Below are 277,824 nucleotides of genomic sequence, written 5' to 3'. Positions count from 1 at the left end.
CTGGCGCCGCCGTGCGCCGCGCCGCAGTGCACCCCTGCGCAGCCTCTTCTCGGCCGTGCTGCTCTCGTCCGGCTCCACGTCGGCGCGCGGGAGGGCGCAGTGCCCATTCTCTCCCGCTGCCGCCCCTGCCGCCCCCACGCCGTTCTCCGTGGCCCGGGACGCGCCGTCGTAGCCCACGGGCCCGCGCTTCTCGCTGAGCGTGCGCGTGCGCAGCTTGGCCACGCGGTAGATGCGCGCGTAGACCAGGCCCATGATAAGGCAGGGCGCGAAGAAGGAGCCGATGCAGGAGGACAGGATGTACCAGGTCTCGTCGTTGAGGCCGCACTGCGGGTAGGCGGCGCCATCGGGCTGGCGGTAGAAGGAGACGAGTGGCGGGAAGGAGATGACGGCCGAGATGAGCCACACAGCTACGATAGTGGCCTTGACTCTGCGTGGCGTGCGCTTCAGGTTGTACTCGACGGCCTGCGTCACGGACCAGTAGCGGTCCAGACTGATGGCGCACAGGTGCACGATGGACGAGGTGCAGAAGAGCACGTCGAGTGCCAGGTACACGCCGCACCACACCTGTCCGAAGTACCAGTAGGCCATGAGCTCGTTGGCCAGCGAGAAGGGCATGACCAGCGTGGCCACCAGGATGTCGGCCGAGGCCAGTGACACCAGGAAGAGGTTCTGCGGCGCTCGCAGCGCCCGGCTGGTCAGCACGGCGATGACCACCAGCACGTTGCCCACCACGGTGAAGACGATGAGAAAGCCCACCACGGCCGCCAGCCCCGCCACTGCGCCTGCCGAGTACTGGCTGGGCGGCGGCCCCCACACGGCCCCCGAGGCATTGGCGCCGCCGCCGCCCTCGCCCGCACCACTCGCGTTGGGGCCCTCCGCGGCCACCAGCGCCGGGGACGCCATGGTCCTCCCGAGAGCTAGGCTGTCCGGCCCGGGGCGCAGCCGCCGCAGTAACTCTGACGCCCCCCAGCACGGGCCGGCGCCCACATCGCCCCGCAGCCGGCCCTCGGCCGTGGTGGCCTGGCGGGCGGAGCGCTGGAGAGCCTGGCTGCCGGGCTCCCTGCCGCTGCCGCGCGCGAGTGCACAGCCGGAGGCGCCCGGAGCGAGCGGCAACGTGGTGGCGAGGGGGAAGGGGAACAGGTCCTGGGGTCCCCGCGCGGCCCCGCTCACGGAGAGCGCCCCGGCAGCGAGCCCACGTTGAGGCTGCGCCCCAGCGGATGCGCCCGGGCGGCTCCACTGTCCCCGCGCCCGGCCGGGGCACAGGCTGCAGGCGGCGGCGGCCCAGGCGCTCCGCCTCCCATCCGGGCGGCTACGCGGGCTGCTGCTCCTCCGAGTCCCAGCGCCCGCGCGTAGCCTCCGGCTTCAACTTTACTTTCCCGACCCGGGCGCCGGGGCCGCCGCAAGTCCTCCCGCTGCTCCGGGGCGAGGGCGCCGCCTCGCCTCCCTCGCTCGCCGGCGCTGCGCCGCAGCCTCCTCCTACTCCTCCAGTGCAGCCGCTGCCGTGCGCTCGCCGCGAGTGCAGCCGCCCGGGCTCGGCTTCCAACTTGGGTCGAGTTGCGCAGCGGGGAGGGCGCGCGGGGCGGGGCGGGGCGCCGGGCAGGCCCTAGCCACCGCCTCGGGGTTGGGGGTGGGGGGAGCGGGCGGGCAGCCGGAGCCCGCGGCCGCCTCGGAAAACCTGGCAGCGTGGCGCCGGGGAGGAGTCCAGGGCGGCGGCGCGGGGCGCGCGCTTGGCGAGGGCGCCCCCTCCAGGGTCGACTGCAGCCTGCCTGGCTGGGGTGAGCTCGGGCTGGCCTGGGCGGTGAGTTCTAGAAGCCTGCTCTTTCTAAGACGGGAGGCGCCTCGCCTCCCCCAGCACAGGCACACGCGCGCGGGCGCGCACAGCGGCGCGCAGCACGGCTGGCCTGGGGTCCGAGGCCTGATTGGAGGGCGAGGCGCTTGCAGCCGGGCGTAGTACGCGGCACCACCAGCTGCGCACTGGCCAGGCGGAGCTTGGGGTCCGCGCTCCCCTGCGGAGCCGCCCCCTCCCCAGGCCTCGGGTCCCTCCTCTGCGCGCTGCTGCTTCGCGATGCTGGAGCATGAATCATAACAGCGGTGTCTGTGCAGCCCCGGGCGGGCTCCCAAGCACGGCGCCCATCTTGGCAGTATTTGAAGTTCAATTCTTCCCCTGTGTGACCCTTTTAAAGGCGGCGGCGGGGGGGGGGGGTTCTGTCACTGCCTCCGACAAACCCCAAACCCGGCAGCTTTGGAGTGGGTGCAAAGGAAAGCCACTGGTGGGCGGCCCAGCCCCCACCGGGCCCTGTGCATCCCTTTAGGAACTGTCATGCAGGCTGGTCTGGGTGCTGCGCGCTGGTCCCTCAGTGGGGGACAGACCTCCAGGGAGGAAGTGCCCAAGGGGTTCCGCTGGAGTACCGAGGCATGACATTGCCCCCATAGTAGGAACCTGCCCAGCTGGCCAGGGGCCTCTGCTGCATGGTCAGGTGGGGCGGAAGGGGCACTGCAGTCCTGCGCTGGGGCCGGTGCTTGGCCTCATAGGAGGGATTGGGCTTCCGTGCCCCAAGCCCAGGAGGGAGTCCCGGAAGGGTGCCTGTCTGGGGGTGCCTTCAGAGCACCCCGAGGGTGACTGCTTTCACTGCTTGGGCTGGTGTTCTCTTGTAAGGCTGGGGAGGCTTCCTGGGGGCACGGCCAGCTTAGCAGGTGTCACTGGAACCTGGCCCCCGTGTTCACTGTTTGTCACCAGCGGAGCCAACACTTGAGGCTGCCTGAGGCAGGGTGCATCTGGAGACAGTGTCCCGGCCCAGTCCTGGGTGTTCAGACACTTAGCGGAAACAAAGAGCTGTGGCTGGCAAGTGAGGGGCAGGAGAGCCACCGTGATTGTCAGAGGCCCCTTGGGGCCTGGAGACCCAGTAGGTGCCACCAGTCAGGGCACCTGGGTTATGAGGACCCACACTTGGCATCCTCCGTCATTGGCACACTGGAGCCCTGGTTTCCAGGGAGGCCTGGTATTGCAGGGCTCACTCTCTGGGGCAGACGGGGCCCCACACTAAGGGGAGCGCTCAGGGGTCTTCCCAGTCTGGAGCAGGACTTCGTGGAGGAGGTGATGGTGCCACAGGAAGGGAGCCAGCTTTTGAGGAGGGCAGGGCCAGAGGAGGGCACAAAGGTAGTGGCCTTGGGCAGAGGTCACTGCCCCGCAGCTGCGCTGTCATGGGGCTCCCGCACAGGAGGGGTCTCGCCTCCTGAGCAGCACTTCAGGGGGTGCACGGGCCTTAGGGGTCCATGCGGGGTCCTGCTCCAGCCACAGCCCCCTGTGTTCACAGGTGATGGCAGCCTGGGCGCAAGAGCAACAAGACTTCTCGCTGCCCGGGGGGCTGCTCCCAGGCCAGGGCGGCTGAGGCCATCTGGAGTGGCCGGCCAGCATGTGGCCCAGGCCTTTGGGGAGGGACAGTTGGCTGCTGCGGCCTGAGCTCCTGGCCTAACCAGGAGGACAGGAGGAGCCACACCAGGACCTGGAGCCGAGGGTGTGAGGTGGATGGGGCCCCTGTACCCCGTGCACAGGTTGGGAGCCCTGGGCTGTGCTCAGACGCAGTGCGTGCAGAACTTTTGGTGCTGAGGCCCCAGGGAGCGCGGCTGTTTGTAGTGCAGCCAGAGGAGCCTCCTGCCCAGACATGGAAAGTGCTCTGATTGTCAGGCACCAGCATGTGCCCAGGAAGACGCCTTCCCGGAGCAGCTGGTGGCCAGGCAGGCTGGATGTGAGCAGAGGTGGCAGAAATGTGGGGAGTCCCCCGTGGGGGGCGGCGGTGGGTGTGTCTGTGCACGCTCAGGGGTGTGTGGGGAGGGGCGAGTGCTTTGCAGAGAAAGCCTGGGGCTGCAAGGCGCAGAGGACTTCACCTGTCTGGTGCGGGGCCCAGAGGGCTGGCTGCTGTGCCCAGGCAGGAGCTGCCCTGTGGGGATGGGGACGCTCGCCTGGGGGCACGGGATGTGGTGTTCTGCGCTCTGAGCAGCCTCAGCGTGGGCCCAGAGCTTGTCTCCCTGAACCACCTCACTGCACATGCACCTCCTCCACACACGTGTATCTGCTCGCCCACCTGCACATCTGCACACGAGTGTTCACATCCTCACCCACACAGAAGTGCATACTTCTGTGTGTGCGCATGCACACTTCCATGTGCATGTAGACATGAACATCCATGGATATACACACACCTACACGAATGTGCACTGATTCATGCACTGCTGTGCTTGCACACTTACTGGCATGCACACATCTCTGTCCACACCTGTGAGTGCACTGCACGCTTGTGTATTTTCCATGTATTGTGCACCCACAAGTTTACCCACTCACACACAAATGCGTGCATAGATGTCCACATGCATGTGTGCACACCACTTGTGCATGCACTTGCTCACACATGTGCACACACGCTCACATTCTCACCCTCCTATGTGACAGGCATACGCATCCAGACACATGCACAGGTACCACGTTTGTGCATATAATCATGAACAAGCACACACAAACATACTCTTGTGCATACACATCCATGTAGGTACATATGCTTTGCATGGTGTACATCTGTGCACACCTGGGTGGACACATGGCTGTGCACAGCCCACTCCCACAGGGCATGCACACATGTGTGCACGTGTGCACAGTTGGCCCAGCCGACTCCCCGAGCTGCAGAGCAGACTTGTGCTGTGCCCACCACAGCAGCCCTGCCCGAGTGGGTCTCCCCTGCACCTTGCTCTCGGGCAGTCCTTCAGCCCTCTCCGTCTAGACTGAGGGCCACTTGCCCTTGCCCCGTGTGGCCCCTGGGCATTGGCACTTGCTAGTCTATCCTATCTTTGCCTCCCTATCTGTCCCTGAGACTCTCTTCCTTCCTGACTGGTAGCCTGTGGCCCCTCTTCCGGGAAGCCACCCTGCTCAGCCCAGCTGGGCCCTTCGCCCCTTTGCCTGCTTCCTGGGTGCTGCCCAGGCAAGGCTATGAGAGTGAGCAGTTCTTTGGTAGTGGGTCTTGGGGGTGCATGCCCCACTCCGCTGGTTCCAGCCCCCACTCTCTGCTCCTAGGAGGAGCTCCCGTAAAGCTGCCGAGGGCGTGGGTGGCAGGAGGGAGGGGCCTTTCAGGGAGCCCTGAGCCTCTGTCCTCCAGCCTCAGCCCGGCTGGGAGCCTCTGGGTGCTCCGTGCATCCAGGTGGGGCCTCTCCCTGGCAGCTTCCTCTGCCAGCCTGGCATCCCAACCCAGCAGGCCCTTCCGGGTTGGCTCAAAGTGGGGGAGCCCCCTGCCTTCCTGGCTTCAGTCTCCCCTGCCTGGGAGTGGGGGCATCAGGCCAGGGCTCCTGAGGTCCATGCCTGCTGCACACTGATACCCTGTGTGCCATGTCTGCCTTTGCCATCCACGGGTGCCCGTGGGGGTGAGGAAGGCCGGGCCCAGCAGAGACCACTGCCCTTGGCCCGGCCCTGCGGGTGCAGGCAAAGCTCGGCGGCTTCCATATCTCAGCGCCAGATGCACGTGTTTCCTCCGGCTGAGCTGAGGATCTTTCCCTGTGTGTACTGGAAATTTCATTTTTCAGTGTGAGGCAGGACAGAGTGAGGCTGGCTTCTCTCCCGCCCCTCCTGCAGGCTTCCAGAAACCGATCTGTCTCGTCAGAAGGCGGCCAGCCTGGCCCTGGGCACACAGCCGCAGACGGAATCCATTGCGTATTGATCGCCGATGGATTTGTCGTAGCTGAGTTCCGACAGCCCCCGGGGAGGCGGCTCCAGCACGCGGATTGGCCTGCGTGCAGCGGATTAGAGCAGGGCTTGGGGCTCCTTGAGCCCTGCTGTGCTCCGCCCCCCTCGGCTGCCCGAAGGCCTCACACTGGCCTCTCTGCCGCCCCACAGCCTGTACCTGCTTGCCCTGGCCTGGCCTTGGAAGCCAGGCCTCCCCCCGCATCTTCGTCCCATCATTCAGTCCAGGGTACCCTTGGTGTGGCAGCGACAGGCAGGCAGGCCCAGGAGCCTCTGCTCCTGCCCTCCTGGGCCTGGGCCTAGGGAGATGGTGGCTGCTGGGCCTGCACCTGGGCTCAGCTCACTGGGTTCTACCCACGTGACCTCGGGAAGAGCCTGTCTCTCCCAGCTCTTTGGCTCCTGTGCAGGGTCCCCAGGAGGGCCTCTGAGGAGTTCCCGGCACCAGCTTGCTCATCCCAGGGGCTGCAGAAGGGGGCTGGGGGACTCAGGCCTGATGACAAGCAAGAAATGAGCAAGAAGACCCATTAGCTGCCTTCCCCTTTGTTGTGCATCTGCGAACATGTGATGCCCGGAGCTGTGGCAGCTGTCATGTGATGAAGAGGAATTGAGCTGAGGAGCAGGAAAGCCATCGTGAGAAAGAGGCTGTGTCCCCACACTTTGTCCTTTGGCCTCCACGACCCCACTCTGTGGCCCCCCTTTGGCCAGGCGTCCTCCTGCTGAGGGAGGGAAGCACGTGCAGCTGCTACTAGATCCCTTCAGGGAGGAGGGTGCTGTAGCCCACCGGCCACTGTACCCTAAGCAATCGGCCACCCCGGCCCTCTTCTGCCTCCCTGGACAGTGGCAGCCGGTGGTAAGCAAAACAATCCCCCCTGCCCTAGCCCACAGCTGCCCGCGTTCTCCACATTCTAATCCCGCGACCGGCAAGTGTGGCCGTAGGGACCAAAGGGGCCCTGCAGCCCTGACTGAACGAGGGCCCGCGTGGCGTGGGGCCCGGGGGCCCAGGTGGGCCGGCATAACCAAGTCCTGAGTGAGAGGGGGAGGTTGCCGTGCTGCAGACTGCAGCGGCTTCCAGACCCGGGAGACCCGAGACAGCTCCCCCAGCCCCCAGGAGGATTGGGCCCTGCAGACGCCCCGGTCACACAGCGCGGTGGGTCACTCAGCCTACTGCAGCCTCAGTTTCCTCAACTGTGCACTGCCCACTTCTGAACTGTTCACCTTGTTCCAGGAGCCCGAGTTACTTTGGCAACAGTTTTTACAATTCCTATAAAAATAAGCAATCCTGGTAAGGTCTGACACCCCGCACGCTCTCCATCAGTCCCTGCTGACCTTCACCATCAGCCGTCCCCGCTGTCAGCAAACCCCGGCCAAGGGTGCGTCTCTGCTCAGCTTTGCCAGGAAGGCAGTTGGGCCACAGAGCACGGAGCCCCATGACCTCAGCCGCGTCATTCTGGGAGCGCCGTACAGCGGGCCACTGAAGGGCTGCAGAATCACCGTCTTGTCCCCACTGTGGCACAAATGGAAGCCAGGGGCACCGCCTGCCCTAACCCACGAGGGCCGGGACAGCGCCCTGTGGACGGCGAGCGTGGCGTGGACATTGCTCTCGGGGCCCAGCTTCCCCACCCTGAGCTCTGACACCTCCCCGCCACCCTGGGAACCTGCCAGGGCTGTGTGTTAGGAAAACAGCTGTCCTGCTATGAGTTGTGAGTGTGACCGCCACCGACAAGGGCAGCCAAGCCAGACGGAGTTCAGAGCTGGAGCCCTCACTGTTTGGAATGCTCACGTCCGAGCGGACCCTGGACTTCGCTGGCTTCCTTCTGCGTGTGTCCAGGCGCCCAGGTCTTCCCAGCAGGCAGTGTGGCAGGCGGAGCAGCCACCACAGCCCGGAACGTTTGGGGTGGAACCTGGACATCTTGAGCCCAAACTCGGCAAGATCAGCTGTGTTCTCTTCTTGAGTTTTCCCTTCTCAGAAACCTTTAGGAGAACACAGGCCCCCAGTGTGAGTCACTGGTTCAAACTGGAGATGTCCCCTGAGGGGGATCAGAGCTACACTGACACTTGTCAGGGTGCAAGTGATGCTGCTGTAACAAAAGACCCAAGACACAGCAGTGTGGACGGGCGGCATCCCTTTCTCTTGTGCACAGGGCTGGTGTGGTGGCCTGGCAGGGGTGAGGACCCAGCTCCTGTCTCTTTCCCTAGCCACGTGGAGCAGCCCGCATCCCTGGGAGCCCTCAGGTGGGACGGCTCAGCCATGGCTGTAGCGTCTTGTCCACGTGAGTCTGCACAGCGGGATGGGCAGCTCACGCGGTGACCAACACTGCCAGAGGCTGGGAAGAGGAAGGGGGGAGTGTTCTTGGGGTCAGGCCTGGGGTTGAGGTCCAGCCATCACGGGGAGCAGGTGGTGCACAGCCCAGTTGGGGTCTGAACCCAGACAGATCGGCTCCCAGGGTCTCCAGCACCCCGCCCTGGTGTGTCTTCCCCGGCCCTTGGAGCAAACCTACAGCCGATGCCCCATGACATCCACTGCGCCGCCACGTCCTGGACTCAGTTTATCCCGCTGACAAATTCGTGGGTTGGTGCTGAGGTCTCCCCGGGCTCTGGAATTCGAATTCAGCAGGGCTTCTTCAGGTGAGGGGAGTCATCAGCCCTTGTTATGCAGGAACTGGGGAACACAAAGAAGCTGGGGCTTGGGCGATGGAACAAAGCATTAAGCAGATTCCATCAGGCACGGGTATACTTTTTGCAGAGCTTGTCGGAATTGCCCTGGGAAACTGTGTTTGACTTGAACAAAGCCTTGTATCGACAGGACATGTTATCGTTCAATTTCGAGGAAAGAGCAGTAATTAGATGGCTCATTCCAGATCTTGTTTCAATTACAGCTGGAAAAACGCATGAATCCGGCAAGGAGGTGAATGCCGCTTTTTCATCAGCACAGAGGTGCACTTCTAGGTCTTGGCCAGGACAGACGCAGGCAGCCCGCCGCCCTGGGGCTCCGCCTGGCCCTCTGCGAGGGAGGTGGAGGTGCCAGGGAGCCCTCCCCCGGCCCAGTGAAATGCTGAGGTCTTGGACCTTCAGGGTCTGGTGTGGGTACAAGGCCCACTGGTGTCAGGAGGGGGCGACATCCCAGGGCTCTGCCCCCGCAGACTGGCGGGGAGATGGGTATCACCCTCTCCGCCCCCAGGGGCCCTGACTATTGACGGGTGGCCCAGTGTTTCTCCCCCACCCGCCAGCCCCCAGCGCAGCTGCCTGAGTCCAAACAGCCAGGAGCACAGGCCGGCTACTCTCCCCAAGGGACCATCACCTGGGCTGCCTCCCCTCTTTGGCCTCCCCTGTGCACTTCCAGGAGCTCAGGGCTGGACCCGACCCCTGTCCCCTACCCTTCCCACTGTGACCTTCTGGCTCCCTCCCTCACCTCCCAGGCCAGCACACCCGTCCTCTGTGCTCTGGGGGTCCTTTCACGGGGACCCCTGCCCGGCGCCAGGTGGACACATGAGACCAGCCGATGACCGGATGAGGGAGTGGGCATCGAATAAAGCCATCTCTGAGGCAGGCAGCCCTTGGGCCACCTTCCCAGGATCGTGGCAGGGAGACCAGGTGCTCCCTAGCCTCTGGCAAGCTTGGGGTGTGAGTCGCCCCAGCCAGTGCCAGCCTGAGCCCGGGCAGGAGGTGCGGCTTGCCTGGCTGGGCACCTTCTCGGGCCCCAGCTCTGATGAGAGAGGCCCGGTCCTGGTCCTCCCCAAGGATGTCACCCTGCCCCAGAGCTGCCATCCTTGGAGGCTCCCTGCCCTGGTGCCCTCTACCCCATGCAGTGTGCCCATGCACCCTGTGGACCTGGTCCTGGCCTAGCCAAGCTGGCTCCCTTCCTGCAGGGCCGCGTTCCTCTGCAGCCACAGCCCTGGCCAACCCCGACTCCAGCACGGCGCAGGTCCCTGTGGCTTCCGGCTGCCCTGTCCCTGCCCTGCGGGTCCCTTCCCTGTGTGGCCACCACTGCTCCTCCCAGGAGCCCTGAGTGCCAGACGCTTCCCACCATTGGACAGGGCCACCCAGAGGACCTCGGGCACGGGAACCCTGGGCCCTGGTGCCAACACCCCCCCACCCCCCCAGCTCTCTGCTTCGGTCCTCAGGTCTCTGTGGAGATGGCTGCCTCTACAGAGGGGTGTCCCCAGGCCCTGCAGCCCCTCCCTGTGCCCTGAGATGGCTGTGTTAGTGGTGGTAGGAATCCTGTGGGAGCATTGCTCAGAGGGGCTCGTTCCAAAGCTGAGCACGGTGCCACACACATGTAACCCTAGCACTGGGGAGGCTGAGGCAGGGGCATTGCCGCAAGTTTGATACCAGCCTGGTGTACATATTGAGACTCTGTTTCAAGAAACAAAACAGAAAACACCTGCTCCTGGGGCTGGGGGCGAAGGCCTCACCATTTTAAATCCAGCTCGAATGTGGGTGAGGGTCCAGGGCTCCGGGTCAGGGCTGTGGTTGCAGGGACCTTGTCATGCCCTGGTGCTCAACTCATGGCAGTGCTCAGTCCAGGCCTGGCGACGGTGCCAGCCAGCCACACCCTGGGCCCCTGCTGCACTGAGCCCCCCCAGCCTTGGGGGAGCAGGCAGGGACCAGGAGCAGCTGGGCCGAGTGGCACGGGCGGCAAGGAGATGTCAGGAGGCTGGACACTGTAGCGATGCCCCTTTCACAATGCCAGCAGCAGGGGTGGGCAGGCACCACACATGCCTGTAACATGGCTCTGGCGGGCACTTGGGTGGGGACCCACGGCTCTGCGTGTGACATGCGTGGCTCTCAGTGGAAACCATCAGGGCAGGACAGTGGCATCCAGGACAGCGTAGGCAGCAGGTCCTGGAACGGGCGCCTCGGGTTGGCTGTCACAACAGCATCAAAGTGCCGCCTGTGGGGTGCTGGCCTCTGTCCAGCGTCCACTGCAGGGTGCACAGGCCACCGCTCTCGGTGTCCAGGGAGGAGTCTGCAGCGTAGGCCTGGCACAGGCTGTGGCAGCCGTGCCCTGGTCTCATTAAGCCATTAGGAGGGGTATCCATGGAAACCGCGTGCTCAGGCACTCGGCAGAGAAGAGCATTTATTCTATTAGCAGGGCTGGGTGCCAGGAGGCTTGGGCTCCTGCAGCGGCCGAGTCGGGGTTCTGGGAGAGCAAGCTGCCTGCTGGGGGCCACCACGCCCAGCCTCCACCTGCACGGTGGACGGCTCTGCAGCCTCTGCAGGTGGAGCAGCATGACCACCGTCCCCAGCAACCCGGCCCTGGGCATGTCTCCAGGGGAGCCGAGAGGGACACAGCTGTCCTTATGCACAGGCTCCTCTGGGTGGGCTGTGTGGACGCAGGCAGCTGCCATCCAGTCCCCGTGGCACGATGTCCCCGCCTCCTGCAGGGCCGGGCCCGGTGAGTTGCTCAGGAGTTGTCTGATTTATCTGCTTTGTGTTCTTGTTGCTTATTTCCTGCTGACTTATAACCACCCCCTGACCTAGCCTTCACTCAGGCTTGGGGTTCAAGGCCAAGGTTCCTGCACATGCCGTGCTCGGGCCTCCTGAAACATCAGCCTCGGTCTCGCTGTCACCCCCACCCACCCACTGTCTCACACCTGCCCATCGCCCACCTGTCTGTTCACTTGCGTGTGTGTGGCTCCCTGTCTTTTCAATCACGAGGGCAGGTAGTGGGGATCGAACCCAGGACCTTCGCTCTGAGCTGCATCCACAGCCATTTCTTTTCTAATGTTTTATCTTGAGACAAAGTCTCACTAAGTCGCCAAGTTGCCCAGGTTGGACTTGAACTCACAGTCCTCCTGCCTCGGCCTCTCAGAGTGCTGGGATCACAGGGGTACACCACCACGCTGGCTTCCGTGATTTATAGTTCATTGCTGTTTTTCATTATGTTGGTGCTCAATTGTTCCAAATTTGGACAAAAGAGCCCTTGCAAGCTGAGTCTTTGTGACTTCCCCCTCTCCCTCCCTCTCCCTCTCCCACCCCCTGTCCGTCCGTGCCCCCCCATAACAAGATGTTCTAATCTAATTCTGAACTGTTCCTTCCCCAGCCCTAACATCAGCCGCTCCTTCCGGGAGCTCGGGCTCCTGCCGGTGAGAAACACTGCGGAAAACAGGGTCGGCGGCCTTTCTGCAGGCACCAGGCACGCTGTCACATGAGCCCAGACGGCACTGACTGCAGCTTCTGGGTGGCTTCTCCCAGCCCCACACAGGCAGAAGCACACATGGGGTGAGCCTGCCCCTCCCATCCAGCCCAGACTGCTGTGTGGCAAAGCGGGTCCCTGGACTACCTGGACCACTTACATCTCCTCTTCATTTCTGCGGTGGCTCTGAACCTCGTGTGGGATATGACTGGTCCCAGATTTCCCTCTCCTGTGCTCACCCCTTTGATTTAATTTACTGTAAAGCACTGAGCAGCTTCTGCGCTGGGTGTGGGCAGGGAGCATCCCCTCGCCCCCCTCACCGGCCTCCCTGGGGGGCCCTGGTGGCTTTCGGGGTGGCTTCCTGCAGGCCTACTTTGGAAGGTGGCCAGGCCTGTGCACACCTGGTCCCCTGCCTCACCAACAGACGACACCCGCATGTGCACACGTGCCCTCAGTCTCCTCCTGGGACACATCCCTGACATCATGGAGAAAACAAGCACAGGATGGGACCCAGGCCCCCAGCAGGGCCCCAAGGTGGCCTGAGACCCAGGAAGAGGGGCCCAGCGCCCCCACTCGAGAGAGTCGCAGACAGAGCCCCCACGCTGCATGCCAGCCATCGGGAACCTGCCTGGCGGGACAAGGCCGCTCTCGCTGTGGGGTTTTCCTTTCCCTACTTTCGAATGTTCTTTGTGTGTTAGGGACCTTCCCCTTCCACCTGAGTCACGGTTCCAAATGTTTTCTCCCAGGTCATTTGCCTTGCAGGCCTGCTTGTCTCTGTTCTTGTGAGGCTGTTTTTCAGGCGACTCCATTTGTGTGTTCCTGTTTGCTTGTGCAGATCTCTGGTGCCCCTGGAGTTTATTCTTATCCACGGCATGTGGAAGGGGCCTCAGTTTACCTTTTTCCAGTCCTCTCTGGGCCTGGCCCGACATGGATGTAGGTGAGGGTCGGTGTGGCCCTGGGGACCGGGACGGCTCCTTGATGCCACCCTAGTTCCCGGCAGCAGGTCTGAGCCCTGGTGCCCCCCTGTCCCAGGCCGTGTCTCCCTCTGTCACAGGCGCTGTCCTCCTCACACAGCCCTGCCAAGCGCTTCCTCCGAAGCCCTCCCTTAGCGATCCTGTTTGTTTTTCCACAGGATCTTTAGTGTCTAGCCCCGCTCTCTGTGGGAGCAAAGCTCATTGTGATTTTACTGCGTCCTCAGTAGAGTCTTTCCTTGGGGCTGCGTTGTGACGCCTTCACACAGGCTGGGAGCACCAAGACCCAAGCCACTGCTGCAGCTGGGGAGCAGGGTCCAGAGCTCCTTACTCCTCGGCCCAGGCTGCCCCCTAGAGGGAGCTGCGACTAGGGTCCGAGGCCGGCGTGGCCAGGACTCTGCTGCCCCAACCTGTGGCTCCAGACCCTGAGTCCCCAGGGTGCTCTCCTCCACCCCATCTCCTACCGGGAGACCACAGGGCACTGCACCCCGAAGATAAAACAGACCAGGCAATGGTGGGCGGGTACAGTGACCCCGAGTTCAGAGGCTCACGCTCCCGTTCTTGGGGCACGCAGTGGGAGAGTGCCTGCTTGCTATTCTGTCCCTAGAACTGCAGGGGACCCGGTGACTCAGGCAGGTGCTCCCCCAGGGTGGAGGGGGACACGGAAATTGCAGGAGGACCGCAGAGTCCATCGCTGCGCCAGAGGACACACAGCCAGTCCACAGTCCCAAGACGCCGCCGATGGAAAGGGAAGGTGAGAGAACAGGACAGGGCTCAGGGTTGAGCAGCAGCTGCCGAAACAGAAACGTCAGCAGAGAACAGGGGCGAAATACTTGAGGATATTTCCCAGGGTTAGACGTTTGGAAGGAAAAGTACCAAACTGGGGCCGAGTCCCCAGAAGGGAAGCGGACAGAGGTGGAGGGGCTCTGGGCCAAGGAGGCACAGCGCTGGGCCTCCCAATGCTGTCCACCCATCGCCTCTCACAGCTCTGAGGCAACACCAGGATTGAAGCACAGGAAGGGAGAGGTGGGAGCCCAAGGGCACAGCCCTGAGCCTGTGGGGCCTCAGGCGTGTGGGCATGGTGGGGGCAGAGGGAAGCAGGGGCAGGTGAAGACGGGGAGGCGCCAGGCTCCCTGTGCAGCACCTCGGCCTGTGACCACCCAGGCCCAGGGGTCTTCAGCTCCAAAGGTTCCTCCCCTCCAGCTCCAACTGTGGCCACATCCACCCCAGCCAGCAGGCCCAGCCGGTGCATCACCTCTGGGTGGCTGAAACGTCCTGGGAGAAACAGGTCGGCTACACAGATGAGAATCCACAGGGCTGTAGCCCCACCAGCACTGGATACCAGGAGGAACGCATGTCCATGGCTCTGCAACAAACCGTCTTCAACCTAGAATTTGACACAAGCTCTTCATCAAGTGGCAGGACAGGGTGTAACATGTCAAAGCACAGAACACAGGTGTTCATGTTCCATGAACCTATTGTTAGAAAGTTACTTAAGGATGTGCTCCAGCAAGAGCAGGGTAACAGTAAGAGAAGGGTGTTGAAGAATCAGTAGATCCAATTCCATGTGGAGGTAGGGCAGGGCTGGGGAGCAGCCTGGAGCAGGGATGAGAGGCCCCATTGGGCCAGGCAACAGAGGCTACCAAGAGCAATCTCCAGGAAAAGAGGGGCTTAAGAGGAATGTCATAATAGAGTAGCACCATTTCAGGGGAGAAAACCGTGGTATTATAAAGACACACTTCTAAGAAGCCATTAAAACCCTAAACACAAAATTTTACCGAAGAGTTGGTGATAGTTGAGTGTAGTGGTGGACACTTATATCCCAGCTTCTTGGGAGGCTGAGGCAGGAGGCAATTCAAGACCTGGAAAATTTATCTAGACTTTGTCTCAAAGTGAAAAAGGGAAAAAGGTTAGGGATATAGCTCAGGGATGGAGCACTTGCCTAGCATGGGCAATCTCTGATATAGGAAGAAAAAAAACAGATTTGGGGATAGTACTTCTGTGGGGTTTTTCTTTGTTGCTGTCTAAATTGTAGAAAAAGACTTATAGACAGGTGCAGAAAATACATCTCCTGCAGTCTGGAGTCACTGTTTGGTATGAGTTTGATACATGGAGGAAGGACTGGATGCTAAGCCATTAAGATTGGTTCCAAGATGAAATTGTAGATAATCAGGAAGCATAGCTGGAGAGAAATCTCAGCCTGGGGTTCCAATTTTCAGGTCGTCACACATGGAGATAGTCTTTTTAAAAATCTGACAGCTTCTGCCTTTTTAATTGAATGGGTTCCGTCTTGAGAACCCCAGGTCTAGAGTTGAAGATCTATCTTCCTGTGCATGTTTGGGTTGGGTTTGTGCAAATGTCATAAGCAGTCCGTAATCAGATTCAATCTCCACAAGAGTCACTTGAGTGAGATCCTGGTGGCTTTTTGGAAGAGTTCCGATGTAATATGATAACGACATTGCAGGAAGGGTGGGCAGAGTAAAGGAACCCATTGGTGCTCGCCTTCCCGGATCCCCTCAGGTCCCCAAGGCCTTTGGGAGGAAGCAGCGGCCCCTGGGGCGGCCCCACTCTCCGCAGTGGTGTCCTCCATGATTCCCCAGACTTCAGGGTCAGCCTGTGAGCGCGGGTGCGGCCCCCAGCTGGCCTCCACCTCCTGCAATCTTGAATGTAAAAGCAGATGGCGCTGAGGGCAGAAAGTGGGGCCCAGCACGGGGGCTGCAGGGGGCAGGTTTGCCATGACCCTGTCCGTCTTCCCCTTGCTGCTGCAGCTCCTGTCTGTCTCCAGCTCTGGGACATTCACTTGACAAGTTCGGGACCGGGCCATCTCGTCCCCTCTGACCTTTTCCAGCAGGACTGGGCCAATGGCGGCTTGACCTACTCAGTGAATCTAAGGAGCCTGAGGCCACCAGGTCTCAAGGGAGGACAACCGTGGTGGGCACAGTCTCGCTCGGGGGGCACGCGCACTGCCACAGCCAACTGCTGTCTGGAGTCGTCCAGGGCATGGCCTCCCCTTCTGCCTAGCAGCGCCTGGTGAGATGGGGCTGTGAGAATGTGGGTGCTGACACCCGGACATTTCTGGTGCGACAGCAGTGAAGGTCCTGGTCACCTTCACTGGGGGACCAACCCCACGCGGGACTGCAGCTGCCTGCTGCTCCACGCAGCCTGACCCCGCCGGCTCAGAGACGGCTTGTTTCAGGGCTGAGCCAGCTCTGGATTCATACCCTGATCTCCAGCACTTGGGGAGTCACCGGTTCCCCCAGCCACCTCGTTTCTGGCTGCCCAGCCAGTCAGGTGCGGAAGGCGCAGGCGTCTCTCTGCATCTTGGCTGACAAGATGCTCCAGGCTTCTTCGTGACCCCTCTGACCCTGCGCCACCTCCGGGGACCCAGGAACATCCATCTGGCTGTCTCTCTGTGGCCACAGTTGGTCCCCACCGTCGGCTGGGGCTCCCAGCCACTCGCTGTGAATTGGAGTGGGCCTCAGAGCCACACAAAACCCTTGCACTGCCCAATCTCCTTAAAAACAATACTTCTGGAGCTTTTAGAAAAAGCAACCATCTCACCTGAAAAAGAACTGAGGCAGTGTCTCCTTCTGTACCCCAACTCCCACACCCCCATGGGGTGCAGCCCCGAGCTGCAGCTTCTCCTCAGCAGGGCACAGGCTGGGGCACGCAGTCCTCGGGGCTGTCACACACTTCCCTCCCACGGTGGGCATCTGTGGCTGTCCTTTCCTCCCCTCAACTCACTGAGCCTTCAGACCATGACCCAGGCAGGTTTCCCAGTCCGCTTAGCTGCCCCGGAGCAGAGGGGTTCAGAGAGGCCTGGCCCTTGCTGAGGACACAGCACAGCACCACATCTGATGGGGGAGCCTGCTCCCTGTGGGCACTGGGGACGTGGGCTGCGGCTCTCGGTCACATGGACAGGGTTGTGGGGATCCATCCTCCATGCATATGAGGACCAAGGCCCTCCACTTCACAGGTGGGCTTCGGGGGACACTAGGAATCAGATGCAGCCGGGTCCATCACCCCTCTGGGGAGGACACAGCTCCTACAGTCAGGCGTGGCCGCCTCGACCAGGCACCCAGCGAGGGGCTCAGCACCTCTGACCCTCCTGGATGAGCATCCCCCTGGCTGTGGTGGGCAGAACGCGTCCCATCTGCCTCCTCTTGGGACTCAGGGTATAAGGAGAAAGAGCCACGCAGTCACCTGTCTGCAGACGGTGGGAGAAGTCTCTCCAGAAATGGCAGTGCCATGCTTGCCTGGAGATGCCCTCATGGCAGAGCTGGGCACACGCAGACTCCTATGGCAGCCGAGCCCAGCACATGGTGCCCTGGCCCAGGAAACTCCTGGCTTGGCCTTAGCAGATGGTGCCCGCTCAGAGTCTGGGACAGGTTCCCAGGACTCAGGGCTGGAGGTCCCAAGTCTCTCCAGGCCTGCATCCTGCGTGTGGATGCCAGGGCTCTGGGACCAGGACCCTGATCCAGAGTGCAGAGTGGACAGGCGGGGGCCCTGCTGCACCCTGTGCTTTTCTCCAGGGAGCAGTGAGCCCTGATGACAGTGGCCCAGGGAGGAGGTGGGGCCCAGCCAAGCTGCTGTCCTCCTCAGTGTGGCCCCTGTGTTGCCCTCAGTCAGTGGAGAGCTAGGCCAGGGCCCCTGGGTGGCCTGGATGGCCCCTGCCCTGGGCACCATGTTCTTCATGGGGCCTCGCCTGTACTCCTAGCTGACTCGCACACAGAGCATTCCCACATGCCCTGCTCCCCCAGGTGCCCGCTAAGAGGCCCCAGGGTGGCATCTTCAAACACCCAGGACCCTCTTATGGAAGGGCAAAGGACCTGGCTGCATGGGAGGGGAGGACATGGCTCTCAGGGGGGCAACTGGCTGGGGTGGGAGGGGCAGATCCTGCTCCTGGGCCTCCCTCTGCAATAGGAGGGTGGAAGCCCCCTCAAGGCCCCAAGTGTCAGGGAGTGCAGGGCCAGCAGATAGAGCAGGGGCCGTACTGCCTCTGGCTCCCATGTTGGCTTCCCAGTAGGCAGGTGCATCCCCAGGGTGCATCCCAGGGTGCATCTGGCGCACAGGACCCCAGGATGCAGGGATTCCTCTCCCTCCTCTCCAGGACTTCGGCCTGCATGGCTGTCACAGCCACTGGCCTGGGCAGACACAGAGCAGGAGCATCACAGGGACGGAAATGCAGTCTCCACCCCTGAGACCACACAGAAGTCAGATGGTCAGTTTTTCAGCAGCTTTAATGTAATATTATTTTCTTCTCTGTTGAAATCAATTTGATCAAGGCCGAAGCTCTAGTCAGGTTAAGTAGCTATTGAAACGCAGGGACTGGAATACGAACAGCAGGCTTCCTCTGGGACTGGAGTGAGAGAACAAACAGGACAGGTGCCCAGGGACTGGGGAGCCCTGGATGGCTCTGTGGCCTCCAGAGGGGCAGGGCCCACGATTACTCCTTAGTTCCTGACAGGGAGGGAGGGAGGGGGCTGTACCCACTGCTGAGTGACCATGGGCACCCAGGGCTGTGAGCCAGCAGGGGAGCTTGGTCTGCCCTCCTGGCCCAGGGTCCCCAGTCACCTGGAGCCTCTGCACCTGGGGCTCCTTGCTCCCCTCAGCAGCTCGGAGGCCTCAAAGGTAACAGGCTGGTGATGATGGACTGCTGCAGGGTGGCCCAGGCTGGGGGCTCAGAGGGACCAGGCTGGGCGGGCTGCCCAGGTGGTTGAGGCTGATGCCAGGCCCCAAGCTCCTCTGGGGGACCAGGAGGGTGCGAGAGAGCTGTTACGCCGTCTGCAGGACACAGGACCTCCAAGGTAGATCTCACACGCCCTGCCCACTGCTGATGTGGTTGGATGGGAAGGGGACCGAGGAGTCCCACACTCTGACAGATGTCCGAGGGTTTAAATTATGCCGTGAAGTGTACATCTGAAAGTGGGTGGTCTCACAAACGCACCACAGGCTCACGGCTCAACTTCTAGCACAGAGGGACAGCTTCCTGTCACCCAATGAAGTCCAGGCCCCGGCAGCCCAGCACTGGGCAGGGAGGTGCAGGGATGGCAGCCGCTGCTCTGCACCTGGGTCCCCTCGCTGGGTGAGCTGGGACAGGCGGAAGTGACACCCGCATCGTGGCTGGAGCCTGTGACGGAAGCTCCAGGGGACTGAGTGAGATCAGCGCCCACCTGCCCCCTCCTGGGCCTCAGCGGACAGGGAGGGGAGGGGGGCTGGCAGAGGGACAGATGTAAAGGTCACGTCCCTGGGGCCACTCTGTGACCCGCCCCTCCACCACAGGGCTTCCCACTGGCTCTAAGGGCCCCGCTCATGGGGCTCCAGTGGGCTGGGAGCAGCTGGGGCATATGATTTGGGGCTCAGGGAAATCTTTTGTTTGCTTTGGAAGAGGAGCCAGAAGGCCCCCCATGGGCTAGGCTGAGAGGGTGGCATCTTAGTCACTTCCCTGGGACAGAATCAGACTCTTAAAGGAAGAGGGGTTTATTTTGGCTCCTGTTTCAGTCCATAGTTGGCCGGCTCCGAGGCAGGGCGGCTGGGCACAGGGGCCAGTGGAAGAGAGTTGCTCAGGGCATGGGGAACAGGAAGCAGAGAAAGGAGGGGCCGCGAGGGGAGGAGCCCTTCCAGGCCACACCCAGTGACCACGCCTCCCACCAGGCCCCGCCCCTAACACTGCAAGCCCCACGACCCATCACCCTCCAAAAGCCCCACCTGGGGCCGGGGATTTAACTCAGTGGTTCCGCTGCCTGTCTTGCAAGCACAAGGTCCTGAGTTCTATCCCTGGTAACAAAAGAAAGAAAAAAAGCCCCACCTGGGAGCGCATGAGTATCTTGGGGACATCTAGATCTAGACCACAGCAGTGAGTGCTTTTTGACCTAACTGCTGTCATCAGTCGGAGAGGCACTGGCACGGATGGCATGACCTGCCCAGAGGGGATTCTGCCTTCTGAGGAGGCCGAGTACTGGAGCCTGCAACACGCTGGCTTTGAGCCTGGTGGGCTCACCTCACCCCTCTGCGTTGTGTCTGGGGTCCCATTGCTAAGGAAAGGGACGTTTCTGATGTGTGGGCACCCCTGGGGAGCGGGCCTTGGCGAGGGTCTGCCCTGGGGCCTCCCCGTGTGCAGCGGTGTCCCTGAGCCCTGGCCACCACCAGCAGCCTCCCCAGACAGCCAGGGGCATCCTGGGCTGCTCAGCCAGTTGTGTGCACACTGAGGAGGGTCAGTTGGACCCTGGACCTCAGACTCAGCAGCCTGGGTTCAAAGCCTGGCTTTGCTCTTCACCACTGCCAGTGCTCTGGGTGGAGAGGAGCTCGGGCTCCCTGTGCCTCGGTTTCCCCCTGTAAAGCAGGAATGAGGACGAAGTTGGTCCCGCACCATGAAGGGAGCTGCCCAGGTACACGGCACCAGGCTGACTTCTCTGTGCCCTCTGGCTCTGTGCACCATGGCTGGTGGAAAACCAGTGTGGACAGAGGGGTGGGTGCAAGGCTCAGCCTTCCAGGGGCAGCCTTGTGTGCTCATGGTCCCAAGCCCCAGTTTTCTTGGGGAAGACCCCTGTACTCCTTCCCGCTGCGGCCTGCTGGACACCTCCACCTCATCACCTGGCTTCCCAGGCAACAATGTGAGCCACAGTGTGCCTGTGGGCTTGGGGGGACTCTGCCCTCCTGGGGCACCTCATGCTCTCTGTCCTCCCACAGCCATGGACATCGACAAGGCCCAGCCTGAGCAGGGACAGCCAGGTCTGCCACCTGCCTGCCCGGCCTCCCGGCATGCTCCGCTCTCTGTGCCTCAGGTCCCCTCCTGAGGAAGGAGTCCAGTCGGGAGGCAGCCCCTGGGGTGGGCACAGCGGCCCTTTCCGTGTCTGCCCTGCCCTCCTCTGCCCAGCTGCAGGCTGCCATCTTCCTCCCAAGCCGTTTCCAGCGGCCTGCAAAGCCCGGCAGCTGGGCTCGCGCCTGCGCGTTTCACCTCTGACACATTTAAAATAACTTCGCTAATTGGGCTCCTTGCTCATCTTTTCCTTCCATTTTCATAAATTGCATTTAATTGTTTTCAAATTGATTCTTTAAAAATAAATTGTTAGCTGGAGTCATTTTTGGAGCGTCTGCCTACACCTGCATGGAGCACCGTGTCCCACCAGGCTGGGCCGCTTCCTCGAGCTGGCTTTGCTCTTGGTGCTTTGCTCCTGGCTCTGGCCCTTTGGTGGCCCCTCTGCGGGGGGACAGGAAGCAGGAAGCAGGCAGCAGCAACGAGGCCTTCTGAGGCTGACTTTGCTTGGGCATCTTTCTTCCCGGCCTTCCTTCCTCACCCGATAGCCATGAAGCTTTTCCTGTTTCCTGGTTCCCCTAAGGAAATGGAGGCTTGGAGAAGGGCTGGCATGGAGAGCTCCTCCCTCCTCCCCCCACCCCCACCATGCAGCGGTCCCCCAGGTGCTGGGCCCCCTGCAGAGCCAGCCATCTCCTTGGCAATGGGCCTCCTTCCTCCTGGGCAGGGCCGGCTCCAGCGCTGGAGCCCCCGCCCAAGAACCCTGGGTGCCACGAGCCTCTCTCAGAGTGGGACCAGGCCCAGCACCCCAGAGCCCCCACCCTCGGGGGTGTGGGCGGAATCTTAAATTCCTGAAGCTCCTTACAAAGCGCCCATGAGTTAGTTAAACCTCCTAAAATAATTGCAGCCAGGCAATTACTTCTTTTAAAGATGTTCGGAGGTGTAAAGATCCCGGCTCCTGCTCTTTGCATTAACAGCAAGTCCTTTTGTGCCTGGAGCCTGGGTTGGGATCGCTCCCAACAGGTGCTCAGGACAGGACGGTGCTGCCAATCCTCCTGCTCCCCTCCCTGCCTGCCTCCCACACCTGACTGGGAGCCAAGCCTGGTGCAGGAAGCCAGTCAGCACTTTCTGATCCCGCAGAGGGAGAGTACCTGACAGTGCAAGGCATTTTCCCCAGTGGCCGCTGCGCCAAGCCTGGCCTGGCTCACAGGCCAGCTGCGTCCCTCCCTCTCTGGCCACCTCCACAGTGGCCTGGCCCCACGGCGCTCCTGCAGCGCCTGAGTTCCTGTCTGCAAGCCCACCTCGCCCGGCTTCGTCCTGCACCTCCGCTCCCTGCTCTTCTCTCTCCTCATCCCCCCTCCTCTCCTAGCTCCGTGCAGACTCCTAGGGCAGCCTTGACCTCAGGGAGTTGCAGAGAGTGAGAACCAGGGGCTGACAGGATTGCGTGGGTGCCCAGGACTTGAGGGGCACCTCTGGCACCATTTAATCCACTGCAGGCTGGAGACAGCACCATCCCCATGGCTCCCTGTCACCTGTAGAAAGCCTCTGTGCAAGCTGCTTTCACAACAGATGTTCCTGAAACGCTCTCTCTCTGAGAGACCCTGGGAAGCTTTAGAAAGGAGGTGGTGAGCATCAGAGAACTCTCTAGCACCGGGGCGCCCAGCCCCTGGGGGCACAGGGATGTGCTGGCCCTGGCCAGTGGGGGCAGGAGGGAAGGACAGGACGAGAGCTTGAGACCCCGGGAGGCAGCGCATGGCTCTGCCTCAGTCTGGGAGCCCCTGCCCCACGGATAAGGACGCTGTTAGGGTGCAGAGCCAGAGTCTCCAGGTCCCGAGTGTGGAGGTGCCTGAAGCGTGAGGCCCATCTCCTCCAGGGATCCATCCAGGCTCACCTCATGGCTGACTGCTGGGAGGGAGGTCCTGGTCGGAGCTGGGCCCCGGGGCATGACCTGGAAGGGTGTTTCTGTGTCCTGGCTCCTCCCTTCCCTCCCTGTTTCCTGGTTGCCACAGGATGAGCAGCTTTCCTGTGCCAAGCTCTTCCACCATGATGCTCCTGCCTTGGAGCAGACTGACCAGGGACTGAACCCACTGAAACTGTGAGCCAAGATAAACTCCTTTTCCTTTTAGTCACAGGTCTGGGCCATTGTGTCCAGCAGCAGGACAGGGCTGAGACAGACAGACTGGGTTGTCCCCTGCACACATACCAGGGAAGCATGTAGCAGAGCTCCTGTGACCTTCAGCCTGGACCACACCCAGCTGGCTCAGCTCCGGGCTTCGACAGCCCAGGACTCCTCAGCAAGGAGGAAGGGTTTCCGCTGTAAGTCCCTGCATGGGACAATTTGTCATGCAGTGCTCTGTGCTCAGAGCTGACAGATGCAAAGTGGTACCAGCTCTGGCCCTTCAAACACAGCAGGGCTTGGCCAGAGCTGGTACCGCCTCCATCCAGGCCATGCCCAGGAGGCTGCTCCTTGCAGGCACCATCCACTGCCAGAGACCTGTTTGGATGCCAAGGGCAGGAGGGGCACCCTCAGGTTCTACAAAGCGAGCCTGGATGTGCACCAAGACCTGGAGAGTCCGGGTGCTTCCCTCCCTGTCTCCACCTCTGGCCTCCAGCCTTCTTCCCAAGACCCCCCCACTCCCATAATCCACGGGGTTTTCTCTGTCCCCCATTTTGGGCCCAGCCCAACCTTGGGGCTCCACTCATGCTCTTTCTGCTCTGGAAGGAGCAAGCTCTCCTGCTCTCCCACAGTCCCCTGCCAAGGTCGCCCCTCCCCCCCAGCATCCTCCCTGCAGTGGGCCACACCCCACCTCCCTGTGACGCCTGAGCTCCTGCTGCTGTGTGTTGAAGTTCAGCCCAGGACACCGGGTTGGAGAAGCAGCCCTGCACCTGCACGGCCCCGAGTGGGCCTGGGCCCTGCGTCTCCGTGTGGCCTCCCCCTCAGCGGGGGGCTGGAGCAAGCTGTGCAACCAGACAGGCTCCTGCCCATCTGTGCCCAGAGCCGGGAGAGGAGGAGCCCACTCTCCCTTCGGCTTCCTGCTGGGACTGGGCTGGGGCCCAGCCTGCCCTGGGGTCCAGGCAGACCTGCCCGACCCCGCCATCCGGCCCTGCCCTGCCCCTGCCCTGGCTGTGGGACTCACCCCAGCAGGTGGCTTTGGGCCCCTCCCTTGCAGGTCTCCAGCAGTGACCCGGGCCCCCCATCCTTCTCCTCGTCTTCTCCCTGACCCCCGTGCCCCTGGACCACACACTCCCACCAGACACAGGAGTGCAGTGTCCCAGGCCTGGCCTTGGCTTCAGTGAGCATCAAGTCCTGCTCTTCCCAGCCCTACGAGCCTGGGATAGGCCAGGTGCATCAAGGAGCCAGCAGGCGCCGAGGCCCCACTCAGGGCAGGTCCCCAGGCCACCCCCCTGGCAGCTGTGGCCTTGACAGCGGCAAACAGGGCCAGAGTCTCCTTCTCTGGCCCCAGCCAGGCCAGAGGAGGGGGCACAGCAGGCCAGGGTCTCAGGTCTCCGGTTCCACACATCAGTCACCTGCTGCTAAACAGGCTCCAGGAAACGGAAGGAGAACTCCAGAAATAGGTGGCTTACAAGTTAAATGGCACCACATTCTGGTTGGGTGATAGGAGCCTCTGGCCTCCTGCTCTGTCCCTGGGCATGTGGATTGGCCCTCGGTCCAGTGTCCACACTGTATCTGCCACTGGTGACTCGGTACCATCCTGGTCACCAGACCGATGTCCTGGGGCCATGGAGCTTGTGTGCCAAGTACACTGATTTTATTTACTAATGGTGCCAAAGCATAACAGTGTGATGCTGGCCGTGTTATATGGTAATTTTTGTTTGGGTTTGGGTTTTGGCTTTTGATACCAGGTCTCACTGGGCAGTTCAGGCTGGCCTTGAACTCACTGTATAGCCCAGGCCTCTACTCATGGCAATCCTCCTGCCTCAGCCTCCTGAGTGCTGGGATTATAGCAATGTGCCAGCATGCCCACCTTTGGTGTAGTTTTATTATTGCTCTATTTTATTATGAGTTATTGTTGTTCATCTCCTTACTGTGACTGATTTAGAAACTGCACTTTACCATAGGCACATAGGTTCAAGAAAAAGCACAGTGTTTGTCGGGTTTCTGTGTCCAAGGCCTGGGATGCACCCTGAGGGACGGGAGGAGGTAACTGCAGTTAACCCCAAGGAGCAAAAATTGGCACCTACTTCAAAACAAAAACTGGCACTTCCTAATAGCGTTTGTTATTCAACGATCCTATAGTTCTCAGCACCATGAGTGGAAATTTTATGCCTTGGACACGGACCTTTTACTTCCAGGCCGCCGGCAGAAAATGCCTGAATCACTGCAAGCCAAATTAACTCCCAATTACCCAGTGCATCAGAGGGGAAGAGAGAGACAGAGGCAGAGACAGAGAGAGATAGCTAGAGAGGGGCTAGACAGATCCCCGTGGACGTAAACATCACTTTCATCCGCCCTGTACACACACACACGCACACGCACACACACACACACACACACACACGCACGCACGCTGAAGTCCTCACAGTTGAACAGTTTGCTTTCCAATGCTATCATTTACTGACTTGTTAAGGAAGGTATCAATTTCTCAGGTAAATAAACCTTTTTTAACTCAGCTGTAAACTGATTTTTGTGTTTACTTAAATCAAAGTGTGACTATTCCAGGACATGCTTATTTTGTCTCTTACACAGAGAGGAACAAACCCCCTCACTCACAGATTTACTCCCCTTCTGCATCTCTATATTTCCACTGCCCTTAAGGGCCGGGGATTTAGATCAGTGGTTCCTCCTCCTGCCTCGAAAGCGCAAAGTCACGAGTTCGATCCCCAGTACCAAAAAAACAAAAAGCAAAAGAGATCTCATATTTCCAGTGCCCTTGCTGGGTGTGGTGACCCAGCCTGATAGTCCCAGCTACTTAGGAAGCTGAAGCAGGAGGATCGAAAATTCAAGGCCAGCTGGGTGACTCAGTGAAATCGTGTCTCAAATTTTAAAAATAAATCAAGGGCTGAGGATGTAGCCCACTGCTACTTGGGTTCAATCCTCAGTACCAGGGTGTGTGTGTGTATGTGCGTGTGGAGGGGGTCACTGTTCTTCGTTTATTCTTTTAGTTGTTATTTTTCTTAGTACAGTTTGCAGAACATAATGATTACGTTCCTTGTGTGGAGTTGCACATGTGCATAAGACATCTTAATTCTTTTTACATCCCCTTCCCTCTCGGTTCCCGTCCCACGTGCAAAAGATCTACCTCCCTATTTCCTATTTTCTGTCTTTTACTTTGCTCTTTTATTAAGTTGTATTTTGGGTTTCTCATATAAGAGAAACCATGACATATTTAAGCTGTATGTCTGACTTATTTCACTTAACATTATGGCATCAGGGTGCACCTGTTTTCCTACAAATAGCTCGGGTTTATCCTTCTTTGTGGCTGAGTAGTGCTCCACTGTGTGTAAACACTGCATTCTCTTTATCCATTCACCTTTGGTGGACATACAGGCTCCTTCCAAGACTCACCTGTTGTGAGCTGCTAAAAATATGGGCCTGCATTATGAAAGGCCCTTCTGGAATCTTCTGTGTACAGGGCCACACTGGCCCCAGGAATGTACATTAGCCAGTAAATCACGGGCCGTCCAGCTAAATTTATCCAGCCATTTTAATGCCGTTGAAAAGACCAGAGACACAGCAGGCAGCAGGCAGCCCTGAGAGTAAGTGTGGCCAGGGCCAGTGTGGGGCCAGGAGGAAGAGGAGGAGGAAGAGGAGCAGGGCAGCCGTGTGGGCTCTGAGGCCAGAGGCCGGGCTGGGCGCACGGGTACAGCTGGCCGGACAGTAGGCCCGGGTTTGCAGCCAGGAGAGCTGCACAGGTCTTCAGTTTGTGAGCGACTACTCAACTAAACGGCTTTTTAAAAATCCAAAATGGAAATAGCTCTATAAAAGCAATAGGCGCTTGCAGTTAAAAAAAAAAAATAGGAAATTATAAAGATGAAAGTAGGAATCACTCCATGTCTCACCGCTCAGCAATAATAATCATGGTTAACTTTTTTTCCTCGTTCTGGGGATTGAATCCAAGGCCTTTGCATTGGGCTTCCCCCTGCCCTTTTTATCTCCTCACCTTTGAGACAGGGTACTGCTGTGTTGCTAGGTTGCCCCGCCAGGCAGGCCAACACCGCCACGCCCGGCCGCGGCTTTGATGAACCCCCTTCCAGACCTGGGTCTCCACTGCTCGTGCCGGGCGCTCTGTGCTGACTTCTCGAGCGTGGCCCCTTCCTTCCTTCAGTCAGTGGTCTTGGGTGGCTTCTGCCAGGCCTGGGCGCAGGCCCACTCCTCCCGCTCAGCTGAGCAGTGCCGGCAGGATGGGACCCCAGGGGAGCCCACGGGCTGGGGAGCGGGCGCCCTGTCCTGTGCAGGCCTGGCTGGGGGGGGGCAACTTCAAGTGGGACCCTGGGCATGTGGCATCGGGTAACAAGGACTGAGCCCCAGGATGCTGCTGCCCTGGCCCAGGGTGGGATCCTTCTCAGGCGGGAGACTTCGGACTGGACAGGGCAGGGTGGCCAAGGGCAGGGTGGCCAAGGCCAGGGCCTTCCCTGGACCCCGCTGGGCCTGGACGCTGGGAGCAGTTCCTGCTCCGGACCCCACTTCCTTTAGCAAACCAGAGCCAGAAGTGTCCAGGGACGGAGAGAGGCCATCCTGGCCGAGGCGTGTGCTGGACATGGGGCCTCGGCCAGGCGGAAGGAACCCAGATCTCTGGCACCATTTAATCCACTGCAGGCTGGAGACAGCACCATCCCCATGGCTCCCTGTCACCTGTAGAAAGCCTCTGTGCAAGCTGCTTTCACAACAGATGTTCCTGAAACGCCTCCTGACCGGGGCCTCTGGCGGCTGCACCGGCCCAAGACAGAACCCACCCCCGCTGGCCCCACGCCATGGGAACCGGTGCCCACCTGCAGCTGCCCTGCAGCCCGAGTTCCTGCATGGCCCAGCCCGCAGGCAACTTCAGGGCCCTCCACGCCTCTGCAGATGGCTTCCCAGGGCCCCAAGGCCCGCACTGGCTCACCCAGCACCCAGCTGAGGCGGAAGGGGCAGCAGGCTGCCAGAACCCTCCCAGCTACCCTGGCTCTATCAGCACCCCCATGTGCCCAGGGTTCCCCACCATGGAGCATCCGGAAATCCCACCAACCCTTGGTCCTGCATCCCTGTGTCCCCTGAGGAGGTGTCTGTGAGGGCCTTGCAGGGCTGGAGGCCCCCACGGCAGAGGCTGGCGGGTTTCTGGGTGGCCGAGCAGGGCCTGCTTGGGCTGAGGGTACCAAGCCTGAGATCCGGGGTGCCTTCCACAGCTTAGGTCACCACAGAGCTTCCCCTGCCACCAGGATGAGGACACCCATGTGACGACAGGGCCCTGGGCGCTCGCTAGAGCATGGAAAACTGGGTATGATGGGTCCTTGCTGGACCCACTGCACTGGCCTTGGGAACACAGAGTGACACAGGAGACGGGCACCATCCCATGCGCCACAGCGTGAGGCGGCAGGCTCTGAAGCTCCTGAGCTCATCTCCCGCGTCACCATGGCACGGGACACACAGGACAGGGGCACGGGCAGCAGGGGGTGCCATGTCCACCGCTCAGCTTCCTGCTGTCTCACTGGCTCTGCCCCTACTGAGCTCCAGAGCCAGGCGCGGCCTGGAAACACTGGTCCCCAGCTTTCTGTGGGGCTCGCGTGTAAACAGCCGCAGAACCATTTGCTCCTGATTTCCGGGCCTGTGTGCAGCCAGGACTGCTTGGGGCCTTACTGAGCTCTCGAAAACCAGTTTGCGGCTTCTTCTCCCTCAGAGTCAGAAAGCGACTTTTTTTGTTGTTTTGTTTTAAACAAAGCAAGTGAACTGGAAAGCATGGAGTTCAAGTTTCAGTCAAAATAACCAAAATAACCTCTCTGCAGTCAAGGTGGGCATGAGTCAGGCTTTCCATTGCTGGACACAACACAACACCCACAGCTTACAGGGAAGAGGTTTATTGGCTCACAGCCTCAGAGGGCTCAGTCCATGGTCATCAGCATCATGGTGGAACATGGTGGTGGAGCAAAGCTGCATGACTCCTGGCATGGGGTGGGCAGAGTGAGCGGGGAAGAGCTGAAGAAGAGATGAACCCTTGAAGACTCTGCCCTGGGACCTGCCTCCAGCCAGGCCCCACGCCCAGGCCCAAGAGAGCTGCCTGGGGCCCTGTCCCCTGGAGGCCAACCCTCAGGAAGCTGTGTCTCTGCCCCACCCATGCCCGTCATGCTGGGCCTCCTGCCTGTGCCCGATCTCAGGGGGCTGGCACCCCATGGGCAATTTCCACATGCAAATATCGCCCAGTATTTGTGGAGGGCAGAGCGAAGGTCCCCAGAGCGCGGTCTCCTCTGACATCATCTCTTCCTGCCAGATCTGGGGGAAGCTGGCTGCCTAAGGAAGGAAGCACCAGGGAGAGGGGCTCAGGCCTGACTGCCGCCTCTGGCTCTCGGGACCGGGTGGGACCCAGGGGAGAAGTGCACCCCAGCCCGGTCCTGGAAGCTGTGCAGGATCCCTAGTCATCCAGACAGCTCAGAGTCCACCTTTCAAAGTTGAGCACAGCAGGCTCAGAGAGGTGGGGCCATCGGCCCGAGGTCACCCAGCAAGCAGAAGTCCTGTCCCTCGGGCTCCTCCTTCTTCAGGGAGGAGGAGCCGCAGTCAGCCCCGGACTGCTAGGCTTTAGCATGGAGCTCAGAGACTAGGTTAGAAGAGAATAATTAGGCAAGCACTGGGATAGACTTGGTTGAATAAAATTCAGGTCAAGGCGACTGGGCTCCTTGCATCTCTTCCCCGGGGAGGGACCTGGCAGCTCCCTAGGGCCAGGGCCAGGAGTCCCTGCGTCCTCGAAGGTGACCTGCTCCCCGGGTTCATCCACGGGGTCCCAGCCGCCCCCAGCCCAGCCAGAGACCCCCGTGGTGGGAGCCCTCCTCTCCTGCTCCCCGAGAGCGCACCCCCGGGCCCCTCTCAGCACTGACACAGGGCTGCAGCCTCGCCACAGCAGCTGGTGCCCATGGCCCGGCCCCTGGCAGTCCCACCGCAGAGGACCCTAGGACTGAGGTGGCAGCCGCCTGCTGTGCCCCCCGGGACGGCCTCCAGGACAAATGGCCACTGACACCCTAGAATCCGAGAGGGACGCCGACCCGTCCTCGCCTGTGAGGGCGACAGGGAGCCGTGGACTCCAGCTCGGCAGGCTGCACACAGGGGCCTGGTGTTTCTGAGACTCCAGCAGCCCTGGGACAGGCAGAGAGGCCTGAGAGGGGCAGGGCAGGGCCGTGGATCGACGGAGGGTCCCTGTGTGCCAAGGGGCCAGGGCAGCTAGGCCCCATGCCAGTGCGGTCACCCGAGAGAACTTGGCAGGGAGCAGCCACCCAGTGCAGGGCCTCGGTCCTCTGGGAGTGGAGGCTCCAGACAGCCGAGACACCCACAAATGCTGGGAGCACTGCCATCGGGTCAGGACGAGCAGGCCACACAACCTCTGACCCCCACATCCCCTGGTCCCTGGGGACCGATGACATCCTGGGTCCTGGGATCACGTACAGACCCAGCCCGGGCGTTCAGGGCCTCTGAGGCAAGCGGGGGGCAGAAATGAGGCCTGCGACAGGCGGATGGCCTGTTCCAGAGCAGGCTGGGGACAGTGGGGCTTGTGTGCCCACGGGGTGCTCTGGCCCAGGTGCAGGGACACAGGAGAGGGCTTGTCCCTCAGACCCAGTGGGACCGGCCCTGAGGAGGGGGCAGTCCCTGCTCCTGGCCTCCCGTGACACACCTTCCCCCGGAGAGCCGCCCCATGACCCACTTTCCCCCAGTGCCGAGGTCGGAATCTGCCTGCAGGTCCTTCCTGTCCCCCCGCCCGGCCCCCCCCTGACACGGGCTGCTTCAATTTAAGCCTCCTGCTGGGTCAGCAGATTTGCAAACCACAGGTTTCTTCAATTTCTTTGAAAAGAAAAAAGGAAAGAAAATCGCTTTCCAGAGGATTATTTTTCTTCCCAATCCATCAAGGCCGCCGGGCTTGGCTGGGGCCCAGGTCCTGTTGGACATTAGATGCCGGCAACTCACATGCCAGATGGGCTCCAGGGATGCTCAGGTCTCCAGCCTGGGTCACCTGCTGGGCTCCTGGCCAGGGCCTGAGGGCCATCCTAGCTCTGGTCAGGAGGTCACCGTCCGTCTGTCCCCACCCACAGCCCGCCTCCCTGCATGGCATCCATCCTATCGGGAAGTGGTGGGTGGCCGCGTCCTGGCGCCTACCAAGCGGGCCTCACCCACCCCAGGAGGCTCCCCCCCTGCCCCGCCTCTGCAGCTTTGCCTGTTCCGGACGTTTCATGTAACTGGGAGCAAACCACAGGTCGGATTTTGCAACGTGTTTTCACTCAGCATGACGACTTCGGTGCCCGGGTCAGGACCGCATCCTCTTCAGGGCTGAAGACTGCTCCATCGCATGCACAGAGCATGTTTGTTCACCGGGTATCATGGGGCCTTTCGTGGTGTTCCCACCTTTGGGCAGTGGTTACTGGCATTGGGGTGAACTTGGTGCACACCCGTGTCCGGGTTTCTGCCTCTGGTTCTTTGGGGGTGTCCTAGAGTGGGAGATTGGGCAGAAAGGGCACTCAGGATGGAAGCATCAAGGGCTTGTCTGGGGGCTGAGGAAGGCAGTGGAGGGGGGTCTGGGGGGGCAGCAGGGACGATTCAGGGCGTGAGGCCCCTGGGCTTGGGGCCGGGTGGCAGGTGGGTGTGGGGCAGATGGGCAGGCAGCTGGGAGCTCCACACCTGCTCCTTCCCGCCTCAGCCTGTGGCAGGACTCGGCCAAAGGGATGCACCAGCTGGGGGGCTGGGTTCGTCCCGCACCTCAGCACCCTAGCCACGCTGCTGCCACCTCTGCCCTCCCAGGACTGAGCCCACATCCCACCCAGTCTCTGGCACATGGCTGATTTTCACTCTTCCCTGGGTCTCCCTGTCCCATGGGCCACCTGGTGCGGAGCAGGGTCTGCAGAGAACCTGGGAGCAGACTGGCACCTTGCAGAGCAGGGGTAGCTGGACCGGGAGGGCCAGGAGCTCAGGACCTCTGAGACTGGGGTCTGCACAGCAGGGGCGGAGGGCCGTTGTGGGGCAGCCCTGAGGGCTGGCCAGGGTGGAGCAGGAGTGGGTGTATCCAGGCCAAGGCGGCAGCCCTGGCTGCTCCCTGCAGCCATCTGACCCTCCCACCTGCTGCACACTGGACAGAAGCTCCTGGAGGGCACTGTGCCCTGCTGGCAGCCGCCTCCCCAGGACGGCCAGGGCCAGGCTCCAGCAGCCTAAACAGCCTTGGGGTTCAAATTTGAGGTCCCTCCTGGCCACCCTGTGGAGGGGTGACTGAGCAACTCGAGGTGTTGACCAGCGAGCGTCCTGCCCCCACCCCGAGATGCCAGCTGCCCACAGCAGCTCTTGTCATGGTCACCCCGGGAAGGCGTGTCCACCACAGTGGAACCCGGTCAGCCGCAAAGACCCCTCCGAGACGAAAGAGCAGGAGCAGGGCAGGGCCAGGTCAGTCTGTGCCCTCGGGCCGCCCCACAAGCAGCTGGGGCCCCAGCTGGGTGAGAGCTCATAGCCCGCCAGCGCCTCTCTCCACCACACACCAGAGCCAGGCCAGGGTGCAGCTGGAGGCCGAGCCCTGCCCAGCAGGGGTGAGGCCCTGGGTTTGATCCCAGTGCCACAAAAATAAAAAGAATCCAACCAAGAAACATGAAAATAATGAATATTTCCCCCAGAGCAGAGTTCTTTGTTTAGCCCCTTAATAACATAAAAGCAGCTTAACGGCTACTCTTGGCAGAGTAAATAACCCTCCAATCTTCCTGGGCTGTGGCTTTGATCTCACTACCAGGAGAGTTTCTCAGAGTTCAAGTGTGGGGTGGGCTGAGTTTTGAAGGTTGGTTAGGATAATAGGGAATCTCCACCCACAAGCCAGGGCCCCCAGGAGAGCCCCCCACCCCCTGGCCTTCAGGCCCCGAGTCGGGTGCGAATTCGGCTGAGGGAGCAGAGAAGCTTGCTCCAGCCTCCGGTGAGGCCTTCCCTTTCCGGAGCCTCACCTGCGGGCACCTCTCGGAAGCAGTTACGGCGTGGACACTCAAGGTGCCGGGCAATAGGACAGCGGTGAGCACTGACAACTGGCAGGGCCCGAGCCTCGCCCCAGCAGCTTGAATTTATTCCAGTTCTGTCCTTGCCGGTGCCACCCAGCTGGATGTTATTGCGATTCCCACGGTATGTGGGGTCCGTGGGGGTGGACCTGGGCCCCCGTCCCTGTCCACTGTCCCTGGAGGCCCAGACACAACAGGGGGATGTGCCCAGGTGACCAGCAGGCCTTGTGTGCTTGGATCTGGGCACCCCTTGGCATTCCTGCAGCAGGTGAGGGGTGCAGGGACTGTGACGGAGAAGCTTCCCCGGGCGGGCAGCCTCCCACTGCATCAGCACAGTGCTTTCTTCGGGGAAGGCTGTCTCCTTGCGGGGGTTTATTTTCACCCACGATGGGATAATTACAGGGAAGAGGGGGGAAATGAAGTTGAAGGAATCACAGATTAGAGAGAAGCCAGCCCACTTCCTCCAGGTTCCTCAGCTGAAATCATCGCTGCCTTCTGACTGCTCCAGAGGGGCTTTGTCTCCTTCCTTCTCCCTCTCTGTGCGTGGGCCTCTTCTCGGTTCCTGGTGCTCATCTAGGGCATGAGTCTATGGCCTGGGCCTGGTGCCCAGGGGTGCCCGCCTGCCTTGCCTCCTCTCCAAAGTGGCCACCCCAACTCCAGGAGGGAGGCAGCTGAGCTGGAACCGCAAGATAGCAACCGGGAAGCACACCAGCTTCTGTGGGAGCAGAGGGAGGGGCGAGGACCAGGACCCTGGCGCATCCAGGACCAGTCCATGACCAGAGTCTGGGAGGGGACTTGGCAGGGACCTGGCAGGAGGGCTCAGCAGCAGCAGGACCGCCAGCCTCGCCCTCTCCCGGTGAGGTGCCCACCCAGCCTGCCGGGCGCTGAGGGCTTGGTCTGCCCCTCTTCTCCTAGCTCCAGGGAGAGGAGCACTGTTACCTTCCATCCTCATTTCTCATGGAGGAGCTGGGCCTGATGAGAAGCCCCGAGCCTGGACGTACCAGCAGGACCCGGCCAGGGGCGGAGCAGCTGGGCCCCGATCCCTGTGACTTCTGGTGCCAAAGGTGATCCCAGGATGTGGCCAGGCAGAGTGAACACTGCCCCAGCCCCCACTGCACCCCAGCAGGCAGACCCCCAGCTGGGCAGAAGGGGCACATGGGGACAGCCTTGGAGGCACCTTGTTGCACTGTGCCCACACGGGGAAGCCGCAGGGAGACGGCTGAGCAGTGAGTGCTGGAGGGGGGCTCAGTGACTGGCAGCCCAGGATAAAATACAGAGTCTTGAGCCCTGGCCCAGGGGAGGAGCTTCCAGCAAAGGGCACAAGCACACGGCACAAGCACACAGCACACGTGCATGCACGGGCCTCCTCCACATGATCGTGCCCTGAGCCTGCATCCCACACAAACATGCTCCACAGGCAAGGTCACTCAGGGCCCAGCTGACTCCAGAGCACTTGGAAGACCAGGCGGGGCAGAGGTGAGGCCAAAGGTGACTGTCACCAGCTCTGCTTGTGTCCAGGACTCCACAGCAGGGCAGGCAGGGCCCCGTGCAGTTGAGGGACAGCAAAAACTGGAAAGTGCCAATCCCAGGCCTGGCTCCAAGGCATCCATCCCAGCAAATCCCACCCAGCCCAACCTGACCAACAACTCTGACTTAGTTCAGCGGAATTTGGCCAAATCCAGTTCAATAGAAATTCAGGTTCATTTCAGCTCAAGCTGAGCTCAGTGCTAACCAGCCTGCCCAGGCCCCAGGACAGCATGTCCCAGAGGGGCCAGTGGAGCACCCACACCTGCCACAGACCACTTCTGTGCTCTGCTGGGCTCCTGCCCGTGCCCTCCTGTCTCCTCCCGCCCGACCCCCTGAGCAGGCCCTGGACCCCAGCCCGCCTGGCTGCACTGCATGTGGCTGTCATTGTCACCCTCCTTGCCTTCTTTGCCACCACCCTCCTCCCCACAGAGCCTGTCCAGTCTGGGGACGGCCAGCAGTTTCTGTCTCAGCCCTGGGGCACATCACAGCCCCACTGCCCAGAGGCGGCTGAGGGCCAGGAGGAGCCATGTGGCAGCACTGTCACTTCCAGGGCCAGAATTTGGGACCCTCCCGGCTCCTCAGGACTCCACCTGCCCCACGAGCACCAGCAGACAGCATCCCCGGGGAGGGGGCTGCTCAGTGCCCTGTTCCCCTCAGAGCCCGGAGCACGTCCTCTGAGACTGCTCCAGCTCCTGTTGGGGACCTGGGGTTCCTTCCATCCCCCCGCAGGAGGAAGAGCTGCTGCAGTCCTGTGTTTGGCCTCAGTTTCCCCCGAATTAGTGAACCCCCTCCTCTTCTCCTGGCCTGTTCTGGCAGGTGGAGGGCCTGGGCTTGGTTTCCACCCAAATCGTGAATAAATCCAAACATCTGAAGAGGAATCTTTTCCCCAGCCCTGGAATGGCGTCTGAATCCACAGGATTCAGATCTGGAGAAACCCAGCCAGCTCCTCATGGGCGGCTCGGTCCCTGGCCAGAACCGTGGGCCTCAAGGGCACAGTCTGCATGGGCTGCCTTGGGGCTCCCGGGAGGGGCCGGACCAGGCAGGGAAGCCAGGCTCCGAAGGTTTGTTGAGTGATTATATGAGTGGATAAGGGAGGAGGTGATTTGATTGTTTTTAACCAAATTATTTTGATTACACAAATAACTGATATCCAGGGTAAAAATTATTAAAAACACAGACAACAAAAAAGTATAAAATGCCCCCAACTCCCCAGAGAAAATTGTTGTGAGCATTTTAGGGTCATTTCTCCCAGAAAGGCTTCCAATGTGTACACAGCTTCGTACTTTACCTTTTGTATATAACATTTTCCAGTTGATTAAATATTCATTGAAAGCATGATTTTTTTTTTTTTACAAAGAAAACTTATTATGGAAAATTTCAAACAAATACAGAGAGTTGTGGAATGACGCCCAGGTGGCCCCCAGCTTCGACAATGATCAATATTTCACCAATCCTATATCACTTATTTTCACTCGTTTTTATTTTTGGTAGAATGCAGTTATGGATTGAAATGCATCCCCCAAGAAGATAGGTTGATGTCCCAGCATGCAGGACCCCAGAATGTGGACTCACTGGAAGTGGGATCCCTGCAGGTGTGCTTGGCACAGGGACAGGTCCCCACCCCCGTAGATCTGGTGACCTTGTGAGGAGCCCAGCAGGTCCCAGACCTGGAGGCCCAGGGCAGCGGGCCGTGGAGACAGAGGCAGAGGCGAAAGCCACGTGCCCAGGAGGGCATCTGGCCCAGAAGTAGAGACAGGAGGGGGACTCTCCCGGTGCCTAGCCCTGCCGAGACCCGGATTCCTGCCTTCTGACCTCCAGGACTGCAAGAGATTACATTTCTGTCATTTTAGCCACATCATCTACACTGCTTTGTCACGACAGCCACAGGAAACGGACACCGATACACTACAGCACAACCACATACCCAAAAGCCTGGGTTTTGATGACTACATACTATTTCCTGAAATAGAACTTGGCAAGTGAGGGAAAACTGATGCCACACAGCTAACAAAGCACTAGTTTAACCGTGTGTCTCACCAAGGCCATCCAGTGCGGCCGCAGGCCCGTGATGCCAGCTCACAGCTGGAGAAGCCCAAGCCCACCAGGTTAAGAGACTCACCCAAGGGGGCGGCTGCAGTCAGGTCAAGACCCAAATTGCACCAGAGCCCACCTTCGCTTCTGCCTGGTGCTGCTGCACAGTTACACGAGTGCTGTGTGCATCCGCAGACAGTGCTGAGAGCAGCCAGATCCGTGGGTCCCTGCCCGACTCTCCTCTGACCATCCCCTCCATTCGCAGCCTCTCTTCCCATGCCGCCTGGGTAGGGCCCAGCCCAGGAACCCACCTTTACTCCTGTTCCCTCGCTGTCTCACCCCCTCTGTCTCCCTCAGTCCACTCAGCTTCCATGGTGCCTGGTTGTCACTGCTCCTCTATATACATGTCAGCCCCTCTCTTTGTCACAGTCCATTGCCAGGACCCCCTCCCTGGGGATTCCAGCTCTGCCTGACTCTGCCTGATCTGTACATGATCACAGGAGAGAGAGAGAGAGAGAGAGAACATGAGTTACCAGGGTCATGAATGAAAGAGGAGACATTTCCACAGACCCTACAGACATTAAAAGGACACTGAAGGACTCCTCTTTGGAACAACTTCCTGTCAGTAAATTCAGTGGGTTTTGATGGAAAGGATAAGAGTGGAAGGACATAGATTATCAAAACTGGCCAGAGCATGTGCACTGGAATTTCACAATTAGATAAATGGATAGGTTTCTCTCTGTTGGCCAGGGAGGAGCTGGATGCCCATGTGACAGGATGTCAGTTACACATGCCGGCGTGAGCCACCATTCTGCTTTCTGTGGATGTGAGGTTCCCTGTGACACTGTTTACAGATACCCGCACACACGAGTCAGTGTCCACAGTTTCTGGCCCTGGCAGCCAAAGGAGCCTGAGGCAACATCTCCCAAAGCAGCCGGCAGCTGCCCCTCTCCCGGTCTCTAGCTGCTCTCCACTCACAGGAAGCAGCACTCCACGCTAGATCTGGAAAGAGAATCACACAGTATGAGGTGGAGCATCACACAGTGCAGGAAGTGCTCCCAAAAAGGACAGCACATACAGACACAAACACACAACACACACCCACACAGACGAGGGTGGGCCAGCAGGACACACACCAGTGGAAAGAACACCTCAACGGGCACAACTGGAAACATTCAAGGAAATAGATTAAGTCCTAGGGATTAGAACCCCAGGCTGGTGAGCCCACCCTGAGGTGAGTGAATAACGACTGCACGAATGACCAGGAGAAAAGACACAAGACACCCAAACAACACACCACGAAGCTCTGCCCTGCCGGAAGGGCGGTTACACCTCACCCCTACTGGTGATTGTACCTGGGGCTTCCTTCCAAGGGTGGGGAGGGGACGGGGACCACGCCTAACCCCACCCTCCACCAGGGAAGCAGCGACACCGAGGGGAGCAGGCGCCTCGGTCCTGGGCACCTCTGACCGGCTGTGATGGGCTCACAGCTCCCACTGCCACCTTCCCGCCAAACCCAGACCAACCCCAGATGTCCGACCTGGGCCTCTCCATGCCACCAAGGTCATCAGAAGCACAGCTGTCAGGACCAAGGAGCTGGGCAGGCACGGCCACTAAAGCTCACGTGAGACCCTGGCTGGGAATCTAGAAGCAGAGGGATGTCTGGTAACAAGTAAGAAAATCTGAGTAGAGTGCGGACTTCCGTTAATAATCACACGTCCATGGGGCCTAACTGTGACATCTGCAGTAAAACAGGGCAAATGGAGTCGGGTATTTGGAAACGCTGTAGTATCCTTGGAATTTTTCTGTAACCTAAAACTATTCTGAAGAGTTAATTTAAGTAGTACAACATCAACTGAAGAAGTTGAGCTTAAATATCTTTCCACAAAGAAAACTACCGGTCCCAAAAGGTGGCTTCACTTGAGTTCTGAGGAACATTTTAAAAGAAACCCCGACAGTCCACACAAACTCCTTCAGGAAGCAGAGGTCAAGAAAACACTTCCCAACTTACTTTGTGATGCCCGGCACCCAACTAAACCAGGCAGACATGGTAGGAAAGAAAACTAAGGACTGGTTCCCCTTACCTGCCTTGACACAAAAGTTCTTAACCAACTGCTAAAAACAGTGCAAGAGGCATAAGTCTTTAGGACTGTGATTTGTTCCAAGAAGGCAGGGCTGGTTTACCATTAAAAACCGTTGGAGGTGACTCGCTGTTGTTACGTTTGGGCTGACAAGTCCCCGGAAGGCTGGTGTGTGGCCGGCTTAGCCCCCAGCACAGCAGTAGTCAGGTGTTGGACTCCAGGAAGGGCCGGGTGCTGAGATCATCTGTGACAGTCTCCTGGGTGAATGGGCTCTGGAGGCGGTGGCAACTGCAGAAGTGGGCCTGGTGGAGGAAGTTGCATGTTGACCTGGAGGCCACTTCCTGTCCCCAGCCTTCCTCTCTCTCTGCCCCCGGCCACTGTGAGGACAGCTGCCACCTATTAGCTGGCCTCTCACAGCCCAGAGGAAGCAGGCCCGAGACTATGCCTGGAAGCCTCCGCAGCTGTGAGCTAGAATAACCTTTCCTCCTCTACACTGGAGTTCTTGGGTATTTTGTCACTGATGGAAAGCTGACACGACTCGTCAACATAATTAAGACGAGAGACAAGAAGATCATCTCAGACAGAGAAGCAGTTGCATATGACAGAGTTCAACACCCATTTATCCCGAGCACTCTTACCAAATTAGAAACATGGTACTTGTCAGCTGGGTAGCTGGCGATCAGAAGAACCCAGACCACACCTGCTGGAGCAATGCATGCTTCTCCCGAGGCTGGGACCAAACCAGGAGGTGCACCTGCCCCCGGGTCCTCCAGGAGGCAGGTCCTCCAGGGTCCTCCAGGACCCTCCAGGAGAGTCCTGGCCAGTGAACAGGTGACCGTTTCCATAAGCGCATCTGAACCAATAAACACACATACCACCATCACAGGAAACAAAAGTCTAGTCTGGTTCTACATGGTAGCAACTTGTTTAAAAACATCATTCACAATTGGATTTTCAAAGTGAAATATTTAAGGATAAATCTAATAAAACATGAACATGATATATGAAAACCACAGAATGTTGCTAAAGAAAACCTAAATAAATAGAGAACTATGTCTAGTCCATGGACTGGAAGATGCAGAGCTATTAAGATGTGAATCAGGGCCGGAGATTTAGTTCAGTGGTTCTGCCGCCTCCCTCGAAAGCACAAGGTCCAGAGTTCAATCCCCGGTACCACCGGAAAAAAAAAAAAAAAAAGGGATGTGAATCATTTCCTCTAAATTGATTCATGGATTCAATGTAATACAGGTTTTTTAAAAAATTGTCAACCTGACTATAAAATCATGTTGAAAAGCAAAGGATATGGAACGGTTTAAAGCATATGGATATGGTTTTTAAAAAGCCATAAAGAATAAATCTTTAAAAACCAAACAAATTTGAAAAACTCACTCTGCTTGATTTCAATACATTCTAAGGCTACAGTAATCAAAATTGTCTGGCATTGGTGTGGTGATAGACAGAGTCCAGGAACAAATACACTTGTACATGGTCAGTTGGCTTTCAAAAAAAGTACCAGTTTAATTGATGAGGGAAATCTATTGTTCTTTTTAAAGTAATGGAGCAACTCAAAATCTATATGGAAAAGAAGAGAATGGAATTCTCAGTGGTTTCGCTGCCTGCTACGCAAGCATAAGGACCCGAGTTCGATCCCCGGTACCAAAAAAAAAGAAAAGAATGGAATTCAATTGTTACTTTACTCCATATACAAAGTTATATGGATTTGATATGAAATGAATCATGGGCCTAAATGCAAATTCCAAACCTGTAAAATATCTAGATTACAGAGGAAAAAAATCTTTGTGACTTTTTGGTTAAGCAAAGATTTATTAGCTAGGACCTATAAAACTCAAACCATAAAAGACAAAATTATATTGAGCTACATTGAAACAACAAAATTTCTGATTTTTGAAAAAGACCACTAAGAAAATAAGAAGGCCAGCCACAGACTTTGGAAAGATACTTGCATGACACAGCTAGGATAAAGAGTTTGCCTTCAGGGTATGTAAATAAATTCAACAGAATAATAAACATGACTCAGTAATGAGAAAAAACATTTTTAAGTAGGCGAGGGATTTGACCTGAAACTTTCCCCAAAGAGGAGATATGAATGGTTAATGAGTGCCTGAAGTGGTGCTGAGCAGTCTAGGTAGAGATGGCAGAGGAGCGTGCCCACGCCCATGCCGCTGCCCACCCCACCCGCCACAGCCTAGGTCACAGACTGAGGACGACCAACCCACGTCCCTCACTGATCAGGGCAGAGCGATGGGAGCTGCCCACACTACAGCAGGAAAGCCAGGCGGTGCCGGTTAGAAAACAGGTTCCATCCCTTAGAAAGCCACTCTATAATCCAGCGCTGTGACACAGAAGGCTCTGAGCCCAAAGCAGGACACAGCCCAGATGTGACCAGGAGCAAGTGTCCTGAAGTGGGCTCCTCAGTCACGAGGAGCATGAACTGCTGGACACACCCGACGGCCCTCAGAGATGCCAGGCCGAGAGCCAGACACCAGCGAGCACACGCTGGCCCGTCCTGTGGTCACTCAGCACATGCACCTGGCCAGAGGAAGGCCGGGGAAGGGACACGGGGAGGGGACACAGGGAGGCTTCAGGGCAGTTGCTACGACGCGCCGACTGCAGACTCACGTCCAGTTAGATGCGCCCGTCCAACCCTGCAGTGTCAGACACCCCTGCCCCACTTCCTTCCTCCGCAGCCAGTGACCACTGACACACTGCAGTTATTTACTTCTTACGACATTTCCATCTGCCTTCCTCAGCAAGAGCGGGGATTTTATTTTGATTTTTTATCCCCCAGGGACTAGGACCAGGGCAAGCACCTAGGAGGATCTCAGTAAATATTTTCTAAGTTAATCAACTGTGAGACGGACTTGTCCTGCCAGGTCGCAGGGTTTCTCTGAAGTTCTGATCATGTAAAAGTAGGAGGTTTCCAGCTGGGTTGGGCAGCGTGGCCAACAGGAGAGAAAGGGGCCAGCACCCGTGGATGACCTGGGCGGGGTGCAGCCCCCCTTCATCATGACTCGGGGTTAGGGGTGTGGGGGAGAACAGCAGGCCCCCTCCTCACAGCAGATGCAAAAAGTCGGGTCTCCGCAGCTTAAAGTTTGCACGTGAAAGACGAAACTTTACAAGGTGAAGAGAACAGAGGTAAATCGTTCGCCTGACCTCATCATGGGCCGAGTTTCGTTGCAAGCCACAAAACCACGAACCCGAGCAAAATGATTAATCGATTTGGCTCCATTAGGGCAGTGACTTGTGCTCATTATAACCCATTACATATTCTCCTTATTTTAAAAAATGCATACTGAAATATTTACAAGTAAATGCAGAGGGATTGACATTTTAATGCAAAAGAGGTTAAAGGGACGACAATAACACAGAACAGGAGACCAAAATGAGCATGAGAAGACTAGCTGTCTTGTACCCTATGTGACTGTCACACCACAACAAGAACATCACTGTCTGGAACATGTAAAGAACTCTCCTAAATCCACAAGAAAGAAGGGTGGTACGAAGAAAAGCAGATGAAGACAGAGACAGGGCTGCACAGAGAAATATAAGTACCAAATGAATATTTGCCCCTTATGAGTTCCACCACCATGCAAAGTAGAAAATGCAAATTAATAGCACAGTGAGCTTCCTCTCGGGACCTGCCAGGCCAGGAAAGGTAAGGCAGGGAGTCTGTGAGGTTGTGGATCTCAGGGACTTAGATGGTGCAGGGGGATTACACAACGGCGGTTTGAGGTGACCGCTTCCACCCTTGGGCCCCACCGGGTCGCCTCCCACCCTGGAGCAGCGGGTCTCACCTGTCCCACGGCATTTGCTGCACAGCCTCTGCGTGCTGGCTTCTCGCTTAGCCACCCAAGCTGCTTATGAGGTGGGGGATCATTTGGGGGGATCAGGTGCTGGCTCCTGGCTGCGGCTGTCAAGGGTGTGTGGGTGCCACCTTGCTGGTCAGAGAGCCATCCCGGAACTCAGACCAGCACACTCTCTTTCCACTGGGCTGGAACATCTGTCCCTTTGTCCCCGGGAGGAGCAATCAGCCTAAATGGCGGCATTAGTGGCTCCTGAAACCAGCGTCCCCTGCCATCTGAGTTCACTTCCTCTCCTAGGTCACGAGGTCCCCATGGGAGGGCAGAGAAGGCCCTGTCATTATTGATGGTTGCCCACAGGAAGCTGCTGTCCTGGGCCTGGGGACCCCAAGGAGGAAGAGATACTGCAGCAGCCTCATGGGGCTGTCTCGGGACCAGACCCCCAAATCCAGCCAGATCCCGTCCACCCCGGGTCGCCCACCTTCCCCGTGTGTTGTGGCTGTGCCCCAGGTCTTGGGCACCAAAGCTCCGGCATCTTCCCGGCACTGACCAGGTCAGCCCCAGTGACCTCTACAATGCTTCTATGTGCTGTGTGCTCACAGAATATCAGGATCATTTCTCCACGGTATGAAATATTCCTTAAAACCAAGCTCAGGGTCTATGGCTACAAAGATGCCTGTTCTCTGGGTGCAGTGTGGCATTTGTGGCAGTGCCCTGCTGCTGGTGTTTAGGCTGAGTGTGAGCAGTCCCAGGACACACGGCTAGGAGGACCAGTGTGGGGACCCTGGGGACCGGCGGCTCCCGGGAGGTCTGGCTGCAGAGCACGTGGGGTGGTCTCTGTGTGCCCCACTCAACTGTGAGGGAGATACCCTCCTCTTGTAGCTTGCCAGGATATTTTGTTTCAATAAAGGAGGCTGAATTTAATGAATTTATGGAGTACAAACCCCCCTCTGATGGATCTCAGCATTTGACAGTTCTGGTGTTTAGTAAGTGCTCAGTAAATACCTGAGAATAAATGTATGAATGTGTGAATTCTAATAAAAGTGTTTTCCTTATTCTACTGCTTACATGAGAGATGGTTTCTCTGGATGTGTAACCTAGGAATTTCTAGAATTTCTCCTTGGTTACCACCAATTGCTCTTGCCCCGAGGAGGGGCGCTGAGTTTCCACACCTGTTCTGATGGGGACCTCATGTCTGTGCTCAGGTCCACTGCTCTCTGGCTGAAGTTTGTGTGCGTGCTGTGTGGACAGAGTTTGAAATGAACTCAGCTTCATAAAAGTGAATCGAGTCATTTTCCACCTTCTCTTCCACCCTGGAAGACTCCATTATCGGCTCCTTGAAAGAACTCGCTGAGAAATCACAGGGCCCTGAAGCTGTGGGAGGAAGCACTGCAGGGAATTTTTCCATATCATCCTGACAGATTCCAATTTTCTCCTTCTGGTCTTGATGAGATGTTCTTGATCATCTACGATTTCCGAGAAAATACTCACTTTCTCTGCATGTTTAGACTGTTCTGTGACCTCTGTGTGTCTGCTTTCATGTTCTCTTTCTGTGTGCTGGTGCCAGTGTGTTTCCTCTTGCTTAAGTTGTTTGGACGTCCATGTGGAGTGTGTGTGTCGTGTGTGTCACATGTGTGTTTGAGTGTGTTAAAAGGTAAAGCTCACAGAGCCATGTAAGACTACTGCTCCTAGTGGCGCCTCTCATGATGTCCCGGGATTTCTGCTCTGATCTTGGTCCAACCTTGGTCCGACCTTGGCTCTCAACATGTTCATCAGGCGCCTGGCGAGGACCGACCTCGGGCTCCGCCCAGCACAGAGTCACACCTTCAACTTCGTCACAGCCCTCCCCGCTCCTTCCAGCCAGCGCCGGGGCTCCACTGTCCTCTGGGAAGGAAGGCCCTCCTGGGTCCAGGTCACATGCAGGCAGGGCTGGTGGCTGTTTCAGAACATGAAACCAGCAGGTTGGGAGATGGCTGAGGGCCGTGTGGAGAGAGGTGGCAGCTGGCCTGGGAGTGGAGGGCTTTGTGTCCCCACCCACGTCCCTGGAGGGCTCAGTGATCCCGGATTGCATGGGGTTCTTCCTGCAGAAACTGGGCAGCCTGGTGCAGACTCCAGGGTCTGGCAGGGCTGAAGCATGAGCCCTCGCCAAGGCCAGCTGGTCACCGTCACCACTGCGAGCCCAGTGCATCAACAATGGAGGCAGACACTGACCCATCGGAGGCCAACCCATTAGACCCCTGCCACGGTGGCAGAGTCCAGGGAAAGAGGGTGAGGTTGCTGCAGTTGTGACTTCACTGCAGGAACAGAGAGACCTGGGTCCTATCCTCCCCAGGGAGCAGATCAGTGCCCAAGGTGTGCGTTCCTTCTCCAGTGCTCTGCAGCGCTGTGCCCTGCGGTCCTGTGAAGGCCTCTTCCTGAGTGGTGTCTGCTTGCGATTGCACCCTGGAGAGGTGGAGCTCTGGGCTCATAGCCACTGAGTCCCTGGCCACCTCCTGTCCTGGACCAGCCAGTCCAGTGGGAGACTAGGAAGGGCCGACGAAGACCTGGTCGGCAGCCAGCAGGGTACCTACTGCCTGTGGTGGGGCCAGGTTTTTAGCAATGGCAGAGATATGAGCCATTCCCTATTTCCGGAGTCCATGGCTGGGTGCCAGGGTCAGGATCGAGTGAAGCCCCTCTCTGGATGGCAAACCTGTTAGCGAAACTGTCCAATGAAAAAGTCTCTTAGAAAGCAACACAGCCACACTGAAAATGTTTGACAAGAAAGAGTCCACAGCTCAGAAATGGTAGAGGAGCCACCAGCCCCTCCTTTGGGCACTTTTGGGGGCAAATGCAGGTGCCCAGACCAAGCCCTATGACCCCAGGGAGAGCCAGGACCAGGAAGAGACCCATGAGGCCAGTGTCCGGGGCACGGTCCACCCGGCAGGTGGTCGTGTGAGGGAAACGAGCCTTGGGGAAGCGATAAAGGCCGGCAGGAGACACGGGAGCTCCTCCTTGGAGCTAGAGCAGGAGCTAGGGCACCTACGCCATCAGATGTGAAGTAAGCCACCACTGGCGCCCAGGGGCTAACACACAGCTCCCTGGCTGGCGGCAGAGGCTCCCCAAAGGGCTGGGGACGCATGAAGAAAAGAGTGGCAGAGAGTCACCTGCAGACCAGTGGGAGAGGGAGACACGGGGGCTGGGACAGGGCCAGCGGCGGCCTCAGAGGACGCAGCTGAGGGTCTCCGATGGGCAGAGCTGACAGCGCTCAGACCGAGCAGGTGAAATCAGAACCGCAGAAGAGAGCACCCCCAAACCCCCAAACGGAGACGTGAGAACCAGGGGCCACCGCCCTGTCAGCGCTCCCAAGAAGCCAGAAACAACAGACAGGACATGGGGTGTCCGAGGAAAGCCAGAGCCACGCACTCTGCGCTGAGGAGAGAGGGCAGAGGGGAGGTGGCTTGAGGGGCAGCCCTGCCGTCCCCTGGCTGAGGGCAACAGGACACCAGCCCGCTTCAGTGACCGGCCCAGCCCTGCTGGTCCCTGCAAGCCCCCGGTGCCCCTGTGTCCCTGTCTCCTTCTCTCCTGGAAAGGTTGTTTGCTGAGGACGGACTTTCCACCCATGTCTGGGGCCAAGGGACCCCAGCTCTGCAGTCCCCAAATGAGTCCCCGCTGCAGGGGGAGCTGATCAGAATCTACCGTGCAACAGGAACCTGACAGAATCCTCTCTGACAAGGACCAGTCCCCAGACCTAAGGGGACAGTTTCCCAGACCTAAGGCCTAGCTCTGTCCCACAGTGGCACCAGGCCACGTGTCTGTCTTCTCCTGAATCATGCAGGTTCCTTGAGGGGAAATGCCTCACAGCAGGACCCGTTCTCAGAAACAAGGCTGGTGTTACTGAGAGTGCTCCGGGCAGCCCCTGCGGGAAGGATTCGACCTGGAAGCGCCAGGAGGCCAGGAAGTCAGCCTGGGCTGCAGGGGGCACCTGGAAGCAGCTCAGGGCCACAGGCAGGAGCCACTGCAGTGAGAGGTCCCCTGACTGCGACCCAGGACTGTGGGAGGAAGCAGAGCTGCTGGGTGGGGTGCTTGGTGGGGGTGTGGCCTCGGCCATCTGGTGAACGTGGGGTATGAGAGACCCCAGGCCAGGCTTTCTTCCTTGGCAGGAGGATCCTGCCCTGGGGGCCCAGCCCTGAGAGTGCCCCAGTCCTGGAGGGCCCCTGTCACCAGCCTGAATGATGGTGTGGTCCTTTACAGAAGGGGACACTGAGGCCCAGAGGGGTGGGGGCCGGGAAGAGAAGGCCTGGCCTCTCCTGGTTCACGTGCTCAGCGCGGGGAGAACAGCCTGGCCCCTCCTGGCCCCAAGCCTGCTCAGCTTCCTCGCCTGTAAACGGGACCCAGGATTCGTGGGGGCCCCCTGGCCCTCTACCGATTGCCCGGTCCACATTAGCTTCATGCAGAACCAGCGAGAAACAAAATGAGCCCGTGGCTCTGTCCGTTGCCCACAACTCCCGGCATCTCGGTCCACCAGGCCCTGCTGGATGCCTTCGAATCCTCCGGGAGGAAGGAACCTGCTCCCAAATCAGCCCCGAGCCCAGACGCGGCCGGGCACCCACGGCTGAGGACGGGAGCAGCCAAGAAGGTGAGGATCGCTCTGGGGAGGGCCCATGCCCACCAGGCTGCGTGTCTCCAACCCGCCCACCTGGCCGCCTTCCTGAGTGGCTGCGCAGTGAGACGGAGCAGCCCGGGACTGTCCCCAGCCAAGGGTGAAGTCCTTGGCAGAGGCAGGAGCGGAGGCCCCGCCATTCAAGGCAGAAAGCACATGAAAGTTTCACGGGGCTGCAGCTTTGTTCCCAGCATGCGCTCGGCCAGGCAGAGAGTTCTGAGCACAGAGCCCAAGACTCTCGGGTCTGAGGTGAATTGAGGACCGTGGTCCCCCAGCTGCCCGTGGATTCCCCTCTGGCCTCTCTTGGTGGCCCTGTGGGCCCCACGATAAGTCCCGCAGTGTGTCCCATGCCAAACGGGGGTCCTAGGACCATCAAACCCTGTGCCCCCCGCCCCGGGCAGCTCACAGCCCAGGGAAGTGGGGTCTAGGCCCCTCCACCTTCCCAGCTCCCATAGTGGAGCACAAACAGACGAGGCCAGAGCAGTAACACAGCAATGGTGGCGATGGGCCTGCGACCGGCCATGCCTCCTCCGAGGGCTTCCAGGAGCTGCCCGGCCTGTCCCTTCCTCCTGTTGTCAGGAAGACACCCCCAGGCAGTCTGGGACTGGTGGCCAGGGTGTGGGAGTGAGCACCCTCGGGCTAATTCCCAGCACTGCCTGCCCAGCTGGAGCGCATTCCCTTTCTGATTTTATGAAGCGGCCCTGCAGTGTTCTGAGCTACACCCGAGGGGACTCCCCGTAGGTACTGCTGGCTGATTCCAGGTGAAGAAAGGTGTCTTTCCGGCCAGGCTTGGTGGTGGCGCAGGTGCTGTGATCCCAGCACTCCAGGAGGCTGAAGCAGGAGCATGGCAAGTCCAAGCCCAGCCTGAAAACCTAGTGATTTAGTGCGACCCTGTCTCAAAATAAAAAATAAAAAAGGGCTGGGGATGTAGTTCAGTGTGAAGTCTTTGCTCAATCCTCAGTACTGAAAAGAAGAAAGAGAGAGAAAGAGAGAGAGAGAGAAAGAGAAAGGAAGGAAGGAAGGAAGGAAGGAAGGAAGGAAGACGTCACATTCCTGGAACGTTCTGGGAGTGGCCGCAGCTGAGGCACCAGTGCTGTGTGTCAGCCCGGAGTCTCTGATCCGCCCCACCTGCTCCCCAGGACAATGTCCTCAGGCTCAGCTGGGCCCAGATGGGCCTGGCACCCTGCCTGACACAGAACCGGCACTGGGGAGCTGCCGCCTGGTTGGTGACCTGAAGGGAAAGCAGGAGGGAGGAAGTATCCCTTGCCCCAGCACCTGGCTCTGAGCAGAGTCCCTGAAGACGTGGTCTCTGCCCCAGGGCTTGGGCACAGTGAGGCCTGTCCAGGTCAGTGAGGGAGTGAGCAGCCCATGCCCAGCCTGACTCTGTGAGCCCTGGGTCAGGGCCCGAATTGCTCTGACCTCAGCTGGGTTCTGCCCCAGTCGCACAGCTGGAGGCCCAACCTGCTCCTCCTCGCCAGCCTCCTGGGCACCGTCCTCTGTCCCCCTGCGGATCCACTGTAAGCAGGGCTGACTCCGCAGGGCCTGGTGACAAAATCACGAGGCAGCAGAGATGGGGGCAGCAGTGGGCCAGCTGAGGCCCTGACCAGAGATGGCCCGGGGGCACCCAAGGAACCAGGCCAAGGCCAGGGGTCAGCAAGCAGCCCAGACAGGCTGGGTCACCTCTGTCAGCAGGGCTTGGGGCACTGTCCTGCCCTCCCTGGTTCCAAAGAAGCTCTTTGAAAACCGTCACTGGCTGCACTCAGACTGGAGCCAGAGGGTAAGGATGGGCTGTGGCCGGGGCAGGGTCCTTCCCTGGACAGAACAGAGGGGCAGAGGGACAGGGCAGAGGGAGCTGCTTGGCCCCGGTATCTGTGTTCCCAAAATGGGCCCAGCGGGCTGCCCTGCCTCTGCCTCCCCAGCACCCTCCGCAGTCCATGGTCTGGGCTCTGGTGCCCTCCAAGTCCAGGGCAGGATCCCTTGTGCTGGGCCAAGATATAGAGGTGACACGACCAGAGGGCGAGTTCATGGGAAGGACTGACATTTGCAACAGATCCTTTCCTGCCTCGTCCCTAGGAAGGGCTGCAGGGCCTTTCTCCTGCCCAAGTTTGGTGTCCGATCTCTGCTCTGAGACCCCAGGATCCCGGGAGCATGCAGACTCCCAGAGGGACACCCAGGACAGGAAGCCTGCAATGTCCTGCTTTGCCAGGAAGTAAGGATGCACCAGAGGCTGGGCAGGAACAAAGGATCCAGCATGAAGCAGCTGTCTCCTGTGAAATTATAAGGAGTTGAGCATAAAAATAATAATTCAACCATGATTAATTAAATCTGAGTTTGAGAAGGCCTGAGTCCCAGAGGAGACTCAAAGGGGGAAAGTTAACATCAAGCATGGCCCATCATTGCCTGTCTCGTGTGCACTGGGAGGAGAACCAAGAAGGAAGCAGACACCACCCAGGTGCTCCTGGGTCCCCAGTCCTGGGACTCTGCAGATGCCCCTGGTGTGCCCATCCACCCTGCATGCCTGGGCCACCCTCCGCCTGGCACCTCCGTGGCCTCCTCCTGGCCTCTGATGTCCCAAGCTTGAGAGATCAGGGGCAGAGTCCCCACCTAGCTGCTCTTCACTGCCACTACCCCCAGCCTGGGCTCCTCCAGGGCAGGGACAGTGCCAGGTGCAGATGGTGCCCAGCAAACAGTGAGGGCAGCAGGGACAAATGAGCCACTGAGGCGGAGCAGAACTGCGTAAAGGGAGTAGAGGCCCAGGATGCCCCCAAGCTGGTCTGGAGCCAAACACAAGCAGCCAGGTTGACGTCCTCACAGAAACACTTATACAACAGAAGACGCGGAGACTCTGGAGAAGGAGAACCGAGCAGGACTTGGGGTTCCGAGTCAGCTCACAGCCACCACAGGGGCCGACCCAGGAGGGCCCTGGAGACCCAGGGTAGAGGTGAGAGGCCGGAAGTCTGCCGGAAATCTCTGGTCCGTGGATTTCGGAGGAGCCTGCCCCAGGTGCTGGAGAGGTCTACAGACCCGGCCCCCGAGCGTAGCAGACGGGGTGGGACACAGGCCTGCCCGGGACACTGCTTGAGCTGCAGGGGGCCAGGAGTGGGCCGCAGCGGTGCCCAGCTCAGGGGTGCAGGGCAAAGGGAGTGCTCCGGCTGCAGTCCCCAGGGACAGGTCCCGGCCACTGGCTAGCATCGGGCAGGACCAGCAGGATTGGGGCAGTGGTTGCCGGGGGCGGGGGAAGGTCATGGGGGTCCGGGCAGGGCCTCCGCTGAGCAGAGGGCCTTTGGGAGTGGGGGTGACATGGTTCAGGAATGGCCTGAGTCATCAAGCGTGATGAAGGAGGTCACCCCAGCACTGCAGAGCCAGAGTCGGACCCCAAAGGCACCACTTCCTGAACCTGCTGCTCAGGGCCCTCATCGGCACCACAGGTAAAGCCGGAAAATACTAAACCCTCCACGTACACCAGCTGTTTTCCTCACAGAAAGTCTGCTCTTTGCTAAGGCAGTGATTTTGAAAGACTCCTTCCTGCTTCAGCCAAATTACACTATTTAGATGGAAAGCCAGGCTTTTAATTTTTATTGGAAAAGGAGATTTAATTCTCAGCCTTTGGGAAGTGTTTGAGAAGGGAGAGAAGGTCTCTTTTTCCAGAGAATATTGTACCTTGACTCGAAACGCAGTATCAATTATCTTAACGGTTGTTACATAAAGCGCGCTTAGTCATTTTCTTCCTCTTTAACTGCTCGTCTGAAATGGGGAATTTCTCTAACTCCCCAACAACACTGAAATGGAATAAAGTGCAGTTTCCCTCCCAGAAAATCTGCAGTGAGAGCCCCACAACAGGGAGCCCTAAAACCCCCACCACGAAGGGGCAGGACCAAGAATGGCTCATGGAGCCCAGTAGGTGTCATCCCCGGGCTGCTGAGTCCGGGTGTGAGGCCAGCCCTGCCCAGCGCTGAAGCTCCATGCCAACACTGACTTGAGGCCTGGCCCAGCCTGGGCACGTCCTTCGGAGCCAGATGCCTACCACCAGCGGCACGGGCGGCCCCGGGTCCCGCCTCTGCTCTCTCTGTGGACGAAAAGTTTTGCAGGGCCCGGGTGCTGCGCACTTCACTTTGAATTCAATCCACGAAGGTGGGCATGGGCTTTTCGTGACAAGGCTGTTCTGTGGGCCGCGCCCCAATTGCCAGGGGCGTGGCTGTGCCTGGTTTTGGCCCCCAGAATGAATAGCCAATTTGGCTGCTTGCAGCTGTGGCAGCTGCCAGGAAGTTGGACAATAAACTGCCCCCCATTTAACATGGAAGGAGCCGTGCTTGGGCGCGGTACAAGGCAGCTGCAGACCCCCGCGGCCTCCCGGAGAGTGGCTCGGGGTTCAAGTGCACAGTTCTTGTCTGGGAGCATCTGCAGTCCTCCGAGCCAGGGGAGGTGGCCTCTCGGCCCATCCTGCAGCCGCCTGCAGCCGCGTGCCTGCTCCAATCAGCTCCTCTCCACGCAGCCAGGCCGCTCTGCCTCTGAGCCTCCCGCACTCAGTCCTGCTGGACACAGCCTGGCCGTGGTGTCTGCCATGCAGGGCTGACCGGAGGACAGAGGCAGTGACGCTCGAGGCTCACCTGGGGTCCTGCACCTGGCCACCACAGAGGTCCTCATGCTGTCCTACAGTGGCCTCGCTCTGCACCATGACCTCTCTCGCTGGCTTTCTGCATTTAGCAGCCCAGGGACTCTGTGGGACCCACTAGGCCCCACCATGCTCAGACATGCAGTGGGAAATCACCCTCAGTCCACGTCGCCCACATTTCTGCTGAGCACAGGCTGGGCATGTGGAAGGACTGCCGATGGGAGGGGGCAGGGAGGAGGACAGGCAAAGGAAGGTGCCAGCCTGCGTGTGGTGTGGACGCATAGAGGCCAGGTCCCCTGGCACGGGGTGGGGGGTGGGGTGGAAACTTAGAGGCGGGGCTTGGAGGAAGGTGGGTGCTCCGGGGTCTCCAGCCTCACAGAGGGGACTAGTTCCCGTGACAGCACATGGTCACAGAGCAAAGCCCACCACACGCGCTCTCTCTCCATGTGCGGGTCTCTTCTGCACCGCCACCGTCGCGGTGCCATCCCGTGAGCCGTTCCCTGGGCTGCAGCAGATGCCACTGCCTGATCCTGAATGCCCCGAACCATGAGCTTTATAAAGCACCAGGCCCCAGGTACTGCAAAGCAAAGAGACAGGTGCAAAAGGAAGGGAGGACGCTGAGTGGATGAACGGACAGAGGGACGGAGGGCAGATTCGTGTGGGGATGAGTGGGCGGATGGTGGATGGATATATAGGTGGGCAGATGGATAGATGGATAGATTGTGGTAGGTGGGTGGATGGTGGATGGTGGATGGATGAGTGGACGAGGGTGAATGGATGGCGGGTGGGTGAATGCATAGCTATGTGGAGGAGGAGGAGGAGGAGGGATGACAGGTGATCACTCACTGGATGCTTGGGAACCTGGAGCCCCTGGGGTGTCTGCACTCTCTGACCACCCCCAACAGCAATGCCACCTCAATCCTGTCTGTATTTTCTTTTCTCCATTTATAGTTCCTCTTTCTAAAAGCACCGAGGTGCCCATGCCGCTGGGCTTGCTGCTCAGCTGGGCCTGCTGTCCAGCCTGCCTCCCTCCCCCGAGCAGACACGTTTGGCAGACAGTGGGTTTTGTCATTTCTCTTCCTTGGGCTCTTGTTCCCGGGTAGTAGCTGTGCTTACAGGAAAGCTGGACTTCTCAGAGCGGTGTGGAAATTGGATCCCTGGGTGCCGAGTGTGCGGGGAGCCATAGGGCTCTGGCATGCTGATGAGGTGCAGCCGGCCTAGGGCTCCCAGAGCTCTGCACAGAGAGCGGCTGCTCTGCCTGGTGCCCAGGCCTCTGCTCCCCCAGCCTGCACACAGCGCACCCCAGGAAAACCACCCGTGTGCAGCCTTCTGGAGGGCCTGTGCAGCCTGCCCGATGGACTCGGTGATCTGGGAGAGTGAGACCCCTGGGCCGCCCCCAGGAGAAGGGGGCTGTGAGCCCGGGAGACTGTGTCCTGGGTGCCATGTCCGGGACTGCGATGCATGGAAGAGGTTGCCCTGCCTCCTTCCCTGCCGTGGGCTGCCCCTCTCCATTGATCTGCCTGCCCGTGTTCTCCTGAGGGTCTCTCAGGCTGCACCCCTCAGGCACAATAAGGAGCAGGATGCCAGACTGGCCATGCCAACAGGAGCCCGACAGGAGTCGCTGCCCGCAGGCCCCAGAGCAGGGCCATCCGGCTGCTGTGGTCCCTGGGCCCTCGTATTCCTTCTACCTCCATTAAAAACCGGATGGGAAACATTTTCCAGGTGAGAAAAATCCCCAAGGATGATAACGGGCACCTCGCTGGACCAATGGCTGAGCGGCGTAGAGGGGAGGCCGGGGTCTGTACCTGCTCCCAGGTGGGCAGAGTGAGAAGGACAAGGCGGGGCATGGGGAAGGGTTCTGGCTTCCTGACTCCCAAGGGCATTGCCCTCCCCTCCGGAGAGGAAAGAGCCTGGGACTCCTCCACTTTGCAGATGCCCAGGCCCTGCCCACAGTGCCACCTGACGGGGTAAGCCTGGCCCTGCCTGGGCTGGCCTTGCACCAGGCCACTCCCAGGTCCAGCGCTGGGGAGCTTGCATGGCTACTGCAGGGCCAGTCAGCAGCCACCTGACACACACACACACACAACTCACAGCCACAGCCACAAATCCTTCATCTGTCCATGGATAAGGGAGGCCTCTGCCCCAAGGTAAACCAGAAGGCGCCCTCCTTCCGCATGGGAAGGGTGACCAGAGCCTCCTCTGGGACAGCTTGGTCCAAGGTTGGAAGCAGGGACGTGACTTAGGGAGCAGCCTGTCAGTGACCAAGTCCTGGCCCCAGGACCCATCCCGGCAGAGCCAACGTGTGACTCCTGCTAGTTACAGAGATGGCCTGGCCTCCCACACATCCACCCAGGCTGATATGCCGGCTGGGGTCTCACACGAGGCTGGCTCCCGGCAGGTAGCTGCTGGCTGTGGCCGAGGCCTGGGTGTGGGCAGCCAGGCCACTGTCCATCTCTCGACCCAGCCTTCTGAGCCCACAGGGCCCTTCCTGGACCCCCAGAGCAGATGCCGACGGGATGCACCGCTGTCCCCTGGCTGGGGGCCAGGAGGGAGGGGAGCGGCTGGACTGCACTGCAGGTGGGAGGGGCAGGCCCGGGACTAAGAGCCAGGAGGCGTGGCCTCTCCTGGGAGCTGAGACACCGTCCCCACAGGGGTCCCGGGAGGGGGTCCCCAGGGGCCTCCCCCACCGGAGCGGGCTGGGAGGGCGGGAGCCAAGGATGGGAGGAGAAGGTCCTGGGACCAGGGAGCCCGGCGCGGGGAGCAGGGACCGTGCAGGTCCCTGGGCGCGGGGGCCGGAATCGGGGTGAGGGGGTCAGCCCGGGGCTTCCGGGAGGCAGGTGGGCCCCCTGGCCCTGGGCAGGCTGGGCAGTGCCCCAGAAAGGACGGAGAAGGGAGAGGAGGTTCAGGTCAGGGGGGAAGAGCTTCGCGGAGGGGAGCGAGGACGCAGGGACAAGGGCCCCCCCCAGCCAGTGGGCGGGGCCTGGGGTGCCCGGGGCGACGCCCGTGCAAGGACCGGAAGCCGGCTGCGAGTTCACGGTGCAGGGCTCCTCGGTTCCGCCCGCCGCCCTGGGGTCTGCTCCCTGGTGGGGCTTGGCAGTCCTTGGCCCTGCCATGACTCAGCCTGTTCCGAGCCCAGCACCCGTCACCAGCGGGGAATTTGTGACGCATGGCGCCTCCTAAGAGGCACCCTGTGCATACTTGGTAGTTAAAGCGAATTAGGAGGGTGTTATTTTTAAGAATTTCAGAAAAACACTTGAAGAAGCCCAGGACAAATCCTTCAACTAATGTCTGAGGTCCTAGATTTAGGAGCAAAGCCCCCACCTCTCTCTAGAGCTCAGTTTCCCCTTTGGGAAGTCGGAGGGCATGAGACTCAGAATCTCAGATCTTAGAGGGGTCTCAGCTGAGAAAGAAAAGCGAGCTAATTCTCACTCAAGTGTGAGGGGCTTCGTGCCATCAACACCAGTGCTCTGTGCTTTAAAGAAAGCAAGGAGGAGGAGTTGCGGCCAGAGGCCAGGCAGCCCTGGTCCCCTCCGCAGGCCGCCGGGTCAGCTGCTGAGATTCCAGAGCTGGGTCGGGAGCTGGGCTTGCGTCCCCTGCTGTGTGTTCTTCCCCTCAGGACCTCACTGTGGACATGTGGGCACAGGGCAGCGACAGGACCCACCTCCCAGGGTTGGGGAGGCACAGGGCCTGATGGGAGGCAGAGGACGGGGCAGTGAACTCGGCCTCCCACCCACTCCACACCCTTCTTCTCTTGAAAGAAAAATGCTCAGCCTTCAGGGTACTACAGATCTGGCCTCTAGGTATGCACAGCCCACTTATTTTATAAAGTAAGGAGAGCCTCAGAATATTCCAGTTCTCTGGCCCCGCATGCCCTGCTTCGGCACAGCCTGCCCCTCTCCGGCCCCTTTTCCCGTAGGGTAGAGGAGTCGGCGGGTGACTCTGTGCCTCTGTATCTTTGCCCTTTTTGGCAGGAGGGGGCACTCGGCCAGCCCTGCACATCTGGAGCTGGGCTCATCAGCCTGAGGCCTTAGGCTCAGGAGCACAGAGCCCCGACACCCCCAGCCCTGCCCCGAGCTGGCCAAGCAGAGAGGATCCTGACAGCGCCCCAAGGGCAGCACGGCCAGCAGGCTTCACCCGGGCTCCTCCAGGCCTCACAGTGACATTAGTTCCAGGACAGCTGAGACTGCCTAACTCAGCCTTGTCGCTCTTGGAAGGCAGAGGACGCAGCACACGCGTGCCCCAGGAGACGGGACGTGAGCTAGTGAATAGCAGGAAGCAGGAAGGCCGAGTTTAAAGAGTAGGAGCAGAGGAGGTGGAGCTTGGGCGGCACCAGCCCGTTGCGGGCCTTTCGGCTTAGGCAGGGATGTGGCCCTAAGGGAGCAGGCCAGGGACGCTTTTCCACAACCGTGAGCAATGGCCTCTCCCACAGACAGGAACACAGCAGCCATCGCTGCAACCAGCACCATGGCTCCCTGTCAAGGGAACGCTCTCAACAACCCAAGCAGCGACAGTCGCTCATTTACTGTTTGTTCGGGAAACCAAAAGAAACTACGCTGTGAGAAGAGTCTCTGAGGCTGTGAGTGCTGTGCTGGGCTCTGGCTTTCCCTGCACTTCTACCCCAGTCTGTCCCGCGTCTGCCTGGGGACCCTGCCTGGCGCTGCTCTTGCCCGACTGACTGGGGGGCCAGGACTCTGGGGCTGCACCGAGTCCAGCCCACCGCTGCAGATCATCTGTAGATGATGGTTCCCCGAAGGCAGCACGGCGGTCAATAGTTCTGTCCAAGCCACTTTCACACCGCGTAGTGGTCGCTGCAAGGGCCAGCTGCTCCGTGACCTGAAGTGTTTGTCACCCGCCCCATTGCAGGAAAAGGTGCAGCCTCTCCCTACACGCCTAGGGTGGTCCCCGCCAGTGACCCCGCAGCGCGAGTGTCTGAGACACCCTAAGACATTTCTCAGCTCTGCTGACCTGGCCCCTGGCCACCTGGGCCTGCCCTCCACACTTCAGAACCAGAAGGGGTGGAGCTGGCTTCACAGACCCTGCACTGCGTGACTCAGCTCGAGGGCCGGCTTGATTCTCTGCCCTGGGCCCCTCTCCTGCAACACCCTGGTCCCAGCCCTTCGTGCCCGGTGCGAGTGGGGGTGAGGTGCTTACAGCAGGTACTGGCGGACTGCTTCCTGGTTGGAGAGGCAGAGGGGAAGTGTGGAAGGGGAAGTGGGTGACTAGATGGACGGATGGTTGATAGGTGACTATTAGACAGATGGATGAATGGACGGAGGAGGGCTGGGTGGCTGGATGGGTGGGAAAGACAGAAAATGTTGGGCCAAGGGTGGAGTGTGAGAGGCACACAGGGCAGCATGTAAGAAAGTACCCACTCTCCACTCTCGGGTCACGAAGGATTGCATCCTGCTATAGTTTGGATCTTGAATGTGCCCAAAGGTCAAAGTGTGGAAGGCTTGACCCTGCCCTATGGTGCTATGGGGAGGCGATGGCACCCTTGGGAGGTGGCCCTAGTAGCTGGAAGTCACTGCTACTGGGGCACGCTTTCCAAGGGGATTCTGGAGGGACCCTAGCCCCTCCCTGCCTCTCTCTCTCTTCCTCCCTCCCTCCCTCGCCCCTGGCTCCCATGAGGTGAGCAGCCTCCACCTCCATGTTCTCCAGCCATGACACACAGCACTGCCACAGGACCCAAGCAACCATGGACTGCAACCCCTGAAACCAGAAGCCAAAATGAACCTTTCTCTTGCGCTGATTCTCCCAGGCATTTTGTCACGTGGTGGGAAGCTGGCTGACTCAGGTCCTCTTCCCATTGGAAGCCCTGGAGTCTGCCTGGGTTCGCCAGCCCCCAGCCTGAGGAGAGTGGAGCCTGGCTGTGATGAATCTAGCACAGACCCCCGGGCGGAGGCCAGCATGCAGCAAGGTCGGGTCAGCACACGGAGTGCAGGAGCAGGTGGAGTCCTGGCCGTGCCTTGCAGAGCCTGGAGAGCCAAGAGTCAGCGCTGTGAGTGCTGTGTGCTTTGGAACCTTCCTTCCCTCCTTACATCAGCACAGCACTGACAGAACGCATATGAACACAGTGACATAAATAACAAACACAGCGGCAGGGCTGGGGGTGGGGGATGAGCCAGGGAGGAGCTGCTCCCACCCCAGGATGAGTCACCTCAGTGCTCGGAGGCAGGGGCCACCGTCTGGGCCCACAGCCCACAGCCCCCGGGCCATCTTCCTCCTTCCTGTCTGGGGTCCATTCCTTCATTCACTCCCACAGTTGTGCACTTGGCAAGCATTTAGTAAGACTTTTTTGCTTTGCAGGAAATGCAGCCTGCAAGTGCCAGGATCCCTGCCCTGGGGGAGGGAGGCAGTGGGCAGGAAAGGACTCTGGGCCCCACGACGGCGTGGACACAGCAGACACTGGCCACACTGACAGGTAAGCTTGTGGTGCCTGTCAGACACTGGAGGGAGAAATGAAGGCTCAGGCGTGGAGCTGCACACCAGTTCCTCGCACAAGCGGGGAGCAGGGTCCCAGGATCCCAGCCACCACGCTGCGTGCTGCTCCATAGACCTGGTGAGTCCAGGCAGGGGGAGCTCAAGGCTCCCATGCAGAGGGAAACTGAGGCTCAGATGGAAGAAGGCACACCCCATCAAGGTCGCAGAGCTGCTCCGCGCCTGCCTGTGCCCAGCCTGCCCTCTGGCCTCTCCGTGTGTGCACGTGGTGCCTCTGTGCTTGCCCTCGCACAGCCCTGTCGCCAGCCACTCTCAGACCCACGCCAGGCATCCGTTGCCCAGCACCCTGCTCAGGCCACATCTGACCGCTCTGTGTGGCTGAACTGCTAGGGCCACCGGTCCCAGGCCCTGGAAAGGGTCACAGCAGCAGCCCCTGACATGGCAGAGCAGGTGACAAACTCAGACGGGCCCCTCCGCCCACCGGGTCAAGCAGCAGGGAGGACAGCACCGGCCTGTCACGGCAGGGACAGGGCAGCCAGGGGAGCAGACACAGGCTCCCACCCTGACTCTGGCCACCCCAGTGGGCCCCAGTCTGATCTGCACGGCCCTGGGTGAGAGTCCTCCCCTGGTATTTATAATGGATTTTCCACATCATTTGACATCTTGCAAAGCATAATAGGCAGAGTCATTTTTCAAAAGCAATTAGGCTGAAGTTTGCTGAGGGCGATCTGCCCCATGGACTCAAAAGCAATCCTTTCTTCTCCCCAAGTAACTGCTTGAGGCTGCCCGGGCAGAGCTAGCAGGGCAGGCAGGCCATGCACAGTAGCTGAGTGACAGCGGAGTGACACAATGTATCCTACCGGAGGGGACAAGTCACCACCTTAGGGTAGGTTCTCCAGTCCCTGCACCACCTAGAGGGCTCTGAGCTGGAGGCCACACCCTCAGGGACCTCTTTGGGGGGCCACCTCTCCAGGGACCCCAGGGAGCAGTGGTTCCTCAGGGCCACCAGACTAGTGTCCTGGGGCTGCCCACAGAAACTGGCCCTTGCTGCTGGGGCCAGAAGCCAGGGTCACAGGGGGCTGCACTCCTGGGCGGCTGGGGAGAAGCCTTGGCTCCCAGGCTGTCACATTGCTATGAACGCCCCCCACAGCCTTCTCCATGGCAGGTCCCCACACTGCTCCTGAGGGGCCCCTGTGATCGAATTCAGGTCCCCCTGGACAATTGGGACCCTTAACTCAATCCCACCATAGCCCCTTTTCCAAATGAGGAAACTCTGTCCTCTCCAGCACCAACTGGCAGCCGCCACCATCCTACTTCCTATCCCACGAGTCCGACCTCGGAGGCAGAGCCCAGCAGACCATCCTTCTGGCCTGGCTTGTTCTTCTAGAGCAGCACCCTGAGCCAGGACACCTGCTGCAGGGTGCATCTGTGAGGGCCGAGTCGGGAGAGGGTGTCTATGCGCAGCCCCCACAAGAGGGGGCTCCAACCCCAGACGCTTCTCTGACAGTGCCAAGTGGGTTTGAGGCCACAGCCGACAGGCCTCCTGTCCTCCTGCCCCAGAGACCAGATCCTCCATCCGACCAGGCTCCGAGTTCCAGGCTGAGGACACCTGCCGCTCAGGCTTCCAGCTTCCCGGTGCATGCTCAGCTGCTGCTTCTTCCCCACAAGACGACAAGCTAAAGTCATGCCGTGGTAATGCTGGGTTAATACTCTGCCAGTATCGTAATACTCTGGTAATGCTGTAGTACTGCTTTGTTAATGCTTTGGTGATACTCACTAATACTGTAGTGATGCTTTGTTAATGCTTTTTGCTAATGCTGTAGTAATAAATACAGAGTTTCCGCTGGAGAAAGTGGGAAGGTTCTGGAGATGGATGGTGACAGTGGCCACAGGACAGCATGGATGTGCTTAATGCCAAGGGACAGCGCCCTGAGACAGGCAACGGTGCCTCTCTTGCATTTTAGTGTGAGGAACAGGCTCGGGATGCACCGTCACCACTGTGACGGCTCTGGCTCTTTCTGTGCCCCTCGTAGTGGCAGCTCTGAGCGCACCTGAGGGTTGGACTCCATGACCTCGGTCCCCCAAAGACCCCTAGTAACCATCCCCGTGGGGTGAGAATTTCATTACGAGGAGTGGGGAACAAACAGACCACAGATGTGTGCTTTCATCATGAAAAGTGTGCTTCTAAATTCTGAACTCAGACTGACAGCACCCTGGTGCATTCCTGTATTCCCAGTGCTCTGGGAGGCTGAACTCAGGGGGATTGTGAGTTCTAGGGGATTGTGGGTAACTTAGCAAGATCTTATCTTGTAAATAACTTTTTAGACTCTGAGTTGGGGGGATACTGGGCTCACCCCCAGCTCCTGAGCTGAGAGATGGTAACCCACTGCCACTCCAGCCTCTGGGGAATGCGTTGCCTTTAACTAAGATGAACCGCTGCCCTGCACCAGTCCCTACTGCTGTCCCAGAACCAGCCTCTGAGGACTGACCTGCCGCAGGGTGGTCTGGGTGGTGCCTTCGTCCCCAGACCTCGGTGGGCCCGGTGGGACCCTACCTTCCCCTGCCGCTGGGCTGCCCTGGTCCCAAGAGTGCCCATGAGTGGTGTTGCAGCCACACGGCTGCATGGGAGCCCCAAGATAAGGAGCCCCAACACAAGGGGCTGCAAGCCGAGCTGGGTTTGGCACAGTGGCGGCCGGGTACAGGTGCAGCTTCAGATACGCACCACCTGGGCAGGGTGGGGCCCCGGCTTGTGTGCTGCTGGTGTCTTGCCTGCCCCTTCCTGCCCAAGCCCAGCCCTGGAGAGCTGGGCTCAGGAGACCATCACACCCCAGCCAGGGCCGTCCACACCCTCACCGCCTCTGCTGCACGGCCCAGGGCTCGGGCTGAGGACGCGGCTGTTCCCAGCCTTGGGACTCCTCTTTCCAGGCAGACACCCTGGCACGGCAGAGGAGTTGAGCAGAGGGGTCTGCAGGAGCTGGGACTCTGTGGAGAGTGAAGATGCCTGCGTGGGTGAAGGGGCCCTGTCCAGAGCGACCGGTCCCCCCCACACCGCCAGCCCTGGCTGACCCAGCCTGTGCCGAGCGGCCTGTCAGCTTTCGCTCTGAGCTTAACAAGCACTTTTAATTCATCATTTTAAACGAGTGTCAGACCCACGGAAAGAGTTGAAAGTTCCAGTTGCAAGAAGGCCTGAATGACTGCAGAAATGAAAGGGTGAGCTTTAAAAATAGAAGCTGGTGAGAAAGTGACAGCGCCGTGCGTTTGATGGAGTGACTCGTGGGACGGCAGTTCAGCCCCAGGACGAGCGTGAGTCACTAGTGCCAGGGCTGCCTGCGCCTGTGCCCGCCCAGAGGCCCAGAGCGGCTGGACATGGGTGGCTGAGATGTGGGCCGGCGCCGGGGCCACTGGGCTTCCGTCGGGGCCCAGAGGTCAGTGGGTTCACCGTGTGCCCCAGAAGTGAGCCCCACGGGAGCAGGGGATGGGGCATCCGCAGAGCTTTCCCTGCTGCTGGCTCGAAAAATAATAACAATGCTGTCTGAGACCTCAGGCACGGCAGCCACCGAGCAGGAAGAATGAATCAGAGCAAGACGGATGGCGTCTTAGGGCAGCAGCAGCAGCTCTGGGGAGGAAGGCGGGCCGTTCCCAGGTTGAAGAACTGGGGAAAGGAACGGATGGGAAGATGCAGGAGCTGAGCGGGAGGCCGGCAGAGTCTCAGGTGCAGTCTGACACAGAGGAGGCCACCGAGGGGCCGTGAGCCCCAACGCTGGCCCAGAAGGTGCAGTGGTCACAGGTCAGAAAACAGGAAGGGGCCCGAGCCTCTCCCAGCACCGGGCAAGAGTCCCCCTCCGGGAGACCCCAAGGCCCTGGTCCTAGGAAAAGACCTGGAAGCAAGTGCCCTGTCCCCAAGCCTGGCAGAGAGGTGGCCAGGGAACAGGAGCCCTCGCGAAGGAGAGAGTGGCAGTCACCGTGAGAAAGGGAGTGGGAGACACACGCTGCAGCCCGGCCTCCGGCCTCCATGGCGCCAGCAGAGTGGATTCTCCCCCCAGGGCTCCAGGCAGATGGCCCTGACCACTTCGTCCTCTTCCTGGCTCCCATGCCCCTCGAGTGGTCCCAGAGGGAAGGCCTCAGGGAGGAGCTCCCAGAACCCAGGGGTGTTTAGAGTAAATAAAATGTGACTGGCGCGGTGCTGGGCTTCCTGAGGGGCTCAGCGGGGCGGGGGAGGGGGGGTCCCGGTTACCCCGGCCTGGGGGTGACTGAGGCTTTGCTTAAAGCCAGTCAGGGACAGTAAACAAAAGAGGCTCGGGGCACAGGGGTGAGCCTCACAGGCCCTGCTGCGGGCCCCAGAGCACAAAGCCTGCAGAAGAAAAGGAGTCCTGCAGCGGGCCTGCCACACCCACCCCGGCCTGAGTCGCTCCCAACACTGTGCTGCCCTACCGTCTCAGAATTTGGGGTACTTGGGATTGAACCCAGGACCTTTGCACTGAGCTACATCCCACCCCTGTTTATTATTTTATTTTGTTAGTTAGCTAGTTAATTATTGCAGTTCTAGGGACTGAACCCAAGGGCTTCACACTGAGCTTCATGCCCAGGCCATCTGGGAGGGGAGGAGACAGAGCTTTGCTAAATCGCCCTGGTGAGACCCAAATGTGCAGTCCTCCTGCAGGAGCCTCCAGAGTGCTGGGATTTCAACCATGTACCACCACGTCCACTCTTTTTATTTCTTTAATTTTTTATTGATTTTATTGTAAGTTTTATAATACTGAAGATGGAGCCAGGGTCTTGCACAAGCTAGGAAAGCACCTTACCGCGGACTAAATCCTGAGTCCTGTTTATCTAGAGACAGGATCTCCCCAAATTGCCCAGGCGAGCCTTGAATGCCAAGTCCCTGCCTCAGCCCTCAGGCTTCCCCAGCCTTTTTAAAAACTGTTTTTAGTTGGAGACAGGATCTTGCTAAATCACTAACTTGCCCAGGCTGTCCTCCTGGAGGACTGACCTCAAGTCCTTGAACTTGAGATCCTCCTGCCTCAGCCTCCCAGTGTGCTGGGATTCCAGGTGTGCACCATGACTTCCGACTTGTCTCAGACTTCTCCAGCCCAATAACGATATGACCCGATTCCTTGAAGTGACTCTCTTAATGTGCACACATGGGCCCCTGTCACTCTTGTATAGGTAGCATAAACATCACACACACGCATACATCTGGTTGTGCTCCGTTAACAACTCTGACAGATTCATCTGCATAGAAAATACGGGAGCAAGGAGAGGGCAGCGCAGGGACAGGAGAGCCTTGCAGGGGAGGAGCTGGCAGCTCGGGGTCAGGGCTGAGCCCGGGCCAGGCACTCTGCGCTAACCTCTTCCTCTGCACTACATTGGAGTCTGGTGAGTGCAGTCAACACCTCACGCATTCCACAGAGGGAGAAACAGGCACAGAGAAGCTAATTAACTTGTCTCTGGCCACACAGCTGCCCTCCTCAGGTGCAGAATCGGACCCAGGGCTGCAGAGCCCTGGCCCTGACGTGACCCAGGGGGTGATGTGCAGTCTCAAAGCGAGGAGGGAAGGCGCTGGAGAGAGCTAAGGCCGTGCCCACCCTGCCAGGCGTTGAGGGTGCTGTCTGAATCTCACCATGAGAGCTCGAAAGCTCGAGGGCCAATCAGACACCCAGGGACGCGCAGGGAAACAGAGAGGCTGGGAGCCGCTGTTGGGCAACTCAGCCAGCTGCCAGTCCGATGGGACAAGGGTGGAGGTGCTGGGGACGCAGCGAGGCTGGCTCTGCGGGGACCTCGCCCCTCCAGGGCTGTGGCTGCAGTCGGCCCCAGGTCCCCTGACTTGGGGGCCGGGCTTGGGAAGCCTCAGAGTGCAGTGGAGTCCCCAGGGCCACCCCTTCCCGGCCCTGGGCTGCCCTCGATCCCCTGGCAGCTTCAAGACTCACTCCAAACTGGTGTGGTGGCGAATCAGTCACCCCAGCTCCTCGGGAGGCTGAGACAAGAGGAGCCCCCATTCCAGGCCAGCCTGGGAAACTTCCTGAGATCCCGGCTCTAGGCAGATGCTTTTAAATTTGTCTCATCGTGAGCAGATAAAATGCCATCGAAATGACTGACAGAATTATCGTATGCAGCGCTGTGCTTTGATCTTGGGGAGATAGTTCTCGTTCTCCTACAGAGCTAAGTTTTGCATGCACAGGGTGAACACACGGGGCAGCTCCTCTGCTCTTCTCAGCTGTACTGACGCTGGCTGTGGTGACCAGACCAGCACAGTTATTCACAAGTTGTCTACTTTTTCCATTTATTAATTCTGCTGAGCTGTTGTTGAATATGTTCTTTTCTCTGATTCTTTGCATTGATTTGATGTTTAAAGCATTTTGCATACTGTTTATCATGACAAGTCTTCATGAAGTAAATAATTTTGCATATAACTGCATTAAGCACTGAATTCTTCTTCTTCTTTTTTTTGTACCGGGGATCGAAAGACCGAGTTCTGAAGTGAAAAAAATGAAAGTGTGTTTTGGACAGCACGTCTGAGATTCAAGTAATGGCCTTATTCTACAGTGTGCTTTGGTGCACCGGAAATGACAAAAATGAAAAAATGATGATAGACTGACGATAGATACATAGATGGATAGATAATAGAGCGATGGATGGATGGATGGACGGACAGATGACGGACCCAGACAGACAGCCTCTGCTGGGCCTGGTACCTTTTTGAGATGGCCCGACTGCCCTTCTCACCAGTGCTGTCTCTGTCCCTCTCCTGCTCCTGGGCCTGCTCCTCTCTCCTGGGTCTGAGTCCTCAGCAGCTCCTCTGCCCCAGACCCCGCGCCCACAAACCCCTCCTTTCCCAAAGTGCCCGACCGCCCTCCGCCCAGCCCATGCCCCACTTCCTCCCCCCGCACCCCACAAACCCCCAGCCGGCCGGGGCCCTGGCCTGCCTCCCAGCTGCCGACAGTGCCAAGTCACCCCACATGTCTGGACCTTGGGCTCTTCTCTTTAGGGTCAGGAAAATGATGGGCAGCTCTGCAGGCTGACTGAGAATTCTGCAAGGCCATGTGCTCCCCGCCGGCGCAATGTGCTGTTTGCAGGCTGTGGCCTTGCTGTTGGGTGCTGACTCCCCAGCAGGCCACAAACCCTTCGAGAGCAGGCCACCCCCTGCCACCACGGGATGCCCATGATGGGGCAGTTGGGGAGCTTCGCCCGCCTGTTTTCCGGCAGAGCATGCGTGGAATCGGGCACTCTTTCTCCCCGGGACGTCTGGCCAAAGTCGCCGTGAAGTCCCAGGGCCTGAAGCTGCTCTGCAGAAGGTTTCTGGCTTCGGGTTCACATCTGCGCTGCCAGCGCAGCAGTGGATGCTCCCTTTCCTCAGAGGGAGCTTTGGTGATTGTGTCTTTCAAGAAATGCGTCCCTCACCTGACCTGTCAAACTCACGCCTCAGCCCTCGCGCGGTGTCTCTTCACTCGCACAGGAGCATCTGGGACCTGTCTTCCGGATGCTGGGCCTTCACGTCTCTCTTTTCTCTTGCTCACTGTAGTGAGTGGCTTTTCAGTTTTATTGACCTTCTGAGAATCATCTTTTGACTTCGCTGATTTTTCTCTGTTGCCATCCTGTTTCCCGTCTTATGGATTTCTGCCCTTCTCTTTATTGTTCTATTTCTTCTGATCGGATTGTGCTTGATTAGCTCTTCTTTCATCGTTTCCTAAGGCGGAGGCAGAGTCTGTCCACGAACAGCTTCCTCCTTTCCAGTGCAAGCCCTGTCCTGCTCTGGAGTCCCCCTGCGGCCCCCAGGCTGCGGCCCTGCCTTTTGACGTATCACTCGGCTCGAAACACACTCCGACTTTCCTTGTATTTCTTCTCGGACTCCAGGGTCCTGTGGATTCCTAGTCGTTTACCAAATATTTGAGGGTTTTCCAGACACCCTTCTGCAGCTGATACTGATGTCTAATTTAATTCCATTGTGGTCAGAGAATACACACAAAGTGATTTAAGTCCTTTACATTATCCAGTCTTAGTTTATGACTCAGAATAGGATCCATCCTGCCCAAATTCAGGTCCAGTTGCTCCACGGTTCCACCTACGACATCTCCGTCCTTGCTGATTTCCTATTTGTACCAGTTTTTGAACAGCAAGCGTTGAGGTCTCCACTTGAAATTGCGCTTCTCTGTTTCACCTTGGGATCCTTCCCTGTCTGCCGAGTGGCTTGAGCCCTGTGGGAAGGTGCACCGCTCTGGCAGCGCTCGCCCTTGGAGGAGCTGAGCACTGGCTCACCCGGCCCCCGCTCTGGGCCCTACAGTCTGTGGCTGTTACCACTCCGCTGTCTTTAGGTTCCAGTTCGTGAGTTGGACACTGTCCGTTCCTCCTCTTTTACTCGATTCTGGCTGTGTTTGAAACCCTCGCAAGGCGCTTTGGAGATTCCTCCTCCTTTATCTGACAGCCTCTGCCTTGAAACTGAAGGCCGTAGAACACTTGCTTTTAATGATCAATGATTGGATTTTAAGTCACTACTTTTCCACTTCCTTTCCATTTTTCTCTGCCCCTCTCTTCCCTCTCTGCCTTCTTCACTGGGCTGTACTAGGGTCCCACAGGGTCTCCTCTGTAGGCTTGGCCGCAGGCTTCCTCCCTGCTGGTGACAGACGTCCCGAGGAGGCGATAGTCAGGGGCTGTGAAACACCAGGTTTCACAGATTTGCCTGGAAGTGGAAATCCCTGAACATCATTTCTTCAAATGGGGTTAGAGTCAGCTTCCCCGGTGACCCACCCACCCCCTGCCGCACGCCCCCCTCTGGGGACAAAGCACCCTGGGAAAAGCTCAGCTTCACAGGTAGACCCTGGGCCGAGTTCCCAGCCCCCGGGGGCAGCAGGGCAAGACTGTGAGCAGCTGTGAGGCAGCATGCCTGGCTCCGGACTCTGTCAGCACAGGTCTCAGCTCTGAGTCTCCGTCTTCCCTCCTCCTCCTCGTGTGACGTTAGCAGTGGCCGCCTCTCCAGGCCCCTCTGCAGACCGACGGGCTGGTGCGTGCCAGGCTCAGCCTGCTGTCCACTCGCTCAGCCCCTCCTGAGCACCTGTTCTGGGCTGGACACAGGTCTGGGCACACGGGTGACCACAGCGGGGACACAGGGCCAATACACCAGCCAAGTGAGTAAGTTACAGGACAGCACATGGGACAGGGCGGTGACAACACTGTGGGGACAAGGCCACCCACCAAGGGGGTCAGGGGTGAGGGGAAGCTGCGGGCAGGTGGGCCTACCAGCACAGGGGCTGGGGTCTCCTTGGGAAGGGACTTGGAGCAGACTTGAAGGAGGTCATTGTCATCATATGAGTTGTGATCAAAAGATATGGTGAATGATTAAATGTAGAAAAATTCATTACAGCTATAGATGCATTGCTGTGAATCCCTTCAGAACCTTCCCCCTTGCTTTGAACACACTTATCCCGTCCCTCTCGCCGCTTTCTGCCGCAGCTCTGGAGTCTTCTTTCCAGAGTGTCTCTAGTCGTGCTGTCCTGTCTGCTTTGATGTCCTGAATCCTTTCAAAATGCTTCCCTTTTGTGGTCATTTTGACTTTGGGAAGGAGCCCAAAGTTGCCCAGTGCCAGTCTGGTGAATGAGGTGGCTGAGGACGCAGTAGCATGTTTCACGAGCTGCCTTTCTATTGGGTGGCACTCAGTGGCAACGCTCATCATATGTTTGAGCCACCTTGGAAAGACACAAAAGAGGACTCAAAACTACTTCAGAGAGTGGCAAGAATGGTGGGATGAGTGTGTTCAAACCCAGGGGTAGTGTTTTGAGGGGATCCATGCCAATGTGTCTTTTACTACGATAAACTTCTCTGTAAACACATACTATGTTTTGGGCATTTCGGAACAGCTGCCCGTTGGCCTGTGGAGATGGGGTTGAGGTCAGACAGGGTGAGCAAGAGGCCGTCCCAGCAGAGATGCAGAGTGGGGAGGTGGCACTGGCCACGCTGCCAGCACAGAGTGTCCGTGTGATTTGTCTTTGGGCCCCGGCCCTGGCCCCGAGCGCCTAAGCCCTGATCCTGAGGGAGAAGGGGCCTCGCCTGTTCATGAGGTGACTGGGCCTGGCCACTCCCGGGGAGCAGCAGGATGGAGCTGGGCACCGGGAACACTGGACCTCTCCGCTGAGAGTTGGGACAGCCCCAGGACTGGGGAGTCACCAGCCAGGCCTGTGTCTGTCGAAACACAAAGCTGAGGCTCAGAGGGCTTCGGGACAGTGGGGCGTGGAAAGGCTCCTGCCGGGCAGTGCCCTGGGGCCCTGTGCCCTCACCCCCCATCTGCTGTCACTCAGTGTCCTTTGCAATAAGTGGGTAAAGATAACTAAGGGTCCCCTGGGCCTGGAAGCCTCAGCTGCCAGAGGCAGGGGCTCCGGGTTGGGCTGCAGAAGGGGCTTAGTCCCGGGGAAACTCAGCCTTGCTGACCTGTGCAGCAAGGTCACCTGGCAACTGCCAGCCTCACAGGCCCCAGAGATGTCCCCCAGTCTGGTCCTCAGCGACCAGTGCTGCACCACCCCAGCTTCATCTGCCCCAGGTGCCCTGCAGACAGCTAGGGGCTGAGCTCAGCTGTCCTGGGGCCCCATGAGATGGAGGTGGGCTTTGAGACCCCGACTGTCCCAGGCCCATGAGTTAGGCCGTGGTCCGAGGCAAGGGTCAGAGCTGCACCTGCACTGACCAGGTTGCAGAGAGGTCACAGGCTAGGCAAGAGGCTGGAGCAGGAGAGTCCCGGGACTCTGAGGAGAGCCCCACTCTGCCAGCCGGGAGCCTGGCCCTTGGGATCAGCGGTGGGCAGACAGGTTTCTGCACTTGTAGGAGAGGCCATGGAGGCTCTGAGCAACTGGGCAGAGCAGCTGCCCGGATGTGCCGGTGCCTTGGGCCAGGCTCCTCCTGCCCCTTCCTCTCCTCGGCTCTCGGGGAAAGTACCAGGGAGGCCCCATTTTCAGATGAGCAGGGCTCAGCCGTCTCCCAGAAGATGTCACCAAGTGCACAGAACGCTCCAAGGATGAGCTGTCAAACTAGAAAAGCATCCTCTGGATTGCAGCCTCGGATGAGACTCTGGAGCTTGGAGACATTTGTCTGTCTAGCTGCCTGGCTCTTGAGGCCTCGAATGCGTGGACGGGGCAGTGGGGGGGGGGGCGGTTTTAAGGGCTCCGTTCTCTTACTGCCCTCTGTCCTGGGTCCCTGTGACCGTCACAGGGTAGAGTCAAAGCCAGGCAGCTTCAGGGCCAGCTGTCCCCAGCCCCGCGCTGCAGCCCACATGGGCCCCAGCTGCTGACCAGAGTCCCCGCCCTCCCCAACAGGCAACCAGTGTAGACCAGGCAGGGACCGGCGGCTGGCAAGGACCAGACCCGAACGCCCCGCCAACACCCCTCAGCCTGCGGCCCAGGGAAGCTGTGGCTCCCAGGGGACAGGATGCTTTCCGCATGACCTGGAGGGGCAGGGGCAGCTCACCCCTCCTGGTCAGGGGTTGGGTCAGGCCTGCCACAGGGGAAAGAGTCACAGCCTGAAGTCACCCCACCCCGGTCATCTGTCCCAATGGCTCGAGGCTCTCCTGGCCCCAGAGACCATGGGGCAGCCCCCTCCTAACACACTCAGGAAAGCCGCCCCCCGCCACTGCACCAGCCCCTGAGCCCAGGACTCCTCTGTGGCTCCCTAAGCATCGATCTCAGGGGACTGTCTGCCTTAGACCCCGGGGGCTCCCAGTGCTGGGGACAGATGTGCAACCAGGAGGAGACAGCAGCCAGGATGAAGCCTATGCCCCAGATGAAGCATCTTAGGTCTGGGAGCATTGAGCCTTCAGAAGGAAGTTGAGAGCTGGGGATTTAGCTCAGTGATTCCACTGCCTGTCCTGCAAGCACAAGGACCCGAGTTCGATCCCCAATACCAAAAAAAAAAAAAAAGAAGGAATTTGAGACCCTTGGGTGGGGCCTTGAAGGATGTGTAGGAGTTCTCCTATGGCAGCTCTCAGGTTGCTACAGTCCCACCGTACTTCTCACCATACTGTGGACGGCGGATTTACTCTTCCTCACTGGCCCACAGGCCCCCGGCCACTGCTGGAGATGCCAAGCCTCTTGTTCTTGTCCCACACAGTGATTCCTCATAGTGTCCTTGCAGGTCAAGGAAGGAGTCTGGGGACAGTTCCAATCACAGCAGGACCACAGCCTGCAGGCCCCGAGGTTCAAGGCAGGCAACAGGGTAGGCTTGGGACGGATCTACAAACTGCTCCATCTGGCCGTCCAGCTAGAGACCCATTCACCTGGCCACCAAGCCCCCTCCCGATGTCAGCCCCTCAGGGCCCACCTGCCCACCGGCACCGCCACCACCACTGCCAATCCACCCCCACTACACCCCCACTGGACCCCCACATCCAGATGGACAGCCGTGCCCCATGCCCTCCCACCGTGTGCCAGCCCTCTGTCCACCTAGCAACTGTCACCCGCACTCGACACACAACTCCCAACTGCTGACCAGTACCTCTACCCACACACCAACCCTGACCACCCTCTCAGTCGCTGTGCAGCCACACGAGGACGCTGTCACTCACTACCCACCTGTCAGTCCTCTCATCTCGCTGTCAGCCACCCATGCAGGTGCCCAATGCCTTCCCATCCACACGGCCCTCTGACATCTGTCCATTGCCCTCCTCTTATCCACTGTCTGTCAGACAGCTCAGACCAGCGCCCTGCCACGTGGCCACCCATCCATCTTCCCAAGCCCTCCCTCCGCCCACCAGTCCATCCACCACATGTTCATCGCCCACAAACCCATCCACGTTCATTCTCAAGCACCCTGCTATCTGCATGTGAGCCCCAGGGGACGAGGTAGACAGGGTGCTTGGCCTGTGGAACTTGCACTCTAGCAGGGTGAGGCAGATGAGGGACAAATCCCTAACGAAACACAGTGCATCACCAGATCAGTGCAAAAGATAAGAAGTCAAACCAGGACCAGGAGAGAGGTGGGCTTCTATCGCAGGCGTGGCAGCCGAGAAGCCTGCGCAGACCAGAATGAGATGGGGTGACGGGAAACGGGAGGCGCTGCGGACAGAGGGAAGGGGAAGCGCAGTCCCGAGGCTGGGGTGCTCTGACAGTTTGAGGGGACAGAGCTGGGGGACAGGGGCTGGAGGGAGCGAGACACTGAGAGCGGAGGGACCGCAGAGCCCCCTGAGCCCCTGCAGTCTCCCTGCTCTGCACCCCTCAGCCTTCCCCGTCCACCCACCCTCCGGCCGGACACAGCGTCCTCCTGGCCTCCAGCCACTCAGCACCCAGCCAGCCCTCCATCCCAGCGCTCAGCGTCCTTCCCGCCTTCCCTGCAGACACTCCCTGTCCATCTGCGCTCCTTCCCATCTGCGCTCCGTTCCCTACCCACACCCAAGAGTCCAGCAACTCTGCCCCAGCAATACAAAGTCCGCCCTTGGGCCGGGGAGTTAGCTCAGTGGTTCCCCGCCTGTCTCAAAACACAAACAAACAAAGAAACAAAAAACAAAATCCACCCACTCGGCTCTGCCTGCCCAGCACCCCACCCAGTGTCAGCCTGGCTGTCTAGATTCTCCTCCATGGTCCATGCTTGGTTTTACTTTAAAAATTCATGAGAACCTGACTTCCTTTACCATTTCTGGTGTCGCTCAGTCCCCTCTGGCTGGCCCCAGCCCATAGCTGGCCTCCACCAGAGCCAGCCTGAGCCTCTGCACCAGCTGGGGGTGAGGGGCCGAGTCCCCTCCTCACACTGACCCACCAGCCTCCAGGGACCCCCAGCCCTCGGTGTCCCTCTGGCCTCCCGTTGTGTTGTCCCCTAGGCTCGGACTCACAGGGACAACAATTGTCTGTGTCCCCTCTTGTCACCGCAACTGTGAGAGTAGCGCTCATCACCAGCCCTCCTGGCTTTTCAGGGCCCCTGAGAGCCACACAAGATGCACAGGAAGGGAGGTCCCCAGCCCAGGCCTGCCACTTCCTGTGTGGGTGGCTGGGGTGAATCTGTGCCTCTACCTCACCACACACAGTGTCACTGTCCATGAGATGGATCCATAACCTGGACCTTGCAGGGCTGTGGTTACAATTATGTGGCAAAGGTTAAAATATCAAGCTATGCTTTCTACTCCCAATTCGGGGCCTGGCCTGAGCCCTGGGCTTCCGCAGAGCAGGCGAGGTTCGGAAACCCCCACCCCATGTGCAGGAAAAGGTCACTGCGAAGACCCCCCCCGCCCCGTGACCTTCTCCAAACCCACCAGGGCCCTGTCCACCAGGGCGAGGGCACACCACACCCTCCAGATTCCTCACTGTCCCCCGGTGATCGGCCCCTGAGCCCCAGAGCAGAGGCCCGATGGCCGCACAGGGAGACCACAGCCCCGAGGACGGGCCGGCCACCGAACCAAGGCCTGCCGTGCCCTCTCCTGCACTCGCTGCTCACAACCTTCTTCGCTGTTTCCCATTGAAGGAAAGCTCTGTCCGGTAGGTGTGAGGCTCCTGGAGCTGGGGTCAGAGTGCTGGGCTGCAGCCCCTCCCCACGCAGTGCCCTCCCCTGCAGGAGCCCCTCCCTCTCTGAAGCAGGAAGTGCCTGAGTGGGCTACACAGAGAAGACTTCAACACCCGCTCCTGTTTGCCCTGTGCCCTGTGCTGACCCCAGTGTCCCAGTGAGAACCAGGATGAGGGTCAAGGGACCCTCTCCAGCCACAAGGTGGGAAGGTCACCAGCCCGGGACTGGCCAAGGTCCAGACCGCTGCACTGGCCCCAGCCCCCCACCTTCTGTGGACAATTCCTGCTCTGGGTGCAGCCAGAGTGACCTGTCCCTGCCTGTGCCTCCCGCCCTGGGCCTGGCCCTCCAGGAAGCCCGGCCCTGTCTCGCTCCCTGCCTCCCGTTTCTCCCCCATGCTTCACATCACGTGGGAGCTGTGCACACTGCCGTCAGCCCACGCTGTCCCCGTGTCGGTCAGCATGGCTCTCCGTACCCAGTGCTAGAGCTGCCACCACGGGCCTCTGTGGGGTACTGTCCCCTCACCCACAGGCCCAGGCTGGGCAGAGGGGGACGCAGAGCCCTGGCACCACCCAGCCCCAGGAACCCACTGCAAGGGACAGCGAGGCCGGCAGCTCTGGCCTCTGGGCTTCCCAGGGCCACGCACCGCCAGTCCCACATCTGCCCCTGTGCTGGGGCCCCAGCCATGACCATGGCTGTCAGGGCAGCTTCCTGGAGGAGGCAGAGGGCCGAGTGGTGACCCAACAGGGGCGCGTGGCCCTGAGGACAGGCCTAGGCCTCCCCAAATCCCGGTGTGGAGCCCGACTTGCGAGGCTGGCTTGGAAGCCAGGGCCTGTGGGGAAGGAATTAAGGCCAAGCAAGGTCAGGGGGTGGGGCCTGAGGTCAGCGGAGACCCAGGGCAGGAGACAGTCCGTTTCTCTCTCTCTCTCCATATGTCTCTCTCTCTCTCTCTCTCTCTCTCTCTCTCTCTCTCTCTATCTCTCTCTATCTCTATCTCTCTGTCTCTCTCAATCTCTGTCTCTGCCCCACTTTCTGTCCCTTGCTTGGCTGCCACCTGCCCTCCATGAACCAGGCTCCCTTGGTCTGGGCCCGAAGGCTGTCACCCCAGCTGCAGGACAGCAGCTCCTCACGCCCGTGAGATGCACAGAGCAGGGGCCCTGGCTGTGGATCCTGGGCTCTAAGGCCAGAGGTGAGAGCAGCCCGGCTGGGCACATCCTCACATCCCCTGACAGCAGTGTGTGCAGGGGCAGGGACCCAGGGCGCCACCCTGCAGGGTCCCAACAGTGAGCGGAGCCCCCTCCCCACCCGATGTCTATGATGGTGCATGAACCCACACAGAGGACTTGGGCCGGAACTGTCCTTGGCAGCCTCAGCACCAGCGTGGGCGTCTTCCTGTGCCTGGTGGGCAGGGTAGGCACAGGGGCAGCAATCAATGGTCCCGAGTATGCATCCTGTGCCCTCATGGGGACAAAATCCACAGAGACACGGTCCTGAGTATCAAAGGGCCTCTGGGTGCCCACACAGTGCCGGGTGGGGACAGCCAGGGCCCGGAGGTGCCAGGGAAAGGCACTTGGTGTAGGACACCTGGCAGGGGTGGGGTCGGGCAGGTAAGGGGCCGGGCAGCCTGCTCAGGGGAACTTGGTAAAGTCAGGGTGCAGTGCTGGTCAAGCGGGTGAGGCAGCAAGGATGCAGGGTCGTGCTGAGACCCGGGCTCTGGCTCCTTCTACCTGCCCTGTCCTGGCCTCTGCCCCATCACGGAGTTGCCAGGGGACCCGCACTGCAGGCGAAGGGCAGCCAGAAAGAGGGCTGACCTGAGCTGGAGCTGTGGCCAGGCTGAGAAGGCAGCAAGACCCAAGGGCAGAGGCGGGAGAGGAGGTGTGTAGGGGACCCATGGCCACCAGGCAGGAAGCCATCCCAGGCAAAACTCTGAGCCAAGCAGAAGCCACCTGCCTGCATCTTCCTCCCTGGCATGGAACGGTGTGTGTAGATATAGGAGCGGCCCAGAAATGCAGTTTCTATAAATCAAAATCAGGCTGAGAGGGCTGGGGATTTAGCTCAGTGGTTTCACCGCCTGCTGCGCAAGCTCAAAGACCTGAGTTCGATCCCTGGTACCAAAAAAAAAAATCAGGATGAGAAAGGCAGGGGCATCACAACTGTCATAAAGTCCTCAATGAGAAGTAGACGGCACTTCAAGACACAGCAGTACAAGACAGTGACACCTAACTGCAGACAAAAAGAGGAGCTGCAGACAAGAAAAGCCGATGGGATGGGGGTCTCAGGGGGAGAAAGCAAGGCAGCTGCAGAAGGAGTAACTGTAGACATAATGGAAGAAAATCTCAGCTCTGGAAACTGACTGCAGAGCGGCCATGCAGAGGGAGCAACACTAGAGGACGGGGTGGCCCAACACAGCCGCCGGGAAGAGCAGGTCACTGAAGAGCTCCCAAGAAAAGCAAGACTAAACCCAATCCCAAGCCAGCTGTGGCTGACTGAGCCCACCTTCCCCTCTGAGCTAACAGCCTGGTGCTGGCATGGCAGGGTCTGAGCTCTTCTGGCCCAGGGCCCCATCCCGTAGGCACTGCTCCAGCAAGAATCCCAGACACCTGGGTGTCTTCTCCATAAGCTGGCCGGGGCTGTGGCCAGGGGCAGCGCGGGGCAGGGATCCCGAGCCAGAGAAAATAAAGCAACACAAGCACCAACCACTGGAGAGAGAAAGTCACTACCAACACAAACCTAAAATAAAATTATCACAATGCCAGCAAATAGAATGCATTTAAAACCTTCAAGGGTTTTTTAATTTAAGGCAAGAAGTACGAGGTTTATAGATTTTGAAGAAATTAATGCACAAAGAGGAAAGAAAAAGCACAGAGAGGAGAGGCATTAAATTCCTTGTTTTTCATACAAAGGAACCCAAAGTAATTGTTTAGATTTGGGTTATTAGATAAATGTAAGCTTAAAACTGTTAAAAGAAACAAGTGTCAGTACATCAAAGCATGACGCCTGCCTTTAAATCATTGTGAAAGATTAAAGGGAGAAAATATTGTGAACAGAAAAACAAAATAGAAGCAATAACTCAGCAAGGAACGACAAGGAAAGAAGGTAGAGAGGGGAGGGAGAGGAGATAAATATTATGACAAAACTCATCTCAAACGTACCATGAGGATTATTGAAATGTAAAAGACTTTTGATTACTGAAAAAGAAATACTGCAAAGTCTCACCATCCGTGAGACACATCATAAAACATAAAGCAAAAAAACACAGGAAGGTTGGAAATGAAAAAATGACAAAAGGCACAGGTTGAAGTAAACACCAAGGAAGCGAGGCTGGAGCGTTGATGCCATAAAATTGAAGCCGGGCATGGTGGCGCACACCTGTAATCCCAGCGCTTGGGAGGCTGAGGCAGGAGGATCGCCATGAGTTCGAGGCCAGCCTGGGCTCCATAGTGAGACCCTGTCTCAAAAACAAACAAACAAACAAACAAAAAACTCAAAATTGAGTTTATAACGAAAAGCATCCGTGGTGCACTGAGGGTCTTTTGTATTCTGTGAATGTGCAAATAAAGCTGTGAAGCTAATGGTAGCCAACAGTTATGAGCTAAGACAGCAGGAAAACACCCCCAAAATATAAAAGGATTATTATAAATCTCCAGCGGAGGGAGGGGTCTGCTCCAAAGGCCAGCAGAAATGAGGAGGGAGAGAAGCATGGCAAAGATCGGGAGACAGTGCTGGAGGGGCCTCCTCAGGGCGGCACATCCACTTGAACTCCTGTGGATGCAGAGTAGATCTTGATGATTATTTAAAGTGCAAAGTTTACACCTCCCATGTTTCCTTACTGTAGTGCAATGAAGCTACAAATCTAAAAGTTTAAGCAAAGCACTTAGAAATGTAAAAGTTTTGGAGCGAGGAAGCCATAATGTATCTCCACAATAAAAGTGACTAGATGGGTGCTGCCCAGAAAACCCAGGCCACAGGCTGGCGCTGCCATCAGAATCCAGCAGCCGTGCCGTTGGTCGCAGGAACACCCTATCGAGGTGCCTGGCGCCCCCGCCTGAGCTTGGGGTGGTTCTGTTGAGAAGAGTCCAGCGACCCCTGGACCAGACCCCACTGTAGCCCTGCAGTCCCGGGGGCCAGGGACACACCCCAGTCCTGCTGCACGGCCGGGCAGGAAACTTGGAGCCAGGCTGACAGACACCCCCAGCAGGCCATGGGCACGAGCCCCAGGCTGACCCAGGGTCCCTCACCGCAGGACACCCCAAAGCCGCGTGTGGTTGAGGGTTCTTGCTCACCTCACCTCCAGCCCCTTCCGTGCCCTGCAGGCCCTGAAAGCCCTCCTCCCCGCTCCACGGGCTTCAGCCTGGTTTGGGGATGTTTGCTTTTCTGACGCTGAGGATCAAGCCCGGGGCCTCCGCAAGGTGCTGCATCCCCAGCCCTTTTTTAATGTTATTTTGAGACAGGGCCTTGCTAAGTCTCTAAGTTGTCCACGCTGGGCTGAAACTTGCAGCCCTCCTGCCTCAGCCTCCCAGCCTGCTGGGGCTATAGGAGTGAGTCCCTGCACCTGGCCAGCCTCAGCTTCTACAGACAGCAGCCAGTTTCCCCTCCAGTCTCCCCTTGAATACGAGTTCTGCATGGACCCAAAAACCCAGAAATAGCAATGCTGTTCATTCGCCCTCTCGAAGAGCAACATCTTTTCTTCCCACTCTGTCCAGTGCCGGACATGGAGTGTGACAGACGGGTGTCTCAGCCTCGCTTGGGGCCGGGGACCTCACCACAGTGAGCCCCTGCCATACCCAACCTCGGCCTGTAACCCCGAGAACCGATCTGGCCGACAGCCTGCGTCTGCACAGCCCAAGGCCGTCCCTGCTGGGCAGTGAGCTCCGGGCAGGCCGCTGACCAGGCTGCCCCTCCCTCCTCTGCCCTCCCCTCGCTCCATCTCTCTCTGTCTGTCTCTGTGTCACACACACACCCTACCTCACCTCCAAGGTGTCCACAGAGAGGCCCAGGCCTGGCGAGACAGGGCGGGGCCGCGTCTGTGCAGAAGGGAGCCTGCCTGATCCCTGTGCCCACAGGGGCAGGTGGCCTTGGCCCGGCCCTCGACCCCCATGTCTGGCCACCTGCACGGGCCTGGCTGCCAGCTCTGCGGCCTTCCCGCCCCCACCATATGCCCGGCCTGCCCACCCTCAGTAACCCCAGAGGGTCACCTGTCCCGTCTGCCTGCACTGCACCCGGGCCTGGCCTGGCTAAGACCCCCGCCCTCCCACCCAGGCTCCGGTGGTGCCCCCTCTCCCTCGGTGTGTCCTGCTCCACTCTCAGCTCAGCTCAGCCCGTCTCCGTGTGGCACATCTTGCATTGCCATCCTTCCTTCCACTCACGTTTTCTGAGTGTGCAACTCGTGCCCACAAGCAGCGATGCGGCCCCTGCAAAGCTGCATGGTGTCCTGGAGTGAGGCCGAACAGGACGGGGCAGGCGGCTCAGGACAGGCACGGTGAGGGGGCCGGGTAGGGGCAGTGCCCAGGTCTGGTGGAGTCGGGAGCTGGCTGCCAGGTGGGGACCATGCACACCTGAATGCCCAGGCAACATGCGCCAAGGCCCTGGGGGGGGGGGCCCGGGCAGGGTAGACAAGGGGTCAGCGAGGTCTGCTCTGAGCAAGGGGCCCTGGGTGTGTGGAGACACCCAGAGGACAGCAGACGGTTCCGGAAGCCACCGCACCCCTGCCCGGGATGGTCACAATCGCCCTGTCCTGCTCGCACTCATGCTCTCTTGTCGACCTCCGCTCCTCCCCAAGCCCTGGCCACACAGCAGCCCCAAGGCAGGGCAGGCGGTTCCCGGTCCACCGGACCCCGCACTGCAGCTGAGCCCTGGGACAGGGCCGCTCCAGGGAGGGGACAGCGCAGGGCCAGAGGTGACACAGCACCCAGCAGCCCAGAAGCCCCACATCCGGCCGAGCTGGGGCCGAGGTACCTGGGGCCTTGGCAGCCCCAGGTTCTAGGGCCGACTGACTGGGTCACCCACCCCCCCTCACTGATTAACTCATGCACACATTCATTTGTCCACTCATTAGGTTATGGACCCATCCACTCACTCCTCACCTCCACCAGCACAGCACTCTGCTAACTGAGCTGAGGCCAAGCCCGGCCAGGCACCGCAGGCACTGGTAAGGCCAGGCCTCGGTGGGGCACATGGGGCTGCAGGGCCAGGATGAGGAGCTCGAGAGGGCCGGGACCCTGTCCCACGCAGGCTCCAGACACCAGACGTGCCAGAAACTGGTCAGAGGGTACTGGTCAGAGGACGCCAGCGAGGTGGCAGACACATGGGTCCTGCCTGGGCCCTCATTCCTGGCAGCCAGGGCTCAGGGCTGGTGGCAACGGGGCCATCTGGAGCCGCGTCCGAGTGCCAAGGCTGCACTGACTCCTCTGTCCTCAGATGCACCCAGGCTTCAGGCTGCCCGCAAGTCACGGGCTCGTCCTCTGTGACCAAGCTCAGAGAGGCCCAGGGTTCCCCCCAGAAGGACTCTGAGCCCCCAGGCCAGCCCACCCCACCCCCGAAGGGGGCCAAGGGACTCTCACCACTCGCTAGGCCACGGGGGACAGGGCCACGAGGACAGGGCTTTCACTGCAGGCAGCCCCAGCCTGGACCTGGGGCACTGAGCCCCAAGCTGGAGCTCAGGCCAGGGGACCGGAGGCCAGCCTGACTATCCTCTCACTTCCTGGCCTCTGTCGGCCCCAGTCACATCCCCCATCCCCAGCACAGCCCCATCCTCCGGCTCCCTTTGAGCCCCTGCCTGCGCCTGCAGGCTTCCGGGTCGTAGACTGAAGTCACAGCTGGTGGTTCCTGGTTGGGAACCTGGGGAAGGCCCTGGGACAAGAGCAGAGAGGGTGTGGCCCGGCCCTGAGCCACACCTACGCTGCCCCACACACCAGGCCAGCCAGAGAGCTGGCAGTGCAGGTCCCAGCCCCACTCCAACCCCGTGAGCCCATTCCGACTTGCCTAGGTCTGGAAATCCACATTTTGCAGTGCCCAGGGAATTCTTGGAGGGTTCTGGCTGGCTGGGAAGCCCAAGAACCTCATCCAGTGGCTAGGGCTGCAGCTGCTGTGTGAGACCTGTGCCGAGAGAGCAGGCTCTGCCCTGGGCAGCATGGAGAAGGGGCCAGGTCGTCGAGGGAGGAGTGAGCGGGTAGGTGTGTGCATGGGTTTGTGGATGGATTGACTGATGGATTGGTTGTGGACGGGTGGAGGAGGAAGAGATGGATGGATAAGAGGGTGGATGGATAGATGGAGGGAGGGAGGGAGGGATTAAATGGGTGGATGGATTTGTGGATGGATAGGTGAATGGATAGATGGATGGTCAGTTGGGTGAATGGATGGATGGGTGGGTAGATGGGTAGGTTTGTAGATGGACGGGTAGATGCAGGGACCGAGGATGGGCACTGGGACCCATGTGCCCTCCAGAGTCAGCCAGTGCCACTGCTCCCTAAGACCCCTGACAGCAGCTCCTTGACAGCTGACTTGGCAGATGTGACCCCCGACCCAAACACCTCTTCCCTGGATGCTCAGGGTCTCTCCCCTTGCCACCCCCTCCCTGAGGTCTCCAGCCCACCCTCAGGGACATCAGAGGTGAAAGTGGCAGACATGGCTTCTGGGGGTCCTTGGGGTGCTAACAGCCTCCCTGGGCAGATCCCCGGGGTCTGGAAGTCCCACCCGTTCCCAGGGTTGCTTGAAGGTCAAATGAGAGAACATCAGCAGGCAGAGCTTCCCAGGCTGCCCACTGCAGCGGTCCCCGGTCAGGAGGGTTCCCAGGCTGCTGCCAACCAGCTCCACTCAGAGGCCAGCAGGTGCCCATGACCCCCACCCCATGCTGCATGCACACACACGTACAGAGGCTGCAAAGGGGGAGCCTGCCGAGGCCCCTGCTGTCAAGTGTGTGCGTGCCGGTCCCCCAGTGCACCCCCGGAGTCCCCTCCCGGTGTCCCCCAGGCTGGACTGCCCTTTAGATGCACACAGACCCCTTGCCCAGGTGCCCCGGCACAGCCTTAGGACAGGGGCTCGGCTGGGTCGCTGGACACCACCCAGGGCTGGCCCCTGCATGGCCCTGGGCAACCGTCCTCCCCACAGCCCTGTGTTGGGGCAGCAGTGCGTAAGCCTCCAAACCTGCCAGCAAGCCCCCTCCACCAGCCCTGTGTTTGCTTGGGCTGTTTTTGCCCTTTTAGAGTAAAAATCGTTTATTTTTAACATACTGGTGGTGCTGTTTTCGTGTTAGGAAGGTGCCAAAATAAAAAGTCGGGCCTGTTTCTTTTCTTGGCCCTGCACGTCCGTGGGTGGCTCCCCGCTTCCCCTCAGCTGGGCGGCAGAGTCCGGGGCTGCTCTGGGTGCTGCAGCAGAGGCTGGGTCTGGAGCGGCGTGCATTGGCCTCCTGGGGACAAACCCAAGGTGCAGCGAGGGCCAGGGACAGCGCAGGACAGAGGCCTCTGGACAGGACTCAGGCACCATCCCAGGCATCCCAATGACAAACGGGCACCCATCCACCAGCACCTTGAGGGGCTCCTCTGCACCAAGGGCAGGCAGCCCGGTCCCTGTTCCAGACACACAGGGAGGGGACAGAAGGGGTGGGAACCAGAAGGCATCCTGGGTGCCGCTGCTCTGCGGCAGAAGCTGACCTGGCCAGGGCAGGGTGCTGGGGGAGTGCAGCCCCCGGATAGGAATGGTGTCCTCCGCCCTGCAGCCAGGCACTCGGTCCTTTCTGTGCAGTGGGCACGACTCTGTGGGTGGGGAGGACCCTTGCACGTGCCCAGTGGCCAGCTCCACTCCCTCCCTGGTCCTCCATACCAAGGCCTGCAGAGGCAGCCAGGTCAGCTAAGGTCCCGTGGACCGGGGTCTGGGTCCTCCTGGCACACCCTGTCCACCGTAGGGGACATGCAGCTCAGGCAGAGTCCCCAGGCTGGGCCACAGCAGCAGAAAGCTGGATGGGCATCACCCTCACAGGACATCACCACAGAGAGCAATGGCCCAGAAAGGCAGCCAACCTACAGCTCCGACCAGGCCCACAGGGGCCCAGCGACGCCCCCGGGGCCTGCAGCCAGCAAGACCGACTGGACGAGAGCACTCAAGAGGCCCTCAGCCTCTCCACCCCACCCTTCCCTGGAAAGCCAGGAGAGGGCCTGAGCCAGGAGCAAGCAGGGCCCATTCCTGGTGGGCACAGAACCGTCCTTGGCTCAGCCAGGTCCTCCAGCACCTCCCCCAGCTGAATCACCCCCTGCTCAACACCCCGCAGTCCGGTGCCCTCAGAATCAACTGGTGGCCTGGAGCCTGTGGCAGCCCGACCACCCACCTGGGCTCCTGTGCCCAGGCTCAGGCCCGTGACGACCCAAAGCAGCGAGGCCTGTGTGAGCAAGAGCAGCCCTGGCCAGGCATGCAAGAGCCCACAAGGAAGGGGATGAAGGCACGGGCCTGGAGAGACACCCAGTCGGCCTTGGGCCTTGTGCCTGTGAGTGCAGGTGGCTCGTGACCAGGGATGGGGACAGAGCAGCACCTGTGGCCCCAACTGCCCAGCACAGCATGCAGAGAGGCAGGAGGCCCCTCCCAGCCTGCTGGCCCCGCAGGGGCGTGGTCCCCACCTGTCCCAAGGAACACAGCCCTCAGTAAAGGCAGTGGGGTGGGGTGCAGGGGGGGGGCTCTGGGGACCCCGCACCCTGCCCAGGGGGCACCCTGTTACCTGAGGCCGACCTCACTGCTCATCGAGCTTGCCTCGACCTCCTGCCCAGCCAGGCTCCCCGTACAATTTCTCTTGAAATAACCCTCAGGGCAGTGCGTGCACACCCCAACTGTACACTGGCCGGGGCTGAGAGGAAGCGGGTGGGTGATGCGTGGATCCCGGCACCAGGGAGACCCTGCCGGCCAGACGCTGACTGGCCCTGGGTCGGCGGCTCACCCTCAGGGTCTGGGTCCCGGGTGGGCAGCACCCACTGGCTTCCCATGCCCCTCCCACAGCAGGAGCCTCCCCACCTGCACCCGTAACACGGTGTGGGACAGCTGTGCCCACACAGGGCACGCAACTTGCCCACGCAGCACTCGAACACCCATGGGCACACGCACCCAGCGCCGGCTGTGGGAAACCAGAGCCCTGTCGCCAGCTGCATGGCGTTTCCACGGCAACTTGCCCTGCCTACTCTGCCGGCTCCAGAGAGGAACACTGCTCCCTCCACTCCGCAGCCCCCAGGAACCTCAGCCTCCCGGGGGGGGGGGGCTTGCACGTGGTCAGTGGCCGGCCGCCTCCCCCCCTGGGGTGTGATGAGGGGCCTCGGGCCAGGATGGCGAGTCCAGCCTCGGGCACAGAGAGGGGACCTCTCAGCCCCTTGGGAGGGCACAGACATGGCCTGCATGTCCACCAGAGCCTCAGGAACAGAGGTGGCCTCTGGGTTGGCCACTGAAGCCTCCAGGGTGGCAGCCCTGAGACAGGTGTCACTTGCCCAGTCAGGTGGTGAGGGCCACTGTCCTACGGGCTGGACCCCTGCCGTGGGCCCTAGCCCTCCCTGAGCCCCCCGCCCTTCCCTGCATCCCAGCACAGGCCTCTCGGGGGCTGACTCCAGAGCCACCCGGACCCAGCCCGCTGGCTCCTCCCCAGTGCCCACCGCCCCCGACAAGTCTTTATTTGCTATTCCTTCGCTTGGCCACCACCACCTCTGTCAGCCTGGGTCTGCCGTCCCTCCCCCTCTCCTGCCCCAGGAGAACCCCACTTCTACCCTGCAGACCCAAAGGAGGTCCCCGTGAGACTCTCACCACCCAGACTGTGGGACTGGACAAACATCCTCACGGGCAGCCGGGAGCACCAGCCCCTGTACCCCACCTGCATCTGTCTACTGTCTCCATAAAGACCCTGGCCCTGGCAGAGCTGTACCCTGGAAGCCCAGCACTGCCTGCAGCCTCCACTCTCCCAAGGGAAGCTGCGCTCGGGGCTCCCCTGCTCCAGCCCCAGCTCCAGGCTCCTCCAAGTTCCCCCGGGCCACACCTCCACCACAGAGTGGGCGCTGAGGCTGAGGGCCTCCATGCTGGTACCAACACCCGCAGGCAGAAACTGACAGACAAGGATGGCTCCAGCCCTGCCCAGCAGTGATGAGCAGCTGGGGCAGCCACTGCGCTTCCCCTGGCCTGTCCCCATCATGGGCCCACAGAAGACTGCCTGAGGCCATGCCGTAGCCAGCTGGGCACAGGCCGGATCGTGTGTGTGCCAGGGGGCCCTCCGCCTGGTGCTGGTGGGCTCTAGATGGACCCAGGACAACATCAGGGACAGAGCTTTGCCCGACGTGTGGCTCCTCTCAGCAGCAGGGAGATGCAAGCCCCAGGTGTCCCAGGTAAGCGGTATACTGGGGATGACAGTGGTGAGACAGGACAGGCCCCTGCCCCTGCCTATGCCAGTCCCGGCCTCCTGCCCTGGGAGCAAACTGCGGAAGCCTCCCAAGTGACAGGGTGAGCCCAAGTCTGGGTGCCTGTCACCTGCTGTAGGGCCACAAGCAGCTGGTGGGCACCCACTCCACTTTGGAGAACAGGCAGGCACGGGAAGGCTGACAGGAAGAAGGGGCACTGCGCTCCCCACAAAGGACTGGGACGTGAACTGCAGGAGGCAGAGGGGACGGTGCCCAGGAAGAGGCCACAGCCTGAGTCCAGAGGACAGGGAGTCACCAGGACAGGAGGGGATGGCGGCCGGTCCGCTATCACTGCAGCAGGCCCCAGGGTTCAAGCCCACAGTGAAAGGGCAGAGCAGTTCCTAAAAGCACAGCAGCTCCCTGTAAACCCCAGGGAACTGACGAAAGTAGCAGAAAATAATAAGAGACTTCCACGAGGGAGAAGAGATGGAATTAACAGGCGGGTGTCTGGCAGCCATGAGCGGACAATGCATGGGAAGCCAGTGCACAGCCTCTGTGGGCATAACCCTAACAAGCAGGTGTAGGAGGAGGGCAGAATGACAGCCTGCTGGGCGCAAAGATCTGATTGGCTCTTGTTTGTGATTCCAGAACGAGGCGACACATTGTTCTGCAACACAGGATGTGCTGAAGGGAAGGAGGGGCTGCTTGCCAGATAGACAGGGACTGGGGAGAGCATCCCTCAATGGCACTGTGACAGTTGACAGTGACATGCCGCTGAGACCATTAATGGTGATGCACCAGCTCCGCTGGATTACAAAACCCCAGGCCATCAGGAAAGCACACTGTGTGTCTGGCGGTCAAGGAGGTGCGGCCTGGGTTCGTACCTGGTCCCTGACCCTTCCTCTTTGCTGCTCCCCTGCTGTTTCCCAGCCTCCATGAACTAAGCATCTCACTCCACTATCCCCTTCCACTGTGATGTTCCTGCTTTGGAGCCAGCTGACTGTGGACTGAATCCACTGAGACCATGACCCAGATTAAGCTGATCCTCCTTTAAATTGTAGACACTGGTCACTGTGTCCCAGCCACAGGAAAGCTCACCATCACTATCTTCATGAACCCTCAAGCAGCGGGGCTGCCTTATTATGCTGACTCTGGTCAACTGGAATGGCCTGCTTTTAGGAAAACCAGTTTCAAAGGTCACTTTGGGGGTGTGGCCTTAGCCGGAAGGACTCGCCTGGCTTGGTCAGGTGACGGCCTCTTGCGGGGCCTCCTCCAAGCTGTGTTTAACTGAGAAAAACATTTTTAAAACTTCTGAAAGACGAACACATGACGAATTAAAAGCACATTCTATATTCCCATCCGGAAAGACTTGATGTGAAAAAAAACAGATTCTCCACAATCAATAATCCAGTTAGCACGATTGCATTAAAATAGCAGCACATTTTTTTCTAGACAAGTCGCTGCTGAAGCTCATTTGGAGAAGCAGATGAGAAGAGCCAAACCCTGACAAGGACTGGCAGAAGGAAGAGGTGGTGCTGGCAAGGGAGCCTGCTGAGGAAAGTGCAGTAAGACAGTATGCAGACTCCCCAAGAAAAGACTGTAGGGAATGGGAAAGGGGAGATACCAGAACCCCTGCAGTGGGCCCTGGTCTCCTGTGAGCCAGGACAGCACAAGACTAATTAGAGAATAAAGACAGGAAATGAGACTTAGAGAGAAGGCTGGGTCTTGGGCCTGATCAGTGCTGCTCTGGGCAACAAAGACGAAGGCACCCTGAGCGGCCACTATTTATTGGGTTCATAGGGAGCAACAGATGACTCAGGGCAGCAACAATCCTAAGTTGATAAGGATCTTATAATCGGAGGAGGTATCAGATGACTCAGGCAGTGATGGTAATGCTATGACCATGAGGATTTTGTGCTGATGAGGATCTTTGGTCGATGAGGAGCTCATGTTGATGGGGACGGTGAGATGAGCAAAATGTTCTTGGCTGCTGCAGCCCAGCGCTCTGACCCCAGCTCCAGGAGCCTCACACCTACCAGACAGAGCTTTCCTTCAATGGGAAACAGTGAAGAAGGTTGTGAGCAGCGAGTGCAGGAGAGGGCACGGCAGGCCTTGGTTCGGTGGCCGGCCCGTCCTCGGGGCTGTGGTCTCCCTGTGCGGCCATCGGGCCTCTGCTCTGGGGCTCAGGGGCCGATCACCGGGGGACAGTGAGGAATCTGGAGGGTGTGGTGTGCCCTCGCCCTGGTGGACAGGGCCCTGGTGGGTCTGGAGAAGGTCATGGGGTGGGGCGGGGGGTCTCCGCAGTGACCTTTTCCTGCACACGGGGTGGGGGTTTCCGAACCTCGCCCACTCTGCGGGAGCCCAGGGCTCAGGCCAACACTGTCAGGACAACTGGATGAACACCTGGAGGGGTCACGTTGGTCTGTGTCTGAGAACACATCCCTGGACCACGCTCTAAGCGGGTCAGGAGCTGAGATTTTAAAAGGAAGCTACACAGCCTGAGGAGCTTGGAGAGGCCGAATGTCTTCGTGATCTAAGAAGGGAGGCCTTCTCCATGCAGCTCCAGAGCCAGAAGCAGTTCAGGAAATGGCAGTAACAGAGACAGAAATTTACATATCCTTGGCACAAATCAAGAGCAAGGCAGAAAGGGAAGCATAAAGTCAAAACATATGTGATAAGCAGAGGGAACATTTCTGCAGCTGATTTCACAGCCAAAGGCTGCTCTTCCTGACATAAAGAGCTCTTGATAAAATGAGGAAGGGGGATCAATAGCGGGGCACAGCGATGCATACCTGTAATCCCAGCACTCAAGAGGCTGAGGCAGGAGGATTGTTCCGAGTCCGAGGCCAGCCTGTGCTACATAGTGATGTCAACACCAGCCTGAACTACATAATGAGACCCTGTCTCAAAAAACAAAGAAAATGGTCAGGGATTTAGCTCAGTGGTTCCAGCGCCTGCCTCACAAGCATAGGGTCCCAAGTTCGATCCCCGGTACCAAAAAAAAAAGAAAAGGAGAAAAAAAAGGCCTGATAGAAAAAATGGAGACAAAAGACCTGGATAGACAGGTCACAGCAAGAGGGCTCCGAGGGTTTAAGAGAATTGGCCCTTGCCCTCCTGGGAGGTGCACTGTCCTCCCCTCAGGCCCTGCTGCCCACAGCCAGCCCTGTACCTACTGGGCGCCCTGGGCTGAGAGACCTGCCCTCCCCTGGGGCATGGATGCTGGAGGCATGGTCTGGCCAAGTGTGCACCCTGAAGCTGCAGAGCCCAGGGATTCAAGGTGTTCTCAGCAGCGCCTGCAGGGCCACCAGGGCAATGGGCCCCAGGCTCCCTCTCCCCCAGCCTGCTCTCCGGAGCACTGTTCAGGGAGCAGGGGGTGCGGACTGCCACCTCCTGGAGAGAGAAAAGGCTGCTCCACCAGGGCAAGAAAATGGGTGCCACCCACCCAATGCAGCCATAAATGGGCGAAGGTGATGGGGCCTTTCAGCAGGGCACAGATGCCACCCAGGATGTGCCTCATGTACCCCACCATCTCCTGCCTGGACCCCAGGGAGGGGTGGGGACACAGGGAGCACAGTGGGCCCGCTGAGTTATGTCTCAGTGTGGGGAAGCTGAGGGAGCTGCATCTATGAGGCAGGGGATCAGAGATGAGGGAGCTACACAGAGGGGGGATTCAGAAATGCACATGTGGGGGCAGGCCTGGTGACACACACCTGTCATTCCAGCACTCCAGAGGCTGAGACAGGCAGATCTTGAGTTTGAACCCAGCCTGGACAACTTAGCAGCTTTGAAATAATCAAGGGCCAAGTTTTCCCAAATATGATGAAAAACTTAGCTTTCAAATCTAAGAAGTAGTTCACAAAATTCTAAGCAGAATACACACACACACACACACACACACACACACACACACACACCCCAAATGCTGAAACCAAAGATCAAAATAAAATCATAAAAGCAGTCAGAGGAAAATAAAAATGTTACATAAAGGAGAGAAAAAATAAATAAATACCGCTGGCGTCTCCTTAGAGACAACACGAGGCTAAAGCCCATCCAATGGCAGCACAAGTGCCGAGAGAAGAGAAAGGCAGCACCCAGCATCCAGCGGGCGTCCTTTGGAACCCAAGGAGGCATCAGGTCCAGCCGAGGGTCAGAGGGAGAAACACAAGGAGAGGCTACACCCACTGCAAACTGACTGGGGTGGCCGTGGGAAGAACTGAGCCCAAACCCAGGCCCAGGGACAGATGGCCACATGGAGGGAAAGGCCGTCGGGAGTCTAACCTGGGACTGCCCCTGAGTGCCGTTCCCACCGGCAAGGAAGCTGGGGAGAAGCCGAAGCCCGGGGTGGGCACGCAGGGCAGAAGCCCAGCGCAGAGGGAGCGGAACCTGAGAGGCTGCACGCACGTGTCACTGTGCAGCAGGAGGAGAGGGCTTAAGAGAAACACTCGAAAAGACGAAGACTAAACCTTTCCAAAACTAGTGCCAGACGCAAGGCCCAGGCCCAGAAGCCCAGGGGCCGCAAGGGAGAAGGAGCAGCTGAGACACCACCGCTGCTAGGGAGCCCGGCTCGCAGGCCTCCGGTGACACCAGGGGACAGGACTCAGTGTCTGCAGAGAAGCAGGGGGGCCTCCCAAGGCGTCCCCAGACCCCGCACGGCAAGAAGACAGGGAAGTGACACCTTTCACTAAAGAAAGACTTAGGCCAGGCATTGTGCACACCCGTCGTCCCAGCACTCTGGGAGGCTGAGGCAGGGGTGTCACAAGTTTGAGCCCAGCCTGGGTAACTTAGCAAGAGCGCACCTCAAAATGTAAAAGAATAAAAAAGTAAATAAAAATTAAAAGGCTGAGGATGCAGCTCAGTGCCAAGGCCTCGGGTTCCATCATCAGCTTAAAAAGAATACTAAAGTTTGAGGAGGGGGATGGGATAAAATAAAATTTATTTAAAATAAGAAAATAAAAGTACGGAGAGAGCAATGAATTCTTTCTGGAACAGATCGGAGAGAACTCTGCCAGAAGTCCTACTCTGCAAGAATGGTAAGGATGGAAGGAATATTAAATGGACAGAAACAGGATCTAGACAAAGCACCGAGAGCAGACATGGAATTAGCAAAGTCAAAATGAACTTGTATTTGCCTTGCTCTGAAAGCTCCCTGACCATGCAAAGGGGCAGCGGCCCTGATGCACTGTGTCTGCCCCTGAAGACGAGCTGCATCCTCACCCAGCAGAGGGAGGTGGGAGGGACCGCACTGTCCCCAGCCCTCATGCCCACCTGGCGCAGGGACGGCTGTGAAGGTAGGCACGGGTACTTTGTAAACTGCAGAAAAGCCACTAACATATCTTCAAAATGTATCAATAATCCAAGAAAGGAGATAAAATGGGGTAATAAAAATGCTGTGGTCAGATCAGAGAAGGCAGGAAAAGAGGGGAAATGAGACAAAAATCAACATGGGGAGCAGCATTGTGCTATGGCTTCGTGCCTGAGTTTCCACTCGCAGGAAGACAGTGGACAGAGGAGCAAGCCAGATGCCATGAGCAGGGGACAAACCCAGGAGCAGCAACCTGGACAACTGCCCAGCTTGCAAAAGCCAGCATCACCTGTAACCCCAGCACCCAGGAGGCTGAGACGGGAAGATCACCAAGAGTTTGAGGCCAGCCTGGGCTACATAGTGAAACCCTATCTCAAACCTCCTCAACAAAAAATAATAAATTCCAGGGCCGGGGATTTAGCTCAGCGGTTTTGCTGCCTGCTGCGCAAGCACAAGGACCCGAGTTCGATCCCTGGTATCAAAAAGTAAAAAAATAAAAATAAATTCCAAAAAAGTCAGCATCATAAGAAAAGGTAGAGCAACTAGATTTAACCAACGACTTTGAATCTAGAAGGGACGGGCTATTCTGGGTTAAGAGATACTAAAGAGACACACCAGTGACATGGTGTGGGCTGCTTGATTAGATCTTGGTTCACCCACAGGCCTGGTGGTGCACACCTGAGATCCCAGCACTCAGGAGGCTGAGGCAGGAGGATCACTGTGAGCTTGAGGCCAGCCTGGGGTACATAGTGAAACCCTGTCTGCAAAAACCTAAAAATAAAAATAAGTAATGAGTCTTGGCTCACATTGCCAGGACACAGGAGATCTGGGAAGATCCGGACGCCCTATGTGGAGAGGGACCAAGGCCCCTGAGAACAGACTGTGAAGGCGGTGCTGGGAAGTGTGTGGCAGGCCGGAGCACAGAGCAGGGCCCAGACTCCACAGCAGCGCCTACAGCATGTTGTGAATGTGCACTGGCGAGAACCCAGGGAGGGAGAAGCGGGGCGGGGACCCACGTGGCTGTGGCGCGCTGGGTGGAGGGGCAGTGTCCTCCAGGCTCCTCTCCATAATGCTGGCCCACCATGAGGATTTTCATCATCAGGAAAGCCTCCATCTGTCCTCAGATCAGACTTCCAAGAGGCTTGGCCACCTGGCGCCCAGGCAAGGCGGCAGGAGCGGAACCACGCTACTGCCACTGGCCCTGCCCACAGCTCTGCGTCAGCGGCATCTGCTGAAGGAGCAACATCCACCTTGCCATCTGCTCAGACTTCCACCTGGGGGTCTGTTCTGTTTGCGAGGAGCTGACCACACCCATCCTGCAGGCTCCAACCCCCAGACCAGAGCTTCAGGGCGCCCAGGGGACCCTGAGCCCCATGGCTCGGCATGAATGAAGTCCACTGAACAGGGGTGCTGGCATGTGACTGGTGAACGGGGGATGTGGGGCCACGAGGCCTGCAGAGGTTACCGGACGAGGTCCAGGGACATCTGGGCTCCCTGGAGCGCACCGCACCTGAAGCCAGAGCTGCCCCTCGGCTGCCCGTGGCAGAAGCAGACCCACTCACGCTGCTTCTGTCACTTGCAAGTGGGAGGATGGGAAGCCACAGCATCCTGTGGGCGACCCCAGGCCCTCACTCGAAGGCTCAAAATGGGGAACGTTCATACTCTAGTCTGAGATCAGTATCTCGCTTCCCAGATCCCAGGAGCGTAGACCCCGCCAGCTTGGAGAGGAAGAGGACTGCAGACAGGCATGGCGACCTCGTGAGCAGATGGGCCCCACACGAAAGAGGAAGCACAGATGCCAGCCTTGCACCCAACTTGCAAAATGCAAATTAAAACCATAACAAGATACCTCTTCCCTCCCACAGGCTGGCCGAGGTTCAGAACAAGGCTGATACCAAGTGCTGGCAAAGCTGTCTAACACCTAGAATGCTTCCATGCTGCCAGGAAGGGTGGAACATGCAGGATACACTCCAGACAGCCACTGTGCACGTGTGTGTGTGTTTACAGGTGTGTGCACATGCGTGTATATGGACACATATCTTCACATAGGTGGCACAGGTGAATAACAACTGCGGGGTATGCAAGGGTCCTTGTTCTCTACTTCTTCCAACTTCTCTGTTTGCTTGAAAATTCTCTACAATAAGCTGGAGAAAATAATCTAAAAGAAGGCGAAAGACCAAGAGATAATTCCGCTGGGGAGGTGGAATAAAAAGAATTCAGATGTGTTAAGCGCACCAACTCCCCATGAGTAATGGGAGCATTACATCTGCAAACATGTGCTAATGAAAACTTTTTAATGTTTAAAGAATAAAAGAAGGCAAAAAGGTATAAGAAATATACACAAAATCAGAGCAAATAGCACGAGATAAAGCAGTAACTTCCAACTTCAACGCATTCGCCATTACATTAAACAAAGCAGAGCATGGGCCCAAGCCTGGGAGGTCGAGCAAGCATGGGCCCTTTGGGAGCAAAGGGGCGCAAAGCTGGGCTCTGCAGAGGGCAGGACCGGGACAGCTGTCACCACAATGCCAAGGGCCCCAGACGGTGCTGTGGGGCACCCGCTAGAAGGTCTCAGCCCGGGCTGGCAGAACCCCCACCACTGCCCGGCTCTGGTGCACTCACACACTGCCTGCCACACATGCTGCAGGAGCAGGGCGAGCCTGAGCCGTCCAAACTGGGGACAGCCTCATTGGTGGACAGGACCCTGCGAGGGGAGAGGCAGAGCAGCTCAGGCAAGGGCCAGGCCAGGAAGGGTGGACCGCTACAGTGGCTCTCCTCCAGACTGGGCAGGGAGCCCCAGGGGTGCCCATCGGCACTGGCTGTGGGTTTCCTGGCTGTTCTAAGATCAGGAACAACCCTAGTAGGTGGCACCGCTCCTCATTGACCCTAGAAAAGTGCAGACACCAAGAGGCTGCTCAGGGTCAAAAGCTGGACACCTTTGGACTATGCCCTGGGTCACTCCCACCTGGAACTGCGACCCGGGGGTGCAGGCGCACCAGGGAGCCTGGCCTGGGAGTGCTGGAGCATGAGCTTTCCTCCCTAGGTCAGCCCACTTCCTGCATCTGTCTGCCCTGGGGTCTCTCAGCTCCAGTCCTGACCTGGGCCTCTGCCCACCTGGCCTCCTGCTCCTTTGGACCCAGGCCCTCCAGGGGCAGATGCAAGGCCTCAGCTGCCACCTTCGCGTGCACAGAGGTCAGGCTCCTGCAGCGGGGCTGAGGGCACCTTCCCCTGCACACGAGCCCCGGCCATCTGACTCTGGCCCCAACCCCCATGTGTGGTCACAAGGGCCCAGGAGACAGCGCCCAGTCCCACAGAAGCAGGGCCTTCAACAGCCTGTGGCGCTGTCCTCAAGGCCCAGACCGGCCGGGCGCTCTCCACCCCATGTCTGTGCGGAAACAGGGGAAGCTGCCTGGTGGGCACCGCAGAATGGAGACATTGATGGAGACACTGAACAGAGGAGGTTCGGACAGGCACAGGGGCCAGAGCAGAGGGGCCTTGCCACACCTCGGCCACCACCAGCCCAGCACCCGCAGGCGGAGGCAGCGGTGACATGCAGCCTCTGAGGAGCAGGCCAGCAGTGTCAGGCGCCCTGTGATCCCACCTCCTGAGCACCGTGGTCAGTCCGTGCCAGAACAGCACAGGCAGTGGGGGCTCGATGGCAGGCAGAGCTGCTCTCCACTCATAGCAAGGACAAGAAGTCGCACAGCCCACACAGCCCTCGGCTCCTTCCAACACTGGGACCTCCTGTTCCTGCGCTGGCCTGACTTTCACCCACACTTCCCACTCTAAAATAAAACCCTAAGGTCCGGGGATTTAGCTCAGTGGTTCCGTCGCTTGCCTGGCAAGCACAAAGACCTGAGTTTGATCCCTGGTACAAAAAAAAAAATAAAAATAAAATAAAATAAATCCTGGGAGACCTAAACTTGGTAGTGTGTGCCTATAATCCCAGTACTCAGGAGGCTGAAGCAGGAGGATCACTGTAAGTTCAAGACTGCAGGTTCAGTCTGGGCTACATACTGAGTCTAAGCCCAGCCTGAACTACATAGCAAGACCTTGTCTCGACCAATAAATAAGAAAAAACAATAATGAAAATAAGTCAATAACTTCTGGGGGAAATGAAAACACAGTCTTTAAAGGCTGGTGAGTTGGTAAAGGAGTTTGATTCATGAGGGTCAAATGCTGGAGCTCTTCCCGGGTGAAGGCACTAGCAGCCTTCAGCCCATCCCTGGCAGGAATGCCGCTCACTACCAAGATGCAGTGGACAGACAGCTGGCTCCTGCCCCATGGCACATCTTCAATGCCCCACAGGAGAAGTTGCACTCGATGAGCCGTGTATCACATGACTCAGGTCCTGCGGCACCCTGGAAAGACAGAGCTGGGGTGACAGGGGTCAGGTGCATGGGAATCAGGGATAAAAGGACTGTTCTGCTGTCACGGTGGTGGTGGAAAGAGCTGTGTGGACAGCCACCTCTCGGCACTGAGCATTGGCCTCAGGAGACTGGATTCACATTGTGCAAGCCCTTGGGCCCAGGTGCAGAGTCTACAGGTGACAGGCCACATCCTCCTGGGCGTGCTATCATCTCCAGGCAGCACATGACACTGCTGTCTAATAAATGGTGATGAGGGAAGGTTGCAGCGCCTGGACGGGTTCCCAAATGCTGCCACTCACCAGTTTGCTGAACCCAAGAAGTGCGGCCTGTGGTGCCCAGAAGAAGGGAGAGGGTGGTGCAGGCAAAATCTGCAGGATAGGGGTGCAGCACATGGTGGGCAATCCTGTCCGGGATGATTCAGAGCAGACTTCTGGGAAGACGGCGGAGTGGTGAACAGCAGGGAAACAGCCTCTCTGAGATTTGGTGTCCAGAAGCTGGAATACAGCAATGTGAGGAAGAGAAGGAGGGAAGTGGGCACTGGGACCCACCAAGAATCTGAAGTGAGAATTACAGGCCATGGGGAGAGCAAAGAGAGAGACCTCAATGCAGCAGAGAAAGGTGGCAAGTGGTGCTTTCTCTTGAGCCCTGGCTCACTTGGTGGGAGGGGCAGCTCAAACCTGCAGATGCACAGTGACTATTGGTGACCCTAGAGGCCTCCATGGAGAAATGCACCAGTGGAATGCAGCAGTGGGCTGCAGATTGCAGTGGCTGTTGAGTTATTTGGGTTCAGACATCATCCAGGAGAGGGCAATTGGCCAGTAGCCATCTTGGAGAGGGGCCAACTGAGTTTGGAAATCAGAGAAGCTGCAGGCTTCATTTAGTAGCTTCCAGTGTCAAGATGAGGCAAAAATGAGCTCAAGCCAGCAGGAGGCACATGGAGTGTTGTAGGCTGAACAAATCAAGTTCTAACCTTACAGCTAGAAACCAGCCTGAACTTCAGTGGAACTAAAAGTGCAGGTTTGCTAGAATTATCCACTGCCCCACCATAAAATCTACAGTTGGCTTGCTGGGATTAATCAATACAGATCTGGGCTCTGTCCACCCACTCTGTCTACCAGTGACAGCAGAGATATACCTTAAAGTGGATATTTTTTTTCTTTTTTCCCTTCTTGTTTTGTTTTGTTTTTTCTTTATCACTTGTTCTTGTTTTTGTGAACATTGCTTCTACTTTTCTTGTTATTGTTGTTTTGTTCTTTTATTTTTTTGTACTGGAGATTGAATGCAGGACCTTGAGCTTGGCAGGCAGGTGTTGTGCCACTGAGCTGAATTCCCAGCCCAGTTGTTCTGTTCTGTTCTTGTTTTTATTTCTTCCTTCTCTCTTTCCCTCTTGTCTTCTTCACTCGTTTCCCAAAGTTCACATAATCTTCCTTTGTCCTTAAGATTTGCTTCTAATTTTTTCCTCTTCTTCTATTTCTCTGATTTTTCCCTCAACCCCTTTTAAATTTTCTCCCCTGAGGGTAAAATTGCCATAGTGAGGGGACTTCTGCCCAAAAGCAGACTTCTCCTGGAAGAGCCTGAGACTTCTGGCTAGTTTTCTCCTTATGGTTTCCATGAGATCTGCGGCTGTGTGGAAATGGCTTGTGCCACTGCATGGTCCCCAGCAGACCAAGATGGATTTATTTGTATCTACCCTGATTATTTAAATAATAAGAAAACCATCACAGAGGGGAGGCAGATCCCGATAAGTAAGGCTGTTGAAAATCCTACAGCTACCGAGATTCAAGATGTATGCTCAGCAGTTGGACTCAATGTATTTCTTGAGAAAAATAAAATGTACTCTAGGGAATGGAATCATGATGTTCAATACAGAGGCAGAGTCCAGGTCCAACTTGAGCAGGAAGATGGCAGCCTCTGCCTGGGACAGTTCCCATCGTGTAAATCAGTAATGTTGTATGCAGCAGAAATGGTACCTAAACTGAAAACAAAGACACAGAAAACAGGAGGTGGTGACCCAAACCTTCAGCAAGGAGAGGGAAGTAAAAGAGGAAAAGGAAAGAAGAAGAAGTGATCCACTGTGAGCATCAAGTATGTGACCCTACTTGAGGGACATGATGGAGGCTTCTTTGTAGCTGAGGGAAAACGCTTTTCATTTGCATCAATCATGTGCACTGTGAACATTTATGCTCCCATCTTCATCATCGGAGTTGACAATGAAATGAATACATCAGAAGTACAGCACATTGAAAATGTACATCCAGCTGTTATGCAGTATGAAGGAAAAAATTTTCACTGGGGATTTAGCTCAGTGGTTCCGCCGCTTGCCCCCCAAGTGCAAGGATGCAAGTTCCATCCCCGGTACCAAAAAAAAAAAAGAAAGAAAAAATTTTCTGTTCTTCAATGAAGAGTTTTTGTGGAAGAATAAATATTTTTAAATGGACAATGGACTATTGCAGAAGTTAACAGAAATCTGTATCTGTCCTCTGTGCAAGCATGTATTTCAGATAAATAAGTTTAATAACTTTTGAAATATACATTTTGTTCACCTTTTAAGTTAATGAAATAAGTTTTTAAACTGAAAAAAAATTTCCATAGTGAGGGCATACTTACTACATACAATTTTCTGGTTTGTTTCAGACTTTGCTATATAATGACAAATATAGTTCATACTATATTAAGGTTACAGGTGGCAAATTAATAGTTACCACAGTTTGTCATTTTCTAAGCTATGTTTAATGATATCATTATTGCTGATTGTACTACTTTAGCCAAGGTGACATAATTGTTCTAATCAGTTGTTCTTCCTCATATGCCAAGACTGAGATTGCCCAAGGGTCATAAACAATACTATAAGCCAGTGTCAAAGAACCAGGGGGTAGGCCAAATAGGCAGCAACTTCTAATCTCCAATAAATTGAAGAGGTAGAATTTTGCAACAGATTCAAAACCCAACATCCAGCTACACCTGGACAATGTCTCTGAGAAGTAGTCATTTCCTAAGGGTTCTAAATACTAACAATACCTGGGCCAAGGATGTAGCTCAGTGGCACCACACCTGCCTGGCAAATGCAAGGTCCTGGGTTTGGCTCACAGAAAAAAAAAATAGTGAGGTGTGGTGGCACATGCCTGTAATCCCAGTATTCGGGCCTGAGCTACATACAAGTGAGTTCAAGGCCAGTCTGAACTATATAGTGAGACCCTGTCTCAACCCCCCCAAAAATAAATAAATACTAGCAATAAAGCTATCTGCCATAAGCAATTTACAAGAAATAACCCAGGAATTAAACTAAAAGAAAATGAGAAGACACTTAAGCAAGATGCAACCTCAGACTTCCAGCTTTCCAAAGGCAAACTCAGAGGGCAATGTGGTGGAACAATTTGAAAGTCACCCACCTGGATTCTCTGAAGTGGTAAAAGCAGAGGTAACAAAGCAGGTGAATGAGGCTCTAGAAAAACGTCAAATTGGAAATAATCTCTCAGATAACTACAGAGATGGTGACCATGATGAAAGACATAGTTAGTGACTCTAGAGAAGATACAGATTAAAAAAAAAAAGAGGAGCCCAGGGATTTAGCTCAGTGCTACCTCGTCTGCCTTGCAGGAGCAAGGTCTTGAGTTCAATCCCTGGTACTAAAAAAAAAAAAAAAAAAAAAAAAAAAAAAAAAAATGAGGAGCTTAGAAAAATTATGGAAACTATGAATCCCCAACATAGGAAAGAAATGGAATCCATGAAACAGATTCAAAGAGATAGTCAGGAGATTAAAAATTCCATTGAAAGTATACACAGCAGAATGAACCAATATGAATATCAGATATAGAAGACAGGACTGCTGTTAGTGATCATGAAAAGAAAGATTTCTTAAAAATAGCAAAGGACCATAAAAAATCAATCCAACTGCTAGATGATGCAAAGAAGAATAACATAAGATTGATCAGAGTCAATAAAAAAGCTGGACATATGGCAAACAACATAAAAAACTTGTTCACAGAAGTAATGGCAGAAAAGTTCACAAGCAAGGAAAAAGAATTTGACATACAGATAAATGAGGCATATAGAACTCCAATTATCCATGATCAAAAAAAATGTACACCAAGGCATGTAATAGTCAAGATTCCAGAAACTCAACTTAAGAACAGAATATTAAAAGCTGTTAGAGAAAAGAAATAAATCACCTATAAAGGAAAGCCCATCAGAATCACAGCAGACTTTTCAACACAAACTCTCAAGTCAAGTATAGATTGAAGTGAAGTATTTTAAGCCCTAAAGAAGACAACCTCCAACCGAGATTTATATACCCTGCAAAACTATCTCTCACTGGGGATATAACATAGCAACACCTCACCTGCCTGGCAAACAAAAGGTCCAGAGTTCGATTCCTGGTACCAGAAAAGAAAAAAAAACTATCTTTCAAAATTGATGGAGAAATAAAATACTTCTGTGACACCCAAAGAAATTCACTACCACCAAACCAGCACTCCAAAATGTTCTGAAGGACACTCTAGAAAGAGATAACAAGGACTACAACTCCATGAGCCCCAACAGAATGAATCCACCAAGCAAGACAAGTAATTAAACTGAGGGGGAAAAAAGGGAACCAACAACAAGAAAATAACATGCCAAGGATAAGTCAATACATGTCAGTTACAACCATCAAAGTAAATGGTCCCAATTCACCAATCAAAAGAAAAAGACTGGCAGAATGGGTCAAGAAGCAAGATCCAACAATATGCTGTGTACAAGAAACATGTTTAATTCAAAAAGAAATTCATAGACTGAAAGCCAAAGGATGGAAAAAATACTCCATATGACAGGAACCCAGAAAAAAAGTAGAGGTAGCTATTCTATTTACAAACAAAATGGATTTTAAACTAACACTGATGAAGAGAGACAAAGAAGGTCACTATGTCCTTGTAAAAGGACCAATACAGGAAAAAGAGATAATAATCATAAATATATATGCACCAAACACTAGTGTAGGGAACAGGGAAAGGGGACATTACCAGAACCCCTGCAGTGAGTCCTGGTCTCCTGTGAGCTAGGACAGCACAAGGCAAATTAAAGAATAAAAACAGTAAACAAGACTTAGAGAAGAAGCTGAGCTTTGGGCCTGATCAATGCTGCTCTGGGCAGAAAAGATAAAGGCACCTGGAGCTTGCCACACCTTTATTCAGTATATCAGGAGTAACAGATGACACAGAGGGTGGCAATAATCCTAGGACAATGAGGAACTTATGCTGATAAAGATCCTAGGTCCATGAGGAACTTACCTTGGTTAGGAATTTGTCCCTCCCTGGGTGAAACTTTTCTCTTACTACTCTGTTCTCAAGAAACCAGGATGTCTTCAGCTGATGTAATCCTGCCCTGGAGCATCACAGCATCATGGAATCATTGAGGTCTTAGCTGTGACCAGAGGCAAAAAACGGAGTTATGTCTCAACATGCCATAGCCAGCCTGTAAGCAGGAAAACTAGGCCTAATCATAATTTAATTGTGAAAGAATTTTTCCCCAAAATTATGTAGAATTGCACCTGACATACCAGTATGTCCAACTACATAAAACAAATATTAAAATAAATAAATAAATTATTAACTGACATGAAAAATCAAACAAGCACTAAGACAATTGTAATGGGGGACCTCAGCACCTCTCATCACAAATAGACAGTTCAACTAGACAAAAAAGTCAACAAAGAAATATCAGAACAGAACCAAACTTTTGAACAAATGGACTTAGTAGAGTGTTCCACCCCACAACATCAGAATACACATTCTTCTCAGTTGCACATGGGACATTCTCCAAAATAGACCATATACTAGCTCATAGAACATGCTCAAGTAAATGCAAAGAAATTGAAATTATCCCATGCATATTATCAGACCATAGTGCAATGAAACTGGAAATCAATGGCAAAAGAAACCACAAGAACTTAAAAAGCACATGGATATTAAATAACACCCTCCTGAACAACCAATGGGTCACAGATGAAATTAAAGAAGAAATTAGACTATTTCTATAATTAAATGATAATGCCAAGACAACATACTGAAACTTACAGAACACAATGAAAGGAGTCCTGTGAGGGAAATTTCTACCAGCGAATTCCCATATTAGAACAACAGAGCAAGCTCAAATAAAAAACCTAATGTTGAACTTCAAGCTTCTAGAAAAAGAGGAAAAAGGCAAGCCCAAAACCTGTACAATGGAGGAAATTATAAAGATCAGAGCAGAAATTAATGTAATGGAGACTAAGAAAATACAACAATCGCTTCTCGGCCTTTTGGCTAAGATCAAGTGTGAAAATACAAAGAATCAATGAATCGAAGAGATAGTTCTTTGAAAGGTTAAATAAAAATGACAAACCCTTAGCCAACCTTATCCAAAAAAGGAAAGAAAAGACTCAAGTCCATGCAGTTAGGAATGAAAAGGGTGAAATCCCAACAGATCCTGCAGAAATCCAGAGGATCATCAATACCTACTTTGAGAAACTGTATCTAATAAGATGGAAAACAAGAAGAAATGGACAGATTCCTAGATACATATGAATTACCAAAACTGAATCAAGAAGATATTAAAAACTCTAAATAAACCAATATCAGTCAATGAAACTGAAGACGTAATCAAAAACTTGGGCTGGGGATTTAGCTCAGTGGTTCTGCTGCCTGCCCTGCAAGTGGAAGGACCCAAGTTCAAGCCCTGGTACCAAAACAAACAAAAAACAAAAATCAACCAACCAACAAAGAAAAGTCCAGGCCCTGATGAATTCACTGCTGATGTCTACAAGAAATTTAGGAAGACCTAATACCGCTACTCCTCAAACCCTTTAATCAAACTGAAAGGGAAGAAATATTTTCAAATTCATCCCTGGAAGCAAGCATTACTCTGAATCCAAATCCAGAAAAGGATCTAACCAAAAAAGAGAACTACAGGCCAATCTCCCTAATGAACATAGACACAAAAATCCTCAATAAGATACTGGTAAAGAGAACGCAGCAAATTATTAAGAAGGTTGTACACCATGACCAGTTTGGATTCATCTGAGGGATGCAAGGGTGGTTCAACATATGCAAATCAGTAAATGTAATACATTATATTAACAAAGCCAAGGGCTGGGCTGGGCGTGCCTGTGCCCCACCGCCTGGCAGCAGCGTCCCGACATCCGGGTACCGATGCCGGCCGCTCGACTCTGGCACTGTGGTCCTGGCAGTGGGGACGGCAGTGTTGAGGTGGAAAGGGCGGGCACCAAGGTGCAGGATTTCTGTAATTGGCCTGATGAAGCGTTTGATGAAATGGACAGTACACTTGCTGTTCAGAGGCATATTCAACAGAACATAAGGGCAGATTGCTCCAATACTGACAAAATCCTTGAACCACCTGAAGGCCAAGACAAAGGTGTGTGGAAGTGTGAACACTTAAGGCAATTCTGCCTTGAACTAAATGGACTTGCTGTTAAACTTTAGAGCGAATGCCATCCAGGTACTTGTACTCAGATGACAGCAACTGGACAATGGATTTTTCTTTGTGCTGCTCATAAAATGCCTAAAGAGTGCCCCATCATAGACTATACCAGACACACACTGGACGGTGCTGCCTGCCTTCTCAGTAGCAATAAATATTTTCCCAGCAGGGTTAGCATAAAAGAATCATCTGTAGCAAAACTAGGATCCGTGTGTCGTAGGATTTACAGAATATTTTCACATGCTTATTTCCATCACCGGCAGATATTTGATGACTATGAAAATGAAACATTTTTATGTCATCGGTTTACTAAATTTGTGATGAAATATAATCTGATGTCCAAGGATAACTTGATTGTACCAATTTTAGAAGAGGAAGTTGAGAATTCAGTTTCCGGGGAGAGTGAAGCATGAAGGGAACGGGAGAGATGCACGGCTCACGTAATTAACGTTAATTATGTACTGTACATACATCATTTTAGACACATCAATCATGTATCCACAGTCCAGCTTCTTTGTTTAGGGTAGGGTTTGTGTGCTGTGCATTACCTTTTAAATGGGAAATACTTAAGTTATTCATGAGCTGTATATTCACCAGTGTGGCACTCATGGTTTTTAAATAAGATTAGTATTATCTGTATATAATGCCTGCTAATAAAAGAATTTACTGTTTGGTAAAATTGCTGCTAAACAATCATTGGATCACAATCTTCATGAAATAAATCTATCTGTAAAAAAGATGAGTGAAAAAAAAAAAAAAAGATGAGGGAACTCAAGGTTTTGCACAAGCCGTTTACTAAAGTGGTGGTAAGGTTTTCCCAAGCTTAGATACATTAGAAAGTTTTGTAGTTTGTAATTCATCTTAACTGTTAACTTTTCCAGAATGAGATAAAAGTGTTAAAAAACAAAACCAAAGCCAAGGACAAAAATCCATATGATCATCTCAATAGATGCAGAAAAAGTGTTTGACAAAGTGTAACACCTATTTATGATAAAAACCCTACAGAAAATTGGAATGGATGGTCTTTATCTCAATCTGATAAAAGCCATCTGTGACAAATGAACAGCCAACATCATACTAAATGGACAAAAACTGAAAGCTTTCACTCTAAAATCAGGAACAAGATAAGGACGCCCACTATCACCAATCTTATTCAATGTAGTTCTGGAAACATTAGCCAGAACAATTGGACAAGAGAAAGAAATAAAAGGAGACATAGGAATAGGCAAAGACTTCATGAACAAAACCCAAACTGCATGAGAAATACTACAACTGGGACCTCACCTTACTAAAAAGCTTTTGCACAGCAAGAGAAACCACCAACAGAGTGAAAAGACAACCCACAGAGTAGGGAAAAATTTTTACCAGCTATTCAGATAATGAACTATTATCTAGAATACACAAGGAACTCAAAAACATCAGACCCCCCAAATTTAAAGAACCAATGCAAAAATGGGTATCTGAAATAAAAAGATACTTTTCAGATAAAGAATTAGAAACAGCAAATGAATATATGAAAAAATGTTCAACATCACTGGTCATTTGAGAGATGCAAATTAAAACAATGCTGAGGGCCGGGGATTGAGCTCAGTGGTTCTGCCACCTGCCTTGCAAGCACAAGGTCCCGAGTTTGATCCCTGGTACCAAACAAAACAAAATCAAACAAACAAACAAATAAAAACAATGCTGAGATTCCACCTCACTCCAGAAAGAATGGATGCTATTAAGAAATCAACCAGGGCCGGGGATTTAGCTCAGTGGTTTCGCCTCCTACCTCACAAGTGCAAGGTCCCAAGTTTGATCCTGGGTACCAAAAGAAAAAAAGAAAAGAAAAGAAATCAAGGGCTGGGGATTTAGCTCAGTGGTTCCACCGCCTGCTTTGCAAGCCCAAGGTCCTGAGTTCAATCCCCGGCACCAAAAAAAAAAAAAAGAAAGAAAGAAAGAAAGAAATCAGCCAATAACAAATGCTGTCAGGGCTGTGGGGAAAAAGGAACGCTTCTCCACTGCTGGTGGGAGTGTAGACTGGTGCAACCTCTGTGGAAATTAGTGTGGAGGTTTCTCAAAGAACTAAAACTAGATGTTCCATTTGATCCAGCTATAACTCTTCTTGGTATCTTCCTGAAAGAATTAAAAGAATCATACCACAGTGATATATGCACACCCATGTTTATACCAGCACAGTTTGTAATAGCTAAAGCTTGGAAACAGCCCAAGTGCCCATCAAGTGACAAGTGGATAAAGAAGATGAGGGTTTGTTATACAATGGAGTACTACTCAGCCGTAAAGAAGCATGAGCTTCAGACATTTATAGCTAAATGGATGCACCTTGAGACTATACTCTTAGGTGAAATAAATTGGAAACACAAGTGAGAAACTGATGTGGAAATAAGGACTGAGATGTATAATGGATGTTGGTGTAAGACCGAGGGCCTTACCAAACCCTCTGAGGAGCTGACTGCAGCGAAGAACACCCGGGGATCCCAGCGGGGCCTCCAAAATGTAAGACCAAGACCGAGGGCCTTACCAAACACTCCCGAGGAGCTGACTGCAGCGAAGAAAGTAAAACAGACCTTAGTCTGGCCAGACGGCACTCCCAAAGCAAAGTAGTTTAGAGAGGCGACTAGCCCAGAGTCCGAGGCTCTTTTTATAGGGAGTTGCAGGGGAAGTTAACAGGCGAAATTTACAGAAGAGGAACAAAGGTCAGTGGTCAGCTGACACGTACTGATGGTCAGCAGATGTTTGTAGATTGTTCTATAGATAGCGGTGTCCGGAACATCAGTTTTGAACAAAGAGTTGAGTAATTTACTTTGGGACCTTGTGGCTGATACAGATCTTATCTAGTGTCCCGAACTAACAAGCATCTTTATCTATTTACTCACATTCAATCACAGTTGGGGCTAGGGGAGTTTTATAATTACAGAGTTATGCAGTCCCACGTTGGGAAATGGGAAGAAAGTGTTCAAATGGGAAGGAGAACAAGGGAAGAGGGGAGAAAAAGGAAGGAAGGGATAAGAAAAAAGTGAAAACAGAAGGAAAAATGGAAACAAAGCTTTTGTACATAGGGAGGGGAGGGAACTTGAGGGAGGGAATGGGATAAAATAAAATTTATTTTTTAAAAATTTTTTTAAAGAAATAAAAGGAATAAGGACAGGAAAGGAAGAAATTAAATTACCATTATTTGTGGACGACATGATACTCTGCATAGAAGACCCCAAAAACTCCACCAAAAGACTTCTAGATTTAATAACCAAATTTGGTAGCATTGCTGGATACAAAGTCAACACTCAAAAATCAATAGCCCTCCTGTACAGGAATAACAAACTCACTGAGAGAGAAATTAGGGAAACAATTTACTTTTGCTTTTACAATAGTGATAGAGTTCTCCACCTGACAAAATGGCCCCAACGGTCCTGCATTCTAAAATGGCTCCCGTTCCTAAAATGTTTCCCGATTATGGAAACGAGCCACTTCAGAAAAGTGAAACCTACCCGCTCTGGAGAAGCAAAAGCTAACTTGTTGCTCCACCCTGCTACCCACGCGATCCTCCCCTTCCAGTCACCTGGCTTCCCGTTGCTCAACTCTCCCCCTGCACCGCCGTATATAAACCTCACCCCACTGACTCTTCCCTTCTCTCGCCATTGTTTGAGGCAGCCCTGCAGCTCCGTCCCCAGTAAACCCTTGCCTGGGGTTCTCCTATTTCTGCTCGTTTTCTTTCAAATAGCATCCAAAAAAATGAAATACCTAGGAATTAATTGAACAAAGAAAGTGAAAAGCCCTTACATGGAAAATTACAGTACTCTGAAAAAGGAGACCGAAGAGGATATCAGAAAATGGAAAGATATCCCTCGTTCTTGGGTAGGAAGAACCAATATAGTGAAAATGGCCATACTTCCAAAATTGTTACACAGATTTGATGCAATCCCAGTCAAAATACCAATAACATATCACAGATTTAGAAAAAACAATTCTAAAATGCATTTAGAAGCAGAAGAGACCTAATGGGAACAATTCAGAAGAACCTGCAAGTAAAGGATTAGAATCAGGAAAACGTACCAAGTTTGCTGAGCACAAGCCAAAATACAAGCCTCTGTTGTGTTGCTGTAGACCAGAATCAAACAGAAAGAGTAGAAATGGAATTCCTGGGTTCAAACCACCCCCTGCCTCAGCCTCCCAAGTAGCTAGGACTACAGATGTGTACCACACCCAGCCGGAAAACGGAATTTTGAATAAATGCCATCATCACTGCTTATCCAAGGGCGATACACCCTGAGATCCCCAGTGAACTCAAAAGTTCACTGATTAAAAAACACACCCTCCCAGAAACATCCTGGCCAAATAGTTGGGCCCCTGGCTGATAGGTCTCCTACTACCTCAGCAGCTATTATGTATCGTAGCTGCCCTCTTCCTATCGTGCCTTGCCCCCTCCCCTGTGTGACATCATGCCAAGATGGCTGCTCCCACCAAAGAACAAACCCTTCTTCCCAGCATGCCCCTGGTCCCTCCTAGAACGTAACCTAATACTCGCTCACCTCCTACCACCTAGTGACATCACGGGCTCCTCCATTCCCTAGTCACTCCCTCACTCAACCCCACCTCAGCTCCTACAAACCCCACTGCAGTCTCTATAAAAGACTCTCCCTGCCCTGGCCATATTGGCTTTGTCTCTCCTTTGTTCAGAGACAGCCCTGCAGATTTGTTCCTGTATAAAGGCTTGTTGTGGCCTGGTCTGGCCTTGGTTTTCAGCCTTTTTACCTGATACTGGCCCAACTGAGCTGATGCCGAAGGTTCATGATCACACATAGCAAGTCCTGTGGACGTGTGGCGTGTCTGGGAACACACCTGAAGAAAAGTGTGCAGATATGCAGAGAAAACATGCCACATGATCATAAGTCATTAACAAAGACTTAAACACAGGGAGAGGCACAGCAGGTGTGCTCAAGGGTAGCGCAGAGCTGGGAGGGGTGTGCATGCTGTAATTCCAGCAGGGGAAGCAGAGGCAGGAGGAGCTCAAGTTCAAGGCCAGCCAGAAACAGAGCAGACCCTGTCTCTTAAAAAAAAAAGGCAAAGCACACATGAATTGGAGGACTTGATCATGTTATAAAATGATTGGAGTGGATGCCATACAATAACAATCACTATCCTCGGAGTGTGGGTGTCTGAAGAATTTGACAATCTGGTTCTAAGATGTCTGTGGAATTACAAAGAACTGACATCAGCCAAGACACTTCTTTTGTTTGTTTGTTTTTGGCAGCACTGGGGATTAAACCCAGGGCCTTCACCCCAGACTAGATACCCACCCCTTTTTCATTTTTTATTTTGAGACAGAGTCTTGCTAACTCACTAAATTGCCCTGGACTCAAACTTGTGATCCTCCTGCCTCAGCCTCCCAGAGTTCTGTAACTATAGATGTGTGGGACCACACCTAGCCCCAAGACTCTCAAAAGATCAAGGTGCAGGACATGCCCCTAGGTCCCAGTATTTGCCTGCCTGAGAGCTGGCCTGAGCCCTGGGTGGGGGCCCTGGGTTCCACCTCCAGCCCTGCAAACAAATTTAAAATGGCACAAAAATAAAACTGCCGAGAAACAAACAGTGGGTAACAAGCGCGCGCACATGCGCGCGCACACACACACACACACACACACGCACGCACGCACGCACACACACGATTAGCACTCTGCATGCTCGCTTCACAAGACAGACCTGGGAGGCAGGATGGACCCTGCCTGACCAAGGAGGAGAAAACACCAAACAGACTCCTGCTTCCTTCCCACTGTCCACAAAAATCAATGCCAGGAAAAATTAAATCTCAGCACCTAGAGGATTAAAGACTTAAATATGAAGGACAAACTCGCAGATCTTTGGAAAAGGCCTGAGGGAGAAAACCTCATGGCCTCAGGGTATGGAGACAGGACCTAGCAGCGCAAAGGACACAGCCTGGAAGAGGGAGAAACAAAGGGTGAGTGACCAAGGGAGGCTTCTTTCCTGGACACTGGACACCGGTGGGGAGAAGGAGCCAGCTGGGACGGGTTTCCAGACTTTGGAAGAGACTCATTTACAAATGTATGAGAACTCCTAAGTATTCATGAAAGGAAAGAACAAAAATAATTTAGTAGAAAAAATATTTTAATTTTAAATGGGCATAGGCCATGGGTGGTGGCCTTCGCCTGTAATCCTAGCACGTGGGAGGCTGAGGCAGGAGGATACCGTGAGTTCCAGGCCAGCCTGGCTACATAGTGAGACCCTCTCTAAAAAGAAAAAATTAAATGGGCATGATATTTGAACAGATACTGAAAGAAAGAAAGGGAGAGTGAGAGGGGGAGAGAGAGAGAGAGACAGAGACAGAGAGAGAGGAGGGAAGAAAAGAAGAATTCAGACCGGGCATGGTGGCACACTCCTATAATCCCAGCGCTCAGGAGGCTGAGGCAGGAGCACTGCTGTAAGTTCAAGGGCAGCCTGGGTTACATAGCCAGACCCTGTCTGAGAACCTCAGCAAACCAGTGGCTGACACGGGAGGCCTGGGGCTCGGTGCGGGGTCTTGCAGAGTGTGGGGCCCTGAGTGTCTTCTCCAGCTCCGGGGAAAGAGGGTGGAAGGAGGGAGGGGAAGGAAGGGAGAAGACTGGAAGCTGACAGCCGGGCTGGGGGGCGCCCTTGGCAGGCAGGGCCGCGGCAGCGTGGGCTCCGTGGGCTCTGCTCAGGGTCCCTGCCTCTGCTTCCCCTGCGCTCCCCAGCCTGCAGCTCGGCGCCAGGGTGACTTCGGTGCTGGGCACGCCTGTCCTAGGATGCAGTGCGGACTGCGATGCGCTGGAGCGGCCTCCCCCAGGGCCTGCCCTTGAGCCCGGCCCCACCACTTCTGCCTGCCCGGCCGGGGTCCGCAGACCAGGAGGGGACCCGAGACCCGGCCACTGCCGCTCCAGCCAGCCTAGGGCCTGGGATCTCGCGCCTGGGTGCTCGCCTGAGACCAGGCTGTGACTGGCGGGTTGCACCACTGACGGCCTCGCCTGGGCGGGTGGCTGCTCCCTGCTCCAGCCGAGGCTGGGGGGCCTGGCGGGCAGGGCGAGCCAAGAGGTAGGGAAGTGTCTTGGGGCCTCGATAGGGGCCTGCAGGGACTCCCTGCCCCGAGGCCACCGCCCTTTACCTCCCATTACCCCCAGTTGGGCGAGTTTGCGCCCCCACCCCTGAATGCTTCGATGTGTCCAGCGGGACACTGGCTACGGCCCCTAAGGGCAGTGTGACCACAGCTCTGCCCCCAGCCACGCACAGACCCCAGGATGCCAGGACACAGTGCTCCTTTCCCCCCACGGACCAGGGCTGTCCCAGGTAAGTGGTGCAGGTGGGCCTCGAACCCTGGCCGGAGCCACCACAGCCCTCAAGTTCAACACTGTACTCCCCAGCAGGTCAAGGGGCCAGGGGCAAAGTTAGGGAAAAACGGCTGAAAAGAGGGGCCGCGCTGGTCTTGCTCAGCACTGAGAAGTCACAGCTCTGTGGGACCAGGGAGGCTCTGCTCGGTTGCGGTAGCTCCCCCTATTGTATGGTGCCCGCCAGGCCCTCTAGGAGGTGGGTGCGTGGGTGTTTGGAGAATGAAGGGGTGGATGGATAAATGGGAAGACTGAGGGAAGAGACAGATGGGAAGACGTACGCACGTGGCTGGGTGGGCGGTGAGGGGATGGATAGATGGGTGGAGGGACGAGGCCTAAATGGATGGCCAGGTGGGAGGGAAGGCTGACCGGTAAATGAGTGGAGATGAAAAGGAAGACAAAGGTAAGTGAACAAAGTGGATAGAGGGAAGAATGAGTGGGTGTGTGGTATTAATGTGAGATATTTTTATGTCTTCAAAGTTATGTTTTTGTACATAGAAAAGATTATTCAGACATTCCTTTGGAGTTTTAAAATGAAATTTTTATGTATTAATGTAACACAATCAGAAAATTGGGGGCTGTTTCCTTAAACTATTAGATTGAGCCTACAAATCTTATATTTATAAATTTAATAAGTCAGGAATGCTTTCTAAAAGGTTCTGTTATTAAGATTGGGCCCCACTTTCAATTTTGCTTAATAAAACACCTACAAAAGTGTAATTACATTAACAGTTTCAATACATTACATTTTGTTGGATAAACCTTTCCAAATTAATACTGAGAAATCTAAAAACGTAACTTCCTAATATAATAGATCTTAGCTCTCTTTATAAGATTTCAACTCAAAATTATAGGTCTAAGTCAAGTAATTAAGTATACATTGTAACTGTAAATAAAAGTTTGAGCTGTCTTTCTGCAACTCAAATTCTCTCCAGCACCATGGATGCTTATAAGCTGTCAATACTACGGAGTTGCAACCTTTCTGTATTGGATTCCAATTTTCTTTTTGTTTCAAGCATGCTTATTCACTACAGAAGCAACCAAGAGATTAGGGGGGTCACATTGGTTTTCTGAGCTTGCAAACTGCCAGCACAACCAGTGAGGAGCTGCTGGTATTTCCATCTCTGCACACAGGGCTTCTTACATTTTATGGCAGCGGATTCAAATCTGGGTGTTGGGCTGGAAGCCCCTGACCACATGCGGAACACCATCCCGTTCCCCTCACACACACCTGCAAACCACACCCAGGGGCTCACATGGGCTATGGCGGTTCCTCCACGACTGTCATGATCTTTCTGGGAAGACCATGTGTTAGACGTGCAACGATGACACACTGCAGTCTGCAGAGATCAAAGCTGAGCTGGAATCTGGGGACAAATCTTCTGAAATCATTCTGATGAGTGTAGTGCTTGGATGGATGGATAGATGGATAGGTGGGTGGCAGGTGAATAGATGGAAGAATGGATGGGTGGGGGGTGGGTGGATGGATGGATGGAATGTTGGTGGGTGGATGGACGAATGGATGGAAGAATGGATGGAATCGCAGTGGGTGGGTGGATGGAAGAATGGATGGATGGGTAGATGAGTGGTGAGTGGGTAGATGGGTGGGTGAGTGGGTAGATGGATGGATGAATGGTGGATGGTTGGGGGGTGGTAAAGAAATGAAGAAGCTGCCAGTTTAGAAGCCTATTCTCCCTCTGAGAGCTCTCTAGGGGACCCTGGGTACCACCACATTGCTTTCTGCCTTTCCCTCTCTGGGCTCGGTTTCCCCATCTGCTCCACAGACGTGCAGTATCATCTGGAGTGCTCGGCCAGCCTGCTCCCGTTTTCCAGCCCAAGCCCAGAGGCCTAGAGTCACACACCAAGACACTCAGCTCCCGCTATTTGAGGCCAGGGTCAGCAGCCTCGTCCTCCTGGGACAAGCTCAGACAGGGAGAACCCCCATGCCCTGCTGCTGGTTGCCATGGAAACCCTCTGTGGCCTGTTTTTCTCCCCGACTGATTAAGGAAGGAGACTCGTAAAATGGCAGAGCGTCATGGGCCTTGCCTCGGGCCAGCACTGACTTATCCCCTGACATTTCCCAAGAGCCAGCTAACCTTTCCTGCCTCAAATAGACTGGTATGGGTCCCTCAAGGCCGTCTAGCCAGGACAGGGTCCCATCTCAGAGGAGCTGGGGACCCAGGGGACCTAGTGAAAGGGAGTGGGTAACGACAATAACCAGGCAAGAGAAGAGACTGTCCTGAGGGACTCAGAGCCCAGGGAGGCCGCCAGGGAGCAAAGAGGCCACTTGGAGGGGCACCAGCCACCGCCACGTGACGCGTGTGGCATCAGAGCCACACGACCCCTGGCAGGCCCACACCCACAGCTCGGCAGTTCACCCCGCTCTGCGTGCCGGGAGCCTGGCAGCTCACAGACGCCTGGGCTCCCACAGGGACTGAGTCTGGTTCGGCAAGGCAGTCTGGTCAAGGGGCGACGTTAGCTGCAGTGGTCAGGAACGGCACCCTGGAGTTGGTGACATGCAGAGGCCCCTGAGAAATGGGGCAGGGGGTCCAAGCCAGAGGGGGAACCACCTGCAAGGCCTGGGCCAGCACACCAGGCTCACGCACAGGAGAGCGCTGTGAGGCCTGAGCCGTGCCCCGGGAGGCTCCCAGAGGACTTGGGGGGCGGGCAGCAGACCCAGCTCCTGAGACAGGCCCTGCTACTCCCCACCATGTGCCCCATCGCCAAGGGCTCCTGCCAGGGTCGCAGAGGGGGCATGAGGGCATCAGGGGCACCTCCACGCAGAGCCCTCGCAGCCTGGCGTCTCTCAGCCATCCTCTCCTCTGTAGTCTCCTGACTGTACCCCAAGGCATGAGCATAGGCCTGATGCAGCTCTCCCTGTCTGGGGTGCAGGGCTCTGGGGCCCCCAGGGGCTGTGCTGGGCCCACACATGGGAGACAGCATCACCTGGGTGGCAGCACCAGGTCCAGGGCCTCTCACGGGGCACCGAGAAAGCAGGGCCTGAGGCAGGTGGGGAGGGAACAGAGCTGGCGCCCTGTGCCCCTTGGAGCTGGACAGGGCCCCTCTGCAGTGACTGCCGGCCTGGGACTGATCAGGGAGGCTCCACCACAGCACAGATGCTAACTGACCCTGCACCCCCACGCAGAGTCTCCAGAGACGCCTGCTGCAGCCTGGGAGGGGTCAGGACAAGGCCCCTCACTGCCCATTCCCCACATCAGCAGCCCCCTGCCATAAATCAAGGATTAGTCACGGAACCGCCTGGATGGGGATAGAGCGGGGGATCAAGTCAGCCTGGGTGCCACGGCCAGCAGAGGGCAGAGCGGACACTGAAGCTCCACCCTGCACTTGCGTCTTTGTCCCTGTGGCATCCCCAGGGCATACTGAGCAGGTGCAAGAGGAACAGAGAGGTAAGGGGCCGGCCCCAGCAGCCCAGCCTCCTGCTCCCTGCAGAGCTGACGCTGTGTGTGCTTCCTCCAAGCAAACTTCAGACGTCGTGGGCTTCTGGGGTCTGGGCCTAATCCCTCGTTTTACTGATGGGGAAACTGAGGCCGGTGCCCTACAGCAACACAGTGATGCTCTTGGTCCCCTGAACACCGTGCTGCCTCCAGCAGCACCCAGAATCCTGCCGCCCCCACTCCAGGCCCCACCTTCCTTCTGAGAGTGATGCCACAGCTCAGGCCCCGGGTTCAGACCCAGGCTGGCAAACCTGCCTAACAGACCTGATTCCAAAGAGGACCCCAGAACTGCACACTGAAGATTGCGTCTCATGGAGGAGGTTGGGCAGAGTCGAAGAGCTTCCTGCAGGCGGGCATTGAGGTCCGGGCTGACTCCAGCCAGGTCCACCTAAAGCTAGGGCAGGGACAGCCCCAGCAGGAAGCCACGTCCCCGTTCCCTGGACACAGCTGTACATGAAGAGGAGACCAGGACCCCTCCGACCCCAGCAGCCACTGCCAGACAGGCTCAGGCCCTGGGTAGGCGGGGGGCCACTTCCAATCAGGGAACTGGCCAGGCCCACCAAGGCCCCTGAAGACTTGGGGTCCCAGCTGGGGCCCCACCCTCTGTCCCGGCTGCCCCACCTCCCGTGGCTCCCGTCTACATCAGAGTGGGCCCTGGCTTTGGCCCTGTGGACCCTGGTCCCCCTGCCTGCCATGTTGCCCAGCCAGCCCGAGCCTCCCTTCCCTTCCTGTGATGGTTTGGGCATTTTCCACAAAGGAAGGAGCCCTGACTCGCTGAGGCAGCCACGTTGGGAAGCAGATCCTAGTGGGAGGGGCTTGGCCGGGAGCCGGGTGGATGGCAGATGCCTCATCCCCAGGGGGCAGCTGCTGTGACAGGCATCGAACCCTTCACTCTCCTCCGGTGGCCTGCCGGCCCTTGGGCTGTCTGCCATGACCCAGCACTGTGCTCTGGGACTTGCTGGCCCCAGAGCCATGACCAAATACTTTCTAACTGACACAGCACTGGGTGTTTTGTTACAGCAACAGAAAACAAATGAAGACTTGGTCAAGTCTAGAGACACGTGACAAGCAACGTGACTACTTCCTCTGATGCTGCCATCACTCTCGGGGCACCGCATCACTCCGACTGCGCCCCAGACCCACCCATCTGCCCACCAGTGCCCAGCTTACTTGCCCCTTTGGGGTCTTGGATTGAACACATCTCCTCAGGGAGTTCCTCTGTCACTTTCCCCGAGCAGTCCTTTCCCTGCTCCAGTCCCTCTCTAGCATTTTATCCATCTATCCACCCATCCTCCCATCCATTCTTCTATCCTTCCTTCCTTCCACCTTCCCATCCACCTTTCCGGCATCCACCCATCCATCCTCCCATCCACAGGTCACCAAGGGTGCAGCTAGGCCATGGCTGGGGGCAGAAGTCTGCCCCGCACCGCCCAGGGTGCAGCTGTGAATGAGGATGACCAAGCTGCTGCGGTCAGAGTTTGACTCTAACAAGCAGACAGAAGACATTAATTGCTCCTGGCACACTGCCAGGGGCCACCTAGTTTCGGGAAGAGCAGGCAGGAGCAGCAGGGTGGAGCAGAGCAGCAGGCGCTGGCCCCTTCCCCGCCCCTCCCAGGTGCTCCCTCCCCAGTGATGGCCAGTTATCCTGTCCTCGGAGGAGCAGGCTGCAAGGCGGGATGTCAAGGGCAGGGCTCCCCTGAGCAGGGCAATGCTGCGAGGCAGCGGGGCAGGAAGGCGGGGCTGCGGCTGGACAAGCGGGAGACTGGGACTCCTGCGGTCCGGGGAGCTGGGGGCCACATCCCCGCAGGGTCCCAGGCCATCCAGCAGGGCCGCCGAGCCTCCAGTCCAGCGGGAGGGGTCTGAGCACCTCAGGGTCCGTGCTGAGCCGAGCGCGGGTGGCAGCGGTCTCAGCCTGGCCCTTGGTCACCCTGCTCTGCAGCGGAGGTGTGCGGGTGAGTCCCCTCGGCCAGGTGGCCCCACCAAAGGGTGCCTCGGAGGACCCAGCCCTATGTGCTGGTGCGGGCCAGCTTTCCAGCACTGCAACGAAAGGCCCAAGAACAAACTTGGGAACGGAAACACTTGGTTCTGTGTCAGACCCGCAGTCCTCTCCCGTGACCAGGAGACAGGAAGAGGAGGGTGCAGCATCCCAGGACCCCACACCGCTGGCCTGAGGACCCCCAGCTCCCCCTTAAAGGCTTCACCCTTCCAACGTGTCCCCGGGCCCAGTCCTTCAGCACGAGGCGGCTGAGGACACCCCACATCCAGCTGCAGCAGACTCCTGCCAGGTCCAGGCTGCCGTGACCAGCAGACCCCTCACCGACGTGCGGATGGTTGGTGCCACGTGACAAGCTGGCCACGAAGCCCGGGGTGCCGTCCCCTCTGTGTGGGGACAGCCTTTTGCGACAGTGCTCCTGTCAGGTGGGGCTGGGGGGAGGCTGCTCAGCCTGCGAGGTCCTGGGTTCCATGCAGAGGCCCTAAAGGAAGAGAGAACTGGGCTGAGTCCCTCCACCCCCAAAAGGAAGCTTGGCCCCATGACCCACTGGAGCAACAAGCACAGCAAATATGCGGCCCTCACACTGTGCCCAGATACTCTCCTTGACCTGGCAGCTGCGCACCTCCCTCCACGGAACGGCACCCAGGCCCGTTCTGGGGGACAGACCCTGGCCAAGTTGGCCCCGTCACACCAGCTGACCCCAAGCCCGGGACAAAGAGTCCGTGCACAACAGTGTCCGCAGCCAGGCCGCCAGCCGTGGAGACCCAGCAGCCAGCTCAGACCAGGAAGCCACATGCTCAATGCAAATGACTAGGCTGAGCAGGTCAGGGGCTCTGGGGAGCAGCTGATGCCACCAGAGGAGCAGCACAGGACTCATGAGCCCAGCCTGGCCCGGGCCATGGACAGGGCCGGAGCGGCACGCCCCAAGATGGTGCTGCTCCTGGCTCCCCACGTGCCTCCTCAACCAGTGACAGATTGGCTGTCAGGCTCACTTGGATGGGGAACAGCAGGCTGTGACAGTAAGCATGCTGCCACTTGATGTCCCGCTGCGCCTTGCAAACAGGGAGCAGATGGCGCGGTGACTTTTCATTCCCCTGCTTCCCAGTGGAAGCGCTGGAGAGGGAGGTCTCCAACAGCCGGCGGGGCAGGAGGCAGCCCCTGGCCACACGGCGCTGACTGGCAATGGGCTGGGCCCATGTTCAGCAGAGGCAGAGGCAGCGGGTGCCGCCTGGTGGGGCCCTGGGATAGCACCGGCTCTGGGCAAAGCCTTCCGTGCCCAGCACCGCCCTGACTGCCACCTGCTTCCCGTGACAGGAGGGCTCAGGGTGGAGACCACTCCCAGGCCCCCGAGAGCCAGAGCGTTCTGTCCCTGCCTCCCTGGCTCGGACAGCTGATGCACCCCTGGGGCAGGTGCAGGCCTCCCTGGGTGCTCAAACCCAAGGCAGGGACACAGGGGCAGCTCCCTCAGGGCCAGTGCCAGGACCCAGAGCAGCCTGGGAAAGGGCTCCAACACTGACTTCCTAAATTTGGAGGGAGGGGGGATTGGGAGACGGCCTCGCTATGTGTTCCAGGCTGGCCTTGAACTCACAGCAATCTTCCTGACTCAGCCTCCCGAGTGCTGGGATCACAGGCGTGCGCCACCACACCCAGCCAACTTCCTAAATATTTAAACATGAATCTGTACACACTGCAAGCTGGAGAAAAGCTGCAAGAACAGTACAGCGAGAATCTACACACCCCAGCCAGCCTCCTGCTCCACCACACATGTGTGCACCGTGACCCTCCCGAGTCCAGGCTCCTGGGGTGTGGGCCCAGCCAACCTCGGACCAAACGTGTTATAAAGAGAGTGTGCGTCTATTTGAAGTTCACCCAGCCTTTCTCCTGTCTCTGTTCCCTAGACACTGTGATATTACAACTATTTCCATTGCATTAGATATTGCCAGTCATCTGGGGAGAATTCAAGTACACAGGCGCGGTGCAGTTAGCTGCAAACACGGCTCCACTTTCTGTGAAGGATTTCAGTATCTCGGCTGTGGAGCCAGAAGGAGGGCGAGCCACATCCCCTGAGGACACCGAGGGCCGACTCCCTGTTCACATGGAAGGCCTGTTAGTGCTGCTCAATCCTGCTCTCTAAAACAGTAAAGTAAAAATAATGCTGTCTAACACAGCCAGTGTTCCAGTTTCCTCACACGTCCTTTCAACTATGCACATAGCGTACATGTGGAGTGGGAACATTTGTTAAAGTGTGTGACTCCAAGACCCCCAGGGGCGCATGTCACGTGTGGTCACCCGGGCTCCTGGGTCCCTGGCTTCGTGGCCAGCCTGGAGGAGCCAGGCAGCAGCTCTGGAGCGAGGACCACAGTCGAGGCAGGAAGGGTGCATGTGCACAACGCTCATGAGAGACGCCGTGTCCTGCTCGGCCGGTCACACTGGGGACACTTGCCTGACCTGTCCAGTAGCTACCTGGCATCCTGCAGCGAGAGGTGCAGTGATCACCCTGCAGCCTCCTGTGCTCCATGTGACCCCCGGTCCCAGGACAGCGGCTTTGTTCCCAGACACCCTTGAGCTCGGTGGTTTAGCAGCAAATCAGTTTCGGGTTCTGCTGTAACAAATCGCTACAGCAGGTGGCTGAAAGCAACACACTGCACCCTCCCGGGGTCCTGTGAGCTGGGAGTCCCTCCGGCCCCAGGGAGCAGTGCCTCCTTGCCTGTCCTGCTCCTTGGCTGCCTGTGTCCCTCAGCTCGGGCAGAAATCTCCTCCACTCTCATCATTTAAATTCATGCTTATGTTTCCAGCACACGACCTTCACATCCACCTCCGGGAGCTGCCCATGCATGTGGCAGACTTTCATTCTTTTTATGTCCCCTTCTCCCCCATCTCTTAGCCCTTTCCCATCTGCAAAAAATCTATTTCCCTGTTTCCAATTTTTTATTTTGCTTATTAATTCATTTATCCTTTGGGTTTCTCACAGCAGAGAAACCGTGCCATATTTAAGCTTGTGTGTCTGATTTACTTCACTTAAACTTATGGCGTCAAGCTGCACCCGTTTTCTTGCAAATGACTCAAGTTTATCCTTCTTTATGGCAAAGTAGTACTCCGTTGTGTGAAAGCCGAATTTTCTTTATCTACTCATCTGTGGATGGGGATACAGGCCTTCCAGGACTCCGCCGCTGTGAATTGCGTTGCTGGGAGTGTAGGTCCCTCTCCTGCATTCTCAGAGCCCTGCTGTCTCATCTGTGCTCTCTTCATGTGCCCCCTGACTTGGACCCACCACCCTGCTCCTCGGTGCCCTGTGATGCTCACGCCCACCACTGACTGGTCGGTCCCCATCTTGAGACCCCCAGTGTAACCACATCTGCAAAGCCCCTTCTGCACATGAGGGGCCTGGGGTACCATCCTGAGCACTAGGAAGGTCACACTGGGGGTGTCACTCAGCTGACCTCAGTGGTGTTGATCATTACACCACCCCGTGACCTTCCGACCTTTGCTAGCTGGCCTTGTCCCACAGGAAGCCCCACTGCCCATAGGGTCTGCCCCAGGGCCTTGCCGCCTGGCACTCCTCAGGGTCCAGCCCACACTGGCAGCCCACGGGGCCTGTGTCCCCCCCTGTCCCCGCAGCCCCGAGCAGCCTGTCCTTCCTCCACTCTCTCCCTGCCTCCCCCCGAGGAGCCCAGGCCCTGGCCACACCGTGGGGTTCAGAGCTGGCCCTGTGCGCTTGGGTCAGGGGACCTCACTCCACGCAGTCCGCACACGGAGCCAGGTGCAGGGGAAGCAGGCTTGTTTCCTTTCTCTCTCTCTCTCTCTCTCTCTTTCTCTCTTTCTTTTCCTTTGGCAGTAGCAGGGATTGAACCTTGGCATACTAGGCAAGGCTCTACCACTGACGTATACCCTTAGCCTCTTTCTCTTTGTGTGAGACAGGGTCTCACTGAGTTGCCCAGTGTGGGCGTGAGCTTGTGGTCCTCCTGCCTCAGCCTCCCAAGTACTGGCACTGCAGGCATGCAGCACCAGGCCAGGCTGGAATCATAAGGTCTTCCCGCCGCTTCCACTTCAAGTGGAAGGATACCAGGATCCTTCTGCCTCCCAGACCCTGGGCCACACCCACACCTCCGGCCGCCCAGCCCAGCCTGGTCCCCCTCACCCAAGCCTTCAGGATCTGTCTGAGCTGTCACCAGAGACCCCAGACAGGCACCAGCAGCAAACCCGATCCGTTCCCGATCAGTGTCCTCAGCTCCCTGGTTTCTGCCTGGACTCGCCGTCGAAGGCCTGTCCTCGATGGCTTCTGCTTACTTCCCTGACATGAAGGAAGCGGTGAAAAAGTCACAGTGACATTAAACAGATCCTGACACTGCGCTGCCTGGGGAGGCGTGTGTGGCCACATCCCACAGCGTGTGTGTGTGTGTGTGTGCACACACGTGTGTGTGCAGCTGTGTGTGTGTGCTTGTGTAGGTGTGACTGCAGTGTGTGCGTGTCTGTGTTTGTGTGTGGGTTACGTACGTAGCTGTGTGTGCAGCCGACATGTTGCTTGTGTATGTAGCTTGTATTTCTGTGGCTCGTGCGTGTGGGTTCTGTGTAGTGTGTGTGGTCTGTGTGTGCTTCGCGTGTGTTCTGTCTCTGTGTACGGTTTATGAGTGGATGGTGTGTGTGTGGTTCGTGTTTGTGGTCTCCGCAGTGGGGTGTGTGTGTGTGCACGCGCACGCGCATCCGGGACATGTGGTTTTTGTCTGCCTAGAATCCCTCTGTGCCCCTCCTCACCAGGGGCGTCCTGCACCCTGCGATTAGAGGGAAACCCCAGCCAGATGGTGCACCCCCTGCCCTGTCTCTCCAGCCACAGCGTGCGAGTGTATGATATCAGCTTCTGCATCCCTGGACACGGGACATTTGTGCCCATTTCACTCTGCTTTTCTGTGGTGGCACACACCTGTAGTCCCAGCACTTCGGAGGGTGAAGCAGGAGGATCGATGTGAGTTCTAGGCTCAGGGACCCACAAGTCAACCCTTCCTCTGGTGGAATGTGGCCACCGGGTGGGGAACATTGGTCATGGAGGTTCTGGGCTCTGGTGAGGGGTCCTGGTGGACTAGGACCCATCTCGCCCCTCAGAGGCCAGGGTGGACTTACACTCGGGGCAGCAGATGCTGGGCTGGGGCCAGCAGCAGGTCTCTGGCTGCATGCCAGAGCAGCCTCGCAAGCGACCCTCATGTGAGGCGAAGAGCTAGGAGCAGGCTGGAGGGAGGAAATCGCATGCACTGCCGGTTAATTACAGAGACGCCAACCCGTAACACATTTATGATCCTGGTGAGGTCTCAGACCTTGAGCCACAGCTCAGCGCTCAGGGACGTCCATGGTCATGGATGGTGCATACTCCCTGGATACCCAGCCACAACAGGCACACACATCCCTGGTGCCACGGCCTACACCGGTGATACCAGCTTCTCTTTTTGCTTTGGTTTTTGAGACAGGGTATTCCAGGGCTAGGCTTGAACTTGTGGCATCCTCCTGCCTCAGTCTCCTGAGTGCTGGGATTATAGGTGCACATCACCACGCCCAGCAAAGAGCATTCTTTAAAGACTTCACTGCTTGCGCGGGCACCTGATTTAATTCTTACTGATTCAGGGCTGGGATTTAGCTTAGTGGTTTCACTGCCTGCTACCGCAAGCGCAAAGACCCGAGTTCAATCTCCAGTACCAAAAAAAAAAAAATTCTTACTGATTCAAGCACTGAGGGAACTCTGGCCACCTAAAAAGAGCAGGGAAGGCCCCTTGGAGCAGACCCTAAGGGAAGTGTTACAAGCATCAGAATCGCCAGGTCCCCAAGACCCAGGAATCAGCTCTGTGCATGAAAGCTCCCCAGACTCTGCTCCGGAGATGCCAACGGCCCTGCTGGCCACCCTTGTTCTGATCCGCTCATCCGGGGCCTGAAGAGAGGACCACGGAAGTGAGGGGCTGGCTCCTGCCTGTCGGGACCCGGCTTCCAGATGATGGTGGCAGATCGCTGGCCTCCTCAAAGCCCCAGGAGATGGTCGGGGACACAAGAGGATCCAGATCCGGTTTCCTCTTGGAGCCTGGGATCCAGGCCCCAGGTGCCCATCCTTGGCGCCTTCAGGGGCATCGCCTGCAGAAGCTGAGGCAGGCGGACAGGCAGTGAGGGAGGAAGGAGGCCAGAAAGGTAGCCGGCAGGGATGTGATGGACCCCAGACTCGGGCAGCGTGCACCTCGCAAGGACAAACCCCTGGCCTGCAGCACTGGGCCCTTGTGGTTGGCGAGGTCATCCTCGGGACTTGGGGGATACCGCTCAGTGCGGTTGGGGAGATACGTGAGCACTCAAGGGGGATCTGGCTTTGAATTTCAGCTTGGAAATTTTCCTAATAACAAACTGGGAGAAAAAAACATGCTTTCTCTACAGGAACATCAATCAGTCAGCCAGGCACAGTGGCTCATGCTTAAAATTCTAGCACTTGGAAGGCTGAGGCAGGCGAATCATCCTGAGTTTGAGGCCAGCCTGGGCCATGTGGTGAGTCCAAGACCAGCCTGGACTCCACGGGGAGACCCTGCCTGGGGGCGGAGAGGAATCGCAAGTGCTAGTTCACAGATGCACCTCTGCACCCTCCCCAGACCCTGGTACCGCCCTCCCTGCAAGGCAGGTGGAGACTTTACCACCACCACCAGCCCTGCCCCTGCGCCCAGGGAGAGGACTCCACACAGCACCAGGACCAGGTGATCAGGAGCGGGAAAGGCACCTCAGCTGTCCTAGGGGAACACCCTGGGTCCCCGCCCACCTCCAGTGCAGCCCCAGAGGCCAAGCAACTCTGTGGGAGCCCAGGACCGACCCCCAGCCCAGCTTGGGAGGGTCGGCAGCCTGGCAGGGCCCAGGCTGCATGTTCCTGGCTCCAGCCCCTCCCTGACCTGGGACCCTGGCCTGGCCTCCCCCTGCTGAGACCCATGGGTCACTCAGGTCCACCCACTGTCTGCCTTGGGCACTTGGCAGGGGTCAGGGATGCCTGATGCCATGTGGGCCGGAAGTGAGGCTCAGAGAGGCGGAGGTGCTTGGCTGGGTGAGACAGCCAGGAGAGAGAACAGAGAGGAACTGAGCCCCAGTCAAGCCAAGCCCAGAGGCTGCCCAGGGAGGACTTCATTTGGGCTCTTGGGAGACGTGGCTGCTCTGAGTGCGCATCCCGGAGGCAGGAAGCCTAATGGGTGGATACAGAAATGATGCTGGCTCGTCACTGTAGCTTTGTAACATAACTGAAGCCCGGGACTGTGACCCCGCACAACAGCTAGAGCTTGGGAGTGCCCTGTCTCTGAACACTGAAGGATGGATAAAGAAAATGTGGTTAGGGCCAGGGATTTAGTTCAGTGGTGCGGTCGCCTGCCTTGCAAGTGCAAGGTCCCAAGTTTGACCCCCGGTACCAAAAAAAAAGTGTTTATACACAGTGGAGTAGTACCACTGCATCATAAAGAAGGATAAACTTGAGTCATTTGTGGGGAAATGCATGCACCTTGAGACCACAATGCTAAGTGAAATAAATCAGACACAGCTTGAATATTAGCCTGGCATGGTGGCCCATGCCTGTGATCCCAGCACTCAAGAGGCTGAGGCAGGAGGATTCTCAAGAGTTCGAGGCCAGCCTACACTACAAAGCAAGAGACTCTGTGTCAAAAAAACATAAATAAATAAATAAATAAAGAGAAGCATACATATTGCATGGCTTCTCTTATATGAGAAACTCAAAGTATAAATAAACTAAAGAGCAACGTAAAAGACAGATGATAGGAAACAGGGAGACAGAGCTTTCTCAGAGGGGAAGGGTGGAGAGATGGAGGGGATGGGAAAAGACCAGAGCAGGCAGAGGCCCAGGCAGCGGAGTGGGTGAGGCAGGCCGGGCTCGGCACTCTAGAGAGAAGACACGAACTTACGGACACCAATGAGAGCTGACAGCGAGCTTGATGTGGGATGAGGAACGATTAAGACAAATTAAAAGTTCTTAAAAGCTGACAAACATACAAAATCCCGGAAAACAGCCTATTTTTATTAATTAACAGCCTGACCCAGCTCCAAAACAGTTCTCCCGCATTTTTTGGCTGCATATATTTTTGTCATCTCATTGCACGAATTTTTTACGTCTCTTCTGAATTATCATTCGGCAGCACTGGGGACGGGACCCAGGGCCTCCCTGCCAGCCAAGTGTGCCCGACCCTTCTGCCGCGCTCTGCAGAGGGAGCAGCCACGGATCGGCCCTGGAGCCCTTGCATGCTGCCTGTGGGACGCCAGCAGCCCCTGCGCTCTGCGTATCCTTTTTTTAAGAAGCGGTCCTGGGTGCACATTTATCACTGTCTCCAGGCATTGACAGCGAGGTCCTTCCCATCCCAATCCTGCTCAGCTGGACACATCTGCCAGTCTGTGTCCTGGCCCTGCCCGCCCAGCTGTCCACACGGTGCTGGTGCTGAGTCATCCTCACAGGTGACGGGCAGGGCTGGTGCCATGAGGGCAGCTCTGTTCCCTGCCTGGCGGGTCCTGTGGGGTCCCAGGGGACAACGAGAAGACCCAGGCCAGAGCCCTTCTTGGGGTCCTGTGGAGGCCAGGCAGATGGGGATCAGCTCAGGACTGCTCTTGGGAATGGCCTGGCAGCTCTGGGCTGTCCCTGGCTGCTGATCCCAGCCCAGGGCTGAGTAGGGGCAGGGGTGGCCTGGCACCTGCTGTGAGAATCAGATTGGAAGTGATTCAGAGCACAGGCTCAGGGCCACCAGCAGGGGGGACCCTGCTCCTTAGCTCAGTCCTGGCTTCAGGAATGCAAGGTGGAGCCCGGAATCTGAGGGAACACAGCCAGAAGGGGCTGGGGGCTCCTGAGCAGCAGGAGGGTTTCCGGGTCTGTGCTCCTCTGTCTCCCCTTCCCGGGAGGAAATGTGCTCCTCTCCCAAGCCACAGCCTGTCCCCAGCTCTCGGGCCGTGACCATCCCAGCAAATGAGAAGGCTCCACATCTGCTGCTAGAAAAGCCTTAGCCACCTGGGAAGGGGAGGGCAGTACGGGATCTGATAAAGGCGCCCGAAAACATCAGAGCAGCAATCAGAGCTGATGAGGAGATGCTGAAAGCTCAGCTCAGGAGCCTGGCAAGGAGACAAGGGCGCCTCTGAGTGCCACAGCACAGGGAGCAAACCAGGGGGGCTGGAGAGAAAGGGGCAAAGCCGCCTTTATCACACAGGCCCTGGCCGCTGCCCAAAAGTGCCTAAAGGATCCCCGGAGGCTACGCACATCCATGAGTTCACCGAATACAAAAAAAAAGAGTTCACCAGAGATATTACGCTGCGAGTCCCTGCACAGCATGCAGCGGATTCCTATATATTAGCCACAGTGTTGAAAACAACATTTTACAAAACGATATCCTTCATAAATGCCTAAAATATGAAGACTTTGGGAATGACACATGTGCTGGTCAGGGTCCCATCGTGGTGACAGGACACCCGAGATAATCAGTGTGGGAAAGGGTTACCTAGGCTTACAGCATCGGAGGTTTCAGTCCCTGGTCACTTGGGCCGGTGGCCACACGTACGTCATAGCTGGGGCACGTGGCAGAGCAGGATGCTCGCCTCCTGGTGGCTGGGAAAGAAAAGGTCGAGAGGGGGGGCCAGGGACCCACTGTCCCCTTCAAGGCCACGCCCCCAGTGATCTACTTCCTGAAGGTGCAGGAAGTAATACAGGCTGGTAACTGCACCTTCAGCACATGGCCCATGGGACACTCCAGGTCCAAAGCGTAAGGATCTGCAAGGTCACTGTAGGAAAATTGTAAGGTGTTATTAGGAGATATAGTAGATTAGACAGTCCCCAAATTAATTTTCAAACTGATTGACAGAATAATAAAAAAAAAAATCTCTGTTCAAATCTCAACTTAGTTTCTGTGGAACTTAAAACTTATATAGAAGCCAGGTGCGATGGTGTGCACCTGTAATCCCAGGCCTCTGGGAGGCTGAGGCAGGAGGATTCCAGTTCAAGGCCACCCTGGATAAGCTAGTGAGATCCTGTCTCAAAAAGTAAAAAGGGGTTGGGGATGTAGCTCAGTGCAAGGGCCCTGGGTTCAATCTCTAGCATAGCAAAACTTTTAAAAATCATATGAAGGTATATAATCAATTAAACAAATATCAGTGGAGCACCCGCCAGGTCCAGGGCATACTTCCAGAACTTGCCATGCCTCCAAGAACTAAACAACAGACAGAATAAATAAGCAAGTTACCCAGTGTGGCAGAAAGAGTAAACGCTTTAGAAAAACGGAAGACACCAACAGGGTGGGAGAGGTCGCAGAGGGAGCAGGACAGTGGGCATCAGGGACAGAACAGCTCCGAATGCCTGGAGGAGATAAAGGCGGACCTGCCTGTTTGGAAATCGGGACTTTTAAAACTTTCATGACCAGGACAGCACAGGATGGGCAAAGAGAAGGCTAAGAAGCAAGAGTGACCGATTAGGGATCCCAGGAATAGACCTGCCTCTGTAAGGATGCTCGGTACGGAACACACAGCAGCAGGGGCATGGGCCTCCCCCAAGTGGCTGGGGGCAGCAGCTGCTGACTTGAGGGGACAGTGAGATACTCCTAGGCCTTGGAAATCAACACTAGGTGCACAAAACAGGGAAGGGAGAGCTGTAGCCCTAACTGTTCAGGCACCAGGGGCTGGCTTTGTGGGAGACAATTGGTCTGTGGGTGTGATGGTGTCAGGATGAATCAAGCTCTTACACATATGACACAAGTCCACAAGGAGTTATTATGGTCTCTGTGCAGTCAGACCTCTCTGCTGGTGTTCATCAGTGTCTGCAGCTGCTCCCCAGCACTAGCATCACAGCCTCAGCCCCACCGCAGCCCCCCAGGCATCAGATTCTCTTAAGGAGCCTGGCCTCACACTGCAGTCCACAGCAGGGCTTGAGCTCCTAAGAGAAGCTGACATGGCCTCACTGCCGCTGATCTGATGGGAGGCAGAGTGCAGGGGCCGATAGAGGATGGGGAGCAGCTGTGAATACAGACAAAGCTTTGCTCACTCACCTAACACTCTGCTCCTGCCATGTGGCTGGCCCCTAACTGGCCATGGCCAGCACCAGTCTAACCTGGGGACCCTGCTATGACACATCTGGAAGATAATACAGAGGACAGATTCATGCATGACCCTGAGGTCAGGCAGGATTCCTCAAGAAAGATGGAAAAATGCTGAACAATGAGAGGGCAGTACCGATGATTTCAAGCATACTAAAGTTCTGCACCACGTGAGTGAGAAGCAAGGCGCAGGACAAGGGGAGGCACTTGGAGCAGGTGAAACTGACAAAGCCCTGGTGTCTGTGGGGCGAACTGTGGCAGGTTGGAGGCAGAGGCAGGAGGCAGCCAGACAAATGGGCAGAGAACTTGCCTGGACCCTCACAGATGAGTGAGGCCGCGTGCCTGCCACAGATGGCGAGGGCTCGGCCCCATTCATCATTGATTTGGAAATCAGCAACCGTGAATTCAACCCCAGCGAGATGCTATTCCAGGCCAGGCCAGTGTGACAGTCCAAGAGGGACAGCCAGAGCATCCCAGTCACTCTGCAATCAGGGCTGAGCTACGAGCAGGCTGCGGACAGCAGCCCGCAACCCCACTCCCAGCACAGAAATGCTGCACAGGGCCGAAAATCCTGTGCACCATCCTCAGTTAAAGATCAGAACCGGGCCAAGTGCTCCTCACTGTGGGAGGCAGGGGGTCCACACAGCTGAACGACACGGTGGAACAGTATGCACACCAGAACCTCAGGCGGCACAGAATCTCACACACAACACTGACAGAGGAGACAAAAGCCAAGGAATGAAGGCTGGACAATCTCGTTTCTCTCAGGCTCAGGGCAAAGCATGTGGTCTGGGATGCAATCGGGTGCTAAACTATAGAGAACCCCAAGGAGATGAGCACAATAAACACAAGAGTGCCGACCGCTGCTCAGGGGAAAGAGGGGGTTCAGATTGCGTGTGGTCCCTGGTCCCAGTACGTTCTGCAGGGTCACCTGGTCAGCAGCCATTCACGCCCACAGCTATTATCCAGCGGTACACACACCTGCCGCATGCTTTTCTGGGTCACGTCTCATTAACACTTGCCATTGCATGAATGCATTCCATGCTGTAATGGACATCCCTTAGGTCAGGAACTGGACATCTCCACTGTCCCCAAGGGGTCACTTTGGGCTGCAGCCTGGCTGTCCTTCCACCCCTTGCTTCTCACCCAGCATAGATGAGGGGGAGCCCTTGGGCAGGGCAAGTGGACTCCTGAGCACTCCCTGGACAACAGCTGCCCCAGCAGCTCCTCCTGGGCCTGGGCGCCAGGCCAGTTCTTTGGGTGTGTATGGGTGAGGGCTTTGCAGGGCAGCAGAGCAGTGGAACACAGGTGTGATTATGCAAAGAGATGCGTTAGGGAGGCTGCAGGGTGACAGGCAGCATCCACAGTGGCCGTCTGCACCCTGGAGAGCGGAGGATCCAGCAGCTGCTCAGCCCAAGAAGGGGAAACCGCAGAGCAAGAGGGACCAAGGGTGCAGCTGCAGTCCCAGGCTGAGGGCCTGGGCGCTCCCTGGAGAGTCCCCCGGTTGAGTCCGCATTGCAGGCTGAAGGAAATGGAGGCCAACATCCAAAGGCAACAGCACAGAGTTCAGCTCTTCCAAAATGAGAACCTTGCCGGGTGCAGTGGCGCACGCCTGTAACCCCAGCGCACAGGAGGCTGAGGCAGGAGGACTGCTGTGAGTTCGAGGCCAGCCTGGGCTACATAGCAAGATCCTGTCTCAAAGAAAACAAAAACAAGGGGACACTTCCTCTTCCTGTCCCTCTTTTGTCCCACCCAGCTATAAGCCATTGGTTGATGTCATCTACTCTGGGGTGAGGTGTCCCCCGTCCATTTGCTGGCCTCCATGTCAGTTATCCATGGGCCCACCCAGAACTGTTTCCACCGATCTACTAGGCTCTTTAAGGTGATTCACCATGATTAATGGTGGCAGGGAGAGAATCTAGCCTGCTGCCCGGGATCTCTGCAACCTGGGCAGATGCCCCGGTCTTCACCTGCTGATGTCCCCACACAGCAGGGAACTCAGGAGCTCTGAGTGTGAGGTGCCAGGGCTCTACTACCTCACGGAGGACGACTTCCAGGTATCACCCACTGACACCCCGTGAGGCTGCCGCCCTGGCTCAGGTCTCTCCCAGGGGTCATCACCATCCTCTGCCCCCAGGAGTCACCTGCTCAGGACCCCAGCCCAGTCCCACGTGCTCCTTCCCAGGGATTTTCCCCAGGGAGACACTGCACTTACTGCACCTGTACCTCAGGTCCCTGCACTTGTGAGGCAGGTGTGGTGCCACTGGGCTACATCCCCGGCCCTTAGTTCTTTAATTCTTGCCCTGGACTGACCCCACCTCTGCAACGCCTTCGGTTCTGGCCTCTTTCACCCTAGTCCCCCAGCTTTCATTTGTGTCGTCTTTGCATTAGAAGATGAGCTCCCAGCTAATAGTGTTGCCCACCAGGCTCTTTATTTCTTTTTGGGTTTTGAGACAGAGTCTCACTGTGCAGCCCAAGCTGGCTTTGAACTCAAGGCAATCCTGCTTTAGCCTCCCGAGAGCTGGTTGTAGAGGACCACAGATTGCTATAGGCAGCTGAGTTACAAATACTGTAGAAAGTCAGACAGGCTGGGCCCTGGAAGTCAGTGCAGAGGATGTGGACACGGTGACGCTGCAGCTGGAGGGGCATCTGAAGCAGGTTAAAGTCACACTGGCCAGATCTGCCCCCCTCCCTAAGGCATGGATGGAAGCTTGAGGTCACTGGCACTGCCCTTTTGGGCTTTCCATAGCCATAGACCATTGTCTCACTGGGGCGGGCATCCTCCTCCACCCACTGGCACCAAGACCACTGAGACTGCAGCTTATTGGCCAAGGTTGATGACGCCCTCCACATACCCTTGTTACGACTGGCTCAGTGTTACCTAAGCGACTGTACTTGTAATCCTACTGGCTGATTGTAGTTTTCACCAGGTTGGACCCACCCTCGTGACTTTGCTGTAGAAGATGTTCTTTGAGAAGTAGGCTCATTGGCAACCCATTCTGGACCCCTCTTGTCTGCTGGGAACTATTCTTATTTCCCAGTAAGTTTTCCTACTCTCAACCTCTGTTTTCCTTAGAGTTCATTCTTGGACTTTGGGGAACATGAGCTCATCATATCTGACACCTAGCACGTTGGGAATGACACCTATCACCCACACAGGACGGCCGTAGATGGCGCCCAACAGTCCAGGAAGGGCAGCATCTCCACGTGAGAGAGGAGGAGGCTAGCTCAGAACCACACATGAGGTGACTGGCTTTGCACCCCACCTAGGGAGCGTGGGGCAGAGCGGTCTCCAACTTCTCTCACGCTTGCTTTGGTGTGAGCACCCAGTGCTCCTAGCATCTAGTATCGAGTCAGTGGGTCACAGAAAGAGCCTTGGGAAGAGGGATCTAAGCAGGGCGTGGTGCCACAGTCACCTGGGAGGCTGAGGCAGGCAGATTGCAAGTTCTAGCCCAGCCTGGGCAATTGAGCAGTGCAGTGAGACCCTGCCAGTTTCAAAATTTAAAAATATGAAAAAGAGCCAGGGATGTACAGCAGTTCAGTGAGAAGGCCCTGGTACTACCCAAAGAAAGGAAAAGGAAAAGGAAAAAAAGAAAGGAAATGGGGATCTAGTCAGGCATAGTGGCACAAACCTGTAATCCCAGGACTTTGGAGGCTGAGGCAGGAGGATTGCACAGAGTTTAAAACCAGCCTGGGCTGCTTAGCAATACCCAGTCTCAAAAAAATACAGAAAATAAAAATAAAGAAGGGAGGGAGGGGAAGGAAGGAAGGGAGGGAGGAAAGGGAACATAAACAGGACCCTAAGAGGGAGGGGCAGCCCACAGCTCTCAAAGCCCTGATCCAGGGAGATCCTGACGACCTTGGCCATGACCTCTCTTCATTTCCTCCCCAGTGAGATGGGGCCACACCTGCCCCGCCACAGGGCCACAGTGCTACTGGTCATCAGGAAACAGCCTGCAGTGCCACCTGGGCCACTTGCACCAGCAGATCACAGGTCCTTTGCACACCAGCTCACTGGCTCCCAGCCAGGGAGCAGTGCCCCGGGCAGCACCGGTGGATGCCAAGGACACCGGCGAGGCCTGGCCAGAGCCCCTTAAACTGTGAGGGGCAAGGTTCGCCTCCCACGGAAGACCTCATTCCCGGCTTTGGTGGAGGCTGGGGAGCGGAGGAGGACAAACGCTCGCAAAACGCCGACTATTTCTGAAGGGTTTTCAGTAATAGCTGTTCCATGTCAAGTGTCAGCCTGTCGGAATCAGGAGTAGGAGTTCAGACAGACAAGTTAATGGTCCTTGCGTAGGGAGAGGCACTGGGTGCCCCCCAGCCCCACCAGGCCCTCGGCACCCAGCCCAGCAGGGCACTGAGGCGGAGGGCAGGGCTCGCTGCACACCCAAGGGAAAGCTCCAGACCCGGCCCAGCCCCTTCCGGACAGCGGTGCCCGAGTCTGCAGAAACGCAGGGTGAGGAGGCCTCCTGAAGCTGGGCAGGGCTTAGAGCCCCTCCTCTGCCCTGCTGTGGCAGCACGGAGCACACCTGGTCACCCCTGGACCTGCCCCGGATCTGTGCCTCACCCCACCCTCACCTTGTAGCACCTTATTGTTTTGGATTTATGAGACAAGGTCTCACTTTGCAGTAGGGGTGTGGCTCATTATGTATCCCAGGCTGGCCTTGAACTCCCAGCAATCCTGCCTCAGCCTCCCAAGTGCTGGGACTACAGGCCTGTGCCACCATGCCCTGCTTCTGCACCTTAGTTTTGAGAAGAGGAGTTTACTCCATGGCAGGGCTGGGGACAAGGGAGGACTTCTCCATGCATCCATCCCTCCACCCACCCACTCATCTGTCCACCTGTTCTTCCACTCATCCAGCCAGCCAGCCCTCCCTCCACTTACCTGCCTATCCATCTGAACTCCCACCTGTCCACCCCTGCATGGGTGGGTGGATACCCATCCATCCATCCATACCCCTCGCTCATCCCCGTCCACTTACCCCCCATCCTCACTGAGCGCCAGCTCCAAGCCCACCCCTGCACTGGGTAACAGGGTAGAGATGCAGGCAATGTGATCCCTGCTCTCAAAGAACAGAACACACCATCCAAGGGAGGGGAGACCTGCACAGGAGCACCAGATGAGGATCCACAGGAAGGGCCGGTCCAGCTCCACATCCGGGGACCACGGAGGGCCTGGGACATTTATCTGCTGAAGAAAGACTTGGCAGGAGCTGGTAATCCTGCCAAGGATGTTTGGTGCCTACAGCTGGGAGGACAAGGGAGCCAAGAAGGCCGATCAATCGCAGGGAAACACGGTAGAGTGGGGGTCATAAGCCTCAGCCGCTGATGGACCACTGAGGTGCAGCGCTGGAGGAGGTCAGCTGGGAGAGGTGTGGCCACTGCCGAGTGGGTACATGGAATTGTGCTCATGGTGGAGCTCTGGCTACAGGCCACCAAGTCTAGAGGATGGTCGCTGGATTGGGGGGCTTGGAGGTCCAGATCCTCAGAGGACAGCAGGCCAGGGCTTTGGAGGAGAGAGAGAGAGAGAGAGAGAGAGAGAGAGAGAGAGAGAGAGAGAGAGAGAGAGAGAGAGAGACTGTCCTGTCTCCGGAGGCCCAGAGGTGTGCCCACTTCCTGTTAGAGTAGGTTAGGAAGGCTGTTCGTGGAAGTCATGAGCTCAAGAGGGCACAGGGGAGGGTTCGGGAATTAGGGAGTGGTGGGGAGGGGACAAACAAGGGGACACAGAGCTGAATGAGATGGAGTAGTCTGGGGACCTTGAACTTCACGTTCAGAGGGAGGACAGGACTCATGAGATCCATCCTAGGGTCTGCAGGGGCGGGGAGCAGTGGGAAACAAGGGTCATGGGTTTTGCTGGGGAGGAGGCCAGCGAGGGCAGCCTTACCTAAGGACCCTCCTGGGGTCCTAGCCGGGGCAAGGAACGGGGGGGGGTGCACTTGGCTCCCAGGTGCCCCCAGACAGTGGTGGCTGGCAGAGAAGAGGTCACTCACTGCTCGCTCACCAGTCAGAGCGGCCCCTGGCGCCTAACCCAGGAAGTCACAGCGAAGGACCGGGTGGGGTGACCGCCCTGAAGAAGCCTCATTCTTCCCGCTGCGGTACCCCAGTCCCACCCCTGCTAGAGGAACTCACTCCACAAACGCTCCCCGAGAAATCCCACCCAAGGAGGCACGTGCTTCTGGACAGGCAGAAGCAGCGGGATGCTGCGCCCCTCCGGGTCCTCACAGGCCTGCCTCGCGCTCTGCAGTGCTCGCCCCAAAGCTGCCTGTCCCAGTCTGCAGCTCGGTCTCTCCAAGCCCGGCCCCTGATCTAAATGCCTGGAGAGCTCCACACTCCCACCGGGACACCCTTCTGGCTCTCTGTCTTCCTCCTGAGCACAGCCGCAACCTGAGCACCCGTCTAGACTCCAGTCACGAAGTTCTGTTCCCTCTATTTTCATGTGGATGCTCCACCTTTGCCGCCTCACATCCCCATCTCGTCCACTCTGTCACCTCTCCCCTGGCTGACAGCACCAGTGTGGCCCTGGCTCTCGTGCCTCCCTCCAGAGCCTTCTCCATCCGCCAGGCCTGGCTATCCCTGCTTGGGAGGGGTTCCTCCATGGTGCCCCACCGCCCCGGCAAAGCCTTCTTTCACCACCCTTCTGGCTGCCTGTTGTCTAACCAGGGCTCCGCACGGCCCGCCTCCAGTCACTGCTGCCCTGCCGCTGTGTGACCCCTGCCTTGGCCTGGGAGGATAACACTCCGTACCCTAAACTCAAGACAAAACAATCTGCTTGTTGGCTGGAGCAGGACAAAATCCAGAACAAATTTTCATCTACCCCAATCAGTCAATGGCTGCTTTGTAAGATTCTGGAAGCGGCCAGTCGGGATGGCTCCTCACAGACATGGCCAGGCAGCGGGCACCGGCCACGCAGCAGGCATCAGCCCCGCCCTCAGCCCTCCTGCCTCTTCAAGGTGGCCACTCCTTATTTATATTTTTAGTTTGGTTTTTTTCTGAGACAGGGTCTCCCCATGTAGCTCAGGCTGGCCTTGAACTCACTACATAGCCCAGTGATCCTCCTGCCTCAGTCTCCTGAGTGTGGAATCACAGGTGTGCAACACCACGCCCTGCAAGGCAGCCGCTCCTGAACACCACACACAGTGCAGTTTGCTCAGAGAGGGTCCTGCCACCAGCCCGCTTCTGCTCTAGCAAGACACTGGCGGCCTTGCTGCCTCTCCCAAGCAGTCTCTCTCCCAAGCAGACTCTCCCAGTCCCGCCCAGGCCCCCGGTGCCCTGCTATTTCCTACTCCTTCCCAGTAGCACTTCCAGAGCCAGATTCCACCCAGGACCCTGGGCGCCCAGCACAGGCCCAGCGTCGGGGCCGGGGCTGGGGCTGGGGCTGGGGTAGCTGAGCTGAGTAAGTTGGCAGGTACTGAGTGAATGCTGAGCCCTGGAGGGGCGCGGGGAGGAGGGAGGGCCTCCTGCAGCCTTGCTGCGCCAGGTGGACACAGTCTAGATCACCATGAATGTATAGTGCAGACAGAAGTGTATGAAAGTTACACGAATACCTGTACACATGCCGGATTTGAAGGGAGACAAAGTGCATGCCTGGGTACCTACCGCCCAGGTGAGGCCGGCGGACACGGGCAGCACTTCAGAAGCCTCTCCGTGTCTGCCTCACCACTCAACTTCCTCCTCCTCCACGCCACTATTTCAACTTTTTGTTTTATGTTGTTTTTGTTTTTTGAGACAGCATCTCACTATGTAGTTCAGGCCTGTCTCAAACTCACAGTGAGCCTCCTGCCTCAGCCTCCCTAGTACTGGGATAACAGGCCTGCACCACCATGCCTGGCTTCATCAACTTTTATTTTTTAATTTAATTTTTTTTCTTTTTTCTTTCTTTTTTTTTTTTGTGGCACTGGGGATTGAATCCAGGGCCTTCACCCTAAACTGCATCCCCGGCCTTTTCTGAGACCGGCACTCCATGAGTTGTCCAGGCTGTGACCCTCCTCCCCCAGCCTCCCGAGTAGCTGGGATTGGGGGCGTGTGCCAGCACTCCCAGCACATAGCCCAGACAGGCCTGGAGCCTCTGACAATTCCCCTGCCTCAGCCTCCCAAGTGCTGGGGTCACAGGTATTTGCCACCATGCCTGGCTCCCAACTGGTAACTGTTACCTTGCCTTTCTTCAGTTACATCACCTATGTCAGTCTCTCTCCATGGCAGTACTCAGTTCTGAGAAGCTGTGGCTCTCAGGAGCAGGGCAAGGAGCACACTGGCTCAGTGAACTGTGTGTCATCAGGAACTGGGGGACTCAGGGAGACCTCTACACATGAGAATTGGGCCAGGCTCACCTGGGCGTTCTGCCTGACGGTTCAGAAATATGAAATAGTGGCAAGGACAACATGTGATCTGCCTGTCCCTGGGGCAACTGTTCTCCAGGGGATTCCGTGCACCTCCTCTTTCCTCTAATATTCCAAATTGGATCTTGTACTTGTATCTTTGTTCCCTCTTTCCTGGTTTCTTTTCTTACTTCGGTGGAGATCTGTGTGTCTGAAATGTCTACACTGAGGCTCTTACTGAGTGTTCACATGGTTTATTGATAGTTTGGCTGGGTATAGAATTCTGGGTTGGACATTGTTTTCCTTCTACATTTTGAAGTTATTGCTCCACTGTTTTCTTCCTCCAACTGCCTCTATTTCATGGCCTTTCCACTTGCTTTTCTTTTTAAATGCTTATAAAATTGCTTTTTACCTCCAGTGTTCTGAAATTTCACAGCCATGTGGCTGGGTGTGGGTCAATTTTCATATTGCAATGGGAGTCACCTGCTACATCCTTTCTACCTGACCACTGCTCATCCCATTTGACTCTGAAAATATGTCTTAAATAATGTCTTTGACAGTTTATTACCCTCTATTTTCTCCTTCCTTTCTGAAACTTTGGTTAATAAAATAATTGGTCCTTAAAGTAGAAATCTAATTTTTTCTGATCTACTCTTTCTTATTTACCATCTCTTCATCACTTCAATCAACTTAGTTTTCCTCAACCCTTTTTGTATCATTCTATTTGGTTTTTAATTTCTGCTGCCAGTTATTGATTTCCAGTAGCTCTCTTTGTTCTCTTACATAGATTTTTGTTATGTATGATGTCATGCATGTGTGTGCACGTATTCCATGTGTCTAATAGCTCCTGTCTCTCTTAGGATAATGATGGCCATTTCTCCCATTTTCTTTCCCTTGCACATATTTTTGTTTGTTTTCTTGGGTGAGGCTTTTGTTTCTGTTTGCAGTGCTGGGGATCTGACTGAGGGTCTGCTAGGGAGAGTTCTACCCAAGCCACACCCCATTCCCTACCAGCATAGTTCCTGGATTTTTTTTTTTTTAATTTCGGTATTTTGAGACAGGGACTCACTATGTAGCCCTGGCTGGCCTTGAACTCTCAGCAATCTGCCTCAGCCTCCCAGGAGCTAGGATTACAGTTGTGCACCACCATGCCCAGCTATAGTTCGTGATTTTGCCAGTTGCTTTTTAGCTGCTGTTTCAGTCTCTCTTCCCCTCCCCCTCCCTCTCTCGCCAGCTGACACAGCAGAGGTGATTTACTGTACACACCGCTGAGAACAGAACTAGTCCAGAATGCCACAGGTCCAGGGCAAAGGATGGTGCTCTAGGTATAAGCAAGACAGGTCCCTCACAGGTGGTCTTGGCCATCAGGTGCCCATGAAGTCCCAGGTCCACTGAGACACATTCTAGACAGTGGACAGCAGCACACAGTGGACAGCTTGCACAGCGTCCCTGGGCTCCTGCACTCCTCCTGTCAGCCCCTCTGGCCTCCAGGGTCACAGCTAGCTTGCGTGGATCTCAGCCTCATCTTTTATCTGCTGCAGCCTGCGCCCTGGCTTCTTCCTCCAGCAGTCTGTAGGAAGATGGCGCCAAGGCCAAGAGTCTGTCTTTTGAATCAGGACCCTCCCTTCCAGCTCTAAGGCTCTTCAGCTGCTTGCTCCTGATAAGAATTGAGGGACTTGGGAAGCTTCTTGCACAGCAACCTAATCACTGGATAATTAGCTCTTCAGCCAGGCAGTCTAAGAAGACCGGTCAGCTGTGCATGCTCCCAGACCTGCTCCACTGGGAGACAGCTAACACCACTCCCAGGCTCCCCCATGTGAGTGTGGCCATGTGACCAGCTCAACACAGTGGACAATAGCAGAGGCCACCGGCTGGCCCGTCAGCCCCAGCCCTGGGTGCTCTGTCCCCTGTGAGGTGGGAAGCAGGTGTGGGAGCTCTGTTGAAAATGAGGCAGCCTGGATCCCTGAATCTCCACCCAGAGCCCGCTGCTGCCCAGGAGCACCTGGCTCTGAGAGGTGAAGGGCAGCAGTGCAGGCCTCGCTCTGGGGGTGGCAGAGTGGTCACGTAACCCACCTATGAGCCAGACAGCAGAGCCTGTGCTTGGCCGGGATGGAGTAGCAGGTACTGGAGTTACCTCTTCCGGGGATAAGGAAACAACAGGACTAGGGAGAGGAAACACAGGCCCCCCCACACTGCACAGGTCAAGGACAGCTGGTCACCCTGATGCCAGGTGCCTTAAACTCTTGCTGGAAAAACAGGATGGTTTAAAAGTAAACAAACAAATGCCGATGGCTGCAACAGTGCCCAGTCCTTCCTGTCTTCTTTGCTGCCTTCCAGGACATCGTACCGAGATGGCTCCCCTGTCCGTGCCAGCCTCAAACCCTGGTGGGGCGCCTCTGCTCGCCATCCAGAGATCCCGCGAGCCACAGGAGGCCAGGCGCGAGTGCACGTGGGAACTCGCCTCTTCCTGGGCCAGCTCTCCCGTGTTGCCTAGGAAACGCCCAGGCCTCCAACACCGCGCAGCACTGAGAGCAGCTTGGACCCGGCCTCTGCGCGGGGACACCCGGGACTCTGCGCTGCAGGAGGTGCCCGGAGGGCGGGGCTTTGCTGGTAGGCGTGGCCTAGAGGTGAGCGGGACTAGCGGGACCCCGGTGCGTGGGCGGGGCCTGCGGCAGAGGAAGATGGCGCCGCGCAGGCTGGGTGTCTCCGTCCTCTCGGCTCCGATCGTGCTGCTGCTGCTGCTGCTTCTCCTCGGGCCCCGGCCCGCGGCGAGCCACGGCGGCAAGTACTCGCGGGAGAAGAACGAGCCGCCGCCGCCCGCGTCCCGCGAGCCGGGGGAGGAGTTCCGCATGGAGAAGCTGAACCAGCTATGGGAGAAGGCCCGGAGGGTGAGCGGGCCGGGCCAGGGCGGCGAGGGGGCCGGCGGGATCCTGGAGGTGACAGGTGAGGGGGAGGGGGCGAGCGGAGTGCCGGGTTCACTCAGGGCGAGCGGGAGGCCGGGGCTCCTGCAGCCCTGACTCCGCCCTGGACCCTCAACCCAGATCCCCCATCCCCGGTGTCAGATGCAGCCCCTCTGCAGTGGGAGGGACCTGGGCACGCTGGGACCTGACCCCAGCTGCAGCGGTTCGGACCCCAGGGCCAAGCCCGGCCTAGCCAGCTCCCTCTGGAGAAACAGGGACAGGTGGTATTGGGCACAGGCATGTGCAGGGACTGCAGAAGTCCCAGAAGCCCAGGGTGGGGGAAACGGCTGGGAGATGGGTGGGGAAGGCTTCGGTTTAGCGCAGGAGACCACGGAATGCTGACCCGAACTGAACTGGTATCTGACCACTCCCTTTTGGAGATGAAGGTTACAGGGCCCCAGGGGAAAGGGCATCCTCAAAGTCATCAGAGGCTGCAGATTTCTACCTGCTCTCAGGAACACAATGGCTGGCTCCTGCTCAGGGATGGGGATTTAGATTGGGACCCACCTATCTGGCCCTTACCTCTTTATCTCTAAAGTGGAGGGAGATTAGTTCCTCCCATAAGTACTCCAGTGTAGCCTTCCGGAGTTTTTCAGAGTAAATAATTTGCAAAATAAGTTTCAGAAAGGAGAAGTGGAGAAACTTTGGCCCTAGAGGAAGAGGGGGAGGCTAGTGTGCCCCCCCCCCGGCAGGGGGGCGGGGAGCAGGATCCCCTCACTGCTGCTCCTGGCCCCGCCTTGGGGTGCTGCTGGGTGGCCCCCTGTGCAGCCTTCAGCCTGTGGGGAGAATAACAGCTCTGTGGGCAGGGAGGTGGGGTGGCTTCCTGGAGGAAGGGCTCAGGGCACAGCTGGCATGGATGTGACCAGAGGCTCCAAGCAGCAGGGACCAGGAGCTGCTGTCCCCCAGTGCCCACAGTAGTGTGTGCCGAGCCAGGAGCCATTGACTGGGTGCAGTTTCCCCATAGGAGAGGTTTGGGGAACCTGGAAGACACTGGTCGGATGGAGGCCTCTGGTTCTGTCCGGAGTTGGCCCCAGGCCCCCTGCCTGGGTGGCTCCCCCAGCCCCCTGCCTGGTTACCTCCCCTCCTGCTTCGCCTGCTTGGCCCCACACCGCCTGTCTTTGTCACGTGTCCTCTGTTCTCCAGTTTGTTCGCAGTCACTGCTGGGTGCCTGCTCTCCTGGCCCTGCCTAGGCTTTGGGCTATGAAACCTTTCCAGTCCTGTGAGCCTTTTCTGCCTGACAGGAAGTTGTTCCTTGTGGGCTTCTGTTCTGGGGTCTTCAGAAACTCAATCTTACTGCCAAAAGTCTGGTTATTGAGGACAGCCTTACTTTGCTGGTTTCCCATCTAGATGTGGAAGCCTCCGGGGTGGCGGTAGAGCTAGGTTCCGGAGCTGAGCAGGCTCTTCCTTCACCCAGCATGGCCTGCACGTTCCCCAGGCCCTGGGGGAACCGGAGGCTGGGGGTTCTGTGACCCGCTGGCAGAGGCAGAGAATTGTGAGGTGAACAGTTGTTCAAGATGCTTCCTGCCCACCACCCACCCGCTGCTTTGGGTGGCTGTGACAGATACCACTGAGCCCCTCTCTGAAAGAACCGCAGTGCAGGGGTGGACCAGAGTCGGGTGCTCCCCGGGAACCCTGCCCTCAGCTTTCGCTTCTCCCTTCACCGGCCAGGAGGGATTTGTGCATTCCAATCTGCCTGAAAACTTAAAACATCTCTTTGTTTTCCGCAGCCTATCATTGTATGTGGGGTCAAGGAGAAAGTGCAGCACAGCAATTGGCAGCCCCTTTTCTTTCTGACTCCCTGAAGCTGAGACCAGCCTTGAGTCCGGTGCCTTGGGAAGGCAAGGACTGGGAAGACGAAAACGTGATTGCTTCAGCCTTCCCAGCCCTTGCACCCAACGCCACACCACCCTGTTCCTGTTTCCTAGCCGCTTAGATGAACTATGAGTCCGAGCAGTGGGGCCAGATGCACAGTGCTGTGATGCAGTGGGTGCCTGAGCAGGGACAGAAGCAGGGCTGCCTTGGAGCCGGGGCAAGAGGTGCCTTGGTGGTGGCTGCCATGTGCCTGTCCAGACCTCTAGGTGGCTTCTCTTTCATGGCTGCTGTGTATTAGGGTGACATCAGGGGGAATGCGCTCCACAGGTCCACGTGATGCCACCGCAGCAGTCAGGGCCAAGTTCCTGTCACCCTTGGCCTGGGAGCCTGGGAGCTAGACTTCCTATTTCTTTTTTCTTTTTCTTAGTACTGAGGATCGAACCAGGGTCTTGCACATGCTAGGCAAGTGCTCTGCCACTGAGCTACCCCTCCAGCTCTTGCTTATTTGATTTTGAGATATTGCTGAGCTTCCCAGGCTGGCCTTGAATTCACCATCCTGCCTCAGCCTCCAGAGTGCTGGGATTACTGGCATGCACCACCACACCTGGCTCAGTTTGTGCTTTCTGACAGGAGAGGTGAACACCTGTCACCTGGCAGGAAAGAGGCACAGCATGAGAGGTCAGACGTGCTACCAGAGAGCAGCAGGACCCCAGCGCCCGGCCCCATGGCTGCCTGCTTCCAGTTCCTGCTCTGTGTGCACCGGGCAGGGCTGGACATCACGTCACACTTTCCCACACCGAGGGAAGGCTGGCCGAGGGCCTGGCCCAGGCATCCTGCCCCAGTGGTGTCCTGCACTGGCCAGGCCAGCCACAGGGCAGGGTGGGGCGGCACCCTTGGCCGTGGTCCTTGGAGACCCAGGCAGGGCAGGCACTCACTCAGCTCAGCCGATCTGCGCGAGGGGAACAGGTGGCTGCGCTGCTGTGGTCCGTCGTGTCTTACCCTCCACCCCACAGGCCCCTGGCTCACCCTGGCCCAGGTTCGGTGCTGTGGCCTGGTCCTCCGCTTGGCCAGCGTGCACATCCCCACCTGGGGATGGCACAGCTGTGGGTGGGTGCCGGGGTCAGGTGGCCCCCGCTGGGCCCACTTTCCTGTGGGTGTCAAGGAGGAAGTGGAGGACTCACATTGGCGCTACAGGCCAATGTGGCTCCTCCCCAGCTCGTTAGGGAGAGCGCCTTTCCTCCTTTTGTGTGTCGAATAAATCCCTACCCCCTTCCTGGAGGTCAAACTCAGGACCTTGTACTTGCAAGGCAGTCAGTGGCACCACTGAGCTACACGCCCCCACACCCCCCAGCTCTGTCGCCTAGATACTGATGATTTACTCACTGCTTAATGTTTGACCGTTTGAACATTCCTTTTCTTTTCTTTCCTTTTTTTTTTTGGTCCTTGCGCTTGTGCAGCATGCTGCGCAACCACTGAGCTAAATCCCCGGCCCAGACCATTCCTTTTCTTTTCATTTTTTGTGGTGCTGGGGGTCAAACCCAAGACCTTGTGCAGACTAGGTGTGCACTCTACCCTGAGCCACGCCCAGGCCTGGTGCAGAGTGAGGAGCAGCTAGCTCTCTAAGGAGAGGGAGGAGTCCAGAAGCCAGGCCAGGTGTGTGTGTGACCCACTGGGCCCCTCCTCTGCTTGCCGCTGATGGCTGCTGTCCGGTGGCTCTGGGCCCTGACCCTCGGCCCCTCGGCCCTGAGCTGCTTTCAAGGACAGGAAACAGATGCAAGTGTCCAGTGTGTTTGTAGACCCCAAATCCAGGGACCGCAGGGTCAGTGATCTGAGAGGGCAGGACGGTGGCACCCAGGCGTGGCATGGGCTTCCACAGCTCAGGGCACCTTCCCATGTTCACCCAGGTTGCCCGGGGTGGGGTTGATGGAGGGCATGGGCGCCTGGGGGGAGCACTCACACTCAGGCCTGTGCGGAAGGGCTGGGGCAGTTGCCCCTCAGGGTGCTGGAGCTGGGCACTGGCCGGGAGGTGAAGGGCACCTGTGAGGCCCCTCACCACCTCCGTGACCCTGGAGCGACAGGGTGACACTGCTGGGCTTCACCCAGGGCCTGGCTTGTCAGCAGCCAGGCAGAGTTGACGATGCCGTGGCCCGTGTCTCTCCCTTCTCTCCATTCTGACCTGTCATCCTGATGTGGGGACACTGGTCAGGCTTTGCACGTCAGCCACTAAACTCCACCTTTTCTTTTTCTTCCTTTTTTTCTTTTCTATGTTTTTTCTTTTCCTTTTTGGCACTGGGGATTGAACCCAGGGCCTTCTAATTGAGCTACACCCCCAGCCCTTTTTTAAAACTTTGAGACAGGGCCTCGCTAAGTCCCTACTTTGCCCAAGCAGGATTTGAACTAGTGATCCTCCTGCCTCAGCCTCTCAGAGTGCTGGGATGATGGGTGTGTGCCACGCCCAGCTAAACTCTGTCTTTAAAAGCCTACAGCAGTGTGCCCAAGGTCCATCTTCCACTAGCCCAGTGTCAGCCTGGTGAGGTCAGGTGGACCGGGCCTGGCCAGGGCAGGGGAGCTGCAGAGGGGCCGAGCCCAGCCCAGCACCGCAGGTGAGGGGTGGATTGTTCCGGCTCCAGGGTCTCTTTTAGGCGCACCTCAGTTCCGAGAGACCCTGATGTGTCAGAGGAGGGCTGGGGGTCCCAGGGACAGGATTGTAGGACTTTTCAGGGCGCTTCGAAGCTGCACTCTTTGTCTTCCTTTTGCCGGGCTGAGATCCAGCATCCAGCACACGGCCCGTCAGCCCCGCTGCTGGGTCCGGCCACCCGCTGGGCAGCCAGGCCTCTGGTGGCTTCGGGTGGGGTTGTGGGATTCTACTTGGAGGCCAGGCCATGGCTGAGCGGTAGAGCACTTACCTAACCTGGCCAGGCCCTGGGTTCTGTCCCAGCTGCCCAAGTGGAAAGGCTTTTGTCTGATGTTTCCTGCACGCTCGCACCCTGCTCTCAGGGCTGCACTTTCTCCCCACGCCCTGCCTTGCGCCCTTGCGCCTTCCCACCCCACCTGCTGGTGGACGGCGCCAGGTGCCAGCCTAACAGGTGGCGTTCCCAGGTCACAGCCCCGTCATTTCTTGAGCTGCCCACCGCATCCTGGAGCTCTCTTCCGCGAACCCGTGCAGGGTTTTGAGTTCTCCTCCTGGTCACCGGGAGCTCCCAGTGGCCGCTGCCCTCCAGGCCAGCCTCGGCTGCGTCCTTGGGGTCACACGCAGCTCTTGTCTTGTCGGCAGCTCCATCTCTCTCCTGTGAGGCTGGCCGAGCTGCACGCTGACCTGAAGATGCAAGAGCGGGATGAGCTTAACTGGAAGAAGCTGAAGGTGGAAGGGCTGGACGAGGATGGGGAGAGGGAAGCCCTGCTCGTCCGAAATCTCAACGGTGGGTCTGCGTTTGTCCGTCCCAGGGAGGAGCTGAGTGGCCTCACTGGCACTGGCTTCTTGCTGGTGCTGTGAGATTTGGGGCCAGGACAAGGGGCATCGGGTCTCAGCTCCTGCGCTGAAGCCTGAGTGGGTTGGCAGACAGACCCCAGGCCTGGGGCCCGCAGGGACGCTGTGCTGATTGAAACAGAAAGCAGCTGCGTCCCCAGGGTCTGACGTTCTGGGGCTGATGTCAGGCGTCAGGAGAGCCCCACTGTGACAGTCGGGGGACTTGATGGTGCTGCACTGTGGTGAGCTCCTGGTCACTGTGGGCATCCAAGACAGGTGGGGACAGAGTAAGGTGATGGACGAGGGGCGGGAGGCCTGGCCGGCAGGGGCTGTACACAGAGCTGCAGCACTCAGAAGGCACCACATGCCGCTTAAGCCCAGGCCACTGGATGGGAAGAGATCCTGCCCCGGCCCTGTGCTGGGCCCTGACCGCCCTGTCCACAGCGGGGCCTGCTCTCGGGCTCCCCACTGAGTGCTGATGACGCGGCACAGGGGTTAGGGCCAGGGTGCCTTCAGCGGGCAGCAGCGCACTCTGGCCAGCCTCCCCCGAGCTGAGCTGCCGGCACTGTCCTGGGGGTGAGCACGGGACGCGGCGCCAGGCTCTGGCTGTCACCCTGTCCAGTGCACTGTCCTCGGTCCGTACCGGGCTCTGCAGCAGTCTTGTGAGCCCGTGCCGCTGGCGGAGGGCACGGTCCTGCCCTGGCTTCCACCAGACCTGTGGGTCACCGGGAGACGGGGCAGGGAACCCGGGCGGTGAGGCGCAACCCCCAAGACAGCTCCCGGCCGCTCCCCTAGTCCTCCTGGCCAGGTACGGGCTGGACGGCAGGAAGGACGCGCAGGTGGTGCACAGCAACGCACTGGCCGACGACATGCAGGACGACGGGCTGGGTGACCCCCGGCTGGAAAAGCTGTGGCACAAGGTATGGGCTCCCCCTTGGGGGCTTGTCCAGGGGATGTCAGGGTGGGGCCGGGCGGGCGTCTCGGGCGGACGCTGGACTCTGCTCACTGTCCGCTGTGGGTCGTCCTGCTTTCCCGCTTGGATTACTCCTGCTCTCTCCAAGGGAAGTCTGTTCAGCTTATGCTGTTAGAGCTGCACGCACTAAGAATGTGTTCAGAGCGGGGCGTGGGGGTCCACGCCTGTAACCCTGGCCTTCAGAAGGCTGAGGCAGGAGGATCATTGGTTCAAGTCCAGCCTGGGCAACTTAGCAAGACACACTCAAAAACGTTTTAAAAGGCGGTGGGTGCTGGGGATGGAGGTCAGTGCAAGGCCCTGGGCTGAATCCCCAGGACACCAAAGACTGTTCAGATTATGTGGGGTTACAGTGTATTTCCTGAGCCACCACCCAGTTGTGGCTGGATTCTTTACTTGTATCTGACACTTAAATGTGGCCTGGAGGCCGGCTTCTGTAGCCAGGAAAGGTGCCCTCAGTGGGCATGTCTGTCTGTCTGTCTGTCTGTCTGTGCTGCTGTTCCTGGGAGGGGTGGGTGATGCTTGGGGTGCAGGCTGGGCGTTGCAATGTGGCGCGGTCTGCTTGGCCTGTCCTCTCCTGGCTTGGTCCGGAGCAGTGCACCATGGGCCCAGGAGTTGGGATCCTGTACTAACCGAGGTCCTGGGGCTGGGAGGAGCAGGAGGGAGAGGAAGTGGGGAGCGGCCTGAGGCAGGTGGGGTGACAGGACTGGCGGATGCCCCCAGGGAAGTAGCCCTGCTGTCCTCACCGGCCGCAGCCAGGACAGGTGGGCACAGCCGGCAGCCTGGCCACACTGCCCGCCACCGAGTCTGGGCGCTCAGGGAGGGACAGCGACCCCCACTCCTCTCCAGCTTGGGGTCCGGTTTCCCGCCCCGTCCAGTAAAGGGTCAGAGGCTCGCTCGGAGGGCAAGCAGAGCCTCACATGGGGCTCTGGGGGGTCCCACCATCCCCTGGGGTGGTTGGCGGAGAGCAGGTGGCAGCCCCAGGCGTTCAGCCGGCCCTCCCTCCCTGCCAGGCGAAGAGCTCGGGGAAGTTCTCCAGCGAAGAGTTGGACAAGCTGTGGCGGGAGTTCCTGCACCACAAAGGCAAGGTCCACGAGTACAACGTGCTGCTGGACACGCTGAGCAGGACTGAAGGTGCGCCTGGCGGGCACTCCCCGTGGGCAGCGCCGGCCCTGTGTGCTGCGGGCAGGGCCTGCTGATGGGACCGCCACGCTCTCGGGTTCCCTGGGCTCTGAGAGTGGTAACCGGGTGTTAGTAGTTGCACATGTGCAGTTGGTCAGATGGAGCACTGCTTGTGAAGCATCCACCCCGACTGGCGTGGTCTCCTCCCCACAGAGGACCTCGAGAGCCTCAGAGCCCATGGAGCCTGGGTGCGTCAGGCAGCTTTCCCGTCTCTGGACATAGCTCCTGGCACCCACAGCCTAAAAGAGGAGTCCATGGTCGGCTGCTCCAGGGCGTGGGGACCAGAGGTGCTCAGTCTGGGGCAGCTGGAAGCAGAGCAGGGGAGCAGTGCCAGAGAGGAAGGGGCGAGGGGGCAGCTCAGGTCTCCAAGGCCAGCCTCTGCGACTGCCCAGACATAGCAGCGAGCTCTCGCAGCCCTGGGCGGCTCCTGTGGCTCCTCCCCAGTCAAGGAGACGCAGTCAAGCTTCCGGTGACACTGGGGCCGAGGGCCTGGGGGCTGTAGTGGGGTAGTGGACGCGGCCTCTGCAGCGGCACTGGACGGCGTGCGTGTTTCACGCTGTCTGGTGCTTGGAGGCCACGTCCGCTGGCCACCCCTGTCCAGGAGCTGTAGAGGTGACTGAAGGGGACACACCGAGGAGAGGATGGGGCTTCTGACTATAGGTGAAGCGGTGGTGGCTGAGCTGTAGGTGCTCGGCTCCTTTGCTCAGAGCCCATCAGCGAGCCCCTCCCCATCTCCTGAGGCCTGCCACACAGTGTGCAGGAGAGTTTGGACTCGGTGGGTGTGGCTCTGAGGCGCACTGGGGCAGAGGGCCTCCTGCTCGGCCCTCACCGGCTCCGCCCCTGCATCACAGAGGCCTACAGCAACGCCGTCGCCCCCGTGGACCTGAGCCCCGGCAAGGGCGAGGCCCTGTACGGGAAGCACAGGGAGCTCAAGGAGAAGCTGCAGAGCATCAACCAGGGCTTTGACCGCCTGCGCAAAGTCAGCCACCAGGGCTACGGCCCTGCCGCAGGTGAGCCGCGCCCCTCCCGGGGCAGCCCTGTCCCTCACACTGGCCCGGTGGTGGCAGCCCCTTCCAGGCTGCGCCCCCAGCCTCTCAAGTGGAGCTCCTCCCTCCCCCTCCTGGTAGCTGCGTCCTTTGTCCCACGCTGCTCCCTCACGTCCCTCCGTCTCCCCCGAGCCTCGTGTCAGGTGCGCAGGCTCATGCCGCTGCTGGCTCCTCGGCCTGGTGTGCTGCCACCCTGACCAGCTCAGCCCTGCTCCCCGCAGAGTTCGAGGAGCCTCGGGTGATCGACCTGTGGGACCTGGCCCAGACCGCCAACCTCACCGAGAAGGAGCTGGAGTCCTTCCGGGTGAGGAGCCGCCGGCCACCCGCCAGGCTCAGGTGGCACCGACTCGGCCATCTTGTCCTCAGCCACGTGGGCCAGGCAGTCCCGCCCTTTGCCTTCCTCCCCTGGCATCCTGGTGCGCGGCCGGGGGACCCCGTGTGCTGTGCATGTGCTGTCCGTGCCGGGCTCTGCCTTGCCGACTGCTGTGACAAGGCCCCGGGGGTGAGAGGAAGGCGGCCGAGAGGCTGCGAAGAGTCCCTGTGCCCCTGGCTCTCCGCTCCATGGTGACAGTGGGGCCTCGACTGCAGGCCGACCTGGGTGTGGGGCTCACATGAAGTTGAGGGACGGGGCCGCGATGGCCCGGGATGCTTCCAGCGCCGAGAGGGAGATGGGGGTGGGGGGGTGCTTCAGGAGGCCAGGCCTGCGTACTCCGCGTGGGGCGCAGGGCCATCTGCACGTCAGGACACGCCGCCCCATGCCCACGTGCACGGCAGGTGGGCTCGGAGCTCCCGCTGAGCCCCAGGGAACCCACAGGGTGAACGGGAGCCTGTAGGGAGGGGCCAGCATGGGCTGGGGAGAGGAGGGGCCAGGTGCATGGTCGCTGTCACTGTCCGGGCCTCAGCCCTCGGGGAGGAGTGGGGCGGGGCTCCCCAGGACCCAGGGACACCCTGGGTGTGAGCACGCCTGTGGGCTGGGGCAGAGAGGGGAGGGCAGAGCCCCGGGGGTGTCCGGTGGGTGACTGCCAGGAGCTAGGCCCGTGTCCAGGTCCCAGTGGGTATGCTGGAGTCCACACTCCACGGGTAGGGATCCGAGTCAGTGCTAGGTACGCCAGCCAGGGCGGGTCAGTGCGGGCAAGAAAGGGGCAGCCTGGGACTGGGTCCCCCAGGACAAAGGTACACGGAGCTGTCAGGTTCTGGGGACCTCAAGGAGCCATGCGGAGGACACCCAAGTCACTGAACATCCTTCCAGGAGGAGCTCAAGCACTTCGAAGCCAAGATTGAGAAGCACAACCACTACCAGAAGCAGCTGGAGATCTCGCACGAGAAGCTGAAGCATGTGGAGCGCATCGGCGACCCGGAGCACGTCGGCCGCAGCAGGGAGAAGTACACCCTGCTGGAGGAGAGGACCAAGGAGCTGGCCTACAAGGTGGGCAGCGGGCCGGGGCACGCCCAGGGGGGCAGCCAGCGTGAGGCCACAGCACTTTGGGTGCAGGGCCCCGCTCTTCCCTGCGGGCCCCGCGGTGGCCCTGGCCGATGGCTGTGATATCCCCGGATGCGGCGTCTGCCCACAGCGCAGCAGCACAGGGTGGGAGCTGGGCGGGACGAGGCTTCAGGCCAGAGCAGGAGCCCTCGGCCTTCTGGGTGTGGCGCACAGGAGCTGTGGGGAGAGAGTAGCCGAGCTGAGCCTGGGGGGCGGTGGAGGAGAGGAGCGGCGGCCTGGGCCTGGGCCCTGCTCCAGGAGCACCATGGGGACGGGTGCCCCATCGGCTGAGAAGGCTATGCGGGCGGAGGGCAGAGGTGTGCTGGGCTGCAGGGTCACCGACGGGACGGGACTTTCGAGAGCCACCAGCCCGAGCTGTCAGCCCGAGCGCCGGTGCACAGGGCACTGTGAGAACGTGGGAGGCTCAGAGCGGCTGGCTCGGGCCCCGCTGGTGCGGCAGTGGCCCCTGCTGGGCCGTCCCCGGGACCCTGGGTGCTCCACAGTGCTGGAGTCGGAGGTGGCATCTCCCTCCCCGTCCAGACACCCACGGCCGTGAGGACACGCCACCTCCGAGCACAGTGGCCGCCAGTCCCCAGGCCCTGTCCACAGCACGGAAGTAGCGGCACAGCAGATGACCAGAAGAACTCTGCTTCCTTTGCAGAATGCCTGCCTCTCGAGTTGGCATTTACATCCTTCGGGGGTGTCTTAGGGTGACACGGAGCTGATCAGTACCTGTGACAAGTTCCCAGAGGGGCTGTGGTTGTGACAGCAGTGGAGAGACCTCCATCTCACTGGTGTTTTGTGGCGCTGCACGTGTGGTGCCATCTCCAACTGACAGGTGTCCCTGTCGCCTGCAGGTGAAGAAGCATTTACAGGACCTGTCCAGCAGGGTCTCCAGGATGCGGCACAATGAGCTCTGAGGCCGGCACCCATGGTGGAGACCGAGCAGAGAGCCCAGGGCTGTCCTGCTGTTGTGACAGACCCGTGGTTAGTGCCAGGCTGGGCACAGTGCCGCAGCCAAGAGGACCCCTCCACCTGCCATCGGACGCGTCCCAGACCCATGCCCTGGTCCCACCTGGGGCTGACTGACAGGAATTCCTGTCACTACCCCATGAGGACCTTGAGGTCCAGCTGCCAGTCCCCCGGACAGTGGGCATCGCAGGCCTGCAGAGTTGTCCCAGACATGTTACAGAGCCCTTAAACACACTACAGTCTGCCTCTCTGTCATTGTCTTCTCTCTCAGTTGGGGCCAGCGTCCCAAGGCCCCTCGCCCTCTCCTGCCGACAGCAGGCAGCCCCTTGTCCCCAGGGCTCTGCAGTGCCCCTCCCCAGTGGCACGACCTGTCCTGCTTTAAACCCAGGAGCCCGTTGGAGCTTGGTCTTGGGTCCAAGGTGGTGGAGAAGCAGCCTGCAGCCCCGGCAAGGGCCTCTGGCAGGGTGCTTCCTCCCCTCCCTCTGCAGCTCCAGGGGCACAGGGAGACTGCTGGGTGGGCCCCAAGGGAGAGGGCCCTGCAGGGCATTTCTCTACACCACAGCTGACCGCTGGCCTTGGGCAGGTCCGGGGTTGGAACTCAGCCCCCACGGTCGAGCCTAGAAGCCACCTGACGGGTCCTGCTAGGTTCACTAGTGGCTGAGATGAGCCTGGCCCAGCACCACTATCCCTGAACAGAAACATGACGCTAACAGCAGCGTGCTGGAAGCTTGCAGGTTGGGGCAAAGGTGGCAGGGTGTGGCGTGGACAGGGTGGGGTGGCTTCCTCACCTGCATGGTGTCTGCCACACCCCTGTCTACAAGGGTGTCCCCGGCAGGGCTGGCTGACAGGCCCCCAAGACCCAGCAGCATCCAGGGCCCAGGGAAGTGCGGTCTGCCAGGGGGTCCAGCCCATACTCTGCCACCCATGTGCAGAGCATGCCCTTCCTGGGGACCACAGTCCTGGGTGTCGGGGTGCAAGGCTGGGACTTGGCTGGGCCCAGGGCAGAGGCTCTGTCGCACGTCCGCTGAGCTGACCAGAGGGAACCCCTGGCCTTCAGTGTGGCCATGAGAAACGGGCAGCTCCACCAAGGAGCCCAGAGCAGGGGCTGCGCTGTGTTCTTCCCAGCTTCTGAGTGCTCGCGTTGAAATGAGTTGTGCACTCCTGAAAGCACACAGGCGTGCACACAGCTCAGTTACCCAGGGTGAGTGATGTGGGAGCCACAGTCTTGTCAGGAGTAGGGGTGGGCAGTGTTGTGGCCGACCTCCACCAGAGCTTCCTGCTGCCCTGACTTTGACGAGGTGTGAACGTCACAGAACTTAGGGCTGGGTGTGTGTGTGGCACCTGGCTTTCACCATCTCTGCTGGTAAGAGTCAACCACTTCACTGCTGTGTAGTTTTCCATTGGATGGATGTATATCATCACACTTTGCAGTCTGGTTTATTGTTGCTGATCGAGTTCTTTCCACTTCAGAAGTAGCTACTAACACCCACGGTATTAGTCAGCTTTGAGTGCTGTAACCAAATACCTGATATCCACAATTTGAAGGAGGAAGTCGATTTTGTCTGATAGTTTCAGTGGGTTCAGTCCATAGTCAGCTGGCTTTGAGGTGAGAATGTCCTGAGGAAAGAGCACAGCGGAGGAAAAAACTGCTCAGCTCATGGTGGCCAAGGTGCCAAGAGGAGGGGAAGAAACCCAGGACACGCCCAGCAACCCCCTCCAGCCAGACCCCACCTCCTAAAGCACATCAGCCATGACCTCAGCCACAGGGGAGTCCACTGATGTGCACAGGTCCTGTGGTGCAGTCACCTTCCAGGACCCCCACCCATGAGCACACAAGCCTTTGGGGGACATCTTTGATCCAACCTGGCACAGCCCTAGAAGTAGCTGGGGCTGGGGTGCACATTTTCTGGCCGCTAGGTGTGGTCCTGCTGAGTGCTGGGGGGTGTGTGTGTGTGTGTTTGTGTGTGTGAGTGTAGATGGGAGATGGCCACACTCCCGGACGGCAGTGCCAGCTCACCGGGCAGCAGCAGGGCGTGGAGAGCAGGCTGGTTGAGTGCCAGGATTGGTGCCCAGGCTGCCACTGGGGGTTCTGTCCCCCTCTCTGAGTCCTGACTCCGCCATGTCTGTCCTCCGATGCCCTGTGACCTGGGCCTGGTCCATATGTCCCAAGTACTTGCCCGTGTCCTGCCCCAGTGGCTCTGTAGTGAGGTTGGAAGTCATGCCATGTGCATTTCCTGCACTTGGATTCTGTCCGCTCTTCATACCCTGTGTTTCCCTGAACGCATTTGGTTCCACTTTCTTTTTTTGTTTTCTGGTGCCGGGGATCAGACTTGGGACCTTGTGCTTGTGCTTACCAGCCAGTCATGGCACCACTGAGCTAATTCCCCAGCCCTGGATCCACTTTTCAATTTCTACCAAACAAGCCTGCAGGGCTTTTGATGGTGGACCACCTTGGATCCCGTGTGTACGTGTGAGCATGTGTGCACACATGTAGGGCTGAGCACTGAACCCAGGGCCTTATATTAAACCGCTGGGAGCAAAAGTTAAGACTCAGAGGGTGGAAAGTAATGAGGAGACCACACAGTGCCACAGAAGAGGTGAACACAGGAAAAGTGCCCGGCTGTGATCCAGGCTACCACACGGACTGAGGAGGATCACAAGTTCAAGGCCAGCCTGGGCAACCTTATCTCGAAAAAAAAAATATTTAAAGGTTATGGATACAGATTAGTGGCAGGGTGCCCCTGGGTTAGATGCTCCGTAATGAAAAAAAGTCTAAAGATGTAAAGGGCAACAGTGAAGAGTAGGACTCCAGAGAGATGGCAGAGATGGGAAGTGGGGAATCCTGCCCAGTAACCATGGAAACCTTTGTAACTGAAGAGCGCGTTTCCGGGTTGGGAGGCCCAAGGACACTAGAGATGGTGACTGATGACTGAAACTTAGGAGCAGAGGGGTCGGGCAGGGGGCATCGCAGTCAGGGTCACGGGGTGCCTGCTGTCTGGGCAGCCGCGGGAGCACCAGCTGTAGAGCTGCAACAGCTGAGTGTTGGAGGGAAGTCAGCTGCACCCCGGGATTCTGCACTCCCCCCACACACCAGTGCTTCCTCGGGAAGGGACGGGCACCTGACCCTGAAGTGTGTTAGGTCTCAAACTTGCCCTCATTTCTTCGGTTGCTGCAGGGGAAAGCGCTCCTTAACGACATGAAGACGGGACTCATGACAAAGGGGACCCAAGAGAGGCGCTGAGGATCCCCGTGCCTGGGTGGGGCGGGTGGTCAGGTGCCTCTGGAGAAGGTCCGCACAGTCAGGCTGTCCACGAGGACGGCCCCGCACCACGGAGGGCGGCTGCATGTCAACAGTGGGTGCACAGAAAACCGGTCCAGGGAAGAACCAAAGTGGATGAGAAAGGACAAGTAACCGAAAAGTGTGATAGAAAAATAGGGTGAATGATTCTGTTCTTAAAATCTATTACAGTGACTGACATGACCGTGAATCCCCCTCCTCCCTTGGAACACACTCATCCCGTCATTCCTGGCCGTTTCTGTGGCAGCTCTGGATTCCTCTTTAGCTAGTGTCTTCAGTTGTACTGTCCTGGCTGCCTCTGTCCTGAATCGATCCAAGACGTTTTCTTTTCCTGGTCATTTTGACTCTGGGTAGGAGCCAGAAGCCGCACAGTGCCAGGCCTGGTGAATGAGGTGGACACAGACACAGCATCCTGTTTTCACCAGTTACCTTTCCATTGCGTGGCACCAGGTGGCACCGTTCACTGTGTTTTGATCACACCTTGTGAAGACATGCAGGAAAGTGGACTCCGCAGCTGCTGCAGAAAGTGGCGAGAACAGTGGGCTAAGCGTGTTCCAAGCCAGGAGGAGGACTGTGAGGGATCCACGGCAGCGTGTCTTTCACTGCAATCATTTCTAACATTTCCACACTCCCCATACTTCCGACACCCCCCACACACATGACCAAGGTTATGACCTTGGTCGCAGGTCAGTAGGATCTGCGGAGTCCACGGAGGTCAGCCTGAGGACCAAGCGAGTGGCGATTCTGGGGCCTTCCACGCGTGGGGTCCCCAGGGGAGGTCTGTAGACAGAACCCAGACTATGAATCTCAAAACAGTTGGCAGCGACAGCAGGGCCGGGCACAAGGGGGCGCTGACCTTCATAACAAACCTTGTAGATGTGTCTGATTCTAAATCTTTTTTTTTTGAAACAGGGTCTCGCTATGTAGCCCAGGCTGGCCTCGAATGCACAGTGCACAGTGACTCTCCTGCCTCAGCCTCCTGAGTGCGGGATCACAGGCATGCACCAGCTGACTCTTAATCTTGAGAAACACATCACTGATAAAAATTACAAACCCAGTAATATCTAATCTATTGTTAGTGTCCCATCAACAACCCAGCGGAAGAGAGCAGAAGCAGCAGATTAGGAGGGGAGGAACCCCAAGGCCCAGTGAGCCTGTATTTCCACACAGCTGCAGCCTCTGAGCTCGCTCAGCCCCAAGCCAGAGGGAGACAAGGAAAAACCCTTGGCTGTCATTTCACACCCACCCCATGGCAGAAGTGACACCCACCTAACCCCTGCGTCACCCATGCTCTGGTGCCGTACACTTTTACAACCCATACGGAGTACAGAGTTTGGCAAAACTCGAGCAGTCAGAGATATGCACCCGCACCCTCCTACGCTGTCCCCACCTGTGGCAGCTCTGAGGAGACGCAGCTGCTTCCCAGCACCAACCACCTGGGCATCTGCACCCGTCAGCGACGCCTGCACCCAGGTGCTCAGGGAGCCCCCAGGTGCACCGGGCCACGCAGGAGCATGGCATATCGCGTCAGGAGATGAGCTGCAGGATTCCAGCTCACGGTGGCATTTGTGTAAACTACACATAAGCACCCAGGCCAGGCATGGTGGCGTGCACCTGTAATTCCCACACTCTGGGAGGCTAAGGCAGGAAGATTGCAAGTTTAAGCCCAGCCTGGGCAACTTAGCAAGACCCTATTTCAAAAATAAAAAGGGAGCTGGGGTTTTAGATCAGCGGCCCGCATCTGCCTCGCAAGCACAAGGTCCTGAGTTCCATCCCCAGTTCCGAAAAAAGAATTTTTTTTAAAAAGGGCTGGGGATGTTGCTCAGTGCCCAGGCCCTAGGTCCAGTCCCCAGGACCGCAAAAAAACAAAAACAGCAAAAACACCACTGGAGACAATAGTATGAGGAGGTGCATGAAAGTGACCAGCCCTGGGCTCGGCCGTTGTCGCGTGTCTGAGGCGCCCCTCACTCTGGCTGCCAGCTCCTGGTACCTGGAGCCATGCTGTGGACTGGCCATGTGCTAACGTCCTGCGGGGAAAGCTGGAAGGGAAGGAAACCCTTGCCTCCTCCCGACACAGCCCGCTTGCGCCTGGGAGGGAGGCCTGGCCTCTGGGCCTCTCCCCGTCCCTTCCCTCAGTGCTCCCTGTGGGACCTCATCCGCTGGCCCTGTGCACCCAACCGCAGCACGCCTGCTGCCGCTTCCTGAGTGGCAGGAGCTATCTGACCTACGCTCTTCAGGATGCGGCATCAGCCTGGCGCTGCTTCCAGTCAGGCGCTGAATGCAGCCAGTGTGGGCCTGTGTGGGCCGGGTGGGGGCACTGCACTGTCGGGTCCGGGTGTGAGTGTGCGGCCCCGGGCCTGGACGCGCAGTCACCCCAGCGCTCGGGTACCAAGGGAGACCAGGGCTGGGCTGCAGCCCAAGGGCACAGGGCTCTGATCTGACCCCAGGGAGGCGAGGAGGGCAGCGTGGCCAGGAGGGCATGGGAGACACAAAGGCTGCCCACTTGGCCTCAGCTCGTGGAGGCCCTGCACAGGCTGGAGTTGGAGGCCAGGGTCCCAGAGACTGCGCAGCACACAGGGAGCCAGCCAGTGGTGCAGCGGGGCCCTGCCCATGTGGCTCTGTCCTCCAGGAAGGCTGCCAGGCCTGCAGTCACCTGCTATCAGCAGAGCCACCCCACCGGGACGGCCTGGTCCCCACTTCTGTGCCCCACAGCTCAGTCCTATGAGAGGGACCCTGCTGTGTCCCTGGGCCTCCCTCTGACCTCGGCCAGGTCCAGCTGAACCTGGAGGGCCCTGGCCCTGCACCCTGACCCCTCACTGCCAACCCCCATCACACTTGCAGGCGGACAGTCCCCGGGCCAGCGCGATGGCCACGCTCTGCCCACACAGCGTGAGCAAGGATCTGGGGGCCCCTCCAGGCCATCTCGGGGGTGACCTGCCACCACCACCCTCCCTTGCAGTTGCCCCGTCCAGTCAGGCCCACAGGGGCTCAGGACATGGGCAGGCAGGAGGGCCGGGCAACCCAAACCCAGGCTCAGCCGAGGTGGGCCCCCGCAGGGACTCATCGAAGATCCACTAGATGCTGGGGGTCAGGGACAGAAGGGGGATGCGGCCGGCTATGGGCAGAGCCCCCATCCCCTCAGAAACATCCCAGAGCTTCGAGTCAGGGAGGCCCCACAAAGCCCCTGGGTGGAGACCCAGCATCAAGATGTCAGATCAAGTCTGGGGCAGAAACCACGCAAGAAAGAGCCTCACACCTTCAGGAAAAGAATATGCATTGTTAAAAATGGACAGTAGGGGCCGGGGTTAGCTCAGTGGTTTTGCTGCCTGCTGCGCAAGCGCAAGGACCCAAGTTCAATCCCCGGTACCAAAAAGAAAAAATGGAGAGTAGGAGTTCACACTCTGAGCTAACTGTGGGTCCCGAGCAGCACGGCAGTTGGCCCATCCCTGGGCCACGCGGGCACTGACCGGGGCCACAGGCCTTCCGACCCCTGCCACCTCAGTCCTCAGGCCCAGGGCGCCGCAGCCCGAGAGGCGGGGCCCCCGGAGGGGTGTGCAGAGGACAGGGCCAGGCTGGAGCAGCGCGTCCCAGCCCAAGTCCCAGAGGGTGGGGACCAGCTTGCCCTGCCTTCCTCTGAGCTGTCCCTCATCCCGATGGGAGAGCAGCCTGCACTCCAGGCTCAGAGTCTGCTCCACAGCCTGGGTGACAGCTGGGGGCAGCGCCTCTCTGGACAGGGAGGCTTGGCCGGGCACCAGTGGACGGAGCCAGAGGGAGAAGAGCCCTCGCGTGGGTCCCCTCGCTGTGGTGGCCGGCCTGGACCCAGAGCCTTCCACCTCATCACTCCAGGAACCGGGGCCCGAGGTCCCTCCGCTGCAGCCTGGGTGCTGGTCACAGCCTCAGCCCGAGCTCTGAGGGCCAGGCTCCCGGAGACAGAGGCCACCCCGCAGATGTCCAGCCAGGGCCTCACCGTGGGCCGCCCCTCCTGTGCTGCTCCAGCTCCGACAGCCGCTCCTGGGCGTGCTGGGCCCCAGCCCGATGTGCCGCCTCCGTGGATGAAATGTCTATCTGTGCGTAACGCGAGGCACCAGCCCCTGCGGGAACCTGGGGTGAGCAGAGCCGCCCGGAGCCAGCCCGCTGCTTCCCCGTCCCACCTGTGACCCCCCAGGACACCCTCAGAGGGGCGGCTCTCGGACGGCAGGAAGAGCCCAGCTGAGCAGAGCCCACTCACCCACCTCGGACGCCCAGGCCGGCCTCCTGCAGCTCCAGGCCCATGTAGTGCAGCTGCTGCCGGGACGAGGGGCTGACGGGGATGTTCACGTAGGCGGGCGGCTCAGGAGCCCCTGGCCCTGGGGGTCCTGTGGGCCAGGGGCTGTGAGTCCCCCGGAAGACACCAGAGCTGTGCTGACCCCTCCTTGCGCTCTGCACTTCTCTTGGGCCTTAGGCCCCAGCCCCTGTCATTCCCTGGTCCCCAGCTCCTGAGGGCCGGGAGACACAGCAGAGCCCGGGGAGTCATGCAAGGCCCCTGTCCCACAGCACCCACAGAGACCACAGAGCTCTGACCCCCAGCCCTGGGGCGGATCCTGGCTCTGCTCTCCCTGCCCAGGTACCCTGGGTCACCCAGCCAGGTCCCTGGTGCAGGCCCATGCGGACCTTCTGGAAGTCCACCCTCCTCCCTGTTACTGCCCCCAGCAAGCCTGGGGTGCAGCTCATTCCTTGCTTGCTCCCAGGGGAGAGATTGAGACAGAGACCCCAAGTTACTGAGTCACTTGGGGCAGAGCTGGAGCGAGCCAGGCCGGCGTGGGCTCCCCTGGCTGACGCGGTGCACTAGTGATGGGCTGTCCTCTCCCCGTCTGCCCAGCTGGGGCCTGAGGATCTTGGATGGGGACCCGTGCTGAGGCCGCCCCGCCCCGCCTGGGCCCATCGTCCCGGGAGTGGGGCTCCCGTGGTGCCGATGGGCAGAAGGGCCCCCAGCCCACCGCCCGTCCTGACTCATCTCTCGGCCCAGACCACAGGCCAGCTTGTGCCAGGACCTACCTGAACGTGCCCTCACGCGTCCCGGGGCTGAGGCCGCCGCTCCCTAGACCGAGGAGAACTCGGGTCAGTACAGCCACCGCCTTCCCCGCTCTGCCCCTGTACCCCGCAAGGCCAACCGGCCCGAGGGCTAGCACTCTGCCCCCAGGCCCTGTGTCCCACGAGGGAGCTAGAGGCCTGGGACACCAGGCTCTCGGGCCTCAAGGCCCAGCTCCCTGTCCCACTTCTGCTGATGGCTTTGTGGGGATGCAGGGCCGCTGTGACACAGACCCAGGCCCCGAAGGGTGGCCCAGGTCTCTGCTCCGGGCCTGTGCTGAGGAGCACGGGAGCCCAGGCGAGGGGACAGTCTCTGCTGGGTACAGCGGGCTCTTCTGGCCCCACATGGGCAGTGCCTGGCAGGACGGGAGGAGCAGTGGAGGCTGACCCCCCGGGTGCCCCTGGCAAAAGGCCGTGGTGGCCAGGACCTGGGGTGCTTCTGGGGGGAACCTGGAAGAGGGGCTGGGGGTGGACGGGAGCCCGAGGCTGGAACAGGAACCCGGCCCCAGCTCCTGTCCAGGCCACCTGCCGGCCCCGAGAACCTGTCCTGCCGGGCCACGTCACACTCCCGCTGTGGGCGGATGCCCCAGGGCAGAGTAAGCACACTCAGCCCCTCAGGTCCCCACACCTGGGCCAGGACGGGGGCCGCTGAGGAAAGGCCCCAGCCGTCGGCACCCTCCCTGCAGAGGGGCTGCTGGGCTGGCTCTGAGCCGCCTACACACACTGGGGAGAGGGGGTGAGGAGACAGTCCCTGTCTGTCCCAGAGGGGACCCCGCCCAGCCCCAACAGGCGAGACCGCAGCCCACATCCAGGCCCCTGGCTCCGGAGACACTGAGCTCACGCGCTGTGGGGGCCCAGGCCTCCTCCTGAGGGCCCTCATTATGTGAGCTACCATGGCCCCAGCAGCCCCAAAGGCCTCCGTGGGCTGCTGCCCTGCCCTCCTTTGCGAGAGGCCTTCACACCCCAGCCCCCCCACCAAGGGCTGCACCCAGACCCAGGGCAGACACGGAGACCCTCAGCGAGGCTCGCTCCCCGCCTGGGCGCCCTTTCCTGCGGGCTGCAGGTGGAGGTCCCAGGACGCACCGGGGAGAGTTTGGGGAGGGAGGGTTCTGCTCAGCTCCCCATTTCTTGGGCAGGAAGCTGCCTCACAGCCCGGGGCCACTCCCACCAGTGTGCGTCAGGCCCTCCATGCAGCCCCGTGACGGGGGGTGGTCACCCCATCCATGGAAGAGGAAACTGAGGCTCAGAGAGGTGTAGTGACTTGTGGGCCACTCGCCCTGCAGGCTCGGCCCCAAAGCCTGTCCTCCCCACACTGCAGAGTTGCAGGAGCCCTGGGCTCCCAGTGGCCTGGCAGATGCTGACCCGGCTGCCCGCGCTCAGAGGGAGCAGGCGGGAGCACAGAGTCCAGGCTCAGAGCCAAACCAACACCCCTGACCTGGCACAGGCACGCACACACGTGCACGCACACACACACCCACCCCCGATCTAGGCTGCAGCCTGAGAGTCCAGTCCTGGTCACAGCAGGGCCAGACTGGGGAGGGGAGAGGGCTGGCCACACGGAAAGGACACGGTGGTATGAAAAGAAAACTTTATTTTCAGTCTGAGAATGTATTACAAAGTGTCAGATTTTAAAAATAGAGCAGAGCAACAACACGGTCGGTCAGTGGTGCAGGTGCAAGGTCAGGTGTTTACAGGGGACCTGGCCCAGGCCTGCCCAAGGGCCACAGGGAGCCCAGGAGGGCTGGGCACAGCCAGCCTCTGACTGTGCCAGCGAGGACAGCTCCACGCTGCACCACGCAGGGCACACAGACCCAGGAGGGGGGCTGGAGGCCCCAGGTGCCCGGGGAGCCCCAATGTCCCCCACTGGTCCTGCCCACCAGCTTCCTGGTCCCAGTGGGAGGGTGCAGGAGGAGGCGGTGGGGACCCCAGGCTGGCCGAGCTCACAGCCGGGGCTAGGGGAGGACTCTCCCTCGGGAAAAAGCTGGTGTGGGGCTCAGTGGGGTTCCAGTCACTGGGACGCAGACCCCATGAGTCACGGGGCCTCCTGAGCATCAGTTTCCTCCCCACAGGGTGGGCAGCCGTGCCCCACGCGGGTGCTATGGGTGAACACGCAGAGCCGACGGCGCAGACGGTGCCCTGGGAGGTCTGCGAGCCGGACCCCTGGACCCGGGGTGTCCGGAGCTGCTGGGGGGGCTCAATTTTCATGGAAAGAGGAGGAGGCTTGGGGCATTTAGAATGGGCAGTGGACCGGGATGAGCCCCCACTTGGGTCTAGCGCAGCCAACAGGGGCTTCCTACCCGGCACCCCAAAGCAGGCCTCCAGCCAGTGGGGTGCAGCACCCCCTGAGCCCCCAGTGTCTGACCCTCAGTGCTGGAGAAGCTGGGCCTGGGGACTCCATGCACCCCAGCCTGCCAGCTGGCGCCCCACTGTCCAGAACATGCTGCCTGAGGCACCCCGACCACTGGGGGGCCCTGTACCGCCGCCCAGCCCAGACCCTCTCCACCGCCTGCGGTCCCAGAAACGCAGCATAGAGCACCCCCTCTGCAAAGAGGTGGGTGGGCCCTCGACTCCCGTCCAGAGGGGCAAAACCCCAGCCCCTGGCAGCCATGGGGCCCGGGTGGCCGTCTCAGGGTGGGGACTTTACCTTGAGTCCGCCACAGAGTGGACAGGCCGAAAAGAAAGCAGGAGGCGGCCCAGCGTGCGGGTTGCCCGCTTCCCAGGGCTTGCTGGGGGCTGGGCTGGCCTGTGCGGCCTCGCTGCCCGAGGCCTCTGTCGCCTGTCCCTGCCGTTTGGTGCCCAGCCAGCTGGAAGGGCAGCCTTCAGACATCTGACCGCCCAGCTCTGCCGCCACACCCTGGTCGGGCCCACCCCGGCAGGCTGGGCTCTGGTCCCGGGGTGCCGGGAGCAGGCTGCGGGGTGTGTCGTAGTGCGGCCACCAAGACATGGGCACCTGGTACTCAGCCGCCCCAGGCGGGCAGGCGCACAGGCTGGGCTCGGGCGCCCCAGATGCCGGCAGGGGCAGGCTGAGCAGCGAGCCGAAGTCCTCGCCAGCCCGCCACACGTCCAGGCTGCTGCCTGCGTCAGACGAGAAGCTGCCCGAGTAGGAGGAGTGGCTGCCCGTGGCGATGCCGCTGTCCGAAGAGCTCTGGCGGCCAACTTCCTGCAGCTGCCGTGGCCACAGCGGCTTGGGGGGCGCCCTTGAGGTGCCCAACGCAGCCTCCTCTGGAGCCTGGGCAGCCGCCAGCCCCGGGCCCTCCTGCGATGTGCTGGCTGAGGACAGGTGCTGCTCGGGCCACGTGCTGAGCCGGCTGCTGGCACTGAGGTCCGAGTGGCTGGCCTCAGAGGGGGAGCTGGACAGGCTGCGGTCATCTCCTGCAGCGAGAGGGAGCGGAGCTGCGGTGGAGCCTGTGCCTGGCGGTGCCCAGTCACCTCCTCCCAGCCACTCCCCTGGTCCCAGCCCTGTCCTCTGCCTCCCAGTCACCCCACCCCAAGAGCCCCCTGCACCAGGGCTCTTCCCAAAGCAGCCTGGACCGGCCTGTCTCCCTCCTTCCAGCCCTCCGCATCGAGGAGCTGTGGCCACCAGGGTCCCTCCTCCTGGCATCCCAGCTCTGCGTCCAGCGCTGCTGACCGCTCTCCAGCCCCAGGGCCTGGGTCTCCCGGCCTTGCCCTCCCCTGACATCCCTGCCTGCCTTCCGGCTTCCCTCCCCTCTGGACCATGAGAGCTCCGAGGACAAGAGGTCTAAGATTCAAGACTGACCCACCGCCCACCAGCCAGGCCGAATCTCCCTAGTGTCCATGGGAAAGCCAGTCTGTCTTTGCTTCCTCCATTCAGCCTGCACATCAGCAGCAAGCCCCCAGGAAGGCAGAGGACTCGCTGCAAGCCTGAGACTTCCTACCCCAGGGGCCACCGCACAGGAGGGGGGCAGGCCACTGTCCCTCCATGAGCCCCAGGGGACGGGCAGCAGGGGGACCAGCAGAGCCAGCAGGGCTCCTGCACTCTGGCCTGGGAAGACTCCGGCGCTGCAGCAGCTACTCACTGAGTGCAGTCCCGTCCACCTGTCTTCCCTGGATGGCAGCAGAGGGGGCCCAGCGCCTGGGCAGCAGCTCTGCTGCCCCTCTGATTGTAGACCACACTGGTGGGTGCGGAAAAGCCAAACCCAACTGATCCACCCTCCCCATTATGCACCTCCTGCTAGCATCTAATAAAGGTTTGTCCGATCATGAATGAGTGAGAGAGTGAATGAACAGGAGGGTGAATGGATTAATAGAGAATGAATGCATGAGCAAGAAGGGAAAGGAAGGATAAGATGGATGAGAGATGGATAGATGAGGAGATGGATAGACTGATGGGGAGAGAAGGCAGCGTGAATGAATGAGCCAGAGGAGGAGCATGAATGGAGGGAAATGGGTGGTGATCACTGCAGGCACACTGGAGGGGCATGGGGGGCTCTGACACCCGAGAGACGGGCCATGTGTGCGGTGTCCGGGCCGCCATCGGCCATACCTCCACTGCCCGGCCGGCCTGTGTGAGACAGGATGCTGAGCCGCTTCTCCAGCTGCAAGGCTTCCAGTGTCTCCTGGGCCAAGCGCTCCTCCGCGGCCAAGAGCCCCCCAGAGCTCGGGTCTACGGCAGAGAAGGGCTGTGAGGCTGGCTGCCTCCACCCCAGGCCCACACTGCCGGGCTTCACAGTGGGTCCAGTGGCTTCAGAGCCTCAGGCATCCTGGGACAGCCCCAGCACAGGGTCCCCATGACCCAGACCCTCCCCAGGCCTCAGCCCCAGATGCTGGGACCACATCAGGATGCGGAAGTGGCCCCCACCCAGGCCTCCACTGCTCAGCCTGGGTCCCCACACATGGAACCTCCCTAATCTGGACAGACCCCGCCCACCCCCACCAAGGTGCCAGAGCTGTCTCCCGGGTGACGGCACCCTCCTTGCTGAGCCTCACAGGACACCTAAGGCTCCCGACTCGCGGCTGCTAACCCCAACCTATCCCATCACGTCTGCCTCCCGGGGAGTGCTCAGCCCCTCTGGTCACCACACCTGCACCTGTTTCCTCAAGCCATCACTGTGGGTCACAAAGGATGGAGGTCTGTGTCTAGGCCCTTGCTGTCCATACACTGTCTGGGCCAGCTGCACCTGCGCCTGCTGCCACAAGGCAGGACAAGGCCAGCAGGGGGTGCTGCCACGCCATCCTGCAGAGCCTGGAGGTGGGACGACTCCAGGCTGGGCGCTGCCTGCTCCCTCCCCAGTGACTGTGCCACCTGAGGCTCTGGGGTGGCGGCCATTGTGCCGGGCTGGGGGGTGCCCGCCTGGGGAGCAGTACACTTGCTGCTCTGCCCTCCCAGGATGCACCTGGGCAGCAGGACAAGCTCTGTCCTCTTGGGGGTGAAGGGAGCATCAGAGATTGTCCACACAGCCCCCTACCCTGCTTGAGCCCCTTGTGCCTGGGCTGTGTGGGTCCAATAATGTCCCTGGCCACTCCTAGACCACAGTGCCCAGTGATACCAGGGAGAGGAGATGGGACAGGAGACATGTTCCTGGGGGCCCTGTACCCACCCAGTGCACCCCAGTCCCCCACACCAGAGGAGGCAGTCCCGGACCAGGATCAGCTGGGAGACAGGAAATCCCCAGGATCCCAGGCCTCTTTTTCCCCATCCAGCCACAGTTTTGGCAAAACTCTCCCCATCAGAAGGCGCCAGGCCCCAAGGGTCCCCAGAGCTCAGGCCCCGTGGATGGAGCCTGGACCCCCAGAGCCCCAGGCTGCCTGGTCTCACTCCCAGGCCAACACGGATCCAGTTTCTTACCTGCAGGTGGGAACAGGTAGCCACCTAGCTGGGCTGACGAGTCAGGGTGGCCCTGAGGCCTTGGCCACTGTGAGAGCCCACCGAGCACCCCTCCCCACCTGGGCCCAACCTGGCCAGGCCCCACACACACCTGGGAGAACTGGCCGAAGCCCAAAGGGGCCCTTGGTCGGGGAGATGCCGCGGACGATGCAGTCAAACAGGAAGCTGATCTGCTCCCCCTCGGCTGAGGACAGGAAGAAAACTCCAGCCCCTGCAGAGGGAGGACAGAAACTTGGGGTCAGCCTGGCCCCGGATGGCTGGGAGACCCCTGCAGCGTGGGCATGGGGTTGAGGGGTGGGAGGGGCCTGAGCAAACTCCAGCAAATTCTGCAGGACTCACTTACCTGGCCCAGGACACTGTGGCCCCAGAGCCTGGGACTAAATCTCTTCTGCACCCAAAGGGCCCCACTGCATGTGTCTGGCACACAGGGTGTCAGGGCAGCCAGGCAGATGGGCCATGGCCCCCCCTAGCTGCCTTTGGGGCTCCAGCCTGTCCTTGAGGCACAAGGCTGGCCTGGCTCCTTCGGCAATGCCTGGGACTCGCAGGGACAGCCTGTGTGGAAATGTGGCCCCGACCCAGGCCTCGCTGTGAGGCTGGAACACAGTGTCTTGTGTCAATGAAGGGGCCCCATCCTGGCTGCATGGTGCAAGAGCACATCCTTCCACCAAGACAGGGTGCCCACCCTCCTCAGGAGACACACGGGCTCTGCCACCAGGCAGCTACGTGATCAGTCCCTGCCCTCCGAGCCTCAGTTTCCCCATCTGTGCCAGAGGACTGGCAGCCCCTACTTGGGGCTGTACCAGGCTGCCTGGAGTCAGGCTCATGTCCCAGGGCAGGGCTTGTCAAAGCAGGCGACACTCACCCCACCCCAGCCCCTCACCCAGGGCTGCTGTGAGGCCAGTCAAACCCATGACAGTGTGGCACCTGCCCCACCATGGCCGGCCATCACCCCGGCCAGCACAGCATCCCCCTGGCCAAGCGGCCTGCCCCTCTGCCTGGAGCTCGTGGGATAGACCATCGGGGTCACAGGCACATGGGGGCCACCTCCAGCCCTGTGCCTGCTCTGCAGAGGAGAAGGCCGCTTGGGCAGGGGAGTCGCCTGGGGCAGTGAGTCAGCAGGGAGGGCCCGGAGCCCTGGCCACAGTGAATGAAATCCCTTGCTGGCTGCGTGAATGGGGAGGCCAGGCCGGCTGCACCCACCTGCTGAGCCAGGCACGTGGGCCGGAGGCTCTGGGTGGCGTCACCGCCCAAGAATCCCTGTCCTCCTGAGCTCTGCCATTGCCCAAAGAAAGGCACGCGGTGGCCGCACACTGGGCCCTCGCACGTGGCTCTGGGGGCTGGGCCGGAAGAAGCACAGATCCAGAGGGCTTGGAGCTCAGGCTCTGCCTCCGGCTGCTCTGCCCTCCCCAGATCCTGGCTGGCCCTGACAGGCAGCCAGCTCAGGGCGCTCAGGGCAGGGCTGCCCTGGGACTGTGGAAGCCCCATGCACGTGGTGCCCCGAAACCAGGTGACAAAACAGTGCCACTCTAGCTTCAGAGAGGAGAAACTGAGGCCCAGGGGGACAAACAAGTGCAGAGTCACACACAAGAAGTGGACTCAGGCAGTTGTGGTCCGGGCCTGGCACCGGAGCTTCCGATCCCAGTCCTTAGAGGGGTGGTGGCGTGGAGGAGGCAGGCGCCCACCTCCTTGTCTCCCAGAGGGACCAAGAGGCTCACACACTCCGCTGGCCCTGGATGGGGCCCTGCACGCCAGGGCTGGCGAGGCCTGGTGCCAGCTCACACGGAGCATCTCACAGAGGTGCCCTGTCCCTGTGGCCACCCCGCCCAGGGCCAGGGCCCAGCCTCTCAGCCCCAGCACTCCCAAAAGGCCAGGCCTCTAATCCTGCGCTTACAGACAGCTGGCAGAGGCTTCGGGACAATCAGTCCCCCGACTATAAAAAAAACACTGGAGGGAGTGGAGCCGGGCCTGCATTCCGCCGGGGCGTTTGTGGAGCGTCATGGTCCCCCAGAAGGCAAGGCTGCCCAGGTGGGGGCCTGGGAGCTGGTGACTGGCCACCTGGGCTCCCGGTGTGCCCACCTGGCATCCCCACCCTCCACCCGTCCCCTGCAGGGCACCATCTCTGAGGGCCCTCAGAGCCAGGGACGAGGCTTCCCAGCGCCCACACTCCGCCTGTCCTCACCCCGCAGGACCCTCTGTCTCCCTGCACCCCAACAGGCTCTGGGGCTGCCCCAACCTCCCCAAATGTGCCCGCCCCAGCACACCTCTGCCTGGAGCAGACCAGCCATCGCCTCTGCAACCCTGGCTCCTTGACCGCCCACTCACCTCCAAGCTGTGGGCCACAGAGCAGCGCCCTCTTTGTGATGCCTCCCCACACAACCCCGCCCCCGCCTTGGAAGCCAGCAATCACCCTGGGCGCTCTCATGGACGCCTTCTTGGGCCTCACACACCTGCATCTGTGTGCTGTCCCAGCACTGTGCAAGTGGGGACCGTCTCAGCATCACCAGAGCCTGATGAGAGGCCCGTGCACGGCGTGGGCGGAAAGACGCCTTGCTCTCCCACAGCGCTCCCGGCACTCCTCGTTTGCCTGTGTGCTCCTCCAGCCCTGGGCGTAGGCCACAGGGGCCTGTGCTGCCCAGTTTTGCCCTCTTAGAAGCAGCAGGGCCACCGTGCTGGAGAGCACAGGCCCCGAGGGGACTCAGGGCCTTCTGACCAACACCCTGGCTTTGCGGCCTGCCATCTGCCAACGGCCACACCGAGTGACCCTGTCAATGCCTGGTGGAGCACACGGCCCAGATCCCGAGCCACAGAACTGCAAGTGACAGGGCAGCCACTGTGCTCAGGCCATTTGTTATGCAGCGGTGGACAACACAGGGGTGCAGATGAGGAGCAACCAGCTCTTAGGACGCAGAGCAAACAGCTGGGCAGCTACCGGCAGACAGCAGCTTTCACCCTGGGCAGAACAAGGAAGGAACCGGGAAAGGCTGGTCCTGCTATAGAAGTCCCTGGAGCCAGTTAGCTCCAGGTCCGCCATGTCGGAGTCTGGCTTTAAACCATCTCAGGGGCCTCAAGGCTGCCCCGGGCCTCGAAGGTGCTCAGTGTCCCAGGCCCTGAGAACAAATGCCACTGCGTCACCCTTGCTGACAGGTCACAGCCCCTCCAGCCATCACAGCGCAAGGACCCTTGACATACATAAACAAGCACCCATGTGTGCACACGTGCGCACACACACACATTTCCGAATGCCTCAGCCACACATTTCCAACAGCCCCTAAAGGGACGCGATGCCCTCCCAGTGCCACCCTGAGACCACTCAGCCAGTCACCAGCTCCTCCCCATCCCGGACCTGCAGGCCCCTTACGGGGTGCCCCACCCCAACCCTGCCGAAAGGGCCCTGGCTCGTACTTCCTCTACACCCGCCGAGGACCCCGTGAGGGTCCTGCCCCTGACGGTCTGCAGAGAGAGGCAAGCGGCCAGCCCTGGGCCCACGCACCCCCAGCCCTCGTCCCCTGTCATGGGACAGGAGATGGCAAACTTGGGGCACAGTCACAGTGCTGGGGTGCAGGGCAGCGAGGAGGGGTGGTGCCGTGGGAGGTGACGCCCAGGGCAGAGACCAAAGCGGCTCAGTTCCACACACAGGAAGCAGTCAGGGACGGAGGGGACGCTGACGCGGCCCAGGGCTGCACACGCGTAGGGGCCAGGGCCCAGGCAGGCCGCTCACACTAGGGACTCAGGGGCCACATGGTAGAGATGAGGAAACTGAGGCTCAGAAAGGTCACGAAAGGGCGGGGAAATTTCCAGGGACGTTGTACATCACCCCGGAAACCCCGGTTTCTCCTGCTTGTAGATGTGAGCCAAGGCAAGGCGGACAGTATGCCTGCCCTGGGCCACTCCCCGCCCAGAGCAAGCCAGCTGTGACAGCTTGAGCATCCAGACTCCCGTCACCTGTCCTGCCCGGTGGCCACCAGCTTGGGCCCACCCTGCCCAGCAGGGCCTTTGTTCCTCCAGAGGAAGAGGAAGAAGAGTGCCCTTCCCGCCAGCCAGGGTCGCCAGACAGGAGCCACGGGGAGGGAGGGGCAGCAGCCACAGTACCCCCTCGGTCCCAGCCGCTGCCCCTGAACAGCAGGAAGCCATGCCTTGGCTTCTGCTCCACACGGGGAGTGGTGAGCCAGCCTGTGGGCCAGACAGGGTCCATCCTGGAGCCCGGATGGAGGGGTCCCTGGATGCCTGCTGTGGCCAGCCTGGCTCTAAATGAGCCCCTGGACACAGACAGGCACAGACTCCTTGCACAAAATGCCGTCCTTCGGTACAAAGAGCAGTGGGTACCTGGAAGTGGCTCTGTGGGAATCCAGAGTGGGCAGACTCCACCACGGGCCGTGGAGGCTGGTTGGGTGGTCTCAGGCTGGGGACCCAAGGCAGGCCCTGCTCTCAAAGCCTGCAGACGTCACTACAGATGCCCCTCCCTGCCCTGCATCCTCCCTGGCACTCCCGGGCTGACAGTCCCGGCCCCGCCTCCTGCCCACAGCCGTGGGATCAGCCTCTCTGGCTGCCCAGGGCCCTCCTGGCCCCCAGCCTCTTCCTCCAGCCCTCTGTACCCCAGGATCACAGGCATCACCCGGAACACAGCCCTGTGCCCTGTGCCTGGGCCACCAGCCAGTCCCCTGGTCCTGGTCTCTGCCCCTTTTCCTCGGGCTCTCACATGGCCTTGTGTCCCTGTGGTCAGTGAAGGAGACGTGGGCTTTGGTTTTAGGTGTCAGAACCACACATGGGCCAGTTCCCAAATCGTCCCCCTATAACGTGCCACCAAAGGGGCCCCCAATGCCCCGCAGTGGCTGTGATCCTGAGCCACATGGTGCTTAGGCTGGAGATGATACTGGGGAAAGGAAATCAGTCAGCCTCCTGGTCACGTGCACTGGCGCTGCCCAGAGTCCTCACTCAGGGACCCCAAAGAGAGGAGGCGCTGTGGACTCAGAAATCCCTGAGGCACCACAGCTCAGGGCTGGCCGGGAACCCACCCGCTGCTGGCCACCCGCTGGCTCCTCAGCACTGGGACCTGCCCTCTGGATGGGGCCAGGCGCCTGTGACACTGCCCGAGGCCCGGCGAGCAGAAACAGGCGGCGGGGGCTTCCTGACTCGCCCTCTCCTCCAGGCTGCGGCTCATCCATGATGCCAGCTCGAGGGTCACCCACGCCTTCCCTTCTGGTCCACTCTGCCCCAGGCCCGCTCTCTGCCTCTCCAGCCCCAAGGCCCAGGGTGCAGGTCTATGGTGGGCAGGTGAGGGGCCTGGCTCTGGGGGCTGAGGCCCAGGCTGCAAACTGTACCCAGGGCAGAGAAAAGACACTAATTCTGCACACCAGCGACCTTCCTCCAGCTCTGTGCCCTCAGGTCACGAGGCCAGGGCCACAGACTGGCTGTGATTCTAGAACCATCATCTCAGCTGAAGAGCGGTCCCTAAGGGACAAGTTTCTACCTCAAATCTTTGAAGATGTGATGCAGTAGGGATGTTGGGGTTAACCAGGTGGGCCCCACATCCAGGGACTGTGTTCTCATGCGAGAGGGAGATGGGGGTGATGTGCCCAGGGTGACAGGCCCCCGGGAGCTGGAAGAGGAAGCAGGGACCCCCAGAGCCCTTACAAAGAGGTCCTGCTGACCCTGCACTAGGACTCTGGCCCCTGACTGAGAAGGGACCATTTCTGTGGTTTTAGGCCACCCAGTGTCGTCATCTGCCCCAGTAGGCATGGACACAGCAGCCACCACTCCCTGGGCCACACAAACGCCGGCTCCTCTCCTGAGATGCCCCAGGTCTCCCTCAGTAGTGCTGACCCTGGCCATGCCCCCGGCACCAGGCCAAGGGCTCCATGAACACAGAAACCAGCTCAAACCAGTCAGGGCAGCAGCCAAGCTGGCTTCCAGGGGCACCTGAGGGAGCCAACGGACAGGCCAGCCTGGGAGTCCCCCAGCCTGCCTGCAGCACACCAGGGGGTACAGCTGCTGGTCCCCAGGTTCTCCAGCCACCAGCAGCCATGAGGTTTGGGGGGAGACAGTTCCCAGAAGTCTGCCCGGACCTGACGCGGGACCAGGCCACCGCCAGCCAAGCACAGGCCCCAGGCGGGTGCTTGCTTCATGGCACTGATTCCAGACCTCGTGCAGAAGCACGGGCAGCCCTGGAGCACCCTCCCAGGGTTTCTGGCAGCCCAGGGCAATCGTAACAGCATGTGCCAGGCTTCTGCACAGGCGAGTCGTGTGTGATGCTCAGGACGTCCACCTCCAGGAGGAGGCCACACACACAGACCACCTTGGTGGAGGCCTCCATGCCACCCCAGAGAAGACAGCAGGTCTCCGAGGTCCGCAGAGAGGATGACACGCCCTCTGCCCGGCTCAGAGCACTGCAGGAACTCGAACAGGGCTGCCTGCCGAGCCACCATGGCTGTGGCCCCTGGTCTCCTACGGCCACCTCTGACTCCCCTGCTCCAGAGCGAGGGCCTAGCACTTGCCTGGCAGAGGATTCAGTGTCCCATCTCGTCCACCCTGGACACACAAGCAGGCAGGCGTGAAGGCCAGGGTCAGCGGCACGGGAGAGGCATGGTGGAAGGAGGGGCCGGGGGCCTCCATGCCCACCCCAGCCAGAACAAGGAGAGGACATGGGGCACTGAGCCCGGCAGCCAGCACGCTGTCCTGGTCACCTCAGCCCTGGAGGGGCCTGGCCCTCAGGAGGCAGCGTGCCTTTGGTAGAGGGAAAGGGGCCTGGCAGCAGGGCTCGTGACACACATCGCTGCTTTCCATTTTGTCCTTCAGTCTGAACGCTGCGTGACTCTGCAGGCTGCAAACTGCTGAGATGCCAGGGTCCCTCCTTCTGTCCCCAAGTGGCCTGAGCCCTTCCAGCCCAGAGGGCCACAGCAATGGGTCCCCAGGCCCATGCATGAGCCCGGTCAGCTCAGGGGCCCCACCTCCCGGATACTTACAGTACCCACACCTGGTCCCGCCTTCGAAGATGAACCCATTGGGCACAGCCCCGTAGCGCCGGAGGTTGGACAGCTTCCACTGCCCCATGACGGCCGGGGGGACGTCCCTGGCCAGGACGAGGACGTCGTTGCAGAGGTGGAGGGTGGCCGGGCCACTCTCCAGCTTGGTGCCAGGAGCCACCGTCACGGGGAACCTGTGGACTGGAGGGAGAGCAGGGGCAGAGGGCGTCATGGGGGTGGTGAGGGGCAGGCGAGGGACAGGCGTGGCCCTCAGCAGCTGCTGGCCCTGTGCATGCAACTGGGGCAGCACAGAGGATGCAGTGGGGACCACGGCTTGCCCATGGGGCCTCCCCTCCTGCCCCACTCTTTCAGGAACCACTGTAGCTAAGACAAGAGCTACGGGGCTGTGTACCGGCCACCTCGCCCTGACGGAGCAGCCGCAGAAGCTCGGCGGGTGTCTGTGTGCAGAGGGGGAAACTGAGGCTCAGGGGGCCCAGCACCCTGGGAGCAAGAGGACTGAGGTTTGTGCCTCAGCCTGCACCCCAGCTCAGCCTGGCCCTGGGCCCTGCTGGGGTTGGGACCCACTGTCCCTGCTTAGCTCGGCCTGACACCAGCACCCTGCTCCCCTGCCCTACCCCAGGAGATAGCCCAGCTTGGGAAGAGACGATGCCTGCTGGCCTCTGCCCCCTGTGCCCCCAGTCCTGGAGATGGAGGGTCCCTAGTTCCAATGCCACACCACACCCCCAGCACCCGCAGCCCTGCAGGGCCATGTCGGGGTCGCTCAGGGTGTCTGTGTGCGGCCTGGGCGGCCCCTGGCTGTGATGACCCTTGCCTAGGCCGTGAAGCAAAGGGGGCACCACAGGGCTGGGCTAGAACTCCACTGGAGAGCCTCCCGGAAAGACAGCGCCTCCCCACTGCCCTGGACCAGGGGCCCGCTGGGCTCTTGTCCCCGAGCGGGGAGGGGAGCCGCCGCCTCCGCTGCAGGTGCCACTCACCCTCACCGAGCGCAGAGCGGATGCGGGTGTCCCAGGCACACATGGCCTCGCGGCTGTCGAAGCCCAGCATGATGGCCTGGGACAGGCAGACGATGGCCAGCGTGTGGGCCAGGCCCTCGTAGGGCAGGCCGGGCTCTAGGCCGCAGATGTCTGCCAGGGTCAGGCTGCTGCGCTCCCCGAGGCCCCGAGTGCGCTCGGACCTGTCCTTGTAGACCAGCATCAGCAGACAGTCTGTGTAGACAGGAGAGGCACGTGGCCCCCATGGCCGGGACCAGGACCCAAGATGCCCACGCTGCCCTGCCCCAGAGCCCACCCTGGCTACATGGCACAGAGCCCCCACCCCAGCCTGCTGCCTGTGCTGCCGCCCACCCTGTCCCTGCTGCACCCCACATCCAGACCAGCTTCGCCTCCCGGTGCAATGGTTTCCAGGGCGTGGCCTGAGTCCCAGCCCCAGGGAGCACGGGGGCATCGCTGGGCCTCTTGAACCCCAGCCTCCAGAGTCTCAGGCCTCCCTCTTCCCCGGCTGTGGCCTGAGCCTCATCACTGGGCCTTCCAGGGCAGTCAGTGCTGCGTCCCAAGTGCCCGTTTCCCACCAGCATCCCAACTTCCACTCCATCCTGCCACCAGGCACACGTTCCTGTCCCGGGGACAACAGAGGACACCGTCACAGAGACCCTGCCCTCCACACCCTCAGGCAGGGCCTCCAGCAGTCAGGGAGCCCAGGTCTCCCCACCTCTGAGGAAGGAGCAGGACTGGGCCCAAGGCAGACACCTGTACACGGCACCTCCAGGACAAGTCCTGCTGGAAGCTCAAGGCGCCGAGCCCAGGTCTGCACACAGGCCAGCTGGACAGGGGCAGTGGGCACGTGTGCTCCAGGCTCTGAAGAGCAGACACAGCACCCTGTGTGGACTGGCAATCCCTCAGGGACAGAATGCAGCTGACCGCAGCACACAGGGCAGTTCTGCCGCAGAATCTACTCATCCCTCACACCCAGCCCAGAGTCGCAGCCTGAGCAGGCTCAGCGGCCAGAGGCCAGGCTGCGGGCACCCTGAGGCCCAGAGGACCTGGTCGTCTCTGTGTCGCCTGAGAGGCAGCAGGGAAGCCAGCGGGCGCCAATAAGACTTTATTGACAAAAACAGGGGCCCAGGGGCAGTGGACTTATACTTCCTTTTGAGACTCTGTCCGTGTCTGAATGTTGGTAAGCACAGAAGCACGAAGGCACTCCCCGTTTGAGGAAGGAAAAGAACCAGAGCCCACAGAAACCCATCTGCCATGGAGGCTGCAGCCAGCCTTTCCCAAGGGCATCGGGAGGGCCACACACAGATGAGTTCATGGGCAGAGAGAGATGCCCGGGCATGGGAGAAGTAATCTAAAATGGCAGCCGAAAAGGAGTGTGTCCTCACAGGGACTGTCCTCCACCACGGCCCCAGAGCACCAGGAAAGCAAACCCGAGGGGCAGCACAGCACAGAAAGGGCACCACTGGGCAACGCAAGCTCCCGGGCAGTGGCCGCAAGCATGGCACAGCCACCTCCATCTCCCCCGTCCTTGACCTCTGGTCCCCCGGCGTCAGGGCCCCGTCAGCTTCCTCAGATCTGGCCACGACGCACAGAGGGATTGGGCTGACGGGGCCAGCAGGGCCAAGCAGCTTGCCTCCTGTCGCTGCCCTGCGCCAGCCAGGGGCCCTTCTGTCCCCCGAGACCGGCCCCAGGTGGTGGACTTCTAGCAATGACTGGCTTCTGCAGCCACCTCTGAGGCTGCCAGTGTAGCTCTGGGCACCATTGCTGCTGCCCACTCGTGGGCCAGGCACCCCTCTCCTGACTCCAGAGCAGCACGAACTTGAATATGAGTCACCCCCGTGGGGACCATCCGGACTCCCTCCTCTGCCTGGCTCCTCCCCCAGACCCTCCAACGCCTGCCCCACTGTCCCCCTGCACACTGGCCTCTGTCCTGGGCCACTGGCCACACGGCTGCCTCAGGCCAAGGCCCCGCTGCCCAGGGCTCCCGCCTCCTGCAGGGCTCACCTGGATGCCACCTTCAGGAAGCCCCATCCCTGCTTCCCCCTCAGAGCCGCCCCGGCAGGCTGCAGCATCCCTCAAGGCAGTGAACAGGCTGCCTATCTGTTCGAGTTCCTGAAGGCTGCCACCTCAGTGACAGCCCTGGGGCTGGGCAACGCCACCCTGGAGGAGAAGCAGACCTCTGCCCAGGCGGACAGCTGCTGTAGGGGCAGCCTGGCTTGCCGGGCATGGGAGGTGTCGCCTCCTTTATCCAAGCAGTTACACTTCGTCCTATGATCCCAGAACTCTTCGAGGCTGAGGCAGGAAGATTCTAAGTTCAAGCCCAGCCTGGGCAACTTGGTGAGACTCTGTCTCCACGTAAAAGTAAAAAGGGCTGGGATGTAGCTCAGTGCAGAGCGCTTGCCTCGCACGTGGGAGGCCCTGGGTTCAGTCTCCGCCACTGCAGAAGCCACACTCCTGACAACGTGAAGTCAGGACGTGTTCCTGCAAGCTCCAGACAGGAAGCGACTTTAGCTTTTGGGGCTTATGGCCTCTGGCACAATGACTTAACTCAGGAGCAGCCCCTGGTGGCATGTATGTGATCGGCTTCGGCTACTTCCAATAAAACTTTATTCACAGAAACAGGTAGTGGCCGGACTTGGCTCTGAGACCAGTTTGCCAACTCCTGATGCAGGGTGGGGTTTGCTGGCCGCTGAGCAGTCTTCTTCAGCCTGGACGTGTATTGCAAGCCTGTTTTAGGGCGGCATGCAGGGCCCCATGTTTGTCCCTGAGACCCTCTCCTGATGCCCTGGTGCTGCCTGGCTGATTTCTCTGCACTCTGTCTAGAAATGCAGACTCTGCCTGCACCTTCTTGCATCTACAGGGGCCTCAGCAGTGGCCCCAAATATGTTCCTGACCCTGGGACCTGTGAGTGTGACATGCCCAGGGACTCAAGGTGAGCTGGACCTCGTTGTCCTGAGGCCCCACCTTGACCTCAGACTTCTGCCTCCACAGGCTTGAACCTGGGGTCCTCCTGACTCAGCCTCCCAGAGTGTCACTTTTTCAATAAAGAAGGCAACATCCCGCCAAGCCAGGCCGGCCAGGCGGCCCCTAAAGCAGCCATCTGTCCCTGGCAAGTTCGACCCAATGACAGGTGACCTTGTGAGAGACAGAAGAGGATACAGGCGGGGAGGAGGACAGGTGGACTCAGAGCCAGGGGCTGGAGTGAGAGGGCCACACGCCAGTGACACCTGGCGCCAGGGGAGCGGGGAAGCAGGAGAATCCCGTCCACACCTGGACCTCAGACTTCCACCTCCAGGACCTCGAGGGGCGGGTCAGTGCCGGGTCCTGCGGCAGCCCCAGCAACCAGCACTGGGGCATTTTCAGGACAAATGGAGCCAGGTGGAGGGAGGGAGGCGGCTGAGGTCTGCACAGCCGGGCCGTCGAGGGCTCCACAGCCCTGTTTCAGGGAGGGCGGGCGGCCAGCAGGAGCGCCCCACATGTGGCTGAGGCGGCACAGCCCTCTCAGCCCCTCCCCAGCCCCACCACCCCAGGCAAAATTGCCTTGTTCCAAAGCCGTATCCTCTGACGCTACCTGCCCTGCCAGGGCCCTCAGACTGGGTCGGGGTGGGGGCAGCTCCCTGAGCACTGCACGGCCAGGGACAGCGCCCAGCAGGGGGACACAGGACCCACACCCTGGCCGCCAGCTGAGCCAGCCCGCACCCTTCTGGGGCCCAGGTCCTCCATGCGCTCGGCTGCGAGGCTGAGATGCTTGGTTTCCCCGCCTACCCACAGGGGTCGGGGTGGCTGGGACCCCTGCTGCAGACGCAGGGGTGGGGACCGCACGTGACTGAGCAGAGGGCACTGGGGTCACTGGGGTGGAAGGCGACGGAAGGTGAGGCAAAGGGAGCCCCGGGCAGGGAGGCCACTCACCCACACCCGACGAGGGCTGGGGTCTGAGAGCTGTGAGCCCCCCAGACGAGACGCAGGCGCTGAGACGCTGACCCTGAGGGTGTCAGCAGGGGCTTCGGGCTGTGAGGAGGGCGGGGCGGAGGGCGGTCAGGGCCCCTCAGGCGCTGCTGGCCCCGCCCTGCGTGGACACAGGGAGGCCTCGCAACGACACCCCGACCTGTGCACGTGTTCACTCTTACACTCAACTGCTCACACGTGTGCACAGCACACCACGCCTCACCCACGGGCACCCAGTGAGGGCACGCTGGGCCCCGCCCCCGCCCCCTGGAGCTGCCGGCCCCTGAGAAGCAGAGGCCCCGGGCGCGCGGCACAGGCAGCAGCACTAGGCCCGCACGCACCCTGTGCAGCAAGCGTGGGGAGCGGCCGTGGTCCACGCAGGCTGTCCAGTGTCAGCACAGCAGATTCGGTACCCAGAGTCCGATCCACCGTCCCGCCCTCCAGGGAGGCCAGCAGCGCAGCGCCCGCGAAGGAAGGCGAGAAGCTGGTGCCAGGCGGGTCGGCCCTTAGGGCAGTGAAAGACGCTCGGCCCTCAGAGCCCCCAGGTCCGGCCCCTCCCGCTCCCTGCCTCTGTCCCCGAAGCACCCAGCCCAGCTCATCCCTGAATGCTGCTGTGCTCCGAGGGGTTGGGTCACAGGACGACCACCAGCAAAGGGCCGCACAGGGGCCAGGATCGGGTGGCCTGCTGGAGGGCAGGGACCCCTGGGCATGGGCTGGGGGCTCTTCCACGAGGGAGCAGCACTGTCAGAAGGAACAGCCAGTGCAGAGGCCCGGGAGCCCCAGGGCACCCAGGGCGGGCCTGGCTGTGTCTCAAAGCCCACCCTGGCTGGGTACAGCAGGGCCACTGCAGACATGTGCCAGGCAGGACGAGGGGACAGAGGCAGCTGCAGGAGCCGGGGCAGCCTTCACACTCCGCCCTTGGGCAGCCAGAGAGGACGCCACGGCCCTCCTGAAGGGGAGCCAGAGGGGCCGTGAAGGATGGGGCGAGCCAGCTGTGTGGGCTGGGACTGGGACGGGGTCTTTCTTGGGCCAGGGAGGTGGACCCTCCGGGGGACACAAAGCTGGGGCACAGGCAGGCAGCTGGACTGGAGTCTGGGATGTAAAAATAACCGTGGAGTCATGAGCTCCAGATGCCGTCAGAGCCAGGGCTGGGGGCAGCTGGGGAGGAGGGAGGACACATGGACGGACAGAGAAGGGCCTGGAGGCCGGGGAGGAAGAGGAGCAGCAGCTACACCGCCCAGCTGCAGGGGAGGCTGGGCCCCTGGAGGTCAAGGTGACCTTGAGGCCGCACGCACCCCAGCAGAGCGAGGCAGGAGCCTGGGGGGACCCTGCTGAGCCAGGGCTGGCCGGGAGAGGGCGGGACACCCAGGGCAGCCGGAGAGCCCTGCGCTGGCCCGTCCTCCTGTGACACACGGAGGAAACCTGGCTCCTTCACTGTGCACTACTGCCTGGCACAGGTCACGGCCGAGCCAGCCCGGAACAGTCGGGCACAGAGTGGCAGGGCTCAGTGCTGCCTGCTCCGGCACCCCGAGAGCCCTGGAAGTGGCTGGGCAGGGCCGGCCAGGTCCCACCCGAGAGGACGCAACTGTCAGTGCCGGGACCCAGGCTATCAGGACCCCAGGGTCCCTGTCCACGGTGCCACCACAGGGAGAGGAGAGACAGCCACCGGCCCGCCTGTCCTCAGCTGGGACATAGGTGTCTCCCCATTCCTTCGGAGGACATGGCAGACATGCAGATAACCCCAAGCTGAAGGCCAGCTGAGGAGGGACCCTGGGTGCTGCTCAAGACCCACACGCTCCTGGGGCACCCGCTGTGCCAGCAGAGCCATCCACTGCTTGGGGCTGGGTCCGAGAGTCAGGCAGCCCCAGGGCACCCAGCACGAGGGCCTGGAGCCCCTGGTCCTGGACCTTTGCCATGGTAGTAACCACGTGACAGGGTGGCCTCCTGCAGGTCGATCTCCTGGTGCATCTCTGAGGGGGAATGAAGTGAAGGCCACCTGTCCCACCTGGACTGGGCAAGATCCTTTGGGGTTCACTACCTAGGACCACCCCAAAGCCCTGCCAGCCCTGGGACTCCCATCCCTCCTGGTGGCTTCTGCACCATGCCCAGGGCAGCCCTCAGGAGAGCAGGGAACAGGCCTCCAGCCTGGCACACAGGAAACCCTGTGGCTGAACCCCAACAGGGGTGCTCCCCAGGCAGAGCCTCCGGTCAGGGGAAGATGATCCCCGCCTCAGCGGGCCCGAGCCAGCACAGACCCCGACCTCCTCTCTCCAGGGGCTGCCTGGGAAGGACCAGACCAGACTCCAGCCAGGAGAGTGCCCCAAAATCCTGCCCTGGGCAGGGCCGGTGGGGACCCACACAACCCCAGAGGGCCCGAGGGGCACAGCAGCCTTTGTCCCCTCTGCACCCTGCGGCAGCCCCGCATTCTGCACGTGCCCTGATGCAGCTTTGCTTTCTCTGCCAACTGAGCTTCTCCCCGAGCAGGTGCCCTGCTGGGCAAATGCCCACCGCAGAGCTGGCCTTGCTCCCCCCACCCCACCCCTAAGCTGCCTCCTGGGGGCCCCTGGGGAAGGGAATCTCGATTTTTGTTGAGGGCCCTGGATTTCCCAAGGTGGGAAAGCAGGATGGGCCCTTTCTTCCCACACACTAGGCTCCGGGAGTTGGGGGCCAGGGGGCTGGAGCACCCATGGGTGCGGGGTTCCAAGGACCACCCAGGACCCCAGCCCAGCTGCGGTCACTGAGAGCTCCGCTCCGGGCTGGTGGGATGGTAGGCCGGCTGGGGGCCGTCACACCCCGCCCGTTAGCTCCCTGGCCACCCACCGCCTGCACGTGGGACCCAGACAGGCCTGTCAGCCGGGGGCCCTTGCACCTCCGCCGGGCAGCGCCTGCTCGTGTGCCGCCTCCAGGACACCGTCTGACCCAGGCAGGGACGCTCTTCCGGGTGGACCTCTGTCCTCGGTGACCTCCCTGGCCCCCTGGCCTCTGGGGTTCCCAGAGATACTGACCCCTGTGCCCCAAACACAGCTCAGTGCCCAAATCCACCATCCCACAGAGCGAGACTGTCCCCAGACCCCAGGCTGGCCTCGGAGCCTTCCCTCAGCCCCCTCCACCAGACAGCCCTGTGCCTCTGAGGACAGGGACCCCAGGCTCCAGGCGGCACAGGCTCTGGCATGAGGACAGAGACGCGTGGGGCTCCTAGAGCAGGGCCAAGTCCTGGCAGGAAGCGACTCTGTCCACAAAACCAGCTGCCCCTCCCTGGAAGTGGACAGACGCCCGGGCGCCTGCACACACCCCTGCCCAGCGTCTCCCGCAGACCCAGGCGGCTCCAAGGCACCTGTCCCCTGAAACAGCTGCAGCCCTCACTCTGCCTCTGAGCCCCCGGGAGAAGCTGGAGCTGCCGGCAGCTGTGTGGCTTCTTGCTGGCTCCACACTGGAGCTGCTGGCTGGGGGGCCAGGGCTGCAGGGGGCCCGTGCACTTTCCCCAGAGGTCTGCACCCCACACAAGGTCGGCGCCACTTTCCCGGGGTGCACGAGTGGGACACTGCCCACCTGGCCGCCCAGCCTTGGCCCAGCCCCTGATGCAGCTTGGGCTGCACCGAGCTGGGCGCCAGCACAACATGGTCCCCCAGTGCGGACAGCAGCTTTCTGGGGCGCCGTGCCACTCGGTGGGGAGGCTCTGAGCTTTGTCCCCCGCCCCCGCAGCCCCTCTTCTGCACGGGGGGGGGCACCACCCGGGCCGGGGCGGCCAGCTCCGGGGGCTCCACGGGTGGGCACCTTCCTGGCACCTGCAGCTCTGTGCGCGGCGGGGCCCTGGGCCTGCCGGCCGGCCGGGCTAACGGGGCTCTGGCTCTCCGGTTACGCTGGGCTGGGTTTCAGGGCTCCGCCTGGCTATTTCGGGCGCGCTGGCGGCCTCGACCGCGTCGCAGGGGCCGCGAGGGGTCCCGGGCGCCCACACCCACACCCACACCGCCCGGCCGCCTGCCCCGCACTCACCTGCCACCGGCGACGGCTTGCGCAGCACGAGCCACCTACTCTTCCACTGCAGGGACAAGACAGCGTGAGCGGCCGCCCCGCGCGCCCCCGCCCCGCGCGCCCCCGCCTTGCCCCGACCTTCTTGCCGTCCCGCAGCTTGACCTGGCCCTCCACCAGGGCAGCCTCGGTCATCTTCTGTCATGGTTCCCGCCCGGCGCCACCGAGCCGCTCCCTGCGCCCGGCACTTCAACCCAGGGTCACTTTCAAAATAGCTTGGGAGGGCCCTGGGCTGGGCCAGGAGGGCGGGCCGGGGCGGCGGGCGGGGCAGGGACGGGGCCTGAGGACCCGGCCCCAGTGGTGGGAGAGGCAGGGCCTCCTGCAGGTGCGGGGACAGCTCCCCTACACCTGGCCTGCATCCCCGCTGTCTGGCCACCTGACGCCACGCGAGGCTCCCACACTCAGGGCTCCACCCGCAAACCTCCCAGGGGGCGGGCCAGGAGGGGGCGGGGCGGGCCTTCCCCCAAATGCAAAGAAGCCCCTACCCAGGGGACAGGGGACGCTGGCGTGCATGGGACACTTTTCCAGTCTGTCCTCAACCTCCCTGGCTTCTCCCTCTGGCACCTCCCCTCCCCTGTGCCCAGGGGTCAGTGTGACCACAGGCAGCCCTGGCCCAGGACGTGCCCCGATGCCCAGGCCTCCTCCACTGCCCAGAGGTGGCCACTCCCAGACAGGGGCAGGACCACAGGGTACAGTGGTGACCTGCCTGTCCCCCACTCTGTCCCATTTCTGTAGACCTTGGTGTACATGGCACAGGACTGGGACCCATGTGCCCCCTAGTGCCCCAGATCTCTGCCTGGTCTCCCCCAGGCCCTAGCCGAGAGCCCGCCTTGCTAAAGGCTGGTGCCTGCTCGTCTGGCACAACGGGCACTGAGATGCCGCTGCTCCCCAAAGCCCAGCAGAGCCGGCCCTGGGTGGTCCCTCTGAGCCCCTGATCTCCTGTCCCTGCCCTGTAGCCCTGTCCAGTGGCCCCAGAGGTCTGGCCCGGGCTTGTTCTGGACCCCAGGTCTACACTGCAGGCACCCCACATCTGAAGACCAGGACCCAGGACTCAGGAGTCCCTGAGCTGGGGACAGCCATGGAGATGGGGCAGTGTGCACCCGGGTCAAACAGATCCGGGACAGGCGGCACAGCCCTGTCCAGGGGCCTCCTCCGGGCCTCCTCAGAGGCAGTGCTTATGGCCAGCCGCACCCTACCAACGAGCATGCGTTGGGGGCTTCCTTCCATCCTGTCAGACCCCTCAGGGCTCCATCTGCCCCACACAGAGGAGAAACTGAGGCTCGGAGGGGCATAGACTCAGGGCCAGGCCAACTTCCACCTGCTCACACCAGAGCAGAGCCAGCCCCCTCCCCACCCCACAGAGTTGATTCTGAGGTTATCCTGGGGTGGGAGCGGGAGGACAGTGGGCACAGGAAGACACCCTGTGTGTCCCTGCCATCCATGCCTGACAGTTGCTGCCTCAGAGCCCCGCGACAGCCACTGGGAATGGATGGCCTGGGGGCTGCTGCCACGGATACATCCACCCCCTGGGGGCCTGGCTCTCGTTGGTCCCCATGGGGAGGGGCAGGGCCCTGTGCATTCCCAGGCTCTGGCTCTGGCCCAGGCCTCAGCCACGCCCGGCGCTGCACCTGCTCCCGCACTGGCCCGGAAATGCGGATGCAGTGGAGACAGGCAGCTCCCTTCCTGCTCCCGCTGGCCACAGCTCTGCAGCCGCCAGGGCTGAGGATGGCAGGGACATCCGCCTTCGAGGAAGAAGAGGTGGGCTGGCCCCTCTGTGACCCCGGAGTGGCTCCCACTCCGCTCTGTGCCTGTTTCCCAGGTATTACAGCCAGGATTCCTGGCTGTCAGTGGCAACACGCTCCATCCCCGGAAGCAGGAGCAAGGTGACGGGAAGGGGAAGGAGGCTGGGCTTCTGCAGCAACAGTGAAAGGAGAGCAGCCCCACAGGGTGGGAGGGCAGCAGGCGGTGGTGACTCCTGGGCAGGGCACATGTGCACTGCCTGCTCTCACAGCTCGGTGCTACCCCTGCCCTGGACACTGGGGTAGGGGGACTGGTGCCACCCCAGCCTCGCAGCCACAGGACACTGCTCCCGGCCACAGCTCCACAGGGACTTCGGCCAGACACCACCACCACTGTCATGGCCATGCAGCTCTTCTCTGAGTCCTCCCCCGGCCTGTTGTTACCATGAGCTCCGAGTGGAGTTAATTCAAGAGTCTCATTTTCTAATAGTTGGTTTTTTGGTCTCACTATATAATGCAAGTTGGCCTGGAACTCACAGCGATCCTCCTGCCTCAGCCTCCCAAGAGCCGAGATTACAGGTATGCACCACCACACCCGTCTGTGTTTCAAAATGACCAGTTTTACACACCCAGGGAGGACCTGGGCAGGTGGGGCAGCAGGTGGCTCAGTGAGCTGGACAGAAACACCTGGCTGTCCACGGTCACTCACGTTCCCAGTATCCCCTCGGAGAGGTGAGGTCCATGCACTGAAGTGACAGCCACCACTCGTGGGCCCGGCCACTGAATGCACCATGCCACCCCCATCCAAACCCTTTCCATGGCCACGGGGCAGGACAAGGGGCCTGAGTCAGGGGACAGCACCTTTCTGTTGCCTTCGTGATGCCCCACTGTGGCCACTGCCGTGGCCTGGACCTGCAGTGAAGCATGCTGCAGGTGGGGTGGAGCCTTTAGGAGGCAGAACCTAGTGGGAGGTCTTTAGGTCCTGGGCGTGGCCTTTGAGGGACACCTGGACCTCAGCCACCCCACTCCTGTCTCTGCAGTACGGGGGATGGAACCTAGGCCTTTGCACTGAGCTACATCCCCAGCCCTTGAATTGTTTTTTTTTTTTTTGCTACTGGGTATTGAACTCAGGACCTTGCACTTCGGAGGCAGCCAGTGGAACCACTGAGCTAAATCCTCGGCCTTCCCCAGCCTTTTTAATTTTTTATTTTGAGACAGGGTATATAGAATTGTGAGTATGTTAACAATGGCTATTTTATACTAAGATACACATTCAAGCGTGTTACAAAGATGATATCACGATTGTCATGCTAAAATATTATGTGTAGTCCTTGATTTGAAGCCTTTTTCTGTTAACATTCTACAGGGATTCAACCACTAGAACAACCATGATTGGCAATAATAAGAGTCTCCTAACTATGTTTTTATTCCAAAATGCTTAATATCCAGGTAAAATTATAATAGTTGAGTTCACTACTCCTCTTACAATGCTAATGTTATTGATCTTCTCTTCTGGGTGTTCACCAACCAAAGTTTAGAGACCAGAACTGACGAGGTATCTGGGCTAAGAAGGCAGCCAATATTTTGGCCCTGGCCCTCCAAGGTCAACAACAACAACAAAAAGATCCAGGTCATGAGGAACCTTCTCCAAGATCCTGCATCTTTGGTGAGTCAACCAACCTCCTGAGCAAGGAGGTTGCTGGACACCAAAACAGTAAGATCCAACAAAAACATGTCCCAAAGGAGTGTCTCCTGGAGGAAAAAATCTCCCATGCTTTTTGTCTTAAAATTATGTAGAATTGCTCCCAGCAACAGGGTCTCACTAACCCACTAAACTGCCCAGGCTGGGCTAGAACTTGCCATCCTCCTGCTTCAGCCTCCCAGGGTGCTGTCCCTCTCTCCCTCTCTCTCTTCCTGGCCGTGCACCCCCTACCCCACTTCCGCCTCGACCACAGGGCCAAAGCAAAGTGCCAACCCAGCACAGGCTGAGACTCCCAAACCATGAGCCTACGTAAGCTTCTCGCTCCAAGTTGGCTTGTCTCAGGTAGGGTGGGTGACTGAAAGGGGACCCAGGGACTCAGCAAGGCCAGACTAATGCCATGGCCAGACGGAAGTGTCCCCCAAGCATCATGGGTCGGGAATTCATGTTAGTCTCTGGAGGTGCTAGGTTCAGGTGAGGTCACACGAGGGCTCCAGGTGGCACTGGTAGCTTCAGAAGGACAGGGGACCTGGGTGGACAGCTGGCCCTGTGTCCTATGGGAGCCCTGCGCCAGGCTGCGAGGCAGCACAAAGCCTCACCAGGTGCCCAGAAGGTGCTGGCACCAGCGTGTGGACCCCAGCTCCAGACCTGTGAGCCGAACAAATCTCTGTGTCAGCCACAGTCCTGTCATGGGACACAAGACCTGAAACCTCGGCTTAGAGAGGAGGTGCAGTGTGGGTCAGTTTCAGAGGCTCAGTCCATGGGCAGCCCTCCAAGACAGGGCATCAAGGAGGAAGGGTGGTGGCGGAGCAAGACGCTTAGTTCACAGGGGCTGGGGAGCAGAGCCCAGACCAACACCAGACCGGAAGGGCCAGGGACCAAGGCCACACCTCCGTGAGCACCCAGGGGTGTGTCACACTGGCCCCAAGGTGCTCCTAATCCAGTCAAGCTGAAGACCACAGCTAACAGCCATGACTTCCACTTCTTACAGATTACCTGACCTCAGGTAATTTGTTATAGTAACAGAAAATGAACTAAGGTAACCCTAAACAACATTGTTCCAATAAATGTGAAAAATTTCACAAATTCATAAAATAACTTCATCTAAGTGACTCAAGAAGAAATGAAGTTCCCAGCCAGTCCTATGATCATTTAAGACCCCAAATGAGTACCTAGGGTCTTTCTGTAAAGAAGACACTAGGCCGGCTGACCCATCAGGGAATTCAACCAGACTTTAAAAGCTCTGGGGTGTGGGAAGGGCCTGGCTCACGGGGTCCCGGAACCCGGCTCGGCCGCGGCAATCCTCTGGCCCAGCACGGCTCCGCCTGTGCCCTGCTCCCCCTCTGCGGTCAGCTGCGGTGCATGGGCCCTGCTGCCGGCAGGGCTGTCCAGGGAGGCTGTGGTCACCCCGCCGGCCTCTGAGCACCTCCCACGCAGAGGACCAGGTGTGCAGGAGCAAGGCCAACGCAGCCTTCTGTCCAGCAGAGGGGGGCTTGGAGAGCGCCCGGTGGGCCAGAGCCAGGGTCTCAGGCGGGAGGAGCCCCAGCACCCAGGCACTGGGGACACTGAACCAGCGCCTGGGCGGCAAGGCAGGGCCAGAGGTGCCACAGAAATCAGAGCAGCTTGGGGTGCAGCACGAGGGATGCTGCCAGCCTGGGCCCTGGCAGAGAAGGCTGGGGAGGGACAATGGGCCTGTCGTGCCCCCCTGCCCTGCAGCTCCCAGTGGGTACGTGGGGCAGCTTGCCCTGCCTTGCACACCGGGGATCAGGGACCTCGGGGCAGACTCCGCTCCTCCCACGCCCGGCCCCTCAGCGCAGTCTCCCTGGGGGCTGCCGCCTGGAGCCAAGCGACTGAGCTGCGCAGAAGCCTGTCTTCCTTCAGGCCTGACATTTCTCAGGTGACTCAGCGGCGGGTCTGGACTGGGCCCTGCCGTGACCTGCCTGGGTGGCCCTGGTGGGCCTGGCCTCTGCCTGGGCCCCCGTGGGGCCACAGGTCCCCACGTCACAGAGCTCAGGTCGAGATGGGCTGGGAGGCAGGAGACAGCAGTGCAGCCGGGTCCCGGGGCCATCTTTATTGTCCTGGAGGTGGGCAGGGTTGAGCAGGCAAGGCTGCCCAGGGCCTAGGATGGGGGCGCCGGGGGCTTGGCAGGCCGTATCCGGTCAGTGATCCACGCCACGTAGTTGGCCACGCGGGTGTAGACGCCCGGCTTGTTGAGTCGCCCGCAGCCGTCGCCCCAGCTGATGATGCCGTACAGGTAGGCCACTCCATTCTCCTCGCAGACCAGGGGCCCGCCAGAGTCCCCCTGGGCAGAGACAGGGCTCAGGGCCAGCCTGCCCCCCCCGCCGTGGCCCTTCTCCAGCGACCAGTGTGACAGGCTGCCCCATGGCCTAAGCTCCACCACAAAGGCTCCGCCTCGCTCTGCCCAGGGGCACGCCCCTCCCCCCGCAAAGCCTCGGTGGTGACGCCCCAGGCACAACAGGGTCCCGTGCCGAGCCCCACCCACTCTACCCTCTGAGCTGCGCCACCTTGGAGGGGAGGTTTGACCTCTCTGGGACTCAGTTCCCCCCACATGGTGGGGCACAAAGCAGCCCCTCAGTTGCCCAGGGCTGTGCGGCCGGACTGGCTGGGCACTGGGCTGGCAGGAATCCAGCCGCCGCCCGGGCTGGGGCTCTCCCGGCCCTCATCGGAGGCCGGACATGGGCTGTGTGTGGCCATGTCTTGGCCTTGGCCTTCCCCACCGGGCACCTGTGCTGCAGCGCTGCAGAGACACCTCACGCCCTTGGCGCGGCAGGCCTGGCCCCCACCTGGCAGGCGTCCGACTTGCAGTCGAAGTAGCCAGCGCAGAGCATGTTGGGGCTGACGTCGGCGCCGTACACCTCGGGGCTGCTGCACTTGTGGTCGGCCACGATGGGGACCAGCGCCTCCCGCAGGGAGCTGGCGTAGCCGCTCAGCCCTGGGGAGAGGGCTTTCTCAGCGCAGGGCCCTGGGCGCCGCGCCCCCACCCGGGGCTGGCCACCTGCTCACGCTCGTCCACGTGGCCCCAGCCTGCGATCTGGCACTTGTGCCCGGCAGGGAAGGAGCTGCCGGGCTCAGGCAGGCAGATGGGCTGCACGAACTGGGAGCGCACGGCACAGCGGCCGCCCTTCTTCCTCAGCCGGATCAGGACTGCGGGAGGTCTGAGGTCAGACTGGGCCACGGCGGCCAGGATGGACCCGCCATGGGGGCGTGCGCGACCCTGGCCTCCTCCCGGGTGTCGGGGGCCCGACCGTCCGCCCCGAGCCCCAGCTCACCCAGGTCGTGGTCGCTGGGGTTGAACACCGAGTACCGCGGGTAGGGGATGTATTTCTCGATGGCAAACGTTTGCGTCACGTCCGTGGTGCGGTTGAAGAAGTGCTGGCCCAGCACCACCGAGACACTTTCCCTGGGGGGGCTGCAGGCGGGGCTGGCAGGAGCCCGCGGACCCGGCCTCTCCTCCAGCCCCAGCTCAGCCATCCGCACCCTAGCCCTGGGCGCCCCTCCAACAGCCCTCACTCCTGCAGGGCAGAGCCGGGCCCCTGGGCCCCTCCACCCCCATCTATGCTTCAGTTTCCCTCTGCAGGGCAGGACCTGAGCCCAGCAGGGACAGATCGGGAGCAGGGGACTGAGAATGGGGAGCGGCGTCTGGGCTGTCCCCTCCTGGCCAGAGCCCGCACCCTCACATTGTGGGGGCTGGGAGGAGTGGGCAGCTGCCCACCCAGTTGGCCTGAGTCTCAGGGCTGCAGCCTCCGGGCAGGAGGTCACCCCAGTGACTGGGAGCCTGCTGAGTGGGCTGGCCTCAGTTTCCCCGGGTGTGCAGGGATGGGCTGGGGGCTCCTAGCGGGCTGTCACCGAGCCCTGGGGCTCTGGCTGGGGCAGGGTCCTCTCAGACCACTGGGCCAGGCAGCAGTCGCCCTGTGGTGCCCAGCACCAAGGCCTGGGTGGCCACTGGGGGACGGGAAGCAGATGATGCAGCCCACGGAGGAACGGAGGCTGGGTGTTTGACGGGACGCTGGCAGGGGTCCCGCTCACCTGCTGGAGAAGCAGTGGGCAGCGGAAACCACCCAGCAGGTGTGGATGAGGCTCCCCGAGCAGAAGCCATCCCCAATGTAGACGGCGGCCAGCCAGGGGTGGGAGCCGGGCAGCGAGGACGAGCCACCGACGATGCGTGGCCGCAGGAACGTCCTCTTCTTGTGCCTCCTGCCGCAGGTCGGCCGTGGGGCCGGGGCCACCTCGGGCAGCGTGGCCAGGACCTCAGGGGGCGGCAGATGGACTCTGGCCAGGGATTCTGGAGGTAGAGGCCACCAGATCACTCCGGCCCATGGGACAGGGCCCTGTCTGGACACACCAGCCTCTCTCCTGGGCCTGACCCTGCGCTGGCACATGGCCACCTTGAGCCTCAGTTTCCCTTTCTGCAGATGGGAGAGCAGAATGCTGACCCAAGGCTGTGAAGGCCAGGGCAGCTGCACACTGTGGAGAGCCCTGGGCCCCTGGAGGCCACCTGCCCTCTCCCACCCCAAGGTGCCACCAGTATCCCCTGCCCAGCCCAGCTGAGTCTCGGGCCGCACCACAGGCTGCCAGGCGGCAGTATTCCCAGGAGAGTGCATGCTCCTTCACCACATAGCACCAGGGCTTCTCGTCCTTGTCTGGGTTCCTGGAGGGGCAGGAAGACGGCACTGGGGCACAGCCACAGGGTGGCCTGTGCTCTGGCCTGGACAGAGGAACCCAGCCCCCACCAAGCCTCGGGTGCTGACCGGCAGAAGGCATGGGGGCCTAGGCCCAGCAGGGCAGCAGTGCCCACCGAGTCCACGTGCAGCTCCTGGTAGAGCAGGTCGGAGTTCCAGGCCAGGCAGCCCAGGCCCGAAGCTGCCGTGCTGGCCACACCTCGGTACTCTGTGCCATTCCCCATGAAGCAGCGCTCCGAGGGCACTGCAGGCAGCAGGATGGGGGCCAGGCTGTGGGGCTGGGCCCTGGAGCCTGCCTTCATACCACCCAGCTGCCAGGCACCCACATGGCTCACCGATGTTGCAAAACCGCCCGGCGAGGCCCGGTGGGCAGGCGCAGATGCTGGTCCCGGTGCCCACAACGAGGTGGCAGGTGCCCCCGTTCAGGCACGGGCTGTTCAGGCATGCTGGGGAGGCTCAGCAGCTAGGCCTGGGCCTTGGGGATCCCTCTGATCTGCTGGGGGCCCAGGGCACCCACCACCGCCCAGGTTCCCCGAGCTGGCACGGCACTTGTACCTGTGTGATGGGTGCCTTCGCACAGCACCTGGCCACCCACGCAGTCACACTGCTCCACGCGCCCCTGGTGCACGCGGGCCCAGCGGTCCTCCTGCTCCAGGTACTCGTGCCGGGTCTCGTCGAAGCATTTTGCTGGGGGTCCCGCAGTGAGCCCTCACCCCTGCTGCTCACGCCCCTGTAGGCAGCTCTCCCACCCGCTGCCCTCCCCTGTGACCCTCAGGGCCCCAAGGCCCCTCACCGGTGCCGCAGTCCCTGCCTGTGAAGGCTGGGGGGCAGGTGCAGTGGTGGGATGTGGGGTCCTGGGGGCTGGAGCAGGTGCCCCCGTTGAGGCAGGGACCAGAAGCACAGGGGTCCAGGGCAGCTGGGGACAGGAGTGCGGCAGGAGTCCTCAGGGCTCAGCAGGAGCCGCCACCGGGACCCCTGAGCCGCCGCCCACCCTGTTCCCAGGGGAGGATCAGGCCTCTCCTTCCCACGCTCCCCACCTGGCACCTGGGCAGCTGTGCCCACAGCCCCGCACTCGGCACCTGGAAGGCCGACAGCCACCCCGCCAGGCAGCGGGTCCCACCCCACCTGTTCCAGGCTGGCCTCTGCAGGGCTGGACAGCACCACCAGAGGGCGCTGTGGCCCTGCCACTGGCCGCGGCCCCCAGCAGGCGGGGAGAGGAAGGTCCCTGGGCTGCCGGCAGCGGGACGAACTTGGCCCTCTGCCCTCCAGGCGGGACGTCGCCGCGGGCCAGCGGTCTCCCCCTCCCCCCGCCGCTCAGCAGTGACCCTGACCCCCCCACCCCGACCGGGCTCGGGCTGCCCCGCGTCACCCACCTGGGCCCTGCAGAGGTGGGGCGGTCTCCACACAGTAGCCCCAGGCCCTGTCCCGGTCGTAGTTGTGGGTTGTCGCACACCTGGGGGCGATGCAGGGGCACGGGGGTCCTGGCCATGACCACGGGGCACGCCAGGCGCCCTGGCCCCTGCTGGGCTGACCCACAACCCACCACTTCCTGCGGGCACTGCCCTCCAGGGTGCAGGTGTGCAGCATGCGGCCACCGTAGCGGAAGGGGAACCTGCAGGGCTGCCCAGCCTCCGTGAGCACTGCAGACGGGAGGGGACGGTGGGGCTGGGGGTCCCACTCACAGCCCACCCAGCCTCCACATGCGCCCCAGGGCCCACACCCCAGCCCCATGCACCCCGCACCCCAAGGCGGCCCACCGGGTGTGCACCATGTCCCTGAGCCGCTACCCACCTTGCCCCCTGAGGCTGCCGTTGGAGGGAGCCACCCTGTCTGCACGGAGGCGCTCCCCGCCTTGGGGCCCCTCTGCCTCCATCTCTGCCTCTGGAGCACGCCTCGCCGGGGTCATGGGGGTCACCGAGGTCGCAGGGATGGGGGGCACTCCAGGGGGGGCTGTGGCATTGGGTCCTGGGGGCTCCGTGTGGCTCTAGGAGCCGAAGGGTGGCATGGAATCAGTCGGGATGGGGGCCCGCACACCCAGGCCCCAGGCTCCCAGGCCCTGAGTCCGGATGGCCCGAGGCCTCTTGGGGCCCTGTCCCCTGCCTGGAGCTCCTGGCCAGCTGGACAGTGGGTCGGTTCTGGGGGCGGGGGGGAGTAGTTGGGAACTCATGAGACCCCACCTCCTCTTCAAACGTCGGGACCCGCGGAGCTCAGGAGGGCCCAGCCGGGTCAGCCCGCATCCCTCTCGTCTCCATGCCACCGAGTTCGGGGCCCGGCTGTGTCATCCAGGAACCCACATGGCCACACTGCGAGGGCAGCAGGGGCAGTCTCACCTCGCCAGCCTGGGGCTGGGCCCCCCAGGGGAGCAGCAGCAGAAGCAACAGGAGTGGGCACAGCCCGGGTGGGGGGCAGGGGCCGGGGACCCAGGCCCAGCACCCCATGGCTCCTCGGCCGGGCTCCACGGGGCAGCAGGAGGTGGGGCAGCCAGGGAGGTGGGGTCAAGGCCACTGGAGGCAATGATTAACCCAGCAGCCTGCACCTCGCCCAGTCCCCGCTGCCACGCACCCTGCCTGCCAGGGCAGAGCGGTTCTGTGCTGGCCTGGACCTGACCGTGCCCTTCCCCCACGGGGAGCCTCTTCCAGGCTGATGTGTCCCTGCCTGGCCCCCGGCCTGGCGAGTCTGTGAGCCTTTGTCACCACGCGTGGAGAGCCAGCACCCTGACACAAGGTGCCGCACTGCCCCACCCCACGGTGAGCTGGGCACAGTAGGGTGGCTGTGCTCAGCCCCAGGACGGGACCCGCTGCTGCCTCCCTGTGCCCTGTCCTAACTCGGGGCGTCCTGGACCTGGCCGCCCTCTCCCTCCCCTGTCCATCATTGGATGTCCATTGCTGTGGTTGACCTGCTGGGGCCCCCAACAGGCAGAGCGCCCCCCACCGTGCCCAACTCGGACCTGGGGCACCTCTGTCTTAGGACCCCCGTGCCCACGAGTCGGCAGCCCACAGGCACAGTGGGAGAGACTCAGCGCCCCAGAAAGGCCTGGGCATGGACGCAGCACGGAGTCCTCTTGCTGGGTACCTGAACCTCACTCTCTGGACCTCCACTTTCCTCCGTGCCAGGGTGGGCACAGTGCTGGGGACACAGTGAGACCTGGGGCACAGTGGTGCTGGGCAGGCAGGTGCTGGTGCAGGCTCCATGCACAAGGGTGCTGGTCTCCCACCTCCCATTCTGATGACCCCCACACCTGGAGCGGAACTGCCTGGTGGCCTTGCTGGCCCCAGGACTGCTTCTTGGTGCCGGGCCCCACCCTACCCCGTGATGGCCGATGGTGCCCTCCACGGGTCCCACACCTGGGAGGACCCCGCCGCTAACCCGACTCACTGTGCCCCAGGGCTCTGCCCAGGCCTGGCCCGCACCCCGGCCTGCTCTGCCTCCAGGTTTCGCTCAGACCGCTCTCGCCCTGCCAGGCCCTCCCGGACCACCCTCCAAGTTGAGTCAAGGGCAGGTCGTCGAGGGCATGGTGAGAGGTCCCCACGGCCTCGCAGTGGAGGACAGCACCCACCCAGTGCCGCAGCAGGGCCCCGGAGAGGGCCGGGGGCGGCCTGTGCCGGACAGGGGGCTGGGAGGACTGGGGGCCCCGATGTTGCCTCGATCCCTGCACATCTGGGGTCCTGAACGTGGGCACCACTGCCAGCTGTGAACCCTGGGCCGACCCCATATCCCAGCTCTCAGCACGAGGCCCAGCAGGTGTCCTCAAAGGCTTTATTGGTGGCACCGGGATGCCAGGGCAGTGCAGGGCTAGCAGGGGATGAGGCCCCCGTCCTCCCTGTGGCTCCCGAGGCTGTGGCTGGCTCGTCTCTGCCAGGCCCCAGGCTCATCTGCCAAGGCCGACGCAGCGATCAGGGCACCCACCGGGGTCCCAGTGAGGTGCAGGCCTGGCCAGGCCAGGAGGGACAGCTTCAGACGAAGGTGGCATGGTGGGCGCCGGGCTGGGCCTTGCTGGGCACCCTGGGCCCAGGGCTCTGGCCAGAGCGGTCTGACACTGGGGCCCTGGCTGGCCTCACCCTCCCAGGGCCCGGCCACATGCTGGTTGCCACGCCAGCGAGGTCCACGTCGAAGATCCTGTTGACCGGGAGGCCTCGGCTGTCACAGGCCCCGCCTCCTGTCACAGGGAGGAGAGAAGCTGTCACCCGCTGGCCCAGCCCTGGCACCCAAACTGCACCAGGGTCCCCGGCCTGGGCCAGACACTTTGGCACTGCAGAGCACGGGGTGGCCAGGGTGCTGGGGCCTCATGCAGGCCCAGGCCACAGTCACACGCCTGCCACCGCCTTTCCCACCCCTGCAGCTCCGGCCTTGGAGGGTCTGTCCACCCTCGGGGGGCTGCTCTGCCCAGCAGGACCCAGGTGACAGAGCAGGGCTCCAGGCAGAGGGCAGAAGTGCTGGGGTGCAGCAGCCCCAGGCCCTCCCCACCCCCAGCTCCCGGCTGCAGCTCAGGGACAGACCGGCCACCTGCAGAGGCGCCCGCCCCATGCCTCCCGCCCCCAGTGAGCCTGATTCTTCCTGGGCACCGTCGGTCCCCCCAGTCCTGCCCGGCTGCCCCGGGGTCGTCTGCCCTCGCAGAGCCGGGGCCCCAGTTGCCCCGAATCCGCCCCCTTACAGCACCCCTCCCCCAGGGCGCCCCAGGCCCAGGTGCCCTTCTCCTGCCCCGACTCAGCCAGCTGTCAGGCCCTGTCCACCCTGGCTGGCGGCGGCCACATGCGCCTCTGTGGAGCAGGGCTCAGGGCCTCGGTGCCCTCAGGGAGCCGCAGGAGGTGGGGGCAGCCCAGCAGGGGCCCCAGGGGACGTGGGGTCCCACTCCACCCACACCCTGGCCTGTTTCCCCAGCCGCAGTGGAGAGGCCTGGCCGGGGGAGGGGAAGACGCTGCCCTCCGGAGTCCCAGGGCCCTGACCCCACACACCCATCACACTCAGCCTCACGCCTCCAGAATGGGCTTCCACGAGGCCTTGAGGGTGGAGGAGCAAGGAGCAGGGCTCTCCCAGCCTCCACCAGAACAGCATCTAGACCAGAAGCTCCTCCCAGTCAGTCTTCCAGTCCCTCAACAACACCCTGCCAGGGCCTGCTGGGACCCAGTCTTCCCCCTGTCCCCTGTGTGCCACGAGGCCTGGCGACAACCAGGGAGTGGACAGGGAGGCTCACCCCATCGCCTCTCAGGCCGCCCCCAGCCCCCAGCTCTGGAGCCCAGGCTTCTCAGCCCTACACAGCTTGAGGGCTCGGGACAGGGCAGCTTCTGCAGGGCCCGGAAGTCACAGGGACGGGGGCCACAGCCCAGGCCCTCCTGCCTGCCTGGCCAGTCTCACTCGAGCACATGGGTCAGCAGCACCACCCTGCCCCCGCCCCACTGTCCTCAAGGGCCCAGGCTCACAGGGACCCTGCAGGGCAAGGCTGTCCCTCTGCCCCCACCCCACGGGGACGCAGCCTCTTCCTGAATCTGCCCCGTGCTCCAACCTCCTGCGTAGCCAGACCCTGCCCTGTCCTGAGGAGCCAGGAGACCCTCGAACAACGAAGGCCCTGCCACCACCCACCCCAGCCTTTCACAGAGGCCTGGAGCTCCCCCTGCCCAGGTCACGGGTCATGCCCACCTTCCTGCAGGGCCCAGCTCAGGAAGGGGTGGGCTGGGCCAAGGGTCCTCACACAGCAGCAGGGGCTGTGACCCAGTGGGGCCATGCTAGACTCGGACTAGGGAGGTGAGGGGGTACCACCGCTGGCGGCCCGGGAGGGGCTGCAGGGCCCCAGGGGCAAGGGGCTGGGTGCGGCCCAGTCACAGTGTGGCTGCCACTCCAGACCCAGCTGGACACTGGAGGGAGGGCAGTGGGAGGTGTTGGGGATACAGTGTGAGCAGCAGGACAGGGAGAGGGGTCAGCCTGGGCATCTGCAGCGGGGCCCAGGACTGAGGGCCGTCTGGCCCAGCTGCAGGCGAGGCCCAGCACAGGATGTGCTCTGGGGTCTTGGGACTTGGCCTGTGGTGTCCCCTGGCTCAGCAGTGATGAGCCGGCAGGGTGTGACATCCCGGCTGCGGGGGTGGGGGGGGTGTCAAGCAGGCTCCCAGGAGTCTGGCCATGCTTTGTGGGGCACTGCTCTGGGTACCTCCGAGCTTATTCCTGGGCCTCGGGCCCCCGGTGGGTGACCATGGGCAGGGACAGCCTCCCCAAGAGCCACTCAACCTGACCTGTCTCTCTGGGGACCCTGGCACTGAGATGTAGGGACAGGAGACCTCTGGGCTCAGGACCTCAGCCTGGCCACAGCCCTCACCAGCCTCATCTGCAGCCGGACCCTGGCCTGGCCTCCAGGGGTCTTGTGGTGAGCCGGGCCCTGGAGGGGTGGGAACAGCTCTCCAGGGGCCTGGGGTCTGGGCAGAGGAGGGCAGCAGACATCCTGGGCTCAGTGAGCACCAGGTGATCCTGAGTGTGGAGCCCAGCAGAGCCACTGAGGGCAGCACCCAACCTTCCCCAGGAAGCGTGGAGATGTGCGGCCTGCAGGCCGGGGGCCAGGCCACAGGGCATGGGACTCACAGGCGGCCCCAGCCCCAAGGCGTTCAGTGGGAACCAAAGGGCTGGGACTGCCCGCGGGGGACACTATCCTGGGGGACTGTTCCAGCCCTGGGCCCCGGGGTGCCTCTGTCCTTTGTAAAATCCAGAAGAGCACTTCCGGCCAGGGCTTCAGACCCAGCTTCCGGGCTTCAGCTGCCCAGGGCTTTTCCCTACCCCAAGGAGACCTGGATGTTTGTGCCAAGACACAAGCACACACACGCCACAGAGACCCACACGGCACACGTCCACCTGAGCCCTGGGCCCTCAGGAAGGGCTCTGGCCTGGCTTTCGCAGGCCAATGGGTCGCCGGCCACACTCGGGAGCCGACGGGGAGACGCCCGTGTCCAGGACTCTTGTCCCCCAGCCAGGCGGCTTCCTCACAGGGGACCTGGCCACATCTCCGAGGAGTGTTTCTCACCCGGGACGACGGCAGTGGTGGCCTCTGTGTCACTAACAAGTGTTTCAGGGCAGCCCTCGGAGTCGGGGGAGCGTCTGGGAGGAGCCCAGAGGGGTGCCGCCTCCCTCCTACACCCCGAGAGCGGTGTCAGTGTTCAGAGAGAATCGTCGCCGACAGAGGAAGGTCAGACAGCCAGCCAGATGGCCAGACGGGTAGCCTTGCCAAAAGGGGCCTCCAGCACGTGGGGTCCCCAGAGCTGGATTCTCGAGCACTTGCAGCGGGCCGGCGCCTCCGGGAAGACCACAGGGCACGGGCTGAGGAGCCGCCCCAAAGCCCTCCGGTGCCATCGCCCCTCCAGGACGCAGCCTTTGCACTACTGTCGCTCCGCCAGCCGCAGCCTGGGGGGCTGCCCCGGGGAACCTCATGGCCGGCGCAGCCAGATGCAGCTCGGCCACAAGGCCAGAGTGAGCAGGAGGCCGCGTGGCCGCAGGTGGCTCTGCTGCTGGCGGAGGAGCACACCAGAGGCCGTGGGCTCCCCGCTCTGGGGCTGCGCAAGGGCCCAGGCCAGGAGATGCGCCCGCGGGCTGCATTCCAGCCGCGCCTGGGGACTGCGACGGGGACTGGATGGGGACAGGGACAGCCGCTGGCTCCCTAACACCCAGCAGCCTCTGCCTCACATGCAAGGGCCTGAGGATTCGGTGGAGTGAGTGGAATATTTTTTAAGGGCAGTGTATTAAGGCAAACTCATTGAATTTCCTCAAAATGTGCATTACTTCCTCTAGATTAAAGAAAGCACAACTATAGTTTTCCAAAGAAGAAACACGTTTTCAAATGAAGAAGAGAAGAGTTTGAAGCAGTCCAGTGAGAGACGAGAGTTTATTACTGTTGGAAGAACAGACAGAAGACGCAGGTAGAAACCACACACGGGCACCTACACAGGCACGGAGAGCAGCGTGGCCACCAGGCTGCCAGACTGGCTGCCCGCCGCCCACAGCTATGCCCGCCAAAGTGCCCGCTGTGTGCAGGTACAGGGAACATGCATTGGGAGCGGCCGCCCGGCCCGCTGAGGTCGTCCTGGGCCTCCGACCGGGTAGGGGAGGGGACCTCTGCTGTCACCCCACAGCAGGCCACGGCCTGACACTGGGTGCAGGGCCCCTCCCTGCGTGCCCCAGGAAGCCTGTGCTGAGAGGCGCTCGCCTCCCGAGCGGGCAGCTCTGCAGCCGTGTGCAGGGCCTGATGCTCCCAGCCTGCACGTCCAGGCCGAGGCTGCTGGGACTCTGCTGCCTGGCCCTGCTGTCCACTGCCACGCACACTGAATGTCTCCACTCCACCCCCAAAGCCGGCTGTGCTGAGGGCGGTGGGTACCACTGAGGCAGGGGGCCTGCCCAGGGCCCAGTTCATGGTGGGCATGTGGGTCCTCCATAGGCCACAGGGGCTGGGCTTGCTCGCTCAAGACAAACTCTGTGCTCTTGCCATCTCGAGACTGAAACACTGAAGGTGCCAGCTTCACAGGCTTAGGCGGACACCCACACTTGCAGAAGGCCCGGCCACGCTCAGGGTCCTTGACCCCCTGCCTCCCGGGCCCTGGCACCCTGCAGGGGCCACTCCACTCTGGTCCCTCTGCCTGAGCCCCTAGGGACACCCCTGGGCAGCCCCAGCTGCCACCCAGCTCTCCTTCCACAGAAGCACCGAGGCTGTCACGCACCAGCGGAGGCAGCAGCACCCCACACAGGGCATCGGCAGAGGGAAGTGCCGGGCAGAGCCATCACCACGGCTGTGCCCTCACTGGACACCAAGTGTCCACGCCTCAGGCAGCAGGAAGGGCAGGGCCGGGGTACAGGGTCAGAACCCAGAGGTACCTGGTCTCGGAGGCCCCGGTGCATCCTGGGGGCTGGGGGGCGGCGGCAGCAACGTGCTGTTGGGGCTGCTGATGTCCCCCTCCCCCACCAGGGTCAGGTCGGCCCCCGACTCGTCCTCCGTCTGGATGTACCCGGCCTCGACTTCCCGAGACTGCCTCCTCCAGACCTGTGTGGCGCCCTCCTGCGCCTTCTGCCCGGGTGGGGTGGCCCCAGGAGGCCCAGGGGGGCTGTGCGCCGAGCCGGGGCTCTGGGCTGAGCCGGGGCTGGTGGTGGGGCTGTCGCTGGGCAGGGCCACCTTCTCCCCGCTGTGGCCTGTGGTTTCAGGTCTCTTGCTAAAGCCCTTGGCGGGGGCTGGGCTACAAAGGGCGAGTTCGGTGCAGCCAGGAGGTAAGCGGAGAAACTCAGGCAACACCAGGTCTTCCTTCCTTAGCAGCCCACGCTGGTCATCTGCTCTGTTGCTCTGAGCTTTGGAAATGAGCTCAAAAAACTCTGTTGGAAGAAAACCCACACGAACCACATTTCAGAGATTCACATGATGCACAGCACAGCAGGGCACTCACCCAGGAAGCGCCTGCCCAGCGTCACCATGCCGAACCACGCTGCAGGCCAGTGCGGGCGAGCCCACCTGCGACCCGACCCCCACCCCGTTCCTGCACGGCTATCCTTGTGTAGGGACAGCTGGCTCCACGCTGCCCTCAGAGTCACGCCGCAAAGTCCAGACCAAGAAGCTCAAGGCCCGGATCCGCAGGTGAGGTGCACGGTGCCTGGCAGATGACCACCTGGTCCCTTCGTGCCTGAGCTCGGGCCCCTCTGAGGACCAGGTCAGAGTGACAGCCAGACAAGGGCCCAGAGCCAGCCCCGCCCCACTCTGCCTGGGGTCACGTCCACCTGCCTCTGTGCTCCCCGTGGGGCAGAGGCCAGGCCCCCAGGCCCCTGAGGCCTGCACGCAGCCCGCTCAGCCCTGGCTCTGCAGCACCCTTCTCTTCACTGGCCTGGGCCTGTCGCTGCAGCTCAAGCTCCCCGTGTTCGAGCACAGGTCTTGGACCCCAGCTTCTCTAGGTTTTACGTTCCTCTCTCTAATGAAATTGAACTACCCAGAGTCTAAAACTCCTGATTCCAGTGGTCCTCAGAAACAGGCGTGTCCAAGGCCGTGTCCCACGCCTGCTGGTGGACAAGCCCTCGGTCTGGCCAGGGCTCCCCGAACTACAGCTCGGCCACAGTGAGCAGCAGCTGCTCACGTCGACCCCCATGCAGCCTCTCTGTGATGAACTCTTGCAAGGCAAAGAAGACCCGCTGAGGGCTTCATCCTCTTCTCTCCTGGGGCCTCTGATGGCCAGCAGAGGTGAGCACACCCACAGCCTTGCCAGCCTGGGACCCCACTCCCCTCTCTTGGTGGGACTTCCGAAGTGTGGCACCCTATCGCTGACTGCCGCCCCCACACTGGGTACCGGCTCACGTCAGGGGTCGGGCCGAGGGTGGAGGACAGGTGGAAGTGGGGCCAGGTGAAGTCTTGGGGTCTCCAGGCTCTGCGGGAGGCCTGGTCTTGGCCCACACAGGGTTTCAGCAAAATTACACTGAGAGCCTCAGGGTAGCAGGGACCGCAGCTGCCAGCTGTGGACAGGGCAGAGTGGAAACCGGTAGTGCATTTACTAAAAAGTGTGGAAGTTTTAAAAAGTACACATACCCTCTGCTTCGTCCAAATTAATTTTCTGATATTTTTTTTTCCCAATCTTTGCAATAGATTCTTCTCTCTTTGAAAGCCGGGGATCCCTAGCATTTTTTCCATTTTCTCCTTTTATTTTAATAGAATTAGACTTGCCTAGTGTTCTTTCCTCTCCCTGCATTAGAAGGAAAGCCACAGTTCTACTCACATTTCAACACACGAAAACACACCATGCATCAGTCACAGACCAAAAGGCTCTGCAGGCCCAGAGCACAGGGACGCGGGATTTGTGCGCCCTGAGAGGACCAACTGCAATGACACAGGACAGAGAACAGCACCGACGGCTCAGCCACCCCCAGGGCGGGGGCCGGGAGGAACCGCTTGTGGGCCTTGGGGACCGGCACGGGCGCCTGGCCCTGGGGAAGAGCCTGCGGCCCACAAAGGGCAACAAGCAGGCTCCCGGGAGGGGAGAGGCCTGGCCTGGGCAGCTGCAGACTGGGAGGGGCCAGGACAAGAGGGACAATGGGACAGGCGTGCAGGGATTACCGTAGCCGAGTGGTTTCTGGGACCGGAGCTGGCGGCCGCACTGGGCTTGGCCGGGGTGCCCTTCTGCTTATCTGTGGATGCCAAACACAACAGGGTGAGCTGGGACCCGGAGCTGTCTGGTGCTGAGCGTCATGGGCTCTCCAGCTGTGAGGAGCCTCGGGTGTCCGCCCTGCCTTGTGCGAGGTGCGTGTGCCAGCCGGCAGCTGAAGCTCATCGTGGGGCCCTGCCCGCTGCCTCGGCCTCGGAGGGCGCAGGGGCACCGGCTCATCAGTTAGCTGCGCCTTCTGGAGGAGTGCTGGTGAAGAACTCCACTCCACGCCCTGCGCCCTGCATGGTCTGGGGGAAGTGGAAGACGCTCCGCGAGCCCTGCTTCCCCTAGCCGGTGGCGGGCCGGCCTCGTGGTACCAAGTCCGGTGAGCACTTCCCTGGCCCTGCCACCCAGGGTCACAGTGCTGCTCCCGTCACAGCACAGCCTCCCCATGGGCACTTGCCACAGACACGCAGGGCCCAGCCTGCTGGGCCCTGGACCCGGCCCCTCCACCTGGACAGGCCCCTGGGCCACATCTCGCAGCAGCCACAAATAAGACTCGCCCTGTGGATGCAGTGCCACCCTGAAGAGGGGCACAGGTTCCTGAGGCGCTGGGGAGGCGCAGGGCTGACAGGACAGGGTTGTCACAGCAATGCACCAGGTGGGAAAGAGCTCTGAGCCACACTCGGCCTGGCCCCAGCTCCTGCTGGGCAGGCCACGCCCACCACGGTGCTCAAGGCCCGCCCGCCCGTTTCCCCCAAAGGGACAGCTCCGGCCAGGGCAGCAAGTGAAGGACCAGCAGGGGCCTGGTCCTGCAGTGACTCAGGTCCCCAGGAGAGGGTGCCTCCTCACACTGTGGCGCAGAAGCTCTCCGAATCTGGTGGGCAGGCAGGGACTGTCCCGCCCACAGCTGGGAACCGTGTTCAAGCTCTCCTCCCGGTGGGCAGGCCCGCCCAGTGGGAGAAACACTGCTTGCAAGGTCAAAGGCATGTGAGAGGTCCAGGCCCCATGGACGCCCAGTGTCGACACGGGCAGCACTGCCCACACCCGAGCAGCAGGCTGGGCAGGAGGCCCAGTGATGCACCGTCCGCTCACCTCTGCCTCTGGTGGGGTCCCTCTCCTCCAGGACGACCCGCTGTCCATCCAGGCTTGATATCGGGGCTCCGAGGTCCAGGGGCTCCTTCTCTCCACTCTGGGGCAGAGACCATAAGCTGAGGATGTCGGCAGACTGGAACCTTCTGGATGGCTGGCCCACAGCCCTTCGGCCTTCCCAGCGCGAGTGGGGGGCCCGGGGGACCCTTGGCGTGGGCTGGAGAAGCCTCGGCCGCAGGTGAGCCGTGTGCACACAGGTGTGACACCACGCTCAGCGACAGACACGGCTCAGTGTAGTCAGCGCTGCCTGTGACCTTGGTGCTGGCTGACCTCACTGGGCCCCGAGCAGACACTGCGCCTTCGGCAGGGTGCCTGGTGCAAACTGGGGCAAGTGGAGCTGAGCTCCTGTCCTTTGCTGGAGAACCTTGCTATTCATGACAACAGCACTGATCAGAAAGCAACCCAGCATGCAGGCTGGCACTCAGACTCCTGGTCCCCACGGACAGCAGAGCGCTGGGCAGACGGCTGCTTGGGAGGGGCCAGGCTGCAGTCTGCTGCCTGCTGGCGAGGACAGGTGCAGGCTGCTTCCCTCAGATGGGCACAGTCTTCCCTGAGAGCCGCCGTTCAATGGCCAACGGGCCCTGACCCCTGGCCAGCCCTTCTGCCTTTCATTGTATGGACAGGGAAACTGAGGCACAGGGCCCAAGAGACTGCTTAGGTTCTCGGCAGAGTGCAGGAGAGGGGGACCTGGGAGCCCTGCAGATTTTCGGACGTGGGTGGAGTCTGCGCTGGGGAAGCAGCCTCGGGTTACCCTCACACTGGGGTCTGAATGGCTGAACAGAGGGAAAAGGTTCCTCTCATTCTCAGCAAAGCTGCTAGGCAGTTCTGAGGCCAGGCTCAGAGCAAATGAGAAACACGGCCCCGACAAAGGCAACGAAGGCGAAGTCAGGCAGACGCTGGCCCAGCCTGCACAGCACCTTGCGGCCAGCGCCCCCTGGCCCACTGCTGGCCTCGGTGCCCATGGGACAAGCCGGGTCCGCCCAGTGTCGTCCTTGTCTCCTCATTCACATCATGAGCCCGGCTGCAGGGCCGGGGAGGTTGGGGGCTGACAGGACCCAGCACAGAGGCCACAACACCACTTGGGGTCACACCCGCCAGCGGGGCCCTCGGGGTTAGCTGGCTGCTTCTCGTTTTGGTTTCTCTGGAGCAAAACTGCGAGAATCCTCTTCAGAACGACGACCAGGGCACTAACCAAAGGCCACGCTCCCTGGTCCTCAGGACGACGGCCGTTCCGCCCCGTGAGCACAGCGGCTGCCACTCACCAGCCTCACCAGCAGGTGGCCCAGGTCCAGGCCGTACTTGGCCACCACTGGCCGGAGCACCTCCGTGACAGGTTTCGTGGGCTTGGCCTTGAGTCCCACAGAGCGGTTGATCGGAACAAGGTCCAGCCTGGGGGCGGGAACACAGCCAGAGGCCCCACGTCCATGGCGTTCAGGACCCCAGGACAGACAGCACAGAAGCACGCGCAGCCCACCCTGCCCCTGGCCTGCGCGCTCTCCCCGGGAGCGGTGTCCCCCCCCCGGCCGGCTGGCATTTAGGGCTGGGTGGAGCAGGACACGTGGACCTCAAGGCGCCGAAGGGCAGCCCCCTCCCGCTGTGGTCTTAAGGCGCGGTGGCTGCTCCAGGGCAGCAGGAGGCACCCCCTTGTCTGCCCTCCCGACACTCACCAGGTGCCGGGGAGTCACCCACAACCCTCGTTCCCCGGGGAAGTGTGGAGGCCACAGTGAGGACTGGTCTAGGAATCGGCCCAGAGCGCACACTGTTCTCTCACCGAAACAAAGTGCGCTTCTCCAGACGCAGGTCCCTTGATGCCAGGATGCTGCTGTCCTGATGCAGCACCAGAGGCTTGGGAACAGAGACCAGGGTTAGAGCAGGGACACGCGGGCCCTGAGATGCAGAACCATGCTCAGTGGGCACACAGCTGTGCAGAACTGAAGAGCAGCGTCAAGAATAGCCATGCAGGGGTGGGGACTTAGCTCAGTGGTTCTGTCGCCCGCCTCACAAGCGCAAGGTCCCGAGTTCGATCCCCAGTACCAAAAAAAAAAAAAAGAACAGCCATGCAGGAGAGTGTACGAATCTCCAGGCACCACCCAGTGCCAGCTCAGCCTGCACCCAGCAGCACCACCCGATCCGAGACTCCGCTGACACCCGGCCCCCGATGCACCTCGGGAGAGCAGCATGGCACCCACAGGCGTGAGGCGATCGCTGTCCTCCGAGGGCCCAGTACCTTGTCCCCGCCCACCAGGAAGAGGTCCACCGCCGCCCCATTGATGCCCTGCCGCTCGCAGAGGCCCGACAGGATCTCCTTGATGGAGAAGCCCGACTTGACGGCCACCACGCAGGACGTCCCGTCCGGGAGGTGGATGCAGCAGTGCTTGGCAGCCTTGTCCCTCTCTGGCACCAGGGTCCTGCAGGCCTCTGGCTGGGGGCAGGGAGACAGCAGTGTGGTCACAGGGTGCGGGTGCCTCCGATGCAGCTCCACGTGAGCTCAAGCCCCGGGGCCCACTGACAGGGCACTCTCCACCAGCGAGCAGCCTCGGCCCTACACCCAGGTCCTCACTGGAGGGCAGTGGGCGCTCTGAACCAGGGGCACTGTGGGGCACAGCCGTCGTGGGAGCAGGGCCACCATCCTACAGGCAGAGGCCACGCGTGGGAGCCTCCAAGCCACAGGGACAAGTGCCAAAGCCAGGCACACTGTCCTCCTGGGTCCCTCCGTCAGGAATCAGATCCCATCTGCCAGCAGCATCTTGCAGATGTGGCTCTGCTGCAAACCCGGCAGAGCACTGTTTCACCTAAGCATTGTGTAGGAAACGCCGGCGGGTGGTGACGGCTGAGAAGCCCCAGGTGCCCCCTCCCCTATACATGAGGCTCTGTGAGGGCTGGGTTCTGTCGCCGTGCTAGGACCTGAGCTGATGGGGCTGTGCCACTGGCCAACCTATGTCTCTAGGGGCCTCCATGCTTTGCTGGCTCCCGGTCCTCGAGACCACCATGGGAACAGGACTAGGCGGGTGTGGAGGATGCAGATGCCTGGCCCAGCCACAGCCACAGCCAACCAAGGGCAGACAGGACAGTGGCCTGGGATAGGCAGGACCAACCCACTGACCCCCGGGCACAGCACAAGGACAAGGTTCCTTGCTCCCATCCACTGGGCTTGGGGTTATCAGGCAGCAACAGCTGGTGGGTGCATGGCAAACCCTGCAGCTCTAACCCGCCCTTGGTGTGGTGCAGAAGAAATACCCACACTCACTGCCGCTCGGCAGTTCTGAAGGACAGGACACGGGTTCCCAACTGACCAGGCACCAGCTCAGACACCAGCAGGCCGAGCCCCCGGTGGCTGCTGCAAAGGCTCCTGCATGCGTGGGCAGGGTGGTAGGGCTCAGAGCAGGCGCCATGTGGCTGCAGGTTGGGGGTGCCAACCATGGGATGGTGAAGTAAGAGACAGTCAGCGACAGCAGGACACAGCAGCCGGCTTCCAAGCATTTCGCTTGCTCTTAGTGGGAGTTTCACCAAGTCAGAATAAAAGGGTCTGAGAAATAAGACGGAGGATGATTTTGGCCCCCAAGCTGCACCTTCTTCCCCCCGATAGCTCCGCACTCCTAGGGAGCCTGGGGCTGAGCTGTGCGCACTCCGCTGCTATGCCTGTGTGCGGAGACCAATGCTGGGGTTTCCACAAGCCAGCCGAGGCGGCCGTGGCCCCAGGGACAGGGAGAACGACCACTCACCAGGTCCAGGCTGCCTGTGGAGGACACGGAGCCCTGGGACTCGCGGCGGCACAAGCTCCCGTTGGCAGGAAGGGCGTCTTCGTGGGGAAAAACAGAGACAGGTGAACAGAAGCCACAGCTGCACTCATCCTACCTCCCAGCCTCTGCCCTCTCAGGCTGCACACACAGGAAGGACAGGAGAGGATCTGGGAGCCTGGGAAGCCCTCTGGCCCCACCTGGCCGCACTGGGTGGAGTCAAACACATTTCTAATTGCAGAGGCCGAGGCCAGACTCAGCCCTCGTGTGCTGCCCACTGCCACCTGGCTTTGGCTTGTCTGGCAAACGGCAGCTGCTCCGCAGACAGCAGTGTGAGCATGTGTGCGGGGTGGGTCTGCCTTCCTGCCACACCACCTGCGACTTTCATCTAAGTGCAGTTCCAGGGCCTGAAGAGAACTGTCCCGAGGACAGGAGCGGCCCCCAGCTGGGTGCTGCTGCTTACCAGGGCACACAGCATGGCTTCTTCCCCAGAAGCCCGGATAGAGGGCGCCAGCTGCCGTGGTGCTAAGCTGTCCTACCGGGAGCCTGGGCTGCCTATGCAGCAGGAAACCTGACACAGCCCAACTCCCAGTCAGGCCATGGCTCCGGGACAGCAGGGCTGGAGGACAGGAGGGCAGAGGTGCAGGTCGTCCCAGGAACTCCCCAGATCGCTGGCCCACCCCAAGGAGGAGGTCCCCAGGCTCCATCAGAAAGTCTGGAACCAGAAGTGCAGCCATCAGAATCCATCCTTTTCAGATGACTGGGCGACCGCCAGGTGCAGGCCTGGATGGGGCACAGGCCACTCTCCTGGCCCCACTGAGCACAAGGTCTGTGCCTCAGGAAGTCTCCTGCTGAAGCGATCCCACCACCCTCCCTCTGCCTTTGCTCTGAAAGCAACCCTGCAGCGGGAGCAGGAGCAGCAGCAGGGCCTGGCCTGGCCACCTTCCTCTAGAACCATCTTGGTTGGGCTCACCCGGCTGTGGTCACTACTCAACACAGCGGATACCAAGCTCGGGGACCACAGCTTCAGGCGGGACCCTCACTTCTCAAGATGATCCCTTCAGCGAAAACCTCTAGGGGGAAATGCGCCGTCCTCCTAGGTGTGCAGCACTAGCTCCACAGGTTCCCGCCTGCAGTGCGGCGTCCCCAGCACACAGCTCCATACTGCCAGGCAGAAGCGAGGCCAGCAGCAGCCCCGCTCCCAAGCCCCTTCCAGGGCCACACAGGACTGTCTCTGTCACCTTCACAGAGAACATTGAGGGTGACAGCATCCACATTCACAGCAGAAATCACGCTGAGATGTGGAGATGGTACACACACTGTGCAGTGCTAGACCGAGCCAGGGGAGCCAGCTGCCAGCAGGGCACAGGAGAGGGCTCCATGTTCCCTCTGTGCCCTCGACTGCACTGCCAAGCTCCGACCAAAGAGCCTCACAGCAAGAAGTGGGCGAGGAACACAGACCGGACATTGCTGCCACAGCCCCTCACCCCCGCGCACGCACCCTGGGTGTGGTCACTGGGCTCCTTCTTCTTCTGGGACCGCCCTGTGCTCCTGCTCCTCGACCAGGAGAAGAAGGCCCCTTTGCGCTTCTTCTCGCTGTCCTCGTCCCCCGCGTCTTCATTCAGGGATCTTCCCGACTTCGACTTCCCGCTCAGCTGTTGGTGAGTGGAAACCTCACTAAGGCAATGCAATGCTATCCCCAAACTACATGACACACGCAACAGCTGAGCGGGGCAAGCTGTGTGCTTGCACCACAGCCCGGATGGGGCCTCAACAGGCTGAGGGCCCAGCGCATGCCGTGGCCAGGTGTCTATGTCCCTTGGAGGCCCGGCCTCATGCCATCACCAAGGAGATGGTGCCAGGGACCCGCAGCCAGCCCAGCCCCAGCCGAAGCCCCAGCCGAAGCCCCAGTCGAAGCCCCAGCCCCGAACCTTTTTGGGCGTGGACGCGCTGGAGTGATCAGAGCCAATGCTGCGCTTGGAGGCTGGGCTGCTGGGCACCTGCTGGGCATCTGGGAGGGCCCGGCCCTCCACCTCCGCCAGGATGCACTCCTGGTACAGCTGCGACTTCAGAAAGCGCGTGTAGCTGTCAAACTTCATCAGGTTGAAAATCTGGGAAGCCAGCACAACACACTATGGTCACAGAGGCACAGGGCCGGCCGCCCTCAGGGTCCAGGCGGGGGCCAGATGCCCACAGGCCTGGCCCTGGAAGGGCATCGCTTCAGCCGCTGCCCTGGCCCCTGGAGGCCTCCGGTGCTACTCTCCAGCAGCCTTTAAGTTTTTCTCTTTCTCTGACCAAGCAGCCCTCCCTGCAACACCCTTAAAAAGAACAGACTCTGAGCCGGGCAAGGTGGGGCAGGCCTGTAATCCCAGCTCTCAAGAAGCTGAGGCAGGAGAATTGCCAGGAGTTCGAGGTCAGCCTGGACTACATAGTGAGACACTGTGTTTTTTGAAAAAACAGAACAGATTCTGGCAATTATGTAAAGCTGGCAGTGTGAGCAGACTCAGCTGCCGACTGCCACCCAAAGAGGCCCTCCTCCCTCCCTTGCGGGCCGTTCATTCCCCTGGCTGGGCAGGCTCTGGGGAGGCCAGTGAGTGTGGGCTCTGGATGACAACGGGTCTCATCCCGCCACCTCTCAGTCATGCACACAGGCAGCCCCCGGTCCTGACAGTGGGACTCGGCACAACTTCATGGTGGCACGGCAGCAGTGTGCACGCAGGAGAAACCAGACTGGGTCTCCCCAGCTGCGTGACGCAGCACACCCCTCCGCTCCTCTCATGGGTGTGGGGCCCCGGTCAGCCCTGCCATCATCAGGCACCGTGAAGCGAAGTGAGCCTGGTGGTGAGCCGTGGCGTCACCCCTGGGAATGTCGTTTCCCTCAAACACGCATGTGTCCGAGCCCAGGCCTGGATTACGGTGGGAACCGCAGCCACGTGTACCTGCAGCTGTTGTTCCTTGAACATGTCTGGGTGCGGTGCATTGAGGATGTCATCCGCCAGCTGGGCCTGGCTGTCGATGTTGACGGGGGTGGTGGCTTTGCTGCACAGGAACTTGCTGAAAATCTCCCGGGCCCTGCAGGAGAGCTGCGGGGTGGAGAGGTCTGAGCGGCCCAGGCTGCGGGTCCACAAGCGCATTTCTGCCTGTGTCGTGGCCACACTGCCGAGGCCCACACCACTTAGGCCCCACCTCAGACATCCCACCAGCGCTTCTGGCTCGAGTGCATATACAGGAGCTCAAGCCAGTGAGCAGCCCGGAACTGCTCCCTGTGTCCAAATGGCCACGTTAGGGGCCATCGGAGCGGTGCTGCCCCAGCAGCCCGGGCGCCCTGTAGGAGTCACACAGGGGCTCTGAGCACAGCGCAGCCCAGGAGAGAAAGAGGCTCAGGCCAGTGTGCCCTCCTCGAAAGTCCAACACCAAGTGGGACGCGTCTGCTGGTGAGAGCCGAGGCTCCAGCATTTATACCACTATGTTTAGCAGAACTAAATATCACACATATTTAAATTTTTACTCCAAAAAAGAAACGACCTTTTTCAGATGGCGTGGAAACATCTCCCCCGTCAACTGCTCCCACTGCGCTGGGCCTGAGCCCCAGGCCGCCGACCCCTCCCACCCATCCACCACCGCCTCCACAGCCCGCCCGCTGGCAAGTTCACCTCTTTCTTGTCGTGTGCAGGAACATGATTAAAATATTCACAGGCCTGCCAGAACAGAATGTTTTCCTCACTGAATTCCTTCCTTAGAAAGTCCTGCGAGAAACCCAAGGTGAGCAGCACCCCTCCACACGCAGCCCTCTCCAGGGCTGGAGACATCTTCCTGCACTTTCCCTACTTTTTCCTTCCACAGGAACCTGGCCCAGCACCTCCCAGTGACCACCCGCAGGCCTCGAAAGGTGAACGCAGAGCTGCGCCGCACCGGGGGACCACGCCCTGGCACCATGGCTGTTTTCCTCCTGCTGGCTGTGCCTTCCTAACACCGGACACGGCGCGTGTGGCTGGCTTCCAGCACCACCAGGAGCTTCACACTCCCTGTGGCAGAAGCCCTCAGGGAGGGGAGCCCTGAGGGCGCGGGGTGGGGGCAGCAGAGGGCAGGGCCAACCGAGCCCCTAGGTCCACCCCACTCTGGGCCCTTGAGCAGGAACAGGGACAGGTGACACCTGTCTGGGGGCTGTGCAGGGCCTGCAGAGTAACGCGAGTCTCCAGCGATGGGTCCCCCTAAGGCAGCTCTGCCTACTCACAGAGAAGTAACGGATGCCAACAGGGTCCTGCAGCAGGCGCTCGAAGGACACAGCCCAGCTGGCAACCCTCCTCTCGCGCAGGCGCCGGCAGCTCTGCACGCTGGGGAGGCTGGCATTGCTGCTCAGGCTGTTGCTGCTCACACAGTCCTTCAGGTCGGCACCCGTCAGCTCTGTGGACCAGCACAGACACACCTGCAGCCCTGGCCTGCTCCTCCAGAAGTGCCCCACTAGCCCCGGAGGCTAGGCCCCTGCATCCAGCTGTACCCTCTCCACACCTGCTCAGACAACAAGCACCACACCTGGACCTGCCCAGGACGGCGCCCAGCCCGTGCAGCCACACACACTTGCTCACACGTGTGCACACCCTCATACACACCTGTCCAGCTGGAATGGCAAATGACCAACATAGGATGAGCAAGAGAAGCAACTACCCATGAACTCAACTGCACACACAGAGCCTAGGAGGAGACAACAGCAGCCCTTCGGGGCAAAGCTCCGGATGGGAGAGGCCATGACTGGACGCAAGCCCATCTAGGTGAGGTCCTGGAAGGCCCAGGACCCCGGGGGATGCTGTGCTCTGCTCTGTGACTTGTGCACTTTTCTTCGTGTGGCCTCTTCCCAGTGGAAACATCAGACCCCGTATCCAAATGCGTGGATCTAACCTGTGTCACCTATGACCCATTTATGGTGATGCGGGGTGGAAACACGCTGTAACCTGAGCAGAGAGGAGGGATACAGGGAGCCCCCCATCACCTGGTCCACCTGAGGGGGTAGCGTGGTGGTGCCCCCCCACCCTGGGGAACCGGGGGCCCGAAGAGCATGCAGGTCGGCGTGCAGACATCATAGGAGCCATCGCAGTCCCGGCAGGACGCAGCCCCAGTGGGGGGTTGCCCTACACGGTGATCCAGCCTGAGCCCCAGAGCCAACGCTAGTGAGGCACAACAGGCACCAGCCTGGCACTGTGCAGCCCAGCGAAGGTGACCCCTGTGGTGGCCAACAAGTCTCATGCGTTGTCTTAGGAGCTGCTGCTGCTGCTGCACACGTTCCACTCTCCTTTGGTTCCTTCCTCTGCTCCAAGTTCCGAACAGACTTGACCCACTGCTGGCCCGAAGACCACCCAGGCTGCCTGCATGAGGCTGAGGCCACAGACAGGCTCTGGGTTCTGGCTTATGGGCTCCAGCTGCAGGCCAGCCGCTGACATGTCCTCACAGCAAAGAGAGCCGGAAGACAGTCACGGAGGCCGGGAAGGGGTCAGCAGCGACACTGAACCTTTCCCCCTGTGCCTGTCTGCAGATGCACGGGGAATGCCCCTGGGCCTGCCGCCCGGGAGCTGGCCACCGGCCTCCCGGGACACAGTCCTTTGGATCTGTGCTGTAGTCAGTGACTGCGCTTGGCAGCAGCTGCTTCAAGCTCAACCAGCATTCAGATTTTAAAAAGAAGCGAAAAGTCAGAGGAGCCACACAATTTACAGTGCTACAGAAAAAAAAGACTCTCGAGCCATTATGTAACGGCTCTGAATTCACACAAGGTCTGCTCTGAACCCACCATGCTGTCTGTGCTATTTTTAAGATAAACATTCACTGAGCATCAGCCACCAACTCTCCTGAGGACATGAGGCAGACCCGTGGCCAGGCTTGGGCACACAGCTCCCAGTGGCCTGCCCGGCAGAGGCCGAGCTCACCACAGGGAACTCATATGGGAAGGCAGCAGCTAGTGTGGCCAGCACTGCTGGGGACCAATGACCTCACAGGGCCACCGCATCCACCGTGCATCTGGAAGATTCCCAGTATCCCAGCCCCATAGGGAAAGCTCTCCGATCTGTGTGTGTGAGGCACAAAACACACTCACACGAGCACATGCGCGTGCATCTCCCATGGTCCCTCTCCAGGGCTGGCTCTCCACTGCATGCATGCCAGGGCCTGGAGCTCCCTAATTTTAGTACATGTGCTGCCAAAGTGAACACCTGGAGCTCCCTAAATGCACAGCAACCTCGACCCATTCCCTCAGGGGACACTCTGTGGGACTGGGCAAGCTGGAGGCCGGCTCCTGTGGAGGCCTGGACGGGAGCCGGAGCTCGAGCAGGGAGAGCAGCCAGTCAGGGCTGGCTCACTGCCGCCAGCAGACTGCCGCACACAGGGCCGAGGAGGGTTCTGGGTCTGGGCAAAGCCAGCTGCACCCCAGGAGGGAAGACAAAGCCCAAGAAGAGGCCCTGATGCTCATCACGTGGTGAAGACCATGGGAACCGGAACCAGACCACATCTGGAAAGATCCAGCTGGACTCCTTCCTTCAACACCTATGGCACCTGGGAGGTTTCTCAAATTCCCAAGTAAGAAACATCCCTGAGGGAAACACACACATCTGAATCTCCATGTGGACCTAGCACGTCAGGCCAAGGACACACAGGAAGCTGGGAAGGCAGGTGCAGTATGCAGAGCCCGCGGAACCTCCCCTCCTGTAGGGATGCCCATGTGAAGGACAACAAGGAGGAACATCCAAAGGAGGCAGAAGGGCAATGCGGCCACCCCCAAGCCGAACAAGGCGCTGGAACAGGCAGACACAGGTCAACCTCACCGGCAGGCGCTGCAGGGGACCTGAGCTCCACAGCTGCCTCAGCCTCCTGGCTGACCAAGACCAGGGGCTCAGAGCCTCTGAGCAACAAGGTCCCCCCTGCATGCTGATTATCCCCATGGAAACAGCAATCAAAACTTGCATTCGGGAGCCCCAGAATCCTAGGTCAGCATTTAAAGCACAAGTCAGGACCTCCAGCCTCCATGAGGTCTCAAGGCTGTGGCGGCCGGATGCACCCCGGCCAGCAGCAACACTGGCTCACCACACAGTGGGCACCGTGCCGGGCACGGAGCAGGAGGGATCCCCCTTCTGTCTGAATCCCACCCTCCAAGGGTGCACTGCTTATTTTTAGGAGTAAGACCATGAAATCCACACAAAGGAGCAAGGGTCAGTGGTGTCCAGACCCACTAGGCTCCACCAGAACCAGCCCAGCAGGAGGAAACCAGAACCAGAGCTCACACTGTCCAGCATGTGGCCTCGGGCACCCCGGTGCCAGTGCTGGGTCACAGCCCACTGTACTCTGCTGACAGTGAGGTAGCTCGCTGTTTCTACAAAGCTCTGGAAGAGGCTGCACACTTCTCCACCAGCTCTGTTCCCCAGGGAGCCCCGCCCCAGCCCCAAACCCTGCATGTCTGGGCTTCTGTCTGCCCCCAGCCCAAGGCCAGCCGCCTGGGGCAGCCCTGGATCTTGACCCATCGCTGACCATAGGAGGCATCGGGTCGTGGAATAAGTGAGTGAATGCTGACTAAATGTCAGCCAAAGATGACCTGTATATCGACTAAATTCATTTTTAGAAGAGTTGCAGACACTGAGGACTGCATGAAACTCACATCGATACTGACAGCTTCAGAGTCGAATCAAGACACTTTACTGTGGTTGAAAAAGCAAGCAGGTGTGGCCTGGTGTGCCAGGCTCCATGACTCTACCAGTGTCCCCGCTGTGAAATCTCACAGCTGGCCAGGTGCAGGTCAGCCTGGAGCTCGGTTGTCCCGGGCACGGTGTCATGTAGAGGGGGGCACAGCTCCCAGAAGACAGCCTCGGGCAGCGAGGATGACAGGGGAGCGCACGGGCTGGGGGAGAGGCCAGGGTGCAGGGACCTGCTCAAGTGTGACGTCAGAGAAGCGAGGGGACAGTCACTTCAGCTGCAAATGAGCCACCTCCCCAACAGGTGGGTGAGGCCATGTGCCAGGTGGGCTGGCTGGTGCAGGGAGGAGCAGCCACCACCTGTGACACCTAAGACTCAGCTCCGCCTGTCTGTAACCTGAGGGCCGCTGGTGGCTCCTTGCTGAGGCTTCGAGAGGGTGCTGGGGCAATGCCCAGGCCACTGCCCGTGAGGACCGTCATACCTGAGGGCCACACATGCATCACAGTGGGCAGGCGGAGGCAGCACCAGCTCTGCAGCAATGGCCACACAGAGCTCCTCCATCAGACAAGCTCCTTCTGGACAAAACCTGCACCCACGACTTGTGGGAGAGTCGAAGAGCCCCCCAAGAGGCCAAGGCAGGAGGCGTCATATGGGGTCCAAGTCTCGGCACCCGCTCGGCGGTGCGCCACACACAGAACCCAGCTCCTCCCCGACGTGCACATCAGCTGGCGCTCCCTGACCACGGCTTGCTCCATGCACGCTCCCACATGGAGGACAGCATGCATGGAGGGCCCCGTGCCACCCGGCTCAGAGGCAGGGGAGTCACAGCTCCACCCCAGCTGCCAGGAGGCAGACCCCGGGCCTGAGGTGCGCTGCCCCGAGTCACCTGCCGACCTCAGGGTTAAGCACTGTGGAAAACCACACTGCGTGCTAAACCCAAGGAGAAAAGACGCCCAGGGAGTCCCATCACCTAGGCCAGTGGGATGAGCCTTGTAGAGCTTTCCATGAAGCAAACAGCCACTGGAGCCCACATGTCACAGGCTCCACCACTGCCCAGGTGAACACTGCTAGCTTTGGCCACTGATGGGGGCTCTTCTCCCACTTGACCGTGTGAGCCAAAGAAATGCTGTCCTCACAAGAAAGTTTCCTTCTTTCCTTCCTTTTCTCTCTCTTTTCTTTTTGAGGTGCTACGGAACCCAAGGCCTCATGCATACTAAGCAACTGCTTTTCCACTAAGTTTTACAAGTCTATTTCAGACTTGCTGAAAGCTGGAAATGCTACCACATCCACGTTAGCAGGTGAATCATGTAGTTCATGTTGCAAGGGTCAGCAGTAACCCCAAGAGGAGAGTCTGCAGTTGATTCTGTAACACGAAGCTGCAGCCCCTCATTGTCCCCGGCACCCGTCCCACTTGGTATCTCCGCTCTCAGCCACACAGCACAGGCCCGCCCCGAGGCAAACATACCTGAGGACCGCACAGTCAGCCTGCCCTGACAACCATGACAAGGTGACAGACGCACGGGGGACTTTACCTGGGTACAGCCGATAAGAGCCACTGTGATGCCATCTAACCAAATACTTCCAACCATTCACCGTAAACCACCCCTCTGAATCCATACCCGGGTCTCCCGCTCAGCCCGGGCAGCCCCGGGCAAAGGCTCGGGCCACACACAGGGACATTGTTCCTTAGCTCAGCCTTCCCGGGAGGACAAGAGCTGCAGCTTCTGCAGGGGCCCAGCACCTGCTGGACGAAGGCAGCCCTGGCCCTTCTTGGGTGCTCGGAGCCGCGGGGCAGGCACAAAGCCTTGGAGGATGCATGCATAATTCACTGTGCCTGCCTGCCGCTGCCAAGCCAGCCTGAATTATTCAAGTCGGCAGCGCAGCCACAGTGGTCATGCAGGCCTGCATGCCGGGGAGAAGCCCCTTTCGGCATCTTGTTCTTTATTACAGTAGTAGAGGAGAAAGAAAAAAGTAATTAGGCCCTCTTAAAACAATTATGAGGCTTCTAAACTATTATTTCCCCATGTATCTTAACTTTGCAAACACTGAATCTGGTAACAGAAAACATCTCTTCAACCAGGAGGCGATCGACAATGCTAGCACGATCTCAGGACCACATATTCAGTTACAGAAGAAGCTACTGGACCGAGCGGAGCCAGTCACAAAGGAAAATGTGCCCCACGGTGACGAGCCCTCGGAGTCCTGGAGCCCACACAGCCTCAGGGCCAGCACGTCTAGGGAAGGAGCTGCTGTCCACGGCACCGGCAGGGCAGAGCCCCAGGGTGTCCAGAGTCAGGAAACCACAGAGAGCACAGCATCTTAGACGCCCCGACAGAAGGCCATGGCTGTGTCCAAATAAAGCTGTAGCTCCCCAAGCCGGAAGGGCCCAGACAGAGCTCCAGGGCACAGTCTGCTGATCATGCTGCAGCCTCAGATGCTTGGGTGGACGTGGACACCACTCACCTGCACTTATACATCAGGGCAGCGCTCGTGAAAAGGCGGCACCACATCAACGCCTCCTTCCTGGAAAAACCCGCACAGAATTTGAAGGAGCCTCCCCTTCTACGCACAGATACCCTGGCTGACCTCCAGCTTCTCAAGCACCCGAGGCACCCAGGGCTCACAGGGTGCAGGAGATGGGCAGAGCAGAGGCCTCCCCCACCCCTGGGCCTCACCCTGGCTGGAACCCGCCAGGAGCATCTCGGGGCTGCAGGTCCCCAGGGTGCAAGCGTGAGGTCACCAGGCCGCCCGCGCTCCAGGGAGCCCCCGTGCCCAGGTCAGCAGAACCAGGAAGTGTGATCCCCAGGGGCCCCTCCCAGGGAGCACTGTGCTCAGCTGCCTGCCCTCTGGGGCGACATCAGAAGAGCAGGGACAGCACCCCACCCCCACCCAGCTCATGCGCGTCCATCCCCTGCAGTTCTCCCAGGGGCTGGAAAGCACACTGCAGGCCCAGCACTCTGGATGGGGCTGAGCAGCACGGACTAGGCCTTGCTCCTCGCCACCGCCACCGTGTGCTCTCTCTCGGCCTGCAGTGCTGGCTCCTCCTGCACCTGCCCCTCCTCCGTTCTCCGTTAGACTCTGCTAAGGAAGGACCCCCATTATTAGTTCGCACGCCTACAACACGCAGGTGCCATGGGTTTCCTGCTTCCACTCCACGGGCCCCCACAGCTCCCCAGGCCTCCCACCAGCGGCCGTGTCCTGACGAATCCCAGCGTGTGCTGCCCTGCTGGGTCTTCTGACAGAAGAGCAAAGGCAGAACCCACAGCCCACTGAGTGGTTCGTGAGCCTGCAGTTCAGACCCGGAGTCTGGGCAGGCTGCTGAGGGCCAGAGCCAGGAAGGGGACACCGGCACCTCCAAGGCCCTCCGGCAGCCAGGCATGTGCTCCCCTCCCCACCAGGAGCCCTGGCCCCTTCAACCTTGGGTCTCCCCTCATCCGCCCAGCCTACAGCACAGGAAGCCACCAAGGCCTGTGGCCCACTGCCCACAACACTACCAGACACAGCCTCCAGTTCCTCTGTCATCTGTCCATCTGTCCGTCTATCTATCTTTGTGGTACTTGGGATTGAACCCAGAGCCTCACACTATGCCGCATCCTCAGCCTTTTTTTTTTTTAATTTTTGAGACGGGGCCTCACTAACTAAGTTGCCCAGGCTGGGCTTGAACTTACCATCCTCCTGCCTCAGCCTTCTAGAGTGCTGGATGCAGGTGTTCACACCAGACCTGGCTACATAGAAGCCCCAAGTCACACCTTGCCGGGCTGTCACCGCTGTGCACCTGCACTGGTGCTCCAGGAGCCCTGCCCTACGTGCAGCAGCAGACCCCGCGACCCTGCATCAAGGCCACACCGGGCAAACGTGGCTCTGGGAGAAGCTCGTGGGACAGAAGCCCAGAGGACCCTGGGCTCCGGGGGCCTCGCTGTGTCGGCCACCTCCAAGCTGTGGCTCCCTCTCAGGGACAGCTCACCCGTGCCTGAGCGCTGGGGTCACAGCAGAGCCGCCCGTGCACTGCGTGGCCCCTGCTGCCCTCCTGGGCCTGCTGGGGTCCCAGCACCACCGATGGCACAGAAACGCAGCAGCCGACTCGGAGCCTCAGCATGGCCTCACCCTGGCTCCTCACTGGGTGGGAAGCAGCGAAGCCTCCTCCTGACAGTCCCACAGGACCCAGCAGGGCGGCAGCAGAGGAGCGACCGCCCGTCGGCCACTGCAGCCTGGTTCTGCATGCCTCTTCCACAGGCCGAGTGAGATGCTCCTCAGAAGCCAGGGGTCTAAGCCAAGCAGCCGATTACAGGTGAGTCATGAGCCAGGACACTGATCGGCTCGCGTCGGGCGGGCACAGGACGAACCGGGGCACAGCCACAGGCTTCCCAGAGCTCCAGGGGCCTCCTGCCCTGGTGCCCCAGCACTCCCCAGCTAGCAGGGAGGAGCAGGCCGGACAGCTCTCGGGGCACCTCCATGGCTGCACACTCCTGACAGCGGCTCCACAGCTGCAGCAAAGCCCAGCCCCATGCAGGAAAGCGACTCAGGGCTCCCTGCAGTGGCACCCGGACCGCGGATCCATAGCCGTCCTGGCAGAGGCCAGCAAGGCAAGCGCCCCACGCCGGAAGGCACTGGCCCTTCTGAGTGCCAAATGCCAAGCAGATGGGGCAGACGCCAGCGGAGCCTGCGAGGCAGCAGCAGTGGGCAGGATGCAACAGAAAAGGCCAGCGTGGGAAGTGTCGTGGGGGGCTACAGCCGGCTCTGTCACTCGTCACACTGCACTTTCAGAACTCCAGGCTCGGAGCCACCAGCCAGGACCGGGTATGGCTGACCACCGGGAGTTCCAGGACACCCCAAAAAGGGACGCACACAGGGTTCCAGGGAGACCCCTACTGAGCTCACTTGCAATGCTAGCTCACACTGAAAAGAACTTACGTTACTCATGGGTGGGTAATGTAACTCAGTGACGGCGAACCCTTCGGCGTTTCAAGGACACAAACAGCCCTCTGCAACACACGTGTGGTCAGTTCACCGCCCCTGATGCAACTCCCCTGTGAAGCCAAAGCTGACCGGTCTCATTTTGGTAATAAAATACTTACGTGTTGTGAAGACTGCTGTCATGAAGGGGAGACCCGCCAGGGTGGCCTGGCCCTGCCAAAGATGCTGCCTATGGCAGAGCATCCTCCTGTTTGCGGCTCAGACAGAAATGCTCCCGCCGCCTGACTGCATATGACTATGGACAGAGCCGGGCCAGCACTGCACTCATCAGTCTCTGCGTGAGATTCTCCTGGCTGGCTGGTTCCTGTTACCTAACAGACACTGGCCTGCCCGTGACAACCCTCCCTGAAGTGACTCTCACAGGCAGGGCCTTTTGTCGTTGTTCACCGTGGACCCCAGGGCCGACAGTTTTTAGAAGAAAGTGGAAACTTAAAAGAAAAAATGTTAATGAACAGGGACTTGAAAGGAAAATGCCTAGTGCTGAGTTATCCTTGCATTCCTTACATAAACCACACTTCTTAGGAGACACTTTATTGTTTTTTGTTTGGTTTTTTTGACCAGGGTCTCCCTTTGTAGTTCAGGCTGGCCTGGAACTCATTATGGAGCCCAGGCTGGCCTTGAACTCCAGGTGATCCTCCTGCCTCAGCCTCCCAAGTTCTGGAATTACAGGCGCGCACCACCACACCCGGCTCAAGGAGACACTTTAAAAACACTGGTGGTGGGTTGGGGATTTAGCTCAGTGGCAGGACGTCTGCCTCTGCCTTGCAAGCACAAGGTCCTGAGTTTGATCCCCATACAAAAAAAAAAAAAAGAAACCATGGGTGGATGCAGTTTGCTGATGTTCATCTAGGAAGTTTCACGTTGCTTCTCAGTGAAAGTGGGCAGTAATTTCCTTTTCTCAGCCGTCCTCATCCGTTTTCAGGTTTTGGTGTCAAGACTACACCAGCCTTGCGAATGAGCCACGAGGCTCCTGTGCCCCCTGTGCACTCAGTGCCTGTGCCCTCTGGTGTGGGACGTCACTGCTGCTGCCCACCCTGCGGTCAGACTGGCTGCGATGGGCCCAGTGAGACGTGTGCCCTCCGGCGGGGCAGCATGGGAGGCCCTGTCCCGCTCCACCATGCTGTCCCAGGGCCGCAGACTCCACATGGAGCTGCTCCAACAGCCTGGCTCAGAGGGAAGCACCCAGAATGCAAACAAAACCAGACTGCAAGAGGCTTCTAAGAAACAGACTTCCACTTTGCTAAAACCATGAGGATGGGGCGGGTGGGGGGTAGTGGTGTGTGTTACTGCAACACTACACACACACCCACTACGCACTGGCGTGGGCAAGGCCATGAGAGACAGAGCACTGATGTCCACATCCTGCCAGCCACTCCTGACTCAATCCATTTCTCCTTCTTAGGCCAACTTTGAGAAGCTTCACTTTCCTAAAAGTTGTCCAGTGGCTCTGGGTAATCAAATGTATTTTGCTGTAACCGCTTGAGAACTTCCTCGGAACTCTGTTGCTCTGTAACTACACTTGGAGCTCTCCTCGCTCTAGGTGCCCTCTTCTTCTCCCTTGATTTCTTAGCGTACTTGCCAAAGGCTTAGCTTTCGGTGTCATTAATTAGTTATATGTAGTTAATTAGTTAAATCCTATTTATTTTGTGCTCTGTTTTGACAATTTCTGTCTTCATCCTTATTTCCTTATCCTTAATTTGCATTTATTGTTATTTTTTCTCCTTTCTTATATTGAATGCTTACTTCCTATGCTTTCAAAGTTTTTTCTACTTAGGGCTTTACAGTTTTCTCTGAAAACCACTTAGGGTTCCTTTCTTCAAGCCACGCTTCAGAAGCATTGAGCTGGGACACCTGCTCGATTTTTGTTTTTCACATTAAAAAGAAAATCTCGCTCCTGGCTCACACCACACATAAAAATCCATTCCAGGCCAGGAGCAGCGGTACCTTCCCATAACCCCAGCATTTTTTACAAATGCCTGAAGGAAAGCAAGCACACCCATGAACAGGCACTCCACGTCGAGAATGTTCAGACAGCCAAGGACACGGGACACAGGTGCTCAACTCCCCGCTGTCAGGGGGTGGCAAGCCGATGCCCAGCACGTGTGACACCTGCATGGAGGACCCTGTGCAGAGGCAGGCGAGGGCAGAAAGGTCACGGGGTGGGGCCCGGCACCAAGAGTCCACAGCTCCGACACACCCCAAGAACGGCTGACACTACAAAAAGACCCTCACACTGAAGAGGGCGCTGTGCCCAGCTCGGCAAACCCGGGTGTGCAGCACTGCCAGGGCAGCGGCCACCTCGGGCCTCCTGGGTGCTGACAGTGCAGGACCGTCCCGTGTCACTGACAATGCCAGCTGCTCTTCAGTAAAGAGTTCTCAGCTGGACATGGCAACGCACATCTGTAATCTCAGCACTCAGGAGGCTGAGGCAGGAGGATCGCCACAAGTTTGAGGCCAGCTTGGGCTATATAGCAAGACCCTGTCTCCAAAAAAGTTCTCATGACTTGGAGAACAGTTGCAACAAAAATGCGTCCAAAGTGAACAAAATAATATCATGAGATATGAGAGGAAAAGAAAGGCCTTTCTAAATTAGTGTCATTCCATATAAAGTGTAATTTTGTATAATGATATCCATTAAGCATTCTAATTGGCCGTGTGTTATCTACATTCCTTTCCAGATGTTGTCTACATGTGACACATTCACACTGGGCACGACACAGCACAGAGATTTGCCGCCAGGACAAGGAGGCAGTCGAGACTGATGCAGACTGCCTAGTGCCCTCAGGCTCACGGGGCGGACCCGCGGCAGGGACAGTGCATGTGCACTCCATCTGGGCCCTGGCACCTGCAAAGTGACAACACAGGCGAGATTTGCTGGAGGGTGGGGGTTAAGTGCAGCGCACAGTGGGCGGGAGGGGCCCAGGGTGCCCGGGACCTGCTTCCTGGCCCCCTCAGGACACGCGTGGAGCCGGGCTCCTTCCTCTAGACGCCCAGCACATTCTCCTGCTGGCTTGTTCACTTGCGATGCTGGGATTGGAACCAGGGCCTGGTGCGTACGAGGCAGGTGCTCTGCTCTCAGCCACAGCCCAGGACCTCGGTGCATTCTCCAGGGTAAACCAGCACTTCCTGAGCCGCTGGAACCTGATGAACGCAAACCCGAAGGCTGCCATTTGCAAGCTGGCAAGACGATGGGGTAGGTCAGCCCCTCGGATTTGGCCACCCTTGGCACTCCCAGGCATCTGTATGAAAGCTTTTACCACTGCAGGGCCAGGCTTTGGCCACAGAGCTTTGCTGCTAGTGTGGGGACGTCACCGAGAGGCCAGTGACCAGCCCTGCAGCCCAGCCCAGCCTGCTGCTGGCACACTCACTCCCTCAAGGATGCGCCGCTCCTGACCTGACCAGCCAGTGCCCGCCTTGCCCTTCCAGCTGGAAGCAAGCACACGGGCAGGGTGACCAAGCTGCCCGATCACACGTGCAGAGCTGGCGCTGGGCCCCCTCCGCTCACTCCCGCATCCCTGTCCACATCAGTCCTGCTCCCTGGGCACAAGACTCCTTCCTCAGCACATGGCACAGAGGCACGTCCCTCCCATGTGGCCTGCCTGGTACTAACGCAGACGGACCACGCAAGGCCCAAGCACCCCCAGCGGGACACAGTGAGGGCTGGAGACTGCATGGAGCCAGGGCCACGGCAGGCACCATCCACAGTGTGCCCGGCCTAAGGACACCCCTGTGTGACATCCTGTCGGGTAGTCAGTGCTTCCCCACATGGGGCTGGACAAGCCACGACCCCGCAAGATGAGCAGCCCCGATTTCCTGCAGTCAGCAGCAGTGATCTGGGAATGTGGTGGGGCCACATCCGACCCTGGGCAGGGCTCTCCCATGACAGGAGACGTGGGCAGAAGATGGGCTCTGACCGCCCAGTGCGCCCCAATATTCCGCCCCTCGACCTCACCCCGACACCCCGGCTTTTCACATCAGAGCAGGCAGGCAGGCAGCACCTTCAGGACTCCAAAATGACGTGCCATGCATCTATCAGCCGCCACCAGACCAGCGGACACCCAGGCACAGGGCTGGGGGATGAGACCCACATCCTGGGTTCTGAGGGCACTGTCCTCTGTGGCTGATGGGAAACTGCTGGAGCCCTTCACAGGAGGCCCTGCTATGACCCAGCTTTGTTCTGAGGCTCATAAATCACAGCCCACAAACAGCCCAGAACACTGTCCTGAGCTCTGCCTGGTCACAGGGCTTCTAGGTGTGGCCTCCTGACACAGCACCAGAGCCAGAACAAGGGAAGCAACCACACACAGAAGGTGCCCATGTCACTGGGAGACAGCCTTCCCATGAGAAGCCCCAAAGGAGCACTCTGGGTCCCCCAGCTGTCCCGGCAGCCCCTCTGGCATGAGGCACAGGCAAGGGGGCTGCAAGGCAGCTTCTCCCTGAGCTGCAGCAACAGGGCGGGGCAGGCAAGCCCAGGGTGGCAGAGCACACGGGATCTCATGGGGGCTGTGGCCCGGCTGGGTCTAAGCAGCACACACAGGGCAAGGCCCCAGAGCTGTGCCCTCTGTGCAGGGTGGTCCCTCACGGGCCAGGGCCAGATGACAGCCTTGGCCTCCAGAGCCCAGGGCTGGGCTGAGGTCCTGAGTGAAAGAACCCGAGTGACCTCGCCCGTGTGCTTCTACCGGGCCCACAGCTCACCTCTCGGGGACACCTGGCTGTGCTCAGGGGTCCCCTCCCCACCATCCTTCACAGAGCCGCTGGCCTGTGTCCAAAAGGCACACAAGCACTGCGGTTTGGTTACGAGTGCAGAGTTTAACAACATGCCTGCGTCTTCCTCTCCTCCGCCAGCTCTGTCACTTGGTCCCTAGCTCCAGCCAAAGAGTGGTGGAGCAGGTGGAGGGGAGGTCTCTCCTCATGGGGTCCCTCCTTAGCCCCTCAGATGCAGAAAGGGACCAGCCCTGAGTGACCTACTCTGGAGATGCCTGGCTCCCAGAAAGGGCAGCATGAGCAGGGTCCAGGTCCCCATCCCCTTTGGCATCGTGGCAACTGAGCCGGGGCTGCTGCCCCAGCTGTGTAAAGGAGGGAAGCATGCGCCTGCTTCCAGAGGCCCTCAGGAGGTGGCAGAGGAGAGGACGGAGCAGACGAGGGTGCTACACCAATAACCCCGGCACCAACATGGCCGAGGTGCAGGCACTGCATCCAGGAGGTAGGGATGTAGTCCTTGGCTTTATTACTTTTGAACCTCTGTTTGCTTGAAAAGAGACCTCACAATAAAACTACCAATAAAAACTCTCTCCAAAAATCTTGTAGAACCCGAAAGAAGTCAGTATGCTGAGAGGCGCCTTGTAGAGACGCAGCTCCCCGCCCCAGTGTGACTTCTGCATCGGACACCGGGGGGGCTTCCACACCCTCATCTGCCACCGTGTCCCAGGTCTGATGTTCAAGTCCTAAAGCAAGCCACAGAGAGTGCGACCCATTAAACCACCACCCTCATGCAGGACATGCACACTGACACTCCGTTTGTGTTATTTAGCAAGCGTTTCTGAAAATGCACAATCAGGCCACACTGGTTTTTTAATGAGAAAAAAATCTGAATTCACCAAACAGTGCTATATAAATAGCCATGGGACTATTCTCAAGCTTTTACATTTCCCTTTGTCCTTCCTAATTTTATAGAATGCAATTTACTTGCCAAAAACATTAGAGACTATAATGCTCTGTATTTTAATGCCCCCAAAAAAGTCCCCTGGCAACAACAGCAGCCCCAGGCCTGCGGCAGGGCACACTGTACTCTACGGGCATGCGGAGAGGGCTCCCCAGGCCTGGAGCAGGACGATGACTCCGATGCCGCCTGGAGTGTGGGCCCCCCAGTCTCACCCTGCCCGGGGACACAGCGGGGCCTGGAGTGAGCAGGAGGACTGCTGGCTCCAAGGCCGGCCGGAGATCACAATGCGCCTCCTGGGCTTGTTTGCCTCACATCCAGAGACACACGAGGGGCAGCCACCCACATCCCAGGGCCGTTGAGGGCTAACAGGACGGAGGCGGAGGCGGTGGATGTGGGAAGGTGCTTTCTGTCAGGCCTGGCCTGGAGCCTTCCCAGCCCCTGGCATCCAGGGGCCTCACGGGCAGAAACCTGTGCGGGCTGGCCACCCCCACAGCCAGGCCGGTGCGCAGAGCTGCGACACAGCCGCTGCCGTTCCTGGGCAGCTCTCACCTGTGCCCAGCAGGCGCGGGGAGACAGGCCGGCAGCTCGGACCACGACCCCTGTGCCTATTTTCCCTTCTCATTTCCTACTCTGTTCTTTGCACAACAAGGCCAAACACACCCTGCCCGCAACAGCTACATAGTAAGCTGGAGCCGGGAAAGGCTGCAAGCTCGACTGTCCTCTGCCCGCAGCACCGGGAGCAGCGAGTACAGAACGGGACAGAGGGCGAGGCCAAGGGGGTGTTCAGAGAGAAGGGGTGGCCAGGCTCTGTGTGCCCAGCCTAGGCCCAAAGCCTGAGCCCTCACTCACCCCGCCTGGGAGGGCAGGGCGGCTGGTCCATGCCTGTGCCCAGTGCTGGGGTTCCACCAGGCTGACTGCTTGGTTTGTTGAGAACGTTCCACTGCTAAAAAGAAAACCCTCTGAGAGCCACTGCCCCAAGCCCAGTCTTAAGCAGTGCCCTGGCTGGCATCTGCCGGGGGCCACACACCAAATCCATCACCCACGGAACAGCGCTCGAGTCGCTACTGTGCTGGGCCCTGTGGTCACCAGCCCTGGCCTCACCCAGGTCACTCTCTGGCGGGGGCCGACCACGCAATGGCACAGATAAACAGTGCAAAGCCCTGGACGCTGGCAGTGGTGTGGATAGAAACGAACACTGGGCTTGGAGCAGGCCAGGAGGAGCTTGCTGACAGCCAGGGACCAGGCTGCGTCCAGGGCCGGCCTCAGCAGATGGGGGTGCTGGTGCCCGGGACAGCAGAGCAGAATGAAGGATGGAGCTGGGTCTGCAGGGGGTCCCGGGACGGCAGTGGCTGCGCAGGGCTTGGGCAGAGCGCAGGCGCCAAGCGAGCACACAAGGGTGGGAGGCCATGGGGCCAGCGGGCCTGCAGCGAGGCTGAGGGCAGGGTGGGCCAGGTGAGAGCGTGCGAAGAGAGGTTCCACGGGCATGCCATGGAGCCCCCAAAGCCGTCTGGCCCCGTCAGGGGCCTCATGGCTGTGCCCCTTGCTGGTGTCTGCTCTTCCCCACTCCGGAAGACGCCTCGTCGTGGGAGACCCAGGGTCACCGAGAGCAAGGCTCTGTGGGGCAGCCTGGGGACGCTGTCTCTAAAGGGGCTTCGCCTGTCAGTGTCCGTGTGTCTGGGCGGGGTCTTCCCACAGAAGACAAGATGGGGTCCTGTACCTGGCCGGTCAGGCGACCCCAGGCGGCTGCGGCTGGGAGGTGCCATCTGCATGTGGGGACCACCCCTGCCGGCTGGGCACCCCCAGCCCTCTGCAAGGCCGGCGTGTGCCCTGCGTGTGCCCTGCGTGTGCCCTGCGTGTGTGAGCGATGATGCTGGGACAGGTTTTTCTGCTCCTCTACCTGCCGCCAGTCTCCTCAGGGGGAGGTAACTCTGAAACTCCCCACACGGTGACCCGAGAAACCTTCTCCTTCCAAGAACAAGGAGGAGGACAAAGGGGCTGCGGGAGGGACCTGGAGAAGCTGAGCTCCGGCAGGCACCTGGCCTCGCCTGCCGACACCTGTGCCACACCCAGGACAGAAGGCGCAGCTCCTGGGCAACTGCAAGGAAGGCCACACTTTCATGTATTTTACTCATTTTTTTTTTTTAATTACTCTGCAGGACTAGGACTGAAACGCAGGCCCTTGAGCACACCAGTAGGGCGCCGTACCACCGACCCTCACCCCAGCGGACTTGTACCCGCTCCCTAACAACTTGAAGTCCCCAGTGACTCCCCACAAGCTGTTGCCAGCCGGAAGCCTCTCAGAGCTCAGATGTTCCTCCCTCTCAGAGTCAGAATCCACTGCCCTCGGCCCACTCCCTGGGGGCTGGAGCCACAGTGACAGCTACAGCTGAAAGCCACAGCGCGGGTGGGGAGAGTAGGTCATCAAGCACCCGGCCTGGTGTGGACCAGGTCCACACCCTCAGGGGCGTGGGCACGGCAAGAGCACCCCGTTCATCACCAGAGAGCACAGCACATGGGGTCAGGCTGGGAGCTGGGAATGGGCAGCTCCCAAAGCTGCCAGGCCCTTCTGGCCTGGGAGGAACATTTCCCACAGAGGCAGCCAGGCCCTCGTGAGCCTCAGATGGCCTTCACAGGAAGACAAACACCCAGTTTCTAGCCAGCCCCCCTCAGCAAGCACCTGGATGGATGTGGGCACAGGACAGTGCCGGGTTCTGCAGGAGCTGGGGTCTGGCTGAGGCTGGGGCTCTGCAGCAGGGCAGGAGCTGTTCTCCTCCATGCCTGAGCCCAGGGGGTGAGTGACCATGACCAGCGTCCTCACCTGCCAGATAATGTCCAAACCCTGAGAATTAACAAGTACATCAAACCAGATAACCAACACGCATGCATGTGTGTGTGTGTGTGTGTGTGTGTGTGTGTGTGGCACTAGGGGTTGAATCCAGGGCCTTTACACTGAGCTACATCTCTAGCCCTTTTTTTCCCCTGGTACCAGGAATTGAACTCAGGACCTTGCACTTGCCAGGCAGGCATGGCACCACTGAAATACATCCCTGGCCCCTTTTATAAAGTTTCATTTCATCCTATTTTATTTTTTGAGAGAGGTCCTCACTAAATTGCTGAGGGACACAGGCCGGACTCTAACTCTGAACCTTCCGCCTCAGAGGGCTGGGATTATAGGAGTGCACCACCACACCCAGCCCAGAAAACTTTCCCTCCACTCTTATAATCAAAAAAGAAACTGAAATTGGGAAAACAATAGAAGTGAAAAGTGACTAAAACCCACACAGCGTGTGGAGCGGTCAGCATCTACCCACCCTTCCCTGCCGGGAAGACAGCTGGGCCCTGGGAGCCCCAGGGCCAAGGTGGAAAGCCCCAGGGGCAGGGGAACCACCTGCCGGACACCACTTCCTCAGAAAGGGCACAGGGAGCCCCCGGGGCTGGGACACAGGGGCTTCCCACACTTGGAAAGGATAACCATTTCACACTGCAACCGACACCCACCGTGCACCCAGCCGGGGCTCCCGTCTCCTGGAGAACACTTCGAAGAGGTGAGTACATGATATAGAAGCGGGGCATGGGTGCAGCTCAGAGGTATGCTGCTTGCCAGCACGTGAGGCCCTGCACTGATCCCCAAGCAAGGCAGAAGAACCAGACAAAAGACGATGCATGATTGAGAAAACCTCTCAGCTTTATAAATTCCATGGCAAAGTGAATGCCTTCTACCAGAAAGGAGAAGTCAGGCCCACTGGCCAGGAAGCTGAGCAGAACCTAGCAGCCCTGGCTTCCTCCTGGGCTGGGCAGTGCAGCCTGTTTCCCCCGCATCAAGGAAGTTTCTCTACTCCCAGTTTAAAACTGATTAAATGACATGAGCCGCCCTGCACATAACACAGGAAACACTACGCCTCTTATCCAACAGCCTCCAGGCTCCGGGATTAGCAAGTGTGTAATACGACACACCCTCCTCATGCTTCCCACGGCCCCTCCGCCAGGTGACAGCAGCCCTTTGTATGGCCAGGGGCTGAGGCCAGCGTGGCTGGAGACACAGGAGATCCCAGAAGACCATGCTCAGCTCCTCTGTAGCTCACTCCCATGCTGCTGCCCACCCTGCACGGGAAGGAAAACAGAAAGCAGAAGCCTTCAGAGACACGGGTGCCCCAGCTCCCAGAAGACAGAGAGACTGCAGAGACGGCATCTGCAAACTCCTGAGCACAAGGACTACAAAAGCAGATGTACTTGGATGTTAAAGAAAAATCACCGAACTAAAATGACAAAGATTACATCAGAGAAATCTTCAGTTGGAATAAGACACATCTGGCCACTCCCCTTTCGGATCAGTCCCACTATAAGAATCCCTATGCGCAAACTCTGAAAGACAGAGAGTCCGGGTCCTCTCCACCCCACTGGCTCAGCTCACCCACTGCCCTCTCTCCAAGAGGGAGGCCTCGAAGCTGAGCGTCTCCCTCAGCTTTGCAGAACTGCTCAAATTCACCAAGAGCTGGGAAATCTTAACTGGCCGGTTTAAAAGCTGGTTGTACAAGGGAATGGCAAGCGTGTTCTAACTTGTCACACAGGCATGCAGCAGGGTGCCCGGGCCCGGCTGCCTGGGCGCTCTGTCTCCTTTTCTCTGCTCAGCAGCTTCTGGGGCACACGTGGTGGCCACCTGAAAGCACCCCAAACCCACGCGGCGAGACCCGCCCTCACAGGGACAGAGAGAGGAGAGCACACATCTTTCATGCATGTGTCAGAGGGCAGACAGTTCCACAACTTGAAAACTTTGTTAAAAATAATAAAAATATACATCAGAAATTGTGACTTACCCCCATCAGACACAGTTGCAGACTGAAAGAAAAGAGAGAGAGACATGAGTTAATTAGACCTCATGACAACCAGGGAACAGCACAAGTCCATGGAGGCACCGAGGGACTCGAGGCTGGGACCGATCCGGCAGGTGTCTGAGGGAGCAGAGGCGGAGTAAGCCGGCTCCCAGGTCCGGAGCCAACCCGCCCGCCCACCCCCAAGGAGGAAGTCGCCATCATTTCCATGTGAAAAGAATCCCAGTGTGTCTGACATCACAGTTTTAGGAAGAGCCAGTGACTCAGGGACCCTGTGTCAGCTTGTGGGCTCCGGAAGTGCCTGTCTGCCCCAGGGCACCTGCCCAGGGCACAGAGGCCCACGCCGGCCCTGCTCCCCTCCGTGCCCACCATCGCCAGCCCCCCAGGGCCAGACCTGGGCCCAAGAGGGGGAAAGCATGGGCCAGTGCAGGGAAAGGGGCATCCCAGCTGCCCCAGAGGTGGGAGGGGCCTCCAGGCCTGCACAGTGGCACTGAGGCCAGAAGCTCGGAGAGAGCAGCCCCGCGGGAAAACTGGCCTCCAGGGTGGGCAGCATGGCGGGGCCGCAGAGCTAGTCTGAGGATGGCAGGCTGGGCCACCTGGCATAGGAGGGGCGCCCAGGACACCGGCCACCAGAACTCTGTCAGGGAGACAGAGTGATCCTGGACCAGGACCCAGCGGGACAGGAACTTGAAGAGCCAGGCGAGGGAGGCGGGTGTTCCTGGGGAGCAGGCAGAGGGCGCTAGGAGCCACTGTGGCAGGAGAGGGGCAGGAGGGCGCAGGAGGAGCAGGCCTGGTCCTGGCTGCGGTCCTGGACTGAGAGTGGCAGAAAAGCAGCTGTGCAGCCCAAGGCCGAGGCCCAGCTGTCCAGTGCCTTGTGTCATGCTGGCATGGCCCGGGCCACCCTCGAACCCACGGCAGCCACCCTTCAGGACTCCTCTGCTCCCACAGCGCACTCCCTGGTTGGCCTGCAGCAGCCTCCTGAGCCAGGCCTCCCATTCTTCAGTGACAGCGAGGACCTCGCACGGAGTCGGGCGCTCAGGGCCTCTCCTTCCAGGGAACAGGCGGCCAGAGGGCAGCATGGGAGGGGAGCCAGACTCCAGTCCCCGGGACCGGGCCACCTCCTTCACCTGAGTCACCCCAGAGGGCAGCGACCACGGGAAAGGATCCATGGCCACGAGGCAGCACCGTCCTCCCGGGAGCCAAGGTGCACAGGACTGGTTTAGGTGTGAAATTCAGCCGAGTGCGTGACACCCGTCCCCAGCGGCCAGCCTTCTCCCATCCCGACAGCTCCTGCTCCAGCAGCCCTGGGCCCAGCAGCACGGGTCCCTGCCTGTCCACCTCTTCAGGCCCCGCACATAGCACCTGCACACCGGCCTCCCTCGCAGGGCCGTCCTGGCCGTGCCCCGGGCACAGTATAAGCCTGGGTGACATGAAAGGTGGGCTTTTCCCTCGGGAGCATGAGAAGGCACTCTGCAGGCTGCACGAAGTCGGGAATGCTGTCAGCAGTACCTAAAAACAAATCACGAACTGCAGGCTCATCACGTGAAGGAGATGGGCCGCTTCCTGTCGCACAAGACCAGATCCTGGCAGAGGCCAAGGCAGGCCTGATGCTCCCCGCACAGCATTTACCTGGAGAGCCAGCAGTGACTCCTGGCCCAGGAGCCAAGGAGAAGCAAAAGTTGCTGCTGGCACCTGACACCCACCAGCAGCCAGGAAGTGGGGACAGATGGTGCCACTAGGCTTCTGGTAGCCCCAACCAGGTGGAGCCACCAGATGTGGGTCAAGTGCCACAGCGAGCCTTTTTAAAAGTAAACTTCACTTTTTCAGTTTTAGATTTATAGGTAAAGCACCGAGATGAACATGCTTTTAATATACCACTGCTCTGAAAAAGGAAAATGGGTCCCCGAGAGATCAGAGGAGCAATCAGCAAACCCTAGCTCACAGCAGAGGGCCACGAAGCCGGAGATGCCGTGAACACTGCCAGCAGGGCCTGGGAGGTGAGGGAAGCTCAAGCCCAGGACTCGCTCAGCGCAAAGGGAACCTATCATGGGCCAGAGTGAGGGGGAACACAACAGAGTCCCAGACGCTGCAACACTGAAGAATCAGCCAGCTGTGCCAGGCGAGCAGAGGATGCAGGTGAAGCTGTGACCGTGGAAGTCACGACTCGGCGGTGAGGCTCAGCAGGCCCAAGAGGCGGGGACGGTAGGAGGCAGCCGAGGACCTGGGTCCCTGACGTACAGGAAGCAGACTGTGCCCCGGGGAGCCCTTGGCCACTGCGGCCTGAGGAGAATCCTGCCGCCCCAAGATCACCACGAAGCCAGGCCATGGCCCTTCCTGCGTGGCTCCCAGCCCCGCACACTGGCAAGTCCTCATCCCGGCGGCGGCGACTGTCTGTGTCCAGCCAGAGCCAGAGGGGAACCGATCTTGGTACTGCCTGGGTACAGAACCACACCCCGCCCAAGTTCATAGGCTCCCAGGGCAGCAGGGACAGCTTTCCCTGCTGAGGCTGATTTGCAACAATGTGATTCACAGCTACCAGTGATCTAACTGCATCTGTCTGAAGCCGAGCCTGAGAGGACAGCAGAGTGTGCTCCCGGCATGCGACAGCCGAATGACCCCTGGCCCCTGAGCCTGGGACAAGGCCAGCAAAGCTGCTAAGGAACACACCTTGTCGGGGCTGCGTTCCAACAGCAGGTGAGGTTTGGGGCCACCTCGGGCCCAGGAGCAGCAGAGGGTCTGAGCTACAAAGGGGCTGCAGGCAGGGCCGGTGCTGGCAGGGAGCACCCTGCTCATGGGGCACTGGGGCGGGGCACAGGCTGGGGCACAGGGAGGGGACCCCCAAGTCACTCCCACTGCCTGGGGACCGATGACATGCCTAATTCCCACCAAACTGCACTTTTCCTGGGCCCGGTTTGCCTTTTCTGAGCACATCCTGCTGACAGAGGGGAAAGCAACCCAAATGCCAAAGACAGAAATTTCCAGACAGCACCTGCAGGCAGGACTCCTGCAGGTCATGGTGACTTTTTAAGTGCGATTTCCGTCACACTCGCCTCCTAGCAGGCCGTGGGACAGAGCACTAACGTGGTGGTGGCACACACCCAGGCAGCAATCTCGGGCATAAACGTCGCTGTTTTGTGACTCTCGGAAGCACCAGTCACGGCTGGTTTGTCCTGCTCAGAAGAGAGGTCAGGAGGAGATGGAGAGGCAGGACACTCAGAGCCCTCGAGGGGCTGCCTTTCATCTGGAAGAGGCACAATTCAACTCTGAAGAGAAACGGTGAAAGTTCTGCCATCACTGTCACCGGGAGAAATAATGCAAAATGTCTGTAGAACATGGTCACAACTATGTACCTTTTAAGAATTTCTACAACGTGGAAAGACACTCAATTACCTAATAGACAAACTGTCCACAAAGGAAACATATTAAACATCCGCAGCAGGCAGCTGCCCTTGGATGGGTGGTTACGGTTTCGTTCTGACAGATCAAAGCTATTCCTATTCCAGGTGCACAATGTGCCATTCCGGGCAGTGCACACTGTGAAATGATTACCACCCGTGAGGTGGGGGTCAGGGCTGCAGTGCTGGCGGGGGTGGGGAGGGGCCCATCTGCACCCACCATGGAAAACGGTACGGGACAAACGACAGTGTGACCAGCAGCCCCTCCTGGGTGTCCGCACCAAAGGAAATAGTCAGCATCTGTAGGAGACAGAGGCACACTGGTGTGGCCTGCAGCAGCGTTCACAGCACCCACAGGCCAGATGTGGAAGCAGCCTGTGCCTGCTGACAGCTGGGTACCCGGGCAAGGCCAGCGAGGTGCACACATGTTTGGCTGAGACAGGGAGATCCGGCCGCTGGTGACAACATGGGTGAGCCCCAAGAGCGCTGCGCTGGGTGACAGCAGCCAGAAGGGCACAGGCAGGAGCTGTGGCTCTCCCTTGTACATGGAGCCCAAAACAGTGAGCTCACAGGAGCAGATGGAGGGCGGTGGCCAGGCCGGGCTGGGCTGGCGGATGGAGAGGCGGTGGTGGGTTCCGAGGTGCAGAGTCCTAGAGGCCTTGCAGGCAGCATGTGACTGTGGTTTATATCACTGTGCTGGATCCTGGCCCACATTTCCTTTTTAACAAGCAAAAGGACAACTGGAGAACAGAACCACGGAGAAGGTCATGGCTCACACTTCCAGGCTCAAGCGAGGAAGACCTTTCATGATCCAAGTGGGCAGGCACCCTAACGAAGGCCCCACAGTCTGCACTCTTCCGTTCCAGCCACCAAGGGAAGAGCGTGGAGAGGGGGCAGTGGCTCCGTTTGGTGCAGGGTCACCGTGGTGGTCAGGGAAGCGCTGACCAGCCCAGAAGGGGAACAGCGCACTCAGGAGTGCAGCTGGGCTTCTTTTCAAAGTGTGTGCGCACATGTGTGTATGTGCACGTGCGTGTATGTGTGCATGCGTGTGGGGAGAGTGTCCGTGCAATGCCAAAGAGCTCCACAATCTGGATAAGATCAGAAGAAATGGAGTCAGGGCACAACCCACCCTGGCCGCATCTTCCCAGGAATGTCACCAGGAATGCTCCTCTCGCAGTCCTGGCAATGCCTCAGGGCCTCACTTGGATCCTACGGTCCTAAGGACCCCTGCGATAAGCACACTGCACCCTCGGTGCGGCGCGGGCTGGGGCTGCAGTTAATGCTCAGTTGGAGGCAGGGCTGCGGTCTTGTCCCTGACACCCCCCCATTCTCGGATGAACGTCCCCAGGCAGGTGGCAGTGACAGCTCAGAAGCCCAGCTGGGGTTCACAGGAGAAGCGGCCTCCTGCAGCAGCACCAGAGCCAACAGCAGTTCTCCTCGGGGGAGTGCGGGCCGGGAGACGCCTTTGGGACTGGGCGACCCTGCTGTGCCCACACGGCCTCCACCACTAAATGCTGCCATCGGGCTGACCTCCGACCACGCTCCCAGCAGCCCTGGCTGGGTCCACAAAGGACCCCAGGCTCTGGGGGATGTGGGGTGCGGGGACTCGGAAGCTGAGGGTGTCCCCGCTGACGCACCTACACACAACACGCCGGGCCTGACTGAGACATGCAACACGCACTGCCGTGCTCACCGCGGCCCTATGGGAGCGCCTGGCGGAGGCCCACAGCTTCCGTGCAGGCCTGGCCCTCGCAGCAAGGGGGGCAGAAGGGAGAGAGGGACGTTGGGATGGGGCTGAGGGCAGGCCCGCGGGCTGCTGACGTAAAGCGCCGGAGAGGTCGGGCACAAACCAGGGGACGGGCGGATGAGAAGGTGGGGCAGGGGACAAAGCCAGCCGCGCAGCCCTGAGGCCGGCCAGACAGCAGGGCAGGTTAGAGGGCCTGGGCCCAGGCAGGAGGGCGGCAACCAAGCACTCTGGCTCGGGGCTGCAGAGATCTGTGCTGACAGCACATGGGCAGTCGGGGTGCCGCCCCCCACCCGGGCTCGGCCCGGGCACAGGGACGCCGGGAGTCATGGTCAGTGACAGAGGAACTCAGTTCATTTGGGCTGAGGAGGAGAGACTCGGCCAAATGCGGACACTCCAAGCCTGCAGAGCCCCAAGACACAGCACCCCCACACAGGCACTGCCACCACCAGCCACAGCATCACTGTGGTCCCCACGCAGAGTCCATGCCACCCCCATTGCCACCAGCCTCACCCCACATGCACCGAGGAGGCCTCCCAGCTCCCAGCGGGGCCCCACAGCCTCAGCCGCCCAAGCGCAAGGAGGAGAGGTTCCTGCAGGGTGCAGGCAGCCCTGGGCGTGGGCCAGAGTGACCTCTGTGTCACAGGCAGCACCCAACACTTCCCAAGCCTGCCCCGCCTTCCTGGTCATCCTTCCACTTCCTGGCCTCCCCGCCGAGGCCCAGGGTCCTCCTGTGTCGGGGCCTGGCTCCTGCTGTGTGAGTTGACAACCAAGGGCCCTTGACCAATGCCCACAGACTGCAGGGCTCCATGCTGCCCAGGAAGGGTGGTGCCTTTGGATTTCACACTACAGTCCGTCATTTTACTACTCAGAACCCCAGCACGTGAGGAGGGACAGGTCCCACCTCTGACACCCAGCTGCCCAGTCCTTCCTGAGCCCTGGGAAGGCAGAACACAGGACATGCGCCTGGCACCTTCATGGCACCGGGGACTCCGCCTCGAGGGACAAACTGCCCAGGGTCCAACTCGGCAAGGAAGCAAAGACCATGGGAGGCACTGCAACCCACGGGCCACTCCCACCCCGGTGCCAGATCGCCCCTGGCATCTGCAGGTGAGGACTGGAGCCCAGGTGGGGCAGGGGATGCCCTGTGCCAGCTGTGGCCCCACCAGCCGTGGCCTCAAGCTCTGCGGAGCCCAGTCACCCAGGGCGTGGCCCAGCCACAGTAGTGGGCTGGGGTGGGCGTGGTTTTCCACCTGACAATTCCTCTTTCTTTTGAGCTTTAATGTCTCCTGAGCAACTCTTCCTGGGGTTCAAGAGTGTGACACCCGGCGGGTGTGCTTACACATCTTGGTTCTTTCTTCTGGCCCAGTCCAGTCCACATCAGCTGGGAAGTTTTGGTCAGTGTCCCTGGCCAGTGGGACCTCCTGCCCCCTGGGGACCGGGTCCTAGGAAGTCAGCCACCTCCGCACTCAGATGGTGGGGGCTGCAACCTGAGCCACCTGGACCCCTAACAGTGATGTGTGCACTGCTCAGAGCCCTGACACTTCCTATCCCCCCACTTTAGAGATCAGCAAGGTGCGGCTCAGAGAAACTCACGGGGACCACAGAGCCGGCACATGTGGAGCTGGCTTTAGAATAGGGTCCCTCTGCCTTGCTCCCCCGCACCTGCAGCTGCCTGAGCACACCAGGGCCATGCAGGGCCCACATCAGGGGCGAGGCGGGGATGGTGACCTCGCCCCACAGCCTGGCATGGAAGGGAGACCACAGGAGCTGCTCAGTCTGTCCCGAGAGCATCACATCAGCCAGGCTCCAACACACATATGAGGAAGTTCCTCGCCATTTTCAGCACTTGCAAACATCTGAGAAGTCAGTCCAGATCACAGGCAAATGCAAAGGCTGATTTTCAGTGGCTTTTTTTTTTTTTTCAGAATAAAAAACAGAATTGTCTGCAACCCGCCTTCAGGTGCTGTTGAGATGAAAGCGGATGCAGACAGCTGCTGGTCGGCGGGCCCATGGCGGCTCCGACCTGGCTCTCCCACCCAGTCTGAAGGGGACTCTGAGGAGCACCCCACCAGAACTGCTCCTGCCCTGCCCTCCCAGTCCCCCCACGGACAGCAGCTCACTCCACTCTCAACATCCAAACCAGTGGTCTCCGAACTCACAGTTCCTCCGTCAGCTCTCTGCGGAAGAGCTGAAGTGGATATTCCGGAAAAACAGCAAGACTCAACAGTTGCCAGAAAAGAATGCACTTAAAATGGGTACTCGGTAACAAGTGACAATCTCGAGTATATAGTTGAAATTTGATTTTGCCTTTAGACCAACACAACTCAGCCACAGAAGGAAAATAAAAATTACTTTGTTCTTTTCACTCTCAAACCTTTTAAAAACATCTCACAGTATGTTCAACTTCTTATGTGCGAATAATAAGCATCATTAAATATGAGTGCTAGACATTACATATGGATGCACACGCACAAGAACCAGCTCATTACATATAAACTGGGGGCTCTCAGTAGCAATTCAGAGTGCGGTCGATCTTGATATACTTATCTAGCTGGAATGTAATATTTCAACCCAATTGCCTCACCCATTTGCAATCTGTCAGAGCTGCCGTGGCACAGGGAGGCCGGGCCCCGAGGGCTGAGGCTGGACCGGGATCTGCCACCCCACAGCCCCGAGCTGGACCCAGTACTGTGGTCCCAGAGCCCGCACTGGCTCTGTCGCTGACTCCCAGCCCCAGAGCACAGACATGGGGAGGCAGTTTATTCCCTAAGGCACTTGGCAACCCCGCTGCCACCACACACCGGGCTGCTGGAGAAGACCGAGTCTTCCTGCAACCGCGCTGCCCAAACACAGCCCTGGCCGCAGTGACTCACCTGCGGGCCCGGGCAAGTGTCCGTTTCATGTGATAGCCCTTCTTCCAAATTCATCTTCAGACAAGAAAACTTGTGTACCACGCCGGGCACCCAGATCTAAAATGCACCCGCCGACACCACGGCATGCCTGTGCGTGTCAGGAAAGTCCAGGCGTCTCCGCCGGGCTCCATGTGCTCCCTCATCACCCATAGCAACAGGACACGGAGGAAGCTGTGGTCTGCCCAGGACTCAGACTCTTCCAATCGCCTCGTACACAGAAAAAAAAAGCCGTTTATATAAAGTACACCCATGAGATCATTTTTAAAGTATTTCCTCTACCAAATCCGAAGAATAGCACTTCAGCTGATAGGGGTAATTTCTCAGTCAGCACAGCAGCTGCAGGGAATTTGTTTTTGAGCAGCGTGGTATGGTTCGAAACCTTAATTACAGTTGCATGGAGCTATTCTGGGCCCGCTCCATCTGCACGCGCCTCCTCCGTGGCAGCCAGCGGGACCTGGCACAGTGCTGAAACCCTCCACGCCATCCACAGCATCTGAACAGCCTGACAGGGAGGGACCACGGTGGATCCCGCTTCAAAAGGAAGCAGAAAAGGGGCTGGGGATTTAGCTCAATGGTTCCACCGCCTGCCTCGCAAGCAGAAGGACCAGAGTTCGATCCCCAGTACCGAAAAAAAGGAAGCAGGAAAGAGGAGGCCGCTTCTAGCACCTGGGGTCCCTCAGCCCCTGTGAACGCTGGGGACCCCGGGTGCTGCCAGGCCCCCTGACAGCACTGAGCAGCAGGGCCCAGTCTGAGGGGATGTGGGGACTGCAGACCACCAGGGGCCACCACTGGCACCGTGCTGGGCAACCACCTGGTTCCAACCCGACACCTGCCAGTGGAACCCACAACCTGGCGTTGGCCAATTTACACTGTGACAGGCAGGGGCCTCCTGCCAGGGTACAGGCATCACCCTTCTCGGGGACCTGCCACCAGCAGAGGAGGGACAGAGCGAGCACCACCCCCACCATGCACTCCGGGGAGGGAACAGGGAGGGGCTGGGACCTCGGGAGTCACTGAGGAGCCACTGTCGGCAGCCAACTGTCCCCTCCTTTGGGCCGCCTGTTCCACTACTCAGCTGCCCCTTGCTGGAGGGCGGTGCCACCTCTGCTGTCACCAGTTCTGATGCGGTGGCTGCGCCATGACCTGGCGTGGCCTTGGATCCCCGTGCTCGGCACGGCCTTCCCTGGCGCTGGTCTAGGCCACACTCAAGACGGACATTAGGCGCCCTAAACGCACACACCCGGCTCCTGGCCCCAGACGAGGTTGCCTCTCCTGGGACAAACCCAGCACCCACCTCCCTGCCCCGTCCACCAGGCAGCCCCGGGAGTGGACACTGCCAGCTCACCCTGTGCACCTCAACACCGCTGTCACCCAAGGGCCCAAGGCTGAGCCCCACCAGGGACGGCTCTTCCGCTCCTCACATATAAGCACACTAGTGCTTCCACGGGAAGCTCCCAGAAAGACAGCCAAGGGTTCTCAGGGCAATGGAGCCCTGTGGCTCTGAGACCTGGGCCTCCCCTCCCTGACTCCTGAATTTGGGGGACAGTGGCCGCTAGATCAGGGCAGGGATGGCAGCATCCTGGCCCCCAGGCCCTGGCGACTGCTGGGTGACCACAGGGGACCCTTCTGCTGGGCCTGTGGAGGCGGCACCCACAGGACCACTTGAGCACCAGACATGTCTCAAATGAATCACAGCAGGAAACACCTTCATCCCAGCGTGTTCAGTCACAGGCCTCAGAAGAAACACATTCAGTCTTGTCTGCACAGTTGCAGGCAGCCCGCCCCGGGCCACCCTCGGGTCCCCGTCCCCTCCCTGGCCTGCGTGGGGCTGGTGAGATCACCCCGGGCGGGCCCCTCCTCTTCCTCTGCAGCAGCAGGAGGGAGGTGGGATGAGAGCCCAGGCTGCAGGCTCTCCTGCTCATTTCCTGGCCAGCATCACGGGCCTCCTGCGCCCCTTGCCCTCCCTGTGGGCAACGTGGGGTGGTCCAAGCCCTGTGAAGCCCAGCGGCTGCGGGGTCACAGGAAGAGCTCTGCACCCACGCTCAGGGCCGCCCTCCCTCCCGCTACCGGAGAGCCAGATGAGAGGGCAGCAGCACAGGACTGGCCCAACAAGAGCAAGCGCTTCCCGGGCACCTGCTGTCCCCGCCTCCCGCCCCGTCTGCTCTCAGGAACCAGGGCTGTGGGCAAAGGGTGCAGCCAGAGCCCGGGACCGGGGCAGGGCCAGCCCCAGCAGTAGGAGGAGGCTGAGCCGGCATCAGTGATAACTCGGGAGGGGTGTTGGGGTGGCAGGAGGCTGAGCCTGCAGCTCTGGGGAAGGCTCCGCAGGCAGGACAGGCCTCCAGGCTCCGAGAAGCGGGCTGGGCTCAGGGCCTCCCTACCCCATGCAGCCTCAGAGGGAGGGTGTGTCCCCTAATGCCCAGCCTGACCAGGCCTCCCAGGCCTTTACTACTCCCAGACACGGCAGGGCCCACAGGGGATGGGAACACAGACTTCTTCCGGGCTCCCTCTCGATGAGTGGGATGTGCAGAAAGCAGCTGGCCCGGCCATCTCCTCATGGGGGCCAGCCAGGCCCCGAACACTCAGCGCTGCCCAGGGGTTGGGCAGTGCCGTGAGGCTGGACCTGGAGAAGGGGTTCCAACAGGGGCCCCGCAGCTGCCCGGGAGAGGCACCTGCAGATCGAGGCTGGGTGCCAGGCTCTTCCTGCTCTGAGGCCCAGGATGCCTCCGGCAGGCAGGCCGAGTCCCCAGATCTCCCCTGCTGGGGTCTCTCCAGTCTATAACTCCCATCCCAGACCCAAGCCTCACCCGATGGACACTGGCGAGCCAGAAGCCAGCCTTGCCGCGCCCTGTGCCCGGCCCCTCAGGGCACACCCTGGCCCCCAGCACGGCTGAGCCAGCGCCTCCTCCTCAAGCTTCCTGCAGCCTGAGCCGAGGCCAGCACATGGGTCGGGATGGGCTCTGCCCACGGCTGTGTCCCGAGGCAGAACCATACAGGCAGGCAGTGGGCACTCACTGGGTGGGAACCTGCACTCACAGGGTCTTAGAGGACCGAGGCGCTCCCTGGGAGCCGCTTAAAGGGCAGTCTGTGCAAGCGAGCAGAGCCAGCAAGACTTCCTCAGTGAAATCCTCCCGGAAACAGAAGGTGTCAACTTAAGAAATTAGGGAAGATGAGCACATTTGAGATGTCTGTGCAGATGGGTCCCTGGAGGAGGTGACACCGAGGGTCCTCCCAAGTCCCAGAGGGCAGCAGGAGCCGGGAGGGAAGAAACCAGCTCATCCAGGCCGCAGGGAGGTGGTCCCAGCCCATGCCCGGTCTCAGGTTGGCTCAGGTTCTTTCTGCTTTTAGCAAGGGACTATGGTGTTGACAGGCAAGAAGAGCATCACAGCTCTCAAGGGCAGCAAAGTAACCCAGGCAGGAGACCCCTTCTCCACCCCAGAGGCCCACCTCCTCTGCAAAGGGTGCTGGGCGCCACCTGCTGCCCAGTGCCCACCACTGCAGTCCCCGCCAAACACCACGGGCAGAGGGCTGAGGGCAACCAGCCGCTCCTGCAGGGGCTCCACGGGGCAGCAGATGCAGATAGACGTGGATGCCTCATGTGACGCAGAAGCGCTGGGAGCAGTGGGAGGCAGGGTCTACAGAGGCACCAGCCAGGGACAGCGCTCAGGGACACCCAGGAGGGCGTGGAAACAGCCCCCCGAATGGCCCACTCTGCCCCTGGGGGGCCGCGCTCTCGGTGCCCCTCCCGGCGACAGCCTCCTCCATTGACTGTGTTTTGATGGCTCTGGCCCTCCCCCTCCTGCTGCCCTCCAGGCTGGCCCGGGCCCCGCCCAGCGACCACACACCGCCACAGGGCCCGTCCAAACAGCTTGGCATGCTTCCCACAGCCCGCTGCTCCCCAGATCTCCAGATGGGGCCCCAAGGCAGGCGGCGAGCTGTAGCCAACAGCCTGAACTGTCCATGCCGAGCCCAGCCTGCCGCCCTCCCCACTCCCTGCTGCTCCCTCACCCAAAGCTTCCACCCCATGCAGAAGGAAACCACGCTCTCGGCCCAGCCCTCCCCCTCTGTCTCCGCAGCACCGTGCTGTCCCCTGCAGACCTCCACAGCCCGGACCCTCAGCCTCAGGGCTGGGTGCAAAGCCCCAACCCAGCGGGGCTGCCTCGGCTCCCTGCAGCGCCATCACCTCGTCGGACGTGATGCTGCGCTGAAAGTGAAGAACCAGTCCCCTGAGTGCAGGGACAGCTGAGATGACGGGCTGGGGACAGGCGCGACCTGGCCCTGCTGCCTGGCCCTGCTGTGTCACAGGGGTGGGCAGAGGCTGACATGTGTGCAGGACCAGCCTGCCCCAGACAACATCCCAGCTGTGGTATTCACAACTGCACGGCCCCTCTGTGAAACAGAAACACTAATCACTCCTCTTCCGCATCTGCAAGGAGGCAGGCTGCAGAGCAGAAAGGCACAGCCCATGCCTGGTGCAGCCTCGAGACCCCACAGGCCATGGGCATCTGCCAGCTCTGGCAGTGAGGCCTCCACTGCCAGCCCCCGGCACTGCAAGGAGGCCAGGACCAGCAGCTGGGGGCGGCCACACAGCTCCCCTCAGGACACGGCAGCCACCGCTGTTCTGGGACTGAGCGCAAGAGAGCTCCGGGGGCAGCAAGGGCTGTGGGTACCAGGGTCGGGCAGGCGGATCAGAGAGGGGCCGGGCATGCACTAGGCCTCTGACTGGCTGGCTGCAGGGAGGGCTGAGTGCTTCCTGGGAGCAGCAGACCCCGGCTGTAAGTCAGGGGCAGTTCCTGTGCATCTCAAGGCACCAGGCAAAGCCCAAGAACACTGCTTGTCTAATTCCAAATGATGTGTCGGGAGGAGGGGCAGACTCAGCACCCCAACCTTGGAGGCACAGCAGGGCCCCGCTCTGACCACCACCAGCCCTGGCCCCCACCCACACCCCCAGCCCCTGCACCGTCCTCCATGTTCCCAGCACCCCAGCCCAGGCCGTGCCTAGGCAGCCGCAGCCAGCAGGGCCACACCACGCACACCGTCGCCCAAGGACAGCAACAGCACGGTGCAGCCCCGCAGCCGATCCAGTGGCCATGGGCCAAACACATGTGCACAGCCCCGACGAGCCCAAGTTAGCTGGTACAACCAGGCAGGGCAGCGGGCAGCCCGAGCCCATCACACCACCACGCACTGGCCTTCCCTCCCATTCCCACGCCATCCTGCCGGCCCCTGCGTGTGCCTAAGGAGCCACGCACACCCAGGGGACTTCATGTGCCCACTGGCACAGAGTGGATCAGAGTCGGCACGTAGCACGCCCACATCCACTGGAATTCAGGACACACAAATGGGGCAGGAAAAGATCAGTGGGCACCAGGGCCTGAACAGGCGGAGCGGAGGGGCTGCAGCATGACGCTGCAGGGGAGGTGCATGCCAGTGCACACACATCCAGCGTGCCGAAGGCACAGCGCAGCAGAAGCCCCGAGTGACGCTGACGGCAAGCGGCTCAGGACCAGGGGACGTGGAGACTGCTTTGGGCCCCAGCTCTCTATAGACCTAAAGCTGCCTGAAACATAAAATCTACTCTGCAAACAGAAGAAACGGCAAAAGGAAGAGCGGGCACCATAGCCCCTCTGGATCACAGCATGCCCTGGGGAAGGCTCTTGCTCAGCAGGCTCAGGACTGCAGGGCTCCGAGGCTCAGCAGCAGCCCCTACAGCTCCCACCCGGGGCCACAGACACAGTGAGGGGCAAAGGGGGGCTGCGGTGCCCAGGATGCCCCAGGGACCAGCGCGGCCCACAGGAGGAAAAACACACACAAACCTACCTCGAGGTCATCGAGAGAGCGGGTGATGCTGAACCTCTTGGACCTCCCAAAGGATCTGCGGGCAGACGTGTGCTGAGACGTCTGCACAAGTCCAATTCCCCGCCCGAACCTGGAGCCCTAAACATGAAGAAAAAGAGATGTCAGGTGGTCTTCCTGGGAATCCTCCGGGCTGCAGCCCCGTGAAACAGGGAGCAGGAGAAACCAGAGCAGAAGTATCTTAGGGTGAATTTTATAGTAGGTGGATTTACACAATAAAAAAGTACAAAACTGAACAAAGGAGTCAGACCAGCTGTCGGGGTCCTCGTCCTGCCACTATCCACGGTGTGCCCACGTGGTGGCCCCCACTCAAACCCCAAAGCCATCAGCTGCTGGCTCCAAGGGCTGTTTCCAGGGCCCAAGGGACAACAGCTGACATCGGGAAGCACGGGAAGGGTGGTCCTCACTGAGGCAGAGGCTAGTTCTCAGCAAGGCTGCGCTCTAGCAGCGTTTCGGGAAACGAGAGTCCTAAAGATGCCCTGGTGCCTGACAACCAAGTCAGCTCTGACACAGAACAGCCAGCTCCTGAGACATCTCTCGGTTCTTCCTCCCAGCAGTGGCCGACTTAACCAGTTCACCAGCACACGCCGAGAGGCCAGCAGACAAGGGCCTCAGGCGGGCCAGCTGGGTCCTGAGCAAGTGAATCCAGCCCATCCCGGTCATGAGGGGGCAACGTGTTTCCCCAGGGGTCACCAGCTCTTTCCACCTGCAGAACGACCTCAGGCATCACGTGGAAACTTGCAGTGATTCCCGGACAGCTCCGGGGCCAGACTCAGCTCTGGAACCACACGGTGTGATGTCCTGGCCCACGGACCTGCCCTCAGCACTGCCGGGGACAGGGACGGCAAAGGAGCGACGCCAGGACCCCAGAGTCCCACAGGTGTTGCCCTCGTCCCCACTGCCCAGGGCAGTGCAGACCCCACTCCCAGTGCCGAGGGCCCCTCCAGCCTCTACCTGCCCCTCCTCCCACCAGCTCCAGGCCGGCACGCGCCACTGGGACCTCAGCCCGAGGTCTCACTCGCCTCGCTCCTGTCCAAGTGGCCAGCCCAGCCCGCCCTTTGCACACTCCCAGACCGGCCCCTACCCCATGCCCGCTGCCAAAATCCTCACTGTGCTCAGACTGGCTGCAGAGTCGGGGAAACAGCACCAGCGGGGCCACACCGCGGGGCCATACCACGGGGGCTGGCAGGATGGGGCACCAGGCTGCGCTGGATGGAGACCGTCAGGGAACTGTGAGCTGAGCTGGGGTGTAGCAGGAGGGGACCGACAGGTGGAAGGAGCACAGCCCAGGGCCCTGGAGGAGACACAGGCGCCTCCCAGAACTGGTGTCGCAACATAGGAGGGGCCCTTGCACCTGCTCATCGAACCCCAATACCCGCCAGGAGCCCACGTTCCAGGGGCTCAGGCAGCATCGCCCTTGTTTGCCACATCACCCACTGGCCACCCCCACAGGCAGCGGGCCCCACCCATGGACCTGCCTTCCACCGACCAGCACACGCCAGCTCCATGGTGACTGGGGCAAGGGTGGCCACCTCTCTCTCCCATGCCCAGTGCCACAGGGTAGAGGGAACTTCAACAGCTCCCTCCACGGGGAGCACCTAGAGGTGGAGCCTGTTGGGGACCCAAAGCAGGGAAAGCAGGGCTGAGGCCCAGCGCCCAGGGCCGCTGGTTGCACTCGCGGGTAAGTGCCTGCTCTGTGCCGTGGCCGGGCTCGAGGGCTCGAAGGCTGTCCTCCAGGAACCTGGGAAGACCCCGGGCGCCTCCAGGCAGGGAATGTGTGAGGGAAGAAGCCCGAGGCCAGGGCCAGGGTGCAGCAACCACCCCGGGGGCTGGGCCTCACGAGACTCAAACCCAAGCTCATGCGAAGGCACTGGGCAGGAAGACCTGCTCATCAGGGGTCCCCTGGGCCTGGGGACCCCCACCCCGGGGAGGCCTGCACAGGTCCGCTGACGATCAGGTGTGGTCCGCCTGCAGCGCTGGGTCAGGACAGAGGCCTCACCTTGGTCTCCAACACCTGGGGCTTCGCTGCAACTGCATGTGCCCGTGCTCTGGGCCCACGCTCAGGTCCCCACCCTCTGGCCATGCAGCCTGCTCGCCAGGTGCCTTTCTGGGTCCCTTGGTAGCCAGCAGCAGTGAGGTGACAGAGTGGGCAAATGCTTGTCTGAGAAACTTTGAGAACCACGCCCAAAGCTGGCTGTGGCTCTGGACCCTGCCGGAGCCAGGAGCTCCTTTCCAGGCCCTGTCCAGCCCGCCCAGAGGTCTCCCCGCCCACATCCCAGGGCCTGGGCCCGAAGCCACCATGACCCCCCGAACCCCTCGTGGCCCTGAGCCCCAGTCTCCCCTCCGGATGAGAGCCTCACGCCCTGGCCTAGGTGAGATTCGGGAGCCCTCTCCCTGCCTCTTCCTGCGGCCCTCCACACGGCAGGGACAGCACACTGCCAGCGTCTGCTCACACCCAGGACTCGTGCCAGCCAAGAGCAGGCGAAGAGGTGCCCAGCGGGGCCGGCGCAGCCACAGCTCGAGGTGGCAGCCCCGTAGGAGGCATCAAGTTCACGGCGCACTCCACGGCCACACAAATAACAACAGGGACAGCGCAAGGTCTCCTGCTAACCAGAGCCAGCTACAGGTCGCCTGAAATGAACCCTGGGCACATCAGACAGCGGCTCTTCTGTATTCTCTGCACATGGGTAATGAACCTGTGACCTTCTGGTCCACAAAGTTTTGATTTGTTTTTTCCATGGTACTGGGAACCGAACTCAGGATCTTGTGCTTGCCAAGCAGGTGCAGTGCTGCTGAGTGACACCCCTGGCCCCAAGGTTTGATTTTAAACGCCCGGTGACTACACGGAAACTGCACAGGTAGCCTGGCCGCGTCTGGCTGCACTGCCAGCCACCTCCGCTGCCAACACCTGGCCGTCCACAGATGTGCTATGTGCTGCATAAAGAATGGAAAATCAAACCATCAAGAAGATCGAAAAGCATTCCCACAGAGAACTAAGTCAACTCAAGAACAGATGCGAATGATCCCAGTAACACCCACCAAGAGCAAACTTCGGCATTTGTTTCTCAAATCAACTGTCCACCGCCCCTAGTGTACGAGCAGAAAAAGAAGTTTATCCTTTAACCTTGAAACGCCTTGGGACTAGAGCCCCCTGCCGGTCAGACCTGAGTCAGCCTCCGCCCCTGCAGCCAGGGAGCTTCGAGGCAAAGGGCTCTGACCTAGAGGGCCCAGGTGAGAGGCAGAGCCAGGGGCAGCCCAGCCCTCAGCAGGCGCCCAGGCAGCAAGCGCACGCAGGCTCACCGATGCTTCACGCCAGGCACAAAGGCTGCAGCCCAGCCCTCCCCAGAGACACTGCCCGCGGCACTGCGCTCGGGTTCCCAGGGGCGGCTGTCACTGGTGACCGGGGCCCAGCGAGACAGCTGTCAGGGTGAGGGAGAGCCCAGACTCTGGCCCCGTCAGGGCCTTCTGACATGCACACCGGCGGTGCACAGAGCTCTGAGCTCCGCACGCTCAACCCCATCACGCTCGGGTGCTGACGGCCACTCCCAACGCGGGAGGCAGTGCCCGTGGACATGCACCTGCCCAGTGCCCCGGAGTGCTGTTGGAGTCTGGCGTCTGTGCAGATGCTTCCTGGCCTCCAAAGGTCTTCCTGGAGAGGCATCTGTGCACACCCTTGGCCCGTGTTTTAAGGGGTCATCTGCCTCTCTGCTTCTGAGCTCGCTCTATACTCTGGATATGAACACATCAGATATGTCATCTGCACATCTCCCCAGTCTGTGATCTGCCTCCTCACCTTGCTGATCGTGTCCTTTCATAAAGTTTTAAATTTCAGTGTAATTCAACTTGGGTACTTACTTTCTCTTTCGTTGGCCCCAACAAAATTAGAATGAAAAATGCTGGACCAAACAGTCTGGAGCCTAAACCACAAGCCAGGCAGGGCAGGCTGGTCTGTCCTGGTCACCACTGCCCCCAGCCTCTCCCAGTGCTGGTACGAAGTACTCAGTATTTACCAGACACATAAACTCTAAGCAAGAGACAATCTACGGCCAGGCACAGTGGCACAACCCTGTAACCCCAGCTACTCGGGAGGCTGAGGCAGGAGGATCACAAGTTCAAGGCCAACCTGAGCAACTTAACCAGACTCTGTCTCAAAATAAGAGGTGCTGGGGATGTAGCTCAGAGCTCCCTAGGTTCAATTCTGAGAGAGAGAGAGAGAGAGAGAGAGAGAGAGAATATGAATTTAGGTTAAACTAGAGCCCAGGCCATCAGAAGGTTTAAAGAGAGAAACACAAAGAATTCTGGGGAGTAGGCTGACGACTGGCTCCACCTGGCATATTAGGCAGTGCCCACACAGCAGACAGACGCCACATGGCAGCTGGCAGAGGGAACCCGGTGTGAGGAGGAGCCTGCCTGGCCCCAGAGGAAGAAAGCCACGGAGAAGCAGCGCTGCCCCTGAAACCCACAGGAGGGGAGGGAATGGCTCCCACTCCGTGGCTCCGAGGTGGGGAGGGCCTCTGCCACCCAGACCTCGGAGAGGCCTCGTGGGGTCTCTGAGGGGAAGGAGGGGGCCTGGCCAGGATGAAGAGTGTTGCCATGGCGATGGTCCCACCTGGCCTGCTCCCTCTAGCGCCCCCTGGAGGCAGAGCCCCAGGTACCCAGCTAGGAGCAGCGAGGTGCAGAGCCCTACCTGGTCAGAGGGGCTGGGCGGAGGGATCAGCACACTGGTTAGGTCTATTACACCCAAACTCCATATACCAGGAAGAATTCTGAGTCCAAATCAAAAACGATTTCAACATCACTGAAACTCCAACTCAGATGTGAACTGCACAAGCTTGCAGAAGTGGCCGCGCGTGCTTTATGTGAGCTGCTGAAGAAAGGCTTCCAGGTCACAGTGAATCACCTTTTGGAGGAAAGATGGAGAAAACTCTGGCCCTGCTGTTCAAGAAAGAAAGAGGCTGGGGCCCAGATGTAGCTCAGTGGTGCCGCCTGCCTGGCCAGTGCAAGGTCCTGAGTTTGATTCCCGGTACCAGAAAAAAAAAAAAGAAAAAGAAAGAAAGAGGTGAAGTCATAGGAAAGGACAGCAATAAATGATGTCTCCAGGATCTCAAGAGTGGGGACTGGATCCTTGGGAAGACAAGAACAAAGCACTGACTTCCACAGCAGTCCAGGAAAGGTGTGGTACGGAAACAACCCTGGAGCCTGAGAACAAAGCAAAGCACGGAAACAAAGGCCTGGGCCAGGAGGAAGCCGGAAACAGGATCCGCAGAGCCACCCAGCCCCAGCCACCGTTCCTCCAGCTCGGACACGGCCACACTTGTCACTGCTTGGACCTCACGCTTCAGCTGTCCGAAGAACCTCAAATTGGACTGGGAAAATAAAACCCAACTCCTAAACCACGGAAAACCGGAGAAGTCGAAATAAAAGGGCAGAAAGTGCCAACTCAGAGAAAGCTGGTTTTGCCAGATTAGCAGCAGAGAGAACAAAAAAGACGTGAATTCTCCCAAATTCGCCTACAGATTAAAATGTGACTGCCATGAAAATGTCCACGGCATTCAGGGAGTTTGTGCGCTGGGTGTAACATCCATGCAACATCCCAGCACAGCCAGGGCGAGGTCCTGGGACCCATCCTGCTGCGAACCACACGGCAAGACAGCATGGACGTCCACGCCCAACTCCACAGGCTGAGCCTCCTGACCGCCACGCCCACGACCCGGCCCTGGACACAGAGGACCCAGGCCAGGAGCCCACTCTGCTGACTTTTCAGGACGCCGCCTGACAAGGCGCTTTCTCCTTTCTACCCTTCCAATAAACACTGCTCAGGGTCACTGTGCCCTTCGTCCTTCATTTCACTCCTAGGCTGGTGAGGCCCAGCCCTGTCCAGGCTGCCCACTGTCAGGCCCACTGATTTACTGTGCAGCCCTCGCCCCTGGTTTTGCGGGCACTCATGCCTAGCACACAAGGCTGACATTCCGTGTGCAGCCAGCGCGCAGACAGCAACACCACTCCTTCCACCCGCCCTCCATCTCCTGATCTTCCTGTCTGATCTGTCTCCCTACTTCTTATTACCTACTTTTATTCTGCTCTTTATTTAATTTTAGGTTTCTCATATAAGAGAACCATGCAATATTTAAGCTTGTGCATCTGATTTACTGCACTTAACATTATGGTCTCAAGCTGCACCCATTTTCCTACAGATGACTCATGTTTATCCCTCTTTATGGCAGAGTAGTGCTCCATTGAGTGTAAACACGCTTTCTTCATCTATTCATCTACTGATGGACACACAGGCTGCTTCCAAGATTCAGCTATTTCCAATTGTGCTATAAACATGGGTGTGCATGGATCACTGTAAAATGATGTCTTTAACTCTTCTGGGAAGACACCTAGAAGGGGAAGAGTCAGGTCAAATGGAATTTCTAGTTTTAGTTTTCTGAGGAGTCTCCATGCTGATCTCTGTAGAGGTTGTGCTAGTTTACATTCCCACCAACAATGAAGAAGGGTTCCTTTTGTCCTGGAGCCTTGCCAGCATTTATTATTTGATTCTTTCATGATGGCCGTTCTTCCTGGGTGAGGTGGAACCTCGGTGTTGTTTTAAATTTGCATTTCTCGAATGGCCAGTGATGTTGACAGCTCTAATAACTTTTTAAAGTAAACTAGGGCCACTGACAATGGGAGAGAAGAGAGGATGAAGGAAGAGACCCTTGCACACATGAACACACGGTCCATGACAGCAGGGCCCCGCTGCAGGAGGGACGATGGGCTTGGTGAACTGGTTGCCCATGCAGAAAAACCTTCCATCCCATCCGATTCTATTCACAAAAATTAACTCCAAGAAACTTTTGGGGATGGGGGAGGAGAAAATCCTTCTGACCTCACAGTAGCAATACATCTATTACTTAAGACCTAGATGTGAACCGAGAGAAATGGCTACACACTCAGCTGCTAGAGTGGAGGCATTCTGGTCATCAAAGACACAGGAAGAGAGAGAAAGGCCACTGGCCAGGAGGGGAGAGTCGATGTCACCCCCAGGCGGACAGCACACAGGACCCAGTGGGGCAACCCAGCAGGGGAGCTGGACAGAGGCGAGAGGCAGCCACCAGGGAGGAGACCCAACCTCTGCCGTCCAGGAGCGCAAGGACAGCATTCCGGACAGCACCACTGCAAGACCAGACCGACGTCACCTGGAGCCGTGCGTGAGAATGCTCTCCGCAGCACCGTCAGCGATCTGTGGAGTGTGACTGCATGGCAGGGGGGCACTCACACACCACAGCACTGTGGAGTCAACGTGAAGAAACTGCACCTCTGCCTATCACAGAAACCTTTGATGCTGCACTGCTCTGAAAATCAAGCTGAGCTGCACTCCTCCGGGGTGCTCACACAGCAGGCTGGTCTGGCAAGACCTCGCTGGTTCTGCCCCGACGACCACACTTTGCTGGGACCCAGGCCACACTGAGGGCAGGCCATGCACCCAGCTGCCCCTTCCTTTGCTCCCACACCCCACCCTGCGGGGCCCACTCTGACCCAGCTCCTCCACAGAGCCACTCGGGTCAGGCAAGGCTCTGCCCTCTGCACCCTGGGAGCATGGTTGGGGTGAACATGGCCAAGTGCTGCAGGGACCCCAGGCCGCCAGCTGCCGCCTGGCCACACAGAGCAACCTCCACACCCCCCGGCCTCACAGGCAGCTGTCCCTGTGCACAGCCTGGGCCACCAGCCTCCTCCTGTGACGGCTCAGGTGACCGCACGGCTGCCTCCCCAGGCTGTTACAGCACCAGGGCAGACCAAGGAGGAGGGCAGCACCCAGAGAACTGAAGGGAAAGGAGGCTGCCTCGCTAGCTAGCGGGCTCAGCGGAACTCGCTTCCAGAGTCTGAGCCCCAATTCTAAGTTTGTTTTCATTTTTATCTTGCTCTTTAAGCGGGGCGGGGAGCAGGCAGAATCTTACAGAAGCAGAACTGAGCACAGGGCAGGGAGGTGCAGGCAGATGCGGCTTTAGCGGTTTCTCTCCCAGACGCAGGGCAGCGTGGGAGCCATTGTCTCAGCAGTCCACCTTCCAGCACGGGGCCCCTCGTGGTTTGGCAGAAGGGGCAAAGCCTCGAGACTGTCGGTCTGGGTCAGGCTTTGAGACTGTTGGCCTCTGCCTTGTCTTTTCGTATCTCAAGGGGTGGACGGCTCGAGGCCCTGGCTTGGTCTTTTCCCCACGATCTGCCGTGGACACTGCCCCTCACCGCCCCTCGCCGTCCGGGAAAGTGCACGCAGCCTGCTGTGATCTCCGGGCGCCTGGGCCTCACCCCAGGTGGCCCCTCACTCACCTGTGCACGCAGGCACCACGGTGGCTCCCAAGGCCACAGCACTGCCCTCACTCTCATTAAAAGAACCAAAACAAAATCAGTTTAGTTTTGTCTCTGAGGGAATTTTCCTAGCAAATCATAAAAAATGGAAGCAACATAGGTAAAAGTCTCCCGCCCATCCCCACGTGGCCCTAGCTGACGTCCTGGCTACGATCGGTGTGGAGTGTCCCTCGGTGTTGTTCTAGATGTTCACACGTGCACACTGCACACTGGACCATGGGTTATTTAAAGGGCTGAAATTTTTACTCAAAAAAGGTATTGATGTTTTTATTTTTACTTTCTTTTCCTTTTTTTTTTTCTTTTGAGCCTGGATTTGCAGCTGTCCTCAAACCTGCAGTCCTCCTGCCTCAGCCTCCCAAGTGCATTTATGCACGTTTCTGCATTTCTCTGTCTGTCCTTTATGTCCCCTGTCACTGAGAGACACTCTGCTTCTTGCGGCCAATCCCATGTCCAGCTTCAGCCATGACTGCACTCCCTCCACAGAAGGAGCAGAGGCAGTGCAGTCCCTTCTCATACAACACTCACGCCATCGGGCGCCCGAGGAGTAAACTGGGGGGTTTTGAGACAGGGTCTCACTACGTAGTCCAGGCTGGCCTTGAACTCAGGGCTATTCTCTTGCCTCAGCCTCCCGGTGCTGGGAACACGGGTGTGCGCCTGCTCCCGGTACGAAGTGTCACCGTTAACATGGGGCTGTACCTCAGAGTGCAGTCTGGCTGCCAAGTGCACCTGATCCAGATCTCACTCAGTCACTCATGAGCTCTGTCAGTTCTGGTCTGTGACAGTCATCTCTCTGGAGCTGCACCCTGCCCACCCTGTGGACTCAGTGGAACAAGAAAAGTGGCCCGAAACCGCTGCTTTCACACCAGGGCCGAGGGTCACACCTCAGTGCCATGGCCTTCCTGGTCCTGTGCTGCCCTCAGCGTCTGTCACAAGGTACAGGCTGAAGTGCCCTCAGGACTCGGGACAGCCACACGAAGGGCAGGCACGGCCTCGGCCACACAGGACACGGCTGTGGGCTGAGCTACTCACGCTCAAAATCCACAGGTGGGACCCTAACCCCAGGGCCCCAGGACCAGGCTGCATTTGGAGACATAAATGTAAAGAAACTGAACAAACTGAATGAGGTGACCAGGCTGGGTCCTCACCCCGAGTCAGGTCCTGCTAAGCAGAAGGGGACACAGACACCCAGAGAAACACCAGTGAGGATCCCAGAAGGAGACACTCCCTGAGCAGCACAGAGCGAGGGGCCAATCCCAACTGCAGAGCGGACCGTACTGGCATGGGGCTCCAGGCTCAGGCCCTGGGAGAACAATGCCAGCAGCCAGCGGCCTGCACCCTCAGTGGCTTCTACTGCGGCAGCCCAAGCAGACGCAGAAGCCATTGCACACGATGTGACCCCAGCACCTGAGGCCCCAGCAGCCCCCTGGGTCAGGGAGCTTGCAGGTCTTCCCTCGAGCCCTCTCCCACCGGCACAGTGTCTCCCTCCTGTGCGTGCCCAGCTCCAGGTGCCCTTTGCCAATGGGAGGACGGCCCTGCCCAGCCCCAGGGGATTCAAGGCCCAAGAGGAGGCTTCCCACATCCTCGAGCCGGGTACCTGGTTCCCTGGGGTCCCCGGGGTGAGGATGCCCTGGCCTAGGAGGGCCCACATTCACGTGTCTCCGGCTCTGCCTTCCATCAAACCTCAGTCCTCCAACTGCCAACCAACCCTCATCCCCGAGGCGAGACATCCCAGGGCTCAGGGGACAGGAAAGGGCGGGCTCAGGGGCGGCCTGGCCAGAGCTGCCTGCTCAGAGATGTCAGGGCGTGGCAGACCAGGCTGGCTCCAGAGGAAAGCTGGGGCGAGGGAGACGGCACCCCAGGGGCTGAATGGTGCAGCCGGGCTGCAGGCTAGGCCGGCTCCTCTGACGGCACAGGTGGGGGTGCTGTGATCCGGAGTGGAAGGCCCAGTGCACACAGCCCCTCACCAGGCACCTGAAGACACCTCTGCCCCATGCGCCGCTGTCACGAAGCCGAGTGACAAGGAAAACATCACCTCAGAGAAGTCTCAGCCAGCAGCAGCAGCCGGGTCGGCTGGAGAGCAGACAGTGCACTCGACACAGAGATGCCGGGCTCTGGGCTCCACCGGCGCCGCTCGGCGTCATGTGGGAGACCCGACGCATGCAGGGTGCTCGTGGTGTGCCCACCAACGCAGCCACCAGGCCCTTGGCCTGCCTCTACCCCACCTGGCCCGAGCCAGTCAGCAGCCACTGCAGGTCTGCAGGGCATCTGCAGCTAGTGAGAAGCGCCTGCTTCCAGCACCGGCACCCTGGGAGGACGGTGCAGAAACATGGACTCCTCTCCCTGCCGGCGCAACCTGGCTCCCCACAGCCCAGCCAGGCTCGCAGCCTGCTCTGCCTCTGCTCCACAGTCCACACAGTGGTGCAGCAGCTTGGGGAGCAGCCCCTGGGGCTTGTGTGGTTTCCTCTCTGGCGCACACACTGCACCGCACTTCCACCCGAAGGTGAGGCCCGCAAGACCCCACTGCTGTGCGGTGTGGTCTCCATGGGCAGCAGGCCCAGGGCTGAGTGCAGGCGGGCAGCCCTCAGCCTTGGGCTACTGTGCTGCTGGCACAGGGCACAGGGAGGCACCTAAGATCGGGCCCCTGAATAGAAAACACGGGAGCCAAGCCCCTGCCGAGAGGCTGTGTGGCTAGTCAAGCTTGAAAATGTAAAGACAAACACAAGAAGAGGGGGAGATAAGAACTTTATAAGATAAATTAGTTAACAGCTCCTCTCTAACCTCTGGGCTGGACTTGGAAAACTTAAAAATGTAAATTAGGCTTTTTTTTTTGGAACCAGTTATATAAGTAATTTTTTTAGACCCTAAACCCACAAAGTCACCTGTTGGAAACAAGGCCCCAGGCTCTGCTGATCTGTACAAGGCCAAAGCAAAAACACACTGGCCATTCCACTCCAGAAGGCCCTGGGGTCAGCACCACCCAGAGCTCCTTCTTACTTCCCGTAACCCGACCCCTGCCCTATCCCTGCCGTAACCTGCACCCCTGCCCTCTGGGGCTCCTGTCCCCTACACTTCCCCGAATGCTCAAGCATTAAATAACACTCTCCTAACTCCTTCCATTTGCTCAGGATTTTATTCAGTCATAAGATGCAGAGCTCAGGTTTACACAGAATTAACTGCTTCAATCCCAGGAGACCAGGAGCTAAAGGAGCAGACCAGTCTTCAAGGCGCACAGTTAGGGGAGCTGACCCTCAAGGACGATGTGGTCAGCGGAGACCCCAGAGAGCCAGAGCCAAGGACGAGACCCTCGAGACCAAGCCCACAGCGGCAGGGAGTGACCCCCGAGATGATGGGGGAGATTCCAGGAGGCAAGGGCCGGGCACATGCAGGACCCCCTGAAGTGGCCAGTGAGGGGTCTCTGCACCATCGGCACAGCGGAATCCCCACCCTGTGGGGCGCTGAGTCCAGACAGGCAGAGGCAGGAGGGAAGGAAGAGTGGGGCCGGGTGCATCTCCCATGCCTCCTTTGCGGTGAGGTCACCGAGGGTCCCCACCTGCCCTGTCCATGCCTTAAGAGCCGCAGCCCGGCTCCGTTGAGTCCCCTGGGGTTCCTGCCCCCACGGCTCCCCCTCGAGCGCAAGCGTAAGAGTACAAGCATGCGCTACGCCAGGAGCCCCTGTCTGACTCTTCTGGCAGAAGCAACAGGCGCAGGAGCCTGGGTGGAGGGAGCACAGGGATATGCACCGTGGCCACCTCCTCCCACCCTAAGTGAGCCAGCTGTCAATACTGCAAGAACCTTCTCACCTCAGATGCAGGGATTCGAAGGCTGTGCTGGAAATAACAGCTCACAGGGCTGCAGGAGCAGAGCCCAGAGGGGACCCGCAGGAGCAGGGACCCGCACCACCCAGCCGTCCTGCCCAGGACAGGGGAACTATCAGGTCAGAGCCGGCCCTGGGTGGGAGCAGGCGGGACCCAGGGCACGGGGCAGCGCAGGGCGGCGTGGCCCTCCTTCTGCCAAGGCCGGGAGCCAAGCTGTGCAACCTGCAAACAGGTCCTGAACCGCTCCCACAGGCTTACCTTTCGGTCCTCTTTGGTCTTCCTGAGGTTTCGAGGGGGCCCGAAGAGGTTCTGCATCCCGAAAGCCTTCCTGGCCCAGTCCCGCTTCTGGGTGCTCAGTGGGGCCTGCACAAAGCTGCCCTCCACCCGGTAGCGGTCCGCAGGGATCTTGCTCATGGGGGGTGGCAGTGTGCCGCAGTTGACGCTGGACCAGCCGTCCGTGGAGTCTGTGTAGGACTCCTGGTCACTGGCGTGGCCGCACTGCCACTCCTGGAGCACATGCACTGGCAGCCACCTCTGGCCGAGCCCGCAGCTGGAGCCAGCGGCGCCCCGCTTGGAAGGAGGGACGGAACTGCGAAGCGAGGCGGGGGCGCCCTCCCCCAGCGAGGCTGGCCCCAGGGGCTTGCTCAGGTCCCAGAGCCGGTCTGTGTGCGAGCCGGCCTCCAGCAAGGCGCCCCCCTCGGGGTCGAGGCTCAAGGCCCTGGTCCAGGAGCCGGCCCCGGGCTGAGAGCTCCTCGCACCCGTGCCCTCCCAGCCGCCACCACTGCCCGGGCCGTGCCTGCTCGAGGCCCCGCCCAGGTCCACCACGAGCACCCGGTTGCTCTTCTCCTCCTGGGCGAAGTTCCCGATGCCGCTGTCGCTGTTGCTGCTGGTGCTGTTGTTCTGCTGGGCGTCGACATCGCCATCCAGGAAGGCGCGGGCCCGGACGCCCTCGATGAGCTCACCCATGTCCCGGTACAGCACAGAGACGAACTGCAGCACCGGCAGCGAGGACGCCGGGAACTCCAGGCAGCCGCTGGTGTCGGGGTCGGCCGTGCACGCGAAGCCGAAGCGCCGCGCAATGCCCTGGTGGATCTTGTGGTGGAACAGGTCAGGGTCCACCATGAACACGTGGCAGGACGTCCGCAGGGCGCACTCCTCGCCCGGCGCCAGGCTCCCGTCATCATTCATCTGCATGGTCACCAGCCCAAAGAACCGCCTGTCGTCTGGGCATACGGCGCTGAAAGCCAGCTTCTCAGCCGGGTACTCGGCCACCACACAGGCCTTGTCGGAGCACAGCAGCACGCGGTCGTGCATGACCTTCATGGTGACCAGCGAGTGGATCTTCTGCTCAGCCCGCAGGCGCCGCATGCAGCCGCGGATGGCCTGCAGGCTGTCGGACTCCAGGTTGGAACTGGTGGAGGGCAGCTCAATGGAGCCCAGGTAGCCCACGACCATGGCCACGTTCAGGATGCTGGCGTCCAGCACAAAGCTGTCCGGGTTCTCAGGGCCAGTGCTGAAGACGTCGTCGTGGATCATCCTCGCCACCTCCTCCGTGGAGAGCAGGCCGGGGTGCACGGCGCTGGGACTGTCCTCTGGCCACGTGGTGGCCGACTCCGACAGGGACCTCTGCTTTCCCTTCAAGGGCTCCAGGCCACTGGAGCACAGACTCGGGTTTTCAAAAATCATGCTGAAAATCCCACCGGACTGCATCTCCTCCACGACCCTCTCCGCCCTGTTTATCCCCAGGGCCTTGGAGTCGAGCTTGGGCCGCAGCCAGCCCCTGCCCTCCCAGACTCCGCCCTCATCATCGCTGGAGCAGGCCTCGGGGTGGCCAGAGCCCTCCCCGATGACCAGGCGCAGCACCCCAGAGCACTTCCCGATGAGCTTCACCACGTCCTCATGCGAGGCCCTCTTCACGTTGATCTCATTGATGGCGAAGATCTGGTCCCCAGCACGGAGGCCGACGAAGTCCGCAGGGCTGCCCCGCAGGACCCCACTCAGCACGCAGGGTGCCTGCCCCGAGAGCGTGAAGCCATAGCCAGCGCGGCCGCGGGCCACCTCCACGCTGCGCATGCAAGGGGGCGCGGGCCCAGGGGGCAGCCTCTTCGCTGGCTCCCCTGCCCTATACATGATGGGGAGTGGTCAGCCCCAGGAACATGTCCAGTCACGCCAGGGGACCCAGGCCTCCAGGAACTCTCGACACTGCCATGCTCTGCCGCAGTAAAGCCCTGAGAGGAAAACAAACAGCTCGTTACTAACAGTCCTGGATTTCTACTCCTTGCTGGTGTTGCCCAACATAGAGATAATTCACAGCCAGGCAAGATGGCCCACACCTGCAATTCCAGCTACTAGGGAGGCTGAGGCAGGAGAATTCCAAGTTCAAAACCAACCTGGGCAACTTAAAGAGACCCTGTCTAAATATGAAATTTTTTTTTTCCAGGCCACAACAAGCCTTTATTACGGGAACAGATCTGCCAGGCTGTCTCTAAACAAAGGAGAGACAAAGGCCAACAATTTTTTCTTTCAATATGAGAATTTTTAAAAAGACAGAGGGCATAGGTCAATGGTGGAGCACTTGCGTACCATGTGTAAGGCCCTAGGTTCAATCCCCAGGGACACACACACAAACACACACACACACACACACCAAATAATAAAAAACAGCACAGGGGCTGGGGATTTAGCTCAGTGGTTCCACCGCCTGCTTTGCAAGCATAAGGTGTCGAGTTCAATCCCCAGTACCAAAGAAAAAAAAACAAAACAGCATAGGCTGGATGTGGTGACACAGAACTCTGGGAGGTTGAGGCAGGAGGGTCGCAAGTTTGGGTCCAGCCTGGAAAACCTAGTGACTTAGCAATACCCTGTTTCAAAATTAAAAATTAAAAGGGGCTGGGATGTAGCTCAGTGTAAAGGCCCTGGGCTGAATCCGAGGAAGAGGAGGGGGAGGGGGAAGAAGGAAGAAGAGGAAGAGGAGGAGGAGGAGGAGGAAGAGGAGGAAGAAAAGCCCCACAGCAAGAGTACCCAGTTACCTTGTGAATGTCAAGATGGAGGAGAAGGGTCTGTACCTGGGGACCTGAGGGTTGGCTACGAACCCTCCCTCTATCAAGGCAGGGCGGTCTCCCAGAGCTGAGGCTCCCCGGGCCTGCAGGGCTTGGCAGGGCGCCCCCAGTTTCAGCAGCTTCTGAGTGGGAGGGAGGCCACTCGGCCCACCCCAGACCCCAGGCCCCGGCACACAGGGTCACGCGAGCCCCGCCCTTATGTGACCACAGACACCCTCCGCAGTTCCCCTCGGGGTGGGGTCACCCCGGACCCTTTCAAAGCCCGTGACCCCCTAACAATTAATTTATTTTGAACAAAGAGCCATGGGGGGAAAACACATCAGCCTGAGACAACCTCAATCAATAAAACTACAGCGGTCAGCCAAAAGGACAAAGACAACCAGAAAAGCAAAGAAATATGATTCTCACTTAGTTACTTCCAGAGGCACAACTAAAATTTACAGGGCCCCAGGCGGCAAGGCCCACGAGGGGCTAAGTGGGTCAAGGCAGGGTTGGCGTAGGAGAGGGCGCAGGGGCGGAGACCGGGGAGCCCCAGGGTCCCCTCGCGGGGCTCACTCGGGACACGCGTAACCCCCAGCGAGGAGCTATGGCAATGCGTGGAGCCCAGCGGGAACTCAGGCTCCAGGGTCTCACCGGGGCTGCGCCCACAGCACCCCTGACGGGCGGGCACCGAACTCCAGACTCCGGAGGGAAAGCTGGGGTCACACAAACCACAGCATCTCCTCAGCCTGCATAGGCCCAGGGTGGGTGCCCTCCGGGCCTCCAGCTCCCCGGGCCCCACCTGGCCGAGAAAACTCCACTGCTGCAGCTAAGACAGCTTAAAAGAGCAATCAATCCAGTGGGTAGCTCAAGACCGAGACAGCAGAGAGCGACTTCAGAGGGCGACTTCAGTGTCTGCAGTCACTGCTGTTAGGGTTAGAAGCTTCTGTCCTGGACAGATTCCGGGAACAGAACCGTAAACAGACTCTGTTTCCAGAACCAGAAGCCGAGGAGCTGGAGGCGGGAGGAGCAGCAGGGGGACCCCAGGGCTGCCCCGATGATGCAGGTCTGAGGAAAATGTTCCGATTTGTGTCTTAGTTACCGACTCCGCGATGACACACAAAACCCAGCGCCCACAGTTCAAAGGAGGGGGGACCAGGGAGGGAGAGAAACCCTTCTTAATTTGACAAGGGGGGGTTCCAGGCCACGCCCCAGCACCCCCTCACCCGGCCGCCTCACAGCAGTCAGCTGTGAGCCCCACGACCCACCAGGAGCCCCACCAGGAGCGGCGAGGCCTACAGGCGGCTTTCTCAACACAAACTGCGGCATTCTGCTCCCGCCCCAAAGACCCGCGCGCATCTTTCACACAAAGTGCACTCAGCCTGTGTCTGAGAGGCACCCAAGTCTTCAAAGTTCCAACACTGCTGCAAAGTCCAAGTCCACAGTCTCTGCTGAGTCTACAGGCAAACTCTGAGCCCCTGTGGAAAGCAAGGAGCAAGGTGGAGCACGCCCATCCATACTCCCAGCACGGGGAGCCCGGGGCAGAGGCATCCCCATGACGCCAGCTTGGAATACACAGCGAGACCCTGTCTGGAAAAACCCAAAAATAAAAAACTGCATTAAACGCTGTCAACCTACAAAGTTACGGGGTAAACATTCTCCTTCCAAAAAGGAGAAACGGGGAGAGAAAGGAAGAATGGGGCCAAAGCGGCAGGACAGACGCGAAGTCCCGCAGCTGGGGGACTTGGCTCCCCAGGTGCTGAGAGGTGGGCCGAGCAGGGAGCGCCTGCTCCAGAGAGGCCCAGGTGCCCCTCTGCAGTCCTCCCCGGCCAGCCCGGGTCCGCACAGGTGCCAGCGCGCCCTCTTCAGCGGGACAGTGCCCCAGCCCTGCTGCCTCACACCTGCCGCTCCCCAGCAGGCCCCAGCCCCCGCAGAAGAGCCGGCCTGCCCTGCGGGCCCCCATGCTCACACTTGTGGCTCCCACACATCCCCCCACCCCTGGGCCACTGCAGAGCCCTTCCGAGGCCCTGAGTTCCCTTTCTGCCTGTCCTGACTCACACGGACCTGGGCCTGGCTCCCGGACATGGGACACGCGCAGGTTCCTGAATCACCAAGGCCAGTTTGGGGCCCTGTGACTGCCACCCACAATCACCATCTTCCGCAAAGCTCTGCATGGAGCAGCCCTTGTCCCCCGGCTCCTGGTCCCAGCCCCCTGACAACACCCTCCCTGCAAAGCGTACTCTGCAGGACCCCAAGAACAGCACCAGCTCGGCCCCAACTCCAACACCTGCTGCTGGCAAGACCCTGGGACCAACCAGAGGGCCTGGTGGGCACAGGGCACCCCGGCCCCTCCCACGCCGACCGGGGCCCTTCTCCCTGCTCCTCCCCAGGGACCCCTCGCCTCTGACTGGCACTGTCCCCATCACACCAGTGACTCTCACGTGACTAAAACGAGGTGAGAGGGGAAGCAGAGAGAAAGACTCTCAAAGAAACATGGGCGGATCCCCCAGCCACCAAAACAAAAGGCCTTCCCCAATGATGAATGTAACTGTACTTTATACCTAAAGTATACCAATAAAGTTAATGGGGAAAAAAACCCAAAAGGGCTTCCTACCCACCTTGGATCCAAGGGGCACAGGACAACGTGGAAGCCACCGGTCCACCCAAGGCTCTGGCAGCGCTTGCAGCAAGGCTGGTCCCAAATGAAGAGCGGACCACACGGTGCCAGGGACAGAGTGGAATGACCGGCTGGCCGGCCTCATGAACAATGGCCAGCATTCGCCCACTGGCACCTGGGAGCCCTTGGTCCCAAACTGCCCATTTCCCAGAATTAAGGACAGACAAGAACCGAATGCAAAAGGCCCACAAGTGCTGAGCAGAGAAATTTTTTTAATTCCTACAAACATTCAGGGGAAAGGACAGGCCTCCTAGGGGGCACCGAGCTGCCCCAGACACTGAGCACCTAAGGGCCAGCGCCAGAAGCATGGTGTCCCAGCCAGGCGGTGCCCTGCGTGTGCCTGGGACTGGCGCCTCACGTCCAGGTCACCGGAGTGCAGAAGTGCGTGTGGCGGTCTTGCTCCAGACCACCACCTGCGGCAGCACCTAGCGGGGAGGCCGGCCACGTGGGTGCCCGGGCCCTGGACACAGATGGGTGAGAAGCACAGTGCTGACAATGACTCTGTGGCTCTCAGCAGAGCAGGGGCTCCTCCCAGGCCCATCTACACATCCACATGGATGCTCCACCAGGGGCCGAGGCTGTGGGAAGGACCTGGCCAGCAGGGTCAGCAGGGCCACTGGGCAGAGCCCCTCCCAGCCCCAGCCCAGCCTGTCAGAGGCACCCACATGTCTGCGACAGTGACCATCGATCAGGCTCACAGCTTCGGCAGCCTGGCCAAGGCCCCAGCTCCAGGAATGTGACAAACACCCTCAAGGCTGAAGAAGCCCTGTGCGTGGCTTCTGCCCCACGCCCAGCCCACCAGGGAAGGAAGGTGCCCCGCCTCTCTGAACACATCCTGGAACCATGGGGACAGGGACAGAAGAGGCTTTCTCCAGCCTTCTCATCTGCCTCCGTCTGCCTCTGACGCCCCTGCTGTGCCCACGTCTGCCCACACGTGGATGCGGTACCCTCCATGCCAACCCCTTCTCGGGCAGAGGGAAGCCACTGGGGCAACAGGGCCACCCGGGAGCCTGACAGCCTCGGGGAGGAGTGAGCACAAAGCTGCCCATCCCAGCCCCGACCGCCTCCTCCGGGCCTCTCCTGCAATGACACTCCCAACCCTCAGCCCTGCAGCCTCCTTCTGGGCCCAGTGTGGCCCTGGCTCAGGAAAGGGGCTAAGACAGGGCCTGGCGGTGCAGGCCATGAGGGGTCAGAAATGAAGGGCATAGGTGTCAGAGGCTGATCGCCCTCAAGTGTCCTCACAAGCCACTTTTGGGGGCCTGGTCTCCAGCCATAGTGCTGTTGGAGGTGGTGGCACCCCTAGGAGTGCAGGGTGCTCCTGGCATGGACAGGGGGGCCTGGCCCTTCTGGCCCCCATGAGGGGACAGCTCTGCCCACCCCACCGCACACCATGCAAGGCCACTATGACATGGCCCAAGGGCAGTGGCGCCAACGATCACAGACCGAAGCCTCCAAACCCAGGACCGAAGAGAAACCTGCTTCCTGTGAGCTGGCTGTCTCGGGTTTCTGTCGCAGTGACGGAAAGCACACATATTTTCTAAGTGTCCTGAAAAGGACACGTACTTGTGTAATAAGGAAAGGAGACAAAGAGTCGAGAAGGCTTTACACTTCGCCCATTATAATCACGAATGAACTGCCTAACTCCTAGTCGTCCCTCCAGATCCACACCGCCCGGCCCACGGCCAGCCCAGGGGAGCAGGGGACGGGCGCAGAGACAGCTCAATCTGCATGCTCAGGGGACAGTGGGGGACGGGGCGGGGCCCCTAAACAACAGACCCTGACCAGACCACTGGGAAATCTCCCAGGGACCTCTCTGCTGCCCCTCACCCACCACCCTCCACCTAGCCTGACCCAGCCCCACCAGCAGGGCCAGCGGGGACCACAGTGCTCCCAGCCCAGGGAGACACAGAGCAATGAGGGCTGGGCCAACCCACTGGCCACCCGCACAACCCGATGTGCGGGAACCCAGCTCGGCTCGCTCACACCCAGCCCCAGAGTCCCTCTGCACCCGGGAGGAAGGGGAGGAAGCGGACACTCGCGAGCATCTGCAGAGGCCAGGGGCTGAGGTGCGTGGGGCAACGAGTCCAGGCAGCAGAAAGCTCCAACTGTACCACAGGAGCCCAGAGGGCACAGCCACCCAAGTCCCTGGGCCCCGGGAAGCCCCCACATCTCCTCCTCTAACGCGTCATGCACCGCCACTGCCCGAGGCCCTCGGGCCCCTCACCCTGAGGTGCTGCCCACCATGCGCCGCCTGGCCTCCTGCTGGCGGGCCGGTGCAGCGCTCACAGAGGGACACCAACCAGACTCCCAGGAGCCCACAAGGTTTCTGGAAAAGTCTCTCGGCAGAAACAAACAGTAGGAACTCCAGGGTCAAAAGATAGAGCGGGCACCAGAGCCAGAAACAACTGCTGGCAGAGAACACAGCTCAACTGCAAACACCTGCTGTCTTTCAGCGAGGGGAGGGCGGCCAGAGGGGTGCTGCCCGATTGGGAGGCCTGGAGGGACCGCCACGCTCCCGGCTCTGCCTCCCCCAGGGAGGGCTGTGGGTCTCTCCGCCACAGCACGGTGCCTGACGGCCATCTTCTCACCTGAGGCAACTTGGAGGCTGATCCTGCACCTGGAGAGGACGTGGTCAGAGAGGCCCCGGGGAGGACACTGCCCACAGAGGGACCAGCGGAGGATGGCGACCAGCAGCACTGAGCCGCCCCGAGACCCGCCTCCCGGGCCCCTGCCCCAGACCCCAGTGAGCCACATCCAGCAGAAGCAAGTCGAGTGGTGACTTCTGCTCCAAAAGTGGGTGACAAAAGGCCGAGGCTTCTGTGCAGCTCGAGTCTCCCTCCCTTTGAGAAGCCGCCAAGTTTCGAGCGGCCCTGACGAGGCAGCACACAACCAGGGACAGGGCTGGCCAGCAGCCCTCAAGACGCGGAGTCTGCCGGCTGTGGTGTTTGTGACCTCAGACGTGGATCTTCTGGGGCCACAACAGCCACAACAGTGAGCTTGGAAGCAGCTCTCCTCGGACAGCGCTGGCTGACACCCAGGCCCCGGCCAGGGCACCCGGCAGGGCTCCTGAGCGCTGACTCCGAGGTGAGCCGCACTGGCTGCTCTGAGCTGTGACACTGCATGCGTGTTTTGCAGCAGTGGCAAATGCACCACACACGCCACTCGGACCTCAAACGCTCCTGTCATCAACACACAAAACAGCACTGGGGTCACCTGGGGATGGGCATGGCTGGGCATTTTCAAATGTGTTCCCAAACGGCATCTGTGATGGGTGGCCAGAAAAATAAATCATGCTGCACACAGCAGAGAGGAAGCGACCGCAGTGTGAGGGAAACTGGCTAGAGCACGACTCCCGCCACACGGCCACCTGAGGGGCACCGCCTCACCGGCCAGGCACAACCACCCCATGGCACAAAAAGAGGAAGCCCAGGCTGGGGCAGCGCGGCCCAGGCCTGAAGATGCGATAAGCAAACCCACTACATTGCTCTCAGAGCCGAGCCCAGGTCTCTGCAGCTCTCTCGCCCCAGGCTGAGCTCGGCAGTGAAGGCAGGGAGAGGGGAGCAGCCCCAGCTGTGGAGCGGGGTCTGTGAAGCGTCCCTCAGGCTGAGTCGAGAGGAGGATGCGTAAAGTGGGGGGCCTACTGATTATGCCCAAAACGGGCTGCGAGCAGAGCAGGCTGTAGAGTGAACCCCACAAGTGGCTGGTTTAGAGAAACGAGTCCGGCCGAAGCCTACAGCCCAAGGTCACAGTAACTCGCACCCAAACTCCATTCCCAGAGTTAAAACCTTCTTTACTAAAGAGACAAGGTTAATTAACCTCAACCTGTGTTTTGTCTGTTCTGTTCTTAATTCAAGAATGCTGTCTCTTCCTTTACAAGCCTTGCCTCCATCAGCTACGTGGCCACAGCAACTCCGGGTGGCCCCTTTACCTCAAGCTCACCGTGATATCCCAATAAATACTGACAGTTCTGGTGTTCAGGGCTTGGCTTGCTCAGTCTTTGCTGCACGAGCACTGGTCATCCTGCCTCCCACTTCTCTGTCTCTTTCATTCTTTTTCTTTTAACCTTGCATCGCAGCACTGAGCCAGAGATAGGAAACTGCCAGGGGCGCCTCTTATAATAAAGTGCTCCAGAGCTGGGCGTGGTGGCCCACACCTGTGCTCCCAGAACTTGGGAGGCTGAGGCAGAACAATCACTTCAGGTAGGAGGCCAGCCTGGGCTACCTAGTGAGCTCAAAACCAGCCCTAACTACATAGCAAGACCCTGTCTCAAAACACCAAAAAAGGAAAAAGAAAAAGTGTCCCAGTTCAGCACTCAGAATCATGCAGAGCTCCCCCATGGGTCCTTTTAAATCTTTCAATTCTTTTTTTTTCTTGGTGGTACTAGTGACTGGACCCAGGGCCTTCACACTATACCCTTAGCCTCTCTTTTATTTAGAGGCAGGGTCTTGCTAAATCACTAAATTATTCAGACAGGGCTTGAGCTTGCAATCCTCTTGCCTCAGCCTCCCAGAGTGCTGGGATTGCAGGTGTGCATGATCCTGCTCCGATAATTTTCAGTTCTTGACGTTTTAATGTTTCAGACCCAGCATCAGGGACACATGGCCTTGCAGAAAAGGTCCTTCCTCCCTTTCCAAGTCAGTTCCAGTCAGAAAGATTTAGTTCAGTGCTAAGCAGCAACAGAGATTAGATTTTTTTTTTGTACCAGGGATCAAACTCAGGACCTTGTGCTTGTGAGGCAAGCACAGGAACCACTGAGCTAAATCCCCGACCCTAGAGATTAGATCTTTAGAAAAAAATCCCTGGGGGTGTAAAGCAGCTATTAGAATCAGGAAGGGCCAACCAGAATTTACGAGGAGAAGAACTCAGAGAGGCAGAGGAGAAGCTGGAGCCTGGCCCTGGGGCGCCTCCTCTGCACATCGGAAAGCTGTGCACCAGGACCAGGTCTGCAGTAGCAGAAGGCAGCGCGACAGAAAAGGCGGCCTCGATGGAGACCCTGCGACCACCCTGGGACCAAGCGCACAGCCCTGGGACCTCAGGGAGCCTGCAGCACGGCACCGCAGTACGCACAGTGGGTTGGGGCCCAGAGCTGCTTGGGCGCCCGCCCCAGAGCCAGCACCCACCCGGGAGGGCTGCTCCAGCAAGGAGGCCCGCCCATCTGTCCGTCTGTCCACAGAGGCGAGAGCCTCCCCTGGCTCTGGCGTCCTCGCTGCCCAGAACTTCTTCTTTTTAGTGGGTGGAGAAGAAAGTCTGGATTTAGCGGAAAAGATGCTACCTTGAATGAAAAAAGTTTGCTTTTCTGGTTGAAACACTAAAATGTGGCCTCAGAGTGATTCCAGCCCTTTACACTGTGAAGTTTCTATCAGCAAAGCCCAAGGCTCAGCGGTTCACAGGAGCTCGCGTGTGCCAGCTCCCCAGAGAGGGAGGGAGAGAGAAGGTGCAAACTGGAGGTGACACAGAAACAGAAGTGGGGGGGCTCTCGGACACACAGGGCGTCCAGGCCACCTCGGGCCAGAGGCAGCCAGGCAGGGCTGCGGCCACAGCCCGTGGGGCGTGAGGGAGCGTGGGACAGGAGTGCTGACCCGAGCACTGTGCAGGGTTTGCCACGCCGCAGACTCAAGTGCTGCTGTCATTGCCCTGAAGTCACTTGGGGCTGGGTGCACCCACAGCCACCGCGCGCCTGGCCAGTTCCCGGGCTTCAAAAGGACACAGCAAGTAGGCAACGGCTGTGTGCGATTCACACGGGCCTCTTTCTACACCGGAGTTTAAGAAGGGTCTCACTTAGGACAAGGAAAGCAGCTCAGGAGAGAAGCAGCCAGACTCAGGAGGACGAGAGGAGGGGCCAGGCAGGGGCAAGGGCAGAGGGGAGGGGAGAGGCAGGGCAGGGGTGGGGGGTGATTGGTAAGGGGGTGCCGGAGAGCAGCACCCAGCACTCATGCAGCCCAACAGGGGTCAGCGGCTCAGCCCACTGTGTCCTCGGTCACCCTGAGCTGTGCCACAGCTGACGCCGTGACCTCGCCTTCCTCCTGGCGAGTGGCCCCTGCTCCAGCTGCCTGTCCTGGCCCACGCTGCCCTGTGCTTGCTCAGACACTCCGCCGGGTGGCTTCTGTGGCAGGGCTGTAGACCCAGGATGGCCCCACCCTCGGGGGACAGCACGGGGGACACAGCCAGACACACAGTCTGCGACAGCTCAGGGCTGCCGGGAGGAGAAGCCACCGCAGGCCCCGCTGTGAAGCACAAGGGCCCGAGCTCAGCAGAGGCCCAGAGCCCACACCAGCACCAGCAGCCGGAGCCCCACCCCACCTCACCGGGCACAGCCTGCCCTGCGTCCTCCTGCTGGCTCTGGGCCGCGGCCAAGACCCTGGGCGGAGGGCACGCTCAGGCCACGGCCCTTGGGACAATATCTCCGCCGACGGCACGGCAGGGCCACCTCTCACCCAAGGTCAGCACCTGGGACACAGAAGAGCAAACCGCCTCAAATTTCCCACTCCTTCTTATTTGATTTTCTCTTTTTATCTCTACTTGAACTATTTCCACGGTGGTTTTAAACCTACACAAAGTGAGGCTATAAATAGAGCCGATGGGTTAGCAACAGAAACACAGGACACTGGCCCCATGTGACCAGATAAGCAACAAACAGCGCCCGAGTCTGCGAGCCCAGCACCGCACCCAGGGTGGCCGCCTCTCTCCTGCTGCCCGCACGGCACCCAGAGCCCACCGAGCAATGGAGGTCGGCCACTCCAGATGCAGCCCAGGCGGGTGCCATGGCTGATGCCGGACCCAAACACAGCAGCACCAGAAGCTGTGCCACTTGCCGCATTTGGAAAGGGTCTCTGCAGACGGTGGGGCTCAGCTCCCGAGGGCTGCAAGCCACCACACCTGCCCAGATTCCCTGCAGGACAGCAGGGCTCGCTGCTGCCTCCCGTGGCCTGGCACCTAAGAGACCTGTCCTACAGGGGCCTGGGCACCTCAGGAGGCACAGGCACCGCCACCATGGACACAGCTCCTGTGTGGCAGCCCATTCCTGACCCTCTGCCACGCATCACGCTATTCAGCCCTCTCTGCGACCTTAGCAACCATCTTCTTTCTTTGGGATGAGATCTCTCCAAGGTACCCAGGCAGGCTTCAGCCTGGCTCCAGTGATCCTCCTGCCTCAGCCTCCTTTGTTTATAGGTAGAAACTGAGGTGCAGAAAGGTGGTTTGCTCCAGGTCGAGACTGGCAGAAAGGGTGAAGATTCGGTTTCAAAGGCAGAGGTGGGCATCTTCCCTCTGGGCCTCAGGGAGTCTGGCTGGAGCTGGGGTGCAGGTCACCCACCTCTGGGAAGCTGAAGAGCACCCCACAGCCCCTCCTTCAGGAGCCCACACCGAGGGCAGTGACTTCTGCTCAGTCTCCAGGAAGGCACCTCTGGGAGCCACACCTGGGGCCCAGCCCAGTCCCAAGGGCTGCTTCCTTCAGGCACAAGAGGTGTCCAGCCAATCAACTTTCTGGGTCAGAACAAAGCAGACCACAAGGACCATGCTGGGCTTGGGCCAAGCCTCACCACCACCGAGCAAGCCATATTGGTCCCCACCCCATGCTAAGCAAGCTCAACCAGGACCGAAGAGAACAGCCCAAGACAGCCCGGGCAGAAGCCCACCCGGATGCTGAAAGCAGCCCAGTCACCTCTCACGGCTGGGTCACAGAATCTGACACCCAGAAGTGGGGCATTTCGGTGGGCTGGGGTTCGGGCTCCATGGCAGGAACACTTGGCAGGGGTCTCGTGAGGACAGCTGCTCCACCAGGCAGTCAGGAGGCAGGGCGAGGGGGCAGATGGGAAAAGGACACCCTTCCTGGTCACCCCAGTGACCACCTCCTCCGACAGCCCCCCTCCTAACATGTAGGACTTCTGGGGGTCGCCTTAGGTCTAAACCCTGGGAGCTGCTAATACAAATGACAACCACAGTCCCCCACTGCATGGCCCACCAGTGCCTGGCTCAGTGACAGAAAGCAGGGGCCATCATGGGGCTGCAGGATGCGGGGGAGAGACAAGCCCATGGGCTTGGGGACAGGGGATGGGGGCACCCACATAAAGAAGTGGATGGGAATGGCTTCAGACTTCCCAACACTCAGAAGCAACACCCCCAAATTCTGACAGAGTAACTGTCTGGCTAGACTTTTATACCCAGTTAAACTAAAAGGTAACTGGAAAGTAAAATAAAGATGCTTTAAAAATCAAGAAAAACGATCTACATGACACTTCTTAGGTGTCTAAAGAGTAGAAGTAGAACTTATCCGAGAAATGCAGATCTTACACCAAGACTTCATCCCACCCTGGTCAGAATGGCTATCCACAAGGATACCAAAAAACAATAAATGCCGATGAAGATTTAGTGGTGGTGTGGGGTGCTACACAGTTTATGGGATTGTATAAATTAGTACAAGGACTACTATGGAAATCAGTAAGGAGGTTCCTCGAACCACACAGAGCTACCACCTGACCCAGCTGGACCACCCCTCAGTATACACCTGCAGCAGTTAATGTCAGCACACTGTCAGGGCTCCCATACCCGTGTTTCGTGTGGCCCAATAAAGAACAGCCACAGTGTGCAGCCAGCCTCGCTGCCCATCAGATGGATGGATGAAGAAAATGTGCTGCACAAGCACGATGGAGTGTTAGCCAGCCAGAAAAAGAACGAAATTTCCATCATTCGCAAGAAAATGGATGGATCCAGAGAGCTGCATCATGTTGAGCAAAATAAGTCAGCCTCAGAAAGACAGACAGCAAATGGTCTCCCTACTGAGTGGACTCTGAGAAAGCTGACGAGAAAGCAGAAGGAGACTACATTGGACGAAAGGAGGGGAATAAAGGGTTGGGGAGTCAGGGTAAGCGGGGGTAAATATGAGCAAAATACACTCAACAAAATCCCCCAAACTGTGAATTAGGGGAGAGGCTGAGCCAGGGGGAGGGTGGAAGTGATCAAAGGACATCCTCTGCCCACACTCATCTGGGGACCAGCTCTGAAGTGAGAAAGAAAAGGAAGCAGGGCCTAGCAGAGCGGGGGATCCAGGACTCAGGGTGGCCCTGTGCACAGCGGGCACGGGCTCAGCAAGACCAGAGCAGGCTGAGGCAGTTGGGAGCTGGGGCTGTGCTCTGCCGCCCAGGCTGAGGCGTGAGCAGCCAAGCCAGCCCAGGGCACCGCAGGTACCAGCCTGAGTGGTGCCGCACTGCCCTGAGAATAAGCAGGGCACCCACAGGAGGGCCTGGGCCCACCGGAGAGACGGAGCTGCCACTGCCAGAGTGGGCTGCACAGCACGGGCCCCACAGCGCTCCCGCGGCTCTGGCTTCCGGACTGTGAGAGAACTCGTTTCTGTCCTTGAGGCCACTGTAAGTTCATGGCACCTTGCTTCAACACAACAGGAAAGTAATACAGGTGCTACTAGGAAGTAAACGTTTGTGAGAACTTCACCAAATCCAAGTCAATTGCAAAACGCCCCGCAGCCCTCCTTGGACTCTGCAGCCCACCTCGGACCAGCAGCCACCTCCGGCCCCACAGCCCCGCTTCTTCCAAACAGCAGCCAGAAGCGAGCCTCCGCGCCCTCTCATCCCCCTGGACACTGCGAGTGGGCGACCGGCGGCCCGGCCCCTGCCCGCTCCAGACCCCTCCCCACAGCCAGCCCAGGCCAGGGGCTCTTCCTCGGGCTCCTCCCTGTCACAGAGGTCCCGCCCTGTCCTCTGTCACCCAGACTAGTATCTAGGGCCCCAGGGCAGGTTCCCATCCCAGAGGTTTCAGGCAGACAGGACTTGCAGCTGAGAAGACCCCGCCCCCACCGCCCCATCCGCAGGTGACCAGGCCACCTGCTCCCACCCTCGCCCAAGCTATGCCCCAGGCCACGCGGGCACTGCCAACACCAGGCAGTCCCCAGACCACTGGGAAAGGCACGCAGTTATTCCAGGTTGTCAGGGGAAGCAACCTCACCCCCAGCCACTTCCCCACCCGAATCCAGCCTCAGCCGGGGGAAGCTGCAGGGCTCTTCCCAGGCAGCCTCCCTGCCTCAGCCGCCTGGGTAGGCCACCAGGCCTGCCCCAGGGCAGCGCAGGGTCCCCGGCTCAGAGTGGCACAGCAGTTATGAGAATAACCAACAGGCCCACGAGGCGGGCTCCAGCACAGGGGCCCCACACACCGGCCCAGAGAGGAAACCGAGGCACACAAAGGCGATCACCCGCCTAAGGGCATGTCCCAGGCAAGAGGCCGGGCGGGTGAGGGCTGGGGTCTACCTGGGGCCTGCTCCCTGTGTACTGCACCGGTCTGGAGCCGCGCCTGTGCACACTCCACAAGTCCAAGGAGGCCTTCTCAGCACGCTCAGACCCGCCTACACCCCACGCATCGGTTTCCGCTGCTCCCGAAGCCCCGCGCCCCTCTGTCCACACCCACAGCTCCAGCCCTCTGGGCCGCCACAGGTCCGAGTCCCGTTCTCTACACTCGCAACTCTGAGCCCGGCTGCCCTCGGGAGCGCCCCGGAGTGCAGGTCCCTGGAGGCGACCTTCGCCCAAACAAAGCCCGAAGAGTGCGCGGACCAGGACCTGGCGCCAGCCCCGGGCCTGCCCGACCCCTGCAGGCCCCTGGCCGCACGCAGCCGAGCCGCCGCCCCGCCCGGCCCGCGCCGAGATCCGGGGTCGGGTTGCTCCACGAACAAAGGAGGCGCAGACAGCGGGGCGCACGGGGCCGGGCGGGGCGGGCGAGAGCCGGGAAGGAGGGGCGGGGCTGCGCCCTGGCCGCGCACCTACCGCGCCGCGCCGTTGCTCCGATGCCCGCCGATCGCGACCGTAGGCAGCCGGGCCGGGGCGGGGCTCCTGGAGGGCGGGGCTCTGGGAGGGCGGGGTGGAATTCTGCGGTAACTGCTAGGGGCGGGGGCAAGGGCGTGTTTTGTGTGGTGGGCAGGGCCCTGGAGGGGCGGGGCCAAGGCGGGCGGGGCCTCAGGAGGTGGGGGGGACCAGGCTCTGCGGGAAGCCGGGCTGCCGGGGCGGGGCGGGGCGGGGCCTGAGGCGGATGCGGAGCCTGCCGGCCGGGGCCGGAACTTCCGCCTCGAAGAGCCGCTGAGCCGACCTCGCCTCTGTGGGTGCAGACGTGGACCCTGCTCGGGGGCTGCCGTGGGGCGGAAGAGCGCGGCGCCCCGCTGGCCTTGCCCCCTCCAGACAGTGCTAGACACCGCCCTGGCCTCACCTTACCCGCGGTGCCTCCGAGGGTCTATTCCCGTTTAGTTTGACTGCGCAGAGCGTCTTCAGGAGACGTCCCTGGGTATATCACTTAATTCGTAAGAGAAGAGGTCCAGGAGCCCTTCGGGCTGGCCACGACACCGGGTTACACAGACAGCACCCCGCCTGCCTCAGCCTCCTGGGTGTGCGTAACCGTGTAAAAGTCGGGATCTGAGTTTCCGATGGCCCCGCCCCCACCCCCGCTTCTTGCACGCGCACCAGGTCACACCTGTGCTCTGCCCCGTCGCTGCACCCTGGAAGCTGGGGCGCCCCACTTCTGGCCACTGCCCCTCGTGTCCTCTGTGTCCTGTGTCCCCCCCCAGCGGCCGGAGCCCTGTCCTCCCCTGCTCTGCCTCCACGCTCTCTCGCCAGGCTTCCTGTCTCTCTCACCTCCCTCGGAGGTCTCCAGACCTGGGCCCAGGCACTCGGGTCCTCCTGACTCCTCCCTTCCGTGTCACCTGGCTGGATGACTTCAAAGCTCCGCCTCGTCTCTTCTCCCATGGCCACCCTGCCCTTGTCGCTCCCTCCTGGAGGTAGTCACTGTCCCCTCCTGTCGCTGCCTGCCCCAGACCTACACCACCTGGGTGCCCAGGCCACGCACCAGTGAACAGGGCCGTTACCGGGGTTTTCTCACTACCCCACTCAGGAGGCCATCAGGGGCCTGCCAAGTACTGGGGAGCAAAGGGGAGAGCTGGGGCCTGAGGGCGAGGCCGCCGCAGCTACACAGGGCACAGCACAGGGTGCCCAAGAGGCCGCTCCCTCCGGAGGGCGCCCAGAAGTGGACAGAAGTTGGGTGGGACAGAGAGAAATGCAACACGTATCATGCTTTGGGCAGAGCTGGAAAAGAGAAACTGAGGCCCGCTTTGAGGAAAGCAGCCTCCCCACCTGAGCAGCATTCGCCGTGTGTCAGGTGGGCCGATGCCCATGTATCGAGGATGCAGAGGAGGGAGGAGCGGGCAGGGGGCGTCTCGCGCAGGGTCAGCGGTTTGAGTCCCACGCCCTGTGGGTCCCTGCTCCCACTGACATCTCTGTCAGGCCAGGCAGCAGCCTGTGCTGGGAGGAGGGGGAGGCCCTTGTCCTGCGGTCCTCCCACCGGCTGTGGTGGCCCTTCTGCCATCACACCCACGTTCAGCAGGTGGACGGCTTGTGTCCCCCTCCATGTGGACCTCTGGCTGCTTCCCAAGGAGTGGAGGCTGCCTCATCTCCGAAGCAGGAGCTCAGGGACGGGCTGGGGCCGTGGGAGCCACAGCAGCTCTGCTGCCCACACCCGCCATGGCTCAGATCCAGAGGACGTGCTCACTGTGGGGCCCTGGCCCCCAAGATCAGACCCCACCCTCTGCCTACCGTGGGGCTCCTTGGAAGCAAGACAGGATGCCCGGCCAGCCCTGAGGACCCCTCCTGTTCTGTCCCCTCATGCCCTGTCCCGGCAGCTGTGCCCCAACCTGGCCTCCGTCCCCTGGCACCTTCCCTTACAACATGGAGGGAGGCCGGAGTCCGTGGGCCTCAAGTGGGCCTGCTGTCTGGGGACCCTGGCCACGTGCCACAGCTGGAGCGACTTCTCGGGCTCCCTGGGAGAGCTGAGTGCCGGGCTGGGGAGGGGCTGGGCGGCACCGGGTGACATGACCTCATGGTCCCCCTTTCCTCTGAGGTGCAGTGGGAGGGGATGGGCAGTGGCCCTTGGAGGCCTGGGCACGTGGGACCAGGGCAGGTGGCACCATCTTGTCGTGGGTGGAAGGGGGGCTCCACACATAGGGACAGGGAAGTGTCAGTGTGAACTGGCCAGGCAGGCAGGAGCAGGCCAGTTGGAGCTCCCCAGGGGTCTCGTGTCACACTGTTGCCAAGACAGAAGGAGGTCAGGCCATAGGAAATGAGCTGAGCCCCCAAAAGGTGCCGCACACCTGTTATCCCAGCACACTGGGAGGCTGAGGCAAGAGGATTGCAAGCTGAGGCTGGCAGCAGCGCCCCTTACCCCTGGCCCCTGCCCTTCCTCTCTTTCAGTCCTAGCCGGGAGGGGAGCAGTCCTTCCGCCATGCGCTCTGGCCATAGCGGATGGTGCTGTCACAGCCCCAAGCGACAGGGCCACCTGGCCGTGCCTGAGCCCCCCCACACTGTGACCAGACTGACCCTTCCTGCCGCCGTACACGCTGATGAGCAGAGGTGCTGGGGCAGGCGCGGAGGGCTGACTCGCCCGTGCTGCTGCAGGCTCCAAGTGCTGGGAGCTGGTCCAGCCAAGGGGCACCCACTCAAGTGGCTCCAGGGCTCTGGGCTTCTGCTGAGGCCTCACGCAGGGGCTAAGCAGGGGCAGGGTGCCTGGGAGAGGCGAGAACAGGAGGCCGGCTGGGAGTGCTGCAGCCTAGCATCCGCCAGCCTCGCCCTGCCCACACTCCACCCCCACTTGTCCTGTCCCACCCTGTCGGCTGCCCTCACCTTCAGCTGCCTCCAGCCTGTGAGCTCAGCTGGACACCTGCCTCTCATCCCTGCCACACCCCAGCTGTCCCACAGGCCAGCCAACAGCAGGAGGCTATGCTCACTGACCAAGCCCCTGGATCTCCTGGAGCCAGGCTTTGGGAACACAAGTCCAACCCAGCAGGGGTGACAGCCGAGGCCCTGGAGGGAGGCACAAGAGAGAGGTAGAAGTGGGAGGGAAGCTGGAGGCCTCCCAAAGAGCCAGGCTGTTGGGAGCAATGCTACATAATTTTAGGGAAAAATCATTTGGTTAGCCTAGTTCTCCTGCCTACAGCCCAGCCATGGAATTCCGAGACATAATTCCATTTTGCCCCCCCCCCCCCGTCACAACTGAGACCTCAATGATCCAGTGATGCTGTGATGCTCCAGGATGAGATTACACCAGCCGAAGACATCCTGGGAGGAACCAAATCTTCATCTACTCGGTTCCTCATTGTTCTTGGGTTGTTACATCTTGTTTACACCGATGTACTGAACTCTGCATTTCATTTGTTACATTTTGGGCAGAAAGTTCCGTCTTTGCCATCCAGACCCAAAGCTCAGCGTCTTCTCAGTCTCATTTTTCTACCTTTCCTGTGCAATAAGTTAATTCGCCTTGCGCTGCCGTGGCTCACAGGAGACCAGGACTCACTGCAGAGGTTCTGGGAATGTCCCCTTTCCCTGTTCCCTACACCAGGGGGACACTGTTGGCTTGGGACCGGTAGTCTGAGGGTGGGCTGAAGACATCAGCAAGGCCCAGGTGGGAGCTGGGCCCCAGGGGTGCCCCTGCCCCGAGGGAAACACAGACCCCCACTGCTCTGGCTCCAGTAGCCCAGACCGCTGCCCAGGAGGCCCCGCCTTTGGGGTGGCAGCAGCACCCCTTCCCCAGCAGCCACAGCCTGGACATGGCGTTCACAATCAGCGAACAGATGACACACATTAAATGAAGCCCAGCTAGAACACATGAAATTGATTCAGTGGGGGATATTGTCACTAACTAGAGCTCGTGGTAATTAGGGCATTGTCACCAAACAGAATGCCGTCAGCTAAGTGGACCACACTGTCACTGAACAACGGATCATCGTTAATGAACCAGATGGAGACCACACACAACAGACACGGTGACGAATAAAATGGAACTAAAACACCTCCACTAGGGCCGGGGATTTAGCTCAGTGGTTTCGCCACCTGCTGTGCAAGCGCAAGGACCCGAGTTCGATCCCTGGTACCAAAAGAAAAAAAAAACCACTAAAACCCTTCCACCCTCCCACCTCGACCACTAGAATAACCCACGCGAAACACAGGCGGGAGCTATGGCTCTCTGTGGTACTCTGCTGCCGAGGGCCGAGACCAACAGCACCCAGGGCCTGCGTCTGAGGCCGGGGACATGGGCTGAGCTGGACAAGTGGTGACAGAGGGACCCGCAACCCTAGGCCTGGCCCCTGGAGACCTGCTGCACTCATTGCAGCTGAGTCCGTAACCATGCTGTGATGTCCAGACCCACAGAAGTGTGTTCTGTTTCCAGTCTGGACAGACTCTCCCACCTGAGACAGAAGCAACTGTAACCATCAATAAACCGTCAAGAAAACACTTACACGGGGCGGGCGTGGTGGTGTCCCCCGCGATCCCGGCACTCGGGAGGGAGGCTGGGCCAGGGAGATTGAAGCTTTGAGCCCAGCCTGAAAAAGGGTGCAAGTGCAGCTCAGTTCGCAGGCCCTGGCTTTCAGCCTCAGCACGACAAAAAAGTGCGATTTATTTAAGTCTCTGTGCAATGTACAATGACAGAAAACAGCCGGGCAAGGAGGCACACGCCTGTGATCCCCGGTCTCAGGAGGCTAAGGCAGCAGGATCACAAGTTCAAGGCCAGCCTGGGCACAGAGTGAGACCCCATCTCAAAACAGATAGACAGACAAATCAGTAAATAAATAAGGTAGAAAATTATCTGTACAGAATTATATCCAATCATGCAATTATGTGAAGCATCTCCATCATCACACAAATGTTTTCCATTTCCTTCTGATTTCCTTAGATTTCACTAGAATGCTATTTTTGTTGCATATTTCACATGACGTCCTTTTTAGTGAAGAAACGCCATTGTCTCTCCGATAAAAAGTTTAGTTTTGCCAAATGTGGTAGGCATGCCTATAATTCCAGCACTCAGGCTGAGGCAGGAGAATCACTGGGACTTTTAGGCCAGCCTGGGCGACACAGTGAGTTCAAAGGCCAGCCTGGACTGCATAGTGAGACCCTGTCTCAAAAAAAAAAAACAATTCGTTTTATATTTTCTTTTTTAAAAACTGTGGGACAGGATCTCGCTAAATTCCTCCAGCTGCCTCAAACTTGCAATCCTCCTGCCTCAGCCTCCTGATTAGCTGAGACTACAGGTGTGCACCAGTTCACCTGGCTTTAAAAGATACATTTGATTTTGTAAAACATTAAATATTCCTCCTTTTTCTTTTTCCTTCTTTTCTCGGGAAGCTTTTGCCATCAACAGCCATCGGCATAGCAAATGGCTGGAGCAGCGGTCGCTGGAAATTAATTTCATTCTCCCCTGATGACCACGACCCCTCTGTTCCTGAAAGCTGCGTCGCCCACTTCCCCGCACCTTGACTCTTTTTTTCTTTCTTTTTTTTTTTTTTAGTATCGAGGATCGAACTTGGGTCCTTCTGTTTTCGAGGAAGGTGGCGGAACCACTGAGCTAAATCCCCGGCCCTGCACTTCGACTCTTGCGGGACTCGGACCCAGGTCTTGACTCTTTCCGTGGCTCGGACGCGGCTGTAGGGTCAAAGCCCCAAGGGGGAACCCGGATGCTCGTCTGCACCGGCCCAGCGAGTCCACCGCGCATCCCATCACTCCCAGCTCCTGAAGGCAGCAACGAACACAAGCTGCGCTGACCTTGGCGCAGCGAAGGCGCCCGGGGTCCTGGCCAGCGCTGGCGTTTTCCTCCCTTTCCCACTGCAATGGCGCCGTGGCCGCAGCCTTCCCTCACCACGTCTGATTTTTTGATTTTCTTTTTTTCTTTTTGGTACCAGGGATCGAACTCCCGACCTTGCACTTGCAAGGCAGGCGCTGGAACCACTGAGCTAAATCCCCGGCCTTCCTCTGATTTTTATATTTTAAGATATTTACAAGTCCACGGGCCTGGGATTTAGCTGAGTGGTTCCGGCGCCTGCCTCACAAGCGCAAGGTCCCGAGTTCAAACTCCAGTACCAAAAGAAAAGAAAAAAACAGATATTGATGAGTCTGTGTGTGCAGTGTGGGTGGCCACGTGTCTGGTGGGAGCTGGTACTCGCATCTACATTCTTTTCGCCTTGATTCCCTTCCCCTCCGGCCCCCTACCAACAATCTTTTAAAGTATCTATATAAAGCTGTTTTATTTGATTTCTTGAAAATGTCTTTATTTTTGCAACACTAGGGATGGAACCAGGGCCTTCACACTGAGCTACAGCTCCAGTCCTTTTATTTACTTCTGTATTTATGTGTTCATTTATTTGAGGCCAGGTCCTCACTAAGTTTCCAGCCTGATCCGGAATGTGTGATCCTCCTGCCTCAGCCTCCCAGAGTGCTGGGATTACAAGCAGGTGCCACCACGCCTGGATTCGAATGTTACTAAGTAAAAAGTAGACTCAGCGCCCCCTGCTGGCCGCGTGGAATGAAGCCGGCGGCCACCTGCGCAGAGTTAGGTCGGCAGCGCGCGCGGGAAGGCGGAGCTGCCTCAGCCTTGCGCGCGCAGTGACAGTGGCGCCACCCGCGAGGTCCGGCAGGATCAGCACCAGGAAGAGGGGGACGAGCCCGACCCGGCAGCAGCGCCCACCTTCCTGGATGAATGACGGCGCGGCCTGCACCCCCGCGGGCGGGCGGCACTGAGGAGCCTCAGGCCAGAGAAGCCAGGCTTCTCAGCACACCCGGGACAAGCGTCCTCTGCACTCTCCCCAGCTGGGACCCCAGGGGGATGCCCAGCCTCGAAGCTCAGACAGCTCAAGACCCCGAGGGGCGGCCCCGGCAAGTGACCTCCCTGTGACGGGAGCGGCCTCCCGCCTGACACAGGGAGTCTGAGCGACAGCCCCTTCCCCACACTGGCGGCAGGGTGGGCCTTGTGGGAAATATAAAACAACCAACACTGGCCAGGCTTGGCAGTGCAGGCCTGTAATCCCAGCACTCACTCAAGAGGCTGAGGCAGGGGGATCACCTTGAGTTCAGGGTCAGCCTGGGCTACACAGTGAGACCGTCTCAAAAACTAAAAACAAAAATGAAAACAAGCAAAAAACCCAACACAGAGCAAAGTACTGCCTATCAGTTTTCACTGTTCATTTACATCAGTGTCTGGAATGGCATAAGAAGTGAGTGGTGAAGAAAGAGAAAAATCTGACCCACCCTCAGAATTCTCTGTGAGAACAGTCTGCTGTCTCACTTAACTCTTCTGACACGTTTTCAAGATTGCGGAAATGAAACCTGACGGACTCCACAGCACTCTGGCGACCTCTTGTGTGTGGTTCTGTGGTGAGTCCGAGGGCCAGTGTGACGCACGTGGGACCCAGATGTGGTGTCTGGGGCAGACGCAGAGGCTGGGGGATATGACTGCCACATTATTTCAGTAATGCAGGCCGGATGATCCGGCAAAGGACACTAGCAGACAGAATGCAAAAAAATTATGCGCATGTCAATTTTCAAATAGAGGCGCATACAATAGACACAGAGATGGAGAGGAGTAGAAGCTGAGTGGAAATTCTGAGCATCAGAAAGGAGCTTCAGGCCCGAAGACAGCAGCGACTCCGGCACCACATCTGAAACAAAGAGTGAGCAGCCCTCACCTGGGGCCGGGCCAAGAGCACACAGGAACCCGCATCTGTGCCCCGGGGAGCTGTGTACGAGGAGTCCCGGGAAATGGGTGGAGAAAAAAGGAGGCAAAATATCTGAAGAAATTGTGGCCAAATTTTTCCCCAATTTGATAAAAAAAAAATCCAAGCCAGGTCACAGTGGCACACACCCATAATCCCCACACCAAGGGAGGCCGAGGCAGGGGGGTCACAAGTCTAAGCACCACCTGAGCACTTTAGTGAGGCTCCGACTTGGGATAAAAACTAAAAGGACTTCGGGCGGAGCCTGAGGGGAGAGACCCTGGTTTAATCCCAGCACCATCACCAAAAACGGAGGACTAAATCCCAAGCAGGACAAAGACAACAGAAAACACATTCAGGCACAAACTGTTGAAAACTAAAACTAAAATCTTAGCAGAAGCAGAGAACTCACACTAGGTTGCAGACACCGGTATGACGGCTGAGCTCTCGGGAGAAATGGTGACGCCTAGGAGACAGCAGAACATCGCTAGAGAACCAGAGACTTCTGCCAGGCTCTGGCTCTAGGGGCTCATGGGGCTGGTGAGCACTCACCTCGGCCCTCAGAAGGAAACTCTACAGGCTGATGGACAGCACCAGGCAGGACCAGGGCCATGCAAGGGGAGAGCGCTAGAAACTGCACATGCATGTGCATGAGTGGGTATGGGTGTGCAGTGTTCACTTTGAAGCAAAAGTAACACTGCACTGTGGGGTTCACAGCACATATCCTGTGCAGCCACGGCACAGGAGAGGGACGCGGACTTCATGTTGCGCTCTGTGCAGGCATCACACACAGCAGAACGTGGCTTCCGTGAGGAGCAGGCACCTCAGGGACGCTTAGAGACCCCTAGAGCAATTTCTCAGAAGTTACACAGGAGTAGTGGAGGGAAAAGCCCAAGAGACGTGATAAAGTCTTAAAAGAATTTAAATCAGTTAATTCAAAAGCAAATAGGAAAGAAGGAATAAAAGCACAAAGAACGGGGCCCGGGATGCTCAGTAGTTTCGCCGCCTGCTGTGCAACCACAAGGACCGGAGTTCAATCCCCGGTACCAAAAAAAAAAGCACAAAGAACAAATGGGACAAAAAGGAAACCACAAGCTTGTAGGTGGACCTACACCCCTGGCGTCAATGCACAACATACAACCGGGCTGAACATGCACGGGTGAAAAGACAGCATATCAGGCTGGCTTCAAAAACCAAAGCCTCCTATATTCTGTGTAACTCAGGCACACTATAACACAGAACACATTTAGGTTAAAAGTAAAAGGATACAAGAAGAAATAACATGGGGAAACAGGGTAAGCAGTCAGGAGTGGCTGTGTGTCCTCAAAGATTGAAGGTGCAGAGTGTGAGCACTACAGGAGCAAGGTGTGGTGGCAGACAGCGCTGACAGTGGGGTGTGTGGACAGCCCGCACCATGCGGCAATCTGATCTGACCAACTGTGCAGAAGACGGACCTGGCTTTGGAGCACAGGTTCTGCCCGGGCGTACACAGAGCTTCCACGGAGAAAGAGCACACCCTGACTGCAAAAGCAGTCGCATTCAGCCTTTTGTAGCTGTCCCACACTCTTAAGTAGTCCACAAGACAGGGGCGAAGCCACAGAGAAGTCAGGAACATATCTTTAACTGAATAAGAACAATATACAGTACATCAAACTTACTATAACCATAGATAAATTTATACTTAAAAATGCGTATGTAAGAAAAGATGATTAAAATGAATGTGGTTACAACCATCACATTAAGATAAACTAGAGCTGGGCATGGCAGTGCACGCCTGTAATCCCAGCACTTGGGAGGCTGAGGCAGGAGCATCACAGTGAATTCAAGGCCAGCTGAACAAGCAAGACTCTGTCTCAAAAAAAAAAAAAAATTTAAAAAGCTGGAAAATAAAGAGAAAGTTAAAGTAGTTAGAAGGAGAAAAATAAGAGTAGAAATAGAAAACAGCCAGGTATGGGGGGGGACTCAAGATAATAAAATTTGTGTTTTCAAAATGATTAATGAAATGTAGCACCCCTCGGGGAGACTAAAGAAAAATAGAGGAAAAACACAAATTGGAAGCATCAGGAGGATCAGCCCAGGGGCCACAATGTAAAGGTGGGAAGAGAGGAGGATGAGCTGCCTACGACAGGTTATAGAAAATGGAAAAATTCCCCTAAAAACCTAGGCGAAGTTACTCAGGGAGACAGAAAGTTTGGTCCTCTACCCATGAGGGAAATTTGGTAACTGAAGCCCTCAAGGAGAAGGGCGCTGCGGGCCACAGCTGCCCCCAAAGGATGTGAGAAATCACGAGAAGCAGGGGCAGACGGGCAGGCATGGCCAGGACAAAGGCACGGGATATCACGTGGGCATGAGTGTGGCATCCAAGGCACAGTTCTGCCCGATTTCAGGAGTGGTTGGAATTCTAATGACAAAAATTGGGAGCAGGGCCAGCGTTTTCCATGAAGAAACTTCCCCAGAAGGAAAATCCTGAGTGTTGGAGTGAATCAACACTTATGGAAAAAAATAATATCATCCTTACACGGATTTTTTTTTTCAGAAAACAAATAACAGGGCCGGGGATGTAGCTCAGTGGTTCCGCCACCTGCCTCACAAGCTCAAGGACCCGAGTTCGATCCCTGGTACCAAAAAAAACAGTCAATGGGGAAGGAAAGCATTTTTAGTAAGTGGATGGGAATCAAAGTGTCCACTTCACATCATACACAGCAATTAATCTGAGAGGCGGCCCAGACCCAAATGTAATTGCAGTCTAGAATAGGAAATGGGAAATTATCTTCATGAACTTAGTGAAGACAAGAAATGTTAGCTATCAATGAAAATAAAGCCAGGCTTGTTGGTGCACGCCTACAATCCCAGCACCCAGGAGGCTGAGACAGAGGATTGCTGCAAGTTCAAGGCCAGCCTGGGCTACGTACTGACTCTGTCTCAAACAACAAAACAAAAAAAGACAGCATAAATGTGCGCGTCCCCCCAGGTGGGTGGTGGGTTCTGGACCCAGTGCCCCAGGCCCTGGGCACTGCACACCTGGGCAAAGAGGGAGGTGCGAGGGGGTTCCTGAGACCTGGCTCCCTGACTGGGTCCAGGCTGGCCCAAGGGTGCCGCGGGCCCTCAGACCTGCTCAGGGGGAGCCGTGGCCATGGACGATGCCCGGCCCGGGAGGATGGGGCTTCGGAGGGCACCATCTAGGGCCGGGCTGTGTCCTCCGGTTCTGCGGGCGGCGTCTCCTCCCGGCTGGCCAGGCCCTCACCCAG

General features: G+C 59.3%; 6 protein-coding genes, 2 long non-coding RNA genes and 1 pseudogene across 25 annotated transcripts in view; 4 read left to right on the top strand and 5 right to left on the bottom strand.

Moving 5' to 3' along the window:
* Adra2c (adrenoceptor alpha 2C) overlaps positions 1–2,005 on the bottom strand; it is a 2,811-nt gene extending 806 nt beyond the window's left edge. The window contains exon 1 of the mRNA XM_004847357.3: positions 1–2,005. This exon is cut by the window's left edge and continues 806 nt beyond it. Within this exon, the coding sequence (XP_004847414.1) occupies positions 1–903 (903 nt within the window). The 5' untranslated portion in view covers positions 904–2,005.
* A 1,826-nt stretch (positions 2,006–3,831) lies between these two features.
* Positions 3,832–13,044, top strand: LOC110349710 (uncharacterized). The gene is made up of 2 exons (XR_002395903.2): positions 3,832–11,117; positions 11,766–13,044. It is a non-coding gene; the product is annotated as an uncharacterized LOC110349710 (long non-coding RNA).
* A 79,508-nt stretch (positions 13,045–92,552) lies between these two features.
* LOC110349712 (uncharacterized) lies at positions 92,553–98,762 on the bottom strand. The gene is made up of 3 exons (XR_002395907.2): positions 98,629–98,762; positions 93,664–93,858; positions 92,553–93,355 (listed from the first exon to the last, which is right to left on the bottom strand). It is a non-coding gene; the product is annotated as an uncharacterized LOC110349712 (long non-coding RNA).
* Positions 94,998–95,432, top strand: LOC101723575 (signal recognition particle 19 kDa protein-like). 3 transcript variants are annotated; one of them, XM_004847359.1, is made up of 2 exons: positions 94,998–95,114; positions 95,187–95,432. In XM_004847359.1, the coding sequence occupies exons 1-2, from the start codon at positions 94,998–95,000 to the stop codon at positions 95,430–95,432; spliced, it is 363 nt and encodes a 120-aa protein (XP_004847416.1). The 3 variants fall into 3 exon arrangements, with proteins under 3 accessions (XP_004847416.1, XP_012928474.1, XP_004847415.1); XM_013073020.1 differs by having other exon boundaries at positions 94,998–95,046; positions 95,111–95,310; XM_004847358.1 differs by having other exon boundaries at positions 94,998–95,432.
* Positions 98,763–100,632: 1,870 nt separating the features above from the next.
* Positions 100,633–101,377, top strand: LOC101724416 (MOB-like protein phocein pseudogene; annotated as a pseudogene).
* A 34,149-nt stretch (positions 101,378–135,526) lies between these two features.
* Lrpap1 (LDL receptor related protein associated protein 1) lies at positions 135,527–147,132 on the top strand. Of its 2 annotated transcripts, none has more exons than XM_004847360.3 (8): positions 135,527–135,888; positions 141,047–141,191; positions 142,034–142,158; positions 143,222–143,342; positions 144,242–144,400; positions 144,658–144,740; positions 145,686–145,862; positions 146,774–147,132. In XM_004847360.3, exons 1-8 carry the CDS (start codon positions 135,682–135,684, stop codon positions 146,834–146,836), a joined length of 1,080 nt encoding a protein of 359 aa, XP_004847417.1. In that variant the 5' UTR covers positions 135,527–135,681; the 3' UTR covers positions 146,837–147,132. The 2 variants fall into 2 exon arrangements, with proteins under 2 accessions (XP_004847417.1, XP_087043374.1); XM_087187248.1 differs by having other exon boundaries at positions 135,653–135,888; positions 146,755–147,011.
* A 6,847-nt stretch (positions 147,133–153,979) lies between these two features.
* On the bottom strand, positions 153,980–177,316 carry Dok7 (docking protein 7). 3 transcript variants are annotated; one of them, XM_004847361.3, is made up of 10 exons: positions 177,126–177,316; positions 177,009–177,054; positions 169,053–169,283; positions 168,058–168,258; positions 161,190–161,309; positions 159,758–159,877; positions 157,898–158,625; positions 155,221–155,263; positions 154,419–154,541; positions 153,980–154,277 (listed from the first exon to the last, which is right to left on the bottom strand). In XM_004847361.3, exons 1-10 carry the CDS (start codon positions 177,177–177,179, stop codon positions 154,150–154,152), a joined length of 1,794 nt encoding a protein of 597 aa, XP_004847418.3. In that variant the 5' UTR covers positions 177,180–177,316; the 3' UTR covers positions 153,980–154,149. The 3 variants fall into 3 exon arrangements, with proteins under 3 accessions (XP_004847418.3, XP_087043372.1, XP_087043373.1); XM_087187246.1 differs by lacking the exons at positions 153,980–154,277; positions 154,419–154,541 and having other exon boundaries at positions 154,934–155,263; XM_087187247.1 differs by lacking the exons at positions 153,980–154,277; positions 154,419–154,541 and having other exon boundaries at positions 154,934–155,263; positions 169,059–169,283.
* A 5,222-nt stretch (positions 177,317–182,538) lies between these two features.
* Positions 182,539–187,675, bottom strand: Hgfac (HGF activator). 5 transcript variants are annotated; one of them, XM_013073142.3, is made up of 14 exons: positions 187,513–187,674; positions 186,974–187,166; positions 186,726–186,822; positions 186,556–186,635; positions 185,976–186,098; positions 185,738–185,869; positions 185,518–185,628; positions 185,252–185,426; positions 185,066–185,151; positions 184,530–184,785; positions 183,773–183,924; positions 183,507–183,647; positions 183,287–183,435; positions 182,539–182,784 (listed from the first exon to the last, which is right to left on the bottom strand). In XM_013073142.3, the coding sequence occupies exons 1-14, from the start codon at positions 187,618–187,620 to the stop codon at positions 182,602–182,604; spliced, it is 1,986 nt and encodes a 661-aa protein (XP_012928596.1). In that variant the 5' UTR covers positions 187,621–187,674; the 3' UTR covers positions 182,539–182,601. The 5 variants fall into 5 exon arrangements, with proteins under 5 accessions (XP_012928596.1, XP_012928597.1, XP_004847420.1 ...); XM_013073143.3 differs by having other exon boundaries at positions 183,773–183,786; XM_004847363.3 differs by having other exon boundaries at positions 183,773–183,912; positions 187,513–187,673.
* Positions 187,676–188,998: 1,323 nt separating this feature from the next.
* Positions 188,999–266,938, bottom strand: Rgs12 (regulator of G protein signaling 12). Of its 9 annotated transcripts, none has more exons than XM_013073117.3 (18): positions 266,826–266,938; positions 250,606–252,575; positions 238,151–238,267; positions 224,265–224,286; positions 205,381–205,550; positions 204,800–204,892; positions 204,086–204,229; positions 203,078–203,257; positions 202,648–202,801; positions 201,132–201,208; positions 199,637–199,831; positions 199,181–199,254; positions 198,672–198,798; positions 197,353–197,449; positions 196,230–196,300; positions 195,705–195,858; positions 194,021–194,509; positions 188,999–189,338 (listed from the first exon to the last, which is right to left on the bottom strand). In XM_013073117.3, the coding sequence occupies exons 2-18, from the start codon at positions 252,475–252,477 to the stop codon at positions 189,136–189,138; spliced, it is 4,239 nt and encodes a 1,412-aa protein (XP_012928571.2). In that variant the 5' UTR covers positions 252,478–252,575; positions 266,826–266,938; the 3' UTR covers positions 188,999–189,135. The 9 variants fall into 9 exon arrangements, with proteins under 9 accessions (XP_012928571.2, XP_087043365.1, XP_021116020.2 ...); XM_087187239.1 differs by lacking the exon at positions 266,826–266,938 and adding an exon at positions 266,316–266,452; XM_021260361.2 differs by lacking the exon at positions 266,826–266,938 and adding an exon at positions 253,377–253,529.
* Between the last annotated feature and the right edge of the window lie 10,886 nt (positions 266,939–277,824).

Source organism: Heterocephalus glaber, unplaced genomic scaffold (assembly GCF_053883595.1).
Source record: "Heterocephalus glaber isolate CG9 unplaced genomic scaffold, H.glaber_assembly_v1.0 deba00001509, whole genome shotgun sequence".
Classification (NCBI taxonomy): Eukaryota; Metazoa; Chordata; class Mammalia; order Rodentia; family Bathyergidae; genus Heterocephalus; species Heterocephalus glaber.
This window is presented reverse-complemented; position numbering and strand designations above follow the sequence as displayed.

Coding starts and splice junctions, on each gene's coding strand:
- Rgs12 (XM_013073117.3), bottom strand. CDS start 252,477: ATGTATAGGGCAGGGGAGCCAGCGAAGAGGCTGCCCCCTGGGCCCGCG. Junction 205,551..224,264: donor TGCAACTGTGTCTGATGGGG/GTAAGTCACAAT, acceptor GCTGGTCCACAG/AGCTGACGGGTGCCGACCTG. Junction 195,859..196,229: donor CCAGAAACCACTCGGCTACG/GTAATCCCTGCA, acceptor CTTCTAATGCAG/GGAGAGGAAAGAACACTAGG.
- Hgfac (XM_013073142.3), bottom strand. CDS start 187,620: ATGGGGTGCTGGGCCTGGGTCCCCGGCCCCTGCCCCCCACCCGGGCTG. Junction 187,167..187,512: donor CCCAGCCCCAGGCTGGCGAG/GTGAGACTGCCC, acceptor TTCGGCTCCTAG/AGCCACACGGAGCCCCCAGG. Junction 186,823..186,973: donor CGGCAGCCTCAGGGGGCAAG/GTGGGTAGCGGC, acceptor TCCCGTCTGCAG/TGCTCACGGAGGCTGGGCAG.
- LOC101723575 (XM_004847358.1), top strand. CDS start 94,998: ATGGCTTGTGCCACTGCATGGTCCCCAGCAGACCAAGATGGATTTATT.
- Dok7 (XM_087187246.1), bottom strand. CDS start 177,179: ATGACCGAGGCTGCCCTGGTGGAGGGCCAGGTCAAGCTGCGGGACGGC. Junction 177,055..177,125: donor AGCTGCGGGACGGCAAGAAG/GTCGGGGCAAGG, acceptor TTGTCCCTGCAG/TGGAAGAGTAGGTGGCTCGT. Junction 161,310..168,057: donor CGGGACCAGGTGTGGGTACT/GTAAGTATCCGG, acceptor CTCCCTCTGCAG/GGGCTGGAGTTTTCTTCCTG.
- Lrpap1 (XM_087187248.1), top strand. CDS start 135,682: ATGGCGCCGCGCAGGCTGGGTGTCTCCGTCCTCTCGGCTCCGATCGTG. Junction 144,401..144,657: donor GGGCTACGGCCCTGCCGCAG/GTGAGCCGCGCC, acceptor TGCTCCCCGCAG/AGTTCGAGGAGCCTCGGGTG. Junction 145,863..146,754: donor CCAAGGAGCTGGCCTACAAG/GTGGGCAGCGGG, acceptor TCCAACTGACAG/GTGTCCCTGTCGCCTGCAGG.